At 30.9% G+C, this 250476-nt stretch overlaps 12 protein-coding genes and 1 pseudogene across 19 annotated transcripts; 8 read left to right on the forward strand and 5 right to left on the reverse strand.

Moving 5' to 3' along the window:
- Positions 1 to 20752: 20752 nt before the first annotated feature.
- On the forward strand, positions 20753 to 63060 carry LOC132945086 (uncharacterized). Its single transcript, XM_061014712.1, has 6 exons — positions 20753 to 21637; positions 51879 to 52011; positions 53016 to 53257; positions 60785 to 60987; positions 62083 to 62214; positions 62400 to 63060. The coding sequence occupies exons 1-6, from the start codon at positions 21197 to 21199 to the stop codon at positions 62521 to 62523; spliced, it is 1275 nt and encodes a 424-aa protein (XP_060870695.1). The 5' UTR covers positions 20753 to 21196; the 3' UTR covers positions 62524 to 63060.
- Positions 63061 to 64252: 1192 nt separating this feature from the next.
- Positions 64253 to 65936, reverse strand: LOC132945087 (glia maturation factor beta). Its single transcript, XM_061014714.1, has 4 exons — positions 65678 to 65936; positions 65080 to 65170; positions 64821 to 65003; positions 64253 to 64758 (listed from the first exon to the last, which is right to left on the reverse strand). The coding sequence occupies exons 1-4, from the start codon at positions 65678 to 65680 to the stop codon at positions 64616 to 64618; spliced, it is 420 nt and encodes a 139-aa protein (XP_060870697.1). The 5' UTR covers positions 65681 to 65936; the 3' UTR covers positions 64253 to 64615.
- A 3246-nt stretch (positions 65937 to 69182) lies between these two features.
- LOC132945656 (uncharacterized) lies at positions 69183 to 75213 on the forward strand. The gene is made up of 11 exons (XM_061015425.1): positions 69183 to 69261; positions 70441 to 70592; positions 70942 to 71079; positions 71865 to 72053; positions 72170 to 72310; positions 72432 to 72572; positions 72706 to 72846; positions 72965 to 73102; positions 73219 to 73404; positions 74786 to 74965; positions 75076 to 75213. Exons 1-11 carry the CDS (start codon positions 69183 to 69185, stop codon positions 75211 to 75213), a joined length of 1623 nt encoding a protein of 540 aa, XP_060871408.1.
- Positions 75214 to 78123: 2910 nt separating this feature from the next.
- LOC132945367 (ectonucleoside triphosphate diphosphohydrolase 5-like) lies at positions 78124 to 99031 on the forward strand. 3 transcript variants are annotated; one of them, XM_061015086.1, is made up of 12 exons: positions 78124 to 78412; positions 81558 to 81666; positions 81747 to 81887; positions 81957 to 82036; positions 82110 to 82253; positions 82321 to 82432; positions 82513 to 82681; positions 82741 to 82881; positions 98344 to 98510; positions 98601 to 98654; positions 98715 to 98827; positions 98900 to 99031. In XM_061015086.1, exons 1-12 carry the CDS (start codon positions 78383 to 78385, stop codon positions 99014 to 99016), a joined length of 1377 nt encoding a protein of 458 aa, XP_060871069.1. In that variant the 5' UTR covers positions 78124 to 78382; the 3' UTR covers positions 99017 to 99031. The 3 variants fall into 3 exon arrangements, with proteins under 3 accessions (XP_060871069.1, XP_060871071.1, XP_060871070.1); XM_061015087.1 differs by lacking the exons at positions 98344 to 98510; positions 98601 to 98654; positions 98715 to 98827; positions 98900 to 99031 and adding exons at positions 83719 to 83885; positions 83976 to 84029; positions 84090 to 84202; positions 84275 to 84884 and having other exon boundaries at positions 78130 to 78412; XM_061015088.1 differs by lacking the exons at positions 98715 to 98827; positions 98900 to 99031 and having other exon boundaries at positions 78126 to 78412; positions 98594 to 98654.
- Positions 99032 to 102388: 3357 nt separating this feature from the next.
- LOC132945889 (ectonucleoside triphosphate diphosphohydrolase 5-like) lies at positions 102389 to 115169 on the forward strand. 3 transcript variants are annotated; one of them, XR_009664613.1, is made up of 12 exons: positions 102389 to 102516; positions 105587 to 105695; positions 105776 to 105913; positions 105983 to 106062; positions 106136 to 106279; positions 106347 to 106458; positions 106539 to 106707; positions 106767 to 106907; positions 114185 to 114351; positions 114435 to 114495; positions 114556 to 114668; positions 114741 to 114767. XR_009664613.1 is itself a non-coding variant. In XM_061015702.1 (12 exons), exons 1-12 carry the CDS (start codon positions 102475 to 102477, stop codon positions 114816 to 114818), a joined length of 1347 nt encoding a protein of 448 aa, XP_060871685.1. In that variant the 5' UTR covers positions 102389 to 102474; the 3' UTR covers positions 114819 to 115169. The 3 variants fall into 3 exon arrangements, 2 of the variants coding, with proteins under 2 accessions (XP_060871685.1, XP_060871686.1); XM_061015702.1 differs by having other exon boundaries at positions 114442 to 114495; positions 114741 to 115169; XM_061015703.1 differs by having other exon boundaries at positions 105797 to 105913; positions 114442 to 114495; positions 114741 to 115169.
- A 226-nt stretch (positions 115170 to 115395) lies between these two features.
- Positions 115396 to 117963, reverse strand: LOC132945892 (U6 snRNA-associated Sm-like protein LSm1). The gene is made up of 3 exons (XM_061015707.1): positions 117557 to 117963; positions 117243 to 117427; positions 115396 to 117176 (listed from the first exon to the last, which is right to left on the reverse strand). Exons 1-3 carry the CDS (start codon positions 117603 to 117605, stop codon positions 117003 to 117005), a joined length of 408 nt encoding a protein of 135 aa, XP_060871690.1. The 5' UTR covers positions 117606 to 117963; the 3' UTR covers positions 115396 to 117002.
- A 1216-nt stretch (positions 117964 to 119179) lies between these two features.
- LOC132945891 (transmembrane protein 177-like) lies at positions 119180 to 123382 on the reverse strand. 2 transcript variants are annotated; one of them, XM_061015706.1, is made up of 4 exons: positions 122821 to 123382; positions 122603 to 122757; positions 121458 to 121701; positions 119180 to 121388 (listed from the first exon to the last, which is right to left on the reverse strand). In XM_061015706.1, the coding sequence occupies exons 2-4, from the start codon at positions 122737 to 122739 to the stop codon at positions 120822 to 120824; spliced, it is 948 nt and encodes a 315-aa protein (XP_060871689.1). In that variant the 5' UTR covers positions 122740 to 122757; positions 122821 to 123382; the 3' UTR covers positions 119180 to 120821. The 2 variants fall into 2 exon arrangements, with proteins under 2 accessions (XP_060871689.1, XP_060871688.1); XM_061015705.1 differs by having other exon boundaries at positions 122603 to 123382.
- A 117-nt stretch (positions 123383 to 123499) lies between these two features.
- Positions 123500 to 134026, forward strand: LOC132945890 (ceramide synthase 6). The gene is made up of 7 exons (XM_061015704.1): positions 123500 to 124443; positions 124558 to 124791; positions 128599 to 128707; positions 128821 to 129042; positions 133008 to 133126; positions 133204 to 133351; positions 133432 to 134026. Exons 1-7 carry the CDS (start codon positions 124265 to 124267, stop codon positions 133537 to 133539), a joined length of 1119 nt encoding a protein of 372 aa, XP_060871687.1. The 5' UTR covers positions 123500 to 124264; the 3' UTR covers positions 133540 to 134026.
- LOC132945888 (golgin subfamily A member 6-like protein 22) lies at positions 134027 to 143901 on the forward strand. Of its 3 annotated transcripts, XM_061015698.1 has the most exons (11): positions 134027 to 134119; positions 134182 to 134342; positions 134397 to 134502; positions 137266 to 137452; positions 137905 to 138099; positions 138553 to 138898; positions 140085 to 140264; positions 141707 to 141888; positions 142723 to 142935; positions 143355 to 143510; positions 143570 to 143901. In XM_061015698.1, the coding sequence occupies exons 2-11, from the start codon at positions 134208 to 134210 to the stop codon at positions 143604 to 143606; spliced, it is 1737 nt and encodes a 578-aa protein (XP_060871681.1). In that variant the 5' UTR covers positions 134027 to 134119; positions 134182 to 134207; the 3' UTR covers positions 143607 to 143901. The 3 variants fall into 3 exon arrangements, with proteins under 3 accessions (XP_060871681.1, XP_060871682.1, XP_060871683.1); XM_061015699.1 differs by lacking the exon at positions 134027 to 134119 and having other exon boundaries at positions 134151 to 134342; positions 138556 to 138898; XM_061015700.1 differs by lacking the exons at positions 134027 to 134119; positions 140085 to 140264 and having other exon boundaries at positions 134151 to 134342.
- A 666-nt stretch (positions 143902 to 144567) lies between these two features.
- Positions 144568 to 160746, forward strand: LOC132945503 (uncharacterized). The gene is made up of 9 exons (XM_061015274.1): positions 144568 to 144846; positions 147898 to 147984; positions 148764 to 148790; positions 150695 to 150724; positions 150846 to 150934; positions 153074 to 153197; positions 156740 to 156960; positions 159171 to 159425; positions 159832 to 160746. Exons 1-9 carry the CDS (start codon positions 144762 to 144764, stop codon positions 159910 to 159912), a joined length of 999 nt encoding a protein of 332 aa, XP_060871257.1. The 5' UTR covers positions 144568 to 144761; the 3' UTR covers positions 159913 to 160746.
- A 5856-nt stretch (positions 160747 to 166602) lies between these two features.
- On the forward strand, positions 166603 to 168649 carry LOC132945657 (uncharacterized; annotated as a pseudogene).
- A 16731-nt stretch (positions 168650 to 185380) lies between these two features.
- On the reverse strand, positions 185381 to 194721 carry LOC132944831 (nuclear receptor subfamily 2 group E member 1-like). Its single transcript, XM_061014348.1, has 7 exons — positions 194413 to 194721; positions 188953 to 189053; positions 188549 to 188684; positions 188274 to 188479; positions 188035 to 188169; positions 187694 to 187925; positions 185381 to 186465 (listed from the first exon to the last, which is right to left on the reverse strand). The coding sequence occupies exons 1-7, from the start codon at positions 194462 to 194464 to the stop codon at positions 186137 to 186139; spliced, it is 1191 nt and encodes a 396-aa protein (XP_060870331.1). The 5' UTR covers positions 194465 to 194721; the 3' UTR covers positions 185381 to 186136.
- A 16675-nt stretch (positions 194722 to 211396) lies between these two features.
- LOC132945186 (uncharacterized) lies at positions 211397 to 222467 on the reverse strand. The gene is made up of 2 exons (XM_061014866.1): positions 222294 to 222467; positions 211397 to 212622 (listed from the first exon to the last, which is right to left on the reverse strand). The coding sequence occupies exons 1-2, from the start codon at positions 222342 to 222344 to the stop codon at positions 211912 to 211914; spliced, it is 762 nt and encodes a 253-aa protein (XP_060870849.1). The 5' UTR covers positions 222345 to 222467; the 3' UTR covers positions 211397 to 211911.
- Between the last annotated feature and the right edge of the window lie 28009 nt (positions 222468 to 250476).

The following is a 250476-nucleotide window of genomic DNA, read 5'->3' on the forward strand; positions in this document are numbered from 1 at the left end:
TAAGCTCGTTTTATATTTAATGTTCAACTAAACACTCCATTAATATAGTTTCCTATAGTTATAGTACTCACTACTCGGCTTTGCTAATAATTGTAAAATAAAATTGTACTTTAATAACGAATAAAGTGTGAATATTTTAACAGGAAACGCTCCAGATATAAACAATAGTAGTCAGTATTAGGTAACGGTTTTGAAAATATATTTTTTTTTTATAAAATAAAGATCGAATTACAAATGAGTGGGTACCTCATCCTATAGTCCTATGTAGTTAATTAGTTATATAACATACATACACGATACACTATAAGGCATAAGATATTCAATTCAAATCTCAAAACCTTTTGTTATAATGGACTCCGATAAATTCACTAAAAAAAGTAATTTATTGAAAAGAAAAAACCATAAGATATATTATAATATATTCTTCAGCGGTATACTTGTGTACTTAGGTACCTATATAGGCTATATTACACGACGATTAACTTAGAAGATTTTTGCTTTAACGATGATTTTAGTTTTTATATATATTGCACCCGCCTAATTAAAATAATATCGATCGTAAAGAATTGAACCTTAAGTCGATACCGATGTACTGTGTAATGGTTAGAATAGCTTAAAATTATAATCTTCGATTTTGGAATATGTCATTGCGTATAAATGTATAATAATACACAGATAATGATATTGATACTTAACACGTAACCGAGTAATAGTATAATGTGAGCCCCTTGAAATGATTTTTTTTATCGTTGAACGATATATACCTCCTTAAACAATTATGAACAGATAACCGTTTTATGTACATAAGAAATCGTGCAGACAACAGGTCACCCAACAAAGCGCATTCTTTTATGTATTGATCATATCCGGTCGCAGACGTCATCGCTACCGCGCGGCCGATGCACTTCGAGTGTCCTGTCATTTTGGCTAATAATTATTGACATAATATATTACTATAGTATATTATTATGTGCTGCAATATATCGTGTGTACGTGCACGATGATAATAAATTGTTAAGCCCATTTGTCCGCAGAAAAATAAAATCACTTAGACAGCGATGACGGCACGGCGTGTTGTACAAAAGATAATTGTTTTGCAGATTCGCTTGTTTAAAATAGTCACGCCCACACGGAGAGACTTTTGACACGTCCGTTCGACGTGACGATAAATACGTTTTGCAAAGATTTTCAGGACGTCAGGTGGCAAAAAACTTTTGATCGACCTGGTAAGCCGTGCTGCGTCAGCGTGTACGTATTTTCGGCCAAACAGCGTGGCTTTAATATTAGGGGTATGACATTTGGGGTAGGCAGGGTGTACTTTATCGGCACCCTTATTTTAGATTCTGAGCGAAGCGATGAATGTATTGATTTTACAATGATGTGTGTTTTTTTTTCTTTTTTTTTTTTATTTTTGTGTCTGTCATCACCTTTTAGGACAGTAAAAGTGCTTGGATTTTCTTCAATAGTAACTTTTCTGATAGGAAAGTGAATCTAGTTGGTACTCAAAAGTAAAAATTTCCCAGTAGTTTTCACAAGCGACGTGAAAAACAAAAGAAAAATTAAGGAAAAACGGAAATTTTTACGCAAAATCTGTTTTCGAGAAAATCGATTTTGGTTTTTGGTGTAACTCTAAAACAAATGACCGTAGGGACATGAAATGTTGACTGAATGTTTATATTAGCATTTTCTATACACCATAAAATTTACAAAATATTTTGACTCTTTTTGAGCTGTTTACGGCCATTGTCAGTTTTCAATTTTTTTAGTTTTTTTTTCTATAAATATTAATAAAATTTTATCTGTTGAGTAAAAAAGCTTGAAAATTTAATAGAAGGCTCCTAGGTTATTGTTTCAAAGGCATATGAAAAAAATTAAAAATCTTTAGTCACAGTTTTTATTTATAAGCATTTAAAGTTCAAATTTTGACAAAATACGGAAAAATCACGAAAAATAGCAAATTATTTTGAGTTGAGAATTCATAAAAATTTTTCTTTTTAAATCTAAGATTTGAAAATGTAATATAAGATTACTCATAAGTTTGTCTACCTTTATCAAAAAAAAAAATGCCTAGAAGAAACTTAAATTAAATTTTTATGAGCGTCTGAAATTTATATTTTTACAACATTTGATATTTACTCGATTTCTCATGTAATAATTTTCTTATTTTATTGTAATTAAAAAACGAATGACTGTAGATACTTGAAAATTTCACTGAATGTTTATAATAGCATTTTCTATACACCATAAAATGTTGAAAATATTTTGACTCGTTTTGAGCTGTTTACGGACATAGTCAGTTTTCATTTTTTCTATGTTTTTATGTAATCTTAGAGTAAAATCACCCATTGCAAAAAAGATAGAGAATAATATTTTTGAGGGAATGACATATCGAATTTATATTTTATTGTTATTTGACTTTCAAAATAAACAAAAAAAAATGTTTATAAAAAACGTAATATTTATTACGAGTAAACTATATGTTAATGTGTATTAGTTTTACTTGTTAATAATATGAAAGTTTCAATAATTTAATGATCCCATAATGGCATAATATATTATATTTTTCGATTTCTGAAAATTGCCGACTAGTACTTACAGTTGCCGACATTCAGGGGGGTTTTGAACACCCCCCCCCCCCACCGTAAAATCGCCTCTGCGTGCATGTATGATGTATTTACTATGATACGATGAAGAAAAAGTGTCATTTTATGGAACCCTAGGTGGTCGTAGCCCATTCTGCTCCCGTTTTTCTAATCGGTTTCCGTTTTACAAAAAGGTCAATTCCCAAACGGCTCCCGTCCAAAAAGGTCTAACGAACAGGTTAATTCCTAAACGGCTCCGGTTTTGTACACCACAAATTCCTTCCCACTTTATACAGACTTAGGACTAGCTGTCTCAAAAGAGGTGTGGTTAAAAATGTCTTGGTGTACACTATGTAAATTATTAAAATTATATAAAAAAAAGCGTATAGTATATTATTAAATTTTAAATTTTTAACGTTAAAAAAATATTTAAAAAAATCATATATTGGGCAAATTTGTTAAGCACAATTTTTTTATATAGTCTATGCGTGATATTTTATTTGATGAAAACTCGCAAATGATTTTTTCGACGAACTCTTGCTTTTTTTTCGATCTTGGTTTATTAAAATAACTTTGAGCTTTAATTTTCGTTTCAGATTGTATATTGATTAATATGTCAATAACCCTAAAAAAATTTGGGTGTGTAGTATTGAATTTTTTGTTGAATTTACTGTGGAACGCTTCACATCCATTTGTGGTCAAAGAAAGAGCAGATGAATACTCAGCCCACATTTTAGGAGGGAAACGACTATCTGAAGTTATGTAATTTTCAAAAATATAGTCGAAAACTTTGTCTATTTTATCATAATGGGTTTGATCGCCATTAAATCATCTGTAAAATAATCTAAGACGTCTGACGGTGGTAAGTAAGGAAGGCCAAATAAATATTTCAACGCTCTTCCGATTCCAGAATGTTTGTCTCTGAATTCTGAAGCAAGTCCCGCTGACTGAATCATCCGCCACCAACTTTGACCCAAATGGAATCTACAGCCCTTTATGTTAACCGGTGGCCACGTTTTTCGCAATACAATATGAATAGCTTCCTCAAAATCTACGAAAACAACTTGTGGATTTAAGTGATCACACAATGCTGAAAAATCTTTTCCGTAGGTTACTGAGGTTTTATCTGGTAAAAAACAGTAAATAAGGGGGAAGATAATGTCCGTTATGTAAAACATGAATGGTGAACATTTAATAAAAAAATTTCGGACAATACTTGAATGTGCCATCAACATATAAACATCGGTTTTCCTTAAGATTGTTTAAATTGGTGTTACTTGTAAGAATAACAATATTCGGCGCTTTATCGTTAAAAAATAAAAAATTCTCACCCACCAAAGTTGTAATATTAATTTTGTCTAAACTATCTTGAGCTTCTTCTGTTGATTTTGGTAATTTTGTAAGAATTTTGAACGAACATAGTATACAGATTTGCGAATAGCGTTGATATCTTGTGTCGTCAACAGATTTAAATCGTTCGGTTCAAGTTGAGATCGAAGAAGTTTCGCGTGCTTTTCATGCAAATTTTCTCGAGCTTTACGCTTTAAATTACTTCTTATTTCCCTCCTCCTTATAACATTGTCATCTAATTGTAAGCGGGTGTGTTCCAGATGTTCATCAAACATTTCGCCAATACTATTTCGCTTAAAATAAGATTTACAACCACGCGTTGTAACATTTCCAACGCTCTACGTCACCAGCGAGTTTTTTATGGATAGAAAACCAAAAATGCTCTACCAATTTTTTTTCACGCATTTCATTAGACATGTTAGAAAAATAATAAAAATAAATGAACGCACACAACGACGGTGAATATCGCGAACAGACTGAAATCTGAACGAACTGCACAAATTGATACGATTGTGTGCTATATCACTAATCTGATTAAATTGTATAAGTAAAATTATTGTTATGGACATTATATTGTCAATATTTCCAATTAGCTATAGTTTAATGTTTCGGTTTTTTCGATATTATCAATACACCTATTCTATATTTTCCTTTATATTCCGTTTTATATAATATTTTAAATTTAAAAATATGATACACATGAACTGTGTATAATATACTATGCGAGGAGCGTAATAACATCAACGGTATTGTGTATGCTGTTTTGGGAGACAGGCGTGCATATGTCCAATAATTATTGTAGAGTTTACAATTATACATTTATACCTATTTGAACATTTTTTTTGGACGGGAGCCGTTTCGGAATTTACCTGTTCGTTAGACCTTTTTGGACGGGAGCCGTTTGGGAATAAGCGAACAATAGACGGGAGCCGTCTGGGATTCGACGCCCCAGGTAAGAAACTCAATAACTGTATTAAGGCTGTGAAGAGTTCGCTAAGATCGATTCAACTATTCTGTGATTGTATTTGATACAATTTTCGAATACGTGACCTCGAGAGCCCTGTAAGAAGGTAATAACTAATAGCATAATTTTAATATTCGCATCTCTTATTATAGCACGTAAACGCGTTAGAGAATCATTCAGGTTCGGAACTTTAACGCCTAATTTTAATATTACTATTGTCGGGAGTCATTTTTTACATTTATCTATTTCTTACGTTATTACTATAGTTCATCTTCGCTCAGGATCGTATTTCGTATGCAATGATTAATAATTTGTGTGAACAAGTGACGAAATACACTCAACACTTATAACACAGTGGTTACCTATTTTATTATATATGTTATATTATATATTTTATTAATAATAATATTTGTTCGCGAGTAAAAGTGATTGAAAATGTAATAAAAGTCTAAGAACACAAAAATAATTGTTTTTAATTATTAAAAAATATCTAAAATAATTTAAAAGTTACGTTTAAAAAGTTTAGATAGTAGATTATTTTTGAGTTTAAAAAGTTAAAAAAATTCTACGGGAGGGCATTTCGAGTTGGCCCACGGTTCATCATATTACTCATCATCATCTATGGGTCTGGGGGGGATATATCCTGACACGACCTCCACCCTCTCTCCGGGTGTGGTCCAGTCCTCATATGATAGCCTTGCATGAACGATTGCCACTCTCCAGACCTCCACACAGAAGTCTGGCTATCTGGTCGTATATATACACCACGTTTGACAGAAACTGACACGTGGTAGACCGAACGACCGTTGATCCTCAGTTTAACGATAACGGATGGGTGGCACCGCAAACCCTACCGCTAGATGTCGCTACACATTCTGTATATAACAATTAACGGTTTGTTACATTATCAATATTGTTATGGCATCACCATATTGAACTATATAATATTATTATACATATACTTCAATGGTATAATATTGTACTGTTCCATGTAAACAGTTGATACAATTACTATAATGGTAGTTTACTTTACTTTACTTTTACTTTCTCATGTAATAACTAATAATATAAGTAATATAAAATATTATAAACTTTATTATTTATAAATTAAATAGCAGATGATCGTAAATTATTGTCTATTGATGATTAAAAAATAATTGATAAATTGTCACTATTAATTGGTGACCAATTATTTATTTATTGGTAAATAAAATATAATATGTAATAAAAAAAAATGGAAATATGGAAGTTTATAAAAAAAGACAAAGTACGATTTATGTATAATTAAATCGTATTTTGGATCTTGATTGCAATAATAATATACATTACATAATATACAAATAATACGATACATACATACTCAAATTGTCGAAATTAAAAGTTAAATGTTCTTAAAGGAGCACACACAAAAAAAAATTCTTCACGTTATTAATAAATGCTAAATCAGCGATTCCCAAAGTGTGTTCCGCGGTTCCGCCTGATGTACCTATATGCATATTGAGAAAATGATTTGATATCATATACTTAGAAAAAAAATGTTCAGCTAAATAATAATTACCAGTACCTATAATATTGGTACAAAATATTTACTTTAATAGATATTTTAAATATTTCAAAAAAACTAAACACTAGAAAAGTTCTGGTTCCACTAACGTTTTCAGTAAATAAAAACACACCACATATACGTCAACAAAAATTAGAAAATATGCTCTAGAGGTAGGTAAGTTATTGTTTGAAGCGAGTAAAATTTACACGTATAAGATAGGCAATTAGGCAATTACCGCGAGATCGGTCCAATGATGACGTCCGGAATCCTTTTTTTCAATTACTCGTAAGTCATAACTCATTGAATGATGTGAGTAGACACGTAAAACCTATAGTTATCGGAACTACCATAATTATCGGAACTGAACATTCTTTCCAATTAAAACGGGTTTTTTCATTTTTATGTTTTGTGCTCCTTTGAGTTCTTAACACATATCTGTATATCGACTAAAAAAACGTTCGACTTCGACAGATGTAAGGGATGCACATTTCACATACTTGCGATGTCCAGAGCAGTGAGCTCAACTTACAGTAACATCTCATTTATTCCGGAAATACTTCTGATTAATTTTAGGCAGTTTAAATCAGGATGGCTAGCTGCAGTATACACCCCGAAGGTGGTTTAGGATAGATAAAAAAATATTATCATTATCGCGGTTATATTATTGATAAAATATTATTTTATAATTATATTATTCATTAAACTCGATAACCTGGACCATGGCTAAAAAGTATTTATCCATGACCTATGTACCTCATCCATATTGACCTTAAATTAGATTTCATGACTGGTATTATCTTGTACTGCACGTAGGTAGGTACTCTTGGAAAAACAAAATTGTCACGATATTAATAAGACAAGTTTGTACTGTTAACAAATACAATCGAATATAATATTATATATTATGTGTAAATATGTAAGAAAAACTGAAAACATTAAGAAATTATATGTATAATAACAATGTTTTTATGACGAATATGTAAAAATATGTAATATTAAGTATGGCTCATTTTAATACAAATTACCTATTTGAAACGTATTTATCAGTTGCCCAAATTTAATTATTCAATCTCAGTAAAAATGTGTGCTTACATAATATAAATTCGAGCCTAAATTAATATTATACCTACACCAATATACCATAAAAGTATCTATAGATAGGTAGGTAGGTACTTCATATTTTTTAATTAAATTCTTTTAATGACCCACGGGTTACCCTTGTACTGAGATGCTAGGCGGTATCGAACCAGCAGTCGCATAAGCCAGTGTTCGGACTTATCTAGATAAATTTATCTACATGAATATCTAGATAATTATTTGTTCATTTTTATCTTATCTAGATAAATAGTTACAATGTATCTAAACGTTCATCTTAGATAATTTTTTTACTAATCTAAATAAATTTATCTAGATTCATTTTAGATTCTGAGCGATTTGAGTTACATTATCTTCATCTTTATCTAGATAAAAAAAAATACTTATCTAATCCGAACACTGCGCATAACCCATATATATATTATTAAGGACTGCGACGAGGAAAAAAGTTTGAGTTTAAAAGATGAATTGAATAATATTTACAAACCAACCGATCTTATCCTATCGATAAATTATTCGAAGATAGCTGCAGACGATAACGATAATGTGTGACGCACTATACCCAATAATACAGGCGTGAAAAAAAATCTATTTTTTCGTCACGAGTGGACCATTTTTTTTGACGCCCACTCGGTGGACTATTTTTTAGTCAAGTACCTGCGATACAGTAGGCTTAGCTGTTATTTATTTTGTCGTATCGCTACCTCTATATGCTAATTGCAAAAATAATAAAACGCGTCGTTGAAGGCTCACACAGGTGATATTATGCAAGACGGCAGACACATCCGATATTATATATATATAATTGAATATATTTACACAGACAGACAGACGTGCAGTATAATAATAACCAACACCTACTCGTCGTCGACCTATAGAATGCGTATATGGATGTAAATGTCTAATAATAATACGTATAGAAGAGAGATCGTATACACAGATCGACTACTGCGTAATGCTGCGGTGATGCGTCTGTATAACGATGATGACAGGGGCTATTCGCTGTGGCGCGCGGAGAGGATATCATATATTTTTTCGGTCGTTTTATTCGTTCCCTTCGTTAAAAATTTATTAAAATAACACGAGGTCAACAATCCGAAATCGCTACACATCAGTATAAACAACTCTATGCTGCAGGTTATATTGCGGCACGTCCGACATCCGGCCGTTTACAGCAAACGCCTAGGGCGGGCTGGCTATAGAGCCTATAGGGATAATAGCGAACATCGATAATACCAATATAGATATAACTATTATGTCAAACATAATATGTGATATAATAATAACAATAATATTATAGATAACCTATTTAATGAATGTGTATGTATTGTGTAATTTGTAGAGCGTGTTGCTCGTGATTTCGTGAATTGATATGATTTTCGAACTTCCTATACCCATATAGGAACTGTGAGTGGTGCGGCTCAACAATTTGTCAATTGTCATCAGTATCATATAATATAATATACCTAAGTATGACAAGTTCCAAATACAAATAGACATATATTATAGTTTTAAATAGGTAGATAGTTTAAATACAACAGACATCGTATATTGCTTGTACAAATATATATATAATATCATGATGCTTTTTACTAAATTCCCGTTATATGAGACGGGTTAATTTTTAAAAAGTTGTGTATCATAATATATAGTATATACTATCGTGTAAGATTTAAAACCATAATATATATTATAAAGGACATAATAGTAGTGGTACGTTTAAAATGTGAACGTAATTAAAAGATAAAACAATTAATATTGATTATTCCATCTGTACGTAATGTATATGTATTTGTATTCATTGTGATACTGATCAACACATTTTAGAACAATAATCAATGTACTTAAGAGGATGACTTAAGAGGATCCCAAAACCACATATATTGTCTCCATCATAATATCTATTAGTAATATGTTAATACAAAATTTCGATTTTACGTAGGTACATCGAAACAAATATTAACTTTAAGTTAGTTTTAATAATGGAGTAAATTGCAGACCTATTATCAAACTTAGAGTTAAGAAAGTTGAATGTGTTTGTACGTTGGATGATTTTAATTTTTACGCTATTTTAATTTTCATGGTAGTTTTATAAGTAATTTTTCATGTGTGTAAAATATTACAATTCAAAAGAGCTGAAAATTTATCGAAGAGCAATTAAAATATCGAAAAAAGCGAATTAAAAAACACAGATAATGTTCTTAACTATAAGTTTGATAATAAGTCAATAATTCACTCTAATTCCAATGCCAACAACACAAGATTGGTTCTACTGAACGCCAATGTATTGACACTATCGTGGCACCTATATGTTTGTAAGACAGAGACAACATATATGTGGGTGTGGCATCCCTCTAAAATGGAAAATGTTTTTATTTTATTTATAAGTATAAATACAAATTGTATAGTTTACCTAAATTATACAATTTGTATTTATTGCTTTTAGTTGATTTGTGCCCATATTATGCAAATCTTAATCATGATTATAAGCACAATATTTAGGGATTTTGAGGGATGATTAGCATCCCCAGTTTTGAAATTAGCACCCTCATAATGTGTATTGTATGCTATTTGTCAAGTGTCAACTAACTGAAAAAATAAGGGGCTTCAGCACCCTCGGTTTTTTCATTGAAATTGCACCACTGAATTTACAATGGTCAGTAACCGTCAGTGTCAAACAGGAAACTTAGAAAACTGATCATGTTTATGGCTGTTTGTATAATGTATGGTGAAAAAATATATATATAAAAAAAATGGCTGAAATGCCATTATTCATTAAACAATAACCTGCCTATTCGGTGTGTAACTGTAAACTTGAACACTTACAACATTTTATTAATATGAATAAATTACCTCAAATTATATATCTCGTAGTAGGGTTCCATCACTGGTTAACCCCCACCTCCCTCTTCATATTTGTTCAAAGTTAAAATGTATATTAATTACCATATTTTCTGATTGTGGTATTCCAACTCCGGTTGTAAATACTATTTTATTAATACAAATAAAACCAAAAAAAAAAAAATCAATAAATTAGAAATGATCAAAATATGTATTTCTTCAGCAATTTTAAACATGGAAATTTTGATACGTTGTACTTTTTATATATTATCGTGGACTATAATTTATTTATCTGTATATATACGAGACTGTCCTGAGTGACTGATTCATAATCAACGAAGATCCGAACCTATTAGAGCTATCGTTTTGAGATGTTTAGGGTAGATTAATATTATAATTTCATCGTGCACTAAGAAAGGATTTTGCAAAATTTTAATTTTAAATGGTTAAAATGGGCAAAAAACAAAATGTTGCGTGTGGATTGTATACATTTATACATAATTTATTTGGTTATAGGAGAAATAATCAGTAGAAATTAGTATATTTATTTATCATTGGTTGCCATTGGTTATTTGGGTAGATCAAGGACAAGCTATTGCAACAAATTAAATTTTCGAAAATTGCCTACTGATGTGGATGAGTTGTCCTTTGTCCGCGATCCGATGTATTCGGAGTTGCACTTACTGCAGCGAGTTACACCCAAAAGCAGTTGAACAAACCTATAGTAAAATTTTCTAAGAGTTGCCATTTTTTACGGACAACGTAGTGCGCAGGATCAGCTAGTTTGGACCATTTTGATATGGACATTTTCAATTAGTCGTTATTTCAGAAATGATCTTTACTATTAAGGTATATAGGTACCAGAAAATGCTCGAAATAGAAAATATTTAGAAGGGGCATGCAAAAGTGTAACAGAAAATTTCGTATAACTACCCAAAGATTTAAAATATGCCTTATCGATTAGATATATAGAATATAATTAGAAAGGGCCACTAAAATGTTTTTGAATAAGACTAGGCTCCTCCCCCGCATTCTTCGATGATTCAAGTACTGCGGACAACATACTAAGCACTAGTAATATAATTATAAGCATTCAGTAAATTATTTGCATTACATAAAGTTATAAATTAAATGTTTGTTTGCTGTCAACCAATATAATATAGACTGCAGGCATTTGATAATAATACGCCTAATACGAATGTATACTATATATACGACATATGTATCAGTACAGTTGGTTTAACACGCAAGTGATGAGACATAATAACATGCGAAAAATAAGTTTTGGCCCAGATTTCGTTGGCATTATATTAATGTTACGCTAAAATATACATATGTCTAGTTCTTGTTATGACAAAATTATTATATTAACCTTTAAACAGACCATCTAATATGCTGACCCAGTGCCATACAGACTAATTACATACACTACACGTAGAGCAACAGAAAATAATTCGTTTTTAATTTTTGAGAGTGGATTTATAAATTTAATTTTAATAGTAGATTGCATATTATGCTTATGCAACACCCCAATAATTCATGGAAATATTAATATTTATCTTTTATCTCTATTGTTTCGTCGCATACTGCTAATAATTATTATAATTTATATTTTATATCAAATCAAGTTTTTTCAAATAAATATTTATTACCATTTAAAATTAAATTTATTCGACCAATCGTTGAAAACTAAAATTCTTATTAGCCAACTATAGGTAGGTACTTAAAAAAGAAAACAAAATTTAAAACTTTAAATTTAAACATAAAATATGTATTACATATTTATTGATTTCTCAATACTTTTAATTTTTAAATTACAAGTCCTAAATAATTTGACACGTAAAATCATGAACAAATGGTATTAGTATATAATAACAAAAGTCAGTTATTAATTGATTAAATTTCTATGTAGGTACCTATACTTACTCACGATCAACAGAGACTTCAGTGCTTGAATACGAAGATATTATACCTACGGTGACGGAGAAATACTTCAATGTCGCAGTGAGTATATAGTTATAGATCAATTCTCTTAATCCCAGCCGAAGGTAGCCATTTCGTTTAAATCAAACAACGTAACATTACCACGGGCAATAGATACCCAAAGCCACAATAGTATTATTTTCATTTTAAAATTGCGTTTCGAATTTTGTACAATAGTTACAGGAACTATTGTATAAATATTGGCACACTGCACATAAAACAAAAATAAGTATGTTAAATTGTATAATTATGTAATATAATGTAATGATTCTGATTATTGAAATAAAAGACAAATAATTGGGTCGTTTTTGAACAATACATTTTCGTAATAATCAAAATTGGTACACCTATATAATAGAAGGTAGATGCGGACAAGTCGAGAGTGGAGCGCCTGCAGTGTAAATTTCATTAAAAATACATACGATTTAAAATTTCAAGTATCTATGACTTAATCCAGAATGGTCTAACTCACAGTTCTCCAAGTTTTTTTTTTGGCACTCTGAATTAATATATGGAACTGTTTCATAGTTTTATTTTATATAATAACAATATTACATGTATTATTATATTAACATAGAAATTATGATTAAACAATAAAAATTAATTACAATTTACCTACACGCGTACCTATCATTATAAAAATATTAATTATTTAATAAACAATAATAAACTTGAGTTTAATTAATTTTTTTTTCTTGTTCCATAAATATTAATTTGCATGTATACAATTCCTAAATCTATATTAATTGTTTTGTTATTACAAATGTTGACAACATTGCCTATAGTCAACCCCTTAAAACTTGTGCGTGAAGTGTTCTGTCAAATCTCAACCTACAATAATTTACAAGCATTAGTTTTATGATAACTTACAGTTGTGATAAAAATCCAGTTCAATTCAAAATATACGAAATCGGAAATACATATTATCATCATCAGAATGATATTCTCATCAGTCATAATTATTATTATAATTATTTGTTGATCATAAACTAACATCTATTTATGAAATTATTTTTCTTAATTATATTATCGTTCAATGCATTATAACAAAGTTCAAAAGTATTCCTAGACAAACATGTATTATTATAAATTAAAAATTGCAGTATTTTATATTGATTAAAATGTAATCATTATAAATTATAATTAGGTAGGTATATGGTATATACTATAAGGCAGTCCGTGGTTTCATTTCAGTTTTTAATAGAGTGGGCGATGGGGGGGGGGGGAGAAGTTTTGACAATCCCAAAAGGATAACTTAATAAACAACTTAATATATTATAACCTATATTAATACCTATATGTTCCTTTTTCCTTCATAGAACACGCACACACACACATACAACATACCTTACCAATACATACCAACTTGCATGCACAACCACGCATGTGTTGAAATATAAATATATTCCAACTATCTATTAATATTAGTAACTACAGATTGTGACAATAATTTCATAGTACCTACCTACACAATATAATATTTTCCTATACATATAGGCTTGAGTTTGCGCTAATATAATATAATAATAGTTAATCGAACACACATAGAAAAGTGTAGTCGTTTTAACACACCGACGTGTTAATGTAGTAGGTACACATTTGCACGTCGTTTTTCGCTCAGAGACAAATTGTAGTTGATTCAACTTCAGTTTATTGTTAAAACATTGAATTTGTTGTAAATGTTTGATTTGTACACTCAAACTCTATTAAGGGGTAGATACGACAGCAACAGTATATAAAATACATATGCAATTAATCACAATGGCAATAATAAAAAAATAAATGCTGGGGCAAATGACCGTCTTCCCCCCCCCCCCCCAAATGACGCCACCGTAAGAAGTAGGTATATTACAATAAGGTATACAATCTTTATATTAATATATTATATTCAAGTGATTACTGATACGTCTGATACATGGTGTACTGGTGTACAACTTATTTATGTACCTACTCTTAATACATAATACGATCACATGCAATCGTGTTCATGTTCAACAGATCTATACGGTTCAACCACTTCAATCACCTTAGGGCGAATTGTATTAGTTTTCGAAGAGCGACACGTTCAATAGCCGAGAAATAACATTCGTCGTAATCACTAATAACTCATATCAATATTTATTTATTAGAATTTCAAATCCATTAAAATGTTTGCGAAAAACATATTAGGATTTTTGAAACATTGTAATATACGAGTATATTATTCAAATATTAATTCAAAGAAATACCAACTATCGGATATATATGTAAATACGTATAGGAAAACGCAAAATTGCAAATCAATAATCATAACTTTACTGTTAGCTAATCGCTGAATATGGTTAATATATTTGCACGGGAATATGTATAGGTAGGTACCTATTTATCTAATTTCCTATTAATCTAATATGATAAAACTCTAGTATAGATATTTAATATTTACTCATGATAATATTATGCAGTGCATGTAGTTTAATTTCCATTTGTAGGTGCGGTTTAATAATTTTTAACTGTATATATTATTATTTCAATAATAACAATATTGCACGGTTACGGTTTCTTATGAAAGAAAACACGTGTGCTAGATATATATAATATCCTTATAGTTTTTATTGGCAGATATTAATTGGAATTTAACAGGAAACAACATTTGATGTCGTTTGGAAGTGCTTCAGATGTATATAATATCAGAAACAAGGATCGCCAGTTCCTCACAACTCTTCTTTTTAATTGTCTTTCTATAGAAGGACCTCTCATTCCGTACCATCGCCGTGTAGGTACTTAATTTTAATATTCCAACGCGAAGTGTTAGGATGGATAAAACGTTTGCTGTGATTTACGCGCGTTGCTTTATATGGTATGAAATTGGAAATTAATTTATCGGAATGAATAGGAGCAGCTGATATACATATACCTATTATAAATTATAATTTATAGACAGTCGATCTCCGTTCAGTATTTAATATTTATAAGTATATAAGTATAATATGGAGATGAGATTTAATTTAAAATGTTTTCGATTTTCATTTGTACCCATTCCCGGAGTCGAGACGGTTAAAACGGTTAGATAAGTATACCAAAAACATTTTGCTATCAATAACGAACATTTTTAGGCCGTCTTAAAAAAAAAAAAAGAATGACCGGCGAAAAATAACTGATGAATACAGACTGCACAACGAATAGGTGCCATTTGTCATTACGCATATACCACAATAACCAACGTAAACGTATTTCCACGGTTAATGATGATAGCCGATAATATTATTTTCTTTAAAAGTTTGTTTGGCAGATATTCGGACACCATTCACTCCATTTTTAGATGTTTCAAACAGACTCGTTTTTATATACGATTCGTATTTGGAATCGTTATAGGCCTATATACGCACAAAATAATAATAATAACCTTACGAAACGTATATTATACGCTCGTATAAATAATGCCTATATATATCCGATACATAAGTTGTCGAAAAACGCTAACAGACAATTTCCAAACATCACTGCAATCATAATATTTACCGCCGTTACGATCAATATCATGTACGTAGGTATACGGAGTCATATTACGGATGTTACCAAAACATTAATTTTACACTTTTCGAGCAACATATTATTCGCTAACTTTTGAGAAGGATAAAATATATTTTAATTCTTAGTATAAAAATACGGATAAGTAAATACATATACGACTATTTTAGCATAATCTTATAATTCTGCACCCCGGAGGTTAAGGACACCATAACATGTCCATTTTTACGAAATTGAATTAGCAACATGTCCTTGTTGTACATTTTGTGCATTAATTTACCATGTATGTGTTTTAAATATTTATTCTTTTTCATCTTTTGTTGATTTTTTTTTTTTTGAGGATTAGGTACGTTGCTAAATTATTTAAAAAAACTTAAACGAACGTCATACAATTTAAATTTATTCTAGTAAAAGTATGATATACATCTAAGATAATTATGTGTGTTTGACTAATTTATGAATTATTAGATTTTAAAATAAATATATTTTTTTTTTTTTTGTTAAAAATACATATAATTACAATCTATACACATTTGGTACAATAAATAATTTTGATTAAAGATAGTAAAACTAGCGAGACTAACAGATATTAGGATGGCACTCAGTAGTGCCCCCGACAGACTAAATTATTAGATTTTAATAAATGATTTAATTCTTTTAACTTTAACAACAAATAATACTTGAACATTTCGAAAATATTACGTTAATTACAAAATAATCAATAAATAAAAAATAGTTAATATCTATATAATATTATACTCTTATAGCAGTGTACTTAAATGTTTATAAAACATACAAAATTAATTTATATCGCTACCAACGCTTCTTCACGTTCCTATCTATTCATTTATATATAATATATATATAGATATCCTTAAAACAATTATTTACAATTGATATTCAAATTGTTTCAGTATTTGTGATAAAAGTACATTTAAATGTTATCATAATAAATGTACATATACGTATAGTGTTCACGACATTTTATAGCAATTAATATTTATATGGTGTAATATATGTATAATGTGCAATATGACAAAACGAAACAGATGTCTCGGGAACTATTAAAATTATTTAATAAATTATACTGACCAATGTCAGATCCCTTCAACGAGTGCATCCGACTTTCAGAATTCAATTACTGTAGAGTGTAGACCGTATATATATATAATAGTATAGCTCTATATACACAGATCTCTCTGGAAAAAAATATTTTGGACGTAATCCAACCCTGAAACTTAATACAACTTCGTAGGGTTCTAACAACGACCTACAATAATTGACCTAACAAGAACACAATAAAGCACTTAGGTGTGTGTTTCACTTAGGTACTTGTAGAAAATCCAATTCACGATAACGATAATACTCTTTCATGATAAAATAATATGTAGTGGTACCTATGTATAAGTATATATTATATTTTATTCAATATCTATAAACTGTGTAATGGTATAGTACTAAGTATAATATTAATATTTTAAGGGAATGGCATTTTTTATTTTTCACATCTGTAAACATACTGAAGAATTGAGCTAGCTATTGAAAAATATGTTTTTTTTTTTTTTTTTTTTTATTGATCTGAAATATACATCGACAACTAGGCCATTAGTACACGAATTTTAGATTACATTGTTAGTATTTTAGCATTTACATGGTTACATTAAATTAAATTGTACAATTCTGTTTTTTTTAAGAATAAGATTAAGTTTTTAACGTGAAAAATATGTTGTGTGTATGATTGACCGTATATATACAGTTTAAGTTGTATTATTTATTTGACTGCAATATGAATTATGATACACATCGACCGCAAATCTCGTCAGTTGTATATAGTTTAACGTGGCTGGCTTTAATAAGTAACTGTTCAAGTGTTTTTGACAAATAAAATATTCCACTAGCTGCAAAATATAGACGTAAAATAGCATAAATCCTACTTAAAAGGAAATAATTAAGTACAAGAAACTGGTTTTAACATAATAATCATTATTTTATATTTTCATCAAACTATTTTATTTCTTATTAGTTCTTGGTCTATACAAATTACATACCTAACAAACTTATTTGATTAAAATACTAATATTTACAAGTTTACAACTAACCGTAATTTCTAAAAATATTAATCATTTTTTGGTACGACGCACCTAAGTAGCTCATAAAAATAAAACATCATAATAATATGTTTTTATAAATGATTGGATTATTTATCAAACAGTGATAGTTTTAAATCTTGAAAATTAATATAATTTTCTAAATTACAATAAGAAATAAACTTTTACGGAGTAAAAGATGATGTGAATTTTTTTTAATTTTATAATATTAATGCTATTTCCAAGTACAATAGTCACCTGCCAGGGCCCAATCATGTAGTAAAAAAATCATAAATTTGATAAAAATAATAACAGACAATAGTTATACCATTTGTATTAAATTATATGTGTCATGTGTGTGAGTGCAATCGATCAATAAATGTATCCTTTTCCTAATAAATATAGTTGATGTTATTCATTTTTATTAATTCGTATACAACAGTATATAACCTATCATTGATTTATGAAAGAATATTGTCGTGTTATTGTAATTTGTAATGAATCGATAGTATATATTAAGTGAGACATTTGCAAATTGTGTATACAAATTGCTTGTGGCGGAAGAAAAAAATTATTTAATTAAAAAAAAAAAAACAATTGATACAATTTTCAAACCATTGGTTTTATGGTCAATACTTAGTTAATAGTATATAATGACTCATGATGATGAATTCTAATGAACATTTCTATTCAATTTTGGTTATTGATAATTTACACTGTGTAAAAAAAGTATAAAGTATAATATACTATTATTATCGGTAGACATTTCTTTACAGACTCCATGATGATGCGATTTTTCTATAAAGAATTTTACAATTCTTTAAACCGATAAATCCGGGCTGTGTTAAAATTTAACATGAATATTTAATATTATTCTGAAACAAATTAATAGAATACAGTATGACTAATTTATTGATTCTCTGCATAATTTATTTTATACAGCAAGATCATAAATACACTATATAGGTACTGACTACTCCGTACTTGTTCAATCATTTAACGTACTACGTACACGTTCAAGTATTAATGAGTACCTATATTATAATACTCATTAGGTATTTTAAGAACCAGAGTCAACTAAATTTTTTGTATATTACGCGGAATTAATTCGTTTGAATTATTATTTAAAGTGAACGCATTATGACTCATAGGTGTCTCGAAAAACAGATAATTTATAGATTAATGTTGTATATACATTATACCTACCTGCAGCCATTATATAATATGGATTTTAAATAAAAGATATTTTATAATCAATTATATTTTTGTATAATATAAAATAAATGTCAGAGTAAGTAATAAGTATTTATTATTGCAACACACTGTGAACATTGTCCACCATAAAAAACTTATATAAAGGCGTTCAAGTGGCAACTATATTTGGTCAAAATTGCTAAGGCTGCAAAATTTTTAAATTTACATCATAAGTGTTTTGGCAAATAAAAACTATAATTAATCGATAAGTAAAATTATCAATTTATAAATAAAAACTAATAAAAATGAAACTATAAACACAATTAATCATTGTTTTTTTAATAGTCAAATTGTTCTTAATCTAACGTCAATAATAATCATCTTAAGCCTTTTTTAGTATTGACAAAATCAATAAATGTATATAACATATATATTTATATATACCTATATATTTTTTTTTATTTATAGATCTTATTTAAATTTAATCTTTGCAATTTAAATTATCATTGATCTTTGAATAATCAAGAGCATAAATATTTATATTATTTTTGTGCAACACTGCATAAGATAGAAAAACTGTTTTTCAAGGGTGTTTCACCCTACAAAAAAAAATTTCGTTTGGAATAATTTAGTATTAGTCAAAGTATTATTAAAATCCCAGATATATGGTAAACTTTTGGAAGACTTATTGCTTTACTTACAAACAATTTCAATACAATGGTTTACGCACGGTAAATCGTCATGTTAAGACTGCAAGTCTGCGTTTTACAATAGTCGAATATACGAGCCGTTGCGATGTGAAATTCTAGACTTTTTTTTATTACTTTTGTATAAAAGGATTATTTCATAATGTGTAGTTTAATCTTTGACGAGGATCGGAAAACAAATCTATGACTGAAGCGCGTCTTATATATTATAATGTTTAAAACACCATTATAGACTGAATTTTCACGTAGATCTCGAAAGGTTAGGTTAGACTACGAATCACGACAGCTTACAATATTATATTTTTAATTAGATATTTTAAATCAACCTTTTATTGGAGCAACAAGTACATTCCCATAACATCAGACCGCGCTGTTCTTTGGATTACTCCCCCGCGTTCAACACCGTCGAAAAGGGGAAGATCGAAGAAGATAACAGGTGTGACGTGCGTATTTATTGTACTGCATGTATAGTGTTATTGCGTTACTATACTGTGTAAAAATACGTATTATAATCTATAATTATTACGATGATGTTGCTTCTTAATAGTTTATTTGTTCTCGGGAGATTTTATAAAGAAACAAAATTTCGAACAGCCCTCGGGCTCGACTAAATGAGAAACACGCGCAGGTACCTATATATATATATATATATGCACATAATGTGTACCTGCACTTATATACACGTTGCACATCTATATACAATGCATAAGATATTATAATATACATATTATAGCTGTATGTACCCGACGAAGGGGTGGGCACGAAGATGGAATATATATTGCGAGAGTAAAAAGATAGATTAATATATTAAAATATTATATTATATTATATATATATTACATGTAACGGTGGTGGGGCCGGCCCGTGCAGCTGCAACTTGGGAAATAAAACTCGGCGGCGTCGCGCGCCACCGCAGTTCCGTCCGAGACCGGTGCGCGCGGTCATGTGCGAGTGTCGTTGCAGCGGAGCAGTTGCCTGCCGCCGAACGCGAGTGTTGTCCACGTGCGTCGTCCAAATCTCGTTGCATTTTCGAAACTGACGGATGACCTACGCGACTCTGTAGAGGATTTTTTTTTTTTTTGGTCGAAAACCATTTCGACATTTTGCACGTCCGTCGTAATATTATATTATTGGTATTTTTTGGTACCTAATAATATTTTGTCTATATAACATAAGAATAACACGTCATCGAACAATACTATTCGGAAGACTAAATTACGCGGACACGACTGCCGCAGACAAATCATATTACAGCGAATCCAGTGCGATCCAGACGATCGTTGTCGGCGCCATACCTCACTGTTACCGCGGTTACATATTTCTACATACAGGGACGTGTCATGACCGCGGCCCCGCGAGTTTTGGCACTGGCCACTCTGCTGGCGGTCGGGGCTCAGACGCTGTCCTACGGCGGCGCGGACGGCCGTCACGCGGCCGCCGGCGTCGAACGGTACACGAAACTCGATCGGTTCCTGCACGACCGGCTGGGCCTGGCCGGCGTCTTCGGCGGCGGCGGTGTCGGCAACCGGTCCAGCCCGCCAGCGCCGACCACCGACCGGGGACTGTTGTCCAGGACGACTGCGGCCAGCGCGGCCGTACCCGAGGACGAGGACGACGACGGCGCGGATAACGAAGACGGCGATGACGACGATGACGACGACGAGCAGGACGAGAAGGACGTGGTGACTCCCGGGCCGTTCGTCAGGCTGCGGCACAGGAACAGTCAGGCTGCGGTGGCGGCGGCGGTGGCGGCCGAGAAGGACTTGGACGTCTACGGCAAGGTAATAAATAATAATAATAATATAATACCTAATTAGTAAAAATAATTTTACTGTGCACGGGATAAATAAAATAATGTATATTGCACATTTCGTTTATATACACGTTAAAATATATATTATATGGTCCGAAACAGAAAATTATCTTTTTAGTCAAGTATATAGGTGGTGCATCTCATTATTTAAAAAAAAATTATTATAAATGCAATCGAGTACATTTTTACATTATATTTAATTATGTAAGGCCAATACATTTTGGTATTGATTTTTTTAATTTATTTTTATTTTTATTTTTATTATACTGTAAGTTGTCATTTGTAGTATGAATTAAACTACATTTTCCTTGCATTACCCAACGTAGTAGGAATATAATAAGTATACAATTGGACAGAGATAAATGTATATTAGGTATAATTTTATAGGCCATTGGACGTATAATGGCCAAAGACGAAAAATCCCGACAGTTATGCTATGTGCCTATACCCGCGCTCACCTTTCGAACAATAGTAATTACAGGGTTAAACGGTCGTACCTTAAGCTGCATTCGTGTATACGAAAGGTACACCGTGACAGTAATTATTTATGTGCAGAGCGTGCGTATTATAATATATAGGAATGTCCCTGCGCGAGACTCGTGAATAATAATTATCCGTGTATAATCGTAGGTACGATGTGTGTTGCAGCGTGCACCTAAATGCATATAGGTACTAGGTATAGGTATATCGCTGTACGGTGTGCACGCTGACAAATATAACGTTATGTGCTTGAAGAGCATTTCAATATAATTCGATAGGTTGTTGGGTATACACGTTACAAAACACATACTAATATGTCATGTAACATGTATGTGTACTTGGCAGTATATGAAGTCGCATGTAAATATTGAGAATAATTATTGTGCATGTAGCATTTTAAAATACACGCACGTTTATTATAGGTACCCGTATAATTATTAATAATATAATTTGAACGTTTCTAACACATTTTTAGTGTCTAGAGGTAATATTAGATTTTTAATTCATTATTTTTCTCCTAAAAAACGCATTTAGAGCCCAACATATTTAAATTCAAAATTATAACTTATTATAATATATACAATTTACAATAAAATTAACGAAAACAGCAAACTTGAATTTACATTTTATACTTATTTAAAAGGTTAAAACAATATATGTATATGTAAGTGTAATCTATTTCCATTTTTATCTACGCACGAGGCCAATAATAATATTATGATTGATACGAGTACATCAAAATTGTTAACCGATACTAATTAATAATTACATTAATTAGTAATAGTAATGGATCATAAACAATGAACATAATATATATTTTATCTGGTTATAAAGGATTTACTAATTAACGACCAATTAATCACCATTTTGATAATAATTGTATATTTTTTTAATTTTAAAATACCAATGCATTATTTAAACATTATAGCAAATAAAATGAATAAAAGAAAAAAAATTCATACTTACAAATTATTATATTTAAAAATACCTGTACATATTACATATATTTTACGACTAAAATTTTTGTTGTATCCTACCATTAGTAACATGGTAATTTAATATACACATTATTTTGGTAGCATCTTTGTGATTCGTTCAAAAACTATGTAATGTACATAACTATAGTAACAATTATTCTGACTTGATTTTAAATCAATTTATGCATACATGTGCTTTTTTCGATTACAATATGACATACGACATAATATAATACTTTTGAAAATTACTTACTACTTATTCAACTAATAATATAAGCCAGACTGGTATTGCTGCAGGCTTCCGTGAACCGATTTTTTTTTTACCCTAAATTATACATAATTTGTATTTTGGAAATGACCTATACACTTATTCGGCAGTTGAAAAGTCGGTAAATGACTGTGAATGTGCGTAATATATTTAACGTTTTTATTATTAGCTTTTCATTACATTTAAAATGTTTTCATGTTGAAATATTTTGGAATCATATTGGTGTGTGTTACATTAATACCGCATTATTAAATAAGTAAAAAAATAGTATTAATTTTAGTATAAAAAATATTGCACCTATATAAATGTTAATAAAATACCTATAGGCTATAATCATTTATTTTTATAAATTACTTATAATACGATTTGTACATAAACACCTACAATTTCATTGCTGTTTCCTCAATGGTTTAGATTTCGTTGTTATTGATGACCTGGTGATAATGCTAAGATCGATGAATTTCCCATATAAGATGAATATAAATTATAATAAATGATGTAAAGATCTGAATCACGATTGAAAATAAATCGATTTTTAGGTATAACAATACATGACTAGGAATAACAATATCCTTTTTCAAATTAAAACAATACATATTAATATCGATGACATTTTTATCGTTTTATACATGAAATACTTGGTTGGTCTTAAAAATGTATTTATTTATTTTATTAAAGTTTACGTCTTAATATTTTTTATAATTATTGGTAGGTATGGGTTGCGAAAAAATCAGGTATAGTACATATTTATATTATATTATAATATGCATGTTTATAGGTACTTACGTGTGATGTATAGCAAGTGAATAAATCATACACATATCGCAACCGGCCGCGGCAGAAGATTGCGATATGTGACACACCCCTAAGGCATATTAATAATTTTGACCATTAAGTCCTAGTAATAATTAATAATATTTCGCGAGCTCGTTTTATGTCTGAAGTTTCTTTCCGTCCATCGATTATCCGTTTTTGTCCGCGCATTCCCACGCGTACGCATGTACGCACGCCTTTACGTACGATCCTGTGGCACAGGACGCGGACAAATTGCACGGTCTTTAAATATTATTTTCTATTAATATTTTTCATTTATCAAACGAGTCTCGCGTGAATTATAATAATATTGTTTATGAGTGAAAAGTGTTGGCGACCGCCGACCTGCGCATCTATTAGATTTTACACTCGGATATTTCCGACCGCACTCGAAGTGGTTAAACTATTAAATTATTATAATATGCTATAACACTGTGTATCTTGTATGTATTTATCTAAAACTAATCTTTGGTTTCCCGAAAATTATATAATATAATACACTTACCTAGTGAAAACCTGTTGAAGATTTACGTGCATGTGATTTTCTCGGTGACATCGTATAAAAACTTACTCGAATTTGGAATAATTTTCGGACCATTCACCACGTCTGCCGTAAAAAAAAATGTAACGTCCATTGAAACCAAACTCTCGGCTACTTTTATCTCTTTTCTATGGCTACTACTTATCCCGCCACTGCTGCAGTTTGCGTCTTCGAGTGCAACCGTATCGATCTCCGCGTATCTTCGTCCGGCTGTTGCATTATAGTGTTCGTATGATACATCCGTCCAAACGATGTGTTATATTATTTTCGCAACCGAACGCCACGGTATAATAATATACATTTATATACGAGCTCTTTGAGTCTGTAGAATTCACAATTATAGAGTCCCAGACTGAGGCCGCAGTCGCTGTAGACTATCGTGCAATATATTATATTATTATATTTATTTATACCGTCCGATTGCGCGCAGTTTAGCAGCTTCTGGGACCGTTTCCAAAAATAGAGCTTCCTCATAATATACATACTGCTCTTACTATTTAATTAATCGACATAAATCAATCGCAATTTCTGTACAACAGTAATGGCGTATATGTTATGCATATTATACTGCATAATAGTTACGGCACAGCCCCTGCGGTCGGTGTATTATACATTTGAATCTATATACGACCATGATGCGACGTGTATAAATCGAGTTTCGATGTCGAATTATTATTACCATAAGCTTAACCCGTATTGTATGTGCCGTGTACTTACTTTATTAATGATTTTCACCTTTCCGTGACGTTTCCGATCGCAAAGTTTTGAGGCTACGGCCGTTTTAATTTTCGTTTTTAGTATTATATAAAAAGAAATATAATATATATATATATATATATATACTATATCAACTACTAGACTGATATTTAGCCAAATAGCCTAGCCGTCGAAAAGTAAATCACGAACACATTATTTTAACGACTCGTCTCGGTTCTTGTGTATACGAATATGCTCTATGTATGTATACCTATATAGGTGTACGGTTTTAGAGAAATTATCGATAATTATTATGATTATTACACACGACAAGTTAATTGGACGGAATTCTAATTTATCGGAGGATTGATTTAATAATTACGGTTTTAACTTTTAAACCGTTTTACGGAAATTACCCGCTTTCTTTCAGAGATGTAAACGTACAAAATAATAGTTAATAATTAATAACTATAATATATTGTACGTAAAAACATACGATGGAAGTACGCAGTTTTGTTGAAACACGTAATTTAATTTATTACGAGTTTACGAGATGCAAACCTTTCATTTTTTAAGTAATAATTTATAGCTTTTTTACAAAGATGTACATATTTACATATATTTAATATTCATTTTATAAGCTAATTGACAAAATCCATTAGCTAAATTCTTAAAAAAAATAGCTCTACTTTGTTACGTATTTTATTTTATATAAGAAACTTAAAAAAAAAATAATAATAATATATTTAAACGTATAATACTTATAATATTTATCATAAGGTAGTATAAATAGGTTTTGTTTTATGCATTATAATACATCGTTATACCTAAAATAACAATATTTATATAAAAACGGAAAGGTTAAAGTTTAATTTCTGTTAGATTTAAAATTTAGAAAAATATAAAATCATAGATCAATATCGCACTTTCAATAACGTAAATACTAAATATCTATCTAATCATATCATAAAATATGTTTTTTACTTGTATGCATGTACTTTAGTACTTAAATATAGACAATAGTATTAGGTACCTATAGCGAAATTGGAATCACGATGAACAATTACAATGGAATTTATCAATGTTTGCAAACTTCTACTATAATCTTTGAGTCTATAAACACATAATAATTTTGTCGGCTTATATAAGTCAATGAGATAATACTAATTATATTTTACTCGCAAGTCATAATCAAGTACTTAATATAACTCTCTTAGTAATTTGATGGTTTTTAATGACATAATTCATAAATAAAATAAAAATATTATAGTGAATGCTAATTATCTATCAATTATTTTTTTGTCTCCACTTGAGTATACCAATTTATAATAACATTATTAGTTTTTATGCTTGTGTAATTTAAATGTAGCATAAACATGAACCACACGTTTGAAAAATAAATAGGTAATTACTGTACAAGACTAATATTTATGGAGACTTTTTTTTTATAAATTACAATATGAATATAACATATTTAATCCAAATACAATGTAGGTAATACCTAAATATTATATTCATATTAGAAATGGTTTAGTTTTTTTCTAATTTGCTTATTTTTTCCCCATACTTTTATGTACCTTTATGTAGGTTTGTTGTTCTCTTTTTTTACAAACTACATTTATAAATGTGTAATTATTTTTAACAAATGCTCAGACAACTTACATTTTTTTTTTTTTTTTATGGTAATTCGGCCTAAATCGAATGGTGACTATTCAAAAGACACGAAAGATTTATTGTGCTAATTATATGTGTGTAACAAGTGAATTCCAGAGTGGTTAAGCCGTCTGATCGGGTCAAGGCGGCGTATTTGAACAATTTTTCAAATGTCTTTATATTATTATGTCGGCAAAAAATAAAATAAATAATAATACATAATGCGTAATCGAACGATATATATATGTGCGTGTTATACGTATATTCATAGTCTGATAGTCACGTAAATAAGCATTTATCCACAAAGAAACGTCTTACAGAAAGCAAGTTCAAGTCATGCTACCTATATACCTACATATAAGACGCGTTGAGTGAGAATCACCTACTACAGGTGAATGTACCTTTTCTCACGTGTGCCGTTTATATGTAAAAACTTGGTGTCGGCGCAGTATGGCTTATAACAAAAACACTATTTTAAATAATAAAAAAAAGATTCTAATTCATCCGTCATGGAATCATAATGCGACTATTTTGAGACACATTATATTATAAACCTATGACGTCCTCAATCGATGTGTACAAATTCAAATATTCAAATAAATATAAAACATACATACAAAACACACACATACACATACATACATACATACATACATATATACGTACATACATAAATACATACACACATATTCTTAATAAATCATGATCTTGGTTGAAACAGTGCAGTGGCGTAAAATGTAGGTCTGTCTGGTGGATTCACAAAAGTATTAGGCACCTATGAAGTTTCCTGACGAGTACTCGTGTATTATTAATAACAATATTATTCAATAAAAAATCGTGTTGTCGGTGTTCTTAAAAAAGTTATTTTGCAGCAGATTAATTTATTGTTTTGTACATTTATATGTTATGAGTCATTGAGATTTGTATATCCAATTAGTTACGTAAACCTAGGTAACGATTTTAGTGGATTAATTTCACAATGACGATTAAATATTAATCATTCAAATTTCTATACATAGAACGCAATAGGAAAAATTTACATGATATTTGATTTATGAAGTATATTCAATATTAATATATTATATAATGTAAAAAATGAGTTCAAAAATCTTCGACAAATTCATAACTCTAAATACTTATGCTATATAGTTTTTACAATGAAATAAACAACTGAAATTTAGCTTTTTAAGTGTTTTATTATGGTATAAAAGGAATATACATATAAAAAAAAGACCGTGAAAGTAATTTTTTTTTTTGATTTTAAAAGAGTTTAAAAATAGGTTATTATTTATGCATTTCTAAACTGCTGTAATCCCTTTAACTAGTTAGTCGTTACTGTTCGAATAAAGGGATTATAATGTCAGAGTTCAGACGATTCGACCCTATATTCTATTATATATTGCGGGAAGAAGATGAAGAACCAAGACAGTTTAATTTATAATTAATATCAATGTTTAATGACGTGTCTATACCTATAGGTATAGCTATGCGTGGATTCCGTCGATTTATCTACGCCATGGAATTGGAATTAAAAAAACGTTACATTTGAAAACACACAATAAAAAAATAAAAATTGTATTCCGTGTGACCATATGACTACAGATTTGTTAAGAGAATTATTATTTTATTTCTGTCAGTTATAATCCTATTTGAGCCTTTTAGTTCGATCAGGGATATTGTCTACCATATTTTACTATTGTAATATAATAAATTTTATATAATTATATTCAAATAGAATATGATAACAGAATAATTTAGTTGAATCAAATTGCATAATATATATTTTTTTATATTTTAGGCAAAGCCGAATAGCTTGTAAAAATGAGTTTATTGTGTGCAAAATTAACTTACCCTGTTTTTACGCTCTCCTATTTATTATTAGGCACTTGACACTTTTATACCCAAAACAACTGATGGGTAAAAATATTAGTGGGTTCATCTCGATCGGCAACCACTGCCCATTAAATCCTTCCCCCGTGGTGATCTCTGCTGTATTATTATTTTTACATAATTAATAATATTAAGTTGTTACCGCGCATCGCATTAAATTGACTAACTTACAATTTCAGCAACCAAACAGAAATCACTTTCGTCCTTGTTCTTTGGTTTTTTTTCCCGAAAAATTCTCCTGCACGAATGACATAATTTGGCTGTGAATAAAACAAAAAAAGTTTTGAAAAATAAATCGTACTGAGAGCCGACAGCTAGGCGTACGAGCCCAGTAACATTTTCTAGTTCTTTTCTTCTTCAAAAGCCTATTCCACCCTATAAATAATATGTCATCGTAACAATTTTAGTTTATGACAAATAACGTGTTCGGGTTATAAAACATCGTTCAGACTGTTCAGAGTGCAAAGTTCTATCAACCGCGGAAATTCGCGGCGGCCGACGAGTCGGCAAATATTCGCCCAAAACGAGAATGTGTACATCGGTTATTATATAGCGGACCGATTTAATAATAATATAATATATGTCGGCGACTGGCAGTTTATTACAGAGTTTTTGGTTGATTTATATATTTTATGGGGAGGGGGTGCAGGGGCGCTGCGAACTCGTGTCGTGACAAATGATATCTATTGTTGGTCAGTTTCCCTCGTTGCGGCTTATAATATTACATTAAACCGAGTTTCCTATGAACATTTTTTTTCTACAGTTTTTACAAACCATCCCTAAACCCTCCCGGACGACGACGACGACGACGACGACGTGTTTATTGTCACGGTTTCTGGTTTGTCGGGGTCACACAAACTATTAACGCTTTTCAGCTGTTCCAATAACACCACACACACACACACACACAGTACTACAAATGAATGGAAAAATGACTAATGGGTTTCGAAAAGTGCGTATATATATGTATATTATTAAGTATGTTTGTATGCATACGCGCAGTTCAAGACAATTTTTACTTGACCGAGGCAATAAACTAAAGCGGTTTTTATTATTTTTATTTTTCACTTCACTCCGTTCGTTTAATTATTATTTTTTATTTTTAGCACGATTCTATTTTGTTCTACGAACGCCGATTTTTCGTTTATTGGAGTTGTTTTTCTTATTATTTTACGCCCAGAATACCGTCAGCGTATGAAGTTCGAGGGCCGTCTAAAAACGAGATTAGTATACTTACTGTAATATTGTTTCAAGCCATCTCGTCTCAACTATTTTTATAGTATAATATAATATAGGTAGTACCTACCTATAATATATACATACGGTTTTTTTTTCATGAATAATGTCCCAACCTTACAAGGTACCTATATAATATTATTGAATACACGTAGTTCAAGACGTCGGAAATTCGTATTATTGGTATTTTAAACATTATTAAATGTCATACGGTCAAAACTCACAAACTGTACCTTTACGGCTATACATCTGAAACAGATCGATTAACCCATTATTGATGTAGTCGATTTATTAATGACAATACCTATGTTTTTAAATTGTTTTTTTTTTTTAATCTACCGCCATTATAAAATGCCACCCAAATTAAACCGTTCGATATAAATAGCATGAAAAAATGCTATTAAAATATTTTTAATGCAGTGACTGTTTGACAAAAAATGTTAGTTCGTACGAAAATCTCAGACAATAAATAACGAATAATTAGGTAAGTATATAACTCTATCTTGCTATACGTTTTAAGTTTTATGTTAACTGCAGGGATTATAAATTTGTCATTAAAAAAATTCAAACGATATATTAATGTCAATGTTTCAGTGTTTACGATTTTTTTTCTTTTGACGCAATACTAAAATATTAAATTATATTATGTTATAAAATATGTTTTGGCACTATTGTATGAAGTTTTCGCAAAACATTTTTTATTTTAAACTAATGAGTGCTAAACATCTATTTAGATGTTTCAGAGTAATGGTTTTATTCAAATTAATACATAACATTTTTCCGTTTACTCTTTCTTAATTATTTATCCAACCTATACAACTCTAGTCAGAAAATAAATATGAATTAAATTATTTTTTTGTGTCAAGAAATTTCAAAAGTACAATATGGACACGATTTTCAGTACACAAAATTAATATTGGGATATACAATAGTTAATTATTATATGAACTCAAACAACGCGTACCTTATTATAGGTGGTATCTGACATGTTATGTAACTAGATATTGTTTCTTTATTTATCCAAATGTGCTACTGCTGAGTACTGAATATGAAAAAGTACAATAAACAATTGTACCATCATTAATTATGTGTACTCAATAAAATGTTGACGGATTAATTTTAAATTGGTTTTTACATTAAAAATTACAGCACTTGTTGTTGCTTTGTAATTTACGATTTTAATATTGTAAAAATATATAGAAGATCAAAAAATATTTGATTTTGATTTTCGTTCCATTCTGTGGTTAAAATTAATTGATTAATAATTATAAACGGGTGTCTAGAATCAATGAATGCTAAATAACAAGCATTATTTGGTACTTACATAATATTACAATACCTATAATACCTATAATTCTGATGTAATTATACCTAAAAGCTACAACCACTAATTCAAAACAAACATAATTTCTTTATTAATAATGTGCATCTACGTTTTGAGGATTAATATTTTCTTAAATAGCTGAGTAGATATAGAAAAATAACTGTTAACGAGATAATTACACCTGTATAACACCTGTATGTTTATAAAATATTATACTCGCCAAACGTTTTATTATTATTATTAATCAAATAAAAACGAAAAAAATAAACGAAATACTACGACTAGAGAGATTAGACGAGTTTACTAAAGAATCTAATTTAATCGTACTAAATTAAATTGAAACATCGCCATTTATACCTATCAGTTAACCTTTGGATTTTAATTGGAATGTAATAAACTATAATAACTAGGTATATAATATACACAACGCGTTACTTATACCTACCGGTCATCAATGCGTGAATTCATTTCTCACGCATTTATATATACATTAATACATATCATACAGTGTGAAGACAACGATTTGTATATAGACACAGGGGTTGTTCCAGATACATTCCCCGTGCCCAGAGACCTGCAACAGACTTGTATATATGTATAATAGCTAGACGGCACACGCTCGACCTTTCTCCTCCTTCTTTTTATCGTCTGAGCCATCTTTCTGTAATCACGTATAACGAGTTTAAAATTAATGTAAAAAGAGTGAAGAAAATAAAAAAATAACACGCGTATCCACCTATAGGTACGATGGGTACGCTCGCAGTTATATGACACTGACACAAAAATGATCCTTCGCTGTACACGAAGGGGGAGGACCTCGTGAACACATAATATTATATTATATTATATTATATACGGTTTAACCGCCCGCGACCGCACGGTTATTACCGCGGCGGTGCACGGTACGCAGGTACCTACCTATTAGCTACATACTATTATACATATTATACCTTCCATACGCATACTGTATGTACGAGTGACGACCGCGTGTTAGATAATTATATTTGATTTAATAAGATTTTCCGACCACCCATTAAGGCGACGGAAGCGTTTTTATACGTACGCGATATTCAATTGGGCCGACCAGATATAAAATATAATATGTAAAGGTATATGGTGTATATAATATTACCTATAACGGCCGGCGGAGCTTTGTCGGAAGTCGCTGTATACAATATCACTATAACAGGTGCCTATATTATAGAGCTGACGTAATAGTGTAATACTGTGATAGATATTGAACCGCCTGTATTAAAATATAACATAATATGTCATGCTTCGTCGTCCCACCGATCCATTAAAATGCGGTGAAAGTTTGAGAAACGATCGTAAAAACACCCTCGATCGCCGGGTCTGTACGCAGTGCAGGCCCGTAAAAATGTCGAACACAATCGAAATTAGTCATCAGAAATCGACAAGACTCAAAATAAATAGGTACGTTTTTATGGCGTCTGCAGAGACATTACCAATACCATATATATTATATATATTATATAGGTAGCCGAACGACGCGTACGATTTGCGGGACGATTGCATCAGCAGCGACCTTATATTATTATACTGTAGTTCGTCGATCGATGAAATTATACAGATTCTTCGTCTCATTTTTTACGACCCTAATAAAACGGTAAGGTGCATAATACGGTGGTTAATGCGTTAATGGATATTATTATTATGACATGACTGAGAAGACGCACCGCGATCAGATTATTCCGAGAATATTACTGTTTTGGTGAAATGTTTTAGTTAATTTATTACGACTGATGACCGACTGACGTCCAGTTGAACGTAACAAAAATTATTCGACAAATTTAACGCTATTGTGTTTATTTTTTTGTTCTATCCGTGTTGTCACGAAACAATATTTCGTAAATACAATGATATTAGAAATGCCGACCAGTTCTACGGACTACATATTTTGGTCGACATGTCTTCCACTATTAATCAATAGAATATATTTGTCGGTTATACCAGCTGTGACAGGTATGCATGTATCATGGGCCCAATGAATATTTTGTCGACGTGACTATTGTTTTCATATTATAATTATTTTTGAATAAATATAGACGGATCATTATGATAGTGGGATCTATAGTACACCTAAGGATATAAGATATTATATATTATATAATATCTATTGTGTACAGAAATAGGTAAATATTCATGATGATTATTTTAAATGTAAACGCTTATTTTCTCGACCAGTTTTTAAAAATATTGATTTTTCATAATTTGAAGATTAAGCTTAAATTTTTGAAAAAAAAATACCCATATTTTCTACCAGTTTTTATTTTTATTTTTATCATTTTTTTTTAGGTTTTACATTTTTGAATGACAGCATTTTCACTTCATATTCTTAAGTAGAATAACTTTCTTCTGAGTACTTATTTCAATTTATAGAAACTGAATTTTAAACGAGTATACCATTATAAGTTATAACTATAAGGCTAAAGCTGTTTAAAATTGTAGTTTGCATAATTTTGCATATTTTGCCAATACTGCGTACAAATGCATATTTGAGTAAGGTAATATATTAAAAACATCAAGAACATATTTTGCAGTTTTTAGATATGCAATTGTTATATTTGTATATGAGATTGGACAAATAAAATGTATAAAAAAAATTCGGAAAATTTTTGATATAAGACAATAATTTCATTATTGAGATTGTATCAGGACTATGATATAAAAAACACCGATTATAACACATTAACATCGCACGACGTATACATTACCCGCTACAGGTACGCGTGTAAGGTACTAAGGTGTAATACATAAACTTTAATTGTCCGTCATACATTTTGAAGAGATTATCATGCACATCAGCCACCAGCGAAGTATTTTTGTTACGTGTATTACGATGTAAATAATGAATTATAAATTAATTTTTCAAGTTTTTAGTGAACTAATTTTTTATAAATGTCATTATTTAATGAGGTATACGTCCTACATATTATAATATATAAATAATATAAATCATCAAACATTTTAAGATATTTTTATATAAAATAATAAACATTGAATAGATTTTTTTAGAGCATATCTTAAGATTTTTAAGTTCTAGAAGTCCTATATTATAGTTCCTAGTATTATAACTTATAACTTATAAGTATTTAAAGTTATACGCCCCGCAAAATGTTGGTCACTATAATTCAGCTCAATGTAGCTTTAAATACTTATACCTAATTAACTATTTTTTCAAAATGCGTTTTTATGTAATATTATATTGAAATTGTTTTCAGAAAATATTCTGCTACAGAATATAAAATTAAATGTGTGTTGTCATTCAAAAATTTAAAAATTAATAATGATAAAAAGTATAATTTTTTTTTAAATGTTGCTTTTAAATAAGTGATACAATTGTTTAAAAAATAATATTTCAAAAACCGTCAATACTTTTCGAGTTTTGACAATATTTCCAAAAAAAAATTCTTAGAAGAATCACACTGCGGTGTATATAGGTACTATAATATAGTATATATATATACATATAAACACAAGAATAACTATAGGTGGGTACTTGCATACGTTCTTATTCGTATAATTATAAATTGTTTGTTCTTGGTATAGACAAAATAAGTATACTTTGCAGATATTTTATTCGTTCTTCACGAAACAATAAAAATAGTGGTGCCAATAAAACGTGCATTATGCGTATGGTAATTTGCTGAGCAGTAAAAATTGCCGTTAAATTTTCCCATCGTTGTTTTAGAATTTTAATTATTAATTGCATTTTGTTTACCGAGCGTATAATCTTATATGACTCAGAGTAAATTCAGATCTCTTTGTTCATATTATATACTTTTTAAATGTATACTGGTCACTGCAGAAGACATACATACGTCATACATATTATATTATACTGTATACAGTAAAATAGTTTTCATACAAATTTTTACTTAGTTTAATACATTCAAAAATAATAATCACACTATTTTAATATTCATAAAAAATTGATAATTTTTTAATTTATACTTATGGTTGCACAATTTAATATACTTACTTAATTGTTCATTATTTTTTTCTGAGAATTTATGTTGCTCAATTTCAACGATTCCATTGAAATTGTATAGTATAAAAATTACATTCTATCCTTTGTCACCATGACACCAAGCAAAAAATAATATAAAATGTACACATCAATCACATATATGATAATATCATTTACAGCTTATTGAATTATTATGTAGAAATTAAAACTACCACCTAAACAGTGCCAACTTTATATGGACAGACATTTTATCATAATAATTGTAAATATTTAAAAACACCACTTAACCAGAGTTAGTGTATTTTTTCATTTTTGAAAAAAAAACTGAATTTTTTGATGCTTTCTGTTTAAAACGATGTTTTGAACAAAATAAATTGTTTGAGTTTTAAACAGTACATTTAAAATAATTTAATTTTACTTTAATATGTAATTTACTTATATACCAATATGCCGTGTACTATAATATTATGTTTCACTGTTTATTTATTAATTACTTTAAATCTATATAAGTATTTTAAATATTTTCTGAATGGATGTTTTATGTGGACATTATATTAAGTATAATGTATGTATCAACTATTAAGTAAAAACATTTTAAAAATAAAATTAAAAAAAAAATTAAAATTAAGGATGGTAATAGATATAATTATTTAACACTTTAACTTTTTTTCTGAAGGATATCTATTTTTATTTATTAGGTATTAATAATAAACAAAAAAAAACACAATATTCACTTGGATTTTACACTGTTTTAAACATATCTTTTATTCGTTTTAAACAATGAACAAAGCGTTAAAAAAAATAGTTTAAATTCATGTTTATAACATTGTGTTTTAACATAACAACCATGCCACTTAACAGAATACATGATTAAAATAAATATTAGTAGATGTTTTTGGTATCTGTGGTATCTCCTGCAATTATTTGGAACGTATAAACAGAATACTTAATAATTATTCATTTGGGGACGAGGTGGCCGAGCGGTCTAACGCGACGGATTCGGCACAGCCGGTCCGAGTTCGATCCTCGACCACTGGGCGGCATTTTTCTCCGTGCAAGTCACGGTGTCCGGAGAACAAGTGCCGCCATCCCCCCACCCCGGGGCACGGCAGAAACCTACGGGTGCCCCATTAGAAATTCTGCCAAACACAACACACACGTGTACCAACCTACCCAACCTACCAACTTACCCAATATAAAACCTACAGTGCCCTCCCCACACCCAATGGCCTATGTTGCCGCGGGTTACCCAATAAAAAAAAAAAAAAAAAAAAAAAAAAAAAAAAAAAAATTATTCATTTGATTGCGTTAATTAATTTAAATACAATTTTACTGTCATCATAAAACCTATATGAAATAATAATATAAATATATTATAATACGCGTGTTTTTAAAATATTCACGCAATAATCGTTGTTATATTTTTTTATCATAGAAAATTGGACATTCGTTAGCATATTATTAAAAGCCTCAGCACCTATTATACCGATATTACATGCAAATATACAATACATTTTTTTATTTTATTTCCATTATTAATACCAATATACGACTATTATTATTGACGGGGCAGTATTAATAGCCTCTTTAGGACCAATTTGCGTGTAGCCATAAAGTCCGGCGTACTGAAATAAACCGTCATAGTCCGATGCAGTTAAAATACACTCCCGTGTATAAATGCTACTTTTTATGAGTCCTTATAACATTTTTACTATACATTGTTGGCTGTATTTCAGCTGCCATTTTAGATCACCACAAAAACTGAAAGACTCTTTGGCGACTGGCACTGACCACTAAACCGTTCTAAAAGTCAACTGTCGATATGTAATTTACAACATATTATTATATTAACATATAATATCAAATAGTGTAATTCACAAATCATAACATTTAATTCAATTTCAGATTATAATTGAAACGATAAATTTGTAATTATCTTATTCAACTTTTTTCATCGATGTACCTAATTATGACTGAATGAAATTCAAATATAAACCCGTCTTTCAAAATTGTCTAATGCCATTTCATATTTATTTTTAGAAAAATTAATAATTAGTTTGAATAGAATTTATCATAAGTCTCATATTATGATATGTATAATGCCTTATAAAAAGTATACCTATATTTTTAAACGCTTGTTCAGCTAGGTATATTTTAAATATTTATTTATATAAAATAACGTACAATTATTTTTAAAACTTAACAGATTTAAAATGAAAATGAACTAATAAATTAAAGTCTGACCTTTAAAACACAATGGCCCACTTACTATGATAAATTACCTAGCGATAGGCCAACTGTTTTGAAAAAACTTCCAGTAGGTATATATTTACAGAAATTATACATAAGAACATCACATAATTTATGAAACTTGTCTATCAATCAATTTAATATTACCAACGTGTTTATGAAATATTTTAATATATATTTAAGTGAATAAACATATTTATATAAATATACGTAATCTATAAAATTGTATAATATTTTTTTATTTTAATATTAATGATAAAAAATAAAAATATAGTAACCTTTATATGAACAGTCTTGAAGTGGAAAAGGTTGATCTGACCTTTATAGGTTTGTAGTACAAAAAAAAAAAATCGCAAGACAACTAATTACATAACTTAAAGTACCTAATAATTTATACTAATCTACATCACTAAATATCGTATTTGGAAAATATCATGGGCCACATGTGTTCGTTATATTTTAATATCATAATTATTATCAGTTGTATCGCTTAGACTTTTACGTTGTGTATCTTTATTATTGAATCTATATAACATAATAATATGTATAAGTGATTCTTACATATATTTATTTGGTTGAATTTCTGTATGGTCAACATTGGTATATGAATTATGCGTTTAATTCTGATGTACGGATTTACGGATCTAGGTTAATATACGCATATATAATACATGTATATATTATAATAATATTAATGGGATTTATGGTTATTGGGTACTGACCATCACTTTCGGAGAAAATTTCATAGCCAAAACCCAAGATTAATTCTCACGATTCGCGTTCATTTTTGCTTTGAAGTTACACTACAAGCTGCGCCGTACTTTGTAAAACGTTATTGTGCTGCAGCCTCGTCGCGATTCCGCGTAATATTATACATAGCGCCGTACCATAAGGCCACAGATAAAATAATATGACTATTTACATCATCAACCCGGTCTGGACGGATATAGGTCAGTCGTAAACGCAGACGTATAGGTATACGGAACACACCCGCGTGAAAATTTATTTCCCGGTTTCTCGGTATATAGTTCTGAATAGTGTCCAAAATTGAAGGACGACCGGTTGGCTCCAATAGAAACATTAGCTCAGAATTCCCATTTTCCGATCCCGGGAAGCAGCTAGTCTTGAATAAATTCAACACGAATAATATACGGTGCATGTCTTACATCGCTTATGTTTATTTATATTTAAGCCGCAATTTATACTGCAGATAAAGCCAACACAATAATATATAGGTATACCACACGATGTAATCGCATTTGAATTCGCGGTACGCCGGCAGCTTCGTCATAATACCTATGTAAAGGTCACTGGGTGAATTCGTTTTCAATCTGTTCGATAAAAATTAGCATATTGTTTTTGTATAATTGTTATTACCGCATCGCGCGCACGCTTGTTACTCATCGGTTTATTTTATACCGGTGTAGAGATTATTTCAATGTATGCGTAGTGACGCGATGGGTTTTACACCGAGATGAATTTTTAGACTGAACCACTCGATGTTTCAATCGAAACATAATATAATAAATATTATACATCGTATATATGTAAATGCATTCGGGTTTAGATTCAGTCTTTGAATATTAATCAAATAATATATTTAACATTGTATGCCAAAGAACCAAAGATATTTTCCTCTTATGATTTTCGAAAAATATATTTTACGCCATCGTATAGTGTTATTATAATACGTCTCTAAAAGAGGAATTCTATATATTAATGGAATATATTACAAGCACATTAAGTGTTAAAATTAGACATTCAAATGTAAATGCTGAAATAGTCTTACAGTTTTATGTATGGCGATCGGACGACTGAATTTTGAATCGGGCACAATAAGTTATACCATAGTGGTATATGTTGAATCTCACGAAGGCGTTTTACGCCAAATGGCGTCATTTGGGGACCATGGACTCGCAGGGGACCTGCAGGGTATTCAATTTATATTTTCTAAGCTCTAACGGCGTTTTTATTACAACTCGTATTATACATGGTGTACCTCGCAGTTTACGTTTATAATTATAATTTATAATACTATGGTCTTTTGCGTCTATACAATTACAATATAATATAAAAGTACCTATGTATATTAGTATTGGTACCAATATTGCAGCAAGTTTTCTTAAATAATCATCGACAACATTACAATATTGACAATAACGATTTCATTATTGCGGCACTACCGTGTACATACACGCACACGTAAATTACAGGTACACATAAAACAACAAAAGTGCACGAGCGCATTATACAATATGTGTCCGAGATGACAGTCGACGTCTATATTATCCATTCATCGGAAGTCGCATTGTTGTACTCAGACAAACTATGACTATACACACTTGTTCAACGCGATCATGTATATAATATTATGTCCTACCACGCCGCGTGTTCAATTAAGATTTTAATGTAGTATTGTGTTTAGCCATAGTGTAACAATAATTATACATACTGTACCACAAGTTATTATCTTATTGCCGAATTAAAAATTCCCATTCACTGTTTCATATATGGGATGGTTATTACACCAAAACCATATAAATCTCTATTTATATGTGCTTGTCGTTCATTAAGCTCTGCTCGTGATAGTACTGTGGAAATAATATTTTTAATCATTATTTTAATACACATCGAAAGAAACGTCAATAATTAAACGTCGTACCCGTTGGTTACAATGTTACATACTCATATAAGCTTTGTAATATTGTTTTATACTCGAAAAAGACAGTCATCGACCATAAACGTATGGATTATAGACAGCTAATAAAATGTATATATATTATATAGAAAAATAATTATATACAAATAGAAGTATAGAGTTATTTAAAACATATTATTATATACGCAATAAACAATAATACAAATTACTATGGATAAAACATCAAAAGATATCGACTAAAAATCAATATTATATTTGTATGCAATTTGTTAAATTGCAAATAGAGTGATAGACTAATATGTACCTAAGCTTCGCAACACGGCAATATAAGGTTAAAAATATATCGGCCCCGATTATTTTTAATGCACTGCACTTTTCATAAAGGTACAATATTCATATCATCCGAATATTATATATTCCGTCATCAACAAATTAAGAAATATAAACCGTATCCGGTGAAATCTATACTAAAAAGTATTTTGATGAGAATCGCTTTAATATTAAAATTATTAAAAATAGAAAAAATATCACCCTTCAAAAAATATAATAATAACAATATACTAAGTACGTACCTATTACATACATGACTTACAATAAATTTTAAAATAAATTAATACAATTTTCATTAAATAAACATAACAATTAACATTTTATGTAAAGATTTATATATACAATGAATAATTATGATAATTATGGTTTGTTACACAAATTGACATTTTTTTTCACTTATTACAAATTTTCATGTATAGAAAAATAAATATATAAAATGTAAATGGAAAAAAAACATTTTTGGTGGATGATAAAAATCACCTCCGCTAGTATATAATGGTAAATTAACTAAAAAAAAAAAATTATACCCATAACCCAGTTAAAAAATTGAAATGCAGTTTACATATTAATTTAATTTTACCAAAAAATTTGAAACAATGTTTACGGACTTAATTTCCTTAAAAATAGGGGGCTAAGATTTCAATCACCTTACAAACACACACTAAACTGTGATTCTACTGATTTTTTTTTTGTTTTTGATCATCTATTAATGTTTATTAAACTATTATCTATTAAATATGTAAATGCTTGTATATGTTGTAAGTAATTATTAAGATTTAAATAAATAATACATACTATAGTTTAAAATCAATATGTAACTATGGCATATAATATATATGAATATTATATTATTATAAAAACTCTAAATGTATTTGAAATTAATTTTTGTTTTTAAATATTAAGTTTCAAGATACTTTGATATTTAAAAAAAATAAGTATCATTATTGACTTAAAATAATGGAATGCAAACAAGAATCACGGACAAATCTATTTATTTGGGTTTTGTCAAGATAAAGACGAAGGGGATGTTTAATGTACTTATTTTTTTTTCTATTGCGGTGATAATCGAATGGTCTGCCGTAAATATTTACGCGTCGAAAAAAATAAAACCAAAAAAGAAACCGGAAAGCATATAGCTCGTCGTTGTATATGTATATAGTATAAGTATAACCACCGTCATATGTGTGATGGGAAAACGCGTCGAATAGGAACATAATTTTTTTCATTTTGAACTGAAAAATAACCTTTACACTTCATTAGCCTCAACTGTTTATGTTAAATGAAGTATGTACAATCGATTTTAAAATGACTTTTAAGAATATCCTAGCAAACAAAATATATCACATGACATTATAATGGTCGTAAGTCGTAACAATGTATAATATAATTACATATATTATTACGTATACAAACGGAACGATACTATATTAAGGTATCCTATATAATTAATACATAATAATATATATATGCAGTGTTTGAGGTTTTTTATAAACCGATATTATTTAAACAATTTATATAATTCAACTTTTAATCAATAATAATTTTTTTTAATTATTTAACGCCGACAAACAATTGATAATGTAATAATTATTATATACATTTTATCATGATGTATAATTTTATTATTGTGTTATAATAATAATAAATTATATTATTATTAAATGTATGAACAATACAATCAATTGCCATTGATAATCGTAGGCAGGTACAAGTTATTATTTACCATGCATAATCATTGCTATCATTACCTATCGACCGAACATACTGATTACATATGTACCTAGATAATTAATTACGTATTTCAGATAAATATTTAATTCTGAAGTTCATATTATTGACTTAGTTTAGTGTTGAACACTGAAAATCGGTGATAAATCAAATCAGCATATTGTTATTACTTATAATACCTGAGTACCTACCTAACAAAAACAAGTTTTTCATTCAATGGATTTCTTTGGTTTTTTTTTAACATAATTATAGCCTATGTGAATCTTTTCCGATACCTATAATACATAATATTATACATTATATATTATATTATATACCCTAGGTTTTCTACTTATACTTTCTAAATAATTACTATGATCTTATTATTATTTGATGTATCAAACAATTTTTTTTAAGTGGCAAAGTACGAACAGTTCAAGGTATTCTGAGCTGGGCGTGACGAATGTCCATTGAAGAATCGACAGACAAAATAACTAATCAAACTTCTGTGCATTTTTACTCGTCTGTTCCTTTTGCTTGTGTCCTTGTCTCGGCGTCATCTGACCATTGGTTTTATGATAACAAAAGTATGAGTGTTTAATTGTTATTTTTATGATTACTTTTAAGTTCTCTTCTATTATTTTTATAATGCGACAGTATTAATATTATTCGGCTAATGTCGGACGTATAGCCGTATAGGCGCCTCCGGTATATAGCACCTGCACAACAATAAACTTGGATGTCTGACGTTTTGTTGAATCATTCTATAATGTCGATCTCATAGAAGTTTGAATAAAATAAAAGTCGTTTTATAATTATTGCTATTAAATATAACGTCTTTGAATTTGTTACCGTGACACGTTTCCTGTCTTCGGGGGCAGTTTTTATGAAGTTTCTACCGTTAAAATTATTTTTATATTATTACGACATAATATTTTTATTTTTTATACAATATAGCCACACAAATGTTTTATTTCATCATTCCTATTGTACTGTATAAGCAACCTGTTTAGTAAAGGTTATAACGCGATATTATACATATACTCACTCCGATATTTTTTATATAATACGCATGGAATTTTTTTGGAAGAGGAATAATGTTAGAAAGAATTGACGTACCTAACATTATATTATTCAAATTTAAATAATAGTAATATGTACGAAAAAAATACTATATGGCAAATTGGCAAATAGAGGTATCTTAAGTAAATAAATTACAACAATTGAACAATAGTTATTCAAATACACTTTTTTTGCGGAGTTCAATATTGACGTGTGGACCCAAATCATTATTTTTTTTTAAAAGTTTTTACAATTTATACACAAAATAATCAAGCCACTTTTAGATTAATATAGGTACAAATGTACAATACCAAGTTTTACAGCGGAATTCGCGTGTTTTTATTCTAATGATTAATGAACAACAATTTATGATAATATATGACAATATAGCATAATAATTAATTGAGCGCATTGGTATTAATTTCGAACACATCAAATTTAATGTTGATTAGACCCAACGGGATCATCATCTAGAATCTAGACTCTAGCTAGAGAATCATCTCACTAGTATAATATAATACGTAGGTATTCTAACTTCTAAGGAATTAAAGTCACTCCACTGTTACCTATATGTTCGTTTTTCTTGACAATAAACTTAATGAATCATTTTTTTTATAAATACAAGTATTGTTAGGATTAACATTAAAAATGATCTCACACCTTTAATTAATATTATTTAATCATTAATTCGTTTTGTACGGCTATAATTTTATAATGACTTACGTCATATGTTTATGCCTACTTTGTATTATATTTTAATAGGTAGTTTTCCTTTTACTATTAAAATATTTTAAGCCAAAATATGCGTAAAATATTACTTAAAAATTAAATAAATATTATAATAATTAATAGTGATACGTATATTAATATAATATGCATTATACGTTATACATACTGTAATACAATCCGTTTCTAAATGAAAAACCCGTTAGAACGTAACACGCCGTGGATCATGTCGATCATGGTACCTACTAATAAAAAATGTACCTACTATAATATTGTTGTTTTCTCAGTTTTATAACTTGTTGCGGCTTTTTTAATTGTAGGTATATAATATTATTACACTACACTACTATATATGCATATAAATATATAATACAAATGAGTGGCCTTTATTACAAAACACCATACAAATATTACGACACTTAAATAAAAAGTATAGGATTACCCACTCATTTTAATATAGCATTTTCAAATACGCGATAACAAAAACCCAATTAACCTAAAATAACTACTAATTATTATTGGCACGGATAAAGTACAATTAAAAATTCCACTATTGCAGCGTAGATATATTATTTTATAACTGTCATAGCCCATAGGCCGTATCGAGTCTTTGTATGGACATACAAAAATGGTAGTTTTGAAAATGTATAAACTATTATTATACACTGCCATACTGGTGATGGTTATAACTATAAATCTCACGTGGAGTAATATGCACTAAGGCACGTAAACAATTTACAATGTTTGGAAATTCATGATTGATCGTCTGAACTCAAATCGCATGTAAAACAGCCAAAATATAAAGATACATTTTTGCTTTTTTTATTATTATTTTTCTAAGACGTGACTTGAAAGCCTGTGCAAAATGTTTAGTGAGGTCTTTCGTATTGTTCCTAATTCATGTTATATATTTATAACTCTGTTACTTCTGCAGTCACTGCCGTTTATACGTATTTTAGCATTTACTTACAAAAGATATTTTTATCGTTCTTCACCAATTATTTTTTAACCAATTTTTGTAAGTATATTCAAAAATCTATTGAAGCAAAAGTATGAAATTAAAAATAAGAGTTTCTGCTTAAAAAAAAGTCAAATCCAGTACTTACAATAATAAATTAAAAAGTATCATTTCCAAAATTAAACCCTTTTTAAAAAAAATACTTAGAATCATACGTTAAAGAAATAATGTGGTTGTCATAGTGTAGTAATGGTATAATTTTAACAATATTTTATAATAAACACTAATATCACTTACCTATAACAGGTAACATTGCGGTATTTTTCAAACGTCTCCGCCCACCCACCATGTTTAATACACTCTGAAAAAGCAATTTTGTAGGTATCGTATCCTTCGCATATTTCAACATGGTGTCACCTAACAAATGAATAAATATTAAAAAACTAACAAAAAATAAATAAATAAATATACATAATATAAACCTGGTCAGAAATATCAATATAAATATACGTATATTTGTCCCCGGCGCGTCCTGCAGATCAGACGAATTGTGTGACTACAATACAATACATAATATATTATACTACGATGAATACAGCGGTAAACCATACTCGTACAATATTATTAATATTATACCGGCGAGTCACTACTGTTGTGAATAACCAATTAGTCGAAAGCCGCGCTTACAACAGGTGTGCCGTAAAAACTGCGGGAGTCGAAAATATTAGCGGTCGGCAATGTATATAATATTATATGTGTTTGCTTAGAGGTTTCGGCGACACACGTACGGTTGTAAACAAGGGTACACAATATATAATATAGGCATCCATCATTATTACAATAGGTATTATGTATAATAATAAGAATACGTTATAAAATACAATAACATTATATTATGATCCCTGACGGTTGTCGACGTCCAGCAACAGGATCGTAATTTTATCACCCGGAAATTACACACAATATAACATTACAATACGACTATACATTTTACATTCGAAACGGTCGTCCGACGGTAGATATTTACAATATATTATGATTATTTTTTGATTTATATGCACGTATTTAATAAATAAAATATACCTATTCCGTGAAAAATTTTTAATTCATAGGTAGTGTTTATTATAATAAGTAGGTATTGCAAATGGATTTAAATAATAAGTACGCATTATTATTATAATATTGTATATAGTTATTGTTAGAGATAAATATTTTTTCAAAAAATGTCGACTATCGAGACTGCTTATATTATGTATCAGTAGTGGCTATCCTCAAAATAGTATGAATTGCTGACTACTGAGGATATTTCTTAGGATCTACTCACAAACGGTAGCTGTATTCAGGCCCGTGCGCAGGATTTCAAAATAAGGGGGGGGGGGGGGTGGAAAAAAATATATAAAATAGATACATTATTAATTAGCAAATATTATATATTTATGTTTATTCTTAATTTTTAAAGTATCAATTTCGTTAAATGTTTACTGAATATAAAGATTAATTAATCCCCTAGTCGTGGATGTTCTGTTTTTGACTTTTTGCTAATATAGATAAATATATTTAATACATTTTGTTAGTTGTTAAAAGCGGTATTCAAGACTAACATTTTTTTGAAGTCCCCTTGCCCGTGTAATTGACCTGAAGACGCCCTTGATTGGTACCGATATTGTGCATATGAAAGCAATTACAGTGATAATCGAATCCGACAAATGATTCTAAAAGCATTTTGGTTAACACGTACCTACTTGATATTTTAATATCTGCAGATTAGTGCAGACCACATAATATTAGCTATAAAGAACCCATTATTGTACAGAACCGTATATCAGTATTTTAGAAGGCGAGTCGTCCTACCACCAATAAATTAAAGTTTTGACAGAGGACAAAGTCCAATGTTATGCTGGTGCCAAGACAAGTTGCATTAAAAACTTGATTTTTCAGAAAAAAAAATGTAGGTTAAAAATGGTTACAAATCAGATAAGTGCAAAAAAGTGGAATTGGTTCATATTAAAAATTTTGATTTTTAGGCGCCAGGACGACTTACCAAATATGACATAATATGTCTGATATTATGTTTCATTATAATATTATTATTCATAACATATTAGTCTGCAAATTTAATACTTTTTAATGCGTATTTTAATTAATGGACTATAATCTATTATATTTTAATAGAAGACACTGTTATCTTATTTGAGAATGTATCATACAGATGATTGATACTTCATTAGTTAGAAATATGAATGCTAAACGAGATGACCTAATGAACTAAGCATTTGAATGTTTATAGGTAGGTATATCATTTTATTATATACAATTATAATATTATAATTATATTAACTTAATTACTTAACAATGTTATCAATTTATAATAAAAAATAACAAAATACGTATAAATTTAAAATAATTAAATACCTACAACTCATAATAAACCATAGTTTACCTATATTAATTTATTATAATTTATATTATAATATTATACTAATGTATGAAAACACATATGTGTAGGTACCGTATATAATTGCTTTCATAGATAGTATTCGTAGTAGGTACCTACCTATAATAAATAATAATCATTAATTGTTATCGTTTAATTATTTGAAACAAAACAAATAGGTATTAAAATATTGACATTATTAAGACAATATAGGTATTAAGAAAATCAAAACAAAAATAAGTAGATACATATTTTAAAGATTTTTAAAACGGACTTGTGATTTATTTTAAGTTTTCGTTTTTAGCCCTTTAATGAAAATCACAAATTTAGAAAAGAAGTTTAATCTGTTCCACAAGTAGGTAATTGGTTGTAGAATTGACTACTTTAATTTTATGCATTTATTATAGCATTGTTATATCTAGATTCTAGGTGGTATTAAAAACATTTTAAAGTGTGGTTTAAATTATCGGGAGTTGATGACCTGAAAATTTGTTTTCTTTGCATGTGCCATGTACCTACTACCTATACCATATTGGGTGTATTAATTATGTTTAGATATAAATACATTCATATTTCATTTGTAATACCTAAAAATATTGCAAGGTCTACAACTATATTATATAGGTGGGGGGGCCAATAAATCATTATATTATTTTTTTATAAATTACATCTGAAATGGTTATTCTCTCACTATGATAAGTCACGACATCGAGATCTTTGTTGTAACATGTACAAAATATTATTTATATAACCTATACAGCTGGTATTAGGTAGGTACACAATATATTATATAGGTATAGGTCACACAAATGGAATATTATTATGATCGTTATTAGTTTATATTTAATATTCCGGTTATGAAATGTACGTATTTAGATATTCATATAATATAATAATTATAATAATAATAATAATAATAACAATAATGATAATATATATATATTTTTTTTCTATTAGAAATAAAATTAAAAAATATTTTTCCGCTTCCGTCATACCGCGGTTATTGCGAGCGGTAATATATTGTGGGCGTCGAGTGAAATATCTATTAAATCATCACTGTCGTCGTCGCAATACAGAACGGAGGAGATATTATAAAATATATAATATTAAGTAATAGGTACCTCTACATAACAATAATAATATGATGCATAGTAGTATAATATTGTGTCCGAGAAAATGGGCAACGCGTCAATATGCGTTTGAACCAAGACTAAACCTTATATTATAATATTTTGAAAAAAAAAGCAAATGTCATAAATGAACCTAATTCAGTATGCTCAATGTGTGCGTGTGTGTGTGCGTGTGTGTGTGTGTCGTGTGTGTGTGCGCGTGTTGTACGCGTGTCTGTGAAAAATGAAAATAAATAAATAAATCGGCGAGGAAATTACAATGCGACGAAGATAAGCGCGCGCGTTCACACGACGGCCAGGCGTAGGCGCCACAATAGGCCCATTGTATATATTAGCTCACGGATTCTCGTGTGGCCGACACACCGCGGGCGTGGGTTATTATGCATTTATGCACACACAAACACACGCGAGTGTGTATTTTTACACGACAGACGTTAGTCCTAAATCCATCCTGCCGAGAAAAGCACCGAATTACACACACACTCGTGCTCGCAGGTATACACGCTTAGTAATAATATTTTATATTATATAGTTATCGGTTGGATGTGCGTATTATGTTGTATTGTATATTATAGATAAGTGCATCATATTATATTATTAAAGTTCGTGCCGAGCGAACGGTGTACCTGACGATGATGCTGCCGCTGCACTAAAACATAATAACATTATCGTTGTTCGTTACGTCCGCGTACGTCTCATCCGCGCAAGTCTGTGCAAGTTTTTCAGAAGAGTAAAAATGGACGAAAGTGTTTAATAATTCTCGCATATTATTACTACATAGGTAAATAACATGTCGGGTGTATCATAATATGATTGTTTTTGATAAATAAAGGCGGGTTTCCACTATACACGTTTGCCGTGTACACGAAAAATTTTCAGCCATGTCCAACAACACGGTATCGTGGTTAATCGTGTGGTAACTTATTCTAACCAACCAATCACAGCAAAGGATTTGTATGTACGTACACACGTCGTGCGTGTATAGTGGAAAGATAATGAGTGACTTTCGGAGAAAAAACTGAAACCGATCATGACCGCGGTAAATGTTACCATCAATAACCGCAAAGATATTCCAAACAATAGTTTGATGCCAAAACAATATACTTTTAATTTGAATCTGGTGATACATATGGATTGTTTAGATGAACGTTTTACGGTTTATCGGGACTAAAATATGTCGAATGCGTCTGTCGATCCGGTCAAAACGTAAATGTGGAAACTCCGGAATTACAGGTACCTAGAGAGCCTTTATTTGATAACATGGATAACATGGAGTCTATTTTGCGAAAGAGCCATGTGCCTATATGTTATGAGCCAGGCACATACGATGTACGTTGTCTAGAAAATTGTGCGTAAAATAATAATGTGGGAGACGACGTCCGGTCGGATCGCGTTCACCTTATACAATATAATAATATATTGTAATGCCTAAATAGGTTAGGTACCTACATAATATTATAATTATATTTTAATTATCAGTTTGGATGCAAATAAAAACGGCAACAGATGTCGACGTCTTCATTGATGTCTTCAGTGGCTTGCACGTTAAAGTTAATGAACGTCCCAAAAAAACAAATATTAGGTAATAATGCGTAAAACATACGGATATGATAAAATAATATAGCTACATACTTATAACACGTATTATTATTTCACAATTTCGTATTATTAAAACCGTACTCATATATTATAATGTTTAGGTATATACTGACAAAATATTGATGTATATTATTTTGAATATTATATTTTTTAATCATGTTTTGATGGGTATATTGTAGAGAAATACAGGAGATAAATATCTAATTAAGTATAAGCATTAAGCACTGTTTGAGATGTGGGTTGGTCTAATAACTATTATAAGCTTCAATATAGTTTTATATAGTTTATAAAGACAATAAATAAACCACAAATCTTACTTAATGTTATATGAAAATATTAATTTTTATTTAATTTCCCTATACTTTATGAGGATCTGCAAAAAAGTATGACAAAAAAAAAATATATATTTATCTAGTTAAAAAAAAGTTAACATAATAAGTACCTAACTATTTGATTTTTTTAACGATTTTTGATTGAACTCTGTTCATAATCGTTTTTAAATACAAATGATGTTGATTTTGAATATAAAATAATAATGTACCATCTAGTATACATATATTGTATTTTTGCGGACGGCGTTTTACTACCTACATAAATTATTATCGAGAGAAATCTTTATTAGTGAATGTCAAATGTCATACAGCCGAGTCTCGAAAATTCGAAAACCTCAATATAACTCCAATTTTTTTTCTTGAAGTGTTTTTAAGTTTTGTTTAAAATATACGACTAGAAAAATATATTAGTCGAATTTATTTGTATTCCCCTATTGAGATTATAGAGTTATTGAGACTCAGCTGTATTTAAAAATGCGTAACTATTTGTACTATTTATACGCGGTGTTTGGTTAATCTATACTTAATTGGTTATATATAGTAAATATAATAACAGAGTATAATAGGACAAGTATTATTAATTACAAGTTAATTGTCTTATTAAGTGGTGGAAATGGCTGTATGTTTTTAGTCATTATTTGTAATTTATTTTACTATAATCACCCTCCCTGCATCCTCCAATCACGCAACACAACATACATATTATTTAGTCCAGTAAGATAAAAAATTAATTGCCGCGACGCGAGTAAAATATTTAAAAAGGAGTGAAGGGCACGGCAGTTTTTAATTGGATTGCCAAAAACTGAAGCCATTTTCAATAACATTACGACGGATAATTTTACCATATCACATTGCGTTGTGTTCAGATGCTTAAATATAATAATTTATTTTATTTTTAAAAATTTTATCTATTTGCTAATTTGCTTCTTACAAAGTAAATGTTTACTATATAGAACCTCGCAATGTCCATAATAATATGTTGCTGTTATTTAGGCATACCAAACAGCTTACAAAACGTTAAATTTAAATTTAATGTAACCATAGGGCATATAGGCATATAATATTGATTCTTGATACAATTATATTATAATATAATACTAGATACATATACTAATATTAACATATAAATATATAATTACCGGACATTTTTCAGGACATCCAGAAACACGAACCAGCAAGAACCATGTCACCGCTATCAGAAAATAAATGGAAATTTCTCGGTTCTAAGAAGGCTGTGGAAGAAACTTTCCGTAGTTCACACAGGATCAACGTGTTGCAAGGGCAAGGTATTACACATTTATATTATTATTATATTATTTATTATTTTATTATCACACTATATGAATATGTTGTCGACAGTCGGCTGCATGGACGATTCTCGTTTGATAAGAGTCATGCACTCATTCCCGTTAAATTGAACGTGAAAAGGAACCCGACTTGCACAAATCGCATTTATTTACATTACATTAGCATTATTATTCTCAAAACGTGAATACGTGATAATCACCGTTCAGTGTGCACGTATACTCGCACAGTGCAGTGTAAGGCCGATAATTGTTGATCATAATATATACCTATATTATTATATGTAGTATAACACTCGACAGTGAATTATGTTCCCATGTCACTGCAGAGTTTTACAGACGCTTTCGCATTCCTATTCACATATCTTGAAATATATTGAACGTATTACGCTTTTATGCTCACACTCTAAAAACTATTAATTTTTAAACCAATAATTTAGTTACTAAAAACATTCATAACTGGGTTTAGGTACATTAGATAGCACCCAAAATGGGTATCAGTCTATAAAATGTGTTACAGTACCTAATACAATTATTATTATAAGTAAATATAAAAATCAAAAATTAATGTCCACTTGTTTAGAAAGAAATGTAGGTAGCTACAGTCAGTAGATTATAGACATTTTTACGTTTCCATGTAGAAACTTTTACAATTTATATACTGATACATTTTAACTATCGCACATTCATGCTATCATGATTTTTTTTACCTAACCTAACTTATGTATTATTAAAATTAAAAAAGACTAATCAGCGATATGTTAGGGATTTACACCGATAATAATAAAATACGTACCTATACAATAAACTATAAATCACTATTTTTAAATAAATATGTTGGCATGATAATTCGTCTTTAATTTATGTTTATAAGTTAATATCAAAAAAAATCAATCATCGAGTTATTCTATTCTAAGTTATTATAATTTTGTCTGACTTCACACTAAACCATAATTAATTAAATGTATAAATAAAACGATTTTCAGGTGATAGCGAAGGAGGTGAAGCTTACAAGCATCAAATGAGAATTTCGAAAGAGGCGTCTTGCAAAGTACCTAGATCTAAAGTGATCAAGGTAACTGACATATACCCCAGTTCGAATAAGAAATATTTACCTGCGTGTACAATTCTTCATGTTTGCGCTGACGATACAGGTTGTTGTAACAGTCCAACACTGAAGTGCGGGCCGAAGACTTCACAGCCAGTTTATTTGCCCTTCCTAGTCTACGTAAGTAAGAGTAACATTATTATAGGTAAATGATATAGGTAACTATTTTCAAACCCAGTTTCAAATACATTTTATGCGGATATTATTATTAAATTTCATAACTGTCAAACAATAGCTGTTTTTATCCAATCAAAGACAAAATATATGGGTCTTAAATTTACCACTTTGTTATGTTGTTCAATTTGAATTAGTGAAATCTACAATTTTAAATTTTTACAATACTACTAACCTATACTTTTTATTTTATCAATTAAAATTTTTCTTACAAATGGGAAAAATTATTGTAATGATTCTACTCGATGTCATCGAATGTGCTTTAAGGTGAAGATGCGGGTTATCTATTGAGTTATAAGAACAATAATTATTGATATTTATAAGACTATAATATAACGAAAATTAAATTAGCAGACAAATCTACACATCTGTGTTTGTAATATAATGCCTTGCGTATTTAAACCGTATTTGCCAGATTAATATAACATAATTTAAGCTTTGATACTTTATTGTGTCGATTATTAATTTAAAAAATAATTTCAATTCTACCTACCATGGCATTCTTAAGATTTTTTGGAACAATAGGCCTGTTGCAATTCATGTTTTTGTTTGACGACTATAGGTATTATATTTGATGTGCCATACCAATGGAATTCGAATCTTGATAGTTGTTGGACCAAATGACTATGTTTTACCTTCTTATTTTAATGAATATATATTATATTAAATCGTCCTTGAATTTAATTTTGAGTTTGAAAGTCACGTACCAAATACCAATATATATCGGTATAGTTATTATTTTAATATCATCCCCACACCACCAAACAGGTTCATAAATACATCCAATACGTGTAGGTACACATCGCTGTATGAACCATGCGAAGAGAATATTATAGTTTCGACATTGCGAGTGTTTGTGATTAATAACTTTGGCCTATGACACTTGAGTCCAATTTACCACGACACCTTACAGACATTTAATAATTAATTTATTGACAGTTATAATATATTATTGACATCTAAAGATGACAATATTAATGGAGTATAACGATTTCACACCGCCTTCGCACAACAAATCAATACAAATCGTTGACAAGTGTCTTACAAAATAATTAAAGTATCATTATCATCACATACTTAAATACCTTGCAGATTTAAGTGTTTATAGAGTGTATGTTATATGCTAATTATTCAATATAATACACTCAAATGTATATTTGTTACTTTATACTTAAATAAAATGTTTCTTATGTATTATGATAATATTATATTATTATAAATGTATGGAATACTCGATATTTCTGGTAATAGTTAAGTATACCTCAAATGATAATTTTTTTATCAAACAGTTAAATAAATTACTAAATTTAAATAATTATATATTATATTTAAACAAAATAACTATAATTATAGTATAAATATAAATATTATTGTTCAATAACAGTAATGAAATTAAAATAATAATCAATTGCAACATGAACTATAACTACAAGTACATGCATAGGTTAACATATGATAACTAATGACATTGTACAACTAACTTATATTTAATACGTATATTATACAATAATTATATAGAATTTTAATATAAACACAGATATACAGGCATACAATTTGCAGTATACGGTATAACTATATATTATATTGATATAATATCGCTTTTAAAATAATTAGTTTTTAATACGTTATTATTGTTATTAAAAAAACATAGGTACCTACCTACTATATTTACTAGCTAGTATTACTTGGTTTTAAAATCTACATTCTTGAGATCCATTATTATAATATCCCTACCTATTGTAATACTCAGTAAGTTCAATTGCGAAGGTCGTACAATCTTTAATAATATTCATTATTTGTCCAAATGTATAATCTATGTTTTGTAATCCAACATAACGGAAGCCTATAGGTAAGACTTAATTTATAGCATTTTTAATTTTAATTTTTAAATATATTTTTACATTTTACTATTCCATAAAAAAGTGTTGTTTGGTTTTCCTTAATCCTAATTTGGGTTTTTAATTTTTAAGAAAATTTTCAAATTTAATTTAAATTCAAATCAATGCATTATTTAAATTAATTATTAAAATGCACTTTGTACATTTAAGTCAAAGTTATATTCATAAATCATAGTATGGTAAATGGTAATTATAAACCACCACATAATGGTTGTTAAGTTACTTTATGTTAAAATATGTTTGTAAGTAGGATAAATCAATATTATTAAAAAGTTATATAATATATACGACGAGTGTACCTACTACCTATACACAAATTAACATAATTTACATACTATAATTGCTATTCACCGACTATTGACTAATGGTAAATTTAACCACGTGAACTTTTCAAGTTTTTAAAGCCCAATAAAATAATTTTAAAGAAAAAATATAAAATACGCATTGATTTTTATTATTGGAAATACATTGTTTATGCCGTTTCTTTAATCATTCAAAAATATATAAAAATACTTAAAACGCCATTACCTATATTATGTTCGTTTTATTTTAAACTTTCACTATTTAATTTTATCTTTTCAGTACCTATATAGGTAACTATTATAATAATAATACGAATAAGTAATAAGCAACAGATATGAACTTTGATAATTTTTAACTATTTTGTAGGTTTTACAATTCTTGTGCCTATATAATATTTTGAAATATCGCGAGAAAGCAATCTGTTAAAACGAATAAGAACAATTAATGTAGGTAACTGTCTATGATTATTTTGTATAAATATAGGTAGGCCTATTGTCGACATAAATGCGTGTGAAGCAATTAGCCGTAGGTAATAAACCATTTAACCACGTGTTCGCCTACTACTCAAGTCCAAAATTAGGCACAACTTTCTATACATATGGCTTGTGATTTTTTCAGATTGATGTGTTTAATCCCTATCTATTATCCGCGCGGATATATAGGCATATACGCCTATATTATTATACATACCTAAATGGGCTGGTTCGTCACGAATAGAACGACAGAGGCCTACCACTGCCATTTATCTATTACCACCTATATTATGCAAAGTCGATTTATTCTTTCCGCGATGAATTATCGCCTGCCCATTTACAAAACGAGTCATTATAGATCTCGTAACCACCGAGTAGTGAAAAAAAATAACATAGATATACCTATGCCTATTGTCTTTTGACTATCCGATCCGGGTTTTGTTGGTTTTTTTCGTGTACAACATTTATTTTATATAATACGTTTTTTTTATTATTATTATTATTATTATTATTATTATAGGCGCATACAGGATATTATAATTTCCCATTAATAATAACGGTCCTCGGGACATTATATTGTTTTATAAACAAACAGTTGTTGAGAGGAAGGAAAAAAAGGACTAACACGCCTACTGTGTGTCGGGACCCGGGGCTACAAACGAGATGATTAAGTTATATCTTAATTTGTCAGGACTGAATGGGGCGAATAAAATTACCGTTTTCTTTTGCATAGACCTGTGTAACATACTCGGGGAACAATACGGTGTAATAAATAACTTTGAGTTACCACACTTCCATATGTCTTCAATCGAATTTTTGGTAATCCACGTACTATTTATGGTCGTTCTATTCCATTACATAATTGTTTATACGTAGTCGTAAAATGCACGAGGATTAAGCTGTCCAACAGAAAAACAAATAAAATCTAGGTATTTTATTTGAAAAATGTCATTTTCTCGTAAATAATAAATAACAATCACACCAAAAATGTAATCAATTTTCTAAGTTGGATTATTTATTTTAAATGTTATCAACAAAGCATAAGTATATATTATATGAAATTCTATACACTCATCGATTATTTTTACTTGACCAATAATTAGGTATTAATAGTAGGAAAATTAAAACATATTGTAATGTGTTACTTTTTAACACATTTCGAAATTGTTGGAGTTTAAAACATCAATAAATACATTTGGATCGAATGTTGTTTTGTTATTATTTGAACTAATTCCAGGAACAATATAATATAATAGGTATAGAACAAAATATAACTGCTCATTCGAAACATTCAAAGACAAATACATAAAATACTTCTTAAAAATATTTGTTTTTTTCTTTTCTTTTTTATTCACCTTTTGAAGTTGCATCACGAACTCCGTGATCATAAGGCGGCGTTAACACTACATATGTATTAAGTGCACATACTTGAAGGTAACGAAGACTGACAGTATTATTGGTACCCAAATGGAAACCTCGAGGCGAATTCAGCGGCATCCTGTAGGCTGTAATGATAAAATAATTATAATGTAAACACAAAATGTACCAAGTAGTCTATAAAGATTTCAAAATTAACAAGAAAAAAACAAAATCCAATATTTACCGAATATTTTTTCTCAGCGTTTATCTCCATACATAATATTATGTACACCCAGGATACCTAATAAATTATGGTATGATTATACCACAACGACCGTAAACGGTCATCGTACGACTATACAATAATATTATCATGAATCGTGAAGTAATAAATAAATAAATCTTAATATGATACATAAATACATAATATACATCTAACACATCAAGTGTCCCTTGATATAAATTTACTAATAATTTAATGGAGTAAATTAATATAAATCTATAGATATGAAAGTGCAGGCATAAACTATATATTATAAAGACAAACAAATAAGAAATCTCAACTGGCAATATTAAAACTATTTGAACTATCAAAAATTAAAATTATCAAAGTAATAATACCTAGGACATAATAAAATAAAATTTTTAAAAATTTATTATATTTGAGAATCTGTTATAATTGTAGAAGGTACAATTTTTAAGACTTTAAATATTACTTATTAGTTAGTAATACGGATTGGCACAGATCATAGGGATGCTAAGGGTGCTTAGCACCCTGCATTTTAATGCTAGCACCCCGAATCTCGTGCTGATCTTGTCCCTAATTTAAATTTTTTGTGAAGAAAGTTATATTTATAATAAAATAAGCCAAAAAGAATTAACTTTCCTACAAATTCACGCACATCTATACAAAATTGGTTTAAATATTAAATCTTTAATTTATATTATGTTTAACGTTTACTAGAAGTATGAATATAAGAGGAGTGTGAGGAGTGGTAAAGCACCTCACGGCTTTGCTTTGTCTAAAATATTTTGGGTGCTTATTGCACCACCCTAAGCATTACTTAAGCTCGCCTAATATTTTTGGGTTATTTGCACCTATGGTAGTAGAGATTAATGCATTACACACAATAATATGATAAAATGTATTTATGCTGCAAATGGCAATATTATATAGGTAGGTACTAGGTACTGAAATAATATTAACGACAAAAATAAGTAACGTGGCCTTTAATTTTGGTTACACGTACACAAATAAATAAAACGACTATATTTAAGCAAAGAGTAGTTCAAGGTAATTGGAAATATCGATATCAATTATACAAATCTACATTCGGTATATTTTAGAGTTTTACGAACTTTAACTAAAAAATGTATTACAATTATATTATATAATAATATCGGTATTATAGTAATATTATATGTTAATTATTATAAATTGACATGACACGTCGTGTTATTATTGCATGTAACTATATGTTTGTTTTTTCACTATTTGGGAACAGGATATATAGGTACCACACTTACCTAATAATAAGTAATAGGTAGGTAATAATAATGAGTTAAATTCGTGTAAACATATCGTGATTAGGTTTACCTACTATATTATACAAGTATACGCGCGGGTATATAGTCGAGACATCATCATTCATAGTTCAGTTTTATACATAATATTTTGAAAACAAGGTTTCGCCACATGTCGATCACGTTATATAATCTATAATATTATAATTTATAACAATATTGTAATACACAAATAATAATAATAATAATAATAATAATAATACAATACATCGAATGGGCGGTGTTTAAACATTTTAAAATGTTTGCTCGCTACTATACAGTATTTACTGTTCGACCATGTTTCAAATTTCAATCACAGTCAGGCTTCAGGGACTTTAAATACACATTTGATCACCCTCTCGTGTCGTTTTGAACTGCAAAATCAAACAAAAATCATCGCGGAACCTGAAATTTCGACGGTCGCCGGGCGGGGACGATCGACAATAAAAACGAGACAGATGCGCGCCTGCAATATTTATATATATTATGTGTGTGTATTATTTAGCTATACTTACTACGACGACGACAGAATATTACCAGTCCCGACGATCAAAATAATAATATAAATGTATTAATCGGAGTACCTACCAATTTATCGGACGAATCCCCTCGATCCTTATAAATTTATTATAATATTATTTATCTTAATGGGTTTGAGGGTTCTTTTGTGCGCGCCGGTGACATTACATTATAATGTAATATGTATATGTGTGTCGTATAATATTATATTGCAGCGTGTTCGTTCGATGCATCGATTGTTAATCGCACGCCGCGTAAATTTCGACGGTGGTGTGGAGGACTAACGGGTAGGGATAACGAGATGAAATAATAGAAACGTCACCAGCGGAAGGACCGCGGTATTGTGCGTGAAAAAATTTAAATCGGCGCGTGATCTTTACAATTGTATGCGTAGTAGGACTTTCTCCGATCCGTCGACTGATGCGAAGTCCGGCACCATCCAGGAGCCCCCCTTGTATTGGTACGATAATTCCATTTCCTTATGTATAGACGTATTCACGTATATATAGTACACGCATATTGTATATTATTATATTATACACAATACACAGGGTGGCGCGATCAAATAAATCTTTCGTTATGTCACGGTCACACACTCGCATATGTGTCTGTCCATGGGCGATATATTATTTTATTTTTATTATGTAACCTGTCACAGTTTGGAAGGCTAGCTATGCTGGATGGCATAACATATAAAATAGGTATCTAATTTATAATAATATTAAATGGTATATATTTTAAATTTTTCACATGGAGTTTTTCGCCAATGGCCGCAATTATATAATAAACATTTAAAAGCGAGCACGAGCCATCGACGACACGCATAAGACAATTGTTAATAAACCACCAAAATAATATTGTAAGAAGAGCTTCTAAATGTATCAGGTGTAACGAAATAGTCGCGAAATAAAACGAGATTAAAATTGCATATTTAGAATTAAGTGCATATAAGTAGATACCTACTCACGCAGTCACGCGAGTTTCGTACTCATAAAAAGTAACAATTTTGTTAGTTTTTGTGTCTTACAATGTTTGATTATTATGAAATGTAAATTGTTTTACCTATAATTTTTTATTAAAAACACTTTTACAGAGAAATATGTGGTTGTGCAAATTTGTTTTGTGCTTAATTGTATAAACGATTCCAAGTCCATCCCCTAATTTGTCTAAAGCACTAAATCTCCGCCTATGTGCAGGACGTATATAGGACATATGTACATATCTAAATTTAGACGATCTTCGCGTCACTTTAAAGTTCAATTAGCCATTATGCCAGACTTAAGCAACCTCAGTCATATTAATCGAGTCTGCGCATCTTTATACTTATTATTTATTTATTTATTTAATTTCTTACGCAGACTTTACCCGGACTGGGAGACTGGAAGTCGCCCGAACATTCGTCAATCCAGAAATCGTTACTTTTTTACAACCATACCGAGTGCGAGTGCCAGTCAAGAACGGACGACTTGATGCCCAGAGACACAATGCCAACTGCTTCCGTGGTAGACCCAGATCCACCGCTGCCGTTCAGACACAGACCCGAAAAAAATAATCAGAACAGGTAAATTAAAAATTGTATCACATTAATAACTTATAATATATTATAGATATGAAAGATACAGGTACCTTTTCTCACAGGTGTAGTGAGAGTTCAATTTTGAGGGGTGGCATATTTTTCAGACCGTACGGGTACACATAGGGAACTAGGGGGATTGATCCCCGGGCGTAAGATTTTAGGGGGGGGGGGGGGTACGGACCTATGTTTAGTGTTTGGAGTAAGAAGTTGGAACGCTATTTTTATTTCACATAAATTATTCGTAATGTGGTTTATGGCCACATACCTATTATGAAGGAAAGAAAAACAAAGAAATAAAATCATGCGCATTAAAATAATACAAATTACCACAGTGATAAATGCATTTTGCCATTTATTTAATTACGTATGGGCTATGCTCATACAAAAGTTTAATAAGTAATATTTTGACGATTATTATTAAATATTTAATCAGAATAATTTATAAATTATTTCTGAATTCCCGAGTCAAAATTGAATATATAAAATTAAATTTAAATTAAAAATAATATAAAACTTCATAGGAATCATCGTTTAAAAAAACAACATAAAATGCCTATATATTATGAAATTTTATCCAAAATCCCTATTAATCTGGGAGTTCTAACTTCTATTATGAGACTTCTAGAAATTTTCTGAACTACACAGGTTTAAAATTATCCCACATTATCCCGCACTGGAATAATGAACCATTAAATGATATGGTGCAAACATCCCGGTGCTTTCACACCTAACCTATATATTTATAGGTTAGGTTTATTTTTCACACCGGTTTAGTCTAGCGAATTTCTAGTTTGTGTTGTTTAGCAACCCTTCCACTATGAGCGCCTATGGGTATTTTACAAATCTTCTCATAATTTTTTTCTTAGAAATTGAAAACGTATGAAAAATGCCTTAGTTAACTGATGTACATATTAGTAACTAAAAATACTAAACAAAGAAATAAAGTAAATTGTTAAACTGAAAACCGATTGGGGTAGTAGTTAATGGATATAGGTGTATGCCCCTAAGTCCACTTAAGTGTGTGTCAATAACCTAATATACAATAGTCAATAATTGAATAATTTGTGTTATAAAATATAGTTGCAAGTGTCCCACGGAATACACTGTACGTTATTCAACCAACGGTTCATGTTCGTGTGACTGTTTCGACAAACAACGAGAGTGCATCCGATATAAGAAAGGCAACGTGTATTTTAATCATCTCGATAGATAGTAAGTAATATTTATTCTACACACATTTAATTTACTATAGGCACTTTATTAAATCTATTTATATACTAGCCATCGTATAATATGTATATAAAATGTCATTAAATCGCAGAAAATTATTTACCAAAATCAATCATAATTCAATCAAAAGTTTTAACAACTTTAAACATTGTTTTTTTTTTCAACAGCTGCATTACATCGGGTCAGTGTTTGTTGCCAATTTGTGAATATGGCATTTACTCTTCTCGAACCGGACGTTGCCCAAAACAATTTGAGACTCTATATTCGTTACAGAAGAAACATTACTTCTAAGTACCTCTAATCATACTTGAGACTTGTAGTTTGTTTTATAGAAACACAACATAAAATATTCCTTCACATACACAATATACTTATAATACAAAGGTATGTGTGTATATGTATATAAATATATAATACAATATCTACCTATTAATGTGTTCGCATTTTTGTTTAGAATGTAACTTATTACAATTTTTTTTAAGTGTATAATTAATAATTAAACATAATAAATGTTAAAAGTCACTCTTAGTGATATGTATTTATATGATTTGTACATTTTTATTAATAAGTCATTATATTTATTTAATATTTTGTCATTTTAGTTATTATATTTTCAATTTTGTATTAATAAAGCTTTAAAAGTACTGTAATTTCGTAAGTAATAAAATGTACCAGTTTGCTAATTTAAAATGTTATATAGATTTAAATGAAATTTTTTTTATATTTAGTGCATTGATACATACAAGACACAAGTACAATATTAGTAAATACATAAACTCTACTATAAAAATTTGAATATTAATATAAGGCCATCATTATTAATTATATAACTTTAAAAGTTTTATTATTATTATGTTTTTATATTTTAATGATATTTTTTTATGATTATAAAATATATTTTCAATTAGTTGGTCTCATAAAAATATAAAACTAAAAAAAAAATAAATATGAATTAAGTATTAACTTATAAAAAAATACTTATACATAGCTAGTACATTTAATCGGTATTACAGCTGTCATTACAATAAATATATACACTTAACTACTACTTTTTTGTAAAATTTTAAAACGCATTATTTATTTGTCTTATACAATAAGCATATTTGTACATGAAGATCACACTGCATTTTTGTTATTAATTTATAAATAAAGATAATATATACTTATTGAGTGATCATTAATCAATATTATTTTTCAAGTATCTTAAAATCATTATTTATTGATTTTGCTATCCAAATTTAAAATAGTCCTTTTACCATGATTTAGCTGAATAGTTGGTAATTAACCAAGAACTGTGTACTGTGTATATTAAACAGTTGTTATAATTAATAAACACTGACTAATGAATGAATATCACAAATGTCTGGTAACCGTTCCAATGACTAAAAACCATCATAACCAACATTCTAAAAGTAAATGTGATTATGGTCTTGAAACTTGACAAAATAGTGTTGGTGAAAGTTCATAAACATTTTTTTTTAGAATATCATAGTTTCTTTTTAAATGTATATTTACACAACAAAACAATATTTCTAGAAAACTATCACCAATAATATAAAACACAACTCATTATTTATTATAAAAAAGTGACATTCTTTATTATAAGCTATTAGTGAGTGTAATTTTCAAAGAAAAGATTACACTACAGACATCTTAAAAATATAATTTAACAAACTTAAAAATGTATTTTTTAACAAAAAAAAATGAATAAATAATATATATTTATCATAATAAATATATGAACATTGATTAATTTAACAGCAAATAATATGTCTTCTAAAATATTAATCCACTTAAAAATCATCTGTATTAATAATACAATTAGCATGTATAATTGTACAAATAGTTTGTATGATTGTATGTATAAATTATTTATAAAAAAAGTAAAGTAAAAAAATCACACATTTATAATTTAGATAATCTAAATTATTGAAAATATAGTATTTATATCAAAACAGGGGTTCGTTTTTGTGTAAAAAAATTATGATATACAATTTAAAAAAATACTTTATCATAATACACACAAGTGCAAAGTCAAAAGGAATGTTTATAGTGGTTAAAATATTTTAAATATGCCCCAAAGATTAAAGAATAATAATATAAAAACCTAAAATGGTAGTCAATAATTAATGTATAAAATATTTTGATGTGGTACATCAAATATTATAAAAACAAATTGCAATAGACATTGAACAGTTAAATTTTATTTAGTGGTCTGTACTTGGTTCTATCTATTTTAATATCTAAAAGTGTGTAGATCATTTAAAATAAATATGGGTCAATATTTGTTTTAAATTAGTTTATGGTATCTTTTTAAAACTGTATATTAATTTTAAAATCTATTTCATGTCATTTATAAACCATTTTAAATCTATACAAAATATTACTTTCCCATAACACAGTCTTGTAACCACTCATCGGTCATTTCATCCAATTCTCTCACTTCATACACCCTAGTCAAGTTGGCTTCACGTTGTAAGGCCATTTTAGTGCCTGCATACATTATTTGTAATTCCATATGACTATCTAAAAATTAATTACAATTGGTATCAAGATAATAAATTTCATTAAAAACTATTATAAAATACCTCTCGGGGTGAAATAAATGAAGCACATCGGGAATGACACTCGCCCATCTTCATGTTCCATTTTACAGCAGTAAATAATATAACGTGGCTGATGACCAGGTAAAATTTCTCTTAGTTCGTCAAGAGTAACATCGTCCAACATTTCATCTACACATACTTGCTGTTTTTCTCTATCTACTTTCACTATTTACAAATTACAAAACAAAATAAGATTAATCTTTAAAATTAAAAATGTATATTGATATTGAAAATGGCTAACTTATAAGGGCAGCATTTTTTGTTGTTTTACGGAACCGAAACTTTCTCAATGTTTCCTTAACATCATCTCCAATATCACACACTTTAGTACCCTGTAAACACAAAATAATGAAATAGCATAATATCATAAATAAATATATTTAATTAGTAGGAACTTAGGTGAATTTTTATTTTATAAGTATGAGATTCCTGATCTAAAGGGACATGCATGAAATTTAAAAAAATATATATATACTAAATCTTGTAGAATTCTAAAAGTAACTCTACTTATCATAATATATTAATAAATATTATGACTATTAGTTTAAAGTTTGAATTGACATGAGGCAGGCAGAACATTTTTGAAAACTGAATTTTATTATTTGGCTAATGGCATATGGCTTATGGCAATATACCATATTGCAAAAATACTGCACTACTGCATGTCTATTTATTTGAATCACATTCCTGGGTATTCAACATTTTAAAATCGTAAATATAAATAATACTATAACATTTACCAGAAACCCATACTCGTTTTTATACAGTTTTAAGAAATAATAAAATGTAAGGACACAGTTCTTATTATAATAAATTACTATTTCAAATATAAGGCTTACCATTTTACCACAAAAATTATTAGGTACTTAGTTGTACAGTTCAAGTCTCCGGGTCCTGAACACACGTACACAAATCACAGGTACAGATGTAATAGTTAAAAACGAAAACTTCAGATAGGTACTACAGAGATGGATAGATCGAATATTGAAGTATTTAATTAATATAACCCCGCAAATTGCAAGGCTGTAATACTGTGTAGTGTATAATACACAGACGTATATTATCATACAATTTATTTTACACACTAACACTATAATATTTCGTAGGAACAAGTAGATAACACTTGATAACGAAAACATAAAAAACACCACAAAACAACAACAATGTCGACTGGGTTGCTGCTTATTCTGATTGGTTGCTTATATTTCTTATCATTTATCCAAATAAACAATCTACTCTTATCGCTTAAAAATATATTACTACAGTTGTAACACCGAGATTAATAATAGCCACTCTAGGCTACACTGTTTGACCGTGATCAGTTGCATAACTAAAGATCTCAAATGTTTAAATAGTTTTTAACTAACTTGTAAGTCTAATAGTCAGATAGCCTATAGAGTCCATGATTGTCTTGAATCTTGGTCTGTAGTTCTGTACTCTGTATAGTCACTACCATGATCACTATTACTATGTTTCATTTTACATATAGCCATATAGGTACCTAGTACATGCAAACTATAATTTTAGATGCACTATGATTATAATGATTCAATCATAATATTATAGTGGGTATGGCCTAAATTATTTTAGATTCTGAGTGAAACGATGAATGTATTGATTTTACAATGATGTGTGTTTTTTTTTTTATTTTTTTTTTTATTTTTTTTTATTTTTTTTTTTATTTTTGTGTCTGTGTACACGATAAGTAGTCGAAATAATGCTTCGATTTTCGACTTCAGTATTTTGTTCGATGGGAAAGTGAATATCGTTGGTGCATTGGGGAGGTCAAAATTTTAATTTCCCAGTAGTTTTCAAAAGCGATGTGAAAAACAAAAGAAAAATTAAGGAAAAACGGGAATTTTTACGCAAAATCGATTTTTAACAAAATCGATTTTGGTTATTGGTGTAACTCTAAAACAAATGACCGTAGATGCATGAAATTTTCACTGGTTGTTTATATTTGCATTTTCTATACACAATACAATTTTGAAAATAATTTGACTTTTTTTGAACTGTTTACGGACATTGTCAGTTTTCAGTTTTTTTAAATTTTTTTTCTATAAATATCAATAAAATTTTATTTGTTGGGTAAAAAAGCTTGAAAATTTAATAGAAGGCTCCTAGGTTATTGTTTCAAAGGCAGATGAAAAAAATTAAAAATCCTTAGTCACAGTTTTTTTTTATACACGTTTAAAGTTCAAATCTTGAAAAAATACGGAAAAATCACGAAAATTTGCAAATTATTTTGAGTTAGAAATTCATAAAAAATTTTCTTTTTAAATCTAAGATTTTAAAATCTAATACAAGATTCCTCATAAGTTTGTCTAACTTTATCAAAAAAAAAATTTCTACAAGAAAGTCAAATTAAATTTTTATGAGCGTTTTAAATTCATATTTTTACAACATTAGATATTCACTCGATTTCTCATGTACCGATTTCCTTATTTTCTTGTAATTCAAAAACGAATAACTGTAGATACATGAAAATTTCACTGAATGTTTATATTAGCATTTCCTATACACCATACAATTTTGAAAATATTTTGACACTTTTTGAGCTGTTTACGGGCATTTTCAGTTTTCAATTTTTTTAGTTTTTAGATTCTGAGTGAAACGATGAATGTATTGATTTTACAATGATGTGTGTTTTTTTTTTTATTTTTTTTATTTTTTTTTTTATTTTTTTTTTATTTTTTTTTATTTTTTTTTTATTTTTTTTTTTTTATTTTTGTGTCTGTGTACACGATAAGTAGTCGAAATAATGCTTCGATTTTCGACTTCAGTATCTTGTTCGATGGGAAAGTGAATATCGTTGGTGCATTGGGGAGGTCAAAATTTTAATTTCCCAGTAGTTTTCAAAAGCGATGTGAAAAACAAAAGAAAAATTAAGGAAAAACGGGAATTTTTACGCAAAATCGATTTTTAACAAAAAAGAATAATGTCTAATTAAAGGTATATAATGATTAATGAGTCATGATTTGTAGTGAGTCGTGACTTATGATTAGGTACTTAAATTTTTAATCATTGTGACAATTAGTGACGACTGGCAAGTCAAAAGTATATTTTTTTCAATGTTTAAGATTGAAAACTGACAATGTTCGTAAACAGCCCAAAATGAGTCAAAATATTTTCAAAATTGTATGGTGTAAGTATAGAAAATGCTAATATAAACATTCAGTGAAATTTTCAAGTATCTATACAGTCATTCGTTTTTTAACTACAACAAAATAGGAAAATCGTTACATGAGAAATTGAGTGAATATCAAATGTTGTAAAAATATGAATTTCAAACGCTCATAAAAATTTAATTCGACTTTCTTCTAGAAATTTTTTTTTTGATAAGGGTGGAAAAACTTATGAAGAATCTTGTATTATATTCTAAAATCTTATATTTAAAGAAAAAAATTTTATGAATTTCTAACTCAAAATAATTTGCAACTTTTCGTCGATGTAATAAAGTTTGCCGGTGCCGGCTGCATTCCCAAAATCTCGGTCTGGTGGACGCGTAATATGGTAGATCCGTATGGGAGAGGTCAAAAAGATATGTGGAAGTTCATGGTAAATGCTACACATACTTACCTACAGTTTAAGTGTTTACCTTTACAACTAATGTGATTTGAAGAAAGTTCCTACAGAGATTATGTTAATGATCAATTATATAATTGATAATCGACCATCAACATCACGATAATAATTTTATAATATTGTTTTAAGGTCTATTGTCTACTATATATTTTTATCGTAATAATAATAATTACCTACACGGCTATACTCTATAGCTTCACGCATATTATAATTAAAATTTAAAATCGTAGTCTAATTTTGTTTTTTATTGAAATCTATTGAACAATTTTAAGTTTAAAATTACATTTTAAGTTGTAATAAAACGGAAAAATATGCACCAAGTAAAATGTCAAAATGATTATCCTGTAATATCTATTAAAAAGTTTCATTACTTAATTCATAACAACTACGCGTTATATTATAGGTACCTATAAGGATAGGATATAGGTAATGCGATATTGCTATGTATCCATCAAATCCTTATTAGATTTTCGTATATATATACTGCAGTTCAAATGGGTAACGATATTCGTCTTCCGGTCCTAAGGAAAAATCCGTGTAAAAATAATATAATAATATTAATACAATCATACCTCTAGTTTGTTTTTTCGTGGCTGAAAATTAAAAAAAAAACGCAATTGTTCTAGTCATGTTACCAAGGATACTGGTTGACGATACGAGTTTATTATAATATTATCTATCTATATAAGAACCGTGTGTATTTTTCAACTTAATAATTTAAGTTTTGATTCGCATTTCAAGTGTTAAGTGTCCAGTGATATGGACAATAAACGCAAAAGGACTTCTGACGACGACGGGGACCACGTCCAAAAGAAGTCTAAACAACCTATTGTTACAGGTAGGTATTCTCAGTTACAGCTCATACCTCGAGAATCCAAAAGTCTCTGCAATTATAAAATATAGTCTGTTAACATATCGAGAATTTGTTCGTTGATTTTACAAACCGCGTCAATTTTGGCACCTAGAATCACATATTGTTTTTCCAATCATTGGCTAGTTTTCTTTGAAATTTCCGATATTCCTGGGTAGACTTTTGAAATGAATTCATCCGCTCCTGAAACGGAAGTGGCGAAAGAAGCATAGATTGCTATTATGTAGAACTATTCTTCTGTTGTGTCCTGTTTCCAATATTCAACAGAGTTTCCGAAAATGTAGCTGCGTTGCCGCAGTTTCTAGAACTACTCGCATATTCGCTGTGAGTCTTAAAATTTGAACATAATAGACCATAGATATGATTTTTTTAAGGCAAGCATTAATTTCATCGTTACAACTGCAGTTATACCAAGGCAATGTTTGGCTGAAGTCTCCCACGAACATCACTATGATACCTTAACAATTTGTTATTTTGTAAAATTTTAACTTGTAGCCATATGCTTACCAAAATCAATATTGATAAACGATATTATAAATGCGCGAGAAGATTTATTAATAAATTATAATTATAATTATAATTTATTTATTAAGTTTTCTGAAATTTTCCGATTTTCTTAATTTTTCTTTCCGTAAGAACCTACAAAAAATTAGAAAACTTATAAATAAATCTAAACGCTGATATCTTTGATGTTCTCAAATTCCTTAGGGACACAGAACTCTTTAATACAATTTAGTAATGTATTTATATAATGTTTATTATAAATGTAGAATACAAACACCTATAGTATATTACTATTAAGTTTATATGTCTCTCTTTGTTTTCTTTTTAATCTTTCTACATTATTATAGTTATAAGCTTGTACATATTGCAATAATTTACCCCCTAAGGTAACAATAATGTTAAATACTAAATATTGTGGCCAATGGCCTAAGTCGCCGAGGCAGTTATTACCAATAAAAAAAAAAAACTTATAAAAATAAATATGAATGAAGTCGGTCGCATAGTTTTTGAGATTAGCTGTTTCAATGTATATAACTATATAACTAGGTATATAACTATATAAGTAATAAGTTTACCTATATAAGTAAGTAGTTCACGTTTATAATATATAGATAACAATATTATATCAATGTTATTCTGCAGAAGGTATAAATGGTACATCATCGTCTGAGATGACTGATTATGAAATAATGTCGTTGATGATGCCAAATGGTTTGCCCGCGAATCGTACAGAAAATCCGGAACAAAACCCGAGGGTTCATCGTGTATGCACCGGTCAATCCGTGCAAGGCGAAGTATGTGTATGACACGTTTATACATTAGTTGTTAATTTATGATTCGGTACAGTTTCGATCGCGTTTTTATTTTAGACTATTTGCTTTCTTAGGAAAGTAGAACATCAATAATTTCGCGTTACCTATGTATTATAATATAATATTAGCAAAACTAAAAAGTGCTATCGAACGACAGTGCCAGGTAATCTGTAAAGTGATGCGATTGAATAACGTAGGTGATCCATTAACATATATTTCATTAGTTTAATCGCAAACATGAAAATGAAAAGACGTTCCATATATAATATAATACGGACTTATAGACATTTTAAAGTGGTTAAAAAAAAAATGTTTTCAACGTGATTTACAGTTCAGCGGTAATCGAACCGAAATCATGGTGTGGGATAGTAATGATGCCGCCATTGTACATAATTCGGACAATGAGACGGCACCAACAACAACTGTCAACATTATTTCGTCCGATGATGAAATGAACGACGGAGACACGGTGCGTGCAGTATTATCATTCAAATATTATAACTTATTTAATATAACGATTAACAATTTATAATAGTTTATCCATATATATTTAGAACATTAATATTGTTCGATCACTTTTTTTTCGGAACATCTTACAAAAATACGTTATTTTTTATTGAAATTTTAAATTCAAACATCGATCTTCCACACCCCACATCGTGCACGGGCGCACGGCGATACAATAGATTTAACATTATATAGTTGAAGACATTTTCGCGTACAACTGGACTGGTGTTGACGAGGGCTGTTCAGAAGGGTTTAATGCAATAATAAATTACTATTGCACATTGGCACTAGCCATTAATTATATAGACACAAGCGCAGCTAGTATTTACAATCAACGATATTATAGCTACAAACTCAGCTACATTATATACTACCTGACCTTGGCGTTGTACGTGACAAATTAGATAACACCAGTAGATTTACTCTGCATTTTAAAACTCCGTTAAATGTACACTACGCGTATTTATTTTAACACTGTGTCGTATTTGGGTGGTTTTAAAAAATATGAAGTAAAGGTCTGAAGTAATTATATACAATAATAATTATAATGACTATTTTTGTATTTAGATTTACTAGATGCACGCCCCCTTAGGTACAGAATTACCTTCAATGTACCAAATTTCAGAACCACAAGTGCGATAAACTTGGCTGTGGTTTACATACATAATATACGCACACGGAACATACACACATTGTATTTTACTAATATAGATGTTGTTTTTTCATTGACATGTTAAATTCGAGTAGACATGCTTCGAAAATCCAATGGGCTCAATAGAAAGTACTTCGATTAGCCAGCAGCAGCAGCAATTTTTCACACATCCCGTATTCTATAACCATAATTTGAATGTAATAGATTTAACATCCGAAGATGATGTTATATATTCAGATTATTCTATTGAAAATTATGAAGATATTGATGAAAACCTTTTAGAGGTGCGTATGTATTGCGTAACTACTAATCATACATTACCTGCGTCCTGCAGTATATAATATATTAATATATATGTATATTTTACTATATTATATTATGTTATTTTTTTGATGAGCAGCTGCAGCAGCACCAAATTATCACACATCCCGTATTCTATAACCATAATTTGGATATAATAGATTTTACATCCGAAAATGATGTTATAAATTCGCATTATGCTATTGAAAATGACGAAAATATTGATGAAAATCTTTTAGAGGTGCGTATGTATTGCGTAACTACTAATCATACATTACCTGCGTCCTGCAGTATATATAACATATTAATATATAATATGTATATTTTACTATATTATATTATGTTATTTTTTTGATGAGCAGCTGCAGCAGCACCAAATTTTTACACATCCCATATTCTATAACCATAATTTGGATGTAATAGATTTTACATCCGAAAATTATGTTATAAATTCGCATTATGCTAATGAAAATGACGAAGATATTGATGAAAATCTTTTAGAGGTGCGTATGTATTGCACTATTGCGTAACTACTAATCATACATTACCTGCGTCCTGCAGTATATAGAACATATTAATATACATATAATATGTATATTTTACTATATTATATTATGTTATTTTTTTAATGAGCAGCTGCAGCAGCAGCAAATTTTCACACATCCCGTATTCGATAATCATAATTTGGATGTAATAGATTTTACATCCGAAAATGATGTTATAAATTCGCATTATGCTATTGAAAATGACGAAGATATTGATGAAAATCTTTTAGAGGTGCGTATGTATTGCGTAATTACTAATCATACATTACCTGCGTCCTGCAGTATATATAACATATTAATATATATGTATATTTTACTATATTATATTATGTTATTTTTTTGATGAGCAGCTGCAGCAACACCAAATTTTCGCACATCCCGTGATTGATAACCGTAACATGGTCGTAATAGAATTATCATCAGAAGATGATATTGATATTTTTATAAATTCGTATCATTCAATTGAAAATGATGAAACCCGTTTAGAAGTGCGTATAATATGTATATTGCATAACTATGAATTCTACATTACCTCTATAATATTAAATATATTTTACTATATTATATTATGTTATTTTTTCATTGACATATTAAATTCGAGTAGACATGCTTCGAAAATCCAATGGACTTGCAGCAGCAAATTTTCGGACATCCCGTTCTCTATAACCAATACGATAGCTTGGATGTAATAGAATTATCATCAGAAGATGATATTTATATTAATTTTGTTATAAATTCGAATAATTCAATTGAGAATGACGAAGAGATGATTAATGAAACCCAATTAGAGGTGAGTATTTATTGCAAAACTACGAATTATACATTACCAGCTATATATATATATTTATTCAGAGCCTGATTTACAAATTTTGGGGCCAGGCACTTAAATAAAATGAGGCCTCATATAAAGTTTTTAATTATCTTATTTAAAAATGTATATTTTATTTTATTTATGCATAAATTACATGTTATACTTAAACTTAATTACAACGGTTTTTTCTAAGGTCTCTCGAAAACTTATAAATGATATCATCAAATCATGATAATTGTTTTGTTATTTCATGTTCTACTGTTAATCGAGTCAGATTATCAACCCTATCTTTAGATAAACATGATCTCAATCGGGTTTTTACGCATTGTAATGCTGAGAAAGATCGTTCGCTGCTATAATTTGTACAAGGCATGGTCAAATAGGTAGATTTGTAACACAGTTTTCAATAACAATAATTACAATTATTACAAGTAAGAGGTACCTAGTAGTTACTATTATTTACAGGAATAAATACTTAGGTACCTGCAGAGGTACAACATGTTTCACAATTACTATTTAAACTATTTTCTATTGTTTCACTTATCAAGCTAGGTTTCTGGTGTTATTAAATTGTTCGTTACATAATTGTCAAGAGAACCTTTCAATTTTTTCAATTTCTTTTTTTTCTGTTCACTTTAATTCGAAGTTTTTCCTCACAAGTGCACCACCCATATATTTTCTTTTTAATCCAGACATATTTTTTATGTGATAAATTAAAATTTTACAAACTAAGTTATACAGTCGTTGCCAAATAAATTGAGACGGCGGCAGAGGCGGCACTTTTCAGTAGGTGTAGCCCAAACTATAGTCGCGGTGTGTTTCGCCTCACCTATTTGTTTATTTTAAATGTATAAAAATTTATCTGGAAACGACTGAAAAATTACTTTTTAAACTTCACTTTTTTTGTAATACGTAAAAACTTAGATATAACTGGTTTATTTTTAAGTATTATTTTAGAATAATAATAAAAATAACAATATTAATATTGTATAATAGTTGATGACACATTGATTCGTTATTTCTATGATTCTTATTAACACTTTGGAGACCAACTATTTTTAACAAATAGTTTGTTGTAGATAAGTCTCTGTGTCGTCGAATCTAATCAAATTAATTTCAGTTTTGCCGTTTATATAAAAATACCATTTATTTTATAATAATTAAAATAAATGACAACACCAATGTCCAATATATCAGGACTTTTTTTTTTAAAGTCGGGGGGTGTCTAGACATGGAGGACACATCTCCTACCCCCCCCCCCCCCCCCCCCGAAATACGCCACTGTGCTGCAGTATATATCTATATATTTTACAATATTATATTATGTTATTCTTTTTGATGACATTTTAAATTCAATTAGACGATCCCTGAAGAATCAGTTAACTCGATACCACTAAGGATTTCGATTGATGAACAGCAACAGCTCACATTGCTCGATAGCAATAATTTGAACGTAATAGATTTAACATCAGAAGATGATGATATAAATTCGCATTATTCAGTTCAAAATTACCAAGATATTGATGAAACCCGTTTAGAGGTGCGTATGTATTGTGTAACTACTAATTATACATTACCTGCAGTATATAATATATATTTTACTATATTATATTATGTTATTCTTTTTGATGACATTTTAAATTCAATTAGACGATCCCTGAAGAATCAGTTAACTCGATACCACTAAGGATTTCGATTGATGAACAGCAACAGCTCACATTGCTCGATAGCAATAATTTGAACGTAATAGATTTAACGTCAGAAGATGATGACGATACAAATTTGTAATATTCCATTGAAAACGTTGATGAATAATATTCAGAATAACCCGCTAAAACTTTCAAATGTAGGTGTATGTATATTATTATATGTATCTTAATTATTAACAACAAATTCTCCATCGTCAATATTATCAATGTATATTAATTAGAATGATTAGATATTTCAATATTTGTAGATGTAATATCATGCGTATTGGGTACCAATTTTATTAATATCTCAACTCACAAGTGAATACGTGTGTATGCTAGGACATAAGTGGCGATAACCGACTTGACAATATTTATCTACAAAACGTTCTGCAGAACGCAATTTGTTTAGTTATTTAGTATTTACATATTACCTATGTTAGGGTTAGCCATTTCCACATTCCACCACACTCAGTAAAAATAGATGCCAACACAGTTGGCGAGAGCGGGAGAATTTATAAATTATAAATTATAACCATCGAATTTATAAATCGAACTTATAAATATCTAATATAATATTATTTTATGTTCACTTAACGGCTGTACCTACTATACGGTACCCAGTAACGTGCTTAGAAAGTTTAAATATGGGGGGGGGGATAAATATAATCAACAACAATTTTGCTGTAAGGTGCTACTATTAGCATAACATATTATCGAGGGTGCCGGCTGATCCCGTGGCGGGATATATTCCTATCATCTCCCACCTATATTCTGCTATATAATATAATATATTCCTATCATCTCCCATCTATATTCTGCTATATAATACGGTAAAAATAATAGTTTTTATTTATTTTTCATTATTTTAATAAAATTAAACCAGCCTTTAAGAACATTATTACCTGCTTAAAAACTTGAGTAATTTTTTAAAATTTTATTTAAAATAATTACGGTTGATTTTCTTTGAGCATAATATATTTTGTGCGTACCTAATTATCAAACATAATATATCATTGTGATTAAAGCCATAAAGGTATTATATACATAATACATCTACCTACTATAACCGAGTTCACATTAATTGATATTTGATAATTCAATATTTATAAAATATAATGATGTATTTCAGTCGATATTATGATTGATGGATTTTTATACTGAAGTCATTTACAAAATCGAATGATTCTTTCTACAGAAAATGAAAAAAAGAAAAAGCAAATAATCAAAAACTAGCTTAGTGTTTAAGTAAAATGTTATTTATATTTATTTTTCTGATAAAAACCTAACGTATTGAAGTATTAATGTATTATCCTGTTTACGTATACAATTTACAAAATAATTCACATTTTTACAAATATTCTCTTAATTTATGTACATAATAAAAAAACTATTATTATTATTATTATTTGTATGTGTACCTAATATATTTAGGTAGGTAATACCATTATATTGTATATTTAATCAATGTTATTACCTATATAGGTATTATTATAACGTTTATGTAGAAGTCAAAATTATGATGATAACAATACTAAGCATACCAGCCATAGACCATAGTAATAAAAGTACATTGCTTTATATTATATTCATATATATTATAGAAGTATATAATATGTGACGGCATACGCTGCTACATTTGCTACTATATAATACGCGTCAAACGCTCGAAAAAAAAACGTATGGATGTTATACAGAGCTTTGAAAAAAGAAGGTTTTTGATAAACTGATTGTCCTTACATTATATCTAATATATAAAATTCTCGTGTCACTGTAAGTGGACGCACTCTTCTGTATAACGGCTTGACCGATTTTTATGAAATTGTGTGTGTATATTCAGTAGGTCTGAGAATAGATCGTAAAGTATTTTTCAGGGGGGGCTCAAACGGGAATTTTGAGATTTACGGTGAAAATTTTTGTATATGGATGAATGCTATTGGTTATAGGAGAAATAAATAAATATTAATAATTCATTAGTATAGGTATTCATTATTTGGTTGCCATTGGTTAATAGGGTGGATCAGGTGCAAGCATAATGCATCAATTCAAATGTTCGCACATTGTACCGAGGAGACCCAAAAGGAGTTGACAATCACAATTTTTCTTTACGGTCAACGAAGTGATCTAGTTAACTAGGATTTTTGTCACCGATTTGTGTTATTGAGGTTTCACTGTGTGTACAATATAGACATTTTATACAGTGGCGCCGTTTTTTTGGGGTGAAAGGGTCCTTATATTTTGGAGACCATATTTTTCCGACCGATTTGTATTTTCAGTGATGTTATGGTTACAGAGATTCAGAAAGATAAAGCAAGTAAAATGGATTCTAACAATGACGTTGATAAATTTGCCCGAATGAAAAATAAGAAATTTATAAAAATTTAAACTTGATTTAATGTATAGCTGTATTTTGTTTAGCTTTATTAATTTTGTTTGTTCATTATTATTTATTACTATCACCGTTAACAGGTAATTATTTCATTATTTCATTACACAGCAATATTGTAATTTTCAGTAATCAATAAACACACATATATATATATATGTATACCTACTCACTAATGCTTAAACATTAATGTATAATAATTAATTAATAACAAACACTGTTCTATACTATATTAGACTTCGTGAAAAACTACCTACCATTACGCTGGACGGATGTGCGATAAAAATCCAATTTCAATGACACTGAATTAAATAGCTACTGCGAAACGCTGTAAATAATAAACTAATATACTTACTGCCATGTACCTACTCATGCCGTATACCTACCTAAAAGTCAGCAAGTATAGTGTGTTACGACTTACGAGTTATATGACTACGTCATAATGCGTAATGTTGTTGCCTATTTTTTAAGCGTTGGAAAAAAGGCGGAGTCGCAGTCAAGTTGTTATCAGTGGATTCATCATGTATTATGCAATATGCAGGTTGGGACACGATTAGAAATACATATACAATATACATATATTATTTACCGTGTTTTCAAAAATGATAACGCCGATGAGATAAACATTACCTACTCGGCCTCGGTATTCGGCAATAGGAAAAAGAAGTTTTCCGTATTCTTTAAACAGTGTTTGACGAGTGAACTGGTACTACGGTCGGGTAACACCATATTACTGTTGGTTTACCGTGTCTCAGCTTATCCTTCGATCGTGGTCTACTGCTAAACCTAACATACCTGCATAGGTTTTTTAAATATTATCCACATTACCTATACGATCCACGGAGTTTCGTCGACTTCGGTAGTTGGTGTTTGATTTACTGAAATGGAAAGACACACTAAGAAAACTAAAAAGGTTTGTGGAATAGATTTTCTAATAACGTCTATTTCGACATCATGCGATGATCGTAATAATAATTGTCATAGTGTTCTGTAGCTCAATTAAATTTTTCAAAAAAAGAGTATATAATATATAAGGTGATTCACCAAGCATATCTACTCATACCCAATTTTTCTCTTTAATTATTGGAGTTTTTAAGTTTACTTGAACACTATAATATTACTATACTTAGTTTTTTCTAAATGAGAATCGTCCTTCTTTTAGTAAACATTTTTGAGCTCTTCGAATGGTATAATCTCGGTATTATAAATATGGTATTTAAGTGACTTAAGACTGTAAAAAATTAGAATTTTTATTAAATTCATTGTCAAAGGTTAAAATGAAATTGAGCATGCCAGACAAGTCAACCCATATGGTGTATTTATATTATATAAGTTAATTTAACTTTTTAAATCCAAATTTGAAAATGTACGGTCTAAAGAGTAATGACATAAATAAATCGATGCTAACACATTAGGGCTCTAAAATCCAGGGGAACCTTCCAGAAGAATACTGGGTATTTTTTTTTTGTCATCAGTATGTTGTAAATTGAAAAAAATTAAATCAATATATCTATTAATTTTTTATTTAGATAATCCTTAGAAACTATGGCCATTGTGTTTAAAATATAAAAGTTGTTTTATAATTAGGTATACTAGTTTAAAATCTGAAATAGTTACACTTACCTAAATCGTTTTATATGTTATTCTGATCTGATATACATATTTTACAGTAAAAATACATTGACAATGTGTTTAAATTGAATGGAAAAGATGGAGTTTTATTAATTTGCCACTGCTAAGTGCTAGGTAATGGGTACCTAATGACTGTTTTTAAATGGTACTGACTAAAAATTCAGGGTCAGTGTTGAGTGAAGAAGGTCACCAAGTATGACATACATAATTTATACCTATATACCTATACCTATATTTTATAAATTATAACTTACATAAGTTAGTTGTTTAATTTTTAACTCAAATAATTATTATACATTTTAACATTTATAATTTATAATTTTGCATAATAACTTAATGTATTAAAACTATTAATGTATCTTAAGAGTTAAGATGTAAATGATTTTATCTCAACAATAAAAAAAATTATATCTTATCTACAGTTAGGTAATTATTTTTTTACAAAATTAATATTTACATTTTATAATTACCTACTAAGAAAATGTGTATAATAGTATAAAAGTATAAAAGGATTTGCACCTATAACATTAAAGTTGTAATAATTTATTTTAGTCGCTATGAAATAAAAATCTTAAATTTAATTTTTAATGTTGAATGAATTTTAACATGGTTTCAAGTTAACCTACATCATACATCATATTAATTGTTAAATATATTCAAATATGTTTTAAAACAAAAAGGACGAATAATGGAATAACTAGGTATGCATACATTATTATGATAATCTTTATAACATCAATCACATTTTAATGATCCCTCACACCCTGCAAGGAATCTTTCTCTATTTTTCATTTCGATATCTTACAATTATAATCAATTACCCCACAGAATGTTATGTCACATTGAACCAACTCAACTTATACTCTGTCCAGAGATAGAACACATTGTGCCCTGACAAAAATCTGTACTTCTGTGCATCCCCACATGACACTTTTTCATAGTGTTACTGGATAGATGTCAAATGGGAATGTGCAGAATCAAAAGGTTCTCTTACTGGACAGAGTATAGTGTTGAAGCTGAACAGTGCCTGACTCCCATGCAATGACTATGCATTCTATGATTGGCCGACAGTCATCGCTAGCCGCCGTGCATACCCTCCCACCGGTGTCTGGAATGCGCGAAAAAAACGTGTTTTGGTCGAGAAAGCGGTTTAATCTTAACCTGAACAGAGTATAGAAGATGGGTGGTTGTAAGCATCAGCCACTAAAGTTGGGCTTATTTGGGTCCATTCCACATTTAAATCAATTTCATTCAACATTTTTTAATCATAAAAATAAAACTCCATTAACAAACATAATGAATCAATGTCTTCTATTCGGTCAATGAATTAATTACTGTGTTTAAATGATGAAAAAAATATGTGAAATAAAATATATGCAAAAGAAAATATAGGCACGGTATTGACACAGTTGCTAATAATTGTATAATATGTATTATAGTGTAACTTCAACCACATTTATTTAAATTATAACATTAAATACTAACACATTTATTTCTAAATGCCAACTTCAAGCATAATATGTAATATCATACAGTTTATCAATTTAAAGCACATTCTTACTTAAATTATTCAACTTTATATATTTAATTTCAATTGTCATAAACTCATAACAATTACAATATAAACTATGAAAGAAAAATGTACACATATTGTACATTTAAACAACTCTGTAAGTTAAAAATTATAATTGATAGAACATTAAAAAAAAAAAAAAACTTGGTATAGATGTATGAGTTAGTGGTAATTGGTAATAATTGTAGAATAACTTTAATTTATAATTTATAACTACTGTTTATATGGTCATATGAGAATTTAATAATTAAACTTTAAATGCATCAAGTTGACAGGGATACTAAGTAAGATTATGTTTCCATCACAGATAATATCTGTGATGGAAACATAATTATTTAAAAGTTTTAAAAAATCACCTATGATTACTTATGTTAGTTCTAATTGTATTAAACTATAGAGAATGATTTGTGATAAATGTAAAATATAATTATATAATTATAATTACGGTAAAGCATAGACATAATTGATTATTTTTCTGTTACTTTTATCATATGATAACTGATATTTTATATCATCAGTAATATTAAATACAGTTTTTTTTGGTGTTACATAATTTTATACATGTAAAAAAATACTAGTTAGGTTGGGATTGTATTTTTTTTTGGTGCATGTATCTATGTATTTTTTTTTTTATTTTTTAAAACTGATTTGTCTAACATTTTTAAGAAAAGATTAAATAATTTCAAGAACTGACTATTTTAATTTGAAATTAGAAATGGTAAGTTTACATTTTGTATCATAGCTATGTGCTGTGCTTACATTGTGAGAACGTAAACCTTCAAACCCTGTCAATATTGACACATTTTATAGGAATCGCTACTAATCAACATTGTGTTTTAATCATTTTTCACAGATTGTTGAAGAAGATGATACTTATACAAATGATAAAACAAAACCTGAAGTAAATCAAACTAAATATTTACTGTATAGTATATTTGCTATAGGTTTCGTGGTAATATACTGTAAGTTGAATATAATTTATATAATGTTATTTTTTCTGATTATCATTTGCTGTCAGTTAATTAAATTAAAAAAATTCCAGCATATTACACTATATATAAATCAGATTTTGGAGACAAAGTTGTTAAAAAGCAACCATTATCAGAACCTGTATATGCTGTAATTATCGATGCAGGAAGTACTGGTTCAAGAGTTTTAGCATTAGCTTTTAAAAAAACACCGAGTAAGCAAAACATTTGAAATCTAAATATTATTATCTTCATATTTAATAATTATTATTATTATTTTATAGGTGGCTCTTTAGAGCTAGAAGATGAATTATTTGTACAAGTTAAACCAGGCTTGTCTAATTTTGCCGATGACCCGAAAAAAGTAAATGTTGTTTTTTGGAACTAATAAATTTAAATTAATGTCTAAAGCTTATTAAGTGATGTTTGTATTTTAGGGTGCTGAATCAATTGATCAGTTATTAGCCAAAGCTAAAAATTTTGTGCCAGAACGGTATTGGAAAAGTACACCACTTGCAATGAGAGCAACAGCAGGTTTAAGATTATTACCAACAGAAAAAGCAGACGGTCTTCTCAACGAAGTATTTTGTATTTTTTTTGGAAAAATAACTGCTTAATTAGTTTTAACAATAATTGTGTTTTTCATAGGTAGTACAATTATTTGAACACAATCCGTTTTATACAAATGAAAATTCAGTAGCCATAATGGATGGTATTGACGAGGGTCTCTTTTCATGGTTTACAGTTAATTTTCTACTCGGTAAAACACATATTCATACACATATACCTATAAATATATTTATTTATAAAGCTGTTATTGTAAGTTTATTTATTTTTCAGACCGTTTGAATGGTAAATTGACAAATTCAGTAGCTGCTCTTGATTTAGGCGGTGGATCTATACAGATCACATTTATCCCTACTAATAGTAAACAAATCATAAAAGAATTACCAGAATTTATTACAGAGTATTCGATAATGAATGAAAAAGTAAACTTGTATAGCCATAGGTATATTAAAATTGAACCAATATTACATTATGTAAACCAATAAAAAAAATATATTTTAGTTATTTAGGGTTGGGATTGATGGCTGCTCGAAAGAGTGTGTTTACTGTTGATGGTGACTTGTTGAATGTTACTAGTCCATGTGTTCAAGAAGCTGCCAAAGGGACACCTTACAAATTTGCTCAAAATACCTACCATGTAACGTAAGTTTTAATTTGAATTACCTAATAATAATTTTTTTAAGCAAGCTGTTTATTTTTAAAATATGACATAGTTTTAATTACTTTTGCCTATATAATTTTATACGTATTAGTTATTATTACAAATTTCAATGAATTTGCATTTATTTTTTCTGGAATGTTTGACACGATGCTTTACAAATGTTAAAATACATAGGTATTATGCTAACAACAAATTTTTTTTTCATTTTTTGAGGTTTTTGGTGTTTATAGTCATTTTTAACCGTTTTAGGGCATTACATTTGCAAACTGTCTGTGATATCCTTTTATACATCACCCCTTTTACCTAAATACTCGCCATGTAAATTGTAAACACTCTTGGGAATATAAAAATATAAATGTGTGCCAAAAATGTTTGTTATTTGTCTATTAAATGTAGCACTCTTTGTCCCTTTTAACCAGTCTGAGGCATTACCTATAATTATTATAGTTTTTATATATTTCTAGTAATATTACGAAAAAATATGGTCATATAATAAATGCATAAGTACAAATATTTTTGTATTAATACTACATTATATAGGTAATGTGGTTTTTAAATAATATGATTCACAAATTTATCCTAATGTCATCAGTCATCACACATGCCTAACCAGTAGGTTACCAATTATAAAAATAGTTCATCCACAGTTTATATGAAATCATATAATCTGTGGTTCATCTATCGTATCGGATGATAAGATTGTTTTGGTGGTGCACGTATTTTTTTAGAGTTTTTAGGTCATAAATGCATATTTTGATATTTTAAGGACATTTAAATCCGAGCCCTAGTTATTACCATATTATAATGTTTCATTTTAGTGGGGCCCCATCAAAAAAAGGTCTAGCTGTTGATTACTTGCTATGTAAGAGTATCATTGAAGCTGTGATTAAAACCGTGTACACTGACAAACCCAAAGATTTGCTCAACCAGAAAATAGTAGCATTTTCGTACTTTTATGATAGAGCTCAAGATGCTGGTCTCGTCAGTATGTATTAAGACTTTAAACATGAACATAGTATTGTAATTTGTACATTACTGTTTCTATTTGATTTATGGCTAATATTGTAATTTTTAGGCGAAGAAGGAGGAGACGTTACCATAAAATCGTTTTATGAAGCAGCAGAGAGAGGTAATCTGTTTTAATTAGTAATAATATTGATAGTTTTTATAATAAATTGATTTTTTCCAGAATGTTCTCAAACAAGTTATAATGAGCTACGTCCATTTAAATGCCTTGATTTAACATATATTTCTGTATTATTGGAACAAGGTTTTGGTTTACCCGTCGAAACTTCAGTCTCTGTAAGTCTTTACTTTTTTTTTATCTATGTAAATATTCAAATAATCTAATCTAATTTTGAATTTGATGTTTAGTTATTGAATACAATTGACGGACATGAAATAAGTTGGGCGCTTGGAGCAGCTTACCATATTTTACAAAATGGACTTTAATTCAAACTGTCATTTTTTAAAAACCAACAACCATGGTGATTCATGATCAAAACTTAGTTTATATTCTATTTTCCACAGGTCATGTCTATTGTCTAATTTATCGCGATTCAAACATTGTGTACTAGTTAATACTAACTATTCACACAAATATTTAGTTGCGTTTTCGATTTTTTATTTTTTATTATTAAAAAAATTTGTTATATTTATATATTATATTCCAACGAATTATTATATTTGAAATACTTGTATTGTAGACTAAAAATATTTCAACTTTAGTCATGATAATGAAACGTAACAATTATAATTTTTTTATTATTAAAAAAATTTGTTATATTTATATATTATATTCCAACGAATTATTATATTTGAAATACTTGTATTGTAGACTAAAAATATTTCAACTTTAGTCATGATAATGAAACGTAACAATTATAATTTTTTTGTGAGTTGTCCACAAATAAAATAGTTTGCATTTCATTGCCATAATTATCTACTTAATTGTTTGATTCAATAAAATTATATAGTTGAATAATTTTGTAGTTATTTAATTAGGAAAAATTAAACTATACCAGCTTGTCATCATTAGATGTCAATACATTTTTAAATATAATTAGGAGTGTTCAAAAGTTGTAGTTCTTATAATTGTTGAGGTAATTTAATTGAGTCAAAAAGTTTTAAAGTTCAAGAGTCCAACAAAGATATGTATAAAACAACAACAATTATTGCATTTTTATTGGTTTTTCTACTTGACATTTTCTCAGACACAAAAAAAACTAACATAAGTAATATACAAACATAGTATTTATATATAAATATTCTAAAATCTATTTTGAGACAAAGTTTTTTCTAATTTCACTAAATACAAAATTGAACACTTTCTTTTTTTTTCTAGATGATATACGATGATGATAGTTGCAGTATTATCTGATTGTATTATAATGTATTCTATATTATGATTTTATTACAACAAAAATAAAATAGGAAACATAATATGCAATCAATATGACATAGTAAATAATGTAACTCATAATATTTTAACTGCAATATCTTTGTTCTTAGCATTTAGAGAAAGTTATATTTATAAATTGCGGTACAAAAATATACAGGTAAAAACTAATAAAATGAACATGAATAATTCCAAAAATAGAAGGCACTTAAGTACAAAATTAAATTAAATTAAATTCTAAAATTAAACTTATACCTTATTTTAACAGCCATAAATGCAGCCCTACAGCAGTTGCACTTATGTTTTGGGTGGGTTTTGTATCAAGTTATGTAATAAGCCGTTCTGAAAAATGAAATCTCCTAAACTTATAATAGACTAAATGCATATAAATTAACTATATGTTAATAAAGATAATATTATGCAGTGTAGACAACATGGCAATAACCAGATAGCTCCGGAGTTACTTTGTTCTTCGACAGAAAAAAAACAAGACAGCTCCAAATACGTTATATTTCCTATGCTAGTTGTTGGATTTGTCTCGTTCTTGTACCGATTAACTAATTTTTTGCTTTATCAAATTCAATTAAAACCCAATTTTGATAAAAAAAAAATGGAGCTTTCCGGTTTTTGCACGGACGCCTTCATATGATCCTTCACATCCTGCAAGGAATCTTTCTCTATTTTTCATTCCGATATCTTACATTTATAATCAATTACCCCACAGAATGCTATGTCACCTTGAACCAACTTATACTTTGTCCAGTGATAGAATACATTGTTGTGCCTTGACAAAAATCTGTACATCTGTGCATCCCCACGTGACACTCTTTCATAGCGGAACTGGATAGGTGTCTAATGGGAATGTGTCGAATCAACAGGTTCTCTTACTGGACAGAGTATAGTGTTGAACTTCAGCATTTATCTTTACGAAATTTGATGTTGAAACGACCCCCATCAGCTGTATTTATGAAAAAAAATATATGTTCTATATGATTCAGAATTCATGGGTATCCACATATATTTTTCTAAAGGAGGAAAGGGGCAAAGATCATTTTTAAAAAACTGCAAGGGTATTTTTCTAAAGAAAACTCTTAACTTAAATATGTTTTAATACCATAATGTATAGGTATAAATTATAAAATGTACAAATTATATGTTATTACATTATTATGCTAATATAAATATAAAATAAATGTTTGGGCAAACAAAATAAATGGAGGAAATTGTTTCGTCATGCCTTCTCCACTCCAGGACTTCAGAACTTATTTGCTTTTTGGTATTATAAGTATAAAGATTAGTGACTACAATCGAGTGTGTAATCCCCCCATCCCACATGCTATATAAAACATTAAATTAAAACGCGAATCTCAAATAATGCTGGCTACGCGCCTGCTTACAGGTCCCCACACACTGCAGCGGTGGCGGTAAATTGCTGCAGGAGACATTTCATCGCTCACCGCGGTGGTTAAGCCAAGACAATAGAATTTAACGCCACCGTTGCAGTGTGTGGGGACTTTAAGTCTGAACTTAAAATTAGGTACCTACTTATTAAGATAAATTAAGATTTTGACTGAAAATGAAGAAATCTCTTGGTGGTGCAACCAAGGCTAAGGAGAGGAAGAAAATTAAACTGGAGCAAGTTGCTCATAATACTAATAGGTAATATTGGGTATCCCTCTACATATTATATTTTATATACCTATGTATTAATTAGTCATTGTTATCTTTCAAAAATGTGTGTTATTTATGCCTAGAGTAACCACAGTTATCTCAGATAACCAACTTGTATTTATATAAATATAACTATGTAAGAAGGCTGTTTGTATTGAGATAAAAATGTAATTGTTAGCGAGCAGTTTTTTTTTTAATTATGGGCGGGTCAAAACTTTTGCCCCCCCCCCCCCTTTCCAGAAATGACGCCGCTGATTTCGGACTTAGAGAATATTCGAGCAATCGCTTATTACCTAAGACACCAGTGATTGTCGTTAATTCGAATAACAACTAACCGTATAAATTAACTTGTCTTCTATAATAATATAATGATGAATAGAATTGATTAATTGAGATTTTTATAGGCAAAAGATAAGTCCTTTCGTGTTTTTGATATTGAAATATAATGAGAATTTTTTTTTGAATAGTGCGCCCAAAGATATAACGAAGATAATTGATAGTTGAATATTTTTTTGGGGGATATAATATAATGATGAATAGAATTTGAAATATAGAATTTGATGATATAGTAGTTTTTTTTTGAATAATTGAGATATAATATAATGATGAATAGAACTTGATGATATAGATAGTTTTTTTGAATAATTGAGATATATAATGATGAATAGAATAATATGGTGATATAGATAGTTTTTGAATAATTGGGATATATAATGATGAATAGTATTTGATGATAGATAGAATTTGATTAATTGGGAATATATGGAAGTTTTATTTACGTAAAAAAAGAAATAATTATTAGGTTAGGGTCCCTTAGTATTAAAAAAAAAACATTAGAGTAAAGCTTGAATTAAAGTAGATTCTCGCATTATATTAGAATAGTATAAGAATTATTTTACGTTAAATAATTATATTTTAGTCGTAAAAGTAGTTAGATTAGTATAAGTCAAAGAGATTATTAGAATATTAGGCACAACAATTTTGTAGATTGTAAAGGTGTAAAAGTTACCTATGTAGAATAAGCAGTTGAATATTTTATTTTAGGGATAATTAACCGTAGAAATATTAGTTGCATGATATATATTAAGTAAATAGGTGCTATAAGATAGATTGAAATAAAATATAATTAATTCATTAATTCATTAAAATAGGTTAAGTATACACGCATTAGAATGGAATAGGACATATACGTTTTATAACAAATATTTATAGACGCGATATAAAATTATATAAAACTTTTTTTTCTTAAATATTAATGAATAAAGACTCAAGGAGTTTATTAGACACGTCAAACGATATAATTGACGACAATACAGGAGAAATAGGAGCTCAAGCGGGCCCAAGTAGCAATAGCGACGGGGAAAGCATAGAAATTGTAGAAAAAACTACCGGTGTAGGACATAGTAAAGTCTCTGAACAATCGAATAACCTAAGTAGCACTGATAACCCACCTACTTCACCAGTTTTCGATAGTAACGCATATTTAAGATCGATTAAAGAAAGGGAGGCATGAAATAAGAGCCTATCTCCGAACTCCGAATTAATAAATAGAAGGGTAGGGCTAAGAACCGACCCGAGTGTTATACACAGTGAATTAACTACATTTCGGAAAAAACGTACAAGTAAAATTTTATCCGAGATGGATTTAGACAAGTGTACAGCTCTTATACCGACCTGTACAGGTGCCAAAAATGTATCAGAATTTATTAACGCGTGCGACATTGCAATCGAAGCCGTAGAAAAATCAAATAAAAATTTACTAATAAAAATTATTAATTCGAAATTATCAGGTACCGCGCTGGAAACTTACAAATATGGAGAGACTAACTCTTGGGAAAATATTAAAACAATTTTAAAGGGGGCATTCGAACATAAAGCGTCAGAAAGAGCACTAACGATAGGGTTAAATTTTGCGCGCATGAAGGAAAACGAAGACGTAGCTTCGCGGGGCGTATAGAAGAACTTTATTATAAATTATGCATAGCTAGTTCAGAAAGGTTAACAGAGACAGAAGCCGAACTCAATAGAAAACAGCTTAAACACCAGGCATTAATTATTTTTATTAACGGGTTACCGAACCACATAAAGCTCGCTTTAAAGGCTAGGTGTCCAGAGTCGTTAGAACGAGCTATGGTCTTCGCGAGAGACGAAGAACTCGAACATAATGTGAACTTGCAGGTAGAAAAGTTACAGGAAAAAATAGAAAGACAAGACTCAGTTCAAAATAATAATTTTAGACATCAGAATTATAGGCAGAATCCAACCAAGGGAGAAATAACTACAATAGAAATAGTAATGGCTATAACAATGCGGGTAACCAAGGATTTAATAGAAATAATTATAATAATTACAATCAAAATAATAACTGGTATAACAATAATAATTTCGCGCGTAGTAATAATAACCAATACGTCAATCGCAATAACAACGGATATAATAACCAACAAAATTTAAATCGCGATAATAACGTTAATAGAAACAATGACTATGGTAGACAAAATTCTTACGGAAATAATTTTAAATCTATGCAAAGAAATACTCAAAACATGACAGGGACTAACACAGGATGTTACATCTGTAGCCGAAATAATCACATTGCGCGCAACTGCCGACAAGGGGGCCAAGCTCAAAGAAACTACACACATGGCGGACAGCCGAACGACAATATTATGACACATAATACAAGCGGCAACGTTCCTTTACACTGCAGCTATTGCAATAAGTCAGGACACGTAATAACCACATGTTTTTCTAAACAGCGCGACGACCGAATCGGCAATAATTTAAACTCGAATCTACCAGCCGTCAGTGGCGTGCGCCTGGTAGACCAAATTTTAGAAACGCCATTGTGCGATGCTTCAACATCGTTTCAGTTTTAGAACAAAATCATATAATGTCGGAATCACCCAGCTTTAATACAGAAAAAATATACTTACTCTTAGATACTGGATCAGACATAAATTTAATTAAAATTAACAAATTAAGTGGCGACACACCAATTAATGAACAAAACAAAATTTATCTTAAAGGCATTAACGAAAAAATAGTTCCCACATTAGGCCGCGTTACAATTAAATTAATTATAAACAAAAGAGAATTCGAAACTGAGTTCACTGTAGTAAATTCAAAATTTCCAGTCCCGCGAGACGGCATTTTAGGACACACATTTTTAGTAAATAATAACGCTATAATAGACATTGCAAATAATACGCTAACAAAAAACAACGATAACGATTCGAACGAAAAAGAAATATGCTTTACACTAAAACCCAGATCAGAAACAATAGTAGAAATACCTATAGCAGAAAAATCTATGGAAAATAAGCCTATTATGATAAATAAACAGGAGTTAGCCACGGACGTATTGTTACGTGCTGCTCCTTCAGGGATTCACTATGTAGATGATTTCAAAATAAAAGTAGTCAAATTAGATATATAAATGTAATGTTTTATTAAAACAAAATGAAATGTATAGTATCGTCGTGGTAATAGTAGTAGTAGTAGTCGTCCTGTATATGGCTAGTGGCGTGAAGTCGCTTCTGCGTTGCTGGTCCAGGTACATCTGTCTTTACTGTGTTCCCAGCACTCCTATATATGATGTCGGTTCCTTTGATGGATCCTGCGCATGGACAGGGCGTCCTTGAGGTGGATGTAGCTGGTTCAATAAGTTGTTATTCTCGCAACCATCGCCTCGTAATGATAACTTGTTGTTGGCCGCTCCCCTTGATTAGCTTGCCAAAATAGAATTGGTTTCTAACTATGAGGTTAGGTAGGTTCTGTAGGTATACCGTTGACAAAGTCGACTCCCCCTGATGGTTTATACTTTTGTATAATTGGTCCAACAATGGTGTGGTCAAGTTTGGTTTATTCCGGAATACCCTTTTGATTGTTTGCACAACTTTTCCCAAGTCACGGCGCCGGAACCTCCTTAACTTATCGTCTTGTGTAAGTACAAGAGGATTCCCCTCCAGTTTCATCGGTTGTTATGATGTAGGACTACGACCTTTAAAAAAGAGAACATAGACCTTATTGGACTGTATAATTTTATTTATAATATAATAATAATTGTGGAGCCGCTCGCTGTGCTCGGTACAAACTTCGATACGCGACTAACTTACAAATAATATAAGATAAATAATATCACAATCGCGACAGCGTAAGATAACACGACTCGAGCGCTAACATACTCCCGGCATTGAAAATGTTAAAAGGGCGTTCTTGAGGTGGATGTAGCTGGTTCAATAAGTTGTTATTCTCGCAACCATCGCCTCGTAATGATAACTTGTTGTTGGCCGCTCCCCTTGATTAACTTGCCGAAATAGAATGTGGTTTCTAACTATGAGGTTACGCCTCCAAGAGATCATAACAACTCAAGGAGAACTGCCTCTGCGAGTAGAATAATACGTATACACTAACACGTGAATTGAGTACGTAAAACTATTACTTTACAGTATATTGCGCCAATATCATTAATACAGTACACAACGGGAGAATAATAATATCCGTAGTAAACGTATCAGAAACAACGCAGGACGTAAACATAGGGCAAATTAATAAAATATCTTATGCCAGCGATATCGAATACGCGAACGAAATTAAAATAGTAAAAAACAGCGGAGATCGCGTAAGCAAAATAAAAAACTTAATACGCGGCGACCATATAAACGCAGAACAGTCTATAACACACATCGGAACACGTAATCAGATTACCAGTGGGACAGAAACCAATTTATAAGAAGCCATACATCTAGGCTTCCCTTCGCACAAATGTCCGAAATCGATAAACAAATTAAACAAATAGAAAAAAATGATATCATTGAAAAATCAATGAGTCCATTTAACGCATCACTTTTATTAGTTAGGAAAAAAGCCGATGCAAGGAAAAGTTCAGAATGTTCGTGGATTTTAGGGCACTTAATAACGTAACTTTAAACGAATTTCACCCTTTACCAAATATTACGGAAATACTAGATCACCTAGGTCAGAGTCAACTCTTTACTGTGATCGATCTCAAATCGGGCTTTCATCAAATAAAACTTTCAAAAGCTTCGCGAGAACTTACAGCATTTTCAACAGGACAAGGTCACTATCAGTTTAAACGATTAGTAATGGGTTTAACATCAGCTCCATCAACGTTAAAGAATCTTATGACGAACGTATTATCGGGATTAATTGGTATTAAATGTCTTGTGTACTTGCACGATATAATAATTTACGCGAAAAATTTGAGCGACCATAATAACAAATTAATCGATGTATTCGAACGATTACGTATCCATAATTTGAAAATAGAACCTGACAAATCCGAATTTCTAAAAACAAGTTGCTTGTACTTAGGACATATAATTACGTAGAACGGAATTCACCCGGACAAAGTGGAAGTCGCGGCCGTTCTAGGCTTTCCAGCACCTAAAAATGTTAAACAAATAAAAAGTTTTCTAGGCTTTAGTGGCTATTATCGGAGATTCAAAGAAAAATTACAGCGCAATAGCGAGGCCAATGACGGCACTACTAAAAAAGGACGTAAAATTCAATTGGGATGATAACTGTCAGGGAGCTTTCGATAAATTAAAATCAATACTTTGTTCGGAACCAGTCTTACAATACCCAGATTTTTCAAAACAATTTATATTTACAACAGAAGCTAGCGGCAAAGCACTAGGTGCAATTTTATCACAAGGAGAGATAGGTTCGGACTTACCTATAAGTTACGCGTCTAGAACATTAAACACGGGGAAAGCGAATTATTCTACGACAGAATTAGAATGTTTAGCGATTATTTTTGGAGTAAGACAATTCAGACCTTATCTTTACGGTAGGAAAATTATAATAATTACAGATTATAGACCACTGACGTGGTTATTTAACTTAAAAGACACGCCTGCTTAAAGGTCCCCACATACTGCAGCAGTGGCGGTAAATTGCTGCAGAAGACATTTCACCGCTCACCGCGATGGTAAAGCCAAGACGATAGAATTTAACCCCTCCGCTGCAGTGTGTGGGGACTTTAAGTCTGAACTTAAAATTAGGTACCTACTTATTACTTATATATTATTATTTTATATCACTTATAATATTACTAAAAAAAAACTGATGATGGCGTTATAACTAACAAAATCCTCACCATTTAAGTCATACAAAATTTGGAATATCCTGCCTACACAGCCGGCAATCATAGTTGAATTCAGTATGCATGCTGGTCAGTGACCAGTGTTCAAAGTGCTGGTTAACTATTACTATGACCTCAGACCTGCAGTTGATGTTAAAGCCTTCAGCTATGATTCTACAGCTGTTTGACTGTGAACATACACTCCCCTTGAGTAGGTTCATAGCATATATACTCTGTTCAGGTTAAGATTGAACCACGTCGCGCATGCAGACTGAGCCGCCGAACAGTGCCTGACTCCCATGCAATGACTATGAATTGTGTGATTGGCCAACAGTCATCGCTAGCCGCCGTGCATACGCTCCCACCGGTGTCTGGAATGCGCAAAAAAAAACGTGTTTTGGTCGAGCGAGCGGTTTAATCTTAACCTGAACAGAGTATAGAAGATGGGTGGTTGTAAGCATCAGCCACTAAAGTTGGGCTTTATTTGGCTCCATTCCACATTTAAATCAATTTCATTCAACATTTTTGAATCATAATTATATAACTCCATTAACAAACATAATGATTCAATGTCTTCTATTCGGTCAATGAAATTAATTACTGTGTTTAAATGATGAAAAAATTATGTGAAAAAAATATATGCAAAAGAAAATATAAGTACGGTATTGACACAGTTGGTAATAATTGTATAATATGTATTATAGTGTAACTTCAACCACATTTATTTAAATTATAACATTAAATACTAACATATTTATTTCTAAATGCCAACTTCAAGCATAATATGTAATATCATACAGTTTATCAATTTAAAGCAGATTCTTACTTAAATTGTTCAACTTTATATATTTAATTTCAATTGTCATAACAGTTACAATATAAACTATGAAAGAAAAATCTACACATATTGAACATTTAAACAACTCTGTAAGTTAAAAATTATTATTGATAGAACATTAAAAAAAAAATAAACTTGGTATAGATGTATGAGTTAGTGGTAATTGGTAATTATTGTAAACTTTAAATGCATCAAGTTGACAGGGACACTAAGTAAGATTATAAATAGAAATCACAGATAATATCTGTGATGGAAACATTTTTATTTAAAAGAAAAAAAAATACACCTATGATTACTTAAGTTAGTTCTAATTGTTAAACTATAGAGAATGATTTGTGATAAATGTAAAATATAATTATATAATTATAATTACGGTAAAGCATAGACATAATTGATTATTTTCATGTTACTTTTATCATATGACAACTGATATTTTATATCATCAGTAATATTAAATACAGTTTTTTTTGATTTGGATTTGGATTCCGCAACATAATTATGATCGATCCCACTTTTACCTGCAAATTATGCGGTGGAGTTCCGGGCACATCAAGCAAGTTCAAAAATTCTGTCGGATAGTTGACCGCTTCGTTTTCGTCTGTCGTGCTGTCAACGGAATTGTATGAATTGTAAAATTCAAGCTATCGACGTCCTTATTCTTCGCTGCTAGTATTGCCCGTTCACTCATCCAATCAAGATTGTTATAATTGACATCAATGTTTGGGAACACTTTTGTAATGAGTTCTTCCTTTGACGATGTGAACTCACAAAAATTTGCCGGAAACGATATTAATCCAGTCAAAACATCAATTGGAATGTGTCCATTACCAAGCGCCAGCAGTTGTCTCGAGAATTCAGCAGCCGATGGGTCGTTTTGCAACGCAACTCTCATGTTCGTGGTCAATTTCAACTTCTTTACATGCCGCCACAAAAACGACGATTTCAGGCATGCATTAATTTCATCGGCAGCAGTAGATTTCGGAATGACGGGAAGTGTTTGACGAAAATCTCCGGAGAGCAATATCATTGCCCCACCAAATCGTCTCGAATTACCTCGTAAATCTTTCATCGTTCGGTCAACTGCCTCCAAAGCTAGTTTATGTGCCATCGTGTATTCATCCCAAATGATGATTTTGAATTCTCGCATCAATTTCGCTGTCGCTGAATTCTTGGTCGTTGTGCATGTAGGCATGTCAACCATGAGAAGATTCATTGGCAGCTTCAAAGCTGAATGTGCAGTTCGACCGCCTTCCAACAATGTGGCAGCAATGCCAGAGGATGCGACAGCCAACGCAATTTGTGATCTTGACCGAATTGTTGCCAGAATCAACGAAATGACGAACGTTTTGTCTGTCCCTCCAGGAGCATCGAGAAAGTAAATGCCTCCCGTTCCATCATCAACAATCTTCATCAGCGAATCGTATACATTCTTCTGCTCAGAATTCAACAGCGGCACATTTCTTTCGGACTCTTTCAGCCTGCTCATCTAGATCATAGTTTTTCTCCCGCTGTAATTCAAGATTGAATGCAGCGTGCCTCGAACGATTTGGCGCTGGCATTCCCAAAGTTGACAACAGACTGCCGCACATGAGCACGCACATGTCTTCGATCAAAACTAATGCTTCGTTCCGCATCTCGTCGTTACTTTCAATATCAAAATTAAAATTTGTCGTTCGAACTCTGTGCAAAATGTCATTAACCATCTCCTCCTTGTATTTCTACCACAATGCATTCGGGTTCGATGGATGACATGCGGCTATGATGATCTGGTATTTCGGCAGAAATGATCGAATCAATATGATCTGGTCGGACCTTGTCAAACATTCAAAGCATTATGTGCGCATGTGGTAAACCACGCTTCTGCCATTCAACCGAGTACATCCAACAACGAATTGCTTCAAAGACCTTCTGCTTAACGATGTAATTCATGAGTACTACGATCTTTTGTTTGAATACTCAAGTCAATGTCGATCACTTAGTGTTTGTCCTGTCAGCAACTGATTTGTAATTTCGGGCCATTTCGGATTGCAAGTAAACGTGATGAACAAATCAGGTCGTCCGTAATTCCGCACGTACGTCATTGCATCTTGGGCATATTCATGCATGTGTCGCGGGCTTCCAATATAGTAGCCGGGAGAATAGTCAAACGACCAATGTTGGCCGCGTCTCCTTCGGTAGCGATGGCATCACGCAAGTGGATGTACTCGTCTGATCGTAACTTTGACTGATTGAAGCGAATGAAACTGAGCCGCACCGTTTCGACCTTGACGTACATGTCGACGCAATACTTTTGAAACAACCGGCGATATCTCAATAGATGATTGTCAACATCTTGTCGAATCATCAATCGATATGCATAAAAATTCATTGAGCTGACATTTTTATTCGTTTCTTCTCCTGAAATATAAATTCAAACTTAGTTATAGTATGAGAAAGAAATGATGACCTGTATACAAACCCGTCATTGGGTTGACCATCTTAATATTTAAGTGATAGCCATCCTCTCCTCTACAGAACATCAACGGGTATTGAAGTGCATCATATGACCGATGAGTCTCGTACACGCGCTGCAATTGTCCACCATCGCGACGCTTAAGAACAATATCGCGTGATGCCACATTTTCGCCAACAATCACCACTGCGACTTCATTGATAGTGGGAGCATTGTATTGTCTTTCATGGCTTCCAGATGGTCTTTTGTCTGCTCTTATAATGAATTTGTGGTCGTCAGAATGCATTGTGTCCAATGCGGTCTTGAACATTCTGACCAATTGATTATGCTCATGCAGAAGAATTTGCAATTGTCCGATTATTTCACGTTTATTGGCAGGAAAAATTGCACACCGCTGTTCTAGTTCATTTTCCGAATTACCAACGAAATATATCTGAAGGAACATATGATCTTCGTTTGGTTGTGGTAACAAAGCGCCTGCTCGATGGTAAATTTGTCCTTAAATCTGAATATTTAAATGGTGTAAAATATTAAAAAAAAAAATGTGTTATTATTACAAACGCCTCTACCTTATAACTCGGGTTGTAGCTTGGTTGTTCAATAACTACTGCTCCAAATGACGTCATTTGAAAACTTCCGTTATATTTTAGTGTATTCGCCAGGAAATGTTTTGATTGGATTGTATTTCCATAGAGAAACGAATACAATGGCTCTGGTGGTTGAGCTAAAACTGGAGCGCAGCATAAGCCGGGGGTTTCCAATCTAAACTTCAATGCCTTGCAATGCTGGCATACGATATATAATGAGCCGATATCAACACACAAAAGATCTTTGTAAGCGAATGCGGAATCGTATTCGAAAGCAGCGCGATTCAAGGCTACATCTGAACTTCTTCTTCTTATATTAACATGTTGTCGAATTTGAGGCGGCGTTTGTGCAGCGCTGGCCTGTGTATTATGAGCACAAAAAAGCACATTAATGTTTCTTGCATTACGTGTACACCGTCCAATGTCTGTTCTTCTCATAGGAGGCAATGATTCAAGCATAAAAGTTCTCTCCAAAAAACAATAGTCGTTTTTGATTGAAAAATTTCTTAGATAACATAAAACGATAATGTTTCAAAATAAAATGAATAATATGCCAACTATTATATTTGTTTACTCTAGAGTTATGAGTGTCTAAAATAAAAAATGTATATCAACCGGAATATAAAAATATATTATTTTTTTTCGATTTTTAACGATATTAACGATTTCAAGCACTGCTATTATCGATATTTGTATTATTATTTATATTATATATTATTATTATTTTTTTTATATCTTCTATATATATAAAAATGGAGACCAAAAATTCGAAATTGCATAGGTTGAGAACGGCTGGGCCGATTTTGATAAAAATTTTTTTAAATGATAGAGAATGTAGGGGAGCGGGTTTATAGCATAAATTATGGACCTAACTGATGTGAGTTAGACATTAAGAGACAACAACTGAGTTACACCGGTGGCGCCATCTAGCAGAAAAAAATATAAATTATATAAAAAAATATTACATTCTCTATCATTAAAAAAAAATTTTAACAAAATCGGCCCAGCCGTTCTCAACTGATGCAATTTCGAATTTTTTGTCTCCATTTTTATATATATAGATAATAAATGCATAAGTACACATATGTTTGTATTAATACAACATTAGGTAATGTGGTTTTTAAATAATATGATTCACTAATTTATCCCAATGTCATCAGTCATCACACATGCCCAACCAGTAGGTTACCAATTATAAAAATAGTTCATCCACAGATTATATGAAATCATATAATCTGTGGTTCATCTATCGTATCGGATGATAAGATTGTTTTGGTGGTGCACGTATTTTTTTTTAGAGTTTTTATGTCATAAATGCATATTTTGATATTTTTAGGACATTTAATTCCGAGCCCTCATTATTACCATATTATAAATTTTCATTTTAGTGGAGCCCCATCAAAAAAAGGTTCAGCTGTTGATTACTTGCTATGTAAGAGTATCATTGAAGCTGTGATTAAAACCGTGTACACTGACAAACCCAAAGATTTGCTCAACCAGAAAATAGTAGCATTTTCGTACTTTTATGAAAGAGCTCAAGATGCTGGTCTTGTCAGTATGTATTAAGACTTTAAACATGAACATAATATTGTAATTTGTACATTACTGTTTCTATTTGATTTATGGCTAATATTGTAGTTTTTAGGCGAAGAAGGAGGAGACGTTACCATAAAATCGTTTTATGAAGCAGCAGAGAGAGGTAATCTATTTTAATTAGTAATAATATTGATAATTTTTATAATAAATTGATTTTTTCCAGAATGTTCTCAAACAAGTTATTATGAGCTACGTCCATTTAAATGCCTTGATTTAACATATATTTCTGTATTATTGGAACAAGGTTTTGGTTTACCAGTCGAAACTTCAGTCTCTGTAAGTCATAACTTTATTTTTATCCATGTAAATATTCAAATAATCTAATCTAATTTTGAATTTGATGTTTAGTTATTGAATACTATTGACGGACACGATATAAGTTGGGCGCTTGGAGCAGCTTACCATATTTTACAAAATGGACTTTTATTCAAACTGTCATTTTTTAAAAACCAACAACCATGGTGATTCATGAATCATGATCCAAACTTAGTTTATAATCTATTTTCCACAGGTCATGTCTATTGTCTAATTTATCGCGATTCAAACATTGTGTAGTAGTTAATACTAAAAATATTTCAACTTTAGTCATGATAATGAAACGTAACAATTATATTTTTTTTTGAATTGTCCACAAATAAAATAGTTTGCATTTCATTGCCATAATTATTTACTTAGTTGTTTGATTCAATAAAATTGTATAGTTGAATAATTTTGTAATTTTGTAATTATTTAATTAGGAAAAATTTAACTATACCAGCTTGTCATCATTAGATGTCAATACATTTTTAAATATAATTAGGAGTGTTCAAAAGTTGTAGTTCTTAATTGTTGAGATAATTTAATTGAGTCAAAAAGTTTTAAAGTTTAAGAGTCCAGCAACGATATGTATAAAACAACAACAATTATTGCATTTTTATTCGTTTTTCTACTTGACATTTTCTCAGACACAAAAAAAACTAACATAAGTAATATTCAAACATAGTATTTATATATAAATATTCTAAAATCTATTTTGAGACAAAGTTTTTTCTAATTTCACTAAATACAAAATTGAACACTTACAATCTTTTTTTTTCTAGATGATATACGATGATGATAGTTGCAGTATTATCTGATTGTATTATAATGTATTCTATATTATGATTTTATTACAACAAAAATAAAATAGGAAACATAATATGCAATCAATATGACATACTAAATAATGTAACTAATAATATTTTAACTGCAATATCTTTGTTCTTAGCATTTAAAGAAAGTTATATTTTAAAAATTGTGGTACAAAAATATACAGGTAGAAACTAATAAAATGAACATGAATGATTCCAAAAATAGAAGGCACTAAAGTACAAAATTCTAAAATTAAACGTATAAGTACCATATTTTAGCAGCCATAAATGCAGCCCTATGGCAGTTGCACTTATGTTTTGGGTGGGTTTTGTATCAAGTTATGTAATAAGCCGTTCTGAAAAATGAAATCTCCTAAACTTATAATAGACTAAATGCATATAAATTAACTATATATTAATAAAGATAATATTATGCAGTGTAGACAACATGGCAATAACCAGATAGCTCCGGAGTTACCTTGTTCTTCGACAGAAAAAAAACATGACAGCTCCAAATACGTTATATTTCCTATGCTAGTTGTTGGATTTGTCTCGTTCTTGTACCGATAAACTAATTTTTTGCTTTATCAAATTCAATTAAAACCCAATTTTGATAAAAAAAAAATGGAGTTTTCCGGTTTTTGCACGGACGCCTTCATATGATCCTTCACATCCTGCAAGGAATCTTTCTCTATTTTTCATTCCGATATCTTACATTTATAATCAATTACCCCACAGAACGTATGTCACCTTGAACCAACTTATACTTTGTCCAGTGATAGAATACATTGTTGTGCCTTGACAAAAATCTGTACTTCTGTGCATCCCCACGTGACACTCTTTCATAGCGGAACTGGATAGGTGTCTAATGGGAATGTGTAGAATCAACAGGTTCTCTTACTGGACAGAGTATAGTGTTGAACTTCAGCATTTATCTTTACGACTATACATTTTGTTGTTAATTTATGTATTAACTCAATGTCTTATATGGTGTTTAACTATCCAATAAATGATTATATGTCTAATGAAACAGCTGCCAGTTTAGATGGGAAAACCAGTTGTTTAATACGTTAAAAATAAAGATATATCTATTTGTATGCACTTATTTGAAATGCCCTATCAGCTACCTAAGTCCAGTGGCATAGGCAGGGGAGTGTTTTAGATGTTGAAACGACCCCCATCAGCTGTATTTATGAAAAAAAATATATGTACTATATGATTCAGAATTCATGGGTATCCACATATATTTTTCTAAAGGAGGAAAGGGGCAAAGATCATTTTTAAAAAACAAGGGTATTTTTCTAAAGAAATTCTTAACTTAAATATGTTTTAATACCATAATATATAGGTATAAAATGTACAAATTATATGTTATTACATTATTATGCTAATATGAATATAAAAAAAATGTTTGGGCAGACAAAATAAAAGGAGGAAATTGTTTCGTTATGCCTTCTCCACTTCAGGACTTCGAACTTATTTGCTGTTTGGTATAAAAAATTAATTTAAAGATTAGTGACTGCAATCGAGTGTGTAATTATCCCCACCCCACATGCTATATAAAACATTAAATTAAAACGTGAATCTCAAATAATCCTGGATACACGCCTGCTTAATGGTCCCCACACACTGCAGCGGTGGCGGTAAATTGCTGAGGAGACAGTTCACCGCTCACCGTGATGGTAAAGCCAAGACAATAGAATTTTATGCCACCGCTGCAGTGTGTGGAGATTTTAAGTTTGAACTTAAAATTAGGTACCTACTTATTACTTATATATTATTATTTTATATCACTTATAACATTACTAAAAAGTAAAACTGATGATGGCGTTATAACTAACAAAATCCTCACCATTTAAGTCATAATACAAAATTTGGAATATCCTGCCTAGGTACACAGCCGGCAATCATAGTTGAATTCAGTATGCATGCTGGTCAGTGACCAGTGTTCACAGTGCGCTGGTTAACTATTACTATGAGTTATGACCTCAGACAGTCAGACCTGCAGTTGATGTTACCGCCTTGAGCTATGATTCTACAGCTGTTTGATTGTGAACATACACTCCCCATGATTAGGTTCATAGCATATATACTCTGTTCAGGTCACGAATTAAGATAAGACCTTTCCGTTCCGTATCCTGTATATCTTAATTCGTGGTTCAGGTTAAGATTGAACCACGTCGCGCATGCGCTATGCAGACTGAGCTGCCGAACAGTGCCTGACTCCCATGCAATGACTATGGATTGTGTGATTGGCCAACAGTCATCGCTAGCCGCCGTGCATACGCTCCCACCAGTGTCCGGAATGCGCGAAAAAAACGTGTTTTGGTCGAGCGAGCGGTTTAATCATAACCTGAACAGAGTATAGAAGATTGGTGGTTGTAAGCATCAGCCACTAAAGTTGGGCCTTATTTGCCTCCATTCCACATTTAAATCAATTTCATTCAACATTTTTGAATCATAAAAATATAACTCCATTAACAAACATAATGATTCAATGTCTTCTATTCGGTCAATGAAATTAATTACTGATTTTAAATTATGAAAAAGATATGTGAAATAAAATATATGCAAAAGAAAATATACGTACGGTATTGACACAGTTGATAACAATTGTATAATATGTATTATAGTGTAACTTCAACCACATTTATTTAAATTATAACATTAAATACTAACACATTTATTTCTAAATGCCAACTTCAAGCATAATATGTAATATCATTCAGTTTATCAATTTAAAGCAGATTCTTACTTAAATTGTACAACTTTATATATTTAATTTCAATTGTCATAACAATTACAATATAAACTATGAAAGAAAAATGTACACATATTGTACATTTAAACAACTCTGTAAGTTAAAAATTATAATTGATAGAACATTAAAAAAAAAATAAACTTGGTATAGATGTATGAGTCAGTGGTAATTGGTAATTTTTGTAGAATAACTTTAATTTATAATTTATAACAACTGTTTATATAATTATATGAGAATTTAATAGTTAAACATTAAATGCATCAAGTTGACAGGGACACTAAGTAAGATTATAAATAGAAATCACAGATAATATCTGTGATGGAAACATTTTTATTTAAAAGAAAAAAAAATACACCTATGATTACTTAAGTTAGTTCTAATTGTTAAACTATAGAGAATGATTTGTGATAAATGTAAAATATAATTATATAATTATAATTACGGTAAAGCATAGACATAATTGATTATTTTTCTGTTACTTTTATCATATGACAACTGATATTTTATATCATCAGTAATATTAAATACAGTTTTTTTTGTTGTTACATAATTTTATACATGTAAAAAAATACTAGTTAGGATGAGATTGTATTTTTTTTTGTGCTATGTATCTATGTATTTTTTTTAAAAAATTTTAAAACGGATTTATCTAATATCTTTAAGAAAAGATTAAAATAATTTTAAGAACTAACCATTTTCTTTTGAAATTAGAAAGGTAAATTTACATTTTTTTTTTTTTTTTTTTATTGATCTCAAAAAAAATTAACATCGACAGCAAAGGACATTAGTTTACAAATAAACATTAATTAAATACAAAATAATAACATTTTTTTTTTTTTTTTATATAAGATTGAACAATTTGGTTTGTTTTATAAACTTTATTAAATCAATGTTTTTTTCATGATTGGGTCCGAGTGAAGAGTCTAGGTTGTTGGATATCTGATGTGTGGTCCGCTCTTGGTTGAACATTAAACAGTCTGATATTATATGTTTGACGGTTAACAAGGTTCCGCAGGTTTGACATATGGGAGCTTCCTCTCTTGCCATCAGGAAGCCGTGAGTCATTCTGTTGTGACCAGAACGGAGTCTATTGAGAACCGTATCTTCTTTACGGTTGATGTTAGGGTTTGTCCAACGATGTATGTCTCTTTTTATTTCGTTTAATTTGGTGTTTTGTAAGTTCCAAATTTTTTGCCATTTATATTTTGTGAGCTCATTTATGATTTTTTTTGCGTCATCATATGACATTTTATTAATTAAGACGGTATCTTTGTTGTTGATGGCTGTTGAGGCGTGTTCGTCGGCTACTTCATTACCTATTATTCCCGAGTGACCAGGTATCCACATGATGACTATGTTTTTACCTAGACCGGACGCTAAGGTGAGGTTGTTCAGAATTTTGGATGCAATATCACCGGGATTGAAAGGGTTCTGCAGGCTTCTTATCGTGCTTAATGAATCGCTGAGAATGATGAAATTCGAATGAGCTTCTTGTAATATTGTCTCAATGGCCATGAGGATGGCTAAAGCTTCAGCTGTGAATATGGAGCAATAAGGAGGTAGTTTGTGTAAAAATATTTTATTTGGGAATATTATTGAGAAACCTACTCCTTCTTGAGTTTTTGATCCGTCAGTGTATACTTCCTGGAAGTCATTGTAGTTACTTATTATGCTTTTAAAGAAGCTTTTGAAAATATGAGGAGAGGTTTGTTGTTTGTAAAGACATCTGAGTTCTGTATTAATTAGATATGAGCTGGCCCAAGGGGGTTGGGCAATTTTTTCTTTGGTTATAATTTGCGTTATATCTAAGTTTGTGTCTTTCATCTCTTTTATGAGGAGGGGGTTGTTTTTTTCATGGATGGTGTTATTTGATTTTGAAGATCTTGCTAAATATTTGAGATGTAATTCCAGTCTTTTTATGTCAGGGATAGTTTCACCGGCGAGGTTATAAATGCTGTATACAGGACAACTGCGAAAAAGTCCTAATGCCAGTCTCAAGCCGCAGTTATTAACACTATCTAGCCAGTTAAGAAGGGATTTGGATGCTGTTCTGTAAAGGGATGAACCGTAGTTAAGTTTTGATTGGATTAAAACTTTATGAATTTTAATTAGCGTGTTTGATTCCCCACCCCAAGAGGTATGAGAAAGTATTTTTAGAATTTTGACTGAGTGACTGGTGGATGTTTTTAACTGTTTAATGTATGAAGACCACGATAACTTTCTGTCGAAAATAACGCCGAGTATTTTTACAGAGTTACGGTGAGGAACTTCTACTTTGTCAATTGTTATTTTTAGAGCTTCGACATTCTTTTTTTTTGTGAAGATAGTACAGCTGGATTTTTCAGGAGAGAATTGGAAACCAGTTGGTTTTGCCCAATTATCTAAGTTATTTGCGGTTGTTTGAAGAAGACTTTGGACTGTGGTTTTGGATTTACTTATGCACCAGAAGTTGAAGTCATCAGCGTATAGGTTGAATTTCACGGGATATGTACAGTTTACGGTAATGTCGTTGATAGCGATCAGGAAGAGAGAAACAGAGAGGGCAGAGCCTTGAGGAACTCCGTTTTCTTGAGTAAACTCTTCAGAAAGACAATTATTTGCTCTAACCCTGAATGACCGGTTTTCTAGAAAATTGGTGATTAAGTTCAGGAAGTTTCCTTTGCTTACTATTTTGTTGAGTTTTACTATTATGTTATGTCTCCAAGTGGAGTCATAAGCTTTGGCGATATCAAGATTTACCATGCCCATAATCTGATGGTTGTTTAATGTTTGAGTGATATCTTCTTTGATTTCGATCAGATTGTCTATAGTGCTTCGATTTTTTCTAAATCCGTTTTGATGTGGAGAGAAAAAGGCATGTTTTTCTAAAAGCCAGTTTAGTCTGTGGTTTATAATTTTTTCGAGCAGCTTGCACATTGTGTTGAGGAGCGTGATGGGCCTGTATCCTTCTATGCGGAATTTGTCTTTGTTAGGTTTAAGGATAGGGATTACGATTCCACACTTCCAGGTAGATGGCCAGCTTCCTTCTGATAAGATATTGTAATTTACATTTTGTATCATAGCTATATGCATACATTGTGAGAACGTTAACCTTAAAACCCTGTCAATATTGACACATTGTATAGTAATCACTAATCAACATTGTGTTTTAATCATTTTTCACAGATTGTTGAAGAAGATGATACTTATACAAATGATAAAACAAAACCTGAAGTAAATCAAACTAAATATTTGCTGTATAGAATTTTTGCTATAGGTTTTGTGGTAATATACTGTAAGTTGAATATAATTAATATGATGTTTTTTTTTCTGATTATCATTTACTGTCAGTTAATTAAATTTTAAAAATTCCAGCATACACTATATATAAATCAGATTTTGGAAACAACTTTGTTGAAACCCAACCATTATCAGAACCTGTATATGCTGTTATTATCGATGCAGGAAGTACTGGTTCAAGAGTTTTAGCATTAGCTTTTAAAAAAACACCGAGTAAGCAAAACATTTGAAATCTAAATATTATTATCTTCATATTTAATACTTATTATTATTATTTTATAGGTGGCTCTTTAGAACTAGAAGATGAATTATTTGTAGAAGTTAAACCAGGCTTGTCTAGTTTTGCCGATGACCCAAAAAAAGTAAATGTTGTTTTTTGGAACTAATAAATTTAAATTAATGTCTAAAGCTTATTAAGTGATGTTTGTATTTTAGGGTGCTGAATCAATTGATCAGTTATTAGCCAAAGCTAAAAATTTTGTGCCAGAACGGTATTGGAAAAGTACACCACTTGCAATGAGAGCAACAGCAGGTTTAAGATTATTACCAACAGAAAAAGCAGACGGTCTTCTCAACGAAGTATTTTGTATTTTTTTTGGAAAAATAACTGCTTAATTAGTTTTAACAATAATTGTGTTTTTCATAGGTAGTACAATTATTTGAACACAATCCGTTTTATACAAATGAAAATTCAGTAGCCATAATGGATGGTATTGACGAGGGTCTCTTTTCATGGTTTACAGTTAATTTTCTACTCGGTAAAACACATATTCATACACATATACCTATAAATATATTTATTTATAAAGCTGTTATTGTAAGTTTATTTATTTTTCAGACCGTTTGAACGGTAAATTGACAAATTCAGTAGCTGCTCTTGATTTAGGCGGTGGATCTATACAGATCACATTTATCCCTACTAATAGTAAACAAATCATAAAAGAATTACCAGAATTTATTACAGAGTATTCGATAATGAATGAAAAAGTAAACTTTTATAGCCACAGGTATATTAAAATGGAACCAATATTACATTATGTAAACCAATTAAAAAAATATATTTTAGTTATTTAGGGTTGGGATTGATGGCTGCTCGAAAGAGTGTGTTTACTGTTGATGGTGACTTGTTGAATGTTACTAGTGCGTGTGTTCAAGAAGCGGCCAAAGAGACACCTTACAAATTTGCTCAAAATACCTACCATGTAACGTAAGTTTTAATTTGAATTACCATATTAATAAATTAAAATAAAATTTAAGCAAGCTGTTTATTTTTAAAATATGAAATAGTTTTGATTACTTTTGCCTATATTATTTTATACGTATTAGTTATTATTACAGATTTGAATGAATTTGCATTTATTTTTTCTGGAATGTTTGACACGATGCTTTCCAAGATACAAATGTTAAGAGGACGCTACACATAAAGTGAAACGTATAGAACGGCCGAGAGAACGCGCTGTTAAGTGTTTTCGCGATCCGCAAGTACGCGACGTTTTAACCACGCCCACTACTCGAAGGCGGCGGCCGGCAGACGATTTTACTTATTCGAAAGCGATGTTTATTATTGTCTGAACCTTCGTCTGTGACTGATTGCGTGAAATTCATATACGTTTTAATGCCGCTGTAATGTTTTATAATATCCGCGCGTAGGTACCTATGCAATTTGTATTTATTGCATTATTAGATACTATTACTTAATACAAAAAGGTATATAATATAGTAATTAATACTTATTTAATTTATAACAACAACCTAAACTAATATTACCCAAATAAATAAATGTTGGGTTTCTTGTAAGCAAAAATAATATGTATTGCGAATTTCCGTATATTTTACGTTATAATTTTGTATGACGTGTTCCTGTTACCACATATAGTTTTTATATGACCATTTTTGTGTAAGCATGTATCATACAGATCTATTATTTATAAAATCCTTTCTACCTGGTATTTATCTTATTTAATGTCGCTAAATAATGATGCCGCTTAAATCCTTTTATACCCACGATTTACGAATTGCAAAGAAAGGATTCACGCGAGCATCCAAAAATATATTTTATTATAATGTGTAGTAGTTGTAGAGGGTTATTATTCGAAATTTATGTTTCATAATATAATAAAATAATATAATTTAACATTGTTAGGTATTTAGGTAACTTATAGGTTTAATTAATTATTTAATTTTTAACGAATAACGTTTTGTTTTATTTTTTTCTTCCTGTGCTTTTAATATATGGAGTGGTTCTCGTATGTCTGCTATTTGTAACCGCCTTCCGTACAATGGGTCAACTATTTCTGGCAAAATACATTCCAAATAAAACCTAAAAAACACACATCAATATAATAGGGATCAATCGATAGAAAATTAACACTTTAAAGTTTAAATTATCTTATATAATTCTTACTTTTTAAGTTTATTAACCATTTCAGTTTCCCAAAATTGACAATCATAAATAATTTTTTCTATATGTGTCCAGTTGTTTGTATGAACTACAAAAAAACAAATATTCCTCCCGGTTATCCGTAACTGACCAATTATTTGATAAAAGTACGGATGCTCTTTTTTTAATTTAATGGTTCCGTCTTTATTTATAATACAGTATTGCAACTGCAGGTGTAACAAATATGTAAAAAATATGTTATAATTTATAACTAATAAAAATAAAAATGTATTTGAAATATAATTATTTTCATAACATGTATTACTTACAAGTTTACTTTCAATTGCTTCTTTTGCATTATTTGTGTCTCTCGCCGTATACGGACATTTAATTTCAACAATCGCGTTGTCATCAATTAATCCGTCTAAAAATGTTCAAAATTTTATTTAAAATAATAGTTAAATTATTAAAGGAATACCTATGTCTACTTGGCCAAAGAATTCTCTGGGTATTTAAATTTTAATAAAAATGTAATATAAAATAATGTATTTTACCTGGACTTGCAGCTAGATATGGGTATTCATTGTCCGTAAAAAGTCCACATAATTTTACGGTCATTCCTGTCAAGTCCTGAAACCGTGTTCTCGCCAAAGATTCATTTTCAACGCCGTGTGTCATTTCTTTACTTGTTATCGATGACTTGTATAACATGTTATGAACTTTGACCTTGCAGCTTGTGTTTATTCTCATTCTGCATACATCGCCAAATTTTGAAGCTGTAAGTCTCTTCTTTCGCTCACTAAACCATTTTTGACTGTGGTTTTGTTCTCTCGTCAAATATTCTAGTTGGTCTTTGTCTACTTTATATAATTTTTCGAGAAATATATCTTTTTTTTTTATTAGTTCTTCATCATCTATTACATCAAGCAATGGCTCGGCTAACCCATAATTATTGTCAGCAGCACTCGACGAAAATTTCGTTTTTGGTCGCTTTATACCTGACGAGAATAATCTTTTCCTTCTGTTAAAAGTATTATCTCTTATTCGTTGTATATTACTCATATATTTTTTGGCAAATTTCCCTGTAGTAAATAAATATTCATTGTTATATTAATAAACTATATAAAAAAAACAGTGTTTATATATTATTGGTGTACATTTCAAGTACCTAAAATTATTCGTTTTTGAATTACAACAAAATAGGAAAATCGCTAGAAGAGAAATCGGGTGAATATCCAATGATGTAAAAATTTAAACTTCAAGCTCTCATAAAAAATCTATGAATGATCTCAACTTTTTTTTTAATTTCCACAGACAAAAACTTACAATGAACCTTTATTACATTTTCGAGTTTTTCGACCAATCAAATAGGTATTTTTTTATCGCCATAAATTAAAAAAAAACTAATGAAAATTGAAAATGTCATATGCCTATAAATAGTTCAACATGATTTAAAATATTTTAAAAATTGTAGGGTTTATAGAAAATTCTAATTCAACATGGAGTGAAAAATAAAAAGTTTACAATTACTTGGACGTAAAACATGAAGTATTTTGTAGAAAGCAACCACCTATTAATGATACTTTCATAAATAATAATAAAAAAACACAGGTCATATAGACCATTGTATCAATACATTTTCATTGCTCCGATCAGAATCTAATAAATAATAATATAATTTTATTTAATAATTATTAATCTTACCTGGACTTTTAGTTGTAATTTTTTTTTGTATCGTACGTAAATAGTTTTTTGAATTGAAAGCTACAACTGCAGCTTCTATTCGTGTTTGATAATTATGACTTTGTGTAAAGTTAATTCGCTTCCCACCGATATACTTGTTAATCAAACTGTTTAATTGTTCACAAGGGTTATTATCAACGTCTTCAATTAAACTTTCTGCATTGTTTGATAAGCGATACACAATTTTTCTAATTTCTCCCATTAAACCACTCTCTTCAGCACCTGGGACCAAATTAGGCTCACCACTTTTGCTTCCTTGACAAAAGTAGTTTGCACATCCATTATGTTGTCCTAGCCGATGATACGGACTATTAGAAATATCCTGTTTCAGTGCTAATAGAAATAAAAATAAAATGTTCATTATTCTCATTAAATAATATATATAACTAAGAGGGTAATTTTTGTAAATTATAACAATAAAAACCTGCAACTTTTTGATTGAGCGGCAAATCACGTCTCTTTTGATATGAAATAGCTTTAGTTATATCAGACCGAAAACGTAATATTTTTGACTTTATGAAGTTACGAATAACTATCGGGTAACTAATATTTTTTGTTAGTGCTGTTAATTTAGTAGCAAAATTACGCAGAAGGTGATTTCTGCATTCAATTTTTTTAATCGTGAAGTCGTTTCCATAAGGTAACGTCTCATTTAACCGTTTGGTTACACTACTATCACCGTCACCTAAAATGTTTTCATAAATAATAAAACTACATAATTGCAAAACTATTAAACTATCTAAATATTGTAAGTGTTATTGGTTACCAATTAATTTATTGAATTTTAACCCATGCATATTTATACTGTTCATAAACCCTTCTACGATTCCATCAGCTTCCATTGATGTCGATGTCTTACTCCAATTTAAAAAACAGTTGTGTTTTGATGGTTCTTCCTTTTTTGTGCGGGCTCTCTGACACACAGAACAGTATTTGTTTCGTACACCCACAAATAAAACTTTTTTAGTCTTATAACCAATTATTGCAGCCTATACTTAAAAAATTATTTGATTAATACGATATATTTTTTTAAAATAATTATCATGTTATCGTATTGATAACAATAAAAAGTAAGAATAACATAATAAAAAGTTTATTACCGCTCCCAAAAAAGCATTATATTTTGTCCGGTAACTTCGCTTAGATCACTGACCATCTGCAATTACAGTACACATGGGAGTACCATCCGTGTCTAAATTATTACTGTCTATTGCTAATTGCCGCTCTTCATTACCTGCCCTTATCATCTCTTCTAAGGCAGAATCTTTTACATCGTCACCAAGCATCGAAAGATGTTTGATATAAGACGTCGATGATATATTTGGTAACTCGATTGCAGCAGAGAGTTCGCTTAATTGAGCATGGCCAATTCCTACATGATTTAGAATGGTACAATGTTATGGACAATGTTATATTATAATATTTAAGTTAAATATTTAAATAATGTATTATATATGTTACCAATAGCTAAACTGCCATTTACAATAGCTTTATTTATTCCTAAAGAATTTGACTGTACTGTTCTCTCTGAATATATAGTGCATTCAAAATTACACATTTTACATTTAAATGTAAACACTGATGTATACTCTCTGCGACACTCATGCTGGAATACCATATCTAAGAAAGAACAGTCAAATTTGTCATGACGAATACTTTGTATTTGCTCAAACACATAGCTAATATCGACTATTCTACGTCCTTCAAGTAAACTGTAAATAAAATTAACATAGAAATGTGTATAGGTACTTTATTTTATTTTTTGAAAACAACTTCTAATCTTTTCATACTTGGAAACAGTAGTATCGTTAGAAATTGAATAATCAGTTTCTAAATTATGAGCCATGATTTCGTCTGTATCGAATGTTTCACTCAAACTAGTACAAGACAAATTATGTAGTGGAAGTTCAATTAAAAGTTTCGGCCTGGATTGATCAGAATTTGGTGTATCTAATAAAGTTGTTCTCCTAAATTTATTTAAATATAACATAGTTTAATAGATTACACTTTTTGTTAACAAGTTAGAATAACTTAAAAAATGTGAAATGTTCCAAGACAAATCAAAACTATTCGTTAAACACTAAAACGTATCACGTAGGTATCCTAAATAATATATATAATAAATAGTTCGTAGTTTTCATATTTATTTATGGCAATTATTTAAAAAATATCTATATAGCTATAGCCTCACTCAAAAAATAAAAAATAAATGTTTTTGTATCAGATATATAAATCTTGGTAAATATTTCATTTTATATTTGAATTAAATAAATTAGTTAATTCACCTCGACGTTGACGGTGAGCTCCAAATAAAAGATGTATCGTTACATGTATCTTCGACGTGAAAAGTTAATTTTGACTCACTAAAACGTAATTATTATTTTCAGGAAACAATTTTATATGTATTTGTAATGTAATAATGTATAGGTACTCAAAATTAGAAGATTCTAGAGTTCCATCTAAATTGTCCGTGGCAGGGTTTTCAGGCATGTCATCTAATCCATTAGCTGGTAGTAGTAATAGACGTTCACTAAAATAATTACATCTAACAATCATTTAAATATAACAAAAATAATAATCTCCTGATCCCAATCCCAATACTATAATTATTTACCTGCAAGTATCTAAAGCTGGTACTGAAATAAGTCATAAGACGGATTATTATTAATTAAAATGTTTTACTTAAGTTTTTTTGAGTTTAATATTTTTCATACGCTTACTAACTGCTTTCTTTCCGGTAGCTCGTTTTTTTGAACGTAATTTTTTTGGTGACATTATAAATATTAGTCAGTTGCAACCAAACATTTAAATACGTTAACACACAAAATAAATTACACGAAAACGCACATTAAAACACTAACACTTTTTTGTAATTTAATTAAAACAGTTAAAAACAATGACTAAAATTAAATTGACAAGTTTTGATGAATTAATACTGTTGAATAAACAAACACCCAAGGGCCAAGACCCAACTAAAAGTAATTTGCTGAATATTGCCCGCACATAGTAGGTAGGTACCTAGGTATATTATAGCAATTAGGAAGTGTGCTTATATTTGTATTGTACGATTACCTATATACCTAATATTATAACAGTATCAGTGTGTATTTTAATTTTAGAATTATCCAGCAATTACGTATTGGAAACACGTAAAATACAATAAATTAAATTAAATTATTACATAATATCTAAAATATTCCTGGAAATTATTACGCGCGCGGGCGCGCTGATCGCCGATATAGACAAATATAATTTTAGTTTATCATGGAGGGGGAAATCGTATTCGATGCCGCAACGACCGTAGGCAGCAGCACATTACAGCCAAAATTATTTAATAAAATTGAAATCTCTACGTGAAAACTGTTTCGCGCGGGAAAGAACCAAGAAGGCTACAGTCATAACTAAGAAACGACATTTTCATCACATAAAAAGGAGACATTTTTCTGTGAAATATCGTTTTTATTTTTTCGATATCGGAACTACAAAAAAAGTTATTCAAGTTTTAAAAACACAAAAATAATGGATTTTGAAATAATAAGAACTTTTTTCGTATAAGTGATATTAAAAAAATAAAAACGATATTTCACAGATAATGTTCTCAACTATATTGTATATTAATTTGGAGTCTTAACTATCGCTACAACTTGAGTGGTTCTATCCCGCGTGAAACGGTTTTAACGGACGAATTTATACATGTGTAGCGTCCTCTTAAAATACATAGGTATTATGCTAACAAACAAACTTCTTTTTCATTTGTTGAGGTTTTTGTCATTTATAGTCATTTTTAACCGTTTAAGGCATTACAGTTACAAACTGTCTGTGATGTCCTTTTATACTTCACCCATTTTACCTAAATATTCGCCCTGTAAATTGTAAACACTCTTGGGAATATAAAAAAATATAAATTTGCGCCAAAAATGTTTGTTATTTGTCTATTAAATGTAGCACTCTTTGTCCCTTTTTACCAGTCTGAGGCATTACCTATAATTATTATAGTTTTTATATATTTCTAGTAATATTACGAAAAAATATAGTCGTATAATAAATGCATAAGTACACATATTTTTGTATTAATACTACATTAGGTAATGTGGTTTTTAAATAATATGATTCACAAATTTATCCTAATGTCATCAGTCATCACACATGCCCAACCAGTAGGTTACCAATCATAAAAATAGTTCATCCACAGATTATATGAAATCATATAATCTGTGGTTCATCTATCGTATCGTATGATAAGATTGTTTTGGTGGTACACGTTTTTTTAGAGTTTTTAGGTCATAAATGCATATTTTGATATTTTAAGGACATTTAAATCCGAGCCCTAGTTATTACCATATTATAATGTTTCATTTTAGTGGGGCCCCATCAAAAAAAGGTCCAGCTGTTGATTACTTGCTATGTAAGAGTATCATTGAAGCTGTGATTAAAACCGTGTACACTGACAAACCCAAAGATTTGCTTAACCAGAAAATAGTAGCAATTTCTTACTTTTATGATAGAGCTCAAGATGCTGGTCTTGTCAGTATGTATTAAGACTTTAAACATGAACATAATATTGTAATTTGTACATTACTGTTTCTATTTGATTTATGGCTAATATTGTAGTTTTTAGGCGAAGAAGGAGGAGACGTTACCATAAAATCGTTTTATGAAGCAGCAGAGAGAGGTAATCTGTTTTAATTAGTAATAATACTGATAGTTTTTATAATAATTTTATTTTTTCCAGAATGTTCTCAAACAAGTTATAATGAGCTACGTCCATTTAAATGTCTTGATTTAACATATATTTCTGTATTATTGGAACAAGGTTTTGGTTTACCCGTCGAAACTTCAGTCTCTGTAAGTCATTACTTTTTTTTTATCTATGTAAATATTTAAATAATCTAATCTAATTTTGAATTTGATGTTTAGTTATTGAATACTATTGACGGACATGAAATAAGTTGGGCGCTTGGAGCAGCTTACCATATTTTACAAAATGGACTTTAATTCAAACTGTCATTTTTTAAAAACCAACAACTATGGTGATTCATGATCCAAACTTAGTTTATATTCTATTTTCCACAGGTCATGTCTATTGTCTAATTTATCGCGATTCAAACATTGTATACTAGTTAATACTAACTATTCACACAAATATTTAGTTGTGTTTTCGATTTTTTATTTTTTATTATTAAAAAAATTTGATATATTAATATATTCTATTCCAACAAATTATTATATTTGAAATACTTGTATTGTAGACTAAAAATATTTCAACTTTAGTCATGATAATGTAATGTAACAATTATAATTTTTTTGTGAGTTGTTCACAAATAAAATAGTTTGCATTTCATTGCCATAATTATTTACTTGGTTGTTTGATAAAATTGTATGGTTGAATAATTTTGTAATTATTTAATTAAGAAAAATTAAACTATACCAGCTTGTCATCATTAGATGTCAATACATTTATAAATATAATTAGGAGTGTTCAAAAGTTGTAGTTCTTAATTGTTGAGGTAATTTAATTGAGTCAAAAAGTTTTAAAGTTTAAGAGTCCAACAACGATATGTATAAAACAACAACAATTATTGCATTTTTATTCGTTTTTCTACTTGACATTTTCTCAGACACAAAAAAAAACTAACATAAGTAATATACAAACATAGTATTTATATATAAATATTCTAAAATCTATTTTGAGACAAAGTTTTTTCTAATTTCACTAAATACAAAATTGAACACTTACAATCTTTTTTTTTCTAGATGATATACGAATATACGATGATGATAGTTGCAGTATTATCTGATTGTATTATAATGTATTCTATATTATGATTTTATTACAACAAAAATAAAATAGGAAACATAATAAGCAATCAATATGACATAGTAAATAATGTAACTCATAATATTTTAACTGCAATATCTTTGTTCTTAGCATTTAGAGAAAGTTATATTTTATAAATTGTGGTACAAAAATATACAGGTAGAAACTAATAAAATGAACATGAATGATTCCAAAAATAGAAGGTACTTAAGTACAAAATTCTAAAATTGAACGTATACCTTATTTTAGCAGCCATAAATGCAGCCCTACGGCAGTTGCAGTTATGTTTTGGGTGGGTTTTGTATCAAGTTATGTAATAAGCCGTTCTGAAAAATGAAATCTCCTAAACTTATAATAGACTAAATGCATATCAATTAATTTAGGAGACTTTCCATAAGCTTACATTTTTACAGTTGCATAAAAGTAAATTAAAAATCTATTTTATAAAAATATTAAACTATTCAAGCAACACAGATTTAATTTGTATTCAGTAATATAATAAGTTACATATTTAAATACTTTTATAGAATCAAATTTTATGGTTATTAATAAATTAAACTTAAAACCGATAAAAAAAATGACTCAATAGTTTAGTATACAAAATCAAAGCCCTCTATAAACAAAAAAAAAAACAAAAACATACTCATGATCCACCCTGTATGTAATTATTAGAATCTAAATAGCTATATATTATGACAATTTAAAGTTTTAATCTAGGTCATTAGAATTATGTTCAAATATAAATGTTTATACTTTTAAGAAATAGCTTTGCCGTTCTTTGCTAAATACTGACAACTTTGGAGAAAAAAAATTTAGCAAATCTATTTACTAAAAAATTAATGACTTAATGACAAATGAAATGTTTAATGTAAATTATTAAGGTTGAATAAAAAAAATAAAAAATTAATGACAAATGAACTAAAAATCAAAATTTTTTCTTGCATTACACAGTTTGCTTGTATTTACAAGGAATAAGTTAACAGTATAATGATTTACACTTTACACTATATACCATTCGCATTAAATTTCCAAACAACACAGCGGTAACATAAACATTTTTAAGATCTTTAATTGTTCCAAAAAAATGGTTTGAAACACATAATTGAAAAAAGTTGGTTTCCTTGTCATTGCGTAAAATATAAAAATCACCATGTTTTTATTATTAGGTAAATTAATAAAAGATACTAACAATTTTTACTCTTACTATTTAAATAAAAAATATAATTGTAAATATTTTGACAGCCTTTAGTTACTAATTTGTTAGAATTCAAAGTTAAAATAATTAACAAATCTACAAAATTGGAAAACATTAAAGTATCACTATTTGTTGATTGTTTACTTTTGCAAATTTATCATGTTAATCAAAGAAAATCATCTTGAACAAGGTCAGGAGGAAATCGCATACCTCTTCTTTTCAAAGACCGTTCAATAGATTTAGCCTTTTCAATCTTGGCATCTTGCTCTTGTTTTTGTAATGCTAAAATATCTCCTATCGACACTCTTTCAAACATCTGATCGGCCTCTTTTAGGGCGTCCTAAAAAACAAATATCAATTACTAACATTGTCAAAATTTAACTTAAAATGTTGAATACAATCTTACTATTTCCCCGAGTAAAACGACATTTTCTCCTCTCACCAAAAACACACCTCTGGGTATATCACCAAATTTCTTACCCACATGTATGCGCTCAACTGTTTGCTGAAGCAATAAATTGGCATATTGATCAACGCTTCGTAAGTATCCAATAAGTGTTCTACCATCACGTAAAAGAACCATGAGCTTTTCTATAATATAAAAAAAAAAAAAAAAACGAACAATAAATATCAACGACAATGACTGTTTGGAACGCAATAAGTACAATATTCGACACTGACAAATCACAAACCAATCAATTTATCATTTTTTACACTTACTGTCCAGTTCGTACAAAAGCGTAGCAGTTCGTGGCGGAAAAGAGTTCATCGCTGTTTGTTGTACGAGGATTTTTATGAAATCGTAAATTTGAAAAAATAGCTGTTCGGGACCATGTCAAGAAGCACTTCTAAACCTACCCATTACTTACCTATAAATCACATTGTTACATACTGTAAATAATAATAATAATAATAATAATAACAAAAAAAACAGTATTGAGTTATCTACGGTAGATAACTCGTTTTGATAACAAAATAGTTATTAATTTCGTACGTTAATATAGCGTATTGAGGTACATAATAATATTGTGTATTCTAATGGGCGTATAAAACCGTAAATAATCGGTTTTACTGATTTCAAAAAAGCTGAGTAAAAACTAAAAGTTAGTTGATTTTTTTAAGTCGTAACCGGCTATTTCGACTTGGTTATAGAACTTAATCACTTATCAGTTATCACCACGATTTAAGATACTATCTTATCACTATAGTTGCTTATATTAACCACAGATATAAATAATAACCGTTGATGGGCGGAGTGGAGTGGGACGGGAACGGCATTACTCTTCAAAATGCTTGTTCAGTGTTCACTACTCCGCTTGTCTAAACTTTAAATACTTAAGTTATAACTTATAACACATAAACTACTCGTCCTAATTTCGATTTTTATGTATCAAAATACTGAGAAAAATATTTTGCTTTGGAATATGAAATTAAAACCCCATGTTGTCATTCAAAAAAGGAAAAAAACTTAAAAAAATATAAGGATAAAAATATGATTTTTTTAATAAAATCGTTGTTTTTTAACAACTTGAAACTATGTAAAAAACTATATTCAAAAACATTTATACTTTTTGAAATAATGAGTAAAAGATATCACCTTATAGAGCAAGGTTAATAGAATATACTATTAACCTTGCTTGTAGAGTTGTTCTATATATCTATTCTATGGATACACGTAATTAGTAGATATATTTTATATATCTTGTATCGTGACACAATCAGAATAATTATGAGCCATCTACCATTCTACCTATAGGCAGTGTTGGGAAAGTTCCTTTTAAAAAGGAACTCGTTCCCGTTCCTCGTTCCTACTGTAAGAAAGGAACTCGTTCCCGTTCCTCTTTCCTGTCCCGAAAAAAGAACGCGTTCCCGTTCCTTCATGTTCCTTTTTTTGCAATTTGAGTGGTGGTCAATGGTGTATTTTGCGAACAATTTTTAAGTCAGAAATAATCGAACCGAGAGAGTTAACCGATTATTTCTGACTTAAAAATTTTTCGCAAAAAACACCATTGACCACCACTGAAATCGGTTAACTCACTCCTTTCTAGGAGCACCGATTTTTAACAAAAATGATTTGTCTTAGATTTTTTTTGTTATAATTCAAAAGTTGTATAGCGTAGACTTGAAACTTTATATATATACATTCATATTGCATAATATTATACATGTATATTACTATAGTAGTATAGTATACAGTGTATAGTGTGTACTATACACGATACACCACACATAGAGATATGCTATAGGTTATAGGCTTATAGCCCATAGGAGTATAGGACATAGTATGATACAACAATCTGTTTTTTTTTTTAATTCAATTTATTTGAAAAAATATTTTTATACTGACATTTTGTTTTGTTTGAGAAGAACTAATTTGGCGCGCGGAACCGGAAACGACCCGGAACACGACACGTAGTCGACCGACGGCGTCGCGGCTCAGTTTTGGCGCGGAAACACACTATATGCGCTTCATAAAATATACTGTGGCACTCAACGTGTTAAAATTTTTTCATTATTTGAGGAACGGAAATTTTCGTTCAAGTTCCTTCAAAATAGGAACTCGTTCCCGTTCCTCGTTCCTATATTTTAAATGGAACGCGTTCCGAGCTTCGTTCCTATAAAAGGAACGCGTTCCTTCCCAACACTGCCTATAGGTAATATTATATTTTATAATATCCAGTATCAGTGGTTCCTGGACGAAACAGAAAATATATGGAATCATTTTTCAAACATTAAAAAAAATTATAAGAATTTATCATTATTTATTATTTTAAAAACCATAATAATTCACAAAAATACAATTTCATCAAATTTCAACAATAACAGCGGCGGTTAAACCATAAAACTAAACTACGAAAGTCCTCTACTTTAGTAGGACTAAACATTTATTAGTACCTTAACAGAATAGATGAAATTTAATTTTTTTAACTTTGGTATTATATTTATGAAAACTTAACTTAACTGGTGATTTGATTACCTATGTATGGTAAATCACATTTTTATCTCATTTACCTATGATAGATCACACATGAGATTACGGATTTGTAGCACAAGTAATACATTAAAAAAAGTTGTGAAATAACTAAAGCTATATATTTTTGTGTATCTCCAAATCAATCTTATTTAGGTAGTTAAGAAAATTGAGTAATTAGCATTCATACATAAATATAGTTAATATTTTAAAGTTTCCATAAAGTCAAATGTTTTTATTAGTATGATACTATGATTTATTATTCACATTAAAATATTTGAATACCACATACCACTGAAGAGGATTTGGCTATCATCTGTTGTGTCTGTTTTACATGCATAATACGGCAAATTTGCATTAAATTATTTCACATTTGATTTTACTAATTACATTTTAATTGAAGAGAGTTATAAGTACGTCAAATACAACAATTTAAAAATACTCATGATTCACCCTAATATTAAAATATCAAAAAAAATGTTGAAATTACGATGAACTTTAATATTAAAAATTAAATATGAACTGCTTCCTACTATACATTTCATATGTTATACACATGTAAAACAGAGACGAAAAATTTTAGCGTGGCATTGTCTTAACTTATTTCTTTCGTGTTAATGTAATATTTTGCTCAAATATTAAATTATGATAAATAACTATTACATGTTACAACATGTTTTAACATTTTAAATAAAATATATCCTAATACAACTAATAACTATACAAGAAGCAGTCAAATTATTTTAATAGTACCTGGTTAAATATTTCCTCTCATGTCACTAATTAATACCAAAGTATAATTTAAAAAGCAATATATTGCATATTAATAAAATTTAGTCTTTTCATTTATAGTTAAAATTATCAATAGTAAAATTTAATATCTTCTAGAAAATATTGTAAACATGGTTTCAAAACAAAGAACATAATAAAATGTCTAAAGACTATATTCTTCTAAGCAAAAATTAAATAGTTTTAACTAATTAACCAAAAACAGTATTGACATATTTAATCAAATTATGTTAAAGTTTTTTTGTTTTCATTAATGAAATTTTTTAATCTATTTTCAAGATAGCTTTTTCTGTATGTAATGGGTAATTCAGATAATTCTGAAATAAATTCAATTTGATCCCCTTGTTTAGAATACATGTTTTCACCATCAGGTAAAATGTTTCTTAAAGCTAAATTTCTTTGAATTAATGTTTCATAATACTCTATTCCGCCCTTAATGTATTCTTCACCGATATCACATACTTTTTCATCAGCTTTTTTTTGATAAAAATTCTCAGTAGCAGTGCGTGTAAAAAACCATACTAATACTCCTATATTACTTAATAAAATAAGTGCTAACATCCTAACTCTAGCTGGATTTGGTGGCAATCCGTTATATATGTAAGTTCCCAAAGCATACATTGGCATTAATACTACAGAAGATAAAACTGATTTAATAAATATTCGATGATTGTCTGTAAGCATCAATTCTCGAGCAATACTATATTTTTTGGCAGCTTCACTAAGGATTAATGACTTTAGAAATTGTTGACCAAACTCAGACTTGTCGTTTATACATTTTGTATATTGTTCCTGAAAATAAATAAATTAATAACATACAAATTCTCTTGGTATATATTATAAAAATAATTGATTTTATACTTGTAGATTTAAATCTGCAATATTTAAAATTGAAATATCGTCTACAGAGTTAAGATCATAAATGTTTGGAATTCCTATGTAACTACCCATGCGGGTATTCAAACAACCGACATTTACTGGATAAATGCCTTTGGCTGTAAATGGTTTTACAAAAGCTTTTTTAAAATCTGTTAACTTTAAATCATGAATCACATCATCGTGTCGTTTTTGAAGAGATTCACTTAGTGCAACTGGTTGATTATTTCTGAAAAATAATTAAACATGCATTTAGTTTTGATATAAAAAATAATAACTATCGAGAAACTTATTTAATACAATGTTAGTCGTGCCAGTGTATATTACGTCATTGGTCATTTTGACGTTATATTTTTCAATAATAAAAAACATTTCATACATTTTTATTAATTTTATCACAACAAAAAATTATTTCATACAATTTTTACAAATTATATAATATAGATAGTAATAAAAATTTACTTCCTTATACATCAAATAGATAATAATATAAAAAAATAATAAGAATGTACGAATTATATGGAGTCTTATGGCAGGCAATTGAAGTTTCTGAATAACCTTATGCAGCCAAGTTGTAAAATTTATTTAGTATATTATTAAAGTATTTTTAAAAGTTAGGTAGATATATTGAATATCAATGATTGAATTGTAAAATATATATGTTTTATTCAAGATGTAAAAAAAGTGATGCCATAATTTTGACCATAGCGTCGAGGGGTTAAACATCAGCAGATATGAATAAGTTAAGAGCTGTGAGTTAAGCTTGTTGATAGTTTTAACATTTTTTTTTTCATATTCAAAACACTTTGATGTTGATTACACATTTATTATTTTGGTTTTGATTTTAAATTCGAGACTAAAACATTTGTTGTATTGGTTACAAAATCGACAAGAGCAACCGTTATATTTTTTCAAACCCATTTTATATAGTTGATGACACACTAGAAATTCGCTAGGCTCAACCGGTGTGAAAAAACTGCACCGGGATGTTTGGATCATATAATTTACACGATTCGTTATCCCGGTGCGGGATAATCTTAAACCGATTTGGTCTAGCAAATTTCTGGACACGGACACTCATAAATTGATAAATAAAAATACTGAGATAACTATATTTTTCAGTAACATACTTGTTTGCTTCTTTTAAATATTTGACATGATAACCATTAAAGATTATGTTGGAACAATATTCGATAGTACCGGCACCAATAGTCACAGTGCACAAAGCGTTAACCACGAAATCCGACGTTATTTTGAACTTGCTCATATTAATAATTGTCAATTACTGTTCATCAAGTTCAGAGTTACAATTAGGTATATCTTATAAGCCGTGGGCTGATTAATTTACTCGACAACAGTATCCCAATCCTGGTGTTCTACAATTTTATAATACCTATGATTTAGTTTGCTAAACAGACATCCGTATCCCGTCTACGAATAAGAAGTTGCAGAAAGTTGAGTTGGCCGGCAGGCACAGGAATCGGTGAAAAACTGAAAAATCGGATTGCCCGGCCATGATTATGATATCACATAATAGACAAGAGATTATATGAACAATCACATATTATAATCTATAAATATAATCTATTCTGTGGTGATATCGTTGTAGATCCACCCGCCAGTCGACCCGCGGTTTAAAAATATTTTTATTCGTGCTCATGGATCATTCATCGTCAGTTTCGGTTATCGAAAATGTCGTTTGAGTTTGAAATATTATGATTTACACATTTTCAGATTTTCAAATCATTATTCCACCGATATAAATTGTGACACAATTTTTACGAAAATATATTCGTTTATCTCAAAAAGCACTTGTAATGTCTCACAACACACCACACGTCATACAATATTATTATATTACTACAGAAACAAACGGATGCATTTCATCTGTTAAATTATACCGTTATTTACCAATATTCAATATCATTAGAATATTATTATTATTATTTTTTATTACCGACATTGCTTATCGGTGAGATCATCCACCTCGGCCAGCAGTCGTCCGCGCCGGTAAAGCCAACCAACTACGTCAGGCCTGCCGGTTTCCCCACACCTCCGCCGCAAGTCATCCTCTTTTCATCACCACCCGTTCCCGCATCGTACGCCAATGGCAGTAATGTTTGTTTATCATTTCATTACATCTTTTTACGTTTTATTTTTTTAATTTTTACGCACACGGCAGAAACCTCACGCACACGCGACCCACGTCCTATACATGGCTACACGCACACGCCACCGCCGTCCGCCACCCACCCGTTACATAACACTATCGCCGTAAACCACGGTGCACACTGCACACGAGTCGCGCTACTTCGGCCCTCGGGTTCGTTGCACCGCACCGCACCGCACCGCAACGCACCGCATCGGTCGTTGAGAGTTGGAGCGGCGATTTAACCGCCCATACCCGACAACGTCCGTTCGGCTACCCGGCATCGATCGTCGATTGATTCGGCACTGACAACAGTGACAACCGACTTCCGATTTCGATCCGTTCCATGACGGATAACGACGACGACGACACCAACAACGACAACGACAATCGCGTGCGCCGCCGCCGCCGCCGCTGTCCTCGTGCGTTGTTGTATAAATAGGCCCGAACGTCCGGCGTCGCGCGCAGTTGGTTCGCGCGTAGCGTCTGCGGCGGTTTGTGCGATTATTGACTATATTACGATGACCGTCGTGGTCGTCCCCAGTTAGTTGTATCTCCACTATCCTGCGACTTGTGGGGCTGTGGACAGTCGACCGACACACCGGCCGCCGGTACCCATTGGCCATTACCCGTCAGTCGCGAGATGTCCGTGTTCCGGCCGCTGATCGATGCCTTCTGGTCGCCGGACATCTGGCTGCCGCCGAACACCAAGTGGTCCGACCTGGAACCCAACGAACGGGTCCAGTACACCGACCACCGGCACCTGATCTACCCGTTGCCCATGGCCGTCGTCGTGTTGCTCATAAGATATCTGCTCGAGAAGTGAGTCGAACTTTAGGGTGGGCGGGCGAGGGGGGGGAGTTTGTTCCTTTTGGACCACGGTCGGCGGTTTTTGATTATTTTTTCCCCTACCTCTAAGGCGGTCCTCTCTTTCAGATATTGTTTTTCGCCGTTTGGCCTGTCGCTGGGCATCAAGAGCACCAAACCAAAAAAGGTCCCGAACAATGACTTGCTAGAGGAAACGTTTGCGCGGAACAGCAAGTGGAATTACAAGGAGGTGGTGGGCCTGGCCAAGAGACTCGATTGGACCGAGCGACAAGTAGAACGGTGGTTGAGGCTGAGGCGAGCACAGGACAAGCCTTCGACCCTCATCAAATTCTGCGAGAGCAGGTAACGTCTTTCTAACAATTTATATTAACAAACAAAAAAAACCTAACCTCTTGCGACCTGATTGGTGTTTGTGTTTGTTTAAAAGTCTCTATATGTTGCTTATCTGTAATCAAATAACTGTGTGGCACAGTAACAATGGTACATCTTAAATTGTCAAGTGTATTGAGCTGTGAGCCACTAAATAATTTGGGATGATGACTAATGGTGTACTTGTTAACCCTACTACAATTCCTTATCCATGGCTTGAGAATCACCTGATATTAATACATTCATTATGTTAAGATATGGATTTAGTAGGCTCCTGTACATTTTTCAAGTTGTTGGTTTAAAGAATTTTGTTGACTTTATACATTAATAGGTCTATTGTTCATTTTATTTGTTGAAACTAAGACCAAAGACTAACCTATGGATTCTCAAATAGTAAAACAGGTTATAGCCTAATAGGTAAATTCAACACACAATATTATGTTAAATGTATTATTGAATTAAAACAGTGCGTAATATAGAGAAATACACTAAAATAATGTTGACATTGATCAACAACACCTGCATTACAAGAAGCATTAAAAAAAAAAAATTATTAAAAATTATTTTGAGTATGTTTTCTACATCAGTGATGTATACTTTTCATTAGAGTTTTGGTACAAATTTACTAGGTATTCAACATCGATACATTTGAGATAAAGAATATACCTATTGTTCTTTAATTTTAATTTTATTAAATATGTAGAAGAAGTAGCTATATAGGTAATAATTCATAATTTATATATAGCAAATTAAGGAAAATACAATTATCCACTATAATATACAGAATGATTGGAAAAACACATACCTAGACCCAATCAAATTAAAAAAATTAAAAGCCACATTAAAACCAAAATTTGTTTGTAATAAACTAATCTAACTTCTATTTGTAATTCAAAGCTAATATTATTTAAATACACAATAAGACATTGGACTCATAAAAAATACATTAAAATAGATATTTACTGATTCATGCTAAAAGAATTAGACCGTATATATTATGTTAATTGAGTTTATTACTGTATTAGTTATTTTCGTCAACTAATTGTGTTTTAACTTGTATTATAGGTACCTTTTATCTATTTAGCTTATTTTTCAGTTTTATTATTTCCTCATAAAAATTTAGACCATAAAGTTTTAAGATAAGTTAATAAATATTATTATTTTTTATTTGATTATATCTGTTTTCATTTATAATTATTTGGTTAATGATGGTGGTTATGACGTTCAGTTCATTATTTTACAACAATGATTACCTACCTAATTATTATTTAGATATATTTATATTTATTGTTCATAAAATACTTCTAATACAAATTCTATAAAACTTTTCTCAATGGTGAATTCTAAAATATTTTTAGTCATCAACTATTTTTTTTTTTTTAAGAGGATCTCAGTACACAGTTTGTTTTTTCATGCGCATCATCGCATATTTTTCTTTTAGTCGAACTAATCTTGTATTGTTGTCTTTAATATTAGAGTAGATTTATCTATTATCAAACTTAAATTTAGGAATATTATTTATGTTGTACGTTTTGCTTTTTTACGATCTTTAAATTATTATGCTAGTTATGAGCATTTTGTATATACAATAATGTTACAATTTAAAAATTCTCATATCTAGCTTTAAATTTGAAATACCATTAAAAAAGCCAGTGAAGGAACACAGATATAGTTCTTAACTTTAAATTTGATAATAAGTCAATTCCCTCAAATACTAAAAACTAACAAAACAATAGTGGTTCTGCTGAAAGTAAATTTGGTATGTTACTCATTGGTCAGATAGAGAAAACAAATAGTGCGCTTACATCCTCTTAATACTTAGGTACTATTCATATAAAATGTACCTAGCTTTAAACCTTAACATAATATATTGATTTATTTAAGTTTTAAATTACTACAGATTATATGTTTGTTTTGTCAGTTAAAAAAAAACCTTTAAAACATGTTAATGAATAAGTGAAGCTATTTAAATATTTTCTATTCAAATATTTAACAGTATAGCATGACAGACAAACAAAAATTAAGCGTGAAAATAGGTTATGTTACTGTATTGCATATATATTGAATAGTTTACTATATGATTAAACAAATTACATTTTAATATTATAATATGTAAAGCAAGAAAGGCTTAGAGTTAAAACTTTAAAGGCTGTCCAACAATCAGTGGTTCTAATTTACTAGTTTGTCGCTTGGCCCACCTTCCCAAATTAGAGCAATGTATTTTGATGTATAAAAAAAAATTTTGAACGAGTGGTTATAAGTTTTAGGAATTTAAAGTAATTAAATGAACAGAGCATCATTTTTCGGGGGTTTCCCTGTGGCGCCTGTGCCACTACTCTGCTAGTTTATAAATTATAACGAGATTATTAGGACGTGTCAAACTGATCCAACAAATATTCTGAAATTGAATGAAATTTGAAGTGTATGTTTTCATTTAAAAAATTAAAAGAATTGTACAATTATAGTTAGTTAAATGTTGTTTTAAAAAAATTAATGTAGATACATAAATGCGTCATCTTATGTTATTATGTATTTACTTTTAATTAAATTATGACAATTATCATTTAAAAAATAACTTCTGTGCTCTGTTAGTCCAAGTGGTTTAGATTTTATAAAAAAAAAAACTCAAATATTTGCTTTTATTTCTTCATAGTTTTTGATTGAAATAAATCAACCTTAGTAAAATGTTAATTTTCTACCCAATAATGATTAAACATTTTGAACTTCTTTTTTATTCCTTCTAATATTGGTACATGAAATATCAATACAAACAAAAATTAACTACTTATAACAATATACTATATAGAAATTCGCTAGACTAAACCGGTTTAAAATTATCCCACATTATCCCGCACCGGGATAAATGATATGGTCCAAACATCCCGGTGCATTATTTTTCACACCGGTTTAGTCTAGCGAATTTCTACTGTAGGTATATAGTTTTTGAATATTAATATAGGTACCTACATAAATGTTTTTACTTACATTTTTTTTTTTTACAGAGGTTGGTATAAATGAAAAATTATTAAACATTATCAACATACCTACTTATAATTGTTAATATTTAATTAAGTATAAATACTTTTGATTGATTAAATTTAAATTCTAAACTCCTAATTAGTAATTAATGATAACTACAAAACAATTAATACCAATGTATTTATTCTCAGATTATAGAAGTTAATATGTCAACAGTTTTATTTTAAAATTGTCTTATCATATCTATTAATATTGGTACTGAGTTAAATAAATATCTTTAAAATATAACTGTATTAAAAATTATAATGTTTTAATTATTACATGTCATTAACAGGAAGCCATTATTTTTTTCAAAATTACATTAAATTGCTTATATCAAACTCCTTTAATAGCGAGTGTATGGCGCCTAAAAAAAGTGTTTTCTCAAAAACCTGCATCATAAAAATAGTATCACTTTTCTTGTCAATTATTAATTATTATAAGTTAAAAGAAAATAGTGATCCAGTGTTTATGTATTTATAATTTATATACTAGGTACCTAGTATATAAATTGTATAATGTAATTTCAAAATGTATTTAAAACTCACTTTTACCTTATTCATTATGTAGCTTGTTATGTAGTTAATTGGTGTTCATTTAATAAAATACCTTTACGTTATTACTATTAACAACTATTTATTATACTAAAAATATTAATGTTTTAATTTTTACCCTATTAACAAAATGGGCATTTGATATTAGATTTATATTAATTTTCATTATTTTTTGCTTTAAATTATGCTTTGATTATATCCTTTTCAGTTGGCGATGTTTCTATTACACATTTTCATTCCACTATGGTCTTGTGTTCTTATGGAATAAACCATGGTTATTGAATATAGATTATTGTTGGATTGGATATCCACACCAGGTAAAAATCCTTTATTTCATTGGGTGTAAATATACCAATACAAATATTTGTCCTTTGAAAAGTCAGTATAATTAATATCATATTTATTAATACCTTTTTTACTTTCTTTACAGGGTGTCACAAGAGACACATGGTGGTACTATATGATGTCATTATCATTTTATTGGGCATTAGCTGTTTCTCAATTTTTTGATGTCAAACGAAAAGATTTTTGGCAAATGTTTGTCCATCATATATGTACTATATGCTTGTTATCTTTTTCATGGATATGTAATTTCCATAGAATTGGGACTCTTGTGCTTTTAACCCATGATTGTGGCGATATTTTCCTTGAGGTAATGAATCATATTATTTTTCCTATTGCGTGTAAGCGTTGTGTTTTATCATATAAAATAAAAGTTGAATAATAATATTAATAATAATTACAAAATTAAAGAAATAGAGTTGAAAAATCAATTTTAAAACTCACAGAATCATAGGTCAAATAATAAAGATAAACCTTTTCCACATGTTTTAAATTAAAAGTATAAAATATTATTTGTTTAATTAAATTATGTTAGAGGTCACATTATTATGTTCAAATATGATTGGGATTTGTCTGATTTAAAAATATTAGTTCTTCTATTATATTATATTTTATTTGTTACATATTAACAAATGTCAATTTTTGAAGGTTATAGTTTCATATCAATTTAATAGACTAAAATTTAGATTGTAGATTATATTATTCATTGTTGTATTTTAAAAATTATTATTGTATTTTAAAAATAATGATAGAAAATATAATTATTTTAACCTCGGCAATATAGTATTGTGATTTTTAGGATATTAAAAAATTATTAAAATATTTAACTATAATATTTTACTAAAATATTGAAGTGATACAATTTACTACTAAAAAACAAATAATTTTGCTGAATTTTCATGTATGCAAACTGAAAATGTACAATATAAAAATATTATATATGTAGGATAAGTTAGAATAATGTTTGAAAACAGTAGTAACGATAGCATTTTAAATAAAAGCAAGCTAAGATTGGTTTACTTTAAAATATTAAAAGATTTCCTGAAAAATAGGTACTTACTTTTATTACATAAATATTTTCCTGACAAAAAAACATATATTATATTTCATTTTTAATCTTTAGAGGTGCTAAATAAACATTTTGAACCATTTAACTATTCATAAAAGTTTTTTTTTTGTAAATACTTAAGAAAATTAGTAACCGCTATGTTCTAATCAGAATCCAAAAAACAAACAGCCATTTTGTATAAATTGAAGACAAAGATTATGAGCCAAAAAAATAATGTTAGTTAATAGTATTTATGTATGTTATGCTACATTCTAGAGTACAAATTGCATAGGTAGTATTTTTAAAAGTTAATTTGAAAACTTTTACCACTTATAATTTACTGTGTGATTCAATGTTTATTCTTTCAATTGTGTTTCATTTCAGTTAATCACTTTTCCAGGGAAAGCAAACTTGTAGTTTTAAATATTGTAACAATTTTTAGTTTTATCAAAAAAATAGAAATGCAATGAGCATAATAAAATAGAGTAAGTTTTTAATGGTTGTAACAACACACTGTTGTCTAGAAAAGCAAAAAGAGTAATTTAAATTTAGTTAACTTAAAAAAAATTGTACATATATGTGTACTTAATCATACATAAAATAATAATCAAGATAATATGAATAGTTCATTTTTGGATTATTCAATGCAGTAGGCAGGCCAGTAAAAAAGTGTTAGTAGGACACATATTAAAGCTATAGTTTGAAGACTCCTACTTTATAGTTTGGTTTTCTTGGAGAAATATTTAATGAATTTGTCATCAAAAAAATTATAACTGATCCCTAAAATTATATGTGATCCATAAAAACTATTGATATACACGCTTGCAGTGCATAGAGATAACAGTGTGCTTAAAATTTTGTTGTTGTATGTTACACAGTAGGTATATTCATTTTTATTGGGTTTTATTTTCGTTTTTATAGGTTTCATGCATTCTTGAGTCATATAATTGTTGAAAATATGAATACCTCTATAATAACAATTGATGACATTTCTGATTATAATAGTGCTGCACAATGCGATTGTTTATTTTTTGTACTCTAACTTGTTTATTACAGTAAATACAAAACTACACAGACCAGTTATTGCGATTATCTAAATATTTATTAAAAATAAAACTTCATTTTAAATTCTTAGCAATTATTAATTTATTGATTTTATAATGACATGGGGGTTTTTTTAAGCAGTAAAATTGCTTCAATCTTTAACACTTTTTCTGATAGAAATGTTAATTCAGTTTGTATTTGAGGGAGTCAAAAGAAAAAAATTCCAAGTACTTTTCTTAATGAGTTGAGGAAAAAATGGAAATTATGGAATTTTTTACGCATAAACAGTTTTAAACAAAACTAATATTGCTAGCCAAAATGTAAACTAAAATCTAATAACCGTAGATACTTGAAATGGTAAAATTTTCCGAATTGGAGTTATTTAATTTAAACAATTATTGATTTTTTTGATTTTTTTTCTTTAAAAATCGATAAACAAATTTATCCTGAGTTAAAATACTTGAAAATTTAAAAAAAGTTCTTTATAGGTTGTTAAAATTGGAATAAAAAAAAAAATTATGATAAATTAACAATTGTTTATGTACATTTTAACTTATAAAGTAAATAGGTTACCTACTTGCCACTTTTTAATATTTTCGATTTCTCATAAATGAATGATTAATAAACACATTTGCTTCTTTCACACACATACAAAAAACAAATATAAAAAAATTTTATTGAAGGTTTCTTAAAAAAATAAGTTTTTAAAAATTGTTCTAATAAATAATAATATTCTATTCATGAGATTGGAGATAAGGCATGTCTCATATAATAATTATGTTTATGATAGAAAGTAAAAAAATATATGTAATATTATATTGGTAGTTAAAAAGTATTTTGTATTAAAAATTATTTTATTTCATTAGCAAATGTTAATACTTAATAGCTAGATTACTCGATAAGCTAAAGAGGTAATTATATTTTTTCTTACAAACCGAAATATTCGACACCTATTTTGAAAATTATATACCAAAATTGGCCAAGTTTAATTCCTACCCATTTCAAATATTTATGAGGAGGATATCAATTAAAAATTAAAGCAACTATCCTATATAGCTACCATAGTGAGTTAATATTATGTCTGTAATTGTTAATGGTTATAACACATTACTAAGAGATGTTTAAACATGGCCTGTTATCTTTGTTTCGGTCCCTTGTAACATATTAATGTAGATCAGGCTCATAGATTATCGGAAGTAAATTACATTATTTATCGCCTATTAAACAAATAAAATAACATTTCGGAGGGCATCACATACATAACCTCTTCTTTTCTGAGTATTACCTCATAAAAAAATGCTAATTAATATTATTAACTATAATAATATGCTGTTACAAATTGAATATTCATGATTTCTTTTTAATAGGTAGATTAGATATATTACTCTTGGTTTCTACTCCTTTCATTAAATACTCTCCGCCGCCCCTTATCTACCTTATGAATATGGCATTTTATATGTGTGAGAAATGAAGATAACCAACTGGTGTTTCGTTTTGTAAAACAATTCTAAACAATTCAATGGTATATCTACTATGAAATAATGACTATTACTAAATACGCCATACAAACCAATAATTTGAAATTACCTACATAATTAATTTAAATATAATTTTTTAATAAGTACAGCATAATATAATATTTTTAAAAATTTTTTTTTTTTAGAAAACAAAAATACATACAATCTGTAATAATTTATACAATAGGTAATATTGGGGGTACAAGTATAGAAGGGGAGGGGGTCCAATGACCCTACTTCAATAGTGAATATATTATAGTTTAAATAGAGCCTAATAGAGAAATTGTTCAGCTATTTTATTGTTATACTGACTATTATATTTTGAACACTCCAATTATATGAAGGATAGTAGTAAAGGGGATGTGAAGTGATGCCAAGTTACTTTATCTAGCTGTAAAATGAAATTATTGAAGTTCAAGAATATATCTGTACAAATCTGGTGAAAATATAAATTTAATTAGTAGAAGTGACATTATTAGACATGACAAAATTAATATAGGTAGTTAAACCTAAGTACATGATATGATTGACCTTTGATTAAATTACATTAAACTTTTGGAATATCTACTCAAAATTATTTATATATTTTATACTACTAAAACAATTTGTTCCTAGTTTTGCTTGGATTTTGGAATATATATTTTAATGAGTCATTTTTTATTATAGTTTGCAAAAATGGCTAAATATGCCAAATATCAAAAATTATGCGACTTCATTTCAGTAGTATTCATTTTTGTCTGGCTGTTAACCAGAATTGGTCTATTCCCTTTTTGGATTTTATACAGGTTAGTCTTATATTAGTTGTTCTTAATATATCTGTGTAATCAATATTAATCATAATTTTTGTTTATATTTTGACTAGTACGTCAGTCAATGCGCCCCAAGTGGTAAACCAAATGTTCCCAGCTTATTACATATTCAATGGACTACTGTTTCTTTTACTTGGTCTCCACCTTTATTGGACACACTTAATTTTGAGAATTGCATATCTTTCATGGAATTCTGGAAAAGTATGTAGTTATACAGTATTTAATCACAAGCTCTCATTTCTTAAATGTTTGTATTTAATTAAATTATTATTTGGTTTCAGATGGATGGAGACATTCGTAGTTCTTCTAGTGACGAAATTACACTAGATGATGATTCAAATACCAAAATAGATGACATCAATGGAGCGTTACCAAATGGCACAATTTAAATTATACTACTTTTATTGTATCTTTGTTTTATTGAGTTTTGTTTGAAATAATTTCAAAAGCACTTTAGGTATTCGTGTAAATATTTATGTGTTCCAGAATACTAATCATTTTATTCCCTATTTAATCTTTTAAGACAAAAAGTGGTAACTTTATCATGAACATAGCTACTTAAATGAAAAGTTTCTATAAATATTATGATCACTTAAATGTTTCGGATTCAGCTCTAGTCATCCATAAACAAAAACATTTCCTACAAGAAATATACCATAAATGTAACATTTATATGCAATTATTATAGTTTTTTAGATTTTAGTTTGTTATTTTATTTCATTTTAACTTCATTAATATACTTAAATAATGCTTATACATCCCCTTCATTCTCCAGTCCCCAAAAAAAACAAATGTAATTTAAAACTTTTAAGTATGATATTTGTATTTATTATATTATTTATAAAATAAAATAGTTTTTTATATGTTTTAAGAATATTTAAATGTTATGTCTCTTGTTTAGGTACAGCCCTTCTGTATGTTGCTTTAGTAATTTTCTTAACCTCAAAGTTATTGATTCAACAATACCTGGTACTAACAGGCACCAGTATTCTTACAGATATTGTTGTACTAACACTATTTAATTGTTTAAGAATAAAATTCAAACCGTGTTTTAATAATGGGGAGTAGTGTTACGGAATCAATGTCTTCAGATGTGTTGGATTTGACAAATTTTGATACGTGTGGACATTTGAGTCCTTTTATATTGACTAGTCCGCGATCACTATTAGCTTGTCGTAAGGCTAGAATAAAGGCAAGTGGTATAGTTTGTATTGGTATCTTTGTTTGATTTTCATAATTTTCATAGCCTAATGAGTTATTGTACAAGAGTGCTGCGGACATTTCTAAGGACCTTGATGTGTCAATTAAGTTAGCTTATCCAGCTTATCAACAACATGAAAAAATTAGACAAGGTAAGTATTGTTGAACATTGAAATAAAATAATGAATGCTTAAAAAATGTCTAATTAGTTTATTCAAAAATAATGGACAGTTATTATTAATGATTTTGATCTGACAAAATAAATGTTTCATTCATAAGTTTAAAATCAAGCAATTGAATATTGATAGGTACCTATAATATGGCTGTATGCTAATATCAAATTTGTGAAATGAAATGATATTTTGTTAGACAATAAATTAGTAAGTAGGTATCAAATAAAATACTCAACAATAGGTACATCTTAATTACAACTTATAAATAACATTTACCTACATTTTGTTTAAATGCTACCTAACTATTTCATTTTCTGTAGGTTAGGTGGCTGTATATTTTCGGCATATTTATCTTATATATATTTTTTTAAACTAGCAATATTGTGAATAGGTATATTATTTTCATCTTTATCGACTGTCATCGAGTAATCCATATTCAGTTGCAATATAATATATATTCCAAAAAGCCAATACCTAATTATAAATATTTATAAGGAAATATATGCGCAAATAGGGGGTGGGGGTTTAGGACTTAAGCCAGCCAAACATTTTTTAAGCTTATCCCCCTAAATCCCACGCCATTTGCACTTATGCCATCGTCCCCCTCCCCCATCCGTCCTCGTATCACCATTGTAATATAATGTATAAAATGCATCTGAAAACCGCATACTTCTGATTTCGACCCCGAAAGGTCGATAGACAAAAACGGTCATTGTATAGCTAAACTTATAGTGGATTAAAACCGCTCACTATTTTTAGTGTTAAATAACGGGATAAGATAAGAAGATAATAAGATACTTTACAATGATCAATAATCATGCTGGCACGTTTTAATTCTTAAGTCTTTAGTTACCTACATCTTTAGTCGGTTTTGTGTAGTTGTGTACCTATACCTATAATAGTGGTTAAAACGTAAGTCCCATAAGAGAGTACAAAATATTGTCCGTCCAATTGAAAAATAAAAACAAGTTATCTAATAGGTACCTACATAATAGAAATATTTTTATACAATACACTACATATTGGTACATTAAAAATTATTATAGTCAATACCGTTTTGGGGCAAAAATCATAAGTGTGCGGTTTTAACCTACCTGAAGTATTCTGTTATCGCAAGTGTGTGGTTTTAGGAGTCAACGGTATAGTGAAACCCTCGGCCTCTTTAAAAAGCATTCAGGTGCCGCCCTATACGCCCTTTGCGACCTAGTTGCTCATTTGAATTTAAAATCTATTACATCCTTAGTACCTACAGGCTACAATAGTAATGAAATTAGTAGGTATATAATATAGGCTCTTCAGAAATATTTGTAAATATATTTTATACATATGTAACTATCGGATTTTATTTCAATAAATAAACTACCCACGCAGTGATTACTTAATTTATATAAGATAAATATATTAGCTATATAGGTAAGGGAATTTAATTATTAGATTGGTACTAACATATAATAACTATTTTTAAAATTATTCATACCTTACTCAGCATTTTATTTTAAAATGTACAAAATGAACGTGTTCCTCAAAAGAAAGTGAACTGTGAACATGAACGTAAATGAATTAAATTTTCAAGTGAATTTTCTGAACAGCTGTAGGTTAGGTACCTATGTATAGGTTGAATTTTTGCTTTTTAAAGTTTGTCTAATATTGATTTAGTTTTTAAAAAGTTCAAAACTATGGGTGGGGGCGGTGGGGCCCCCGTAAATCCTGTAAGTTTACTTGGTTACGGCACTAGGACGTTATTCAGCATTTAAATGTTCAAATAGGTTGGTCGATCGGCGTAAAGTATAAAATTATAAGTAAATCGTATTAGTAATAAGTAGGGCTGAAAATGTAATATCCTAAAAATTAAAAAATAATGCACGTACATTTTTTTTATTTTGAATAAGTTTTGAACCAAAAAATATTTTTTATTTAATTTTTAAAAAAAAAGTTGAACAATTTCAATTCTTCTACGTGGACTTTTAATCACAAAAAATAATTATTCTCATTTAATTTTCTATCGCCACTCGTGATTTTGATTTTACGTCGTATCTGTTCGATAAATTACGATTAATAAATAATAATATTTGATTAGGTAAAAACATTGTTAGCTCGATACAAAGTTACTTTTGTTAGTACCTAAACATTTTAAAAACTCGGAAATTAATGTTAAAATTCTTTAAAAAATGTAACATATGACCTTAATATTGAAAATTATCAAAAATTATTAAAAATAATGCAAAATTATAACTTCTTATTTTTAATCGAAAATACATGAAACGTATATTTTTGAAAACGAGCATACAGTAGCTAGTTTTGGAAGCCAATGCAAGGTGCATCGAAATTCCCGACCCACTTATAAGTTATATTGTTATAAGTAATAGTAGTGTTACCTATAATAGTTATAATATACCTAGTTAGGTTATAACTATTCAATGACACTATGTTTATAGGTAGGTATATTATATAACAGTTACCTACTTAAAAATTTAATTTTTAATAAAATAAACGTGAAGCGACGGGGGTATTAGATATCCTGCGTGAAATTTAAAACATTCCTATAATCCTATAAGTAGGTACCTATGTATTTTAGACATTTAATAAATGATTAACTTTTAATTGTTCAATAACATTACTAACTGGCTCAATTTTAATGTCTATAATTCTACAAGGGTATCAGGATAGTAGGATAGGTACTATATTAATCTATAGGTAATTATGATTTATTATATAATATGTGCCTATCTATGCATTATGTAGAAAAACTTGAAGCATGTAGACAAGAGAGAAATAAATTGTTGTTCTGTGACACTATAACTGGTAGTATATCAACACGAAAAAAAAGAAATAAATGTCTGAGAAAAGAAATGTCGTTCTATCGAAACAATATTGCTTCGAATATGCGACGCACCAAGTCTATTCAAAATAAATTAAATGAAGATGAAAAGTAATTATTTCGTTATAAATTATAATATAATATTATTATAGTTTGATATGGGTACGTACTTTGATACCTATCAATAAATATTTGTAAAACTACAGTAATTATTTATAAATACATACATTTCTCGGTCGGGCTGGATCTAAAGAACCTACCTACGGATCGCTAGATAATATTATGATTATCATGTAATAATAAAGTAGTAGGTAGCTTAATTTATCTCTCCTAAAAATTAAAAATATATACCTACATTTTAAAATAATAGTGATTTTTCTGTATTATTTAGCTATACCTATTACCTATATATAGTTATATATTGCAGTTATGTTCAAACATATTTCGTTAGATTAGGTAGGTACAATATACAGCCCATCCGTGTAGCCTTTCTAAAAATCCTCTACCTATTTTTATATAGAAACCTATAGATAATATAATATATAATATCATGTATAATATAGAAACGTACATCATCATGTCACAAAAAGACGAAAACGCCGTTGTAAAAAATCGAAAAGCATAAGTGACCTGATGGATTTAAAAGAACTGTGTAAAGAAGTCGACAGGATTGCAATCCTTGAAAAACGTGAACCAGACATGACGACTGATAAACGGAAAACTGTAAAAAAACGTTCACGATCGGGGAATGCAAGTCGGTACGTATATCAATTTTTTTGTGTATAGACTTATCGGATAATCATTATTTATTTTTGGAATAAATATGCATAGTTCAAACATTTTTGAACTCTTCTTTTATGTGATTTATTGTTTTTAAATTATTTTCGGCACGATTGATTGTGTATACGTACATATAATTTGCTTGTACACGACCACGAATATTGTCCAAATGACTCATAAAAAAATATTCTAAATGCTTGACACAGACTTAAAAATAAATTATAAATAGTAAAATATTATTATAGGTATATGTTATAGTTATAGTTGTAGGTATGTACCTACGTTGGTATTAGTTATCATAAAAAATTTTTCTTGAAGAACAACAGTACAACGTATCTGCATTCCACACACACACACACGCACCGACTATTATTTAATATTCTGAAGATCTTATTAATGTAGGTATTTAAAGGGCATTATTGTGTTTTCAGAAGCTTATTGGACATTAGTAGTATTCATATACCAGACCAAGACCGAAAAATTTTGGATAGCATGAGGCGAAAACGTGAAGAAAGACAGTATGGGGAGGATCTAGCGCATAGAGTAAATGTATTTTGGGAACAAATGCGGGAAGAGGAAAAACGATTAACTAAAGAACAAAAGCAAAAATGGCAAGATTTCATAACGGCAAAACGAAATGTAGAAAATGGGGTTAAAAATATGCGTTTGGATGAACTGCGCGTGGCATTCGAGAATAACCAAAGACAGTTGGAGGAACATATGATACAAAAAGACATAAAAGTTAATGAACTTAAACAACAAATTGGAGACCGCAAGGTATAATAAGTTACAATATACTAATATCAATATTCTTAACATAACAGGTGCGCTGTAATTTTAATTTTGTCCCTGTTCAAGTTTCAACTTATTAGGTATGTGTTTGGTCAGTTATATACTATACTTTTAATTTGTGTTCATCTTTATTTGGTTAATTACTCATACAGCTTACATAATATCGTATAATCTTCTAATATATAAGAATCTCGTGTCACGGTGTTAGTGGTCGCACTCCTCCGTAACGGCTCGACGATTTTAATAAAAATTTTTTGTACGTTTGGTAGGTAGGAAAATAGGCCGTAAAGTATTGTTCACCCTCCTAGGTCCAACCCGGGGAGGTGCTCAAACGGGGATTTTCAGATTTACGGTGGGCATTTTTGTTTATAAATGGTTGCTCTTGGTTATATGATGAGAAATAATTAGTAGAAATTAGTATTTATTATTTGGTTGCCATTGGTCAATCGGGCAGATCAGATGGCATGCATCAAATCAAATTTTCGCACATTGCCTGCTTGAAATTCTGTCACATATTGTTCGCGATCCGACGTACCCGGATTGCCTACCAGAGAGGCTGAGTAGCATCCAAAAGGAGTTGAACAATCACATTTTTTTTTTAAGTTGTAATTTTTTACGGGTAACGAAGTGCGTGGTTCAGCTGGTACTTTAAAATATGTCGTTTGCACATTCTGAATAGGTAAACGTAATTTATTTAAACATATCTTGAACATTTGCACTTATGTACTGAAATCAAATTTTAACTTTAAATCCTTTTCCACCCAGGCGCCTGAAAAGGAACTGGTGTAGGGACCTACTCTCTTCTTAAATCGCTTCCCACGGGGTGTCGCCAATGGGCAACTTCCCCCTCCTGTAAATCAATTTCCATCACATTTACTTATTGTATAACTTGTAAATACAGATTGTGAATATTATGTTTTGTTCAATAAAAAAAAAAAAAAACTTTAAATCTTCAATCTCATTCATCTGACACATTGTTTTATAATATTTATTATTTCTAAACATAATTTTTTGTTTATTTTCGTGGACTTATTTACCCATCTAGGTAAAATTATTAAATGTTTGCAAACTATTGACTGTATTTAGAAAAAAAATAATTAATCCAACATTTCTGCTTTCGATTAATTTAGTTAATTCATTTTTATACCTATTTGTGTATATTTTTATATAGTTGTTTGAAAATGCATTAAAACAAGACACTGAGTTCAGGAAGCAAAAAATCGCGAGTGACAATAATTTTTATGAACAAATGAACACTCTTCAACAAAAAAAAAGATTGCATGACATAAATCTTTTGAAACAGAAAAAAGCGGACGAAATAAGAAATAAATCACTTCAAATAAGTCAAGAAGTAATTTTAGTTCATTCAAAAGCTGTTTTTAAGATTTAATAAAATTAAACTTTATGCCTTATTATTATTATTTAATATTTAAATACATCAACTTTTTTTGAAGTATCATATTATGTAAGATAAGCACAAATAATACTGTACTTTTAATATTAAAACCTTTTAAATCTATACAATTGACAGGTGCTAAATCTTAAAATTCTAACAGAATCGTCATTATGAGCTGATGTCTTCAACATTTTTAAAATTTCAATACAACCATAAACTATTACTACCTATATCACATACAATTCAAAAAATACTCTATAAGAACTTGCAATGTGTACCATGTACGCAGTCATGTTTTTACTTTTTAGGCAGTTTAAGTTATTTAGATATTATGTAATCACAGGCCACAGCTATTATAGTTATGAAAATGTTAGTTAATTTGAATAACTTGATATTTATCACCCATTATGATCATGTGCTAAGAAGACGCCACGTGTTTTTGCACTCATGTAATTTGTCTCCATATTACAAATGTACAGCATAACACATTTTTGCTCAGCAAAACCAATTTTGTGTTGTTATATAGATTTAATATTTGAATGAATGAATGAACTGTCAAACTTAAAAAATAAAAAACTCCGCTGTTTAAGGCGTTTGATATAGGCAATTTCAATAACTTTTGTGATTAATGCAAATTATTTAAACCCTTATTCAAAGTAATTTAAAAGTGTCAATACTAACAATGGTGATTGTATAATAATGATTAATGATATTAAATGATAAAAAAACAGTTTTTCGTGGGATAAACTTATACGCGAACAGTATTTACAGCAGATATGCCAAATGTTCACACTACGTAGAAGAGACCTTTATCTGTGTTGTTTATTATTGATGATAATACTCACTAATTTGTAAATTTAAATGATAAAAAACGGAAAAAAATGAATCTTGATAATTTAATTATTTGGTTATTTTTAAGGCATCAAAAACATAAAATACACTAGGTACAACATATTTAGTGTGCTTCTATATATACGTATTGTGAAAATTTGGTAATTTTACTGTAAATACTGTCTCCATAATTTTATCTCATGCAATACAATTTTCATGGAAACATTACTGTTGGTTTGACGTCCTCTAAAGGTATTTTTACAATAATTCAATATTCTAAGCGAGTAATTAGTATGAGACGTGTGTTATACCGATTTAAAAATGATAATAAACTGTTTATAAAGCAAAACATCGTGAAAACACTACGTAAAAACACAGATATTTTTCTTAATTATGAGTTTCATAATAGGGTTTTTCACTCTAATATTGAAGCTGATGAAACGAAATTGGTTTTGATGAATGGATTACGATAGTAATATGTTATATTTTAGTTGGAGACAACTGATGAATGTGTGACATCCTCTTAATAGTGAATACATACATAACTATTGTTCTCACCTTTATAGAGAATTATGTCATCAAATCGTATGGAGGAATTGCGACATGCTGTGCAATTAGAGCGAATTCAAGCACGTCATGACGATACAATCCGTCGCAAGTTCGATGAGTGCCAAGCGAAAGAACGAAAGGCTTTTCAAAATCATCTAGACAAAATGTCCATGCGTATGCGAGAGTTGGCTAATAAAAGGTGAGCGACAATTTGATCATGATCAATATGAACAATATGCTGCCAGAAAGAATAAGTCCTTACCGTATTATTGGTATTTGTCACGGAAGAGGTAATTGGAGTTTAGTATACATACGTACAATTTTGTAAAGATTGTGAACAATTCAAAATAGATAGGTCAAACTATAGAATAAACATAAGAAGGAATGTAGGAATGTCGAAAATATCTGTTAAATTGGGAATTACGTATTTTACATGGATACCTAATGTAGCTTATTAAAAAATAATAAAACAACATCAAATCATAATGTTGTAACTTCAAATATTAACCATTATAATATATACCAACATCGAAAGAGGATGTTACATATGTAGTTACCCATCAAATGGTTTGATTCGTCCATCATTGAAGATGTCGTACAATCTGAAAAATAAAATTATATGCACCGGATGTACCTATAGAATGATGATGACATACTGTGGTCAAAATGCGTATTTTATAAAATACTGTACCTAAATATTTTGTAGATTTTGAATTTTGGTTGAATTGTAAGAAAATATACAAGCATCCAATTCAAAACTCAAATGGTATAATTATTGATTACCATATTGATCATCGATAATTTCAAGAAGTCGTTTTAAATGAAAATATACAATAGTATTATTATTTTAAATTTATTGAATTGACAAAACATAGGCTATACTTTATTATTACAACAATATCTATACTATTTAGCTGAAATAGTATATTAGGTATAAATGATTAATTATGTTGATCTGATGATAAAACAACATTAAAATCTAATAACCGTTACCTAATATGTTTGTATTAATAATTATACATAATTTTATTAGTTTACAGAGGGAACAACACATGGGTCAAGTTCATAGAGTAGCTAGAGAACTTGAGGATGGAATGCAAAGATGGCAAGATCGTATAATGTTAATGCAATACGAGCAGTTAAGAAGAGCGAAAGAAAATGCAGCTCTGTATACTGATAATAAAAAACTCAGAGCAGAGATAGAAAATAAACGTAGAATCTTAGAACATTCTGCTAAAATACAAAGGTGAATGTTTCTAAAATATGCTATAATAAATATAATTTAAAATCGAAGCACTATTTTGACTACTTATCGTGTACACAGACACACAAAAAAAAAATAAGAAAACACTCACATCATTGTAAAATCAATACATTCATCACTTCGCTCAGACTCTAAAATATTAACACATAATACATAAACTATGCACTTAATTCGTAGTATACGATATTCATAAAAAATCCCAACTTGTACTATTTACATTTCCCTATAGGTTTTAACTTACGACTCTTACAGATCAATATAATCTACTATTCAAATATAAAAAAATCACAAAAAACATTTTGTTTTGTTACCTATGTCTTATTAATTTTTTTAAAGCTTCATTATGAGATTTTATATTGAACTATAAGTTTGTTTGACAATTATAAGTAAAATATTTTCAGGGTGAAAGAAGCTGAAAGAGAACGACTGTGCAATATCAAAAAAGAAATTGAAGAAGAAGAAAAGAAGATAAGAAGAATTAAACAGAAAAAAGATTTAGAAATTCAAATGGGTCGAAAACTCGCGTTAAGTACAGCTGAGCTAAGAAAAGAAATTCGGTTAGTAAAATATATTTATTTTAAAAATAAATTTAAATATAAATTGTTTCATTTTTTAGACGCAGTACGGAATTAGATTTGTTTAGCCAACGATGATGAATATTATTTGGTGTGACATAACTATTATATTATAAAAACAAAATAAATCTAATCTGATTTGATATTTTAGTTTTTCACTAGGTAATCTCAAAAAACTGTTAAGAAATTATTTTAAAATAAACTCTTGCTCACAGCAGATTTAGTAAATTATTTTTTTATTTTAATCATTATAGTACTTAAATATTTAAATTGTGCGTTTATGGGATTATTTAGTTTGTGCGGTTGAATCGAGTATCAAAAATTTTGAAGTCCAATTAGTTTTTGAGTATTTTTTATATTTTGTATTTTAGTGAATTATGTTTTTCTTTTTTATAGCACATTGCATTTTAGCTTTTTCATATATATTAAGATAATAGAAATCAATGATCACAGTTGATTTAATATAATGTTTGTCACATAATTTAATTAGTTCAATTAATATACGACAAAGAATTATGAATTACGTATTATTATATTAACATAGATATATTCACTAAGAATTATGACAACGCATCGATTTTCTATTTGACATGAGACGCACCGAACCCAGTAAATAAATAAAATATTAATTGAATCGAAAAGGCCATTTCTCCACACATTTTCAAAACTAGTTTTATGTGATAGATGTGTTTAACTAATAATAATGCATTATTATATAAAATATAGTGAGTTAAATTGAAACCAGATATTATTAGGTATATAATATTATGTTGTATCAATATTCATTACATATTACCACGACTGTGGTAAAATGACAATTTGACACGTGTTATTATGTTCTGAGTAATTGTATTCATAAATTGAAATGTAAAACTATGAATTTGCCATGACTAATATTGTAGAGTGTCGAATTTTAATTGTCTACGTTTGTTTAACAAATAATTGAAAACAGCTAGGTAAAGTTTTCAAATAGACTGATTATTATAAAATGTGCGCATACAGATGTTATACACCTAATTTATAAATTCTTTTTGTTTTCATATTTTTAGTTGCTTACCTTAAAATACAATATTCATATTACAATCTAGGAGCATAGTGTGCCTTGGTGTGTATTAAAGTACTTTGACGATTGATAAATATATTGTTTGCATTCTCATTGCTACCAAATCACTCGTGACTAAATAATATATAGTATTTTTAAATCATCATTACCCATATACCATATTAAAAACCATGAAAGTCAAACGAAACTTTACTACTGGTATTTTATTAACAATTGCCACACTTATGACGACTACCGATTGTGTTGATAAAAAAGGTAAGTAATATAATAATCAACGATATACACATACATTGTTTTTCTATTCATGCAAATCAGATTAATAACAGTAAAAATAAAATGTATGATTAATGTAACCCATTAAGCATGGCTAGTGGTTTGGTAAATTAATTACAACATATTATGTTAAAAAATACAAAACCTTAAATCAAAAATAATAATATTAATTCCTATATACAAAGCGAATATTTTAACTATGACTATGACTACGGCCATGGCTATAGCTTACAAGTTATCTATTATGTTATTAAATATAATATTATATAGAATTTACCTTTTTGTCGTTGCAAGCTTTCTCATAAATATTAATTTCAACTATTAAAATTGCCTTTTGGTATAGCTGCTACTATGGACAAACGGTCAGTTATCTCTGTTTGTATAACACACGCTTCAATTTGTTTTAATTTAGATTCTGAGGTCCTAACAAAAATATGGTCTAAACAAGAGTAATTGCCTATATATATGGCGTAATAGTAAATATATTAATAGGCATAGGATTTAAAGCTATCATATTTTCTAGAAAACCATTACCTATCAATTTTACTACTACAAATATCAATATTTATATCGCCCACTAAATAGTTCAATCAGTGTCTAAAGTACCCCCCCCCCCAGTCATCTATAGTAATAAAATCATATTATTGGTCGTCGACATATACAGGTTGATTCATTAAGCGTAAAACACTCATTATCTCAAAAAGTATTAATGTTTTTGAAAATATTTTTTTACATAGTTTCAAGTTGTTAAAAAACAATGTTTTTATTAAAAAAATCATATTTTTAAATATTTTTATCCTTATGATATTTTAAGTTTTTTACTTTTTTGTATGACAACATTGAGTTTTAATTTCATTTTCCAAAGCAGAATGTTTACTTTCTTGATTTTTAATCAAGTAAGGGTGGTAACTGAAATGAAAAAAGTCTGAATTTTGAAAACTTTAAGAATTTATGTTAAATAGGAAAATAAGAAAAATGTAACTCAGTAATGATAAGTAGGTGGGTAATTTAGCTAGCTATAATATAAAATAATAATGAGAGGGATTTGATATCACACTCAAGCGGTGTAACCACTTGAATGAATAAAAACGTCGGCGTGAACAGTCCCAAAATATCTATTTTTTAACTTTTCTCCTAAACTATGATAGCTAGAAAGTTGGTTGATAACTCATTAAAAAGGGATTATCAATTAGATACTAAAAGTGTAATTAAAATTTAAAAAAAAAATTATTTAATTTTTCACAGATAAAAAAAAGAGTTATTTTTCGCTAGATTTTCATTTAGGGAGGTAGATTTCCGAAACTGGAGAACGAATTTCGTTGTTTGGAGTTTTGTTAGAATCCCATTGGCTAGGAGAAGTGCAGTGAAGATTTCTAGAACTTTATCTCCAATCGTTATAGTTTACTACAAAGCTGTAAAGCTGAAAACATAAAAAAACGCTAAACGCTAAACGATAAAATTTGTTTTAAATTTTTTTTTATGTTCTGTAATGAATTAACTATTAAAGATAAAGTTCTGAAAATCTTCACTGCACTTCTCCTAACCAATGTGAATCTAACAAGACCACAAAAAATGAAATCCGCTCTCTGGTTTCGGAGTTCTATCTCACTAAATGAAAATGAAAATTATTTTTCATGTGTTCACACCGACATTTTTATGGATTCAAATTGCTATACTTGGGTGTGATATCAGTTAATAAATTTCTAAAAATTATAAATCAAGAAAGTTTACATGCTGATCCCTGACTTGGCAAGCGCTTTCTAAGTATTTTGATACATAAAAATCGAATTCAGGACGAGTAGTTTATGAGTTATATGTATTTAAAGTTTAGACAAGCGGAGTAGTGGATAAACATTTTGCGGGGTAACCCCATACCACTCCGCCCATCAAAACTTTAAATACTTATAACTCACAAACTACTTGCCCTAAATTCAATTTTTATGAATCAAAATACTTAGAAAAATATTCTGCTTTGCAATATGAAATTAAAACTCTATGCCGTCGTTAAAAAAGTAAAAAAACTTAAAAATTATAAAGATAAAAAATATTTTCAAAAACATTAATACTTTTTGAGATGATGAGTGTTTTACGCTTAATGAATCACCCTGTATCCCTGTACCCTGTAGGTACACAATAAGTAACCGTATTTTTGCCATCAATAAATACAGACAATCGTAATATGATTATAATATACCATAATAATACTCATCATAATTATTCTTATAGAAACTAACCATTAAATCATTTATAGCAAAACATGTTAAGACACTATAATTATTTTTGATTTAGTTTTTTCGATGAAAATTACGTTACTAACGATGAATTTATCTTTTACTATAACATTATCTTTATTAATATTATGAAATAAACAAATAGTATTCAGCAACTTGTATTCGTATTATTCCTATAATCATAATATTATGTTATTATGCTATATGTACATTTGAAAGGAAATATTTATAAATTTATAATCTTATTATATGATATTTAATGATTTAATAATTCTAACCGTCATGAATGCATATGACATTATAATGTATTTATATTTTTTTTCTTCAAATCTTTCACAACAACAATTTATTGAATAATGAATATTGATTTATACAATTTATTGAATGCAGTTATCTTATTTCCTTCGGATAAAAATATTTGTCAAGTTTGTATGAAACGATAATAGGTTACAACTTTCCGATGGGAAATAGTATTATTATACAGCTATAGTTTATATAACGATAATATTACTTCTATAATTTGAACAATTTTATTACTTTGATTCTAAATAATTTAATGCGTCGCTAATACCAATAACGTGCATAAAATATAATTTTATTGTGTTTCCAATCAAATTTTATTTTCATTTAATTCATGTCAGAGAAAAGGGTATACATTTAAGTTTTTATTACTATTTATTTTGTATTAGGTATTCACGCAAATTAAAAAGTACGTTTTTTGTATATTATTATTCTTACGAAAGTTTAAACTAATTATGAGCTGGATAATAATAACAATAAAATACAATATTTATGATTCAAGGTGGTCCAGGCAGATTAAGCAGGGCAAGAGATTCGATCATGAGTGTCTTTACTATGAGTCCAAATACTTTTCTAAATTGGAAAACAAGTAATTTGAACATAAAAAATTATTAATTGAATGCGAAATGTAATAATAAAAAAAAAAATTAATAATAATTTAACATATTCTACTAATATTTATTGGTTTTCACTTATAATGAAAACATTTCGCTTAAACAACAATTGTAATTAACTAGAATCAATCATGACCAGTTTATAGTTTTAAATAGGTACCTTTACGCTAATATATTATTATAGTATTAAAAATGTAATGCATTTCAGAAACTCCGATAATCTCAGCAGTTGAGGTATATATAAATAAATAATTAAAAACAAATATAGTATAATATTCAGTGTTGGGAATTGGGATAAGATTAGTACTTATTTTTATCTAGATAAAAATAAGATAATAAGATAAACAATTATTTAGATAAAGATAAATCCATTTATATCAAAATAAAAAAAAGGTAATATTTTTACATATTTTACATTATGATTTAAACACATATTATAATAATTTTAAATGATTGTCGTAAACATAATTATTATTGAAAACTTCTGGAAATTATAAATAAAATATTATAACAATACATTCTCTAAATGTCTGAATGTTTGAAATCTATTTCAACTTCATTCTTTGTTTTAGTTTTGAGTTTGTATTAGGTATAATGATGTGTAGGTATTACGATATTTGTTTCCATCAGAACTCGTTATTTGTAATTAGTTTAATCGTTAGAGTTTAAGTTTAGACAATAGGTCTACATAGATATTTTTAATTATTTATGACATTTACACGTAAACAATACATTAATTATTTTTCTTTCTTAGATTCATTTGCAAGAAACTTTAACAAAGGTAAAAACATATTAATATATTATATTATATATACACAATCAAAATGTATCATCAAAATCCGGCTACTTATATTAACTGTATTAATCAGTATGTTATGCAATTGTTTTAATTCAGCTAATGGGATATGAAACTAGTCTACAGTAACATCAATTTTACTGAATTAAAATTTGTTGAACACAATTTTTTTCAATATTTATAGATTTTGAGTATAGTTATGAATGTATCGGTTATATAATGATGTGGTTATATTTATTTATTTATTTTTGTGTCTGTTATCAACTGTCGCCTATTAGAACAGTAAAAATGCTTTAATCTCAAAAAAGTTCATGTTTGTAAATGTTTTCAGGTAATAATCTAGTTGGTACTTTGGGGCGAGGATGGAAATTATGTATAAAATGTGATATTATGTCAATCTCGAAGCATATATTTATTGACTATAGTCGAGACTCGGGAGCCATGAGAGTTTGTACCCTACTTTCTATTTTGTATTTTTATCTTTCGAGAATTTTGATGGCGTAAATTGTTTTAAATTGCATTTAAAATTGTTGATAATTTTTCCAGAATCGATCAAACATATAGTGTGGGTGGGAGGCTACGTGATTTTGAGCCCTTGAAACTAATTTTTGATTTCAAAGCCGAAATAATATAGGGATTTACAAATTCTGTGACTCAATTTACAATTGTTTGCAATTATTCCGGAGTCGATCGGCTGGAGTTAATAAGGGGCCATGAGAGTTAATATAGCCCAGGACTTTAAGATTCTGAGCGGAATGAAAGAATGTATTGATTTTATATTGATGTATATTTTTTTTCTGTCTGTCATTAATATTTTGGCTAGTAAAAATTCTTCGATTTTCGAGATCAACATCAGTTTTGATAAAAAAAAATTTATATAGTTGGTACTATTCTAGGAGGCCAAAATAGAAAATTCCAAGTAATCTTAAAAAGAGTCAAGAAAAACAAAAAAAATGTATTTTATCAAAAAATAATAACCGAAAACCCTTGAAAGTTGAAATGTTCACCTAATATTTATATTAGTATTTTCCATAAATGGTAACATTTCATAAATATTTCGACTATTTGTTGAACTAGTTATAGCCCTGAGAAATAAACCTTTTTCATTTTTATTTATACGTTTTCTGAAAATTTATAAATGTTAAAATCAAATTTAAATCTGTTTACAATTTATTGGGAATCGGTCGTACAGGATTCGGCGGGAAGTTACATGAACTTAGACTTCATGACCTTATTTTTGACTTAATGGGCAAGGGTGCCATTCATGTATACATTTTTCTTCATTTTCTTCGCCCTTTGTTCACAACATCTCTATTGGACTCTGCCCTCCCTCCCACCACAGCTATTTTTGTTTCGTTCTCTATTCTGTCTATCAACATCTCCTTCGACATTCTTATCCTTCCAATTCTTTTTACAATGATTTCCACAGCCACTTTCATGTCTCCTCATGGATGACCAAACCATCTGAACTATCATTCACCCCCTCATTTGATCTACAATTTGGCCATTACGGTTTTAAAAATTAAATTTTAATTTGTTTGCAATCGTCACTGAATCGGGGCGGAGGCGGGGCGGAGGGACTTCATGTACATTCATCGTCCTCCTAATTCGTCGTTAATTAGGCTAGTATTCGCAGAATACACACGTTGAGAACATTGCTAGCCAAGTAAATTGATCGTCCTACTATACTCTATGGATTAGTTTTATGTACCACAAACTGAATCAAAAAATATATGTATTACGTACAAAGTTAAACAGTGTTTCCTGTTTCCGAAATATATTATATTATATACATTATACGTACATAACACATTGTAGTAGGTATTATACATTCAAACATGCTTGAATTATAAAATATATTTACTTTTTCATTAAATATTTGTTTTCAGCCATTGGATTTGCACCTATTGTTAAAGAAAGTACGTCTATATTTTTATTTACTCAAAGTTAAAACGTATAATATGTGAGGTGTAACTAATTTTTTATTATTTCATGAAATCAAATAAAATTCTTAATACTAATAATTTATAAGTTGTCTAGATAACATTGAGGAACTATTGAAGTTAATATCAGACGAGGCTGATCTAATTAAAATTGGAGCATTTAGAAAACTTAACAAGCTGTCCGGTGTACGTTTGTATAAATTTTTTTTTTAAATCGTAATAATCATATTAAGGATTTGAGTTTAGTGATAACTAAAAAAATTTAATTAACAAAATGTTTATACAATAGGTTAGTGGCGTATTTTCAATTTTTTGTGGGGGGGGGGAGGGTCTAAATATTTTATTTTATATATTATTAACTTTTTCTTGTGTAGGTAAAACATTTATAGTAGGTTTGAAAAAAGTCTGAATGTTGAGTTGCTTTTTAGAAGTCATAATTGTGATCTGTTTAGAATAATATATAAAATACATTAATATAAATATAAATATTATGAATAATGCGTATACCTATAGTGTATACAAGCATTGTAAATTTGAAAGTATAACAATTTGGGTAGTGCATCAAATAAAAATCAGAACATTTAAATTTTTTTCATTTTACATGTTACATCAAACAATTATATTTGTAAATTAAATCAATTAGGAATTAGCAATTACCTTAGGTCCTTACTTTCTTGTTAAGTGTTCGTGTATTCGTGTAGCGACTACAATATTACGTCGATAACAAACTGCAAATTATTACGGCTGAACAAACGCAGACTGCCTACTTTTATAGTCTATAATAGACGGCGTACTAATATAGTTATATATACTACACATAGTTACTTTCAAGAGTAAAAACTTTCTAACAGGTACTTTTCAAATTAATTGAAAAAGCAAAACAATAATTAGGGAATAAAGGGAATTTTTAAGCAATCCTAGTTTTACGACAAAATTAATAACAGTATAGATTGTACGATACTTGAATTTTACATCTAATATTTATTTTATATTAACATATTCTACTCCTACCTATACAGGCTACAATGCTAAATGATATAATTTTCAAAATATTTTGTAATTTTTTGGAATTTTTTGAATTATTTACAATACAATATTGTATAAGTGGTTCTTACTATAGTTAAAAATTTTGAAATTCCATTTTTTATATGCGTTTAAAAGATCAATCTTAACGAAATTCGTTAACAATTGCAAATGTTTACTATTTATGTTTTTTTTTAATGTATACCATTTTAAATTTTAATACTATTAAGACTTGAAAATGTAACACACATTTTTTATTACTCATAAGTATTGTCGTTAGTTTAGGAGTTAATTTAGAATTAAAAAAGTTTGGCGTAAAGTCACAGTATTTATTTATTAGAGTTTAATGTTCAAATGTTGACAACATTTCTTATTCAAACGTGTTAATTATGTTTTCTATTTAAAAAAAAAAATACCCTGAAAATTACATTATAACTTGAATTGTGTTCTTTTATACACGATAAAAATTTCAAAATATTAAGACCTAACCTAACATAGTTAATAAGAAATTTAAAAATTTTTAAAATTTTATTTTTTTATTTTTTATAAGTTAATAAAAAAACCATGGTATAAATAGGAGATATACAATTTTAACTTTTTATAAATTTTGGTTTCAAATTAGTTTACAAATTTTCGTGATTATGATTAATTTTAAATACTTATAATATATAGTCAGGTTTTTTTTCGGGGGGGGGGGGGGGGGCTGATCAACTTTTACACTTTTACACATTAAATACGTCCTAGCACAGATAGCTGAAAAGTGTTAATACTTATAGAACATTTTTAAATATTTTAAATACAATTTAAGACTTTTCAAGCAACATTTATAGACCATTAAAAAAAATTTTTAATTTTCTTAACATTTTGGGGGGGGGCTGCAGCCCCTTCTGACCCTCCCCTGGCTACGCCACTGTAACTACCGTATCTTTAATATTTTTGAATATCTATTCATAACAAATTATGAGGAAATTTGTATTAAGTCTTTATTTATTTATAAATATTTATTGTAATAAAAAACTAAAATAAATAAAAAATAAATAATGACTATAAAAAACTCAAAAGGTGTCAAAATATTTTTTTAATTTTACAATGTAAAGAAAAAGTAAATATAAATATTTGGTTAAAATGTCGAGTATCACTGGTTGTTTGTTTTCGAATTAGGTACATCAAAATAATAGTCATTCCACGATAAATCATTAGTTGACAAACAGAAAATGTTAAAAAATTTAAATTTTAAACGCTTGCCTTTAAAAACATTTAAAATTTTAAAAAACGCATCATTAATATTGTTTATCTATTTAGACTGCTACAACTGAGGAGAAAAAAAAAAAATTAGTTCTTGCAAAACTTCAAGCCACCATTGAATTGGTAAAATATTATGGTACTACATGGAATTGTCCTAAGGTAAAATGGACACTTGCCCAAGGTAAGTTCATAAGCTTTAACTTTTGTAATTAAAATGCCAATTGCTGTACAGCTCTTGATTTTGTATTTTATCTAAATTATTGTTTATTTATTGAGCTTTCGAAACTTTGAGGCTTAACTCTTTATGATAGTGCCTATTGAGGAATTTTGTTTGTACAATGTATAGTGTAAAATTAATTTAAAAACACTGATTAATTAATTTTAATTTTAGATTCTGAGCGGTGTTATGTATATAACTTTACAATGAAATGAGTTTTTTTTGTGTCTGTCATCAGCTTTTGGGACAGTATAGAAATGCTTTAATTTTCTTCAACAGAATCTTTCCTGGTAGGAAAGTGAATCTAGTTGGAGGCAGAGGCGTATTTACGATTTTGGCGTCCTAGGTACACACATTTTAGCACCCCTTTTTTTTCAGTTTCTTTTAACTCATTGTCACAAAAAAACTTTTAAGCCCCCTCCAATTTACAATTTACTTTTTATCTCCGTTAAAAGTGCAAGACTTGAAACCGGTAGATATAAACCGTTAAAAAACCGAAAATAAAATCAAAAACGAAACCGAAAAAAAATGGATATCGGTATTATAATTAAAAACCAAAACCGAAAATATTATTTAAAAATGTATTTTTTTTGAAAATCTTTGTATCTTGACATTTTGAAAAGTTTACTTTACACAACAGGCGAATCGAATGCTTGATCCGGCGATTCAAAAAAATTAATAAACTAAGAATGAATGTAAATAGTCCAGGCCTTGAAACCGATATTAAATCCAAAACCGAAATATTTCCAATCGGTTTCAAGCCCTGTAAAAGTGATAACCCAAAATGTAAATTATTGCATTTATGCTTCAACTAATTTAGAGAATGCTTTTATTTTATCATTACCACTCTATTTATTCCTAATAAAAAAGTCAACTTTTATAATCAAATAAACAAATTATTATTTTAGATTTTTGCCTTTTTTTATAAAAATATAATAAAATACATTATATAGGGTGTATCTTATGTCATTGTACGCGGGTTTTTTTTAACGATTATGGATCGATGACATGGAATTTCGTTAAAGCAAAAAAAGACGTGTTTCCTTATTTTGAACAGACAATTTTTTTATAACAATTTCAAAATTTTTAAACACGCAGGTGTACCAGTAGCAAAATCAACTTTATTTTTTCAAATAGCAACTCCTATATTTTTTAATAGGTTCTGGTAAAGCCTTTTTTTCTGTAAATTTTGATAGTCAAATAATCAGTTTTGGTTCGCTAGTTTATTAACTATGACCCTCTAAAGTTTAGTAAAATCTGCATTAAAGTGCATTAAATTGAAATAATTGGTATAGGTTTAATTTACAAGAGCTAAATACATTTTTCTTATAACTAACTTTTATAATTTGAAATTTGAACCATAAGTTCCCTATGTTGGTAGGTATCGCATGCAAAGTATGAATTTAGCAGTTGAGCAGTTTGCCAGTTTAGCAGTTTGAGTTCTTTAAGAATTATTTAATATTCGTGATTTAAAATAAACTATTTGCAAGATATTTAGGTAGATAAATAGTCAATCTCAATATAGGTTTGTAACCTAACTAGTTTGTAACTTAACTTAGGGATACTTTTAATCTAAGTTAATCACAGATTTTTAACCTTATTATAATAAGAATCAAATACCATTAGGTACCTTAGTCATTAGCCGCCTAATAAAGAATCCAAATTAATGCTATTGTAAGAAAAGTATGATAGGAATTTATGATAGGAAAAGTACGAAATAAAATTTTAATTTTAAATGTCCAAAACTAAAAAATAAGAGGGGTTATGAATTTCAACTCTAAAATTCATACTTTGCAAGCGATACCTACCAATAAGTATTTCCTATACATGGTTCAAATTTCAAGTTTATCCCACTACCTGGTACGAGGAGAGCACTACAAAACATTGCACATGTTTTTTTTTTGAGTGTCATTAGATTACTGATTAAACTACTTGAGTGTATAAAAAAGGTAGTTATAAGAAAAAAATTATTTAGATCTTGTAAATTAAACCTATACCAATTATTTCAATTTAATGCACTTTAATGCAGATTTTACTAAACTTTAGAGGGTCATAGTTAATAAACTAGCGAACCAAAACTGATGATTTGACTGTCAACATTTTCATAAAAAAAAAGCTTTACCAGAATCCATTAAAAAATATAGTAGTTGCCACTTGAAAAAATAAAGTTGATTTTGCTATTGGTACATCTGCGTGTTGAAAAATTTTGAAATTGTTATAAAAAAATTGCCTGTTAAAAATAAAGAAACACGTCTTTTTTCGTGTTAACGAAATCCTATGTCATCGATCCATAATCGTTAAAAAACCTCGCGTACCATGACATAAGACACAACCTGTACATAGAAATATAAAAGATATTATAACTTATAAGAAGGATACAGGTTATCACTTATATAATTTCTAAACAAGTATAAAATAAAAAAATAAATAATTTTTTTTGTTATAAGACGGCCCTTTGAGGACTAAGATGTTGGCACCCCGAGTCAATTGCCCCCTGTCTCCCCCTCCTAAATACGCTATTGGTTGGAGGGTCAAAAGTAAATAATTCCTAATAATTTTCAAAATCGAAGATTGACAGAAAAACAAAAAAAAAATGGATACATGATACAATTTTGACTTGTTTTGAGTTATTTATAGCCATTTTAATTTTTAATTTTTTTAGATTTTTATTTGATAAATGTCATTGAAATGTTATTCGTTGTTGTAAAAAAACTTGAAAACGTATGCAATGTTCCTTATAAGTTGTTATAATAACAGTTGATGAACATTAAACACCCTTATACACGATTTTTTTTTAAGTATTTAAAGCTTAGGTTTTAACATTTTTCAATATGATAGACTATTATTCAAAGCTGGGAGAAGTTAATAATTTTTTTTAACTCAGTTAAGTTAAGTTAATATGCATCAATAACAAAAAGTTAAAAGTTAAAAGTTAATTTAACTATAGGTTAACTCAGTTAAGTTAAAAGTTAATACACACTTTTTGTTAACTTTTTATTAAGTTAAAAAAAAGTTAATTTGTTTATACAACGCTAGCGTACTTAATTTTTTTCCAACCCAAAACTAAACTATAGGATATAGTGTTTAAACTTCATACAGTTCTTCCATATAAGTTAGATTCGAATGATATAAACTTTAAACAATTTTCGATACATATTTTTTGACATGAAAACGAAATAGATTGAAATAGTTAAATATTATAAAAATAAAAATAAAATAAATTAACTTAACTTACTTCTTAAAATGAAAAATTAACTCGTTAATTTCACGCTAATTAAGAAAGAAATTTAGTAAGTTAACAGTTAGGTTAATGAAAAGACAAAAGTAACTAGTTAAGTTAAAAAGTTAAAATAAAATTAATTTTTTAACTCGTCAATGCCCAGCCTTGCTATTGTTATAGACCATCATCGCTCCGAATCGTTTTTCGTATACAGTGATTATAGAATTCAAAAAGAACTCATATAAATTAAATGCTACAATACCTAAAGTATTTTAACCACTTTTAGGGATGTACTATGCACACAGCTGTGTAAAATTATTTGGAGAAGATAAACAGGGTGAATGTCTCAGAAAGAAAATTCAGTTGTTCACCGCATTTATGTTCACTTATAAGTTAGAAATCAATCGATTTACGAAATTTTTTTTGAACAGAATGAATGCACAAGCCAATAAATACCTTCCAGGAGATAAAACGTTAAAATTTATCAATACGAAAACAGCGTGCGAAGTAAATAAAAACTATCTAATAAGCTAATTATTTCAAATTATGAAATATTATTCTTTTTGGACTATAAACTATTATACCAACGATACCAATATTATTGACGATATTTATTGTACCTCGAGGTAACGATCGTTTAGTATTACAGGTACTTACTACTTACTATTACGGTGTTACCTGTTATAGTCTTAAGCCTTAACATGTTAATATTACTCTGTCTGAAGTCTTAAGTTATTGTCATGCGTTTGGGTGAATTACTTTTTTACACACATAGAAAAAGTAATGTCTTTGAGCGAGTATGATACAGAATAAAAGTTAAATTGTTAATTTGTAAAGATTAAGATAAAAATAAATATCATTAATTTTATATGTCATACTATATTTTATACCAATTGTAATTATCCATAGTACTTAAAAATTTTAATTATCATGTTATAATGTTAAACATTATGTAAACTTTCAATATCCCTAGATTTAGGTAGCCTTAGGCTAGGAAAGTCTTATGTTTAAAAAAAAAAAAAGATAAAAATATATAAAATCTATATAATCTATAGGGATTTTATATCAATCTAAATATGGCACATTCTTTCAATTTTTAATCACGCGCACTTATATTTTACTTACATATTATTTTAATTTTAATAATATTTTAAATTGATTTTTAATCATTCTAATTCTTTTTCACACACACAAAAATACAATCCACTTTAAATGATACCCGTGGAATTCACGGACATTCCCAGGTCTGTCTGTCAAAATGAGAGGGAAAATGGATTGACAAAATAAAAATCCCAGGATATTAAAAAAAGGTCACCCAAACACATTACAATAGATTACTCAAACACATTGCATTTTTTAAAAATTAACACAAACGCAAACTACTCCAAAATATTACACTTATGTTATTATTACCCCAGTCGTATTTAATAAACTTGAATTCCATTCCCCCCATAGCAAAATAATATATTGTTTTGACGTTTGGTATACTCCGTACTTGGGCTCAGTATCTTAAAAATAAAAGGTACCTAATCAATAAACTCCAAATTACAACAGCTCCGCCCACTTCTCCGATCCAAGATATCGACTAGAAAAAAAATTATTAATTTATAAAGCAATTATCAGACAAGTGCGTATTTCTACGGAATCCAGATATGGATTTCTGCTCTGCCAAACGTCCAACTTAAGAATAGTTAGGTTAAGTTAGGTTAGGTACCGGTCTTTCAATCACTTTGCCTACGTAAAATTGTATCTGCCCATTAGATCATCAAAAATAATTATCGCTCCACAATGAACGCTTATAAAAGTATATATAGGTACTCAATTTAACAAAAATCATAATTTCTTTCATTTCATTCAAAGTGTACTCACCATCAAAACCCACTTGTTAATCGATTATCCTTCCGCACAATCAATGATAAGTGATAACCTCCAGTGACGTCTCAAACGCGCAAATGATTACACAGCAACATACACAATTTTATATATTTACGCGACTAGTATACTGACTCAGGAGAATACAGGATAACAACTCTGAGGTTCTTATGGTCGTCGTCGTCTTCGAATACAGTTTGATAAACTAAATGCAATAATGATACTATCATGTAACACCTTACAGTACATTGTATGTTAGAAAGAATACAACATTTATTCTAATATATTTGAATTAAAAACAAAATATTTATAGATACTTACATTAAATTTAATTTTAACCATGTACACTAGTTTGATAGTTTATATTATAATTACCTAAACTCACCCTATATTATTATATTATTATTTCCCAAATATTCACTTTTAAGTATAGAGTTTCAAGTGTTATTAATGGCTTCTTATCATGTAATCATGTTATGTATGTCCCTTAACCTATATGCTTATAATTGTGAAAATTTTGTATAGAATGTGTATATTATTGTGAAATCAAAAAAAAAAAAAAGTATAGAGTTGTATAATATATTATACCATGTAACATTTTTACATTGTATGACTTTAATTCTTAAAATCACTGGAGACAACATATACAAACAATGCATAAGGTACCTTACTATTGTTTGTAGAAACAGACGTCGTTTGTGTAGATCATAAATATGAACAATAAACGGTATAAAATGCATATTTTATAGAAACAAATAACACTCCATTCGATGTCATTTACTTATTTCTATCATATTACATATTATGTTTTCAGTTTTATTTTAACATGATTGTTATTTTTTCAGATGAAATTTTTCCAAGATAATAAAAACATTTTTTTAAGAACAGCAATGAAACTGTACATGGGTTCTTCTAATAAGAATAAGAATTATAATTGTGTTAATGAATTATTGCCATTTGAAGATGATGCAAAGGAAGTTGGTTCATACCCTGGTGAAATTCATTATTTAATAGCCAAAGCATATGGTTACCAAAATAATTATTCAAAGGCTTTAGAACATCTTCGTAAGGCACGTAAAACAGACGTTGTAGACGCAAAGGTAATACAAATTTAAAAACAAAAACCTTATAGTATACTAACCAAAAAATATGTATCGAACTTTTATAAAAATGTTGAACTATAAATATCAATGCTCAACGAATAGTTCACACATTCCGAGTGAAGTGGAATTCAAAAATAATGAGCCATATAATATCACGGACTCTAAAGTCCGGGACTTTAAATGACCGGACCGTAAAATCCCGGAAAGCAAAAACCTCACCTAACCGTACAATTACAATTATTACCCGGGATTTTACATGCGTAAATACCCTGTGAATTGTATTTGCATAAGTTTTGTTTTTAACTATAATTGTTTCAATTATTGTCTTGTTGTACTTAAAATATAATAGGTATAGTAACTATATAATAATATACTAATATAAGTTTATGTTTTTTATTGACAGACTCGTGAAACCAATAAAAAAGTACAAGCTTATTATGAAAAAATATACACTCGTATAAATGCAATTGGCAATAGCAAATAAGCAATTGTAAAAAATTACGGATACAACTCTAATACTTATTTTAGTTTTGTTTGTATTAAAAAAAAAAACACACACAGGTTTAAAATACAATTATTTATTACGTTTTATGTATTTCAATAAAGTCCTCTAAAATTTAAAATTTTTTTAGTTTTTTTTTGCTATGAATTTAAATTAACTTAATACAAGGCTCCTGATATATATTGTTTTTTTTTTTTTTATTATTATTTTAAGCCTCTAGTATCTTTATCTTTATATATTATTAAAACGTGAGGCGATTTCTTGGGACAGTTATATCTGAAGTTCTACCGGGCCGAATTTCACAATTTTTTTTTTAAACGAAAGTACTCGGTGTGTAGATAAGCCATCAAAAGGAATCAAATTGTTTTGTTTTTGGTAGAATATTTACAGTTTTCCGGTGTATAAATATCTTGCGTATACCTATCTATAAATGTAATTAAATCTTAAGGGGATTCGATACCGTGATTTTCTGTTTTTGTCTAACACACGCGCGACATAGTATTTTAGACGTGTTTTTTGCCAAACATTCAAATTGATCTATTGAAGCGATAAGAATTCTGAAAACAGATTTGAATTTGTCATCAAGTCTACTTAAAAACGACTTTCCCATAATTTTGATTTTTTTATTTTAGCTTCTCCAAAAATTGAAATACAAAAATGTTTAAATACTCTTTTTTAATATGACGTTTTCTGGAATTTGGAGGATAATATCAAAAATGTGGCAAAGTCGATTTCAAGTAGACTTGACGACGAATTCAAATCTGTTTTCAGAATTCTTATCGCTTCAATAGATCAATTTGAATGTTTGGCAAAAAACACGTCTAAAATACTATGTCGCGCGTGTGTTAAACAAAAACAGAAAATCACGGTATCGAATCCTCTTAAGAAATTAAATTATTGTCCATTATATGTTTTTCCTTTACATTAATTGCACATTATTCTAACGATGTATAAATAAAAGTATGATACATCTTTATATTTATTTATAATATACAATTATTCAAAGATTTGTTTTTTCCCACCGTACCCCGGCAGCGACGGGTAATTCAGCTAGTAAACTATAATAGCTTGACAATTACATAAAATATATATTGTTACAATAGTAGTTGAATAATATTAAAATTACATATGCTATTATTGTTTATAAGTTGTTTTTTTTGTTGGTATGTTTTTTGAAAGTCACGTTCCGTAACCTCCAACAAATCCTTGGACCCACCCCTGATCGCAATACTATAATATTGTATTTAATAATAGGTATACTGACACGTGGTTCAACAAGTGCCTGCGTCAATGCAGTTACAAGGGTAAGTAAGGAGGATGGTAAGGGTGTGTCGTAAGTGGTTTCGGTTTATTAATAATTACGAGATAGTATATTAATATTGACTACCTACATTGAGCTTATTACTTATATTGACATGTTATTTTCTACTCGTCTGCAGGTCAGTGGGCTATCATGTCGATATGCGTCATACCACAATACAAACTGCAGAATAAAACCTTTATCTACCAATTATATTAATTTTAAAGATTGCGTTTTAATCGCAAGTCCGTCTTTATATTTATTATTTACATAATATTATATTATTGTAACTGCATTTCTGAGCGGACCGAAGAAGCTAGTGGTTTTACAATGGTGTTTTTTTTTTTGTTTTTTTTATCCTGTATACAAAATTTCTACCAGAATGAGGTGCTTCGATTTCAACATATACTAGTACCTTATATTTTAGCAAATTTGATCAACATGGTACTTTAGAAAGGTCATTTTTCGATTTTCTCAATAGTTATTTAATGCCACAAGAAAAACTACCGACAAATTACGAAACGCCGCTAAAAATGTGATTTTAATTTCTAACACTTTGTTTACCACCATAGCAACGAGTAAAAAATTATAATATTAACTTAACTTACTGGCTATAATAAATAATAACAACATACGAAATCCAGACTGACAAACCGTCTCCACTCAGAATCGTTTTTCTTATGCAATGATATTGAATTCAAGTTTAATACAATCCATTATACATTGACCCACTTGTAACCTACTGTACAGCAGAGTGACATCCACTAGCCCGCTTTTTAAAATTATTTTGTGTTCCATAATATCGTACGCCCGTACGGCACATTTCGACCACAACGGCGGCGGGCAAAAACCTTTCACAATTGATTCCATTAATATTATAACGCACCGCTTCCTTTATAGTTTATAATATGCTCTGCGAATATTTTTGTTCGTCGTAGTGGCATCGCAGAATTTGGTCCGTACATGTATACAACAATAATATATAGCGCAAAGAAGGCAGGAAATTCTCAGTCGTTGTCGGTGTCGACAACAATATAATATTTTATATATAAATATTGGTACCTACACGTATCTACCTTAAGGACTAATCGCCAAACTACTACTGGTATTACACTGCGTGTGCGGGTGTGGTCGGCTTCTTTACCCACCTATATACCTTTACCCTTCCCGGTCAGTGGATCTTAATAGAAATAATTTTGTACCTCAATATTCATGTCCAAATAAAGGTCAAATTTATACTACCGCGCCCGGCTATTCATTGGAGTATACACAGACACATTTATAATATATTATTTAAACCAACCACATTATAACTATCACAATAAACGTAGTCATACAGTACAGTTGAATTTATGTTCTATTGACTTATGTGTGTTTTATTCTATGTGTTTATTTTTATTTTTGGAATTTGCAGTACACTGCCATTATTATTGTTAAATATTTTTCCTCGCTAAATAGACACAACAAAGTAACACAACACAGTTAACTATTTAGGTGACTATTTTACCGTGAAGACCATAAGAAATTGTCCTATTAAAAATACAATTAATAATATACAATATCGCGATCAAAATCAATAGTTTTTAATCTATACATATAAAACAATCGAAATTTGGTACAGGGATAAATTAAACCTTGAGGAAAATTGTAGATATTTGCCCATTTGAATCTCTACAGGACACTCCTTAAGTAGAACCAAATAGTTCAAGAATTTGAAAACATGGTTTTTAAAAATTCCAAAAGTTACAATTTGAATAAATTCATTATTAAAGGATAAAATAGGGGTGAACATGCTTTGTTCATCACCTTATGGCCTATATATATATATATTTGTATTCATAGTTTTCGCCATAGCTATACCTCAAATATAATAATTGTTCTAAGCTAATACTGTGCTATATGGTTTATATATTATACTTACCCATCTACTATTTTTTTCATGGTTTACTTGTTGATGACGTGTTCATAATATGTAATGGATGTTATTCTGCAGTTCGACAATATATAAAATGTATTATAATATAATTAAAAAGGGCAATCGACCATTAAACTATAGCGAAATTGTGACTGGCAATTTAGACGGACTTTAAAGTTAAAGTTCAAGTAGATCTGGCAAACACTTTAACCCTATATCGACGCTACTTACTGATGTAGTGGTGCCGTCGAAGGCTATGACAATATAGTAAGTCTTTATGAGTTATGACTGATCAGGATTCACACAATAATAATTACGTCATAATCCTCACTGAGGTGTACCTAAATTGCCGATTCAACACGCCGTGTGACTAATTTTAAAATTCTGACCGGAGCAATGAATGGTTTTCCGGTTTTTCCCTTGTAATACAGAAAAAAACAAAAAAATTGAATGTTTTGTATAATTTTTATAGTTTGAAAATTATTCTCTACGTTTTTTCAAATAAACACCATCTCATAATATTGGTATATCCATGTGCTCAGTGCTAGGAAAAACGTTCATGTTCGACTTGCAGCAGGTGTCATTTTTATAGCATGAAAATTAAATTCATTTAAATAAATAATTTTGATCATTTTAAAATTTGTCGATATATTATTATCTTAATTAAAGTGCATCTCGTTTACAAAAATAGAGAATTTTATTGACTTTTTATATCATTATGGTACAATAATAAAATTAGTATAATATGTGTTGTTTATTTATAATTGTGTTGAAAATATTCGTATAAAAATTACAATATATTATTTAAAGGAAAAAAAATATCTATTAAAATGTTAACCTGAAATAAAAAAATAAAAAGTGAGTGCTGGGACACCCGGTATAGTAACGAAGTTTCTTTTCCAACAAATATTATAGATTACAAATACATTTTAGTGGAACCATTCAAAATAAAATTAAATATCAATAAGTAAATGTACTTATTTAAGTTAATGTGAAAAATAAATGAAAATTATTATTGTTACTATTTTATTGCTATTATATTAATCATATTCGATAATCTAAATTACAGGCCTGTGATAACTGAAATTTGATACGTATGTTTGTGATGTAATTTTTTCCAAATATCTTGAAAATACTGCATCGGTGCACTATGCTGCATAGTGGAGTAATTTCTTGTTGTAGATTCTGCTGGATTGTTTATCATATTATGTAAATTGAATGTGTCCATAAGGAAAGTCTTAAAAGTTTCCGATTTCAGATCTTTGAAAATTGATGTTAAAGTCACCAAATTGTTATAATTTATAAATAATAATAATTATATAAATGCATAATAATATGCAGGTCTTAATACGCTGTTTCAATTACTCGCGTTATACCCGTTTTCCATATCCATACCAAACGCGACGCACAAAAAAACAATTTCATGAAATACAGCTGTTTACGCGTCATGCAAGGAGATTATAATATTATGTATATATATATATAAGATGTAACCAAAAGTTTATGTTTTGTAAGGACCGCGGTATAGATTTCAGTGTCTTCTGGTTGTGCATGTGAATACGCGTGGTATACGCGGCCAGCACTTCTGTGGATTTCCACTTTCTCGCCCGGCACTATGGGGATTCCCACTTTACGGTCAGCTTGACGGAAAAATGTCGCTTTCCCGCAACGCTTCAACCGCGGTCGAAAACCATACTTTCGGTGCAGGCGTGACAAAATTGAAAATGGTATATTGTGTGGCTAGGGCGGGAAGTGGTGGTAGATAATAATTAAAATGTGGTTTGGCAAAAAACCATTAAAATTTAAAAAAAATGTGAAGATTTAAAATTATACATAATATTATTATAAAGGTTTAATTAGAATAACACTCTTTCAAATTTCGCACTACACTCTACACTTTTCGTACTACACAAAGTGTGTCGTACTACACACAGTTTTAGGGACTGACTTTGATTCTAAATAATTCAATGCGTATACCTAGTACCAAAAAAGTACATAACATATAATTGTATAATGCTTTCAACCAAATTTGATTTTTATTTAATTCAAGTCCGAGAAGTCTGAATTTTTTTCTTTTGGAATGTTATCAAAAGACATAACGGCAGTTTAAACTAATTATGTGCTGGATAATAATAACAATAAAATACAATATTTATGATTCAAGGTGGTCCAGGTGGTCCAGGCAGATTAAGAAGGGCAAGAGATTCGATCATGAGTATCCTTATCATGAGTCCAAAGACTTTTATAAATTGGAGATCTAGTAATTTGAGCAGTAAAAATTATTAACTGAACGCAAAATGTATTAAAAACAATTATTTATAATTATTTAACATATTATACCAATATTTATTGGTTTTCACTTATAAAGAAAAACCTATAGTTTAAACAACAATTGTAATTAACTGGTGTCAATCATGGCATGCCAGTTTATATTTTTAAATAGATACCTTAAACGATAATATATTATTATAGTATTAAAAATATTAATACTATAATATGTACTAAATACATACTAAAATGCATTTCAGAAACGCCAATAACCTCAGCAGTTGAGGTGTAAATAAAAATAAAATAGTATAATATTCAGTGTTGGGAATTGGGATTAGATTAGTACTTTTTTATCTAGATTATGATGAAGATAAGATAATAAGATAAACAAATTATTTATATAAAGATAAATCCATTTATATCAAAATAAAAAAAACGCTATATTTTTCTTAATACATTATTAAATCAGACTTTTTAAGAGAACATGTTAGCTAATACTTGAATATGATTTAAACACATATAATAAGTTTAAAGGGGGGACGAGGTGGCCGAGCGGTCTAACGCGACGGATTCGGCACAGCCGGTCTGAGTTCGATCCTCGACCACCGGGCGGCATTTTTCTCCGTGCAAGTCACGGTTTCCGGAGAACAAGTGCTGCCATCCCCCCACCCGGGGAACGGCAGAAACCTACGGTTGCCCCATTAGAAATTCTGCCAAAACACAACACACGTGTATCAACCTACCCAATATAAAAACCTACAGTGCCCTCCCCCACACCCAATGGCCTATGTTGCCGCGGGTTACCCCCCCAAAAAAAAAAGTTTAAATTAATAATTGCCATAGACATAACTATTATTGAAAACTACTGAAAAGTATAAATAAATAATTAATACTATAATAACACATTTTTTAAACTAAATATTTATATACTTTATATTTAATACTTATAATGTTATTATTATAATAAATAAAACATGTTTGATTTGAAATCTAATTTAACTTCATTCATTATTTTAGTTTTGAGCTTGTATAACAATGATGTGTAGGTATTACGATATTTGTTTTCATCAGAACTCGTTATAGGTATGTAATTAGTTTATTCTTTAGACAATAGCTGTACAATGTACATAGATATTTTTTATTATTTATGAAATGTACACGAAAATATTACATTCATTATTTTTCTTTCATGGGTTCATTTGCAATAAACTTTTACAAAGGTAATTACATAAATTAATATAATATTAAAGTATATATATTATACACTGCAGTGGCGTAGCAGTGGTCCCTCAAACCCATTGACATTTTTTCATTAAATATTTGTTTTCAGCTATCGGAATTTAAAGTCAAAGAAAGTACGTCTATATTATTATTTACTCAAAGTTAAAATGTATAATATGTGTGGTGATAACTATTATATTATTATTTCATTAGATCGAAAAAAATTCTTAATACTAATAATTTATAAGCTGTCTAGGTAATGTTGATGAACTATTGAAGTTAGTAGCAAACGAATCTGTTTTGATTAAAATTGGAACATTTGAAATTTGAAATTGTTTGGTTTTTATTCAATAAATGTCATTAAAATAACATAAAATGTTATTCGTTAGGACTTAGGACATAAAGCTTAAATTTAATGCAAGGTTCCTTATAAGTTGTTACAATAGCCATAGCCAGGATTTTTTTATAAGTATTTAAAGTTCAAATTTTAACAAAATTGATAAAAATCTCGACAATTTGCAAATTATTTGTTTTAGTTCGATTTGTATAGCTGAGAGTTGAAAATTAAAAACAAGGATTCTCATAAATTTTTCATAATGCAACCAAAAAATCTAAAAATGATGTAAGCACAGTTACTTTTTATAGACATTTTAAGTTCAAACTACATAAATATAACAAATAACAATAAATTACAAAACCAAGAATAACGATGTTAGTTCTTTTTTTGTAATTTAAAAATATTATCTGTGGGTACTTGAGACTTTTAGAGTACATAATTATACCATATACTATATAGTATATACACAATGATATTTTCAAATGCAATTTTTTAGCAAAAATTAATTTAACCTACTGTAGTACCTAATAGTAAAATAAATGGTAATAGAAGTAGTAATTACCAATTATTACTTCAATTACAATAATATCATAAAATGTATCAACTTAGGCTTAATATTATAGGCTGACAGTCGTCAGCCATAGATTATAGAATAGTTTTTCGTATACAATTATTACAAATTCAACACATACATTACAATGACTCTCTAGACATCTAATGTACAGCCAAGCGTTCACTTACCCGCTTTTTTAAATGTTGCAATACCTAAAGTAGTTTTACCACTTTTAGGAATATACTTTGCACATGGCTGTAAAAAATTATATGGAGGAGATAAACAGGGCGAATGTCTCAGAAAGAAAATTCAGTTGTACGCCGCCTCCATGTTCATTTATAACTTATAAGATAGAAATCAATCGTTTTGTGAGATTTTTTTTAAACAGCACCAAAAAAAAAGCCGATAAATACCTTCAAGGCGATAAAATGATAAAATCCATCGATACGAAAATAGCGTGCGAAGTAAATGATAACTAATAAACTAATATTTCAAATTATTAATATAATGATTATCCTTTTTGGACTATAAACTATTGTATTGCACCGACAATACCAATTATTTACGATAAATACTGTACCTCGTGTAGTCACGATGTCTGTATGTATGTATTATAATTTATATAACTACCTATATATTAATGTCGTATTATTATTGTTTTTTTTTTCAGATAAAATTTTCGCAAGATAATAAAAACATTTTTTTAAGAACAGCAATGAAATTAGGTATGGGTACTTCTAAATAAGGATAAGAGTTATAATAATTGTGTTGGTGAATTATTGCCATTTGAAAATGATCTAAAAGAAATTGATTCATACCCTGGTGAAATTCATTATTTAATAGCCAGAGCATAATATATAATATGGCTACCAAAATAATTATTTATCGGCTTTAGATGACCATCTACGTTAGGCACGCAAAGCAGAAGTTGTTAACTCAAAGATAATACTAGATAAGATTTTTTTGTTGCTATGTTTTTTGAAAGTCGCATTCCGTAACCCCAAACAAGTCCTTGGACCCACCTCCGATTGCGATGCTATAATATTATGTTTTAATAATAGGCACACTGGTAGGTACGCGGTTCAACAAGTGCCTGCGGTATTGGAGTTACAAGGGTTAAGTTAGGAGGATGATAAGGGTGTGTCGCAAGTGGTTACGGCTTATGAATTACGAGATGGTATATTGAGTTTATGTTGACGTATTATTATTTTCTACTCTTCTGCAGGTCAGTGGACTATCATGCCGATATGCGTCATACCACAATATAAACTGCAGAATAAAACATTTAGGTATAAGGTATCTACCAATTATATTAATTTTAAACACTAAGTTTTAATCGCTAGTCCGTCATTATATTTATTATTTAAATATATTATATTGTATTCAATATTATATTATTGTGACTGAATTTTTTTTTAAACTATTTTGTGTACCATTATAATATTGACGGACGTACGGCACATTTCGACCACAACGGCGGCGGGCAAAAGTCTTTCACAATTGATTCCATTAATATTATAACGCACCGCTTCCTTTATAGTTTATAAATATGCTCTGCGAATATTTTTGTTCGTCGTAGTGGCATCGCAGAATTTGGTCCGTACATGTATACAACAATAATATATAGCGCGAAGAAGGCAGGAAATCCTCAGTCGTTGTCGGTGTCGACAACAATATAATATTTTATATATAAATATTGGTACCTACACGTATCTACCTTAAGGACTAATCGCCAAACTACTACTGGTATTACACTGCGTGTGCGGGTGTGGTCGGCTTCTTTACCCACCTTTATACCTTTACCCTTCCCGGTCAGTGGGTCTTAATAGAAATAATTTTTTGTACCTCAATTCACGTCAGATAAAGGTCAAATTTTACTACCGCGCCCGGCTATTCATTGGAGTATATATAATTGTATATATACATATACAGTATACACACACACACACACACACACACACACACACACACACGCACACACACGCACACATATATATTATATAGACGAAACACATTATAACTATCACAATAAACGAAGCCACACACTACAATTGAATTTATATTCTATTGACTTGTATGTGTTTATTTTTGGAATTTGCAGTACACTACCACCATTATTTTTAAATACTTTCCGTCGCTTAAACGACTATACAATATATAACAATACAGATCGCTATTTAGATCTATGACTATTTTACCGTAAAGACCATGAGAAATTTATTGTCCTATGAAAAATACAATAAATAATTTACAGTCTCAGAGTAAATATTTTTTTTAATTCATAGTATTATAATATCGACGTACCGACTGTGCATTTTAGGTTACAGAACATTGTAGCGATGTATGATTTTTCAATGTTAACATCACACTTCAACGTTACCAAAACATCATTTAAACGGTTTAGTTTTACAAATATTTTAAGTTTATATGTAAATATCCCAGAAACATTGACATAAAAAAATTGTCAACATCTTTGAAGCAAGATTCTGTAACATTACAACAACAGCGTATAGTGATGTGATGGACAATGATTTATAATTTGACTACCTATATACCTCGTATACCTACACTTATTGGTTTCGAAAATTAAAAATGAAATTAATATTATTTCTTTGGTTTAATTAGCATTAAGATGTAAAAGTAAAAATAAAATAAAATTTTATTTGAGATTTCTCTGCTCTGAGGTTGATAATTTATTAGGTACGATAAGTTCGGAGTCGACAAATTGCGTCCCCAAAAAAGGTCATAGGAATAACTACTCTTAAGCTATGTAAATTGCAACCTGTTACTTTAAAACATACGCAAATTGCAAACCGGGTATATTTGAAATATATGTAAATGGCGTCCTGGGATATTCCAATTTCCGGTCGGTTCATTCAGTTCATCACACCCAAACATATAAAATTTCATTGACATATAAAAAAAACGTGCATTGTAATATGTGTATCGCATTGAGAAGCCAGGAAAAAAAGCGAAAAAATGATTGAAAAAGAAACATTTATAGGTACATGACAAAATGTATGAATTGCAAGCAAAAAAAATTACTTGATTAGACTATGGGCGGGAATCGTCTTAAAATGTCTTACCTGTTTCTATTAATTGAAAATTTTTAATTCTTAATACATTTTTTAATCATACACTTTACAGACATTTTGTATATAGCCCTAAGTCTGAAAAATGTGGAGGGAAATATTGATTTATCAAAAAAATCCTTATAGGTAATTTACGTATGAGCAAAAATATTTAGGTAGGCGTACGTAAAAATTATACCCAGGCTGCAATTTACGTATGTATAAAATATACTCGGGCCGCAATTGAGAATGACCCGTTTGGTTCAATCCAGCCCTTCCCCCCTCCCCCCAATCAAATGTTGGGTCCCTGTACTAAATGTTTTTGAGGGTCCTATACAAGACTTCCAATAAAATACAACTCATTGCAAGCGATATTATAATATACATTTATATCATAAAATATTATTTAATAAATTATACCTATCGAAATTTCAAAAATGACCAACTGATTTCAACGGGCCCCTAAAATAGCCGGTCCCCTGTACTCCAAGTTCAACACACCCCCCCCCCCCCCCCACCACCACCACCACCCTCCCGCTTGTTGTGACACTGTGTATAACATATAAATACGCATTTAAACGTTGTATCGATGTGAATCAAAGAACAATACCAGCGATATGAAATTTTAAAATCAAAACAAGTTACAAGGATCATAATGACCATTCAGAGTTTGTTATTCTATAGTAACTTTTAACCGTCAGTAATTGTAATAATTATTACATTCGCCAAATGCCGAGTCACCGGAACAACAAAAACATTTGATAAAAAAAAAAAACGTTTCCCCTAACAACTATATACTTTATATAGGTATATAATATTATGCAGTTTCTCTTGTCGATAAGAGGATATATAGGTATATTATTTTTTTTATCACGTACCTACATTGTTTGTGAAAAAAAGGGTCTGGTTACATTGTTTCGAGGTATTAATGTCTGGAAAATCCTTTTTAAGTCACGCGTTGGGGACAGACCAAGAAACCGGTAAGCAAACAAAGTCCCCTCCTCTTTTGGAAAAAAAAAAAACAATAATTCTAAGTCGACTAAATATTTTTGTCAGTGACTATGCGTAGTATATCATAAATAATAATATATTTCCTTCGATATTATTTATCGTTCACACTTTGATTTTGAAACATTGTACACGCCTACCTATACATCGACGGAATTTCTAAGTAGAAATAAGAAATGAAAATAAATAAAACACTTATGTACCTACTAACTGTTGGTAATGATGACTGTAGAAATTGTACGCTCTCGGATGACACTATATACCGTAGAGTACGATACCTACGGAACAGATGGTGTTTATATTTATTTATTTTTTATTCGTACCTATATAATATATAATATTATAATAATACGAATTTTATTTTGGGAGACAGCAAATGATATTTACACAGATAACACTGGGCATGTCATAATTGACGTTAAACTGTGCACCGGGTACACCGAAAATTTGTCACCCATGTTATTATATTATTATGTTCGGTTTGAACATTATTATTATTATTACTATCGTTATTATATATATATATATACCTATCCCGTATATGATGTATATACAAGGTGCCTGTATAGAGTCGCCGAAAGAAAAGCGAATAATAAAAATTCCTCGGGTATTATTTCTCTCGGACACGGGGTGAGGTACTGCGGAGGTACCTACCCTATATATGTAGAGGAAGAGGGTTTGTGCTATGTGATTCGCTCGGGCGAGTTTTTATATGGAAATTTAGGATATACCCGACGGCCCCGCGGTCGAGGAATCACAAAGGCTGACAAAATAATACTTCTTAAATAGACTCCGCGACACCGACGTGTGTGTATTATTCTGTGGTGTATTTACTTTTGTCATTGTCGTCCATATTATTATATTTTTGCCTCTCTCTTTTCCCGATCTTTGAAGCGCGGGTGACATTTTGGCCCAGATGACTATCGGTTCAGCTGCGCGCGTATTCAGATTTTTGCACGATTGTACTTGACGGTATATAAGATATAAAATATAATATATATATTTGTATAGGTACGCGCAGACTGTATATATAATATAATGTTATACGTAGGAAGTTTCGTTCCAGTATCTATCGACTATCGTCGACCAGCTGCGTAAAAGTCTTATTTTAATATCATAATATCACAGTATTGAATACACATTTTATGCGATATTGTCTATACAGCACTACTCTATATAATATATTGTAATAGTTCTCACTTGAGAACATCTACTTAATGTATACTTAGCGAATTCGACTTAGACTGAGGATTTGAAAATCTCAAATAGAAACCAAAACGTTGAACTTAAATTTTTTTTTTCGATATTTTGATTGTTCAATTTCATCATGATAATATCATTATAATATAATATGCAATAGTATATTTTTTATGACTTAAATAGCAAGTCAAGACGTCAAGTTTTAAAAGCAAAATAATATTATATTTTATCCCCGACCGCGACAGTATAATATTACATGATATACGAATATCATACCGGTATAATAAATATAAGTAAACTATAATTGTTGTACCTAATTTTATTATTGTGAAATAAATTTAGTAATATTATTCTATTAATAGTAATTAACATGGTTATACGTCGTATCCCTTATTGAATTATTTATTTATTTAATTATACGAATAGTAGATAAATAGGTAAATAAATGGGTATATTATGATAAATGATGTAAATGATGTAAATTATGTAATATTTTGATAAATTTCACAACAGAGTTGTACTGACGAATAATACACTTAGGTACGAGGTACCTATGTCACTGAGCCACTGAGGGGTATCGACATTTGAGGGTATCGTTTTGCTGCCATAAAATTATATTTGATATTCATTTGATATTATTCAAGTCTTAACGAAAATTATTTGTTTTTATAGTTGTAAGTTGTAACTTACAGTAAAAAAAAATGTTTACATAGGTTATTACTATTAATCTACATTTCATAACTTAATCTCATATTATAATATTTCATAATATGCCTAATACAATAATATATAATACGCAAAATGCGCATATATTTAGAGAATTCACCGTTATCTTTATTATAATATATAATATATGTTTATCGACAAAACATTTTTGGATTATTCCTATTGTCAAAACTGTCTTCAAGAGAGATTAGTCTAGTATAATATAATTATATTATAATGCATCAAAAAGTGTCCTATAAATAATAAAATAATGTCCGTGGCCATTAACGATTTATGTTACATTCAATTTTTTTAATAATACAGGAGAATAGGGGCGCGTATAACCAAATGACCCCATCAAAGAGAGTCGCGTATATTGGTAGATATATGATTACCAAAGTATCATAAAAATGTATCACGTCAGCATTTTGATTTTTGATGTATCTTTTTTCAGCGATGTCATCTTTGTGTATGTACAATAACACTCTTGAATAGAACAATAAAGCACTATTTAAATAATATAATTAGACTATTATAGAGTGTTAGTATAATTTTTAATCTTAAACGTTTTCATAAAATATAACCGATAAACCTACCTAATCAATCAGTGCTTAAAAACGTGAGTTATACATTATACATTTTCATAATAGTGGGTAGTATACGACGTGTGGGTATGAAATTGTATTTATGTGTTATTCATCATTAATGCATATTATAATGAAACACATCACGTGTATTATTGTGTAAGCACAAATAAATATGCAGTCCAATTAAAATAAAATATGTAATATAAAATACGAAATATTATATTAATAATTAATATGAACGAATAACTCGCTTCGAGAATGAAACGTTTAGTGTGCCGCGGCTGTATATAACATTATTATGTAACATACTATATAGTCGTAATATTATGATGGAGATAATAGAATTACATCTGAACTGAGAAAATGGTTCATTATACACCCATTATGGTGTACAAAGACTTTTATTTTATAAGATAAAAGACAAATTTATTGTAATATGTTTTTGTTGTGTACCCATATACTTGTGCGTATAGTGTAAATCGTTATCGTGCAGCAGTGAGCACGTTGGATATTTTCGACTTAATACTAAAACCGTTGCACCGATTGTGTAGGACCCTTCAAAATTCAAAACAGATTTCAAAGGGGAATTATTGTGTGTTTATCAAATATTGTCTTGACATGTTGACCGCCCCAGCAAACAAATTAGATTGTGTTTTAGACTTACGGCGCACCCCTATATAGTAATCAACTATTTATTGTAAATCGCTTATCCCAGTGGTATTATAATATAATACATATTAATAACTTGCATCTTCAAATTTAGTCTTATAATATATTTACCAAATACACCAATACCTACCCTTTTCCGTATAAGTGCCCGCGTTATGTTTTATACATTAAGCTGTTTTTCGATACCGTGATTTTCTATTTTTGTCTAACACACGCGCGACGTAGGATTTTAGACGGGTTCTTTGCCAAACATACCAATTGGTCTAATGAAGCAACGAGAATTCTGAAAACAGATTTGAATTTGTCATCAAGTTTACTTGAAATCGACTTTCCCACAATTTTGTTTTTTTGATTTTAACATTTTAAAAAATTGAAATAAAACACTTTTTAAATACTCTTTTTTAATATGACGTTTTTAGGAGTTTGGGGGATAATATCAAACATTTGGGGAAATAGATTTCAAGTAGACTTGATGACAAATTCAAATCTGTTTTTAGAATTCTTATCGCTTCATTAGATCAATTGGTATGTTTGGCAAAAACACGTCTAAAATACTAAGCCGCGAGTGTGTTGGACAAAAACAGAAAATCACGGTATCGAATCCCCTTAAGAAGATGTCAGCGCACAATTTTGTTTTCTCTCTCTGACCCACTCTCAAAATGGCAGCTTGAAATGATTCTTTCAAATAATGTTCTCGACGAATTAAGTTTGGTTACCGCGTACTTATACCAAACTATAAATGAAAAACATTTTTGGCATCATTTCTTAAAACATGTAAGATCATCGATGCGCCGATGAGCATAACTAAGCTTAACGACTAATAATTAACATTTCAACAGAAAATTGTTTCAAACATTTCAACAGAAAATCAAACGTTTCTGCAAACCGCGGACCATGTAAAAATGATTCGATCTTTTTTCCCACGCGGATTTCATCCCGTACCGTGTCCTCTGTTGTTTTCACTCGGTGCAGGTACACCTACCTATACAACATGCTTTCACCGCGCATACCTAATGTGGTTTATCTTTTCGCCTAAAACCTGCAATGCGAGGCAACTATATACCCTGGTATACTGACGTCGCGATGACCACGAAGACGAGCAGACAATATGTTATTATGATGTCCTCGAGGGACAATATTTTACGCTGGCATTCGGTACGTTTCGGAATATCCGTGTAAAAATCACTCGCCCTGCACGCATTGTGACGGGCGCGGTGCCTTCCATCGTCTTCGTCTTAGTCGTCTTCGTCTTCGCAGTACCCCCGTCGCAAGTGGCGATAGATCGACGGCGACGATAATATTATATATTATTATTATTATTATTATTACAACCAGCCGGAGATGGTTGATTTCAATGAATTCCGAGGGAAGTCACCAAAAGGGATTATAAACGCGGGACCCGCCCGCCTCGTATACCCTGCGACGGAACTGCGCGCCGCACGGTAGCCGACACAGAGAACAAATAATAACGTACAGATGAGAAGAGTATATGTAATAATAATATTATACATTTATACATGTGTGTATACGAAACGTACGTCTACGTACCTATATAATGCGCGGGCCCATGTTTACAGGTAGGCGTAATAATATTGTGAGACGAGAGAAAAAAAAATCCACGTCAAACCGTTATTAGCGTACGGTCGACCCGAACCGTGTTTCTTTTCTATATGCGACCATGTGTACAGGCGAACGGTCAAAACCCAAGTGCGGCGGCGGCCAGTGAAGACAAATTTTAACATATATAAATCGTATGTATATATATATTTTATATAGAACTAGCCGCACATTGCCGACCCCCCCCCCCCCCCCCCGTCGCCGATTGATAGGATAACAGCAGAATCCGCGAGATGAATCCTAATTCGCGTCAGCCGCGGATCATGAGTATATCTAGGCGAACTGTCAAAACCCAAGTGCAGCGGCGGCGAGTGAAGATAAATGTTAACATATAGAAACCGGACCTCGTATAGGTATATTTATTTTTTTACATAGAACTAGCAGCATATTGCCCCCCCCCCCCCGCCGCCGATAGGATAACTGCAGAATCAGAATTCGGGTCTGCCGCGGTTGGTATTATAAACTTTGGCAAGTATAATATTATAAACCTTAGTAAGTATAATATTATAGTAACTTTTTTTTCGTCTCACCCGAACCAATATAGCCGCGCGCATAAAATATAAACGAATTTGCGGTCATGATGTCAATGTTATTGACGGTGGTTAAGCATGCGCCCTAATAAACAACAGCTGGTCCGATGTAATATTATCTAAACGTTTCTCGAATCGTCAAAATAGCTGCTCGAGTATTTTTCGATTTCGTTGAGGTCTCGCAGCCATGCGCGCTTTTTATACAATATATACAACAATTATACAGCTGTTACCGACGTGCTCTGATATATGCTCATAGAACCCATCAGCCGGGGCTCCTGCAAATAATATGTGTGCAAAATTAGATGCCAATTATCGATCAAAAACCGTGGAATTGTATACTTAGGTACGCGTTCTTTAGGTGTAAACCGCGGATTATAATAATATAATCACAACATCTGTATATTAGACGACTATACAGCGTGTCCGCGCGAACAGGGTACACCAGTCGATCTCAATCTTTTTAAGTCCGCGACCCAAATTTATCTTCGAAAATCTATCGTGGCCCACGCATAGTTTATTTACAAGATCGAAAATTAGTTCTAAAAACAAAATATGATTACTATTATTATAACTTATTACTTTATTAATTTATAAATTATATAATGAATTAAAAACTACTGGCGACCCATCGAGAATTGACTCACGACCCGCTAGTCGGTCGCGACCCACAGTTTGAGAAACGCTGGGGTACACTGTACAATTAAATTACCCATATCACTCTGTACCCTATAAATATTTTTGTTTGCACGAAGACACGAGACCAGACTAATATAAGATTATCTGCAATCTCCCGCAGTCAGAATTCTAAAATATGTATATAGGGCACTGAGTAATGTATGAAGCTGAGTTATAGATTTTTTACCCAGTTTTTCGCGGACACACGGCATAGTATAATATGTAACCGATCTGTCAATCGTTTCGGTTTTGCTAAAGTTGAAATATTCTCGATTATTGTTTTTTTTTTTTTTTCAAAGTCGGTAGTATTCATTTTAGTAATACAAGCCTCAACCATACGATTTCGCGTGGAGTTGAAAAAAAAAGGTCAAAAAACTCGTCTCGGGGAATCATCGAGTGATATACAATACTATCATCGGTCCATCATCGGTCCAGTACTTGTCGAGTCCATTATTACAGTGGTCGGACCGACCGACCGACCGACCGACCGACCAAACAAACCGACGACGAAAATATACATTTTTATATCATACACGCGAGTCATGGGAACAACACAGCATAGGAATCCGTGAGTACCACGTGCAGGCTACGCACAAAGATCTATAAGTACGTCGATAAAGCCGCGTGCAGTACCTATATATAAATACTGCATATTGTAATATTTTGCAGTCGGTATCGGCGGCCTAGCTCTTCGCGCGCGATTCTCATGGGAAAAAGGCAACATTATAATACTTTCTATATGTGTGCGTGTGTGTGTGTGTGTGTGTGTGTGTGTGTGTACGTATAGGTAAGTACTGCAGATTGTCGCACCCGCGTGTGTGTGTGTTTGCATTGTAACTTTTAGCATCAAGTGGCTGCCGGGCACTTATGTCCGCGGCCAGGGCCGGTTGTCGCCGGGAACAACCTGGATACACTCGAGTGCCGCGCGAATTTTCGTATTTTTTTTTTTTTGACACGGCACCCCCCGCCGCCATTCGCCGAACGCTTTAACGGCTAAAAAACGGCTCTTCAGACTACCCCCATATTGTGTATACGCGTCGTCATATAGTCGTCGTCGTCGTCGTCGCCGCCGCCGTCATCGTCACCACCACTGTTTGTTATTATATAATATTATTATCGAGTGCGTACGACCCCGATCGGTAATAAGTATAATAATTAAAACGTATCGGCGACAATATAATAATAATACAACGTGTGTGTATTTATCCGAAATCGTTTCATTGTTACTGCAGCTCTAGAACAGTACCTACCTACGTCATTATATATGTTATAATATTACAATGCGTATTGCGCATATAGGTTATACGAATCGTCGAGATCAAAAGACAAAAATTGCTCTATAACATGCTTACCTCATGCTATATATACCATATATTATATATATGTGACGTATAGTTTCATAAGCCATTACACTCGCATTATGTTTTATAAGTAAATACTATTATTGCTATAGCTAGTGCCTAGTACGAATGTAGTATGTATACATTGTATTTTGAATTGTTACCCTTTTTCTAGAAGAGCTGGTACCTATTATATTGTTTGTATTGTATACACACATTATACTCCTCTATAGGCCGGTACGAAACAGTTATTGATTAAAAATTACCTATGCCCACTTGTGTTTCGAATAATTAATAAACAATAAATAATTAACTGTAATAAATCCATAAATCAAGACTTTATTACATTATTTTCACGCGTAGGCTGATTGTACACAAAACCCACCTATTAAGAGCGTTGGACATTTGCACATATCTGTATTGTTGTAAAATAAATTGAAAACTGGTGAAATACAATGTAATATCTTAGTTTGACTAAATTCGTAAATTGGTAATTATTTACATAAATATAAAAAAATTCCAAAATTATTTAAAATATACTTTTTTTAAATCTAATAATTTTTGAATCTGATATACGAACCTAACCTAATCTACTTGTGTTACCAATGTTATCGGTGTATTATCCTGTCGTTTTGCCGTAGTACCTGTTATAATTTAGAATGTGGAATATGCAAACGACCAACCAAATATTTTACCCGGGGAACTAATTATTCAAAAAAAGGCCAAACTTCAGAAATATTATTCCAATCCTATTTACTATGATAAATCGTGAAAGTCGGCGGGGGCCCGGGACTGCATACTACTTGTGTCCCCCAAAAAAGTACCTATAATGTACATGTAGAGTAAATGTCTCCGGTAATTAGCGTAAACTTTAAATCTGCTATATATCATTAATATTGTCGATGTTATCCTGTCTTTCAACACTGTTGTTAATCAATATAACTCATTAATCAATAGTTGTTATTGATTATTGTTATTAAACAACAATGTATATTTTAGATTCTGAGCGGAGCGAGTGATCTATTGGTTTTATAATGGTGTTTATTTTATTTTTATTTTTTTATCCTGTGTACAAAATTTCTACCAGAAGGAGTTCTTCGATTTCAACATATAGTATCTTATCTTTTAGGAAATTGGATCAAGATGGTACTTTAAAGAGGTCACTTTTCGATTTTCTCAATATTTATTTAATGACACAGGAAAAACCACCAATAAATTACAAAAAATGTTAAAAATGGGATTTTAATTTCTAACACTTTGTTTATCACCATAGAAATGAATAAAAATAAAAATAATGATTTTAGTTATTTTGTTGTAATTTATGATATTAATTCAACTTACAGGCTAGAATAAAATATAATAACAATATAAAATATCCAGACTGACAAACCGTCTCCGCTCAGAATCGTTTTTCGTATACAATGATATGATATCATTGAATTCAAATCTAATACAATCCATTATACAGTGACCAACTTGTAACCTACTGTACAGCAGAGCGACATCCACTCGCTTTTTTTCATTTATATTTTGAATTTTACGTTTGATTTCTTAACATTTAGGTAGGTATTTATTAAACGTAATATTAACAAAAAAAATAAATAATTCAGTAAAAATGTATTAACCAACTTGTATAATAAATGTTTATTGAATTTGCTTTATCGTAGATCATATAATATATTATATGTTAGTATAATAGTATGTTACATCCAAAGTGATGATTATCGTTATTCGGTATTTCATGAAATAACAATATATTGTTATATTATAAATTTTTTTTTGTTATAATTTACTGTAACCAACAACATAAATATTTCGATCTTTAGATAAGATTTCCATCGTATAGTCGTCAGTCGTCAGTACACGTCGGCCATAATATATGTAAATATAAACTGTTATTTCTAGTGTGTGTTGAATATTATGGTACATTACCTATATGCCTGTACCTAGTAGCTATATAGTACCTACCTATTTGAGCTGAAATCAAAATGAAATTGTATAACTAGAACAATATACCGATAGTCTGCAATATTCATGGTTAAAGTATAATAATCAGCATTTTTCTGTATAGGTTTATCTTTAAAATAACTGTAGTAGGTAGCATGCAGTTAGTACGCAAAAGGTACGTACTATGTGCAAGAAGACGGATACATTTTATGTTAGTTTATTTAAATTTGTATAGGCATAGTAAATGCATTAAATTAATCGATTTTCGAGACGCGACCATTGGCCATTAAAAAATGTACACTGGGACCGGTACGCAAAAGTACCTAAGGTGCCATCGCCTATTTTCGACTCTGTTTTCGATCCGGACGCAACTTACCTATTAAATAAAATCTAGGACGCTATGTAGCGGCGTGCACCCGACGCCGCCGGAGGCCTCGGGCAGTGCCAAGAGAGCTGAGTGGGATAAGTTTCAAAACATTGCACGAGACAGACTGCAGACTTTTCGGGGTCAAGTTCACATGAAAAAAAAATGTTTGTAGACACCACGCGATTAGTGTGAATAAGTGAAACGTCGAATAAATAATATATTTACACACCTGAACCGTCTACTGATCTACTTTTAAACAGTTTAAGTCGCCTCGTCGCACGTCTTATAACATTACGATGCGCTCATTATATAATTGAGATATTATGTTGTGGAATGTAGACGATACGCACACGTGAAACTTGTTCGCGGTTTCCGGATTTTGACAGATACATAAGTAAACCTATACATAGGTACCTGTTATACTATATACCTACCTACTGTAGTCCGATTACTTTCAATGAAATAAGCGGTAGGCGCCTTTCCGTTTTTTCAAAACGAGTTCATAGTAATATTGTGTTTTCGCTACGTACCATATTATTGTAAACTCATCAAAAAAGGAATATAGGAACAGATATATAACGGCGCGCGATCCACATTGCCGAATAGTCCATTCGGATAAGCAGAACAGGCTTATCCGCTCAAAAGTTTCAAGCATACCTAACTGAGTATAAATTATATTTTCAATTTTACCGAGCAATATAATAAATTGTATGCGTGATGTACCCATGTGTACGGTCAACTCTCGGTATAACTCGAAACCATCATGGTATCTCGAAATTCTCGATGAAAAATTCTCCGCCGTACCGCCTAGTTGGGTTTTCGATGACCCGGCATTAAAAAAATATGTCTTTTTCATAATTCGAATTTTTTTCCTTTCAAACTTGCCAGAGTTTCCGAAAGTCGACTGCGTTCGCGTATAATAAAAATTGCACGTACGCGCAACCGGTCCCCGTGGTCTCGAGTCGAGGCGATTTTTGCGCGACTCTCGTCAGCATATTTACAGTAGTAGGTATACATATTACGATGATATATTTTATTTCTTCTCCAATCGCGCTCACCCCATAATAATAATATGTCGTAGCTGCGCATATATATATATATATATATATATATATATATATATTTAGAATGGGGGCCCCGCGGAATCGGCCACTCGGTCGAAAATCCGCCGTCAATTACCCGACCAAACATTTCGCCGCTCCTCCATATATAATACGACTAAATGTATATATATATATATACATATACATATGTATTTATAATCCGCGCAAAGGGCGTGCTAGTGACATATGCTCTTCCCCACACCGTCGTCGTCGTCGATATATATATACATATATAGAATGAGAGATTATCGAATACACACACGCACACGCGGCCGCGTACCCACCCAGCTGTCTTCTTTATAAACTATGCGATCGACGGGAGGGGATGATGCAGGGCTTTATCGTCGTCGTGTGTGTGTGTGTGTGTGTGTGTGTAGTGCATTATAAACATCATCGCCTCTTTCTCTCAGAGTCTATTTTACTCTTACCCCCCTCCCCCTCCCCACACCACACACACACACCCCTGACTATACGGTACATGCGTGCGGTATATATGTGTACACTCCACAATGGGCGCACATCACCACCGCTGCACGGTGCTGCCCTAGGGGTAACTCTATATCCTCTCGCGTCGCGCGCACATAACACAATATAATGATATATAATGCGCGCACCTAAATAATACAATAGAGAGTCGAAACGCCATTTTTATCTGGCCGCCTGTATAACACTATCGTGTGCGGCGTACAAAAAATATATTATCATACATATTATAATATTATATTATGTGACTGCGGGCAACGAAAACAGCGACCGATCGCGTCTAAATCGGTTGCGAGTCGTGTATATATTATAATGTTATGCGTTTATGCGACGCGACGTGTCCCGCCGAAAACCTCGACTCGCATACGCACATAATATGGGCCCGCGTTTTATATTATTATTATCATTATTATTGCGTACTAAACCGTTCGTCGACTCCGGCCCGGGGGATTCGGCACGAGGGACACCCCTTTTTGTCCCCCCCCCCCCGCGCGCGCGCTTGGTAGATGATGTGTATATATGATATAATATTGTACACATATGCGGGCAAATTACGCGACGTTTGCGTGCGGTGAGAACGCCGCGGACGAACAAAAGTTAGCCGCAACGATATAATATCATACGATAATGGCATTGTGTTTCGGCGGTCGACAACAACGGTCGAAAATGATAACGCCGATTACACAATCGTCTGGACCGCCATCGCGACCGTTGTTATATTATTGTACCGAAAACCTACCGAACGGGAAATTATTTATTACATTAATATACTGTAACGGTCGAGGCTAAGGAACGTAACGCCCTAAAAATGTAAGACATATCGAGTCCGCGGGATACGCTTAAAATTTCTTGTTTAAACCGATATTTTCGAACCAAAAAAAAAACAATTTTTTTGTTGAATTAAAAAAAAAATTTCAAGACTGCATGATTTCGAGTCTTCTACGTATAGTCCATACGAAAACGGGAGTTCTCGTTTGATTTTCCGTCGTCACGCATTATCAATAAATGAAGATGTATACTCATTTCGACATAAAAATACACGAGACTTATGCGTTATACAAAGCGGGCGGCATTTAAAAACAATGTGCAAAGTGCATCGAAATCATAGTCTTGATCATAAGTCATGCGGTCTGAATCGCGATTTTCGTTTTACCGTCGGAAAACGCTTTTAGCCTCCGCGGAATAGAAGATTTTTTTTTTCCATCCAATCAGCTGATTCGAACGTTTTCTCGGCATAGTTATGTCGCTACGTGACACTCGCGTTATTATGCAAATTATTTTGTTTCTTGCGTTTTTCTAGTGTTCGGAATGTCGACTTTGCCGACTCCTCGAAACACGCACCTATATGCACAATACGCGTTTCCCAGCTAGTTCGTTTTTTTGACCTACTTGAATGTTCTAATAATATATATAGTTTCGCGACTCAAACTTTCGTGTGGCGAACACTCGTCTTGTACTTGAACGGGGCAAACGCGGATTTTGAGCGCACTGCGGCCGAACACGTGTGTTGGGTGCGCTCGGCATCCATATATACGACGTACGACATATTATTATTATAATTAATATTATGCGCTCACTTGAACCGCTGATGTCGTTTCTGCTGATCGCCGCGACGTTGGCTTGCACTTGTTGGCGCCCGGCCCGGTGCAGTTCCGCGGAGATGTCGCCGGAAGAACTGGAAGAGATCGAAGTGTTCGTGCGGTCCGCGCTGGCCGTCGCCCAGCCGTACGGTCTGGGAATCCCGGACCGGCTGCCGGCGCACAAGGACGCGCCCATGGCGGCGGTCAACGGACGGCTGCCCGACGACTTGCAACGGTACCTGGAGGGCCTGCTGGCCGTCTCATCGGCCGTCGACCGTCGGACATTGGTCGCGATGCTGCTGGACGACACGTTCGTCATCGACGAAGACATGGGCCCGCACCGCGTGTTCGACCGGTTGCACGACGGCCGCAAATCCGAGACGCGAACGGAGACGTCATCCGCCGGTGCGCCGAAAACGGAGACGTCCGTCCGCGCTCCGAAAACGTAGTACGTCCGGTCTCGGTTCGCGTCTCGTGTCTGCGGCCGCCATTTTCTGCCGGTCGAACACTCGGCGCGGCGGATTGCGGAACCCGCATATTATGCCTTCTTCGATCATCGACGTGTCGTCGTCGGGCAGTGTCCTAATATTTGAATAATACGCTCGAGAGGCATTATTATGATTAAGATTTAAGTTATCAATGAGTATGTAGAAATTCTTTTATCATCAATAAAACGAGCGGATACCTATCCATTATGTCCTATATATATATATGTATTATATTTTATTTTTATAAACGTCGATTCAACTTGTTTTCCTGTGTGACCTCGGGACGTTCCCGTTCCAAACAATACTTGACATCCCGTGGAGCCATCGCAATTGTTAATCACCCGCATTCTGTTTTTCGAGTGTAGAGGAGGCACTCAAAAAAACAATAACAAAAAAAAAAAAAAATATTGTATTTTAACTAGACCGCCGCCGTTCCCACACATCCGGAATTTTTTCTTTCCAACAAAACCAACCATTCTCGAGATATGTATAAATTTTATTCAAGAAAAATAATAATTCAATCACAGTTTACAATAATATCATGTATATTATGTACAATAATATAAGATAAAGCCTAAAAATTTAAAATAATAATAATAATAATAGTATAGTATTTGACGATGTTACTCGTAAAATGTGCTCAAAACAATAATTATATATTATTTTATTCTAATAGTTCTAATGATATAATACAAACATAATAATGAGTATATAATATAATTTGTTTAATTTTTCAAACCCTGCATGAGCGCCGATGAGCCCCGTGTACAATAGTGATGATAATAATAATTGTATGCATATAGAAACAATCAATGATTTGCGTTTAAAAATTATGGAAAATATATATTATTACAATAATTAATGTATACTATTTATGTACAATATCACTATATATGGGGGAGGGGGGGGGGGTGGTCGTCTATAGCACAATAATAATATTATGAATTGTTATCTCTTCGATAACAATTATTACCAACGTACCCATATATATTATATATATATATACATTACATTGTTTAACTAGCATACAACGCGTACGGGTAAATATTACACTGCCTATGCGTCGTATATTATAGATTATAGGACTGGCGGTATTTCGAATTTTGATATTGGTGGTATCCGGTAATAATTACCGATTCGCGTGGAGTACCGGTACTCTAAAATACCGTAAATACCGGACGCCGGTAATTACCACAAGCCCCATTGTATGATATACATTGGACGTCATCACGTCCGTCATCACTGCAAGCAATGGCATATCTTGGCCTTGCTGATGATGGTCTGCAAGTGCGGAGCAGTCTGCAGATAGTTGGTGTACGTGCCGCACACGAACGGTTCGATGGGCGTCTGGCCGATGGTGCGGCGGAAGAACAGCTCGACAACCGTGGTCTTGGGCACGGACCGGATACCGGGTAATATGTCGATCAGCTCGTCGTATCGCGCGTCCGGCCGGGCCATGTGCACGTGGTGCACGTGCCGTCTGAGCGCCTCCTTGCTCTTCACGGACAGCCCGTCCAAAATGGTCTCCGTGTTTTCGGAACTGCTGCAGCCGCGGCCCTTGACCGATGCTGTGCAAAAAAACGATACGATATTATTACGTTTTCGATCGAGTGGTTTCATAATATTTATAATAGTACGTCGCGTAGCGTATTATCAGCGACTTTCTGGTCTATTTTTAAATTTTTTTTTTTTTTTTTAGTCACGTACTCAGGCCGGGTCGCATGAAAAATGTATTGGTTTAATGCAAAGCTGGGCAAGTTAATAATTTTTTTTTTTTAACTCAGTTAAGTTAATATGCATCAATAACAAAAAGTTAAAAGTTAATTTAACTATAGGTTAACTCGGTTAAGTTAAAAGTTAACACACACTTTTTGTTAACTTTTTACTAAGTTAAAAAAAAGTTAATTTGTTTATACAACGCTAGCGTACTTAATTTTTTTCCAACCCAAAACTAAACTATAGGATATAGTGTTTATACTTCATACAGTACTTCCATATAAGTTAGATTCGAATGATATAAACTTTAAACAATTTTCGATACATATTTTTTGACATGAAAACGAAATAGATTGAAATAGTGAAATATTATAAAAATAAAAATAAAATAAATTAACTTAACTTACTTCTTTAAATGAAAAATTAATTCGTTAATTTCACGCTAATTAAGAAAGAAATTTAGTAGGTCAACAGTTAGGTTAATGAAAAGACAAAAGTAACTAGTTAAGTTAAAAAGTTAATTTTATTTTAACTTTTTAACTTAACTTTAACTTTTTAACTCGTTAATGCCCAGCCTTGGTTTAATGGTTCGATCAAATGTAATATGGACCCCTGCTGCAAGCATGGACCACAAAATCGTGTTTAAGGCACCATTATAGCTCACTATTTTGATTCGTTGAATGTTTAGCGATTGTCTATGCAACCCGGCATTAGTATTACGAGTATATATAACCTCTAGTCGTATTTTGCAGATATTTAATTGGGAGGGGGAAGGGAGAAGATATCGATGATCAAAAAGGAAATTCATAATATAATATGTGACTTATTAGAACAATGTACATAAGTACGCGTCGAAGAAACCACCTGTTTGCATCTACTAGCTATTTCTGGTATCCGCGCATAAATCCAAAGTCACGTGTCGAACTTGTATACGCAGTAATTCAGTTACGTATTTGCAGGTGGTGGGAGAGGGTGATAATTATTGAACGCCTCTGAATATCATATACTATTCGAGGTTATTTTTATGGCTGTTGGCGACTGTATCGCTGTCGCAGCTTGTTATGATAATTATATTCTCACCTGATTTGAGCAGTACGATTTCGTTCAACAAATACTGTTCGATCGGATCGATTTGCCGGTGTTTTACCGCGGCCAGCGTATCCTTGAACACGGCGATTTGTTCGTCGATGTCCAGCGACGATCCGAAGTTGGACCGGTGTTCTTCGTGCAGCAGAGAGATATCGGTGTCCGAAAAAAATTGAGCGGCCGTCAGTATGAACAGTTCGTGCCAGCTCTCCCGCAGCAATTCAAACTTGATGATCAAATGAATACAAACACGTTTATTTAAGCATCGCACGGGATTTATACTTAGTTTTAAATAATTTAGTCGAAAATCATATTATTATCATAACATTATATACCTGGTCGACAAAAGGCAGAGTCATCAGAGCGGGAAAACTTTTGATCGTAGAAACTGTGACCAAAATCGAAGCGGCCGTCTCGTAAACCGCTTGCGTGAGTCTCATAGTGTTTAAGAATCTCGGCATCATTGACATCTGAAAGATTAACCACAAACGTAATATAAGTGTCATTTTTCGTAAAGTGTCAACATGTACATCGATGGTGATTTTAACTCCTGCGAAAGTAATCATTAATTTACCTGTGGTCGGAAAGCCGACAAATATAAATGCGAATCGGGAATGTATCTGCCGGGCGGCGTCGAACAAGTGGTCGAACATTCGGGGGACCTCTTGGGCGTTAAATCCAACGGCGGCGAGTTGCTCGCCGATCGATCTTTAGAGTAACAGAGTCCTTGGAGTTGTCGACGAACTGTTGACGTTCTAGGACCGCGCTCGTGTTGAACAGCTTTAACGATTACGAGATAGAAATTATACTTCAACGCCACACGAAAGTCGTTTATCATTCATTACTTACCGTCTTTGTTCATGCCCGAAAGCATACATTTTCGAAGCCTGCAAGCTCGACACTGATTCCGGTGCGTTTTGTCGACCGGACATGCGCCTTCCGATTTTGATTTGCAAATGTATTGTCTGTTACGCCGAATAGATCTCTAAAAAAATAATAATAACAATCAAATTAATGTTATGCAATAATAATTTATAACTATATTTTATGCATGCGAAATACTTTGCTATAGTATGCCTATACGAATATTGTATTTATTCCGTTATTAAAATTCTCATTAAAACTTTTTCTTAAGTTAACAAACAGTGCGCGAATACAATACGATAATGTATTTACTGCCGTAAAGGTAAAAATTATATTTTTGCTTCGTATAAAAACGATGTAATAGCATATGTATATTGCAGTGCACTCACTTTGAAAAACCCCGCACATCCGTCGCATGCGTATATGCCATAGTGTTTGCCGGACGAAAAGTCCTTGCACACTTTGCACGGTATGTCGTAGAGGATCCGACCTGAAAACAAAATACAATACGTCAAATTTTATTTTCCGTGGGAATAACTGCGCATCATGGGAACTATCAATTATCGATGACGAATGATGACGATGACGACGGCCGGCAAATTAATTACTGGACACGAACAACAACAATAAATTCACTCGCCGCGCACGAGACAGATGGACCGTATAAAACAACACACTACATACCGCCAACCTATACGATCCACCTGACGACTTCCGAAATGTTATTTTCACCCCCCGTCGTGGAAGGGTGTGGGGGGGGGGTTATAGGGGGAGGTCTGGCTGTGCGGTCGTTATGATCCGATGGTTCCGGCGCGCGGCTATTTGCATGTGTTCGCCCGGGCACGGGAAAGACGCCGCTGCAGGAAACGCACAACAGGTCCCCGGAAGTCGGCGCGCTATATAATATAATATACGCCTCCTATACACACACATACGTGACTATACCTCCACCACCACCACCACCACCGCTTCCTATACCGCCCCATTCCCATATATCACGTGAAATTATCGCCGGAGCAAGTGCTTTATTGAAACACACCCTCTATAACATTATATAATACGTACCTATATGTAATATAATAATATATACATATACGACCAACAAACAATGGGGCAAACGAGCGGTAATTAGTGCACCACCACCACCACCACCACCACCGTCATCTGTCACTACTGCAGCAGTATACCTACAGTGACGTGCTCTATATATTTACCGCCGCGCGTTTATAGGAACGAATTATTTTACGGTCGCGATAAAAAAAAAATGTGTAAGTATGACATATAATATTATCCGTATCGTAGTTGCACGAATGCGCATCATCATCGCGGTAATAATAACAGGTACCCATATATACGTGTGAGAACTTCAGTGCGCGTATTCGTGTTTGGGGCGGGGGAGCGATGACGATGACGTGCTTTATGGACACATGGTCGGAACCGGGATGGTTATAATATATTATTAGAATATGTGCACTGCCTATATATAATAAGCACGTTAAGTGCTGTAGTTATACCGCGCGGCTATACATATATTATAATATCGTATCTGTCGTTGCTGCTCCCGGTTTTGTTTCCCAGATCATTTGTCGGTAACACGATAAATTACGACGTCAATCCACTCATTATTTCAACCCCTAGTTCGCAGTAAAATCAATCGGTATATATAATATGGTGTTTTCGCCGTGCACGTATGTCATGTGCGCGACCGTAGGTTTTACCGCATGCTCGATTGCCTAAAAAAACTCGCTACTCGCATATAAGTTCTCACGTATGAAATGTGCTTGCCGACTTTATTCAAAATATATATTGCAGTTTACCATAACATTATAAATATAGGTAAATTTATATGTTTGTGTGTGTGTGTGTGTGTATGAGGGGGGAGGGGTTAATAGATAAATTATTTTATTATTATTAATTATTATCGAACGAGTATAAAATTATTCACGCCCATGGGTATATGTTATATCATTCGCACAATATTATATAGTTATTAATTATGAAGATACTCTCGCAGTTTTGCCTATAAAAAAATAAAACCTTGGGTTATTAATATCGTTTAAATAAAATATCATATAAATTTGTTTTCATCTTGGTTGATTAGATTATGTAGGTAATAATTTAAAACTATATGAAAATATTTTTATTGCATTAACACTCAGAACGGCACAACCAGCATTTAAGTTTCCTTACCAATTCCTATATTATATGCATACGAGTGCATACGGCATACGACCTGACGACCATACAGTGTATAATATATGTTACCATTTCGCATTATGAATGTGTATACAACTGCAAAATTCTTTGATTAACTTTAATCATTTCCAGAGAAAAAAATTGTTGACCTAACTCGGGTAGCGTGTTCCCGACCCCGGTACTATTAGGTGCAGTGGACGGAGTTTGTATTTATCCAAAATTACTTTTACGAAACCTTAGTATTAATGCTCAGTGTTTATTGTTGACACTTTCATTGAGTACAGTATTATATCGAAATCTATTTGTATTTTATTAATATTAAATATAATTATACACATAAAAAACATTATAAAAACATAATAATATAAATGTATGCAATTTGTACATATAATACGGGGTAGGTATTGTAATTTATTACGAATACTCAATATGTTATAGTTTATAAGTTTTAAAAAAAAGTATTCACGTTCGACCTATAGCAATTGCTACAAGTAAAAAATACCAAGTTTAACAATGGAATCTCTTTCAACCAGGTGTTCATCCATCTGTCGGTAAAAATCATTATTTTTATTTGATTTGTTAAAATATTTTTAAAGTGTAATTCACTGCAGTAATAATTTCATTTATTTAAGATATTTGGGTACGTTTTAAAATTATAGACCAACGAATCGTTAAGATTATAATACTTGATTTACACAGTATGACACAAAGATTAAGAATACCTATACCCATAGTAGATATTTGAATTCCGTTCGCTACACAAATTTAGTTCCAATATCTGGACTGGAAAATAATAATATACTAATTGAGTTCCTGGTTAAACGAAAAATATATACTAATTGAGTTCCAATACTTGAACGGGAAACGAAAAATATACTAATCGAGTCCCTGAGGATTATGTCGAGTAAAATATAAATTCAACAATAAGATAATAAGATACAAATATGGAGTCGACTCAGTGATATCGGTCATATCATTTGTATAACTTTGATAACATGGTTTTAAATTTGAATATATTATACAATTTTTATCACATACATTTTTACCAATTAAAAAAATACAATTTAATCATCAACAATACGTCAATATATAATAAATTTATTTATTTATACACAAGTAATATGTAAATTATACGCATGCGTATTATACATTTATATGAATAGATTTCGAATATGACACTGTTTATTATATGTATTGAATTAATGTACCATTTAACTAGATACTTAAATACTTTATAGGAATTTGAGTGGGTAAGTAATATTATCATTATATTTAGGTTTATAATATAATATGATAATAGTATACGTGCACATACCTAGATTAATTATAATATCTAACATTTAAACACTTAATATTAACCCTATATCGATTAGGTGCGCCACACTCACTGGTCGAATGAGCATATAGGTATTGTAAAATTAATTTTTGATCTATACTGACTCCGCCCACAGCACTGAATCTTGACTGGATGTTAGGGTCGAGAAATACGCACTCGGGGATTGGGTAAGAATAATGCGCCGTGGGTCGTCGTTGCGTTTCCTAATGACCTAATCTATTGATTTCGGAAGTAGAATAACCATTCTTTACGAAAAAAAAAAACAGTAACGAGTGAAAATAAATACATTTTCGGGGAAGTGAATAATTTATGTTTGGCGAACTCTGCAGAGCTCCGGTAATTGAAAATATCCCTCGACTTGCAGTGAAGTGCCGTGCGCTTTTATTTGGGGGGAAATTGGACGGGAATAGCTTTTTATCTCATAGTGAGGGATAAGGGAAGTACACGCTCCACTCAAATAGTGAGAAAAGACATCGTCCTATTGAGCTGGTCATACGCTACGGTTTTATTTATCCGTGAAACAGTCAACGGTGTTCGATATATAGTTCAAACAATAATGTACACGGATAGCGTGTGCATGCAGGGGTTCAAAAAACTGATACTGTACCTACACCGAAGTGGAATGAAAACTGAGTAGTTTGATTTTCGCTCCATGTTCGCGGTGTGTAAAATAGATAAGACATATATAGGTCAAACGCCAAACTACGATGAAAAATATACAACATGCGTGGTTTTCAGGCGTACCTACGAATAATATAGTCCGCGACCAACTTACTATACTAGACATTGTTCACGGATAGATAAAACCGTCCATAGTGTGTGCCCTGCAGCCTTTGAACTTATTGCAGTAAATTACCACAGTTAGTAATAACTTATTATAATAATTATATAACTATATAAGTATACAAAATACAAAGAATATTCAAATCAACAGCACTCTGATCTCAGGATAATATATGTTTATAATTCCGTAAGAGCCGTGTTACTGTTTGTGTTACATTGATACGGATTATCATCCTATAGCTAGGTAGATCATAATATTATATAAGATATTTTTGGACAGATGAAGTGCTATGAAAGTTATACTTAGATACAGCAGAAATTATCAGACTCGGATGTTGAATCAATAAAGATATAAAACACTATTATTATGACCTTTTTTTCTCTTGCGTATATAGTATCTCGCAACTGAGATAGGAACCAATATAGTATTATACTTCCACCTCAGTTGTACCGTTTATTGGACAATAATCAAAAGTTAATTATTCAGCATTATTATGACCTGCACTTCGCTATATTACAATTATTATAACGAATCTACACTATACATCATTTTCAATATAATATTGTTTTTTAGTAAAATTGTGAAAGAGTAAAATACTGTGTAATTATACATTGTTATATAGTAAGTTAATGGCACAATATGATTTATTGATCTTACGATTTAAACTGTCGTTGTTCGAGATCACACTAGATCATTCTAAGTTTATTAGGCTACTTAGTTATTCTAATTTATATCCATACGTTAAACATTTAAAATAAAAACCGATTGTGAATATATATTTAATACAACTTAAATAACTAACGAATTGACCGCTGAATATTCATAATAATAAATTTACTGATTGTTTATCATAAAAGTGATGTTCATTTTGATTTCGTGCTAAATTATAGATCACTTGATGTTTTTGGTTGAAATATAATTCTATTTACCGATTCACGTAATCCAGTTGTAGGTATAATATGTTCAAGCCATAACCGCGATATAAGATTACATTATTGCATAACCAAAACACACCACTGATGACTAATGTATATGACGAAAACATAATATTATCCATCAATAATATTATTATGTTCTGTGTACCTATACTTGAAGAAGTCGCGAAGGTGCGTACGTTTTTTAACTGATAAATTCGATCATCACCATTCGTCAGTAAATAGTAATAAAATATAAACAAGGCAATAATACTACGCGGAAATAATTTATCAAGACTTTTACTACCGATTTGTTTATATTATACTGTTTTTATTGATTTACTCTCTTGAGTATATTATGTTCAAATTAATTTACGACATTATATTGAAAAATATTAATGTTTTAAACGTGTATAATATATTCAAATAAGCGCCGGGAAAAAAAAACGATAAAAATTACGAAAAAGACTTGAACGGTAGCACAGGACGTTGACCGGTTTCGTTCGACAAACGAACAAATAAACAAAAAATAACTATACTGCGTGTTTTGTTATGATGATATTATTTTCGTTCGTTATGATAATAAAATAGTATAATATATTGCCGTAAATAGACTTACTGTTTGTCGGTTTGGTGATGGCGTTGGACGAGTGTTCCGCGAAGTTTTGCATGGTGATCTCTTCGCGTGCGTTGCGGCAGAACGCGGTTAAACGAAATATCACAGCGAAACGAGTTATAAAAAAAAAAAAATTTATAAAAACCGAAAATCAAAAACCGGCTGAAGTCGAAAAACAAAACAAAAAAAAAAATTGTAATAACGTATAAAATATATCAACAAGAGCCCGCGACGAACAGCCGACGACGGAGAGACGCACTATATATGGTGGTGGCGGTGGTGGTAGTGGTGACGATCGAGATCAAAATGTCAACTCGTCGATCCCGTGGTCGTCGGACACGTCCCTGCGACGGCGGCGGCGACACGCGGACACCCCGCGGGTCTGGGCGTGTCGTGCGCTGCCCGTGCCCGCGCCGCCATTGGTCGGAGCGTCGCCACAACCGGTGGCGCGGACCACGATGTATATATACCATCGCGTGCAGGGATCCGCCGTCGGGGGTGGTTTCCAAAATAATATTATGTGCACCGCTCGCACTACTCTTCTATTATTTCGGTTTTTTTTTCTTCTTCCGACAGAGACTGTGCACAACGCATCGTATATTATATGTGCATGTACCGCATATACGTGTTATATATATATATATATATATATATAAGAGTTATATACATGCGTGTTACATATATATATGTGTGTGTGTGTGTGTGTGTGTGTGTGTGTATATTGTGCGCGTGATAAAAGTCATAATGCCGACGGTGGAAAAAAAAGAACGAAAATATACGAGCGCACCGCGGTCCGCGCAGCCAGTGATGGACGTGTTCGTCGAACCGAAAGGGATCTCCGCCGGATAATAATGTACTCCGGGGCCCGGGCTCGGCGGCGGCGGCAGATGATAAAAACACAATAAATGTTATATAGCGGCGATGTATACATTAGATAAACCCTGCCCGAGGATAACCAGAAGGCAATTAGTCCCGCGAATATAATATATATATAAAATGCAGTATATATAGATCGCCGCCCTTTTCGTATATTATGTTGTCCGTTATTACGATATATTATATATTATTGTGTGTGATGGTAGGGGGGGACGGCGACGACGCGAACGTTTGTATAGCTGCGATACCGATTTCACAGTTTAAATAGCATATATATATATATATATGTACGCATCGAATAATATATATATATATGGCGTATGTATATTTTGCACTGTATATGGGGTTACTGTATGTATATAACGATATACCTATATAATACCGTACTGTATTTAATATTATCCGCTCCTTCGGCGGGCACACTGTGATTTTTAAGCCAAAAAATAAACACGCGACAAGAGTTAAACGCGCCCCGAGGGCGTCCGCGCGAACGGAAACGATTTTATTAATAATATAATACATTATACCTATATAAGGTACACGTCGATTTTTACAAAGTGCATAATATACATGCACAAAAAGCTAGTATATTATATTTAATATATGTATATCGACGTGCATAGATATATTATATTATTATTATTACCAAAGCGTATCGGCCGATTTTCCGCAAGTATATAATACAATAATATATGTATATTGAATAGTTTGCGCGAATTATTTAGTACAAAAGTATAGGTACTGCGACACTGTATCATGATATTCCAATGACAACTGCGGTGGTAGGTATATTATGCCGATCCCGTAGGTGTGATGAATTTTTTCGGATGATCGGACCAATTTTCTCGAAAATAATTATATGCTCGACAGGTTAGGTTAGGTTAGGTTAGGTTCTATGCACTGCAGATTTTTCGCTGTATTCTTGTTCAATTTTTACTCTACTTATAGGACCACGGGTGGTTATCATATCCGACATATTATTATCCCAGTCAAGAGTCTCCGCTGTTTGCCTTCTCTCTATGGCCCACGCGCAACATAGACAAAACGCATTTACGCAGAATCATTTTCTGACATGTTTTTGAGTAATCTAAGAGTAAACTCAACCATTGTAAAAACGGCAGACAATAATATTTTTGAGGGTATGACATATTGTATCATTGTATCAATTAATATTGTCTCGAGGACAATTTAAATATACAATTTTTTTTTTATTTATTGTAAAAGTCGAATACAAAGTCGAACAATAATAAAATATAAAAGCTATATGTCATACCCTCAAAAAATATTATTTTCTAAAATTTGGGCGATTTTACTCTAAGACCACCCAAAAATCACAAAAAATACGATTATTTAGGTGAAAGCGTTTTACCTATGTTACGCGCACGTCTGAGAGAGAAAACAAATATTGCGCTGACGTCCTCTCAACTGTGCTAAGGATTAAAGAGGCATCACCATCGATGTAGACACAATAGCCACACACCGCTATTATAATTATACATTATATTTAAGTCTAATTAGTTTATTTTAACTATCTAATTCCACACATTATTACCTACACCATTATATTATTACTGTGCCAAACACGATATAACGTATTAATTTGATGACGTGCGTACTGCAGTTGTGCGAACTTCGCTGTCGGTTATAAAACAGCAATAACTATAGAATTTTACATGCTATGAACTTCCATCAATGGATGGCCACTTCACACAAACTCCCTGCCTGAAATGTTGTACATTTCATTTAATTCTATTTTTTTCTAATATTTCTTTTAAATTCACAGCATAACTTGACGTGCTTATTGTGAAGAATAATACTTTACAGATTGTACAATAATAAAATAACGGACAAACCCGCAATAATATGGCCATAACATGTAAATATTAATTAACAAAAAACACTAGTGGGTAATTTAGTTAAAAATTACGGTGCGCGTATCGTCATGATGATTATGCTAATTATCGCTAATAATATGTAATATCTTTACAACAATGTCAGCAGATATAATGTGACATAATTCAAAATATCCATCTGAAAATAAAATCTAGATCGTTTTTAAAAATTGTATTTAAATTTTTTAATAAAAAACAATGAATTAGATAATGTAATTATTGTTGTTTTATAATATTATTATGTTTTTTCTTAATACGTATAATAGGTAAGTGGATATATTGTATAATTAGGTATGTTTTCTTTAGGTGTTCAGACACCGTGGAATTTTCCTGAAAATACGGTACTTTGTACACGATCATTAAAACTAGAATTCTCGATAGATAACGTACATTAAAGAAGAGATTTCTTAGGTACCTATATAAAAAAAACCCGATGATTCCATTTAATATTTATAGTATTGGAACTTCTTTTTTCGATTAATATGCGCGTTTTGTTATATGAACTCGTCTATCCAAACAATATATGTTCATATATTAGGTATATATAATATATACTGTTACATCAAAATAAATTTATTATCAAGTCAGAAATTGATCAAGGTCAACTTTTAAGAGCACGGAAACATTGACGTTCAACAATAATCTATAGGCACAGCGTAATGGAATTTTAAAATTTTACAATAAGTGAAAATGGCTTATACGGGAATTTAATTTCTTAATCAGACGACCGAGAACGTATATAGGCCAATATGACGATAATAAACTACTAATAGTGACATTAAAGCCAATGTCATTGAGACGAAACAATTGCAGTTTTCCGGTCACGACTCGCGGTTATTCCGTATTGTTGAAACCAGTAATAGGAGATGACGATGCAACTAAAACGAGACGTGACTTGTTTATTTACTTGATTTTTGAACAAAATATATTATCTTCTATCAATTTAATTTAAGATTTACACCAAAACAGACATCTTCGTTGAAGTCTTCCGCAACTAACATTTTTTTAACGAAATAAATAATCGCATGCCGGTATAATAATATTATATAATATATTATGTAATTAAAAACTATAATACAATTATACAACACGATGATCACAATATTTTCAGCCATTAAGCTATTTGTTGTGTATTATTATTACAATTCACAAATATTAATGGAAATATATGAATAATCGCCGACTTTTTATACCTACTCTAAAACGATTCTTGACTATTATTGTTATCCTATATGCACGCCGCGTGTTAAGCCGTCAAAATGCATTGTATTTCATTCATACTTTAAAACACTGCGATATTCAATGGAAACATAACCTGCAACGTTACCTACGAATTCCATTGGCATAGTAAAGTCTTAAACATTATTATCATACGGTCGGGGGGGCCGCCTTCGATTTCTCACAGCTCTCTATACGGATTAGTAACGATGTTATTCGATTTTTTCCTTTCATTCATTGTATCCATCGCCCAATTTTCCATATGATTGACTCTACTAAATTAATATTATATACGATATTTTTCAAAAGGATCTCTCATAAAAATCGATGCGATGGGTGTATTTTTTTTTTATTATTTTTCGTATGTATAGAGAGGTATTGCTGATCCGACCCATTGTGCAAACAGTACTCGAATAACAGCGGAAGCCCCTATTTATGTACAGACCGATCTTAGGTGAGTTAATCCATCGACGTTTTGTAATCACAGAGCAGCGTGGTCGTTATCATAATCCATTAAGAAATATATATATCAGAAAGTATATTTTACTCAAGTTGCTTATTTAGGTATAGTAATAATAATAACATAACTATTAAACTGCCCATGCTCCTTCGTTTGCTTGAATTTTTTCTTTAAAAATATTCGTTGTTAATTAATAATTACCACCTATACTTGCCACATGAATTAAAAACATCAACGTTGTACGCATTCGGATAAATTATTGCTATTTTTTTTGTGTATAGGTACATTATTATTACGCTTATAATTATAATATTATCCGAGCAAATTTTGTACTCGAGTAAATCTTTGAAATTGTTTGTAATTGATTATATTATTATGATATACGTTTTTTACATAGGTACCGAATATGTAATATGTATCCTAATTAAATGATACGTCTCAACATCACAATAGATTGTGTACCTATATTTGTATATTTTGCAGATGTTAATGAAAGGTACTTTTTTTGTTGCTGTTTGTGGTGAAATATTTTTCGCAATCTCCTATAGCAAACGTTAAGACTAGTAAATTCAAGTTTATTCAGATTTTTATATTATATATGGAATACAGATATTATTATAACACTGAATTATGTAAATATATTTGGCGATATAAGTTCAAAAAAAAAAAAAAATTATATATTTTTACGACGCAATATGACTAGAAAATAATTGTACCTATTCACATTGTCGTTGTAATAATTATTTCCAGACTAAAAAAAAAAAAAAATAATAATAATAATAATAATAATAATAAATGTCTTATAACTGTCATCCATTTAATATCTTTACGAGACGAGGAGGATATTATGAGAACTATACAAATATGAGGTAGTCAAGTCGCTTCAACGGTTAGCAACCGATTTCCACGGTGTCACGTACGAGCCAGGAACGCCTCTTGTATATTATATATATGGAGTGACGAAGAATATTGAATAATACGAAAAAAAAACAACCATCTTTATAATACAATATAATAATAAAACCGGATCTCAGCGTCTTCTTGGCGGGTATTCCCATCGGGAAGACGTTAAAAAATCCTTTGATGAGACATCACTTTAGATCCATAAGTCCTTTATTTTACCATAGATGAGGGATGAATGAAGTCCGAGCGCCTCCTTCTTCCTGTAGTGTGTCGTTTCGTGTACGTGTACTTCGCAGGGCGTGACCAAATATCGTGTTACTGAAACCCAACTATTATATATTATTATACTATTATTATATCTTCTGCGAGTTACACAATTCCGACGCAATTCCAACGGTTTTCCGGCGTTATATTTTTACCATTGAAACTGATTTTAAATATATAATGACTGGAACCGTACACGTACCTATGTATATAATATTATGGACTTATCGCTTGTACACAATCGATCATACCACTACAGGTAATAATAATATTAACATCGTATTGTTGTCCTGTATTCGTATATTATAATATATTTACGAGCATGTATGTATATACACTTTATTTTATGCGTGGGTATACCTATGATATACGACATTGAATATAACGCGTGATGACCTAAAAATCTAAAGTCTTAATTCTAAACGAAAAATAACCACTTTAAAAGCACGAATTCAATTTCACACATTTGTCAATAACCCAACCAGGTATATCATCTTTTCTATACTTCTGCGCATTTTGCACTATATATACTATTGTATTATATAGTGAGGCTTGTGAGCGACTAAAACTATAATTGCATACAATACAGCTAGTAACCGTTACCAAACACTTTTATCATTGTAATATATTGAAATCGGAACATAAGATAATATTTTCAAACAACTGTTATCGTAGTATACAATATACAATACTTTTTTTTTTGTAAAATTCATAAATAAACAAACCGTTAATCAATCAAATACATAAAAAAAAATTTAGTTGCTTTTTCAGTATCTATCTAGGAATATACTGAAATAAATTGGTTATTACTTATTGTGATACATAACAAACGATTATTAATTAAATATCGTACTATAGTACAGTTATATTGAAAATTCATTTTTTCTCGTTGTAAAAGAAAATATTGCATATAGCTAGGTACAGTAAATTTAAATAATGTGCTCAGTATAAATTCTACAAAAAGACATAAGTGTTAAAAAACCGAATAACTTCAATCCAATATATTTATTGGCCAATCTATAAATCTATAACCTAACCGAAAACTTATGTATAAATATAGTGTGAATCATATTATGTTATAATTGAGAACACTGTTGTCAAAAAAATAAATATATTTATAATATTGAGCGTTTTTCGCTTGAGCACTTGAACGAGTATTTAAATGTAACTTGTAGTTATTTGTAGTTTGAGTTAATACTAGTACGTATTCTGTAACTAAGTAACTTCATATATATATATAATATATACCTATATATATGATTAATTGACGTCGATTTTCGTATGGCGCTTTATTTATGAATATTTGTCTCTACCCATATATCGGTATAGCTGTTAATAAGACTTTAAATCGATATTCAACTATAGGGTTATTCAAGAACACAGTTTTAATAAATTGCTTCGACAATATAATTTGTCTGGTTATCCAAAAAAAAAACCCGTAGCACGCTACTCGATATTTTTCCTTTACAAGGAAAATCTATGAATTATAAATAATATAATATTTCGATTAGTAATAATGACAACGAAAACCTTACGAAAAATCGGTCGGAAATAAAAAACATGTAACCAGCCAAAAGACATATTTTTTGTTGAAAAATCAATTTCTCCAAAATTATTCAAGTCAGCTGGCCGATGGTCATGGACGACATTTATATTTTATTATAGGTACTTTATATACGTGCAGTCCACAATCCACATACACAATGTAGAGTCGTTCCTGGGCTGCAAAATACGCATACACAATAAAATGGTTTATAGACAAAGCGATATAGTCGTTTAAAACGACCGTGTGTATACGTGTATATAGGTGTGCAACCAATGGGCAACAATAACGGTTGCGGATAATATCATAAGCTCTGCGTAATGTGTATACAATGTGGTTATAGTTCCTGGCGCTAGAAAATAATAGCATCGAACAAAAGCGTACCTATATACGTATATTAGGTATGTGGAATGTAACATAGATCGTAGGGGAACGGGTTTTGAATTTTGATTGTGAACACTCTATGTATAATATATTATTTGAGTATTAAACGTGGTTTGCCGAGAATCAAGAGGGTCGTTACACACCATGATCGTTAAACACTTTTAAAAATTACTGATATTATTACTGTCGCGGCAGCGTGTTGCGAAACAAAAACGACCAACAGTTGTGAGTAACATTAATTGCAAAAAAATAATACATATAAAATAATATTATACGGCTTCGACATTGCCATCATAGCACACTCATTATTGACTATATAATGTAATATTATAATGTTTCCTACGCAGCAGCGCACCAATATATGATTATAGCGATTTCGTCTTAAATTAACGATATCGTATGTCATACCTATTATTATAACCACGTCGGTTTACGTGCCTACATAAGTATATCAACTGCTGGTCGTCGGAGAACTTAGACATATTTTAATTGTTTGCGTTCTTTCTGAATATTATTATCGTACCTACCTGTCGGAAACATCGGCGTAACACACAAGCGCATAGCCATGCCGCCAGTTATTCATACGCGCACATATAGGATATAACATATGAACATTGTGGAACCAAACTTGTTTGATTCTTCGTTTTAGCTTTTGTCTGTCTGCGTATATTACAATAACGCGCTGCGGCGTATACGTATATATATAATATATATTATATGACCTGACCTGGTACCTGTCACACAGAGAGCGAACGAACTCGAGGAGGGTGTTATTGTTTTTTTTTTTTCGTCTCTCGAAGACAAACGCTGTGTGGCGGGAGGGATTAAAAAGACTTCCTGCCCGGCGCTATTGTTATATTATATTGGACCCATGGGAAAAATTCTAACGCAAAAGGAGATGCGCGTCTTGACGGGGCGCCCGTAGGCGTAACACACGTGACGACGATGTGAACATGACTCCGTTCACTTTTTGCCATTTGCCGGGTCGGATTACAAAATGTCGAGACGTGAAAAGAAAAAAAAATGAATATACGGAAAATGCTAATACCCCGACACACAGCGGCGCTATGAAATGGAGTCGTCAACTGCTGTGTGATGGAATCACGCGCGATTCGTCACAAAATGTATATATTGAATGTGTTTGAATATTAAATGTATATATTTATAATATGAAACCGTTTTCTGCGAAAGGATTTGAGCCGTAGTGTGACAAGTAGGTAGGTGCATAGCAAGCACGGCGCCAATGGGAGGGCAAGTTGGGGATCTAGCCCCCTCGGAAAACAGTTCAGTAAAATTCAACATTTGTAAAATAAGAAAAAAATCTTTTATTTATTTATTATTATCTTTGTTGAGTACTAATTACTGGATGAAAATAAACAAACAAAGATATCCCAAATCATTACATTAATGATGAGATTCAAACAAATTCATCTGTTCATAAGTGAACACAATTAATTTAGTTTATATTCATGAAACGTAGGTAAGTAAAAGAAACATAATTATTCATTCACAAAGGTATGTAATATTAAAGTCATAAAGTAATTATCATTTTTGTACATCATTATTCATTATGAATATAGTTGTTGAAGGTCTGTGATTAAGCATTTTCTTACATAAGGTACATGAAAAATATTTGACATTATTCTTAAAACATTTTTAACCATTCAAAAGTTTGTACATATTATCTGTTTAGACTTTTAGAGCATACAATATAAAAACGTGTGTACTATATATAGCTATATTATGTCTTATGATACGAAAATATTTATATTTCATTTAAATAACCTCAGTATTTGTTGAAAAAATATTAGCCCATGTAAAAAAAATATTTGCCCCACTCTGCCCTCCCCCCCCCCCTCTGGAAAAAAATTCTAGTGCCGTGCCTGGTACATAGATAGGTATAGTTACCAGCTGTATATTATAATAATATTACTGTCGAGTGTGTGTTGATCGCTGCAGTTACTCAATTATTGTTATATTGCGTTTGACGCGCGTGCGATAAGTACAATAATTATTATTGCCGTTAAGCGATAAAATTACGATTTAACTATAATAATATGTGTATACAGCTAGAACGGTCGAACAGTAATCATTGAGCACACATTCAAGGGTAATTATACAGATATATATATGTATGTCTTGCAATAGATGGTGTAAATAAATACCTGGTGTCGTTCAAACCATATATACCTAATACAAGTGATATAATACGAGTATTGGTCGCCATTCGTCAATAATAATAATATGAGTCATGGTAATGACACTGCACTACTTAATACGCGTACCTATTGTATACCTAACTAAAACAATTAACGTTTTGCTGGCCGACGTATAGTTTGCAGATATAAGTATATATTATAACATAGTAAAAGCCCATCTATTGAACACTTTTACATTGTATGGGTCACGAAAACGAATTGTGCAAATATCCCAATGAAAAAATTCCCTAAACAAAATACCTTAACGACGTTATTACTTTCAGCATTTTTAACATTTTTACACTACGATTTTTAATGAAAAATTAATTTTATTTACAATATTTTTGTATTAAATTTTGGTTATGTTGTTATTGAATAATTTATTCTTATAAGCTATTTATGATATTCATATTTTTAATTTTAACGCGCTCGTCCCATTATTGCCTCGATTTTTATACTGGGGATTTTTTTCCCAACAGCTACTAAAGAACACAGTTATTAAACGTAGTCGATGACAAATTTACAGAGGAAAAGCGTAAAATTGTTTTACTATAAAAATAAAATACTGATATTGTGTTGTATATGTTGTGTTATCGAAAGACAACAATTTTTTTTTAAAAATAATACCGGTGATTTGGAAACAACCTACCTTCTGTTGTGATATTCATACTGTATATGTGTATGTGTGAAATAGTAAAAACAGTGCGACCAAACTAAATTAATGTATTAATTATTAGATGTCTGCAGTATAATAGACTATAGACGTCATGTATTCAGCAAGAGCGTAAGACCTAGCTATTGCGTTATAATAGTTAAGTACGTGAATGTGAACGAGTTACTGTTTTACTTTTTTTTTTGTTCGTTTTGAATGAAAATTTGAAACTTTGGTACACGATTAGTTCATTCCCATATTCACTCGACATCGCACTATCGAGATATTTTTATTTTCATTTATAATTTATATGCGTATACTGAGTTGCATCATTTAAAAACCATAAACGCACAAAAACACGAACGAACATAATATATAACCCGCAGACGGACAATCGACAATAAAAGTGGAAACAATAAAATGTAAGTCCTCGAGTACATTGTACATTTTGAACCCACGTGCGCTAAAAATTTGATAAAGGTTTAGAACGACACGAGTATAGCCAATAAAAAATAATAATAAGCCGGCGAAACCGGGGTTCCCATTATTTTGTATGAGCAATAATATTATCTATATCATAAAAAGTTTATAGTTGTTGTTTTAAAGCGGTTATATATTTCGACACAAATAAACGATGCTAATAATTATTAGTAATATTGGATTTTGAGAACACGAGAATTTAAAATATCTACTAGTGCAATCAACAGGTATATAGGTATGTCAAACTATTTCGAACTACGCATATTGATGCATATATAGGTACTCGATTATACTAGGTAATAGCTGTATAATAGTACTCGAGCACTCAATTGTTTTTTTATAATATTATACTCGTCTTGAGTCATATTTTCGTTGATCGACTGAAACGATTTTACGAGTACCTACCTTTTTTTATTTTTTTTCACCACTTCATGAGGGCCGGACGCCTTCACATTTACTTGGCCCCACCTAGTACCTACCTATATAGTATATACTATTCGAAAAACTGAAAAAGGCAGTATAAAAAACATTAAAAACGACGTAGCGATAAACCTATAGATACGTATATCCAACAGACAACAGTTAACTAATTATTTTTTATTATTCTGTATTAGTATGTACCTATACCAAATTGATATTGTTGAGCTATATAAAAATGTTTTGTTAAAAGCTAATAAAATTAATAAAACAGACAAAAGCGCAATAAAACCATGTAATAAACAATTATTATTATAATATTGTAAAAATAAAATAAAATATAAAATCTTAACTCGTCTGCACACCAGTTGTGCAAGGTCGTGGAAACTTTTGAAGCGTTCCAGGTGCAGGATGACTTCCTGCAGGTTCAACGCGAGTAACGGATATTTTGCGAAGACACCGAGAAGCAGACGGTAGGACAGCGGATCGACGATTTCTAAGTATTTTGTTTTTCAATAAACAGTAACAATAACCACATATAAATATATAATACATAATATTAAATTATTAAATTTCTGATTTTTGAAACTTTTAAATATAATCAAAGACCATTTTATTTGAATATTCTTAAATTGTGTGCTACATAAAGAGTGTCTTGTGGCGAAACAAACTTCTATTTTTCAAATGAAAGTCTCCCCCCCCCTTCCCCGTTCGATCATAAATTATTTTATTGAAAATGTTGACGTATCAAAAGTTAAATTAGAACGATTGGTTTTTGGGTTATTTAACATTTCGTATTTAGGATAATATTATAGGTCCATGATTTAGAAGATATGAAGGTTATGGTGATTAAGAAAGTTGGTGATTATTATTAAACTATCAACATTTGTATAATGTTTGAACTTTTAACTAGGTACATCAACATTTTCAAAAAAATTATCCACTAAATAATTTACAGCAAAAAATGGGGGGGGGGGAGTAGAAGGGTTCTCATTTGAAAAACACTCTTTAGGTAGAACAAAAATATTCAATAAACAATCTGAGTAAATAGGTATCTATATATTTAAATATTCTAAAAATAATAATTTCATTATTAAAGGAAAAAATGGAGGTGAGTATATTATGTTTGTTGAACCACCCTGTAATCTGTATAATATATATTATTACCATGGAAATCTCGAGATGGCCAAAAATAGTTTTCTATACAACTCTAATTTGTACAAAGTACAAAAGTAATAATTATAGTAATATATTAAGTAAATATAATTGCACTGAACAACAAGTTGGTAGTTGAAAACGATTTTGCTATTATTTTACGCCGATCTCAATAATTACAGCCAGAATGAAATAAAATAATATAGGTAAAGCTATTATTTAGTCTTTTTAGTATTTTGTGTCAGTATAATACACTTATTGACGTTAAGTTGCCGACAGATGATATTTAGGCATTTATAATTTCAGATTGTTCGTTATTTATTCTTAAATTAAGTGTGTTATACCTGCACATTCATTTGTACAATGGATTTATACCGTATTTGATAAGTGACTATTATAGAACACGATAATATACCTATAAGACATTGTGTGTATTAAGTACGAATGTTATAAAAATAACCTTCAATTTCATTTTGAGAAATCATATTTTTCACCACTCATCGGAGTTGAATGACCGGAGTGGGTTAAAGAAAAAACTAAACATGTTTTTAAGCATTCTATCCTTATACAAGTTATATATTTATACGGATTCAATTTAATTAATTGCGAAAAAAAATATATCAGTAATCCAGCAGGTATGTTCTTTTCCGACCTTGAGAATCAGTTGCACTTGATTTTAAGATCTGATTGAACCTGTAAACGTCTGCACCGAATCCTCCGCCCAATCTATCAAAAATGAGCGATGACGTAGAATAAAATATGATATATATATACATAAAAAAAAAACATTTCAATAATCAATTAGTCATGAAACATAAAAAAGACATAATAATGTTCTGCAAATGGAAGTTTAATTATTATTATTTGTCATTTCGGTGTATATAATATTATTATAAACAAATCAAACATGCTTCAAAACGCAATTAAAACTAAAATAATATATAATATCCGACTGTAACTATAACATATATACCTAACTGATATTTTACAAACGTACCTAAATACCTACGCCTTGTTTTCGAATATTTAATTTATTGTCTTATAAACAAGTTACACATTTTTATGAATATATTATTAACGTGTTATACATTCTTATATTATTATATGTATGTAATATTAGTATATAACGCAAGATACTAATTATCATTTCGTAAGCAGTGATTAAAAATCTAATCTATGTACGGTTTATACAAAATAAATATACATACATACTTAAGAAACTTATCCGATCAGCTGTTTCTTGATACGATAAGTTATTAATACTAACGCATTGACTACTCTATTTTTTCTTAAATTTACATCAGAATAGCTATACCTACGTTCATATTAACATTTTTTTCTTGTATGGATATAGAAACAATCATTTGTTAGACAAATCACGCAATTTAAAAAAAAAAAAATACTTACCAAGTATTTGTAATTACTATAGGTTTGTCTATGCCATAATATCTAAAGACACAATTATATTAAATTATTTTATTCAAATGTTATTATGTATTTATTTACTATTTACAATGTTCTAAGTCTGCAAGATCATAATATTAAACTATACTCAGCTACCTATCGGGAATGTATTTTTATTTTGCATTGCATATTATTTTTTGTGCCTACGTTAATATGATATTATATTTCAGTAAATATCAAACTATAACAATTCGTACTGCTGCGTGGCCAATAGTGTGAAAAGGTCAAATGGAAAGTACAACATAATATCAACACGCCGTAATATATACTAGTATGTATTGCATTTTTTACAAATAGGTCGATGCATATATAATATATTATAATATTGTAGATTCAGAACACAAAATAAACTGCTGTTATGAGCATGACTGTAGTATTTATAAACCACATTACTGGCATTTACTTAACTGCCTACTATATAGTTTTTACGCCTTATTGATTTTTCGTTTTTAAACATTCGATGATTTATAGTAATATTATAGTATTGTATTTATAATATCTAAATTAGAATTGGTCACATTATTGTGTGATTATAATAATATATTAATCGATCATATATTTTCCGGACATGTTCGATTAAATTGGACATCACTGGAATGCATCCCACATTTTGCCTCTCGGTTGATCCCACAACTGTCCTAAGGAATAACGGTCGTACGATGAACGGTTCTCTTAAAAGTCCAACTTTAACATGCCCACAGCAAACAATAACGTTTTCTGCGCATATTTCATGACGTTATTGACGACGTGATCCATGGGAATGACTATACGGCACGCGAAACGGCTAGATAATATAAATTATAGTAAAATACTTCAAAAAAAATCATCACAGAAAAGTCGTAAGTACGCACACCCACTGCCACTGCTCCCCCCCCCCCCCCCCCCCCACTGCCTCCCCAACGATGCCGGCTCGAACGTTGTGCGTATATATAGTGACTGCTCGAATTCGATCGCACGTTGATGATAATTTAATCGGACCTTTCCACATACGCAAATCCAAACCGTATTGTTATCATCATTACCATTTGTCGCATCGAAATCGCCACGAATTAAAAAAAAAAAAATTGCGCAAATAATAATAATAATAATAATCGTTGGTTCGCGGTTTCTTCCGGCGGGCAACCGCACACATCGCACGTCATTCGTCCGACGACGATAGGTATAGGTATTGCCCAACGGCAATGACATCCATTGAGGTCGTTGTGACCATCGTCGTGGTGTTTAGCGTTGTCCGACGCACACGCGCGTCACACGGGTTCGTACACCGTGGAAATCGACTTTAATTTCCACGGCGTATCACGAAGACGAGAAAAACGTTATTGTAAAAAAACGAATATATATACGGAGATGCGCATACCTATATAGCTATAAAATATATACAGGCACAATACACGGCGGTACATGTAGTACCTGCAGATCTATATATTATATTATTATATTATATATATATATATACAAATGTGTGTATGAATATCGTGTTTTCGTGCGTGGACCTAATCCGTAGCGTATTACAATATTATATAGGTAGTATCGCGTTGAGACGAAAATAAAATTAGACGATAAAAATCGAAATTTTAACCGAAAAACGCGTCGATATCTGACGATTTAATATCGGAGCGCTGGCGACGGACTGCAGCGCACGGTTAAAAAAAAAATTGTAAGAATACAATAGGTACAGGCAATAGTAAACATGGATCATAGATCGAAATCACCTGTACGTTAAAGTGTCGCAATTCGGGTCGACCGGACGCATAATTCATTTTTTAATATAATATTATAAATTGTTGTAATACGCGCACAACCATACTAATATGGTGTGGGCGATCGGCGCGGTGTATTGTGCATGTAATCGTTCACTTCCGGTTTGCCGTATCAAACCGCACAGCGCCGGACGTATTATTCATACATTATCGTATTATTATTTAAACGGAAAAACACGCGTTCTGCGGTATATGGTCGCTGGCCACAGACGTGGTATACACCTATATGCTCTGAACCCGCAGCAACACACATGAAATTATAGTGTAGTGTGCCAATGAATTACGACGAGGCCATGACCTCCGTAGTCTGGTAAAATAAAAATAACAACCATAATAATATTATACATATATTCCGATTTTCGGGGATCGATCTATTCGGCCGAGTCGTTGTTTGAAGCACGTAATATATACATATTGTAAATGGTACGTCAAAGTATTAAACTATTAGAGATTTCGAAATAAGAATTCACGGTTTAAAATTTAACAATAGCTGTATTAGGATTACTGTTTGCTGCGATGTACACCAAATATTCGTGTCGTCAGAATCATCATTGATAGTGTACATATTATACATAGATTTCGTGCGTGGCCATTTACGTGGATTCCAAGGATTTCGCGGTTATAGACACAAACTCAAAAAATGAGTACACCCGAAACCCGATAAAAAATAAAGCGATAAAAAACGCGTTGATGGTCAATTTCACCGATAGGAAAATATCATTTAAAACGAGTGAAGATTATAATATCGTGTAAAGCGTCTATATAGTGATATTATTATACATGAAAGGATCACACAAGTGGTCATGGTTATCATCGCATTTACCGACGGAGGAATCGTCCGGTGACCCGTGAAGGTAAACATAAGACGTTTGGAATGTGTAAACGGAGGAATTGAAAAATTAGCTAAAACCATACTTTACCTTAGAGTATTTTGTCAATCACGCTGTATATCCTGCGTCATTCAGGCCCCGCTCTATATGGATTTCGGTACGTTATCGGTGGTACTATTTCGGTTTAACTTAGCAGAGAAGTGACGGGATCGAAATTTTTGTCGAGATTTCAAAGTTCTGAGCTGGATTAAAAAAACCTCTTGCAGTGAGTTTTTCGTCCTGCGATGACGTGAGAAACACAATAATAAGCTTCTTATAAGCTTCTCTGTACTGATACACAGCAGGTAATAATAATATAATAATATTGTGTTGTGTGTTACGCATACGTTTATTTCGATCGAAACATAATATTTATTGTTATATATAAATCTACATTTTTTCCAAATTTTCATTCAGTCACAGTAAAAAAAAAAAAAACATAATATTATATATATATATATATATATATTCCGAGTAAGAGCGTCTTAACATAATAATATATTATAAATACGTATATAGTTCCGTCACACTGTTCGCGGAAAATGGCACTGAACGCGATTCGGACGAGACGCGCGCGTAAATATATTTATAATAATATTATTATTATTATTATTATTGTTATTGTTATTATATTATATTATGTCTGAGTACGATTGTTTGTTGTTGTTGGTCTTCTGTTTATTCGTTTATTGATGCCGGCGCTGCGGTTGGCGGCCGCGACAAGTATAATAGAACCTGACTAGAAATTTCGTTTATAAAAAAAAAAACAAAAAAAGATAGTTTCGAACGGCAGCGAACCGGCCTATACTATAATATTGATGATCGATGATTATTATTCTATAATATTGATAACCGATGATTATTATACTATAATAATATTATTATGATGTACGATCAGCCGAACATAATATTATAATGATATCGTCCGGCTGGCCAGCGGCAGTTCGCCGTCGTCCGTCCGCGACGTCTACCGGCGGCGCCTGAGGGCCAAGAACTTGGCCAGTGCTTCGTATATGACCCGCGGGTTGATGCTGCTGTCGGCCGTGTACCGGACGCCCCTGGTGGTGCCATCGTGGTGGCTGACCACTCCGTACTCGCCCACGATGAACCCGTCCGGCGTCTCTTCCTCGACCCTGTACTTCCGGTAGTGTTTTCCGTCCACCACGTAACCGCTCTTCCGGGTTTCCGCCGCCTGAGTCGTGGTCGTCGTAGTGGAAGCGGTCGTGGTGGTGGAGGTGGTGGTGATTGCTGACGAAGTGGCGGTGAAGCCGGTGATGGCGATGTCGGTGCTGCCGCTATCGGTGGTGCTGCTGCTGGCGTCGTAACTCCCGGACACCGCGGTCGTCGGCGTCGGTTGCTGCTGCACGCCGTGCACGCGCCCGTCGCTCAGCACGCTCACCGCCTCGTCCACCTCGTAGTTCTGTTCCGGTTCCGCGTACACCCGTTCCGGTTCCACGAACATCCGCCCCGGTTCCCCGTAATCCGGCTCCGGCGATTCCTGCTGCTGCAGGCTCTGGTCCGACGGGGGCGGGTGTCCGTTGACGGCCACGGACGGATCATCGTATTCCGCGTAAATCGATGCGGCCGTCACCACCACCGCCGGCCGCGTTGGTGACACTGGTGGTCTCTGCCGCTGCTGCCGCCGCTGATGCCAAGGGCGGCCCGCGCAATGCGATACCTGCGGTGCAACACGAAACAAACAATCAATTAAATGCCTGCGATGAATTTTTTTTTATTTAAAAGATGGAAAATAGAAAATTCACAATAATCTGTTTACACAATATAATACGCGATGAGTAGATATGTTTTAACTTTTTACTAAATTTTACGGCGTGAGAGTAGAAGGGACCGCGTATTGCCAAAGCGATATATTATTTAAAAATATAGAGCAATTATTTACATAAGTAAACCTATTATGAAGTATACCTATTCGACAACGTCTAAGGCGTGGGGAGATTTCACTATACACACGTGCATAAAAACCATATCTGCTACGATTGATTGGTATCCATGGTAAGATTTGGTATACCAGTGTGTTTATATACCATACGATAAGCCGCGTTGCCGTTTTTTTTTTGATCTAGTTCAACAATTTCGGACGCAACACCCGCATGTGCAGTTGTTGTCTTTCCGTCTTACAAGCGCGTAACATGCAGGCAAATTTACGCTCAGCAGATCACGTTTAGCTCCGTCAGTTGAAAAATTAGAGTGAATCGACCTATTATGAAAGTTGATATGGTAAGAGCATTATAGCTGTGTTCGTATGTTGTTTTTTTTACGATTGTTCGATTTTTTAGCAAGTACTGCGTATGTAATACAGCGTGAATCAAAAATGCCAATAACTCACGTGAAAACCGAAAAATCGTAAAATAACCAACACAGATAATAATGGTTCTTGTCATCGAGTTTCACTCTGATATGTATATTAAACTAACGGAGCTAAACGCGATATATTTAAATTTGATATGTTACGCACAGACGCACTTGTAAGACGGAGACAACACACGCGTCCTCTCAACAAACTATGACCATTTAATCCCAAATCCGTATTACCAATGTCAACCAATATGAAACGTGCATTCAAGGCGAACGCGAACGTTCATCAATCGTCAAACAAGTATAATATACTATACACAAGTTAACGTGTTTGTAGTGAAAACCCACCTTTAGCGTGTGCCGCGCAAAGTGCCTTTACAGTCTAATATCGTCCACGTCGTCATGTTGCAATCCCAGTGTTTTAGTCAGCCGACCATCGTGGTCATCTGTTTAGTACACCGTTTTATACCGGGTATTGCCAATAAAGGGTGAAAAGTATTCGACTTGTCGTTACAGTGGTCGAATGGTTATCGATTATTATTCATTCTTACCTACCGATCAATTATAGGTAATGTTTAAAATCACGGACTAAAATATTAGGTTTAAAATATGAAACGGTACACTGGCTTAACTCTATATATATATATGCTCTGACCTAGGTTTTAAATGTGTCAACCGAGATAATGTGATCAAATGAACAACACAATACAAATTACGGACGAATCGATACAACGTATAATATAACGTCTATAACGTCTATAAATTGTTCCATTCCGATTGTACCTACATATTATTATAATAATATACATGCGGATTTATCGACTTACAGTCCGCGGTCAATCTCTCAATCATAAATTATATGTGAAAATGGGAAAAAGAGAGACGTCATATGTATAATATTGTATTATATATTATGTACGTCACGAGTCATTGTTTTTCGTGTTGTTTCCTATATTATTATGTGCCTATATTATATTATAATATATATTCTGCTCTCGTTGGCTTACCGATTTACGAAAAACTTAACAGAGTAATTACCACTGTATATATATAGGTATAATAATATAATAATATTGTCTTCTTAATTATAAGACATGTGATAACGCATACACTATCGTGTTTACATAAACAATTGGGTTGAATCACTATATAGCAATGCGTAATAATGATATTGTAATTAAAAAAAAAAAAATTGAAATATCGAAGTAAATTGTATTTGCGTGTAGGTACCTTGAAAAATATCAACGGCGCTGATCTACACCGAAATGAAAGTATATCCTGTAATCACACCTATATTAATCGTATTCTATATAAACGTAATAAATAATTATACAGTGCACGGTACGTAATTATATCAACACCATAGTATATAGCTCATATCCATGAGCTACCTATGTATCAACTAATTATTTTAGGCAAATAATACGTTAAATTATAACGAGGAAAGGATCTTAATACGGCAAGTCGCTTTATTTTTAATAACTTTTCAAGACGTAAAACCGGTAAACTAAACCAGGTCGTTTGTTTGATTGTGTTTTTTTATTTTAATCAAATTATTAGGGCAATAATATAAAGGCAATAAAACAAATTTGCGCACGGACCCATACATATAGGAGACCGAGACTGAGATTTTTAAAAGTGCGATACACCTCTATCATCAGCACGTCCCTAATGTTTTTTACCCGCGTGCACATCATAGCATGCTGACAACAGGTTGACCAGAGACATATAATATATAAAAGTATGTTATAGGCCACTCGATTATATTTTTATGCTGCTATGGTCTTACCCACGTGATCTAGTTCAACGATGGTTTCGGACAGACAATATTAATAATACGTTATTAATAATAATAACGTTTCGTTTTCGACCTAACATTACTATAATAATATAATCGTCCGACTCCGACGGGACATATATATACATACATACAAAGCCGGCGTCGTCGCCGATAGATTTTATACGAGTCGCGTGTATCCACACTATTTTATTATGATCGCAATCCTCGCGCGGCGGACTGATTTCAACACTTTCTTTGGCCTAAATATAAGCTGCGAAAATATAATGTACGCTACGAATCCGATTCGTCATCGTCCGGCTGCGCTGTAGATGAGTCGAGACGCGTTTTCGATTTTCTCGGCCGACCCATATCTTGCCCTGTGCGGGTATAAAATCATTAAAGTCACATAATATGTACATAACACCTCCGACGCCGTGGACCGGACGGATGGCCGGAAAATTAAAAAAATCGTCGTCCGATAACGCAACGCTGCACCTAAGTGGACAGGGTGTAACAGATAGAACTGACTTTTGGAATAACTTTTGTCCTAATCAATATTTTTTAATTTTTTTTTATATATAATTTATAACCACTTCCGCCGTTACACGTGTAATAAAAAACTATTTTTATTTTCTAATACAGAAAATAAAAAAATTTAAATTTGATTTAAATTTTTTTTTTTAATAAATTCAATACGGCCAATTTGTGAATCTGCTTATAAGAATGATTTGGATGGTGAAAACATTTATCTAAGTCAAGTATTTTATTTTTTAGAATTTTTTTAAATTTCAATATTTTTTTGATTGAATTAGTTTGGAACGCAATAACTCTTTTAAGAATATCATTTTTGGAAATTTGCAAACATGGGTATATTTCTTAAACTATTTACTAATCATACAATTTTAACAATTTTTGTCATAGGTACGTTTAAGTAGCATCAATTTTTTGTTTTTTTTTTTTTGGTCAAGTCTTTCTGTTACGCCTTGTATAGGTATAGGTACATAGAGCATAGTTCTAAGACTCGTATTATGATTCCCACATCAATGTTATTTTAATCGAAACAAAACAAACCCGCGATGATATTTATTAGGTAAATCATTATTACGCAAATCCGCGGGGTGTATCATGTTTTCATCGGATTTGTTAATCGTCGTCTCGTCAATGCGTTTTCGACTAGGTCGCACACACACACACACACTATATATATATATATATAGGCGTCCTGTCAAGTACATATACGTTCCTATACGTTTCGCGGCCTTATTATTTCGTAAATAGACACAACCGGTTGCCGAATACCGCGATCGCGCTGGATGCATGCCCCGTAGCTATATATTATAATATGATATACCTATGCCTAATAATAATAATAATAATAATATATTTATAGACGATAATGATATTATACAGGTGGGTACGTCCGCGGCCGCAGAACACCGCCAAAGAAAACCATTTGGACTTATTAGTTATAAATGTTATAATAGCCACGGCAGACAGTAGTGCGAATATACGGCGGTTATAATAATATGTATATAGCGTATTCACACACACACACACACACATACACACACACACACACACACACACACACACACACCTACACACACACACACACACACACACACACAGGCGTGTAATGGCTGGCAACAGTATGTATTAGGTGTGTGTACATAATGTACATACATGTATAGAGGTACCTATGTGTGTTCAATATAATAATATGCGCAGACTCGAATGTGCACGTGCCGTGCCTGTCTGCAACACTGCGGCGTGAAAAAATATATATCGATCCGAGGGCCATAATTAAAAAAAAAAAACGTTTGTAATTTATGATTCGAAATGCGCTTATGATTGTATATTGTATTATATTGTCGCAATGTCTAGGACTCCGTCGTCTATCTATCTATATATATATATATATGATATATATTATGTTCTCTCGCACTATATAATATTACACTGCACGTGTTGACGGCCTTGAACGCTATTAGCCGAATGCCCTTTTTCGCGTGCACGCGCGCGCACACATACACACACACAAACCAACGCACTTATCGGAATGTTTAGAATATTTCGCGGTCAAGCACCGCACAGCAATCTACCCCGGCGGAGTTAACCAAACGGCTGTGATAATATATTACGCGCAGTGAAACCCGTCGATAACTCGAATCGGTTGGGGCCGAAAAAAAATTCGAGTTGTCGAAAAAATTGTGTGTAGGTATACTCGTTGAAATGCAGCGGCGAAGATTTTCCTTCGAGCTATCGAAAATTCGACTTTAAGACGTTCTTCGCGGACGCCTCTGCGCAGGACCGATATTCTGATTTACGAGCGATGTATACGCTGGAAGGGCCTGCGGAACAGTCACTGTCGGTAGACAGTTCCTATGAGTGGTTATATAATTATCAGTGACGTTACGGCGGTAAGAAATCGAAATTTTTTCAATATACTATGCGGTTGCAAGACTCGTGCAAAAAAGTTTTAAAATTTTAACACGATCGACAATAATAGCTATTTATCCATCGGCGACCGTCAGAATCGCAATCGTGTAATATGATACGCCAAAACATACATAATACACTCATACTAGTCATACTTATATAAACTATTATACATCTATTTAAAATCGATAATAATAATAATGTTAATGACAACGAACGACAGATGGATCATTTTCTTCACAACATATTATCATACGAAAATAAATTTAAAAGGCGATCGGGGGATAACGAGTTCGTCTTGGACAAAGTCATAATCACGCGTTTTCTTCGTGGATATATGCAATGTGTACACAACACGCGACAAGTCACAATGCCTACCTCTTATAATATGACTATTATTAATGCACCGAAGAGTGGCGAAATGTCAAAAGGCCGACGAAGAATGAGATGCATATTATTGTGTATTAATTATAATAATAACATACATCATGCCTACGCATGCGCCGACATTCGAACCCCTATGGTTTTGTGCGCTTCGATCGCAATTCGCAAATCTTCGCGAGCGCCTGGGGCCAATGTTAATTTATTAAATACGCCATAATAAACAATAACAATAATATTATAATAACGCCGCACGTACCTATATATTATTTGTACAACGACTGTGAAAAAAAAATTGTGTATTAATGTAGGTATATTTATTATTACATATACGCTGACGGTCGACGGAGAGCTGCGCGAGTTCCTATATAATACGTAATAAGTGTACCTATATATATTATTATAATAATTTATATCATCATCACCATCGTCAGGTTTTTACCCGAGAGGGACGTTCGCTTTTAAATTTTTATAAATTGAAAATGTATAACGAATAGGTACGGGTCGCAAATGTATATCATAAAATTATAACTAGTATAATAGGTACGCATATTTATTATATTATAACGAGTTTTATACTTTTTACGTATTATTATAAGACATAATATACGCACTGCACACTGAATTAATGTAATATTGCGGTGTGATCATAATTAATATTATAATATTATTCGCTCGTTACGACATGACAGCGTGGTGTTCGTATATAGATAATACATAATATTATAATACAATTGAGTGCATTTTTTTAACATTCGTCCGTCGTATATTTTTATAGTTACAATTTTTATAGCCTTTAGGATTTATTTCGATTTCGTGTATTTTGGAACGAATCAAAGGCGATTTAAAATTTAAAATACTATTTCAAAAGTTTTTACGTACCTACCTTTTCAATATCATATTGAAAAAGTACTCGCAACACGGTACATTATTCGAAAAATATAATTATTTTACTATATTTTTATCTTTATATTATATTATATTATTATATTCTGAAGAAAAATATCTTCGGAGAAAATTTGATTACCTATATATAAAATATTTCAATTTAATATTTTTATTTATTTACAAGCATTTAAGATTTTAATAAGACTTCAGATGGTAGAGATAGATAAAAAATCGTGGTGTTCGACTGTTGCCCTCGTCAAATCAATAAAATGACTTAAAAAGTTGTTTGGATATATTAGATTTAGTTGGTGAAATATAATCTGTAAATTTGTTTTTACAATAAGTATTTGGGCGCTAAGTTTATACATATAAAGGTATCATAATAAAATGTTATTTATCGGTGATACTCTGTTACTTAAAAGTTATACACGCTGAAATGATAAATTATTTTTTTAATAACATTATAAATTATAAATCGTAGTTTTCAGAAAAATATTTTGCCTCAGATGAAATTGAAAGATTATTGTATAATATCATAATTTGTAAAAGTAAAAATCATAACGATAAGAATGTTGTGCTTTTGATTTAATAATCGTGACCACTACAATATACTCGACCAACCTATTTCAAATTGTATTTATAAAAAACAAAATATTTACCGAGAAGATGTATAATGGAATCATCACATATTATCATTTAAACACATAACTCTTTGCGTGCCTATTAATTTGTGAAAAAAAAAAAACGATAGTTTAAAATCGAACTTACTGGATTTCAACGTCGTCGAGCGCAATGACGGTCAAGTTGCGACGATATTACGATTTACGTTTATTATATTATAATATCCTTTCATGCGCATACGCCGACGAGACCTTCTGGACTACGATCGCGTACAATTCATGGCATTTGAATATAACGTTATCCACGCTGAGCGTACTTATCGTGTTGTTCGTGCCATATTATAGTCAAACAACAAAATTTGTAAGACCCTCTGGAGAGCTGGGTGCCGTCGGGCGGACCGCCATCGCCCGTGTATACGAAACGATTCGCCCCATTTACCATAATACTATTATGAATGTTATATTACGAGCACTTGGCAAATGTACTGTTTATCGTACGACGACTTCAATATTATTATACAGTAGAAATATTATTATCAAATATGTGGCGCGCAAAGGGGTGGACGGCGAAAATGTGTTGTTTCGCGTTCCTACCAGCTATATGCAATCGCGGTGGGTATAATATATAATACGAAGGACGCGAATAGTACGTGTTAAAAAATATAATATACATAGGTAATAATATCATAATCTATATAACGTGGCCTGATATGAATTACTTAAACGTGGGATTAATTATTATATTTATATTTTCCAAAATAAAACGTTTACTAACATAATATCATATTTTATTGAATAAAAAAAGACCTTTATGGAATTTATAATGTATATAACGATGAATACTAAAAACGCCGGTCGAAATCGATGCTTCTTTTGCGTCTAATACTGCGGTCGTTATTTTGTTCACATATTTTTTATAAGATCATATTTACAAAAAAACGGGCATCCCGAAAGCTTGGCCACCCCAATATGATTATATAGCATTGCCGAATACCGCTCACTCTGCACTCATCGCTATACTCCTAAAAAAAACAACAAACCGCGCGAACAAACTTGAAATTTGGAATAGTGCTGCTGGTTCCTGCAACGATTTAGATGTGCAATAAAGAAAGGATCTCCCGACTTCAATTTTACCATAGAAATATTATCGAGTAAGTTGCGCGGAAAACGGTGGAAGGCGGAAAGATGGTTATATCGTATACATGTGCGTAGAGCACGAAAATACGCGAATAATACGAGTTTAAAAATATATAAAATACATGATAATATATTGTGATGATATTACACTTAAATACAATCGGCTGTTTGATTATCGTTACATATCGTTTGGGTCGTTAAACCGCACGTTATTATCTCATGCGGTCGCACACGACAAACCGGGCACTATATATATATTATATATATTATATACACACACACTGCAATGATACAATAATAATATAATATAACTCACCTACGTATAACCGGATTCCGGACGAGCTTAATATCGAGTGATACCTACATACAAAATATTACAATGATATTATAATATAATAATACAGTATTGTCTGTGTGTGTGTGTGTGTGTGTGTCCGTCTTATTAGCGGCGACAGTCGAATATTATGCAGTGTGCGATGCGTATGACGAGCGCGAGGCTGCCAAATATGGCTGCGACGACGACGGACTTTCCGGTGGAACGACAACAATATATTTTAATGGATAGGTGAAACACCCGCGACAGAAAATCAGAGATTGATATGTATATAATAATAGTTTGACGGAATTTTCTAAGAAGTCGGTAAGAACAGCAACTAAAAAAATATCATAATATTATTATATTTTATCATTTCGCGTGCCGTCTCTCTCTCTCTCTCTCTCTCGCGGGAGATGCCCCGCCTGAAGACGCCCAGAATACCGTTATCGTCGTCGTTGTCGAATGTTTCCGTCGTCTTTCAAACCTCAAATGCTTCCGATTGTCCGCGAAAACAGGGTATAGGTACACTGTATATTGCCCATATTACTCAGCATAGGTACCCTATACATATTTTGGAATTCTGTTTGCGGCACACGGAACTGCACTATTGGATCATCGATCTCCCGCAGACAGAGTTCTAAAATATTGTATAGAGCTTGTACTGAGTAATGCGCATAGGTGTAACTGAGCACCTGTTCCCGCCTGATGAACGACTACCACCAGGCGGAATCCTATCATGGCCCTTGTGGAAAACGATAAACACTTAGCCGGAGTAGCTAAGACAAGAGTGAACGTGGTGAAATGGCAATACCAAACCTGACACATGTAAATGCGGCGAGAGACAATCCGACGGACACATAATAAAATGCACCCTTGCCCCGCCATGATGTACAACTGTCGACTTGGCGCTTGCCAATGAAAATTCTATATCAATAGCCACCCACTGGCTGAAGCAAAATATTTAGCAAATTTATTATTTGTTTTTTTGACTATCTATAGTGTATATTATTTATATTTTTTATTTTTATTTTTAATGTAATTAATATTTATCAAGTCCAGCCCGGTGGGCACGATTAGAAAAATAAGAAGACTGAGCTATGGAGTCCAACCAATTTTCGCGGGCACCAGCTATATAATATTATCTGTACAGAATATTCTATAAAAAAAATTGTATATTTATAATGACTGCGTGCGTTTGTTAGTGCATGGGTACTCTTCGGTAATCTCGGACACCACAAAACCTCGTCCGAGTCATATATGTCCTCTCGTGTAAGAGGTTCGGTTTACGGCTACGTCGAGTACCTCCAAACATTTTAAATTTAAAAAAATTCTCTACGGACAGTATACAATACGTTGGCCGGGGGTCAGCCATACATTCATTATATAATTATAATAGTATATTATTATAAATAATACGATTTACGAACGGTGCAGGACGCGAGCGGTAAAGTCGTTCTATATATTATACTGACCAAGAGGGTTAGGAGGACGGCGACGGTGGCGAAGAGCGCAGTGCCGCGCATATCTCGTCTCTTCACGGTGTCGTCGCGACGTGCCGGCTGCAGCTGTGGTCCGGGCGTCTGCGCATGGTCGGACGTCGCGGGTTACACTGGCCGCGACGAGGCCGGCGCGCGCGACGACGACGGCTACGGCGGCGGTGGTGGTGGCCGTGCGCGCGCGCGCGCGATAAGTACGCGCCGCGCCGGACCGCCGACGGATGGCCGCGGGGCGTGAAAACGGGAAAAAATCAGCAACGAAAACAAAAACGGGACGATATCGCGATGACGCCGTACGGTGATGGGTGGTGGCGGTGATCGTGTCGGCGGCGACCGGAGGCGATGGTAATAGACCGAGACCTTGGTGAGCGGGATACGGTAGTGGGCGGCGCGGGGGTGAGACTTAGCCGCCTAGCGTAATATTATTATTATTGGTGAAAAAAAAAAATATTCATAAAAAAAAACGCGTTTTACATATTATACAGTGTTAGATTTATCGCGATGTGTAAGAGTTTTGTGTTTATGCAGAGACGGAATTCCGCGGTCTGGCGCCTCGGCGATCGAAATTACGCGACGCGTATAATAAATATAATAATATATGTATGATATATTTTACGCAAACACAACTGTCACGGACACACAATAATACTATAATGACGCCAGCACGTCATTTTTGATATTTTTATAAATCGCCGCCGCGGGCCGTCTTCCGCGGTATACCAACGAAATGTAAATACAGTATTATCGGTGCCCGCGGTGTACCGATGCGGTATATAATATACAGTTCTGCTACTGATGCGCTATAATCGTACATGCAAACATACGTGCCTGGTACAACTACCGTGGGTCACTCGACGCCTCCCGCGGCGACTGGGTTTTCCGGAGGCTGCAGCGATCTCGGTGACATCTGCACCGACACGTCCGATCGCGTTATTCTCCTCCTCCTCCTCCTCCTCCTCCTTCTCCTCCTCCTCCTCCACCGCAGCCACCATCGCCGCCACTACCTCCTCGACCTCACTCGGAGTATGTGTTACGTGCATATTTTATTAACCGTTGCTCCGGCGGCAGTGGCGTTGGCCGTCGGCGAATTCCGATCTTATTACAATAATAATATTATAATATAATATATAACTGGCCGCGGCCGTTTGGAGACATCGCTGCCGCAGCCGAGATACGCGCCGACCGCATTAAGCGTGCCTACATAAATATTATTTTCTGTCGAATCTTGACCTCTTGAGAGGAATTTTTTTTTCGTTTCGAAAATATTTACCTATACTCGACGACAACGACCTTCGAGCGGTACACTTTTTTTTTACACTTACTTACAATATTATAATACATACCTATTATACAGCTGCTGCTGTGACGTATATAGCATAATAATATAGTGTAGCAAAATAACACAAATACACAATACATAATGATAATATGCATTATAATACAACGCACATATAACGTTAAGTCCAAAATGTATTATATAATAATTATTTATAGTTGAGTGGGTACATTTCTTTTTCACGATTTTACATCGACTTGATAAAAAAATCGTACTCGAATAAACTGCAAGTACTTAAAAAAAACTTAGAGTATTGAATTTACTATATTATATTATTATCCTCCTCACTTAGCGAAAAGCCCGCGGGCTGCGACGACGTGTTAATACCGATACGTCCTGCCTCTCAGCTGCAGCGACGTCGTTATTGGTTCGTTTTGTTCGTTAAAAGTCGTTTAGTGTTTGCGCCAAGGCTGGGCAAGTTAATGATTTTTTTTAACTCAGTTAAGTTAAGTAAATATGCACCAATAACAAAAAGTTAAAAGTTAAAAGTTAATACACAATTTTTGTTAACTTTTTATTAAGTTAAAAAAAAGTTAATTTGTTTATACAACGCTAGCGTACTTAATTTTTTTCCAACCCAAAACTAAACTATAGACTATAGTGTTTATACTTTGTACAGTATTTCCATTACATTAAGTTAGATTCGAATGATATACATTTTTAACTTTAAACAATTTACGACACATATTTTTTGACATGAACAAGAAATAGACTGAATTAGTGAAATATAATTAAATTAAAAACAAAATAAATTTACTTAACTTACTTCTTAAAATGAAAAATTATAAATCAAGTAAGTTAACAGTTAAGTTAATGAAAAGCCAAATGTAACTAGTTCAGTTAAAAAGTTAAAATAAAATTAACTTTTTAACTTAACTTAAACTTTTTAACTCGTTAATGCCCAGCCTTGGACTTTGCGCCACGTCTTGGTAATAATAGGTAATAATAACGCCAATGCGTTTTATCGAGCGAATTTTTTCAATTTTTTTTTCGCTGCAATCAACACAACGACCCGCGTCCGGATCGTATATAATTATTATTATCGTCGTCGAGTGCGGATCTGTCAGATCCGGGGAACGGCTACTTATAACGACAGCGATACAATTATTATAATGTACCTACTAAAAATGAATAGGGAAAAAAAACGTTTAAAATTGTTCTTCAAACTGGATAATAATAATACCGCGTGTATATAATATATTATAATGTAGGTAGGTACATATATAAATAGTATTTCAGAATATTATGTACCTTCCTACTTACTACACGCGAATAAAAACCAAACAGATCACGTAGGTAGGTATCACTTAAACCTAAAAATACGCACTAGACTACACCGTATTATAATAGTAGGTATGCGCATATACAAAAACAGCAGACTTGAGACAAGAGCAAATAGTATTTAACGTCATATATATTTATAAAATATAATTGTTAAATACAGTAATATTATTTAGATAAAAATCCCAATGTTCGGTGCCTATATAATATTCAATATAATATTAAAACACGAAAACTGTCGGGTGTTTTACGTCGGAAAACGTTTAAATTCGTACGATACAAACGAGATCGATTCTCAGATATAGCCGATATAGGTACACATAGAGTCGATAAAATTTCGAAATCGCATGAGAATTTTATACGTGACTATGTTTATCAAAAAATTGATCTCATTATGCATGTAATAATATTATAATACGAGTAAACATAATATATGTATAATACATCGTAATATATAGTATTCGCTATGTTAATATTTACGTTGTACGTTATTATTCAGTATACCCTAGGACTTATCCAAGGTCGTTTAACTCGTCGAAGAAAGAATTTTTTTTTTTTTTATATAGTCTGTATATAATAATTAAATTTCTATATTCTCACTATAATTTGTGTACGTATATTACGGCAGAGTTACAGAATATTGCTCGGGATTATAATGATTTTTTTCTCGTCGTTATTCGCGTGAACATAATTTGTTGGAAAAAAAACCGTCTCCTCGGTCACTTTTCAGGCGAAAAAAATCACACAGGGTTTGTATAATTGTTCCGTCGTATACGAGTTATATTTATCTGCACATATCCCCAGGCTACACGTAATACATATATATAGAGTCTTTGCACGCCGACGTGTATAATTTCTATGTCCATTACGTGTATAACATTATGATTGTGACCAATCGATTTATAATGTTTTATATCAACGTATCCAAATAATATCTTATATTATAATCATCATAATACATCCGAATATCCAATAAAATCTATTCGCTTAGGTTGTCGGTATATTATCGGTTATTGCAGGTTATTGCTATTATGTTAGGTTTTACGTAAAAAAAAAATTGATAGAATAATACGAGCTGTCGCATCGTCTGTTATGATTGAAAACGTATAACCCCGCAATTTCGTTTAATAACTATGGACATTTTAGACTTGAATGCAAACCACAGGTACGATTAAAAATTCGGCGTGGGAATATGTATAATATGCATCATACGGACTTGTAATGTCTTAAAAATATCAGAATGAAATAACGTCAAGAAACATATGAAATAGGTAGGTAATGATTATAATTCATCACTTATTATTAATATTGTTGCCAAATCATTATCTACATTATAAGAATCGTCCTCTTCTATCATAAATTCATAACCTTTATAAATGTAAAATAATCTTAATAATTGTATTTGCATAAAATGTAGGTACCTAATCATTTACCAATGGTTTTAATCTATAATTATTAAAATTGCGTATGACTTTGTCGCCTATATTATAACGGCGAGTCACCGAATTAGGTGTTCGATTTGCGCAAGTGCAACACAACTCCTCGCATAATTGTCCATAGGTACAATAGGTATATGTGGATAAATTTGCCAGAAGTCGCGTTGCGCATGCGTGTATCGACCACCTAACTCGGTGACTCGTCGCTATATCGGCAACGTTTTTTTTATTGATTTAATACGCTGTGGCTCCATATGATCTGCATTGCTTAATGCGACGATGGATGACAGAAATAGACTGTTTATCGATTTTGTACTGTATATTATATGCATATCTCGCAGAACTTTTGCGAATCCGTTCCATGACCTATCACGAAAATATTGAGTTAAAACAATATCAACATTTAAACGATTTATTTAATTTTCCTGTCCTCGTCTTAAAAAAATTGTTTTAATTCAGGTGAAAATAAATTCAATTTTGCCGACTGAAAATCAAATATTTCCGAGTGGGGGGATGTAACACCCCCCTCCCCCATGACCCCCCTTCGGTTCGTCCCTGGCTATAAGTATAGCGAACGACGACGTAATAAGCGACTGCGTTGAAAAATAAACGAAAATGTATCATAATAATACGTAGCGAGGGTGCTTATGAGTGCTTTTGATACTGCATCGAGGCGTATATGATGCACACACACCCTTTGGGACTTGGGCCCATCGACCCTCGCACGCCCCACATAACCACACCGATTTATAACTAATTTTCAACGAGGTTTGTGTTTCGCATAACACTCTCGTATATTATATATTTTATATTTTCTATCGAAAACAGAATAAAAAAAATATATATAATATATAAAAAACGTTTATATAAATATAAAAACACGCGCACGCGCACATTATACTACAGCCGTCAACTACTATCTTACATATTATAATATAATAATATAGCCGATAGGCACCTATAGGTACACATTCACATCGATTTTGATCGACGGATATCGGAATAATCACGCATCCTATATATACACTAAACTATATCAATTAAATCTGACCACTTTTATCCATATATTATACTATTGGATATCGATTTATTTATTTATTAAACTTGAGCATCGGCAATGATAGCATATTTTGGGGGAGGATTACAAGTGGTTGAAGAACACGCGTATATATGTGGGGCGAGGCTTCGTCACTAAAATCCCCGGTGGTCACCCATCCGGGAGCTAGTGACGCCGGACGATGCTTGACCGCAACACACGTTAGTGACTGCGACCAATTTCCACGCCACACACAAGGACCCAAGTATATTATTAATTAAATATATAAGTACTAATATATATAATAATTGATGTTTGTGTGTGTGTCCTTTATGCATTCCTAAACGGCTGGACCAATGTTGATTCAACCTCTGGGCAGAAGATGGGCCAATTCAAAAAGGGAGAGGACCAACCCCGGGAGGTGCTCAAACAGGGATTTTGAGATTTCTGATGGAAATTTTTGTTTATGAATGGTTGCCATGGGTTATATTATAAAATATAACATATTTAATTCATATAGACTAGTGTAATGGATCAGCTAGTATTATATACTATTTAATATGAATTAAACATCTTCTTAGAGCTTTCGGCGACTTATCTGCAAACGGTCGGATAATTAAACCGAATTCCGGGGGGGGGGGGGGGGGCTGCAGATAGCCGAAGCACTGTATAAAAACATTTCCCGCACGCGCCTGCAGCGATTTTCGCCCACTCGTCCACGCGTAAATCCATTTCACGCGCGATAATAGATACCTACATGTTATTATAGAGTGTAACGGGAAGACCTGGCAGATGAAATAACTTTTGTTCTAATAAATATTTTTAGTTTTTTTTCCATACATATCACTTATGGTCACTCGCGCTACACATACGTATAATCTAAAAAAAAAATTTTATTTTTTTAATAAGTACCTGCTGAAAATAAAAACTTTAAATTTGAATTAAATATTTTTGAAAAAATTCAAAACAGCCAATATTCTTAAATCCGATTATAAGAACAATTTTGACGGTAAAAATATTTATCCAAGTCAAGTTGTCATAACAAGTAGTTGATTTTTTAGAATTTTTTTAATATCAACATTTTTTTTGCTTAAATTAATTTAGAACGTAGGTAGCTAATAACTTTTTTCAAAATATTATTTTCGGGCATATCTTGACACGAGTATATTTCTTAAATTATTAACCGTGTTATACTTTTTACAATTTTCGTCATACGTTTTAAGTATAGCGTCCTGTCGCGTCTCTCTATCACATCCTGTATATACATTACTACAGCAGGTTGCTGGTAGGTACCTGCGTTGTATTTTATCATGCGTTTTCCGAGTGTGTTCACACTTCGGGCAGACGCGACGAGTACAATATAATAATATTATAATAATAATTTACCGAATATATTTTGTAACGTGCGTGATCTCGCTTTTAGGAATGCGACAATGTGGGTCTCCGCCGACCCGCACCTACGGCGGCGGCGGCGGCGGCGGCGTCGCATCATATATATTTCGGCAGGAATGTCCCGGAGTCTGTGAATTTTTTTTTTTTTTTTGTTTGTTTTTATGTAACCGTGAATTTACGATTTTCGTGTTTTTTTTTATATATATATATTGTAGGTACACACACGTCGGCGCGACATCCAAGCCGCGTACAACTGTTAATCCTCGGTTTACGGATCACTCGTCCCGATATAATAATATATATATTATACCTATATGCATACGTATAGTAATATGTATATTATGTGTACACACAATCGTACACTCTTTTTCGAATAAATTTCCGTCGCACACGTAGGTATAACGCGTAAACACCAAAACGCGTTATAATGTATATTACTATGTAGTTGTATATATTATTATACCGGGATATAGGTACACGTCTTTTGATAAATCCACAGACGTATAAAAAAAAAAACCGCAGACTATGAAATATCGCAATTATTATAATATAATAATATAATATATACTTAATAGTATATAAAAGCATCCCCGCGTGCGGTATCGGTGAATATATATTGTTAAACCCCTTACGGGTAACCATTAATTCGGTACTTAAAATTTGGTAGGTAAAACGCGTTTGGCCTTTTTTTTTTTTTTGTGGTACTCACATAAATCTATTTTTCGACGATGACAACACAACGCGAAAATTTATGCGTAAGTATAATACACATTTTGTTACTCGGTTTTCGTTTTAAAACTGTATAATAATTGTATATTACGTTAGACCTTTGTTAGTCGTTGGACCACCATTGCTCTCCTTCGATTCCATAACCACTATAACTTATAAGTCTCTATACATAATATGTAAATAGTCTATAGTTATATAAATTATAGATGTTATGATTTTATAATATATTTATATATGCATGTAGGTATAATCATTTTGATAAATTTACGATTTACCTGCTACACGCATGTTTTTGGTTAATTGTTGTTATTTTTATAAAAAAAAAAAAACACTATAATATAATATATTTTAACGCTATTTAAAAAAAAAAAAGTATATAACTAGCTGCTAAGTTCACCTATGTATATAATAACTGTTGTAAAACTCACAGAAATTGACAGAAAAATAACTGTAACTGGATATCTACATATTAATATACTAGCTGAACACTGTAATGGGTTGCTATTGCTAAGTATTAATTCTAAAGTATCAAAAAATGCAAAAAAAATTGGTCCACCGAGACCATGGTTCGAAGTATTCGAACTCGATACATTCTGTACTAAAATACACAGGCTTGTCGCATTAATTATTATAATAATAATAATTATTATTATTATTATTATTATTATTAAAATCAATAGCAACCATTTATAAACAAAAATTATAATAATAATAATAATAATAATAATAAAAATCTCAAAATACCCCTGTTTGAGAACATCCCCGGATTGGCCCTTTTATTTACCTTTTTCGAGACAAAACGTAGCAAAATCGTCTTTCCCGAGGTCTAATCACTGTACCAGATTTCATCGCAATCCAGTGGCGTAAACTGGGGGTCGCACGGGGTCGCACTTGCGACCCCTGAAAATATCATAGGGTCGCAAGAGTATCTTTTTGCGACTCCAAAAAATCATGATTTCAGTTTTCAAAAAATTGAAATATCAATATAATAATAAATTAACAAATTTATATTTTGAGAACCAATGTTTAACTTTGTTTTGAAGCACTGGAATTATTATAATATTGTATCCTTTCCACATTTCTTTATAGTTTTGTCATTAACCATTTTCTAATATTATTATACCAATATGTATATTTATATTTTATTGTGATCGGCCGACTCGAGTCTCAATGGCAGCTGATAGTAAAAACGTGTCATAGTTTAAAATTATTATTTATTTGTTTTATACATGCATTTATTTTTGACACTTGTATTATTTTATTTCTTATCCGCGAACGATTCAAAATTAAAAGTGTTTCGACAACTTGCTAAAATGGATAAATTTATTGTAAAAATATCGAAAAAGTCGAAAGTAAGTGTCTATTTTTTCTTTAAATTCGTATAATTGTTTAGTACATATACCTATTTAGTATGCACTAAGTTTAAAGTAGCCCTTAAAATATATTACTGATTTATATTATATTAAAACTACAATTTTGACAAATAAAAAAATATATATTTGATCTGTAAGTTAATTTTTAAATTAATTATTAAGATAATATTATATTATTGAGCAAATTAAATTTATTTTGGTATATATTTTTTGTATTATTTCGATACTAATTGTTGTACCTGCTTAAGAAAAAATACTAATACAAATGCTCAGAAAAATGTTAGCTTATCTGAAGAAAACCTCCATTTCCCAGAAAAAACAATCAAAAATGGTACCTAAATCTAGTGAATAATTAATTTCCTATCATATATTTAGTATTCGTATACAATTTATTGAAATTATATTTGTAATAATTTAATATCATTAAATATTTAAGGATATTTTGTTAAATACCTACTTCTACCAATTCAAAGTGAAAATTCTTTAACTAGTTACCTACGTAAAATAAATAATAGTAAATGTTTTGGTTAATTTGTGTAGTATAAAAGTGATAAATATGTATTTAAACATACAAATTCAAATACAAATATAAACAGTACATATTATAAAAATCTAAATAGCAGCTGTTATTTAAAATATTAATTTTATGAAATAAAATAATTGTTGTATTTTATGTATTCATATATTCTTTAAGAAAATTATACATATTTTATTGACGGTAGTCAGTAAGTAATTATTACCCTACTAATTATAGTGCATATTCATAAACATAATATATACCAAATACCAATAGATACAATATGACAATATGTGTTTAAGCTTTTAGGGTTAAAATAGTTTTGTTGAGCTTATATACTTGTAATATTAAATATAGAATAAAAGAAAACATTTTTGGGGAGGTGTGATGGGCTAAGCCCTCCCAAAAGTCTGTCCAACCTAGAAACTTATTGCAACCCAACAATTTAGACCAATTTACGCCACTGTCGCAATCTGATGAACGGTTTAGGAATGCATAAGGGCACTGCAGCAGGTAGTCGGATAGGTACAAACATTTTTTGTCTTTTATATATATAGATTGTATAAATTGTATTCAATTTAAACTAACAAACTAGTATCTTTAGAATTGTAAAATAATATCTATAAACTATATATAGGTAGAATTAAAATGCTACATAGTTATTAGTAGGTGCGGTAAAATCTGTCGATTACAGAAATATTTTCCGAAAAATGGCCAATGGGTAGGTATAATATATAGTATATACTATATATTATATTGTTGTTGAATAAAATTAACATAAGTCTACAACGGAGTTTTTCTTGATATTTTGCCATTTCATTTCAGTTACCTGTATACCTACTTATTATCATTAATAAAATATTCATCAAATTATGAACACACACCACTTATCAAAGTGAATTCCCTTTAAATAATGGACGTTTTCCCTATGGTTCACATATTTTGGCTGTATCGCCATATTCTGTTGGGAGATATAAATCATAATTTAAAACGGAATTAAATTTAAACAATTTGTTCAAATTATAATAAGTGATTGTAGAAACATGCCCGAAGCCACGGGGTGCTAAATCTGTGTACACCTATACTACAGATATGGGTAACTACTATATATTTGTTTCCTAAAAAATTTAATAATTTTCAAATAATATAAATTATTTTGATATACGATATCATGATACACACGTCTGATACATAATAATATAGTGCACTATCAATGATGGGTACTATAATATATATTATATACTATATAGGAATACAAGGCTTATAACTATGTAATTATATAGGCAGGTATACTTTTTTTTATATTGTTCTTTTTCAAATGTTTACCCTGCACTCTAAAATCTAGGTCCGAGTGGCCTGAGTGTCTGGTAAAACCTGATCGCAAAAATATATTGGAATATCTATCAGAGCGCTAAAAAAAACAAATTGATTTATTTCACCGAGGAAATCATGTATATAATAATTTGTACGTGTATACGTATTAGATAATATTATAATATAATCGTCGTTAGTTTATTCGTCTATGTTCTGCGTATTATATTATTTATTATTATGTAGCGTAATCAACAACTCAAAACAAACATACGAAAATGATAAATTCCTCGGACCGCACGACGGTACGAACGTTTCAATTATAATAATATTATCCCGGATCCGCCTCGACGCGTGGTAAATTTATGCACCAACTATTCAGATTTCTGATTGAAAAAAAAAAACACAAATAATAAGTAATAACACACAACAACATAATAATATTATGTATGCGTACAAACGTCTCGAAGTCATATTTCATACGACAAATGGTATACCTATTGGCAAATGGCAGCAATTACATAATAATAATAATATACGGGCACATGGGTGGTAGGTATACATCACGCAACTAAAAATTTTTTAAAAAAAACTATGTTTAAATTAATCGTAACCGTCGTACGAATATGAGACTTTATTTTTAAATTGTTTGTACAAGACATTGTAAATTTATACATTTAGACTCGCGGTACATAGGTACCTATAGGTACGCCCGTACGGATAGGCGGAAAAAAAACCCGTGGAAAAGGGCCCACGGAAAAAAAGCACAGAAGAAAAACATAACCGGAAAAAAACCCAAAAAAATAAACACACCAGAGAAAAAAAGTTCAGAAATATAAATGTAAGCACATTTATACTATACTCCTGTTTAGTAATTAGTTGTTAATTGTATAAAATGAAATTATGAACACAATATTATGTATACGTCATGATATATTGTGTTATAAGTTATAAGTCAAAAAACATAGGTCTTATGTATAATATAGGTCCGACATAGTAAAATAATATTATGTTATCTAAATTATATTATACTACCATGTTTTGTATTAATTTATTATATTATTCTTCATGGTAAATGGACATTTCCCCCCCCCCCGACTGTTTTCGGTCTAGTAGGACATTCCCCCCCCCCCCAATATATTTTTGATGCGGATATTTACCCCACCCACCATATTTTTTTAAGGATAATTATTGACTAATAATATTGAATTTAATAATATAATATTATTTATTATTTAATATGAAATTTTTTTTTTAAATAAAATATAAAATATATAAAATTATTTTTATTTTCATAAATATAATAGAAACTACTAACTACTACTACTACTACTATAACTGAACTACTTACTTGAAATAATAAAAATTAAGAAAAAAATAAGTAGGTATAAATTAAAATATAATTAATAATTAATAAAAATGGTTAAAAATTCCGACATAAAAATGATACATTTTGTAAAAAACATTTGAATTCTGATTCTTTTGTTATTTGTTATTTCTTAACTTATATTTTTTAGTATTTGTTCATGTTTTTTTTTAACAATTTAATAATTGCTTGTGAATTTGATTCAAGTAGTTCAGTTGATCAAAAATATAAATCTAATATTTATATATTTGAAAATATTATACAATAGGCATAAATTAATTTCATATTAAATAATGATATTATATTATGAAATAGTAAACTTTAAAAAAAAATGCTGGGAAAATGTTCGCATCAAAAATATATCGGTTGGAAAATGTCCTATTACACCGAAAACAGTCGGGAGGAAAATATCCGGGGGGGGGGGGGAAATGTCCGCGTTTCATTATTTATATAGTTGTGTAATTTTTATATACATTTTAGTATGTACCTAAGACTGATGTTTTTTGACTTATAACTTATGACACAATATATCATGACGTATACGGTATATATATAATATTGTGTTCATATTTATATTTCTGGGCTTTTTTTCCGTTAGGTTTTTTTCTGTGGACTTTTTTCCCACGATTCATAGATACGATATGAATACGTTTCGAAAGATAATAATGCGTTTGTACTGCAGCAGAAATGAGAGGCTACGCTATTATTTTTTTCAAAATGAAAGAAGGACATAAGTAGTTGTAAATGATCGGGCAAACAATCCTAAGTACATACTTCCCAATCCCATTAACCCGTCTTTTATAATGTTCTTCGCTATATTATTATAATAGATTTTTGTAATTTTCTGCTACTAATGCGAATTCGCCGGACGGACCTACCATACATTTCGTACAAAAAAAGGTATAATAATAATATTTAATAATAATAACAATGATATATGCGAACAATCGATACAATATATTATAATATGGTACCTATAGGCACTACCCAGCATAATATAATATAAATAATACAAACTGTTCAACTACCTACCCATCATAATATATCGGGTACTTTACTTAAATATATAGGCTGCGGCGACTCTGATCGACGTTGTTTTTCGTAGAAATACGGTTTAACGAGACGTGTGACGATTCCCGAATATTCTAGCCGAAAACGCACCCCTTTTTCGTGCACACTACCGAAAACGAGAACACACACACAATAATAATAACTGCGGTAAATGATTTTATCTATACCTACGCGATGTGTGGCGGCGGCGCTATTAAACGTGTGTATGGCCTGCACATCCGCAGGTAGAATCGAAACATAAAAATTGATGTCCAGCGACATTAAATGAGGCGACAATAATATTCTTATTATAATATTGCAATAATGGCCGGTGCGGAGTGCTCTTCCGGGAAACGCGTCTGCATTATTGAATACCACCCCACTATTAAAGTGCTGGTCACTAACACTGACTGCCCACCGCCACGTCGCCGCCGCGTGGGAATCGTTCAAATTTTTTATCTTTTTCGACCATTGGGGCCGCTTTATTATAATTATTATTTTTATTCTAATCCAGAGATGGTATTAAACTACAAAAACTCGATGGTCCAAACCGCCAAACCGGTGCAAAATTATCCCCGTAGTATCCTGCACGGGGATAATGGGTTCTCGTTATCCTATACGACCATAATTTATATGTCAATACGATGTATTGTCGTATTGATAAGGTGTAAACATACCGTTACGCTATTTTCCCCGCACAGTTTTGGACAGACGAATTTCATGTATAAGTCCGTGTGGTTAAAATATCATATTGAGTATATACTATATAAGTCATTACATAATGATATGTCAATGGATATCTATAGATATTGGATTTTTAAGTTCTGAAAAATTTCAAATATGGTCTAAAAAAAAATACTAGCACGCTACTCAATATTTGTCCTCACCAAGGAAACTATGAATCATAAAAATGATTTTGTTAATAAGTAACCACGACAACGAAAACATTATGAAAATTCGGTCAGAAACATATTTTTATAGTGTACAGCACAAAAAAATATTTATGTTAAAAATAATCCTTAAAATATTCTCTAATAAATGTCAACATAATAATATTATACATATAATATATTTTTGAGCTGGACACGACATGTTTTTTCTAACAGTATTGTTTTTTACCGTTACAGTTGCCATAGCAATAACCAAACAGTAACAAATAAACAAATAATCTTTTGCTAACCGATTTTGAGAAAACCGTCCTTTTTGACATATTAGAATTTTTTTCTGTTATGTATTTATAATTGTTACAGCGTTATTAACAGCGTTCAGTGACTACCAAAAAAATTCAATTTACAAAATTTGTTCAACGGATAATATATAAAATTGTTTTCTACAAATTCTATAATTAACAAATCGTCCGAATTTTTTGCATCCGTTAATAAGCTTCATAAACCCAATAAATATATCTATTAATATTACTCGTCATATCTATATAGTGTTAGCTGGACAAATATAAATCAGTTTTGCGATTAAATGTACCTACGTCCTACGCGATTTTATTGCGCTTGTTCTAGCATATTATTTAAAGGCTTTTGTACGATTTTCCAAATTTCTATGTTTTTGGCTGGTTTTTGGACATGCCTATTTAGATATTTTTTATTAATTTATTAACTTGCTAATTTAGTTTGGATATCTATAACATAGGTATGCATATTTGAAGTGTGTCTCTTAATGTTGTAGGAAATCTCGGCCGAACAATAAATCGTCAACGATTGAAAATCGGACGTGAGACGACGATCTTCAGGAATCGTTCAAATATTGAAATATATGCGTGTTGCCACAGTAATATATTATACGTAATCGCAGCCGCGTCCGACTGACCTGTCCAATGAAAATCAGAAAATGTATATATTTATTTTGAAATTCAAACGGGGATGACGCATGGTTATCGATCGTTTTTAGTTTAAGATGATCTAAAGCGTCAAAAAAAAAAACCACCAAAACAGACCATTTTATATACACCGGACATGCGCGGGCTTAAGACGAAATAATAAAAGGACTTCGGGCGATCGTATTATAATCAAAAATAAAAAAAAAAACAATTACACAAAAATCCCGGTTGAGCAGGCCACTGCCGCGGGGGACTTACGACGAGCGTCAATCCGCGATTGTCGTCGTTTCACGCACCGCAGAGGACCTGCGCGCTGCAGCACTCGCGGTGGCGCGCGTGATTCTGCATGCGGCATCGGTGTGCGGTATAAACCGGGCGAATACCGATATATACCTGTGCAGTAAATGCGGGAAATAAAAAAATATCAAATACCAGCTCTGGAGGCGACAAACGTCGATGATAACAATCGCGTCCGCGTCTGCGGGACGTCTCATGTACATATATATATGTATATACACGCATTTATTATACGGCCCCCGGTACGCGTATACTGCGGTTGTACGAGGCGAGTACTTATATAATTGCAATTTTTTTTTTCCTCCACTCCTCCTCCGCCGACGACCTCCGTCTGCGCACCTATTTATATATATATAATATGATACACACACTGCTGCAGGTGCCCATATATACTCGCATGCCTATGTACATATGCGTGCGTACATATCTATAATATATCCGTGTATATATATATGCGATCCGCGGTGTCCGGGGTAACGGACCCGAGTACACGCGGGAATTTCAAAAATTTCTTCTCCTCTCGCGGAGGCCGCAGCACGCGCGCGCGTATACCGGTAAGTTATTGCGATCATTTTTCCTCTCCCTCTCCTCGCCGCCCGTCAACGTCTCCGTCCATATAATATAATATAATATCGTCTATCTCGATCTCCTCCTCGCGCGATCTCGTATTATAAACACCCTTCCCTCGCCCCGCCGCCGCCGCGGCCGATGCCACCCCCGCGGACCATCGCCGTCGCCGCTGCACGACCGCACGAAGACGGTATCGCGTTTTTATTTACATATATATATAAGATGCATAATGCGTGTGTGTGTCTTCGTACTGCAGCAGCAGTATATAATATGTACAACGCTGCAGCAGGCGCAGATCGCCCGTTAATAACGATCGCTAAAAATAGACGCCGGTCGGCGGCGAGGATGCACACGAGGATATATAGCTACGAAGGTGAAAAATCGCGTGATAAATCCGAATTCTTTCGGACGAGGAATAGAATATAATATAATATCCTGCTGCTGCTGCTGCTACAGCACCGAGCAAGCGGCGCGAGGGGGTGGGGGGGTAAATCGCGACGATTATAATCCGGGACGCTCCCGCTCGCGCAAATATCTATAAATGATTATAAAACGCGCATTACAAGGTGTAACAGAAAGACTTGACGAAAAAAAACGATGCTACTTAAACGTATGACAAAAATTGTTAAAATTATATGATAAGTAAATAATTTAAGAAATGATTTACTCGTGTCAGCAAATTCCCGAAAAAAAATATTTTGAAAAAAGTTATTACGTTCCAAATTCATTTAATCAAAATAATATTGATGTTTTAAAAAATTCTAAAAAATAAGCTACTTGACTTGGATATATGTTTTTACTATCAAAATTGTTCTTAATTTAATAAATTCTTAACGAATTGGCTATTTTGAATGTATATCCAAAGAAATTGAAATCAAATTTAAATTTTTTTATTTTCAGTGTTAGAAAATAAAAATAATATTTTGTATAATAGCCCAAGTGACTATAAATTATACATAAAAAAAAAATGTTAATATTGATTGGAACAAAAGTATTCCATAAGTCATTTCTATCTGTTACACCCTATATAATACCTATACTATTTATAAACGTAGGTATACGCGTTGTACCCCAGACCCGGCATAAACGTTTTTATCGGTCTAAAGGAATTTCGCAAGTGGCCGTATATACAATATCTACTGGAAATTTGTACGAAATAACGGACCACATATTTGCATAAAAAACCCGTGGAAACAATTTTTTTCTGGGAGGGCTGGAAAAACGTTTCTACTGAATCCCGCCACACAAATGTTGGATTTTTGCTCGCGCATATATCTATAAATTATTATAATACGCGCATACAATGCATACCTACCTATACTATTTACATACGTAGGTATACGCGTTATAGGTATACCCCTGTATACCAGGCATAAACGTTTTTTCGGTCTAAAGGAATTTCGCGAGTGGCCGTATATACAATACCTACTGGAAATTTGTATACGAAATAACGGACCACATATTTGCATAAAAATCCAGTGGAAACAATTTTTTTTGGGGGGGGGGGGGAGCGCTGGAGAAACGTTTCTACTGCAGCCCGCCACACTATATATAATGTTGGGATTCCGCTTTGAAAATAAATTCGTACAAATTCTGATTTTCACTGTACAAATTCCATACTAAATTTTTGGGTATAAAAAAAAAATGGGAAAAAATCCTAGTGATGGCGGTAGGGGAAATGGACGTCACAATAATATGATTGTGCGTGACGTTCACACGGTCGATCGATTTTTCCCTCGCAAGAGATCGCCGGTCATATTATTGTATACATAAGGCGTACAGCATAGGTACATATACAAACAACAAACTCAAAAGATAAACAAACAAACAATATTAGTTTATTTGTACACAGCGTAGTTCCACCAAAATCGGTTGCATACGACGTCATTAGATATGTATTTATTATAATTTTACTATCGTGACGTATAATAATTATCGTAGGTATATTTGCGCACTCTCGTCGACGAAAAAAATCGCCACTCACTCACTAGCATCGATGGATTCCGGTATACCTACACCGATATCGTCGAGATATATTAATCTACGCATCGATACATAATATTATGACCTGCAGGGACGGCATAAATTTAAAAAAAAAAAAATTACAACGACGATGATATGCGTGGTAATAGATCACGGGACGGTGATCGGCGGACATCGCGGGACGACCGTTTATTTCGACAACACGTCATTATTATTGTTATAATATTAATAATTATAATGATAAACATGCCTGTATACCGTATAACACGAATCTCGCGGCGCGGGGGACGTGACCGACGAGCATCTCAGTCGATATTTATATTATACGATGTATACCGCGAATACCGTTCAAGTATGCGCATGGTTTGTTATTACAATAATTTATATTATTCACGATAATAGTTTGTTATTTAGGTGTGTAAAATATAATATATGCGTACCTATATATAATACACACATGATGTGTGTGCGAGTACGATGACGTGCCGGTGCGGTATATGTGTGTGGAAACCGCTAAACCGCGTCGAATCTCACGCCTGTACAAAAATCGTCGACTTCCGCGACATGTCACTATATTATATTATATACGACGTCATATTATGCGATAGAACAGACAGAAGACGTTTGAGTTTTCGTCCACTTCCTTCACGCGTGCGAATCCATTAAACCATCATGTCTCAGAGTTATCGCAATCGATTTTAAACAATATCATACCTATAATATACATAGGTATAAGTAATAAGTAGAGCGCGGATTTGTATACTTATTCTCGTGGATCGTATATGATACACTAAGTGAGCACAACATTTGATACATGACTATTTAAAAAATGCAATTTTTTTAGTGCATATTTTCGCATGTTTCGACATTTGTTTACTTTAAGGGCTTATCTTACAATTTTAAATTGCATAATTCCATGTTCTATTCTGTTTTTTTGGAAATTTTTTGAAATATATACTTTTGTAATATGAGAAAATAATATGGTTTCGATTAATATTAAAATAAATTAATAGGCATACCTGTAGGTATAAATGGTTTTCCCAATTTATATTAATTGCTTCCCATTTTTTCCGATAAATTAAAACTACCTACAAAATGATGAAAGTAAAGAAAGAAATTAAGAAAAATATTTATAGTAGCCAGTAGGGTTCCATAATTTTAAATATTATATTGTTTTAATTAAAAAATGTTCAACAAACACATTTTTTTGCTATTTTTTTTTATTTTTCATGCATATTTTAGTGCATATAATATGTTCATGCATATTTATGATTTTTTTAGCGGATATTTGATTGGTTTCTAATGCATATAAATCCGTGCTCTAGTAATAAGTTATAGGTACACCGTACATACTTCGAATCGATGTCGATTTTACTCTTTACTGCATGCAGTATAATATATACTAGTTTAAAGTGATATCGAATTCGGTGCGCCAACGAAGTATTATTATGGAGCGCGTACGAAAATAATCTATCATTTTGATTTTAATTTTGTTTGACAAAATATGTACGACGTACCAAAAATATTATAGTATTAATAACTACACAGTTTACCTATAGTATACACTGTGTACATCACCAGCAATGTGATTACGACAAAATCAATATAATATTTTTGTATAAATAAAAATACCGCGAGGGCCCGGTAGTCAGCTATGGTATATAATATATATAGACAGTTAACCACCACCTGTCAACATTTCATATTTAGGTGTACAAGCTTATGCTTAAATATGATATAAGGTGCTAATCGGGAGACTCTACAAGTTATGACGTTATAAATCGATGAATTTAATAATATACGTCATTTACTATTTACTTAGCATATAATATTATTCTCGGAACGACACGCACGCTACAGCACGAATATTATAACTGTTGTAGATGATTAGCATACGTTTCCGGAAGAAATGATCAGATAATTTTCGCGCTCAAAGAAACAGAGATGAATCAAAATACGAAAAATGATTAGTCGTCACGACGAAAACAAATCGACTGCACTCGTCATACACGATACACCCCTATCGATATATTGCATATATATTCCCCGGGGTTGGTTTACTTTTGTAAATAAAACATAATAATATATTATATTATATTAAAATTGACTTTTTTGCGCAACCTTAATAATTCTTAACGTTCACAATGGTAATTGACAGATGACCGTTGTAATATACTATTAGGTATATAATAATATATATTATAGTGTCTAGAATAAGTATAGTTATAACTTTACAAGATACGTATAATATAATACATTTAAGATTTAGATAAACAATTATTATGGTAAACATTCAGTAAAATATTCTAGTATGATAATATTTACATATATTTTACGTATTTCAATATTACAACAACGATTGCAATATTGACGCCCAAATTAAATTAATCTACAATTTTAGGCACCGTGGATTTTTATTTGCCCTGGGACCTGTTGTTGGACAGCCCTAGTGGCTAGTGGAGGGCTTGGTATTAACTTTTAGTATCGTATGTTGGCCACTAACAATTTTTTCATATCTAATATATTATAATAAATAATAGACATGCTGGCTAAATAGGTACCTAGTATGTTTGTTATTAATTTTCTCATTAAATAATGTTTTTATCGTTTTAATTTTGTTCGAAATAACTTTGTATAATATACATCAGTTTTTAATTTCGTGAACAATATTTATATTTTTCTGTTTAATGACATTTTTTGATTTATAAAATATTTCCTATATTTTTTTTAACTTTCTTTAGTTTTTTTTTCGTTTGTGAAGTATAAATTCTTTTTATTTTCAACATAAAACCATTACACCTTTTTACTTTTCAGATTCATAGCGCACGCATCAACAATGAGTGCAATTATTAACAAAGGATTATATCTCTCAGAGCACAGATCTGAAATAGTTCTATGCACCTCAATGTCTCAACACCATTAAACTTAACAGAAAAGTTATTGAGTGCAAGTGACGGTAAGGAATTATTTTGATATAAGTCTTGGTCGGCGCAGCTGAGCTAAACTATAGATGCCTAAACCAAGTAAGATGATTTTATGTATTTAGATTTATTAGGTATTAATTTATTTCAAGTTTACTTATTGATTATTTTTAGTATTCTTATTAATATAGAGTAGTAAATAATAGTATATAATATAAGTAATATATACCTTTAAAATTATTTTATAGACTAACGATTAGAGTAGGGCCACTTCTAAATCACAAGCTTTGATAGATGATATAATTCGGTGTCTATAGAGGATTTCGGCGATTTGGTATAGATGTGAACAAAATGTCTCTGTATTATTCGTATTCTTTATTATCATTTTATTTAATGAGTTTCGTGACATTTAAGACAGGTTGAATAGAGAGGTCCAATAAGAATAGTGAGTGATTGGAGACTTAGAATAGGACTTAGGTGATCTGTAAATGATTATAAATAAAATAAAATATAATAATAATAATAATTGTATAGTATTATAACTTATAATATTAAGACAGTGTTGAATTTTAAATAAGCATTCGGAGGTTATCAACCTTTAAATAATTTGAAACTACTTTTATTAATATACCAAACTATTATACGTGAATTGTTTAAATTTATATACCTAAATAAGTATAGTGGTATATAAATTAAAATAATTCATTACCTATTCTCAGCCCCGTCACATGGATGTTATGAATTCAGGGAGTAAAAACGAGTATCCCGCAATCCATTTTACCCGGTTTTGAACGCAAAACCCATAACCCGCTAATAAATTGACCCACCCTTATACCGGTAACCCGCAAAACAATATTGTACCCGGTTTCGGACGCGAAACCCACAAACAATTTTACCCAGTTTTTAACGCATAACCCACAACTCGCGTAGAATTTCACCCTTATTTGTACCCTATGCCCGTAACTCTCCAACAATTGTACCCGGTATCGGACGCGAAACCCGCAAACAATATTGCACCCGGTTTTGAACGCAAAACCCGAAACCCACGATATTTTTACCCGGTTTCTAATACGAAACCCGAAACCAACAACATTTTTTACCCGGTTTCTTATACGAAACCCGAAACCAACAACATTTTTTACCCGGTTTCCAATGCGAAACCCGAATAGGTGCCCGCAATATTTTAACCCATTTTTACTCGTCTTGGACTTATAATTATACTATGTGAACGTCACGAATACAAATCCCTCAGGGCCAACAGTCTAGCTCGCCTTTCTGCAGAGGCCGAAACACACTAAAATTCAACGCTACAGTAAGCCGAAAATGTGCGAGTGCCGTGCTGTGACAAACTCATAAATTTTATATTAAAACCTATATTAAACGTTAGATTTGATATTTATTCATTTATATTAAAATATGTTTTATTGATGTATAAAACGCATAAGTGAGAAGTACCGTTTTCGCTGTACCAATCTATGTAAATCACAATATTATTGTAGTCGACCGGCATTCGCGTGTTCTCGCTTACGATGTGGATTAGGCCTACAGGGGACACCACAGTAAAAAAAAACGCGCCAAGTGTAATACCTCATGCTTTTAAACAACATGAGTGGTTTGATATTATGTCGTTTAACGAGCAATAGGTGGTGTGGAAATTTATACATATCGAGTACTTTCAAATAATATAGATAACACGAATAATTTACCAAGGTAAAAAACATGTTTGACATAAGACTGTGGTAGAGATTAAAGGAATATACTTTTGGAGCGATCATACTACAGATTACAGGTGGTTTAATCGTCAATTTACTTAACCTCGGGGGCTGGAGAAATGTTCGCACGCTTCACTCCATGAAAAAATCACATTAAAATTTTTTTACTGAAAGTTGGTAATCAATTGTCAATTTGTCTATTATTAAAACGCAATAACTACTATATACTCTATATAGTTAACAACATTGAACATAAATTAATAAATTGATTACTTTTAGTGATATACTCGTACATTATAATAATGTCAATGTCAACTGCATATAACTATAGAATATTATGTGGCGTCCATTGTCGATTATCGTTGTGCACCGTGACATCCCGATGTAGGAGATTGATCGTAACTCGTAGTTGTGATTTCGGTAAACTGCAATCGAAAAGCTAAATTAAATTATACAGTATACCTATACCGAATGAATAAACTATTGATAAATTGTATATATGAAAAATCGGGTTAATATTGAGGAGAATATGGGTGCGCAGGCGTAGCTACTGTATGTAGTACATATTATATATAGTTATTATATGAGTCTTCGTATGATTCAGAACCCATAACGATATTAGTTATGCTCTGGTAAATTGTTTGAAATTAAATTGCTTTATTCGTTAGTGGCGGCCGGTCGCCGGTGGGTCGTGGGTGGATTCTGCAGTCGATATTATAATCTTATATTTATACCTGCATAGATCGTAAAAACCTGAAATACGCCTCTGCGCCCTAAATATAATAGGGCACATCAACTAGAATAATTATCTGTATTATGTGTTATTTATGTATAATATAATAATAATAGTATAATAAATACTATACTACAAAATACATTACGTACCTATTTACGTGATTATATTATTATAATCATACTGTATTTTTCCGATCATATAAATATACCAGCAATTATACCATTGACGCTTGTCAAATTTGTATAAATTCATACCCTACTCGTACCTACACAGATTTGTTTTTATTTTTAATTCAGCTATGAACATTAGTTATTTATATTTTGTGTATACAATAATATCGTATTATTATATTAATTAGGTAGGTAATAGATATTTTATTCTAGAATATTAAAACTATACTAATGTACAATATTTAGGAATTTAAGCAGAATGGTTTTTCTATGATGGGTTTTTTTTGTATCAAAATTTTAATAGATTTAGAAAAAAAATGGTCTGATCTTCAACGCCAAAGAAGTTTACTAAGGTAGCAAATTGAATCTAATTTTTACTTTGGAAGGTTTGGGTCAAAAGTAGAAATTTTCAAGTGTTTTTCAAAATAATCGGGGAAAACAAATTTCGAAAAAAAAATGAAAATATTTACGCGATAGTATACCTGCAGTTTTTGACAAAATCGAATTGTTATTTTATTCAAAAAATAACCGAAGATACTTAAAATATATATTATTACGAATTATTAACCCCGCGGGTCTGGGGACCATCAGTTACATCACTGCGTTCGAGTTTCAAATCTTGACGTCGATTTCAACGTTTATCCTTATCTGCAGTTTTTCATTACATTCATATTTAACACCATTGCAGTGACTTACTCAGTGACGACTGACGAGGTATAGGTACACTTTTTATTATATTGTAATATAGTGACACAACATAGATACGAGTTTGATGGACAAATTAATTGGCTATATTATAGGAATATACTACCTATAATATCGAAGAAATATTAATAAATTACGAATAAATAAATACAAATTAAACCAGTTTACAGTTTTATAATATTAATCTTAAATTATTTTTGATTTTGTATGATTGAATAATCTTTGATTATAATGTTCCTACCATATATTATAATACCTATAAATGTGGAAAATACATTATATATTATGTACCCACAGAATAAAATGTGTGAACACACCTAATATGATATTACGTATTTAATTTTAAATAAATTAGATTGCATTACTTCCATTTAATTATTGCATACGGTATACCTAATTTAAAATAGTTATTATAAAATAATAAATAGGGATTCAAAAATCTAATGCATAAAAAAATAATGAAATAAACATAATTACTATTTTATTTTTTTAAATGTTGATTTAAATAAATATTTTAACAATGTTTGACTGCGGACTGGGGGATGGTCGGGGCAGTGGCGTATACAAGGGAGGAGGTCAGATCCACCCCCCCCCCCATTGGCTTTTTATTACCTTGGTAAAAAGTTTTGGGAGGGTGGGGGATTTTCCAATTTTTCCCTCCCATTTAGCAATGTCGTTTTTTTATTTTGACCCCCCCCCCCCCCTTTCAGAATTCGTGTCTACGCCGCTGGGTCGGGATACAACTTTCGCATTTCTTTCCCCTAGAATTATATCAAATCGTCGACCAATATAATTTTGATGGTAGATGTTTAATTTCGTAAGTCGGCAGAGTTCAGTGTATGATTTTGCATTGAACGTGTGCTCAAAAACAATAAGGAGGGGTGAGAGGTTCCCTTCCACCACCCCTCCCACCTTTTCAGGTGCCCTTGAGTATTTAATATGGGTAATGGGTATTACGAACACTTTCGTGGCCGTCTTACAGTAGATATAATATAATATATTAATATACACGCAATAACGCCGAGGAATGTGCTCACAATAATACATATTATTATTATACGTCATATATCATATATGTTTTATGTATTTATGTAATACCTACCTATATGTATGTATACCTAATACAGTAATACATATATATAATATTCTTTTATAAGTAGTAGTCTAAATATTATAATTAATTATGCTATAAATGCATCCGCGAATTAATTTAATTACGAAATATGCTAAGATGCGAAACGAATTTATTGATGATAATATTATTTTCGCCATATGACGCTATTCTGATTTCGTGTTGGGTACTTGGGTGTAATAATAATATGTCTAATGTAATTTACAGAGTTCCCATTTGCAAATCTCCAAGTCTAAGTTACCTACCTATATTAGATGTCATTATACAGAAGGTTAGGGTTAGCGAGTAGATTGCCTATATACTCTCTCATTCTCGAGCGCGGTCGTTTTTCCGCACTCTCGATGTTTCGATCGGGTCGACGTTAAAATATTATTTTTAAAATGAAAACCGGTTTAGTTATTTATATTTTATTTATCGTATAAATTACGTTGTTGTTTCTTTTTTCAATAAAAAACACACATACACACACACGCACAACAAATTTAACAACAATAATTGTTTAATCGCACACCACGCGGTTGGCGCCCGACTGGACGATGGCTCGCCCACCTGATCTACATGTAATTATGACGTCATTTACATCAGCCTTGCCTGAGGTCGTGACATAACCCAGGAACACCTGTGAGGTGCGCGCATTCCTCAAACGGCTCAAACTATTGGCAAACATAAATATAATTACGTCAAATAAAATATTTACCCATTTAGCTCCTTGACACTACGTGACGGTGACATTGCAGTCATGACGGATTGAGTACAACAAAACTACCATATAGTTCCTTAGGCTCGTTAAGATATGTAATAGTATATTACATATCTTATATTATAATATATTACTATTATAATATAGTAATATAGGTACATACTTATGGTTCTAATTAATTGATTATTGTTCTTAAAATTGTTTCGGTGTATATTTAGTTTAATATTGAGTAGGTATTTAAAAAAACATACAATATTGCATGCACCATATTATAACCACATAGCATAGGCGGATATTGGAGGGGACTTGGGGGGGGCTTAAGCCCCCCCTGAATGTAACATACCACCCTAGATGTCATAATAAATTGAGTATTTTAATATACCTATATATACTTGGTGCCTCTGCTAGAATAAAGTAGGAGTACTGAGTGGTCACTAGTTAGTAGGTTGAAGCGTTTAAAAATTGTACGCTAATGGATAAGACAAAAATGTTAAGCCCCCCCCCCCCCCCACAGATGTGACCAAATATCCACCTATGCCACATAGTGCATATAGGTAGTAGGTAGGTACTATAGGTATATTATTTCAGAAAACCAATACGGCAATACAGAGTCATGAATCGATTAGGATTAACAGTGGATAAGGGAAGCATTAAAATATGTGGTATAATATTAATTAAAATACTAAGCATTTCTACATACCACATTTTTACAATTTTACCAAGAGTAATCTGTTGTTAATACTCTTAAGAATATTATTGGTAGTCTCACAACAATAATGGGTTGTCTGTATCATTTGTGACGAAGCACCCATAGGCCATAGGCACCCGAAGTATCGTCGACTTCACCCTCCAACGTGAAATGTGCACCAAAATACCTTACTAGATATTAGTAGAATAAGCAACGTTTGAAAGGGATTGTATAATAGGTTCAGTCATTTGGTTGGGCATAAAAAAGCTAAATTAACGTTGAGTGAAATTTGGTAATTAATCCACATAAAAGACTAGGAATGACATAAAATTCAAACTCGATTAAAAAATATATACGCACAATAAATTTTCTATGGGAGAATTGAATGTTGATTTATTCTTGACGAAAATTGACTATAATATAAGGTTGAAATCTAATTAAATTTATATCATTAGGTATATGTTATTTTTAAATTTTCTTCAATTCAACTTTTAAAATGTAACTAGGTATATACGCCTGTGACATAAATATTAAATATGTTTACAAATGAAAATAAGAACAAACAAATGTACCAGCAATTACCTATGTTTTTTATACGGTTTTATCAACGGGTAATTTTTTCCCGGTATTTTAACAAAATTTAAAAATCAAGTGATCTGCAGGGGCGCTAATTGTAATTATGTTCGTTCTAAACTATAGGTAAATAATTTTTATTTCCGGCGCCTCGAAAAAGTCACCGTGACGTCCTATGTGGATAATAATATCATGTTTATAGTCTATGTATATATGGATTTAATGCATTTTCAACGACAGTAGTAAATATTAAATAATAGTTTATTATTTATTAAAAATTTAAAAACACTAGGTATCTATAAAATAAATTATTATGAACTATTCAGCTATATGTAGGTACTATAATTAACACGCCACATCATCACGTTGATTATTAATCGTTATTAACTAACAACTATTATAGATTATAATAAGGTTATCTATATAATAGCCTATTTATTGGTAGGCAACATAATAATATAATAATTAATACGCATTTAATGCTACCTATATAATGATTAATGGCACAGTCGAAGAGTCAATTTCCGTTTACTTGATGATATATTTTTCGAGTATGTACTATGTACCTACCTACCTACCAAATAAAATGGATAAATTTGTATACGACACTTATAAAATAGGTAATAGGTATTGTTTAAAATCGCATCTATCCTTGTAAGTTGAAAGTCAATAATAAAGTAATTAATAAGTTGTCGAGGATATATTGTTTTTTTAACTCCGTTTGCCAATAAATTATATCGATCTACTTTATATCAGACCTAAAGTTTATCTCTACATAGTGTACGCCGGTTATCAAGTCTGACGCGGTTAATCAAAATGTCTAATTAGATTGGTATATCGTATATAGGTACGTAAATATAGGTTTAAGATGATTATTATACAAATGCATTATTATCTACTGTTTAAAATACAAATATATAGTTGCAACTACTAACTAGACTTTTTGATCTCGTCCTAATTTCGGCTAGACTATGACAGAATAATGAGTAATGCGTAAAAACGTAGGTACAGACGTACAGTACATAGTACACGCTATGTTTTTAGTAGCATTGTATTAGCTAGGTATTATAATATAATATAATATTGATTATATTTTGTCTAATTACAATTTACAGTATTATTACACGCTCAAATTTGAGAAACAACACTTGTCATAGGTACCTAACTAATAAGTAGTAAGTACCCACCTAATAAATTAGAAGTATGATGAATCACTAAAATGATTGTTCGAAAGATCCCAAATTTATCTAAATTTGGACACATTATAATTTGTTATAACATTAAGCTTATAAATGGTAGTCCACGAGGCCACAC

This window comes from Metopolophium dirhodum, chromosome 5 (genome assembly GCF_019925205.1).
Source record: "Metopolophium dirhodum isolate CAU chromosome 5, ASM1992520v1, whole genome shotgun sequence".
Taxonomy (NCBI): Eukaryota; Metazoa; Arthropoda; class Insecta; order Hemiptera; family Aphididae; genus Metopolophium; species Metopolophium dirhodum.

Coding starts and splice junctions, on each gene's coding strand:
- LOC132945086 (XM_061014712.1), top strand. CDS start 21,197: ATGACCGCGGCCCCGCGAGTTTTGGCACTGGCCACTCTGCTGGCGGTC. Junction 53,258..60,784: donor ATTTGCCCTTCCTAGTCTAC/GTAAGTAAGAGT, acceptor TTTCTTACGCAG/ACTTTACCCGGACTGGGAGA. Junction 62,215..62,399: donor TTTAATCATCTCGATAGATA/GTAAGTAATATT, acceptor TTTTTTCAACAG/CTGCATTACATCGGGTCAGT.
- LOC132945087 (XM_061014714.1), bottom strand. Junction 65,004..65,079: donor AAAAAATGCTGCCCTTATAA/GTTAGCCATTTT, acceptor ATTTGTAAATAG/TGAAAGTAGATAGAGAAAAA. Junction 64,759..64,820: donor CATTTATTTCACCCCGAGAG/GTATTTTATAAT, acceptor ATTAATTTTTAG/ATAGTCATATGGAATTACAA.
- LOC132945656 (XM_061015425.1), top strand. CDS start 69,183: ATGGACAATAAACGCAAAAGGACTTCTGACGACGACGGGGACCACGTC. Junction 73,103..73,218: donor ATGATGAAACCCGTTTAGAA/GTGCGTATAATA, acceptor AAATTCGAGTAG/ACATGCTTCGAAAATCCAAT. Junction 74,966..75,075: donor TTGATGAAACCCGTTTAGAG/GTGCGTATGTAT, acceptor AAATTCAATTAG/ACGATCCCTGAAGAATCAGT.
- LOC132945367 (XM_061015086.1), top strand. CDS start 78,383: ATGGAAAGACACACTAAGAAAACTAAAAAG. Junction 98,655..98,714: donor TTATGAAGCAGCAGAGAGAG/GTAATCTATTTT, acceptor GATTTTTTCCAG/AATGTTCTCAAACAAGTTAT. Junction 98,828..98,899: donor CAGTCGAAACTTCAGTCTCT/GTAAGTCATAAC, acceptor TTTGATGTTTAG/TTATTGAATACTATTGACGG.
- LOC132945889 (XM_061015702.1), top strand. CDS start 102,475: ATGAAAGAAAAATGTACACATATTGTACATTTAAACAACTCT. Junction 106,708..106,766: donor GTAAACTTTTATAGCCACAG/GTATATTAAAAT, acceptor AATATATTTTAG/TTATTTAGGGTTGGGATTGA. Junction 114,669..114,740: donor CCGTCGAAACTTCAGTCTCT/GTAAGTCATTAC, acceptor TTTGATGTTTAG/TTATTGAATACTATTGACGG.
- LOC132945892 (XM_061015707.1), bottom strand. CDS start 117,605: ATGAACTCTTTTCCGCCACGAACTGCTACGCTTTTGTACGAACTGGAC. Junction 117,428..117,556: donor GCTTTTGTACGAACTGGACA/GTAAGTGTAAAA, acceptor TTTATATTATAG/AAAAGCTCATGGTTCTTTTA. Junction 117,177..117,242: donor TCGTTTTACTCGGGGAAATA/GTAAGATTGTAT, acceptor TTTGTTTTTTAG/GACGCCCTAAAAGAGGCCGA.
- LOC132945891 (XM_061015706.1), bottom strand. CDS start 122,739: ATGAGCAAGTTCAAAATAACGTCGGATTTCGTGGTTAACGCTTTGTGC. Junction 121,702..122,602: donor TATTTAAAAGAAGCAAACAA/GTATGTTACTGA, acceptor ATTATTTTTCAG/AAATAATCAACCAGTTGCAC. Junction 121,389..121,457: donor TTGCAGATTTAAATCTACAA/GTATAAAATCAA, acceptor ATTTATTTTCAG/GAACAATATACAAAATGTAT.
- LOC132945890 (XM_061015704.1), top strand. CDS start 124,265: ATGTCCGTGTTCCGGCCGCTGATCGATGCCTTCTGGTCGCCGGACATC. Junction 124,792..128,598: donor ATCAAATTCTGCGAGAGCAG/GTAACGTCTTTC, acceptor TATCCTTTTCAG/TTGGCGATGTTTCTATTACA. Junction 133,352..133,431: donor TTTCATGGAATTCTGGAAAA/GTATGTAGTTAT, acceptor ATTTGGTTTCAG/ATGGATGGAGACATTCGTAG.
- LOC132945888 (XM_061015698.1), top strand. CDS start 134,208: ATGGGGAGTAGTGTTACGGAATCAATGTCTTCAGATGTGTTGGATTTG. Junction 138,100..138,552: donor CGATCGGGGAATGCAAGTCG/GTACGTATATCA, acceptor TTGTGTTTTCAG/AAGCTTATTGGACATTAGTA. Junction 140,265..141,706: donor CACTTCAAATAAGTCAAGAA/GTAATTTTAGTT, acceptor TCACCTTTATAG/AGAATTATGTCATCAAATCG.
- LOC132945503 (XM_061015274.1), top strand. CDS start 144,762: ATGAAAGTCAAACGAAACTTTACTACTGGTATTTTATTAACAATTGCC. Junction 144,847..147,897: donor CGATTGTGTTGATAAAAAAG/GTAAGTAATATA, acceptor TTATGATTCAAG/GTGGTCCAGGCAGATTAAGC. Junction 150,935..153,073: donor AACTTAACAAGCTGTCCGGT/GTACGTTTGTAT, acceptor TTATCTATTTAG/ACTGCTACAACTGAGGAGAA.
- LOC132944831 (XM_061014348.1), bottom strand. CDS start 194,464: ATGCAAAACTTCGCGGAACACTCGTCCAACGCCATCACCAAACCGACA. Junction 188,170..188,273: donor TGTCGGCTTTCCGACCACAG/GTAAATTAATGA, acceptor TTAATCTTTCAG/ATGTCAATGATGCCGAGATT. Junction 187,926..188,034: donor CTCTGCCTTTTGTCGACCAG/GTATATAATGTT, acceptor TTGATCATCAAG/TTTGAATTGCTGCGGGAGAG.
- LOC132945186 (XM_061014866.1), bottom strand. CDS start 222,344: ATGCGCGGCACTGCGCTCTTCGCCACCGTCGCCGTCCTCCTAACCCTC. Junction 212,623..222,293: donor CCGTCCTCCTAACCCTCTTG/GTCAGTATAATA, acceptor GTTGCACCGCAG/GTATCGCATTGCGCGGGCCG.